Genomic DNA, 276,181 nt, shown 5'->3' with positions numbered 1-276,181 from the left:
AAAAACAAACAAACAAACAAACAAAAAAAGACACTGTTTTCAGAGCATGAGCTAAATTGCCAGTGCAAGGTTCACCCACCCACGGAACGGGGGCCTTTTAAAACAGAGGAAGACGCCGTTTTCGACGGCTGGACGGTTAGCTTTTTTTTTTCTTTTTCTTTTTTTCCTACGTCTGCTTTCGGTAAACCCGTTTCTTTTTTTTTCCCCCTCTCCGAACGCTGACGGAAACGCCCGGATTCTCGGAGGAGGAGAGCGGCTGAGGTGACGGAGATCGGGCGATCGGATCGAGCGCTCGGAGGTTCCGGCGGCGCGGTTCGAGTCAAGCTTCCGCTTCCGGCGTTCCGTTTTTAAAAAGGGAGGGAACGGGGGGCTTTTTGTGCTCGGACAACGTGCTGCCGGTTAGAGCTCCGATTTAAAGACGCTTTAACGGAACGACAGAGAACGTTCCGTGCGGCCCTCTATGGCACCGGCTCGCGCACGGTCTGCAGTGCGCTGCGTCGCTGTACCGCGTAACGGTGCAGTCAAGCCACGGCTTCAAGAGATCGTCCGACAGCGTAACCTCAAACTCTCCAACATTGCACTGTAACATCTGTGACGTCCCCTTTCATTTCTACCAGTGCGATGGCACAACCGAAAACTGCTGCATTTCAGGTAAACACAATAGAAACACCATGCAATCTGATAGTAAAGACAAAAAACTGAACTGAGTTATCGCAACACTGTGACTTCAGAAGCTATTGGCATCTAGTTTTGCACCAAATCGTTATTTAAATGCGGATCCAAGACTGGCACTGAATCATTAACAGCTTGGAGGCAATACTAGTCTTTACCGATTCCACTGCTCTGCTCATCCTGTTTGATGTTAAAAGGAGGAAGGCAGCTGCTTCTGAACCTTTCCTTTCATCCTACTAAGTCCAATGCTAACAGTGTGAGTGTCTAACCTGAATGAACCACAGGTCAACACACCCACCCTATTGGGCACCTCACTCTCCAGGTGACCATGTTTTATGGCAGGTTTCCACCGACTCGCCTCACGCTAAATGTCATTTTGAGCCAAAATGGCGGTCGGGATTACACCCGATAGGTGTCTTTCCTACTGTTCATCAGGTTCTGACCCTGGAACACCTCCATAGTTTGACTTACAGCTCATTACAGAGGAAGTCAGCAGAGTCACTGTGCTTGTTAACCCTAGTTTGACAGAGTCCACTGCTAAATCGACGTGCTGAACGATGCTGACTGACTTCATGCAGAATCTGGACAACAGAAATATGTATAAACTATCAATGTATGTATAAGTAGGGCCACCATTTTGTCTCCCCTTGCCTTTTAGCTGCGACCGCAGCTCTATAGCTCTGTCTGTCGGTCGGTCGGTTAGTTGGTCGGTTGGTCCACAAAAAGTGTCCCACTCCGTAGCCATCACAGTTTTCGCCCCAGGAGGCCGAAATTTGGCATGGACGTTGGTCACTTTCAAGGCCGATTGACCAAGAGGGGGCGTGGCGATGGGCGTGGCCTAACACAAAAAGGCGCATAACTCCCAAACGGATTCACAGATTCGCACAAGATTTTGTGGAAAGGTTGGTCACGAGCCAAAGAAGAGGTCACGTGTTTGTGTGAGGGTTTGTGCGTGGACGCACGCACACACGTATGCGTGCGGTCGCAGCTATTGCGGATTCGCGCTTGTTCGCATTGAACTGCACTCTTCCGCCAGCTAGAGGTCACGATAACCTGTCAAGCCTCTTCTCAAACAATTATACCTGCTGATTGAGTGATACTCAATCCTGGTCCTGGAGAGACACAGAGTCCGCTGGTCTTTGTTTTTCCTCAAGATCAGCAACCAACTCAGCCCCAAGAAACTAGGTGACCTGTGTTAACTGTGTAACCAACCGCTTTAACTGATCGATTGCTGTGCTACTCAAGCTCTTGAGTAACAATGAAAGCGGCAGACCCTGCGGCTCTCCATGACCAGGAGCGAGGACCACTGTCTTTTAAAGACCTACTTTTCACAGCATTTAGACTCCCATTCATGTTCACTTCCCTTCCTGACTCTCCCCATATTAGATCAACTAATCGTTTTTATAAATGCTTCAATTAGAAACTCAGTTGTATGACTAGTCACTAGACTGTGCTGTTGGAGTGCCTATGGGGACACCTGGAGGACAACCACTGAAATACAAGTTTAAACCTGCAGGTCGCGTGGTGGAGACAAACTGGTGGCCCTATATACAAGCAGAACTGTAGCTACAACGAGGAGCAAGCCCTGTAAAAATGCCCCCGCTTTCTGACTAGCCTCGACTTCGAGCCAATCTACAACCTACGTGAGCAAGTAGCACAACTTATGCTGGCCTGGGTACTGTTGCTGCGGAAACAAATCAGAGCCAATCATTAAACTGGTAAGAACATAATCTTTCCATGACAAGAGCAAAGATATGGAAATCAATGTAAAACTACAACACCAGCGCCCTCTAGCTGCAATTACTGCGAGACATGATTCGTCATACTGGAAACAACACTGCCCATACATTTTAGTATTTATCCAATAAATGTCAAATATTGTGCTTCAAAAAGCAAAATGTAATAGCTTTGCATGGGATGGCAAACATTTAGCTGAACTACACTGCAAACTAGTTAAAAACAATCAGACGCATGCGCACACACACACACTCACACACACTGCATGCCTTGATCTGCGTTATCTTGCTGTTCACAGCAGTTGGCCAGTAATGACTAAAATTGGAAAGCAGCAGTTCGTTGGCCAAGCACTCAAACCCGAGTTCCCATATACACCCCATGGACAATCGACAAGCATCGCGAGCCATTCGTATGTGCTAACTCAAGTAGTTCCAGTTAATGTAATTACGTATGTGTGTGCATCACCTACTGTTTCACCACAAAGAATGCGTTTCCTCTACAGTGAAAGAGGGTGTATATGTGGGTGTGCGTGCGTGTGTGCGCGTGCTTGTGTGTGTGTGTGTGTGTGTGTGCCTGACTGAGACTGATGGATGTATGCCTCTATGCTAGCAGATATGCTGCACACACTGTGGTAGTTTGCCATTGAGTAGAGTTCCAGTGCATATGTACCTGGTTGAGATCAGTGGTTGTGCGGAAAAAAAAAAAAAAAAATTACAGTAGATTACAGTCAATTTACATCACTGCCATGTTTGACATTCCCACTGTGGAGTGTGAGGACCGCCTGATTTCTGAGGACCACACTGACAAACAGTGTATTTGTGAGGACCACACAGAGGAACTGTGTATTTGTGAGGACCACACTGACCAGCCATGTTTCTGAGGCTTATCCGGCTGTCGTTCCACACGTTAGCAGCTTGGGTAACTCGCCTGTGTCATTGTAACTGAGGTCGTCAATGCTGGTGTAATTACAACAATAACACTCAACTCCGTGTGCGTGTTTCTGCATGGAGGTCTAAGCCAGTTTCGCACTCGTCAACCAAACAGCCGCCAGATCTCAGTGTCCGTCAGTGATCGAGTGTGTGTGGCTGTCGGGTACGGGTGAGGGTAAGGGTGCGGACGCAAGATATGTGCGGCACTATGTTTGCATGCGTGCTTTCATTGGTCAAAATCTGTATATATGTGTGTGTGTGTGTGTGTATGCGCATGTGTATGTGTATGTATACGTGTGTGTGTGTGTGTGTGTGTGTCACTGCCTGCATCGACACCTGTACATATGTAAAGCACTTAATCTCCATGCTCTCGTCTCTTCATAAAAAGCACACGCATATCGACCCTTCCAAGCATTCTCCTTTGCATACAGTCTGATGTAACCCCAACGCCCCGCCCCCTAACCACACCCACTCCCACCACGACGCCCCGCCCCGCCCCCGCCCACTCCCACCCCGACGCCCCACCCCCCGACCCCGCCCACTCCCACCCCACAACCCCCCTAAAAAGTTCCTAAAAGTCCCCGGTTACCCTCCCGGGGGGGGGGGCGCAGGCGGGAGCCGTCAGTCCAGGGGACAGTGGTAGCTGTTGATCCACAGCAGGTCGTCCAGCACGCCCCAGTGCAGGTAGAGGATGGAGCCCACCACCAGCACGTGCATGATCTGGTGGCTGTTGCACCAGTAGTCGAAGAGGCCCGGCCGGAAGCGCTCGGGGATGCGCGTGATGTTGATCACGCCGCCCAGCAGCGCCAGCGTGTCCATGGTGAGGAAGTGGCGCAGCGAGGTGGGGCTGCCCCCGCCCACGCCCGCCCAGCGCAGCAGGAAGAAGGAGAAGCGGAAGAGCGCCTGCCAGGCGAAGGAGCGCAGCCGCCGCACGTTGTTGCGCGCCGTGATGGCGCAGTAGATGGCGTAGCTGGAGAGGAGGATGTAGACCAGCAGGGCGGCGCTGCGCGTGAAGGGGTAGCAGAGCAGCGTGCTGTAAACGATGGGCAGGGCTCCTACGGAGGGGGGGGGGGCGGGGGGGGAGGGGGGAGAGAGAGAGGGGGAGTGAGGGGGGGGAGGGCAGAGAGGGAGAGAGAGAGGGGAGGAGAGAGAAAGGGGGAGTGAGGGGGGGAGGGCAGAGGGGGGGAGAGGGAGGGAGAGGGGGGAAGAGAGGGAGAGGAAAGAGTGGGGGAGAGAGAGGGAGCGGAGATAGGGAGAGAGGGAGATAGGAGGGGGGAGAGAGAGGGGAAGAGGGGGGCAGAGGAGGAGGGCAGAGAGAGAGGGAGGGGAGCGGTGAGAGAATTCAAATCAAAACTGATGCAACCCTCAGGAAGTTGCCGAGCACAGACACAGGAAGAGCCCCTCCTCAGCGTACTGAGAAGCAGGAAGTACATCTACACTCTTAGTCACACCGTCACAGAGCGCCAGAGACAGACAGAGGAGGGAGAGAGGCATGCCGTACTCCCCGCAGCACTGGCCCGCAGGCGAGTGTGGGGGGGGGGGGGGGGGGGGGGGGGGTCGGGAGACGGACACACGGATTAAACGGCACTCCGCCGAGCACATTAACACCTGACCCGTCGGGAAAATGAGCGCTCGCACTTACGAACCCAGGCGCTCTCTCTCTCGAGCGCCTGAGGATGAGTCAGACCGTTCCCCAAACGAGCAATCACCCTCTTAATCATCATCTTTCCCGCGAGCCGCTTTAATTCTCTCACGACCTTTTTCGCCGTCTCTGATTCGCTGGGAAAAAAAACCCCCCACAGAATTCGCTAACCGGCCCCTCTCTTTTTTCCTACGACACTCATAACGGTGTTACCTTAAAACGACGTGAAAATTTCGTGCCGACGTTCGTAATCGTCAGTTAGGTCGCTGCGCAAACTTTGCCCGCTTTATTGGCACAGCGGAGTTAGGAGTTAATGTGACAGAGAGCTGCGCTTACCCTGCGGCGTGGCGCGGAAACGTTAAATATTAACGCCCCCTCCAGTCACGGCCGCCCCCGGCGGTTCCCGGGGTGAGGCAAACCCTGCCGGGGCCGTAAGCGGCAGCAGGCTCTGCCGAGCTAGAGCGCACCGGAGCTAGCGGGCTTAGACGCTAACCCGGACGCCCACGAACACGGAGAGCCTGCCCGGGTGGCAGGGGAACCTGGATCGGACCGCAGGGCCGCCAGCCAATCAGAAGGGCGATGACATCACAGACCCCCCCCCCCCCTCCAGAGATCCGGAGTCACGTGCGAGGACTGTCCTCTGTAGAAGAGCGATGATCATTTCACATGATCATTATCAACCGCTGATCCTGACCCTGTATCACCCACCATGTTTCAGACAGCCCCAATCAACCACTGAACCTGACCCAGTATCACCCACCACCATGTTTCAGACAGTCATAATCAACCACTGATCCTGACCCTGCATCACCCACCACCATGTTTCAGACAGCCTTAATCAACCGCTGATCCTAACCCTGGCTCAACCACCACCATGTTTCAGACAGCCTTAATCAACCACTGATCCTGACCCAGTACCACCCACCACCATGTTTCAGACAGCCATAATCAACCACTGATCCTGACCCTGTATCACCCGCCACCATGTTTCAGACAGCCTTAATCAACCGCTGATCCTATCCCTGTATCACCCACCACCATGTTTCAGACAGCCCCAATCAACCACTGAACCTGACCCAGTATCACCCGCCACCATGTTTCAGACAGCCTTAATCAACCGCTGATCCTGACCCAGTACCACCCACCACCATGTTTCAGACAGCCTTAATCAACCGCTGATCCTGACCCTGTATCACCCACCACCCAACCCCATGTTCTACATTTAGCAACATAAAACACACACAAATACACACTCACACACGGCGTGTAAATTCGTGTGTAGCACACAGGCCAGCTGGCATCTCCACCGACAGAGAGAAAGGCTCAGAGATAATCACACAAGCAGCTGCTCTCCCGCAGGCTTTCCCTGCCGATCCCGTCTCGGGTTCCGCGGGTCCAAACCCACCGGCTAACACCCGGGCCTGCGACGGCTCGTCACCACCCGGGCCGGAGGAAAAATGGCAGCTTCTAGTAAATTCTACAATCTCACTAACTGGAAGCAGACGCTACCGTGTCAAACAGGTGAAAAATGATCATTTTCCAGCAAAAAAAAAAAAATGTTAAAAACTCACACGATATTAAATACTGTTTTAGTGTCACTTTGAAGTCACAGATGAATGAAGTATGCATGGGAATACTAAGTGTGTTCTGAGCGCGTGCACACTAACCGGTCTAGGTCAGGAAGGCTCATTTACATGCACACATTTGCATGCAAGTTTCAGCCTTCCTGTTTTAGCGAACTCTTCCCCCTTGACTTGGCTCCCAGTTTGGAGCGCCTGTTTGTATTGGCAGTTTTGCGGCACTGCGTTAGCGTTCTCCTGTGATTGGAGAGGGCAAAGGCCAGCATGCGGCAAAGAGAACGCACTGTCTACACAGCTGCTTTTTCAATTTGAATTTTTGGCAGGGTTTTTGGTGACCGCTCGAAAATTATAATGCAAAAGGAACAAATGCCATTGTGTTTGATTTGTCACCGTTGTGCCACAAAAACATGAAAATGAACTAACAAATGGCCAATTGAATTATCATACATTTTTGTCATGGATAATGCGGTTACAATAAAACTGCCATTTCAAACGTGTATATTCATAATCAAGCTGTATCGTTCGTTATTGACAAGTAGGCGTCAGTACAAAAACGACCAAGTTGTAGCATACTGTCCAGGATGGTAAAAAAAAAAACAGCTTTATCTTTGACCGAGATTTTCTTAGGGTACTAGCCCAATTGGGAAAGTGACAAATCAATCAACAGGCTGGAACCAATGTCATGGTTGCTTGGGGCCTTTGGACACTGTGTATTGTAGAGACCTGTTGTCTGACTAAAAATTGATACAAAAAAACTCACGGTCTAATGAAAGCACCAAAATCCCTTCTCTTCCGGTATAGACGATATAGCCAAATTCACGTGGCACATATTTCTACCGGCATACCGTTTATACCGCCAAAAATTACCCTAGAGGACAGAACTGCATTTCAGCTGGAACACCAAATCCATACTCCACAGCATTGGATAGCTGCTCCAGTTGTTAGGCAGTTCTGCGGTCTAGAGGTATAACCTGAGGATTAAACTCCAGCTAAGCACACTGCAACTGACCCCAAGTGATCATGGAATATTTGGCATATTTGTGGGTAAATGCGGCTTTATTCTAAGCACGTGGCTGTTAAAGGCATACTGTGCCGTATTTTTACCTTGAAAATATTATAAAATAACCACGCACAGTCAGGATGCACAGGCGATCTCTGTCTTGGCGCACATTTGCCAAATCCGTGCTCCTCTGCCTGCATTTCTTCTTTAAAAATGATCCCACCCCACAGTGCTACAGAGCCTGTGTGGGATCAGGTTTCAGTGGAGCATTTGTCGCTAGCTACCGCAATGGCAGAGGTGACAAAGCACAAGTACTGCGAAGCAAAACAAGCCAACGGAGCTCGTTCAAAAACCAGAGTCAACCTTGGAAATGCTTTTCCTCGAAGGTGACGGCTATCGAAAAACAGACATAAAAATAAAAAAAGATCTAAAATATAAAAACGGACACAAAATATAAAAACGGTGGTCAGTAGACAGGGAGGGAGAAGGAGACTTCTTTTATTGTAAACACAGGACCACAGCAAGGCAACAAAAATCCTGCTTTAAGCTCCAATATTTACTCACGATGCAAATGTGAACAAACCCCTTGATTAGGATTTTCATTTTTTATCTCTCTCTCTCTCTCTCTCACGCACACGCACTTTGTAGTAATTGTTAAAAGCTGTTATTATGTTAATCGTATCTCAATTAATTTTCCAAATCGCTGTCGGTTACATTTATTTTTTAATAGGCCTTTATTTTCGGTTTTGGATAAGTAAGTTTAGCCATCGGACAAGTAAGAAATCTGAGTCACTTGTCCAAAGGCTCAATAAGTTAATGTCAAGCCCTGCTCATAATGCACTCTCCACACAAACTTTACCCATAATGCACTCTCTACACAAACTTCACCCATAATGCACTCTCTACACAAACTTCACCCATAATTCACTCTACACACAAAACTTTACCCATAATACAGTACCCACACAAACGTTACCCATAATGCACTCTCCGCACAACTTTTACCCATAATGTAGTCTCTACACAGACTTCAACCATAATGCAGTACCACTGAACTCCGACACGAACTTTGCCCATAATAAACTCTCCAAACAAACTTTAAGACCCCTGGGGCAGGACCAAGCACATATTTTCAGTAAAAACATCTAAGCTGATTCATCAAGCACAAGGTTCATTTCTGAATGAGATTACACACACCCAAGTTACAAGCATTCTTTGTTAAGAAGGAGCGATTGGGGAAAATGAGCACTTTGGGGTTTCTATGATGACTGATGCAACATAAAATGGTGTTTCAGAACAGTACATTGTACTAAAGGTCAGATAAGGAAAGATCTCCTACACATGCAATCAACTGTCCTGAACAATGAAATACTGGCTCTGTAGCACCCCCCCTTTTTAACACAAGCCTGAAAATGACATACCCGAAATAAAACGGTTACTATTCTTGAAGCCTTTTCACTACAGGCATAATCCGGGTCTGTTCTGAAAGGTAACCCTTGAGAGTTTGTTTTCAAGGGTCAGAATTACTCTAAACGTTTCTTAAAGAAAGTAAGTGAAGCTCAAACACATCAGACGTTTTCTCTCACGTAAACAATTTTTTTTTGAGCGGATACAGATGCTTGTGGATGTGCCTGGTGGGCTTAGAACACAATGGAGCCACAGCTCGCTCGCTCGCTCACTCACTCACTCACTCACTCACTCACTCACTCACTCACTCACTCACTCACTCACTCACTCACTCACTCACTCACTCACTCACTCACTCACTCACTCACTCACTCACTCACTCACTCACTCACTCACTCACTCACTCACTCACTCACTCACTCACTCACTCACTCACTCACTCACTCATACAGACACAGACTCTCACACACACACACCTGCACACACATACGCACTCTCATGCACACACACACACACACACACACACACACTCTCTCTCACGCTCATACAGACACAGACTCTCAGGGCTCTACTTTAACGATCTAAGCGCACGGTCTAAAGCGCATGGCGCAAGTGCATTTTGGGGCGTGTCCAAATCCACTTTTGCTAGTTTAACGGCGGATAATCTGAGCGCAAAGTAAGGCGCATGGTTCAAAGGGGTTGTACTTAGCCTCTTAATTAATCATAGGCGTGTATTGGGTGTAACATGAAATAAACCAATCAGAGTGTCATCTCCCATTCCCTTTAAAAGTCAGGTGTGCTTGCACCTTGGCGGATTGCTATTATAATGGTGGATTTGCCAAGTAGTAGGAAAGAACGCTTCTCTGCAGAGCGCAAAGTGTAAAGCGTGTGAGCAGACCAACTACGGAAACAGCAGGATTCCACAAAATATTACATTATGAATATTATGTTAATATATATAATGTAATATTAAGTACATTTGCTATTTAAACAACGTGGGCGCTGGACGGGAAAATGAAAACTGCGTCGGTCTGAAACTAGCAAAGACACTTGCGTTACGCTTGGCACTGCTTTGCGCCGGGTGTAAGATAGAGCCCTCACACACTCACACACCTGCACACACATATGCACTCTCTCTCTCTCTCACACACACACACACACACACACACACAGCCCAGCGAAGTGCTCTCTCACCCAGGGTGTTGATCATGCAGATGCCGCACATGTCGAGGGTGAGCAGGGTGTGGTACACGGGCTCCCCTCCCTCGTGGTTCATGAAGAGGTGGTAGAGCACCGAGCCCAGCTGCGGGGACAGGCAGGCCAGGAAGTGGACCACGCCCAGCCACGTGACGCTGATCTGCGACCAGGGGATGTTGAGCGGGAGCAGGACCAGGAAACATAGCAGCGGGATTCCTGTAACAGAGCAGGGGACAGGGTAGGAACAGCTCATAGAGCAGCACTACAGTAACAGAGAGCAAGGGACAGGGTAGGAACAGCTCATATAGCAGCACTACAGTAACAGAGAGCAGGGAAGAAGGAAGGAACAGCTCATATAGCAGGACTACAGTAACAGAGAGCAGGGGACAGGGTAGGAACAGCTCATAGAGCAGGACTACAGTACCAGAGAGCAGGGGACAGGGTAGGAACAGCTCATAGAGCAGCACTACAGTACCAGAGAGCAGGGGACAGGGTAGGAACAGCTCATAGAACAGGACTACAGTAACAGAGAACAGGGGACAGGGTAGGAACAGCTCATAGAGCAGGACTACAGTAACAGAGAGCAGGGGACAGGGTAGGAACAGCTCATAGAACAGGACTACAATAACAGAGAGCAGGGAACAGGGTAGGAACAGCTCATAGAACAGGACTACAGTAACAGAGAACAGGGGACAGGGTAGGAACAGCTCATAGAGCAGCACTACAGTAACAGAGAGCAGGGGACAGGGTAGGAACAACTCATAGAACAGGACTACAGTAACAGAGAACCGGGGAGAGGGAAGGAACAGCTCATATAGCAGCACTACAGTAACAGAGAGCAGGGGAGAGGGGAGGAACAGCTCATATAGCAGCACTACAGTAACAGAGAGCAGGGGAGAGGGAAGGAACAGCTCATATAGCAGCACTACAGTAACATAGAGCAGGGGAGAGGGAAGGAACAGCTCATATAGCAGCACGACAGTAACAGAGCAGGGGAGAGGGAAGGAACAGCTTACACAGGGACACTATGCATTGCATCAGTTACACAAATTAAGGGGAACACTGTGTGTACACAAGCCAAATGAAAGCGCTAACACACACACTGCGTTCGACGGAAAAGGGCAGAAACCAGACTTCAAATTCCTGCAAGGTTTGCATAGTACAACGGGGCTGTTACCGATTGCGAGGAAACTGCTTATCGCAGGGAATACAAACTGATCCCTGTCACTCGATAGGTATGTAACCGTGCATAGCTCCCCACCTGCATCCTCACTCCCCCCACACATCCCAAAGTCAAATCACTTGTCCGGGCCAGTCGATACAGCGAGCGATATCCAACACCTCTATTTTCAGTATGTCACGTCCCTCTCTCTCTCTCTCTCTCTCTCTCTCTGGCAACCCCACTTTCCTCGGCAGAGCGGAAGCTCGGAGCAGGTCAGAGCGGGCGGCGTGCACACGCTGCTCCTGCAGACTTACAAGAGCCTCGTCTCACCCGAGCAGTTCCTTTCCCACACCGAAACACCGCAAAGATATCTTCCGGCTAACCTTGACTAAACAAGGGCGGTCTTCGCACGCTGTGTCACAGAGCAGCACAGACTTAACAAAGAGGCATCAATTGTAAAGCGCTTTGGATAAAAGCGCTATATAAATGCAGTCCATTTACCATTTGAAACCGTTTCCAATAACAACACTGCCTTTTTTTTTTAGGATCCATCTTATAGACCCTGTGCAGTGCAGGCAAAATAACCCTTGTTCACAGTAATATTGGACTGTATAAAAAAAAAAAACAGATTTTGAATCAAAGAATCAAAAAAAAAACAGACCCTGCAGAGGTCTTAAATTATAATTTTTTTAATCCCGAAAGCAAAAAAGGATAATTGCTCACTAACTGGGCACTTGCTCAGTGATTTAGCAAACGCTGGTTCTTCGCTTCACAAAATGACTGTATAATTATAACAGCTGAGTACTCATTACATAAATATTGGTAAAGTGGTGCATTACAAGAAGACACAATTCAGTGGCTTTCACAAACAGCTGCCACTTGCAAACAAACAGCTTCCCCCCCCCCCCACTTTTAGTCTAAAGACTTGATTTTCTGATTGGATCACCACGACGGCCTCTCGCCCAATACACACTGGGATAGGTTCTCACCAGGATAAGCGGGTATAAATAATGGATGGACAAATGGATGAATCACTACGCTTAAAACGTAACGTTTATAAAAACGTCTGTGCGGATTTGCATATGAACAAAACAGCACATCGCCCAACGGCATTTTGTCACGAATCACATTTGCTACAAATGGATTATCTGAGTAAATACCGCGAAATATCACCGAATATCAAACGGGACTCGTGGTTATTCTGTGATTCAAGCAACGGTTAACCCACCTGACCTCGGCACACTGCAGGCTGACACCCAATCCTGACGACAAATCTCAAGTTACATTTCTTAACTCGTTTTGTGGTATCAACTATTATTACGCATGACTATGCATTGTGTAAGCCTAGCAACCCATTCTCCACAAATACAAGCCTTATAACCACCTGTCGGAGTATTCCCGTTACAGTCTAGAGCGGAGTACAAAAGCCTGTAAATACAACTCCTGTCTTTTTTTTTCCAGTATAGCAATTGGAAGCAGATCACTGAAAGACAAAAAAAAACCACAGAGCCCAAAGAAATGTCTTATGAACGTCATCAATGTGCAGACAGCACGTGGCAAGGATTTTTATATCTGCAGTGCGAGTATTGTGTTCAGTGGTCCAGACAGAAAAATGGAAGCACGGTTATGGCAATCTGCATGAAATGCAGCCAATTTGTTCCAGCAAGAATAATTTAATGTCATGGTTGGTAATTACATTTCTACAAGCAATACTGTTTCATGAAACAGAGTATAAGGCTTCATTGTTATGACTGTAATTCTATATTAGATTTTTTTTTAAATACTGTACAGTACATCTTTAAGGGTTTTTTTTAAGTTTTTTTTTCCCAGGCAGTAAACAGGAAATGACACCTGTTATTTTCTGAATGCTTGACAAAAACCTCATTTCCATTTTTAATTTCCTCAGAGATTTGACCCAAGCAAAATGTGCAAAAATGCAGCTCTGTACATTTTCCATCCTTCAGACAAAATGCTCAAACTGATGACATCATCAAAATTGTATCTTTACATTTAAATCGTTCATTAAGCACGCTAACAAGTGGTAGGCTTGCAATCTGAATTCTGTTCAACAGGTCTTGCATTTTTCTCAGTGACATAATGTAAGCTTATTCATTGCTGATATGTACTAGTGAGCCACAAATGCCAAAGCTCAAATACCTGAATCACAAAGAACTACAAATAGCGTGAATAAATCGGCCTCCTTGATAATTTACACCTTCAGTTCGAAACAATCTCGCTTGTATGAGAAGATCTCCGACATTTAATAAAAACAGCAAATATTCATGTCAATGCAATTTGAAAATGCCAGCATCTACACAGAAACACAAGGCAGAATATTTCAAGTTAGCCGACATCAAAGTGTTAATTATTTATTTCACAAAGTAACACAACGCATTTCTCCACCTCAGCTGTCCTCAAATTTCACCACCCGAACACGAGGAAATTGACCATATACAAATGAGCGGCAACCATTTGTAAACGGTAAGCAACACTTTTGTGTTACTTCCGATATATTCTGTGCCACAGTTACTGCTTTTGTGTTATAAATATACAATTAATGTGTTATAAAGGGAGACTTTTTTAAGCACAGGCTGTGCTGAAAGTAACACACGATGTGTTGTCCTTCATGGAGGTGTGTTTAAAAAAATGACACCTTATGTGTTGTTTTTAAAACATCTGTTTTGAGAGTGTGTAGGCCTACTACAAAACATTTGGGCAGTACAGTAAGTCTATGGGAACTATGAGTTCTGTAAATAAGGGATACTTTTCAAAAGGTAGGCTATCCGTTAGCATTCATTAAAGTTTTAATTATGTTTTTCCACAAAGAAAATTCCCGTTGCGCAGACACTTTCCTGGTAATGTTTAGCACAAACACTTTATGGTGTAGCCTATACCAGCAATACCCAAACCCAACACTAGGGACCCAACATGCATACTGGGTCTAGAAACTGCTAATTTTTTGATAAATTCTTAACATTGACAAAAGCAAGTTAAATGCCATATTTTTTCCCTTTTAACTAATTGCAACACAATGCATGTTTGGCATGCAGTGATTTGCTCTGTCATGCACCCTTCATTCAACCACAAATGGCTTTGTTTCAGTGACCATGCAAATGACCACATTTCAGCAAGGAGAAAACCCACACATTTCAACTGCCAGCCTACAACGAAATCAAAATTCTAAACCCTTTCTAAGCAGCAATGAATAGCCCATAACATAAAATAAAAGCACTACTTGCATATTGAACATTTATCATTCATATCATGTATAGCTATTTGTCATGTAATATAGGTTTATTCTGACACTTCAGGTGTCCAGTTAAGAATTATTGATAATTTGCACTTGAGAGGGCACAACTACTTTACAGTTGGAGCAAAACTAGCATACACCACGAGACTCCAAAACAGAGTTTGAGAACCACTGCTTCATACTGTTTTCACAGACTGGACAAATATATTCACTCATAGTTTGTCAAAGGGCAAATATCTTAACTGACAGGTTCACACCACACATCAACATTAGAGAAGCACCTGGCCCATCTATACGGGAACATGCAACCAATAAAGCAGGTGTTTAAACCCCTAGATGACATAACCGTATTATAGCCGGAACAATGTGGTCCTTATCTCACATATTAGGAGCAGATTGTTCCGGTAATAACATTATGTACGGCACAGAACTGCATTACAAATGTAAACCTGAGGTTTACACTCCTGCTTAACTTGGTGCAACTTCCCCATGTTTAAGCATGCATTCATTGTCTAATATGACAACGCAGTCGCCATTAAGGGCGTTGCAGGAATCATTACTGTAGTAACACTCTGTCGGATAGCCCCAGGCAACGCCAGGAAAAGTTTACATGTTTCAACCGGTAGCTCCAGTCGTTACCGCCCGGAGGTCCGTTTGTTTTGCTCCTAAGTCGTCGCCTGAAAACAATGGAGTTGACAACATGCTTAAACATGGGGAAGTTGCACCAAGTTAAGCAGGAGTGTAAACCTCAGGTTTACATTTGTAATGCAGTTCTGTGCCGTACATAATGTTATTACCGGAACAATCTGCTCCTAATATGTGAGATAAGGACCACATTGTTCCGGCTATAATTTATATTGTTATATTGCTAATCTAGTGAGCTATTCTGAAATAACAATGTGGTGTGTTATTTCAAAAATACATTTTAAGGACAAGAACCGATTTAATTTTGACGGTTCTGTTTACTGACACTGTAGTAGCCTAGTAGTAGACCTACACACTCTCAAAACAAATGTATAAAAACAACACAAGGTGTCATTTTTTAAAAACACACCTCCATTAAGGACAACAAAATTGTGTTACTTTCAACACAGCCTGTTTTTTTTTTTTTTTTTTTTAAGTCTCCGTTTGTAACACATTAATTGTATATTTATAACACAAAAGTTTTTGACACAAAACATGTTGGAAGTAACAAAAGTTGTAACTAGAAGTGTGTTGGATATTAACACGTCCTTTTTGAGCAGTAACAGTGGAAGCAGAGAGTAACTGCTCATTTGAGTAGGACATAGTTTTACATGTTGTTTATGTAGCGTATGTAAATGCACGAGAATCCGCGGAGCAGCTGAGCTAAAGTAAAGTAGGCTCCTTGGCCCGGGGGCACGCCACGTGAGTGTCCCTCCCCGAATACGAACACAACTCCTCGTTTCTGCCTACCTTACCTCTCCCATGCTCCCTCACAAGGCAGCTGTGAGCTGCAGCGGTGTAAAAAGTTGACTTTTTGCACGTAAGCAAAGCGCTTACATGCGGCTACCAGCCACGGTGTGGTAGCAGCACCCGATAAGTACCCGGCAAGAGCTCTGTCCAGCTCCGCTGTAGCTGAACACGCAAACAAGAACTTCGGCCAGGACTGAACGCGTAAAACAATATGACAGCTTCCCACGGGGCAACATGTGTGGGTAGCTACTAAACTGTAACCAGCTATTCGGATTTAAACGGCTATCATGCTTACATTAGACACCGAAGTTAGGCTACTTTTACAATGACAGCTACCTTGCAAGGTCCTAACATTATAAAGTCTTAATATAAGGTCTTAATAGACCAAGCAGGTTTCCAAATAGTTTCCCGATCTGTTTTCAGTAAAAGCACACTCCATATCACAATTACCTATATTCAATAGCTGTGTACGCTGTTTATAAAATTCTGCCAGAAAACATTTAATCTTCGTTACCGATAGAAAACCAGCACACGGACGGGAAAATACCCACAGTAATGAGCACGTTCATATTTTCACTAAATCAAAACCCACCTTAAGCAAGCCAAGTTACAACGTTACAATTAGCCCACTGAATGAAATGTAATTGGTGGTTTGGTTATTTTGTAGCCTACTTACCATGTGTGTAAATATTTCCGATTTCGTTGTGCAGGTAGAATAAGCTTCGGATACAGTCCTGCACTGAAGATATCGGACGGTAGCCGGTCAGGACGTATTTGTTGAACTGAAGATGAGGAGGTGAATTCGCCCAGTCCAATAACCTGGGCCCATTTAAAAATGCCATAGCAGCCGAATAATTGAGGACAATGTCCTGGCAAAACAGCTGTAAACTACATTTAGCTGGCTACTACATCCAACAGGCCGGCTGCAAAAACGCAATTAAAACAGCCTAAATGCCGGATGGGGAGTGCTTGTTGTGTAGCGAGTTACAGCTAGGCTACATAGTCAACTATTTGGCCATATAGCCATCGAAGCGTAGGGAGAAAATGTAGTGACAAACACTAGTTTTTACCACCCTGTGGCTTTCTTTTAAAATCCGTGGTTCTGTCATCCACATGGATTTGCAAAGAACAGGTCATCCACATCCATTTTGCGTGTCCTAAATATGCAACTCCCGCTTTGTATATTAATAAATAAACAGTTCACACCCCATAGGCACACACCTATAATTTATGTCTTGCAAAAAGTATTTCTTCCTGGTAGAGCCGAAGCAAAGGAACCAGCTTGTTCTGTGTTTCGGCATTCAGTGAATGAGTCCGAGTGCTTGGCTCCCAGTAAATAGAAGAATAGTTATTTCAGTGCAATTCCAGTTCGTTTTGTGTTAATAAAAAATAAATAAACTGAAAGCTGATCGAAAGTTGACTGCTGTTTGTAGCAATGAAAAACTGAGCGCTACAGAACACTTCCTTGAATTTTCCGAAGAACACCTCCCAGTTTGTACATCACAGCTTGGGTGAACTTACTCGACTCTCTCAAAAAGAAAACGAGTAACGTTACGCTGTTGGTAATGGGCCAGGTAGCAACTTTGGCTATAATTGGCAAGGGAGAGAACTGTGAAAATAAAAAATGCCAATTTTTTTCACCTGACCAGATGTCATATTTCCAAGGTCGAGTCTTCAAATTCAATGTAGATATGATTCATAAATTAGCAAGCCATCTAGATTAACGCTACGTGTGATGTCTGTGTTAAGAAAGCTACTGCCGGCATGCACTGATTTGGCTTAAGACAGTTTATAATCAACTATATTATTATCCAGGTAGCTCGCTAATGCATTTCTCATTAAATCAGTGCACCGGCAGTATTGTGTGGAACTAGCAAACTAAATATGTATCGGTAGCTGTCGTTTCAGTCAAGTCAGTAGTTTGATTCATTTAACGTTAAGTGTTAGCACAATATCGCTGGTTTCCAGAGAAATAAGAAGTACCAAATGGCCAAGATATGCGGTTGTCTGACTAGTTTACGCAAAATTTGCGTTTTACGCAGCTAATGGGACAAAACTATAAGCTATCTATTGCTAGCAGGCTCGTTTCACATATGTCTAGTGATAGTACTCCCAAGCTAGCCAACGTTAGCTGCGATTAGTTTGGTAAACAAGATGCCCAGCAGCTGGCTAACATTAATTATACAGTTTAGCTAGCTAGCTAAATAGCTAAGTGGTAAACTCAATTTTAGATAGCGAACCGACCAAGAATTGCTAATCTAGATGCTAAGCTAACATTCCAATTGGATGGACCAGATGCAGCCTTCAAGATAATAAACTAGCTTGCTAGATCTAGCTAGCTGGCCAGCGATTTTGTGTACCCCGTAGCTTGCTACACCTTGTTAGCTAATGTTAGTTAGCTAAATAGCCAGATGGATGCTCGGAACACAGGGAGTTAGCTAGCATACAACACTAAATCATAGTTAGCTAACAATAAGCCGGCCGTGTCATATTTCAGTGACCATAGTAACGCGCATCCTCGCCAAAGAAATGCCTTCCTCCTGGGTTGGCTAGCTGGCTAGTACGCTATAGTAATGTCACCAAAACGTTTGCTACAGTTGAACAACGTTATCCAGGACTGTGGAGGGAAACACGCCTGTGATCTATTGAATAATAGCGATGATACTGTAATAATACCACAAGACGCTCCCGAAACACCTTCCCATCAGCTAACGTTATCTGAAAATAAATCCGTGCTTCGCCGGTGGTAGCAGATGAGCCCAATTCTAGTCCCGCTGCGTGGTCCTCTCAGCAATAGCCGTGATTTGCATCTGAAGATATTCAAACAATTAAATGTGCACGTTTTCTTCTGATAGCTAACCCTAGTCTATAACAAATCGAATAGCTCCAGAGTCTCGTCCTCTCCCCCTGTTCCTCATCGGTTTATTTCTGAATCATCGACCGGTTTCCGGTGACACCGGTGGCTTGAGGCTCTATAACTGGCCTGGACTCTCCCACTTCGGCTAATGTCCCGAATCGAACCGCGGCGCTTGAATTCAGGCACTAGTTATGGATTCACAAGACTACAGCAAGAGGAGGGAAGATGAAGTAGTGTGTGGGGTCGGCGTGGGGTTGATCTAATTTACGGGACAACGCATGGGACAAGATGTCTTTAGAGTCACTGCAACTACGAGGTTATATTGTAAATTTAGTTACAAATATGGATTAGACAGTATTAGTTAGCAGGCAATTTACTGACGGATATAAATGAATGCACGACTGAATCGTAGTACGCTTCTCTCGTTTAAAATGCTTCGTCGCCGGCTAGAATACAATATGAATGAACAACTATGTTGTGTGTAAACGTACACACAATGCATTTTTGCATTGACGTTAATTTATATGTTCAATGTATATACACAAATCAATCACACACGGACTGACTTTTTGGCATGAAGAATGTATATACTATTTTTTTTTTTAAGATATGTGTCTTTAGTGGAATTTGACCTTCTCTAATTTCTAATTTAATAATGTATTTATTGTCGTGTTTTAAACAGCTTTCAATAATATTTTATTCAGAAACGAACAACCATATAGCTATCTAAGAAATTTATCGTGGACATTATTGTATTATCGATCTGTATCGACGCGTTTTATACTTAGCCAAATAGATCAAGTATACTATTCGTGAAGATATACTATTATTACTACTGTTATTATTATAGGACACGGTAAATGCGCACAACCGTGGTGCATGTATTCCTCTTGATCAGTGCACATCGATTCTTTCACGTCTCTGCTCAATTCCAGATCTCTGCAAGTCCCACACATTTTTTGGCCTTTGATACTGCATGCGCTAGGATTCCCAACCTTGATCAGCCAATCAGAATGGCTTTAGTAGGACCACGCGATGACTCGACCAATTCCAGTGCAGGTACATTTCCTGAGTGGTAACAGAAGCCGGTTGAATACGGCCGTGATCACGGGCAATGAGCCAAATCCGACTCATAACTGTGATGACTTCATGTCTTTCAGTAATGTTGGCTACCGTTTAGTTTCGCATAACCTTGAATGTGAAAATAATCGTTGTGTCGTTAACCCCTGACAAGTCTTCTAGTTATAGTCAATATTTATAAATGAAAAAGAATTATGATATTTACACAATAAATGAACCATTCAGTCTTTACATGAGATCCGGTATATTTAAACTCTGGAATCCACAAATAAGGGCAAATCATTTTCTATTTTGTTTATACATTCAACAAGAGAATTTATGTAATGCAAAAAAAAAAAAAAAAAAAAAAATTGATGTAGTGCTTTTAAAATGCTTCTTCATTGTTACTGTATTTGCTTCTTACACCGTGTTAACTCTTTAGAATGCTGTATTAAGCGGTCTACTTGACCCCAACAAGTCTAGTTTCAAGGTCTGTTCTGTGACCTGATCCTGCTTGATCTAGCTGCTGCAACTGACAATCAGGTCTAGTCTAGCAATGGCTGGTATTTTGGGCATTCAAATAGATGTCATCATAGTTGTTTGGACCCCTAGTTAGTGAACTGGAGCTTTCTTTGTCTCAGTGCGGTTGAGGCTATCGGCAGGAATCAGCCAGGGATCAGAGCTTGTCCATGTCCAAGGGGTTTCAAGCCTTTTCCCATCAGTCCATCAATAAATGCGGTGTGTCACCTGTCAAGCAGCACTGCTGCACTACTCACTTAGCGTCAGTGGCCTGGGGCCCTTTCAATCTAACACTGCTTCCCAAACTCGGGACACGGGTCGTGAGAGGCATTCGGGTCAAGAGAGGGACTGCCGTTTGCCATGAGCTGCATGCGGGATAAAACGTAATGCTGTGCATTACTCTACATATCACTTTCCACAGATGATTCACACTTTCCATAGACCTCCACACAGATGATTCATACTTTCCATAGACCTCCACACAGATGATTCATACTTTCCATAGACATCCACACAGATGATTCATACTTTTCATAGAGCATCGCACAGATGATTCACACTTTACACAGACCTCCACACAGATGATTCATACTTTCCATAGACCTCCACACAGATGATTCATACTTTCCACAGACCTCCACACAGATGATTCATACTTTCCCTAGACCTCCACACAGATGATTCATACTTTCCATAGACCTCCACACAGATGATTCATACTTTCCATAGACATCCACACAGATGATTCATACTTTCCATAGACCTCCACACAGATGATTCATACTTTCCATAGACCTCCACACAGATGATTCATACTTTCCATAGACATCCACACAGATGATTCATACTTTTCATAGAGCATCGCACAGATGATTCACACTTTACACAGACCTCCACACAGATGATTCATACTTTCCATAGACCTCCGCACAGATGATTCATACTTTCCACAGACCTCCACACAGATGATTCATACTTTCCCTAGACCCCCGCACAGATGATTCATACTTTCCATAGACCTCCACACAGATGATTCATACTTTCCATAGACCTCCGCACAGATGATTCATACTTTCCATAGACCTCCGCACAGATGATTCATACTTTCCATAGACCTCCGCACAGATGATTCATACTTTCCATAGCCCTCCACACAGATGATTCATACTCCACACAGATGGAATCCCACTAGGTAAAGTGTACTTGTATTTGTGTTGACATGTATTCGCAACATTTAAATTCCATGTCATAGCATGTTGGCTGTTTTAGACAGTGTTTTAAGAAGGGGCGGTTCATGGAAAAGTTATTTTCCAGATAAATGGACTTCGGACATGTGTAAGAAAAAAAAGAAGGTCTCTAGAACTTAATGAAAAATGGTGTTTATTTACAGGAATGGCGGTTGTCTAAAATGATAATGTACTCTGAATTCAGTAGAGTTTGACCCCCATTATTAAGACTGAATGCATTTCAATATCTTTTTTCTTAGATTATTTTCTGAGATGGGGAGCAGAAATGTGTTTTCAAAATAATGTCATTTAAGGAAACTAGTGCCTGGCTTCCCGCAATCAATCAGCCTGCCCATCGACAGGGGGTCTGATGCTCCCGTCCCATAGCCAGGAACAGTCTATTGTATTGTTAATCAAGTCTCCTTGTGTGGAATAGTTCTTGATCACCCACACCCGGCCACTATTCTATAATCAAGTACTATGCCAATCAGTGCCTACGAGTTGTTTTTAATGCTTATAACCTGTATTGTCCTTTTGATAAGCAGACCTAAACTGTCTGGGCGGTAGGCATGGTCGATGTGTTAGTGTTTGAGACTCGAGTAGATAAGATTACACATGGAAAGCATGAGAATCACTGCTCTGTAATCTCCAGACGGGTTACCTACTTCCGACCCTAGGCTCAACCTTGATTTCTGGCCTGCATTGTCCTATCTGGAGCAATGCCTCCCATTTCTCCCTGCCTGGGCTTGCGTTCCATTTGAACGGGTACCGGCAATGATGGATTAAAGTTATTCACACTTTCTTTTCTTGGCCTGCTCCCTTTCCAAATGCCACTGCACCACAACCTCAGATCACCCATCTGTTCAGGGATGCACATCCTGGTCACCGTCTTTCCGGATTTTTGCTCCCCTAGTGGTTGAACAGGACAATTACAACCATCGGAGCAGAGTGCCCAGCCATCTTTGAATGCCGTCTCTTCATAGCGCCTTGTATCTTCGTTTCCTCACTCTAAGTTCTCTCTCTTTGGATAATGTATTGAAGAACTGGTGGACATTGTCGAGGATGTTTGGGACTCTTTCCCTGATAATGCTTTAGTTTCACATCCTCACCTTGGCTCTTGTGCGCAGCAAGATTATATTGGTTTCTATAATGACACCGTCTTTTGGTTGCCGATATAGATCATGACTGCATCTATATCGCTCTTCCTCAGTTCTCATTATGGGTGCTATTCTGAAGAGCCTCTGCTGAACGACCCAATGTAATAGCAATCAAATAGCATATTTACAGTCAATACCGTACCCAGGTGCCCTCGTATGTCTGACACCCTGTGCTTGTTCAACGCCCTCATTTCCCTGCAGATTTCTATGGCTGGGGTGAAATCTCCAAACCGCCTCTGTCCTCTCACTCGTCGAGGCCGACAGCGTTGGCGCCCCCCTCACCGGGGACGCTCGAAGACGCGCGTTTCCCCCTCCCACAGATCGGGAGAGGGCACACGCTGCGCCCTCCTTACCCGAGAGCAGGTTAATTACTCTCGCTGTCTCTCTCAGCCTTCTCTCCGAAAGAGCTTAATTGCTGTCACGCAAAGTCCTGCAGACGAGCACAGAAGTTTCATTGCTGCAGGAAGGCAAAGTTTCAAAAGTTTTCTGTTAAGTCAAAGGGCAATATGGAGAGAACAGAGAAATAAGCACTGATGGAAATGAATACGACATAAGTGACAATGCGATATATATAAAAATATTTTGTGATTAATCTTTACCTGTTCTTTTGCAAGGCAAATAAAAATGTAATCACAAAATAAATAATAATGTTCACAGAGAAGGTAAAAGCTGACATTTTACCAACTGACACTAATAGCAGTTAGCTCTGAAATAAAATATATTGCAGTTCACAATATATGGGTAAATATATATTATTGCCACTTTATGGCATCACATTGTATTTATATTAAAACTAAATACAATTTTATGAAATGTATTTGTAAATTCAGAATTTCCGAAAAGTTGTAATATATTGCATATACGTCAATATATTGCATTATGGCCCTTCCAGCTCTTTTTCTGGAGGGGGGGGGGGGGGGGTGTTTATGCAAAAGCAAGCATGCTGTGCTATTTTGGCCAGATGTGGCTTTGCGAGAAATTAATCCAGTACAAGGAATGGCTGCGTAGACTGTTATTGGTCACCAACTGTTAGAAACCCCTCTGCAAACCAAACAGTAGAAGTATCTGAGCAGAACGGGATTCGTTTAACGTTATCTTGATTATCTGACTCCAACGTTGTGTTTTAACCTTTCCTCTGTGTTAACAGGTATGCATAGACGGAAGAGGAGGCTACTGTCCACCAGTAGTGTTTCTCTATATGGATCGCTATCTAGCTTGGTGGATGTGGACATGTGTTTGGCTAGTGTAGCCTGCATAAATACAATTGTGTATCTTGCTACGACACTAATGTGTAGGCGAGTGACTATGGGGTGCAGATATCATGAGTTCCATGTGTATGTTAGGACCTTAAACTGCTAGGTGTGCAGTGTTAAGAGTCAAAGAGGAACGTCTCGATAAAAAGAATGCGGTTAATTACTGAACACACTGAACAATTATGACAATACACAAAGTGTGTGGAATTGGCTATACACATATGCATATGTGCAGGAGACCATGTTGACGAGTCTCCACATACCATCGCACTTCTCTCCTTATAATCAAGGAAAAACCCCAAGTCATCAAATAAAGGCACAATCATGACAAAACAGCACATCAATGGATCCTGCTCGCACCATCTCTGTAAGCAGATCACACCGGGTTAACCTCTGTAGCTGAGACACCAACTTGTTCCCCCTGACGTTGGCTTTCCGACAATGCAAAACATGGTTGCGCTGTATTATGGAGAACCTACGCTTTGCATAATGCTGATCCAATCGGATGTTTTGCAACTGAGCGCTGTCTCTTTATCAGACCTGACCCTGTCAGCACAGTAAACAGTCTGTTTTCCTTTGGGATCTGAGAAGAGGCGGACTTCTGTGAACTGCCCTACAACAGAATGTTGTCCCGTCATTTCCCCCCTGAATGACCCCTTTAAGGTGTAAGATCACAAACATGTGATTAGAATGTTCTTAACTGAATGTTCTAATTCTGATGCAACAATCACTACTGGTGACTGAAAGCAATGGAGTTCTAGAACACTGACTTTGACTGATTTTGAAAGAAAAAAAAAAACATTCCAAAATTCCTACTCTTCAAAGGGTGAAAACAACTGTAGACCTACTTTGATTTGGACCACGTTCCCAGCCCAATTTCCCTCTCCGTCAATCCAAAGTTACGTGACTCGATAAAGAAGTTTTGCCAATCTTTCTGAGAACATGTTTAGTTTAGAGAGTGTTTAAAGTTTTGATAGATGAGCCTCTGCTTTTGACCTTTGTGAATACGGTGCATAAAAAGCATTAGTCACACTTTAACTACAGTTTGGAAGTGCAACCGATGCCATGTTCAGAAATTTATCTTCTTTTGCCGTTTAATCAAAGCTTGAATTTCAGTATAATAAAAAAAGCATGTAGCGGAGCTCTGGCACATGCATGCATAAATACTGTGTAAAAATGTGTCTGTATATTATATAAAATCTTTAATGTGGTAAGACATCATTGCTCGAGTAGAGACTGGAAGGGCCTTTTACCCCAATGAAATCTTGGTTAAGGGGACGCAGAACCTGACCTTCCACTACGAACAGGGGTAAAGATCAGTAGTTTACAATGGTACACCTGCCACTGCTCTCTCCTTCTCAGACCAGCCACTGCTCTCTCCTTCTCAGACCTATGCCTGCAGATGCTGAAGTGAAGTCCATAATCAGCAGCTTCGCTGGCTTGCCTCCACACTGGCCAGCGGAAGCTGCGTGCACTGACTGGCATTACAGAAGAGCAATATTACCACGGCAGTGGCTTTACTTTTAGTAAAAATCTGCATTTCTTTGGCTGTTGATGAAAACGTTTTGCAGGCAGGGGACTGAACAGGAGCTAAATTTGCAGAATTGACCTCTGCGCTCATGGTAGTTCCACAGCACAGAAATATTCTGCTTTATAAATGCTCCAGCTTCTGTGCACTCCCTGGAGCATTTATAAAATGTGCTCATTATGAGTGCTTTCTGTCTACAGCTGTTTGCCTGCCTGCATAGTTGTATTGTCTTTTGTACAGTCCCCACGCTTCACTGTTAAGAGCATCAGGTCAGCCCGCTGGGGTGGTAGTGTGGCACTGGGGTGGGTCAGTGCAGTTCACACAAGGCACAGAGGAGCCATGCCTATATCAGACTAAGAACAAATGTGCTTGCACTGCCCCCTGGTGGAGACTAAAGCTGGTGAATAACTCACCATCACCTCTTCCTGGAGATATTTGGTGAACCAGCCAAGACAGCACTGTTCTACAAGAGGAAATAAATGAGCATATTGTTCCACATTCAACAGAAATGAAAGTAAGCCCTTCAAATTTTTGTTTGTCCAGTGCCTACACTTATATTACACCTGATGCCCCTTAAATTTATATCCAAGCTTTAATTACATATTTTTAACCCTCTATGGTACGCATTATGATGCCAGTTGATAAAAAAATGTTTGCACTGTTTTCTTGTCATAAAATAGACCAAGTAAACATAATTTAAAGAAATTTTCAAGAAATAATTTTTTTTGGGGTACACGTAAAGCAACACAGTACCATAATGGTAAGGAATGAAAAGAGAGTTACTGTTTAAAATTTGAATAAAATTTATTACTATACTAATGGAAAATATTCAATCCCCTCACCAGTTTAAAATTCATGCCATTTGAAATATAAAAACATTAAAAATGAACTCTTTTCATAAGTTTGTTTCTCTGAACGTTACCCTCAGACAACATTGTACCATTGTGGAACAGCCTATAGGAATGAATATGTTAAAGAGTGCAAGCATATTTCAGCAAACTTTACATCAACAATCTATCAAACCAAACTATCATAACCCTCTTCAAAACAAGATGGAGTCATATTTCAGTGTTTGATCATTTGTGTTACATTTAAATGCTTGTTTTCAGTTTCCTGGTGTGTGTCTTTCCTGACATATGTTGCCACCATTTGTTGTGTTGCTGCCATCTTTGCCAAATTTTATCAAATTTATCTAGGTTAATCTGTAGCGATAAAAAAACATTATGATGACTGTTATGCTTTTGTACAGTATTTAAACCTAAATACACAATACCAAAAAATGTCATGGTGGGAATTCATAATGGTATGGTGTTACGTCAAGGCAACATTTGCATTTTAACAATTTTCAATTACTTAATTATCAAACAAAGTACATTAAACAAATAAAAATTAAACTTTACTCTCCTATTATTGTGAATCCAATTTTTTCCAGATTGTAAAATGACAGAAAAAGACATTCTCAGACCAATTTTGTGGAGAGAGATGATGGAGCTGAGCCATGTGACGAAGGCCGCAAAAAAGGGATTCAACTTGGCCTCTAGAGAGTTATGAGACAAATTAAAACACTGCTATTAGTTTCCTTGGGGCCCTCCCTCTTTTTAAAAGTATTGCATCATAAATAAGGATGTATTGTGTGAGTGTAGAAGTCCAAAAATGGGTATGTTATCTAGAGGTAACGCGGTACCATAGAGGGTTGGTACTCCTAATTATGGAAATATAATGTGAATGCATTACAGTAGAAAATTATTCTGGAGAATTATTTTTAATTTCTTAAAAACTACATGGTTTTGGTGGTCTGCTCCTTTTTATTTCCAAACTGAAAGAAAATTAAAGCTAAAACAAAAAGATACCATGCATATAAAAATGGCCTAGTTTATTTAACCGACTTGTCTGTGACTTTTAGACAGTCGCACGGTAAAGAGGCCTATCAGGTTTCTCCCCTCTATCCAGATCCTCCTCACATAGCTCTTCAGTTCCCTCCTCCGGTGCTAAGCCTTCGCTCTCTCTCTCTCGAGCCCCTCCACCTGTTTCTCTCTCTCCACCCGCAGCGCCTCCTTCATCTCTTCCATCTCTCTCTCCATCCCTTCCCTCTCCTCCCTCAGCTGGCTCAGACGCTCTTTGTGCTGCTGCATCGCCGTCTCATGCTCGGTCCTTCTCCCCTCCGCCTCCTCCCTCTCTGCCCTCATCCGCCCCTTCAGGGTCTCCTCCTCCTCCGCCCACAGCTCCCTCTGCGTCTCCCATGCCTTGGCCAGGGCCCTCCTCTCCTCCACCCTCTCCTCCCTCTCTCTCCTCCTCTGCTGCTCGGTCTGCTCTTCCTCCCGCGCCCACAGCTCTCTCTGCATTTCCCAGGCCTCGGCCAGCTCCTTCCTCTTCCTCAGAATCTCTTTTCGTTTCACCTTCAGCAACCTCTCCACCTTCTGTTGCTCCTCCTCCATCTGCCCACTCCCGGTTATGTTTGGTGCATCGTTATTCGAACCCTTCACCACCTTCTCGGACCCTTCACCCTTAAAATGATCAGAATTTGAGACCGTTCTTTTAAATTGATTTTCATTTTGTTTGCTTTGTAGGTACATGCTCATCAGTATGTAAAAGTTGTTTATGCTGTATCACTGAAAGACAAAACCCTTAACTTGCTCAAAGGCCAAGGACGTAGAACAAAACACTTACCCTGAAAAAGAAAATACTATGAAGGAAATTCATTGATGTCCACTCCTTTCAGGTCTAATCAAACATATTATCAGTTACCAGATATATACAAGCTATTCTGTTTTTATTCATTATGATCTCACAGAGTTACCTTTATGACATCATACTTGTTCTGGTGTGAGCTACAAAGGATGACCATTCGGTAAGCTGGTTTCTTTTTATATGCCTTTTGAAGTTAATCATATGTGTATAACTGGGCCGGCATCCAAGCCTGTGTTACCCATCAGACTGTCTATCTCCTTGATTTGTCATGAGCTGTTTAGATAAGTTACAGATTGACAGGTAGAATCAATGTGTTCTAATTGCTGAAATCATCACTCAACTGATCATTGCAACTAAACCACTTGTGGAAAACAAAGTGTTCAAAAGCAAATGCCATCAAGCCAAAACTACATTGAGTTAATAGGTTTGTTTTTGACAATCCAAATTCATCAAGAGATTGGTTGTAATAAAACCCAGTAGGCCGGGGGATCCAAGGACTGAGTTTGAAAACCTGATTCAATCAACCAACCAATCAGAAAACCTGAATATGTTTGCAGTGGCATGTTTGACTGTACTACCAAAAGCATAAAATGACGTGCATTTCCTGGGGAGGAATTTTGAAAACCATTAATCCCAGAAAACCTTCAGTCAACTTTGAAAAAAACTAGAGAGATACTGTACATGCTGCATAACAACAGGAAACCGAGGGAATGACAGGGTAGGGCTTAATTAAAACCTAATTAAGTCTAAGTCTCAATTAGTTTAAACTAATGAGTAACTGAAGCTGAAATAAAGTCTGTTCATGTTAAATCCAGACTGTCCCTGGAGAGAGGGCCAATGGGATTGTATTAGTGGGATAGAACAAGGCTACTGGACACAGTGTGTATCAGGGTCAGAGCAGGACAAGGCTGCTGGACACAGTGTGTATCAGGGTCAGAGCAGGACAAGGCTGCTGGACACAGTGTGTATCAGGGTCAGAGCAGGACATGGCTGTTGGACACAGTGTGTATCAGGGACAGAAAAGGACAAGGCTGTTGGACAAAGTGTGTAAAAGAGGTAAAGATCAGAGAGAAGACAGGTGGTTGTGGAAATGTTGCAAAACTAACATCATTAAGAGCAGAACCCAACGGAAACAGAGCAGGCCAGTTATCAATGAGACTGTAAGGACCGTTCAGAAAAACTGTATGGAAATAGAAGAGTACAAGAGGCTTTGGGACTGTATACATTTAGGCCCAATCCTTAGGAGAGTTATTTAAAATTAAAATGTTATTTAAAAAAGTATAATAGTGTCTATTTTTGTAAATTGAATTAAATGATAAAATTAAGGGGACTGAGTGCCGCCATGATTTGTTTTTTCCGCTAGAGGGAGCCCTTGACAGGGCAAGCAAAAAATAGGTTCCCTTGATTTTTCTTCTCTTTGCTTATTTCTGTGCATGAATATATTGTAAGATCAACGACAAAACCAGCAATAATCAAATCAATCAGAGCAATAATGTTCAACGGTAATTATCTCCAGGTCCCCTCCATATACTTCCCTTAAGCATGGTTTCATCAGGGGTTCATGGCTATCGAATGCTGTTATTGGGGTAAAGAACAAAATTTGGCTTAAAGGTTTTGGTTATCCTCAGGCGCTATGCTAAGACTTTAGTGGATAGGGTCTATGTTGAGAAATGTCATTACTAATGCAAATGGCACAGTTCTGCTTTAAGCGCAGTGACTGCGAAGCCTGGATCAGTATTTAGTTCCCTGTGACACACGATTCGATCTCCTGCGTTTCCTTATGTGCAGCAGACAACGATTTTCTGATAATAATAATGCGCTTGTCATGCATCTGTAAGTGTACTGGAAAATGAACAGGTGGTAAACCACGCAGGAACTAAACGTGGGCTCCTGAGAACATGTGATCTACACCCTGCAATTAGGCGCTCTTCACATCGAGAGGGATTATTTAACCTCTTCAGCGACATGTCAGAAATTGCTAAGCATTCTGCGAAGAACAAAATTCTGATGTTCATGTGGTGCTCATTATGCTATGTTGCAAACAATTACATGAAAAGAGGAAGGAAAAGTATTTAATTCAAGAGTCTCCTAACTGGTGAAAGTGTGGTTACATGGCCACTAAAACTGACAATTTGCCAGATATGAATTCAAAAACAAAGCAAATGATAACGAGCTAAACCTACATTGTGTGAATAAGTTTAAGGAAAATATTATGAACAAACTGAAATATGTTGACCAAGGTAATTAGTAGCCTATTGATTCACCTACATTGATTACTTAAAAAAATGCATTACCTTTTAATGTATTGTTTACAATATAGCACAATAAGCACAATGTAAACATAGAATTTCTATTCTACATGGCATGGATTGCTACTTCTGACATAACATGGCTTAAGAGGATAAATAACTCCTCTAAACTTGAAAAGCTCATACTTAAGAAAAAGGGAACAACTTGTTAAAATTCTGAGATTGTGACTGATTCTAACAAAAACCAGCAAACGCAGGGGGTCCCCAGGAACCACCGCTCTTGAGGGGCCTCACAGACTGGTGCTTTAGAGGGGCCTCACAGACTGGTGCTTTAGAGGGACCTCACAGACTGGTGCTTTAGAGGGACCTCACAGATGGGTGCTTTAGAGGGACCTCACAGACTGGTGCTTTAGAGGGACCTCACAGACGGGTGCTTTAGAGGGACCTCACAGACTGGTGCTTTAGAGGGACCTCACAGACGGGTGCTTTAGAGGGGCCTCACAGACTTGTGCTTTAGAGGGACCTCACAGACTGGTGCTTTAGAGGGACCTCACAGATGGGTGCTTTAGAGGGACCTCACAGACGGGTGCTTTAGAGGGACCTCACAGACTGGTGCTTTAGAGGGACCTCACAGACTGGTGCTTTAGAGGGGCCTCACAGACTGGTGCTTTAGAGGGACCTCACAGACTGGTGCTTTAGAGGGACCTCACAGATGGGTGCTTTAGAGGGGCCTCACAGACGGGTGCTTTAGAGCAGTGGTGTCAAACTCGTTGCCATGGAGGGCCGTGTGTATGCAGGTTTTCATTCCAACCAATTAATGCTGCCTTAATTGAGTCCAATTACTCATTCAGCCATATGCGTTTAACTGCATTGAAGCACAGAATATAAGAAAATTTTTATTTAGACAATGCGGGTCACCATAGACGTCGGGTCACCATTGTGCACAAACCTGCATCCCTAATTCAGCAAATAATTTAACTAATTATATAATCAAGATCTGAGGCTGGAATGAAAACCTGCATACACACGGCCCTCCATGGCAACGAGTTTGACACCACTGCTTTAGAGGGACCTCACAGACTGGTGCTTTAGAGGGACCTCACAGACTGGTGCTTTAGAGGCACCTCACAGACTGGTGCTTTAGAGGCACCTCACAGACGGGTGCTTTAGAGGCACCTCACAGACGGGTGCTTTAGAGGCACCTCACAGACGGGTGCTTTAGAGGGACCTCACAGACGGGTGCTTTAGAGGGACCTCACAGACTGGTGCTTTAGAGGGACCTCACAGACTGGTGCTTTAGAGCCACAGCACACAGCCTTAGTGACAGCCTTAGCTGACTGTTAGAGCAAACCACCCACATCACACCTAATTCACATAAAATTATTCTCTCACGCTGATGCATGACACGCTCACAGCCATATTTCACGTGTCTGAAACACTTTCATAAGGTTTCTCATGATCTGCAGGCTTGGTAATGGCTTATAGCCCACTTGTAAACTGCGGTGTGATAACATTACATTTATGTGTTAGACGATTTTATCCAAAGCATGATAAGAATCTGACATGCACGCTTTGGAGCAGTGAACACACTAGCCTGTGCTATGCAGTTAGGTTTTCCAAACTGGGTAGAAGAAGGACCAAAAGAATTCACAACAAGAGATATTGCCGATGTGATGGAGGCCTCCCTGTTCACTTGGTGTTATTAATAATAATAATAATAATATTTTATTCCATAGTGCAGAAAGTGCTGAGGAGATCTTTTGTTCAGGATCTGAGAGGGAAGGTGTCATTTTAAGAGATCAGTAATGTACCCTGGGTCTAGACCTAGACCAAGACCAATTAAAAGTCTAAAAGAAACTCTACGCCAGTGTAATGAGGGCAGGATGGGTGTTACGTGTGAGATCTCTTATTCGTTTTGCTGACAAGCCTAGCATTCGAGTTTTAAATAAAATAAGAATAAGGTATTTCAGCTAAGGTATGAGCACAGAGATGCTCTTATCTATGATCACATAGAGGACTGCAGTCCATCTAGAATCACATGCAGAACGTCAGCTGGATGTATAACAGGTTAAAAAAAAGCCTCAGCTCGATCATGACAAGCCGAGTTTTCATCTGGAGAAACTACACAATAAATAAATGACGGTACACCCACCAAACCATCAGCATCCCCCATCCTTCAATTCATGACGATGGGCAAATGCTGATTAACACTAACATGAAGTCCAACTAATGGCAGGCCAATCATTATCATTCATAGCAGTGAACACAGGACACAAAATATATTATTTCTGCTAATCATTATGCCTTGAATTAAGTATGGAATCCCATCTTTGTCCAAAGTAAATAGATATATAATTTAGGATACATATATTCATATGAATAAATGCAGAGATATATACAAGGCAATATATTTTGAAATAGTTCATAAATGACACTCAGTTCTTTATTAATAAATATTATTTCATCATACTCATTTTCACATCACAAATTTTAATTTCATAAAGATGTCATTCAAAATGACTTTTTTCAAGAGACTACTTGTATGACACACAAACACACACACGCATACATAAACATATGCATGTGTGTTTGTGTAGTATAAACATATCAAATTTATACCTTAGTTGTTCTAATCACTTATGTCAGTTTTTCCTTTGCTTTTCTCGACTCTTTGAATCTCATGTGTTGGTCAACTCGGAGACCCTAGTTTCCAGTAGAGTGCTCCAGGGTCAGCTATACAAATGCTCATCACTGAAGAGGGAGGGACACAATGTGCTGAATGTGTGTGTCAGTTTAACAGGAATAAAAACCTCAGAACAACCGATGTGTGTGTTGCTTTACCGGACCACCCCCAAACCCCATCTCCTCGTTCTCGGAAACCACATTCTGTCGAGCTACGCATCACACCTCCCCTTTAAAACTTTTCATCTGCGTCAGATGCAGACCACCTGACCACCACCTCCACCGCTGCCACCAACCCCACTCTGACTGCATCTACAGCTCAATTTTCACACAATTAACGGAAGCGTAGAATATTCTCAAAACAGATGTGTTCAGGCAAACATCTCACAGACTACTCCAGAGGCGCCATAAAGGTAAGCACGTCGTTAATTAAAATTAAGACATCTTGATAGCTTGTTTCTTTCTGTGTGGTCAATGCTTACATTACATTTATTTGCCTACATGTTACAGTGGCATTGAAGGGTGGAGGTATCATGATCTAAAAATCTGTATGATACAAATGCACAGCTAAAGTCTGCCATATTAAATGGCAGACATACTGAATTTGAAAAGTGTGAGAACACCTCACTGTAGACAACACCGCTATTCTGCTAGGCTTATGTACACCATCAGAAAAAGCAGTACAGTAGAGATTCACTTTTGTTCTCCAAGGTAAATTTTCTGTTAATGTTCCATCACAGGGCACATTTTCACTGTTGGATAGTCTCCAGGGCACTGGCTGAGACACAGTAACAGATTTTAACAAACAGTAATAATTAAGAAATATATAAGTAAGGTTCAGTAAGTACTTCATACTTGCAACAACCTAATTTTTATATAAACAATCCAGAATAAATAAATAAAAAATTGAATCAGAGTAACGTTTCAGGGCAGATCACATTCGGCTCAAAACAAAGTGTCGATGAGTCGTTAGAAAGGAAGAGGATGTGGTGACATTGGCGTTCCTACGAATAGACGGCTCTGCAGCTCTGAGCGTTCAGGGGCTCGGCTATATGTGTTTGCAAGTGTTTTTGGGAAATGTAGTTCACAGTCCAATGATGTCGATGAACGTGAAGAACCACGGGAAGCATGCATTTGGGGACGGCAAGGGGTTAATTCTTTAAAACGGCAAATTTCTTGTCTGGAAAATGGACACGCCACGTTCTCTGGGGCTTGCAAACAAAACCAAACCGGACCCCAATCACTGGGCAAACTATCGGACACGTACACCCACACTCACACAAATTCAGTTTGAGCTTACCACTCCATCATCTCAAATGTGAGATGCGCCAATTCCGGGAAACAGCGTTGGTTGCCGCGTGGAGAGAGAGAGCGCAACTACACAAACATGAAATTAATAAACGGACACCTTCCCCCTGACTCAAATTTAAATAACAAATACAAAAGAACGTAAAACAGAGCGTCAACTAATTCAGTTCGTAGCAAGCCCGTTCTCCAGCGGGCCAGCTCCTCCTATTGATACATTTCAGCAGCGGTTCACTTTCTGTCTTGTGTGCTCAGACCAACAAAATGAAACGAAAATCAAAATGAAACGACAATCAAAACGCACTCTCGGGGTGAGCTCCCGGTCTCGGCCCCGAACCGTCAAAATCAACACACCTTTAAGCATCTGAGCTGATTAGTTAATGCAACCCAGGTGCGTGTGCTCTCTCCACCACCCGGCGTGGCCGAGACCAATCCGCTTCTTCGGCGGACCGAATGCCAGTGTCATCATGTGTAATGTGTCACATCCTCTTTATGTCAAAAGAAGTGCTATTTCTTAAAATTCAATTAAATTGAATCTGTGCCATATTTTCACAATTAGTGCTAGTGTACGTACTTATCACAGGTGCACAACCTAGCGAAGGTAACTGTGGAAGTCATCTGTCTTATATGTGTGTACCTGGTTTCCTAAAACAGCAGACCTCCATTGTCGCGATGTAATTCGCATTTTTTGTACTTATAACGCTTATAACGTCACTGTGAGACGGCCTGATGTCACAGAGTTTCGACCGACTGCAGGTCACCGTGTGACAGGTTTTGTTTTGCGTTTGGTTAGCTTTTGTATCCAAATTCTTTAAAAAGCTGTCTGGAGTTCATTAAAGATTTATGGAAACATGTCTAGATTCACTTGTTAAATTTCAAGATATTGAACATGAGACAACCAAAGACATGTAATGATTGTAATGTGTGAAATGTTTGATCATTTTGACAATACATATTACTGTGCATATTATATGTGGGAATTGTTAATACATAGATATCCATATCTTTTTATATGTAGAGTGTATATGGATATGTATACATTTACAATTCACATCAATTGTTTGAAAGTGAAGCCAAAATACGTCAATTTTAAGCTGAACAATTTTTGGAATGGGTTATTTGTGTAATAGTTTTAAACAGCATCTCATTTTGTAGTTGTGGTTTGCATAAATCAACATTTAACATATCCACACGTATAGACCAACGAAAGTTTGTAGTTGACTTCCCTAAACTTTAAGCAAAAAACTCCCCCCCCCCTCAAAAAAAATTAATTAAATAAATAAATAAATAAATAAATAAATAAATAAAACTTAAGTAGAACAACACATAGACTGGATTCAGAGTTCAAGGCAGACTGCCCTGTCAGAGATCAGTGGAAGTGCAGCATTACTGCATCAGCGATATCATGGAGGATCAATGTACTTTATAATAAGGTGTTTAAAAACGCATAATTGTTTCTTGCACTTTTTTTCTTTATTCACTGATTTGGCAACAAAACCAGTGCAGGTCTTGAGAGAAATGTGTTGATATTTTTGGTGTTAACGGGAACTGTTGTTCTTACTTCACTTGCAGAAGAAGAAAAAGCTACAATCCTCACAATTTTCCACACAAACCGCCCTCCTCCCTCAAGCTCCTCGGCTGCGGCCATGCACTCCATCACCCCTGCATTCTGGGTGGGTCTCCTGCTGTCCCTTTCCCCTCCGACCAGCCAATCCTGCAGCACCGGCTCAGCCAGCGAGTGCAAAGAGGCGGAGCTAGCCCCCGGAACCAATCTGGCCGGGGAAGGGTTTGACATCACCAAAATGAAGCGTAAAGGTGCATATGTCATCGACCTGAGCGACTGGAAACGCAAAGACAAAACGTGCACGATCTGCAGGAACCCGTACCTCGAGGGGAAATTGCAGAAGCTGCCGCTGTCTGTGGTGGACTGGAGGCCGAACCACCACTGCAGTGTGAAAGTGGCCAGCTCGCTGTACCAGTCCAGCGAGGCCCTGGTCAGCGCCAGCTCAAACAGCGTGGAGAACAACTGGAAGTCCAATTTAGACGTCTCGGTCAAGAAAGTTCAAGGATCATTAATGATGGCAGGAAGCCATTCCAAATTGGCCGAGTTCTCCATGGAGAAAACTAAGAAGGACAAGTTCAGTTTTACCAGCCACCAAGTGTCCTGCCTCTATTACAGGTAAGGTCATTTTACCAAACATCAGAGCCCATATTCACAAAGCTTCTCAGTCAGAGCCCATATTCATAAATCTTCTCAGTCAGAGCCCATATTCATAAATCTTCTCAGTCAGAGCCCATATTCACAAAACTTCTCAGTCAGAGCCCATATTCACAAAGCTTCTCAGTCAGAGCCCATATTCACAAAGCTTCTCAGTCAGAGCCCATATTCATAAATCTTCTCAGTCAGAGCTCATATTCACAAAGCTTCTCAGTCAGAGCCCATATTCACAAAGCTTCTCAGTCAGAGCCCATATTCACAAAGCTTCTCAGTCAGAGCCCATATTCACAAAGCTTCTCAGTCAGAGCCCATATTCATAAATCTTCTCAGTCAGAGCTCATATTCACAAAGCTTCTCAGTCAGAGCCCATATTCACAAAGCTTCTCAGTCAGAGCCCATATTCATAAATCTTCTCAGTCAGAGCTCATATTCACAAAGCTTCTCAGTCAGAGCCCATATTCATAAAGCTTCTCATGGTAAGAGCTCATATTCATAAAGCTTCTCAGTCAGAGTCCATATTCATAAAGCTTCTTAGGGTAAGAGCACTGATCTGGGATCTGATTTTGCCTGTCCATCTCCCAACTTTGGCCTTTATGAGCTAGAATGCAGAGCTGATCCTGGGTCAGCACTCCTACTCTGTGATGCTTTATGAATACAGACCAATATCCCCCATTTAAACACTTATGTTGATGATTTAAAGTTCTTCAACCACCTGCCTATGGAAGCACATTTGTGCCAAAATTATAAGGAAAATGCTAATCGGTAATTACATTTTATTTTCATTGAATGTGCGCAAAAAACATAGCATAATTCACGTGAAAAACCTAAATGCCTTTTCATTTCCAAGTTAATGTATGCACTTTATCAGACAACTTAAAAATTTAAACGTAAAATCCATTTCATATAAAATTTCTCACCCTCCATGTCATAATTTAAATTAATATGAAAAACTACATTTGAAATAGCAGTTTCTTATTGTAGCTGCATTTTCCATGACAAAAATGAAATGATAATTAAATTTGCCATTTTTCATTTCGTTGTTGCACAAGGGTGATATTATTCAAATGCAGTGGCATTGCTTTCGTCTGCATCATCATTTCATGCAAAAACCCCCTCCTTTCCTCCCCTATTTCTCTGTAGCTATAGGGTGTCCAGCAATCCCCGACTACACCCCGAATTTCGACGAGCTGTGAAACTCCTCCCGAAGGCATACACCCAGGAAAACAAACAGCGCTACTACAAATTAATCGACAACTTTGGCACTCACTATATCACCAAGGTAGGAACGCAGCTGTAAAACAGGGGAAGACAGTCAAAAAGAGAGGGAAACTGCCTCTTCTGTAAACCTGTGTCAGCCTTTTTACATGCATCACTGGAACATGCTCAACATGTTCATCAAGTCTTGACTTGAAATTAGCCACACTCATAACATTAGTCAGGTTCTTAAACCTTACTGTGGTACTATCACCCTTACCAGGTTAATAGTCTGATATGAGATAAGTCTGCCCAACTTTTCTTTGGGTGTGCTTTGCTAATACACCAATGTTGAATTGGTCCTTCTGAGGATGGTGGGGCTGCAACTGGGGGCCATGATTCAAGGTAGCACAAGCACTGGCCCGCAGCATGACACTGATTAAAACCTGCCAGCTCCAATCAAGCCGTGTGATAGTTGTGCCAAGTTGCGCAGTAGCTGTGCTGATGAGGAGCTGTGCTGGTGGCGCCCCCTGCAGGTGGAGCTGGGAGGCAGCGTTCACTCGGTCACCAGCATCAGGCAGTGCCAGGCCGCACTGCAGGGCCTGAGCTCGGAGGAGGTGAAGACCTGCCTGGACGTGGAGGCCGCAGCCAGCGTGGGGGACAACAAACTGAGCACAGAGGTCAAGCACTGCAAAAGTGCCGCGGACAAGCTGGAGAACAAGGCCGGCTTCTCCAGCAACTTCAACGACAGGTCAGCCACTGGGGGCGTATCACTGGGAACGTGTCAATGGGGTGTGCCACTACGGTGTGTCACTGGGGGTCTGTCACCATGGGTGTGTCAATTTGGGTTATCATTGGGGCGTGTCATTGGGGGCATGTCATTAGGGGTTGTCATTGGGGCGTGTCACTTGGGGCGTGTCACTGGGATGTGTCGGAGGGATGTGTCATTGCAGTGGTGCGTGAAAGTGGCAGTATAGCAGGGCCTCCCAGAGCATGGGAGCCCTGTACCAACATGATGTCATGTCTGCCTCATGTTTAAACCAGTCTGTTTCTGCCTTTTTTCTTTTCAGGTTGACTGAGATTCGAGGGGGCCACACCACAGAGCCCGAGCTACTGTTTTCGGCCAATAAAGATGCAGGGGCCTACAAGGAGTGGTTGTCCTCCCTGACGCTGAGCCCAGACCTGGTGTCCTACTCCCTGGATGCTCTCCACGAACTGCTCCCCACCTCCAACCCTGCCAGGCAGCACCTGCGTAAAGCCATCAGCCACTACATCCTGGAGAATTCCCTCTGGAAGAACTGCTCCGCCCCCTGCCAGGCCGGCATTAAGACACACCCCCAGGACTCGTGTATCTGCAGTTGCCATAACAACCCCGGAGTGACCCCGGACTGCTGTCCCTCTCAGAAAGGGCTGGCCCGGGTGAAGGTCACCGTGCAGAAGGGCACGGGCCTGTGGGGGGACTACAACACGGGCACGGACGGGTACGTGAAGCTGTTTCACCTCAAAACGCAGGCCGGCCGCACCAGAGTGATCTACAACAACAACAACCCCGACTGGAACCAGCTCTTCGACCTGGGGTCAGTGGTTCTGTCGATGGACGACAACGTCAAATTCGAGGTGTGGGACGAGGACAATAAGTGGGACGACGACCACCTGGGTGAATGCTCAGTTAAGCTGAAAGCAGGGGTCTATGCGGACCTCTGCAATCTGAACCACGGGCAGCTGTATTATAAGATCGAGGTGACATGCGCTCCGAGTTTGGGGGGTCCCGCTTGCCAGGACTACGTAGGGTCGCCGATGAACTTCCACCTGGAGAAGGCGTACGTGTCCCGCAACGCGAGGACGGTCCCCAGGGAGATGCTGGCGAAAATGGGCGTGTTTGTGGACAAAGATCCTCTTTCAGCCAATCACAGCATCTCCAGTGTGACTGAAAATTAAGAAGTGTCTCAGGCAAAACTATACAAATCACAATAGACAAGCTTAAAAAGAGTTACTTTCTGGATACTTTTAGGATTCTGATTAAATGAGTACTCATATGCTACTTATTTTCTTCTGCTGTATGATAACCATAGAAATTGTAAAGGATGTTCCTTATTCCTATTTCTTTATAGGATTTTATTTTCAATTCTTGTTATATCTTGTATTTATTACCTATTTTTTCATTGCAAGCATTCCTGTTCTACAACAATTATGTTACTTTTTTATTATAATAAAATCTGCAACAAAACAAACATTGTGCTTCTCATTCCTACCGCTCCTGAACTTGGGAAATGAACAGACGATGTGCCTCAGTCAATGACCCAGCTGTTGGACAGCATGCTTCTGCAGTCCCGAGATGCAGTATCAAAGCAATTTAAAGTCTTTTACTCTCTCCAGCCAACATTTACAACTTAATTTTAGCATGAAAAACTGCTAAACACACACACACACGCACGCACGCACGCACGCACGCGCACGCACGCACGCACGCACGCACGCACACACACACACATGTAAAACATTTTTATAAGCAATCTATTATCACTTCATATCAAATACTTTTTGAACCAATGAAATACTCTCAAAAAGTGCAAACCCTGCCTTCTGCTCATAATTTGGCAGGCTCGCTTACACCAGGCGAGATCACTAGAGCACAGAAAAGTGTTTGAATCCAAAACAAATATGTATTTGACCGAGGTCTGGTTGTGACCATTTGATCCATATATGCATTCATCTACATATGTATGTTCACCACATGGGGATGTTTTCAAAGGTCATGGCCTGTCATTCAAATATACCTGAGGATATAAACGGTAAAGTCAACTATGTGATGTCACATGGTTACAATGCTGACCTCACAGAGTTGGCAGCCACGGATTGGTGATGCCATGGCTGTGCTGAGATCCAAAACAGTAGCAATATTACCCACTATACTGACCGCCTACATCAACTTGTTTTTAATTATTTTCAGATACAGTTAAATGCAAATGTATTGGGACCGTTGAGGTTTTTCTTATTTACAAATCAAACTTGCATTTCAAATCAAACAAGGACAGTCTGCATTTTGCACTTCATTTTTTGAACAGACATTGAACTATATTGCAACAATGCCGTTCAGTGAGTCAACAGAGTCAACAGTGAGTCCCCCTTTTTCAAGTCAGCATAACTATTAGGACAAGGTAAGTTCTGACCAATTTAATGACTATCAAGGTCTATATTTTGTCGCATACCGATTACATTTGATGACTGCATGGAGTCTGTGACATCACTAGGTTCATGTGGTCGTCCTTTGCGATGATCCGCCAAATTTGTACCTTGCAGTGGCTGTGTGTTTGCTGGGGTTTCAGTCTTCAGTTTCCTTTCGAGCAAGGGAAAAGCTTGGTCAACGGGGTCTAAATCTCACGACTGACTGGGCAACATCAAACACTTCCACCTTTTATTTCTGATGTGCTACTTGGTGAAGTTTACTGTACATTTTGTGTCATTGTTTTGCTGCATGATAAACTTCCATCCAATGAGTTTAGTGGTACTTCTCTGAGTGTTGGTGGACAATGTGTTTCTGTACTCTCCAGCTGGCATTCTGTTGCTGCCATCACTGGTTACATCATCAATGAAGACCATTTAGCCAGATCCAGATGCAGCCATATAGGCCCAAGCCATCACACTCCCTCTACCATGTTTGACAGATGAAGTAACATGCAGAGCAATCCATCTCACTCCACACTTTCACCCTTTCCATCCCTCTGGTAAATGATTATCTTGGTCTCATCTGTCCATAAGACCTGTTTCCAAAACTCATCAGGGTCATCTCTGTATTTTATTCTTGCAGATTCCAATCTTGCCTTTCTGATCTTGGCACTGGTGAGAGGTTTGCATCTGGAAGTTTAACCTCTGTCATTTTTGACTCTCAGTCTTGTGCCCACAGTGTCTGGTAATACTTTCACCCACAATGTGTGGAGGTAATTCTTAATGATGTCAACTGACAATTTAAGTTTTTTTCTCCACAACTTATAATCAGCCTGTCATCACCTTCTGATGTCCTCTGCGGGCAGCCTGATTGTTGGTGTTAGTGGTTATCTACAGAGATATCTTTAAGTGTAATCATGTTGATTATGGGTAGTTCTCATGAACTATTGACATATTATTCGCACAAACATAATCCTCTTCTCTGTGTCCTCATCCCCTAAACCAAACCTAGGATGTTATATCTGAGTTTTTAGAGTTTTGTCGCTAGTAGTTATGATAGATATGATAGAATACTTATACTTGGTGACTTTAATATCCATATTGATAATGGTGCTGAATTAAAAAAAATTTTATTCAATATTTTAGTTTCACCAACATGTCTCTGGGCCTACGCACACACACACCAGATCTGGCTTTGACCCATGGTCTTGTATTGAGCCCTTTTTTGAAGGCCGTTCAGTCGCAGATCGCCTAAGTACTCCTTCTGAATTAGAGCACCCAACCACCTTTTAGAATAGCACAAAATGTGTGAGCTCTCATGTCACTTCCAAAACGGCAGACATTTTTTGCTTTTTTGACCTTCTGCAAAACCTTCTCCCACTAGGGTGCTCGGGTCTCCGATTACAGACCCATTTGGCGCCTATAGCCTCTTTTCCACCGTAGGGCTGAACCGTTACCAGGGCCGCTCCGTGCCGTTCCCCGCTGCTCAGGACTTGTGGGAACGGTTACCGTTTCGGTTTCCATCTGTCGGACTGCTAAAACCAGGACTAGGAAGTATCTAAGAAAAACTAGTGACGACAGCGAGTGACGCAGTGGATCAGCGCCCAGTCACAAAACTGACGTGAATGTATGTGAAACCAATCAGTGAATACCTACGTCATTAAGCCCGCCCACCCGAACGGTTCTGCGGCACTGAGCGCGGTTGTCTAACCGTGCCGAGAAAACCGTGCTGGGCACGGTTTGTAAGCGTTCCGCGCCAAACCGTTTACAGGTGGAAACACCATTGGAACCGTTCCTCTTCGTGCTCAGGCCCTACAGTGGAAAAGAGGCTTTTGTCACTCTGCTCTGAAGCCTAGCTCAAAAAAACTGGGTTCTCCAAGCCCACACATCAAAGGAGTAATAATTTTGGGGTAAAAAATGGGGTAATTTTTCAGTCGGATTCAAGATTTGAGAGGCACATTAGTAAGGTCACCCAGGCTTGCTACTTTGAATTCATACGTACAATCATACGTGCTTTTAATACTTCTAGATTGGGCTGCCGTAACGCTTTGTAATCAGAGATAAATGGCCAGGATTTAGCTCGACTTCCCTTTGACCACAATTCAGCAACTAGGCTATTAATGAGAACTAAACAGAGATCCCGCACAACTCCAGTCTAGTCCTCCCTACACTGACTTCCCATAGTATTTTGAATTGATTTTGAAATTCTAATGATGACTTTTAAAACTCTACGTGGCTTAGCCCCTGACTACATCATCAAACCTTTAGAACCCTACAAGCCAGGGAAGCAGCTCAGATAAGCTGATGAGGGCCTCTTTAATGTTGCACAGCTCCGAAGTGGCATGGTTAAAAACAGAAAGAGAATGAGCTTTCAGTGTACGGGCTCCTGCACTGTGAAACGCTTTACCAAACATGCACCAGCAATACCGAAGTTTAAGTCTCTTTTAAAGACACATTATTTTAGACTTGTCTTGAACTAATTGTATTCGTTTTTAATTGTTTTATTTTTTATATGTTGTCTTTTCAGTACCGTATATTTTTCCATACTTTCATTGTAAATTCTTTTGCCATGTCTCATTTGTACCTTTCACTATGTTTTTAACTGTATTTGCAGCTTCTTTTTTTTTGCTTTTGGAAAGAGCATTGAGTGCACAGCATGAAAAACTTGAAATGTAGTCATTATTTATTTATTTATTTATTTAATTGTTTTATTTAAGTTCACACTAATAAAGACCGCCGCAAAAACAAAGCGGAAGCATGCTTTTGCATTTGATGAATAATATATTAGGTTCACCACCAATTACACAATTACACCCTTAAACACCAGAAGGACAGAAGGAGTACACAGGCCCACTATATATTCTTCTGACCCTCCGCCTCATTCTGTGATGTGTTGCGATTTTAGTCTGAACTAAATAGCAACGGCATGTTTATATTGCCGTATAACATTTCTTTAACTTTGTGATAAATAAGAGGAAGCCGTGTGGTTTCCGGCTTAGAGATTGGGTTTCAGTAACACCACAGCCAAGGGGACAGAACGTTCGTGCTAACAAAAGACCAACGCAAAAAAAAACAACCTGCGATACGGTCACTGTCAAACCTGCATCTAAACCACATCTAAAACATTGAAATATATTTTTCCAAAAATGAATCCAGTAAATTAGCATGTGATAAGGGACAAGGAACAAAAGTACTGAAATAAACAACATTTTCACGCAAGCTTCGATACTTAGACATGGCAGTTTGTGAATCTTAAGATGGAGGGAGGCAGTCTATATATTATTATTCATAGTGAAACACCATCCATTTTGTGAATCCAGGCATTTACATGCCTCCTAATTTGATGGCTGGGCTTCAATCAGCAATTTTCGTTAAATTTAATGCACAAACAAACACAAGTGTTATGTATTTTCTTTACAAAACCTACTTTGTATTTATATGTAGTTCTTCTGTTAATAATTAAGGACAGATGTGGACTGAAGGCAGGTTTGAGGCTTTCTAATTTGGATTCTAATTAATCGGTAGGGAGAACAGAGTACACTTGTGACTCACGTCAAGATACCGATAAAGGTGCCAAAAACGAAAGAAGAGACAGACAGACGGACAGATGGACAGACGGAGACTTGGTACAGGTGCTTTCTGAGCTTTAGTGAGGATATGCACATAAGGAGACCGCAGTCTCAGAATGGACGGGTGCAGGGAATGAGGCAACAGACTGAAACAAAAAAGTACAGATGGGGAGCAAGAAAGACAAAAATAATGAAAACAGAAGTGATCGACAACAGCGACAAAAACGCACGAGGGAAACACGATGGAGCCGATCTTCAGTTTTCATTCAGGGCTGCGGGGCTTGAGTTAGCCTGGGAGAGGGGGAGAGAGAGAGAGAGAGAGAGAGAGAGAAGGGAGGAGAGGCAGAAAGAGAAAGGAGGAGAGGGGGAGAGAGGGAGAGAGAGAGAGAAGGGAGGAGAGGCAGAAAGAGAAAGGAGGAGAGGGGGAGAGAGGGAGAGAGAGAGAGAAGGGAGGATAGGCAGAAAGAGAAGGAAGGAGAGGGGGAGAGAGAAGGGAGGAGAGGCAGAAAGAGAAGGGAGGAGAGGGGGAGAGAGAAGGGAGGAGAGGCAGAAAGAGAAGGGAGGAGAGGGGGAGAGAGGGAGAGAGAGAGAGAAGGGAGGAGAGGCAGAAAGGGAAGGGAGGAGAGGGGGAGAGAGGGAGAGAGAGCGAAAGAGAAGGGAGGAGAGGGGAGGGAGGGGGAGGAAATAAAGGTGGAGAGGGGGACAGAGAAGGGAGGAGAGAGGGGAAGAGAGAGTGAAGGGAGGGGAGAGAGAGGAAAGAGAAATGGAGAGCGAGAGAGAGAAGGGAGGAGAGGGGATTGAGAGGGAGAAAGAGAGAGGGAGAGAGTGAATATATTGTTTACTCATCACAGATAGGGCAACACTGCACTTGAACACAGTATGATTTTTAAACCAGAAGAAGGGGCAGGATGAGGAATCCCACACTCACTCACCGTTCAGACCATTATCCAAGAACTCGTTCATCTCAAATTTGCCGCTTTTCGCCGCTGCAGACAGAAGCAAACGATCAAAAAATCATCATTCCTGCAAATCTGACATTAATGTTTCCCTCAAAATTTGTGTCGCAGTCAACTGAAATTAATGACACCACTTGTGTGTATAAACGCTCAGTAAATGTTTGGCCTTGTGTGAAGGGAGAGATTCATCACTTTGAGGTTTCGATACGTAGGAACATGTGAATGAAGTAAAATGTAAACTTCATGTTCATGAATACGGAGTACCTGGTGTGTGTAGAGAATGTGTAACGAAGCTGAGCGTGCTGGGGTTAATCTACAGGCACACAGAGCCAAACCAGCTGCAAACACTGCAGAAACGACACACACTTCAGTGTGTCTGCACTCCGCAAACTGCCTGAGCAGGACGGCAAAATCTAAAAACACGGACAGAGGTGAGCTACGGTCATTAAGAGGAGAAAGGGATTAAAAAGAGACGTTGCAAATAACGAGGAGACAGAAAGACACACGGCCCCTGCAGTCAGGTATAAAGAAACAGGAACCACAGTGGAACATGCAGGAAACGGGAAGTAAATGATGAAATATCCCTTCCTCTCCACACAGCTGCTGTAAAGCCCTGAGTCAGACTGTGTCCCTGCCAGTCTCTGTTACACCGTGCGTTTGGGTGCAGTGGCTGTCCATGGTAACTGTTACTAACGTGGTCTTGCTACACCGTCTGAGTCACAGCACTGCTGTTTTTACTCACCGCGTGTCCATGTTGTAATCGCGGCCAGTGTGTGTGAAGGCCTGAGTGTGACTCTCGCGTTCCTAGGGTGTGTGATGCTAACGTGCGGTCCATGTGTGTGAGCATGTTACTGCACGGGCAGCAGTGTAGTATAATGGGTAAGGAATTGCCGGTGTACCCTTGAGCAAGGTACTTAACCTGCGTTGCTACAGTACATATCCAGCTGTATAAATGGATGCTACATAAAACGTTGCGTAAGTCGCTCTGGATAAGAAGTCCGTAATGTAATGTAATGCATCCTAGCATGTGTGACGCTGACGCGAGGTGCTACTGTCGCATCCTAGCACGTGTGACGCTAACGCGCGGTGCTACTGTCGCATCCTAGCATGCGTGACGCTAACGCGCGGTGCTACTGTCGCATCCTAGCACGTGTGACGCTGACGCGCGGTGCTACTGTCGCATCCTAGCACGTGTGACGCTAACATGCGGTGCTACTGTCGCATCCTAGCATGTGTGACGCTAACGCGCGGTGCTACTGTCGCATCCTAGCATGTGTGACGCTAACGCGCGGTGCTACTGTCGCATCCTAGCATGTGTGACGCTAACGTGCGGTGCTACTGTCGCATCCTAGCACGTGTGACGCTAACGCGCGGTGCTACTGTCGCATCCTAGCACGTGTGACGCTAACGCGCGGTCCATGCATGTGTGCCCGTTAATGTCTCGCCCTAGCGTGTGCAACGTTACCTGCTGGTGGGACTCCGGCACCCAGGTACGCTCCTTCCCCTGAAACACACAGACAGAGGCGCACAGCTTGAGTCTGCTTTCACGTCAGACCTGCTGTAAACGCGGAGTCGTCCGCTCGCTGAGAGAGCGACCCGCACGTTCAATGCACGGCAGATCATTTCTGGCTACAGTTCACCGGTGGATTTTTCCCAGGCGGAGCCTGTGCACCGTACGGAAATCCAGCCGCGTGAGTCGCCGATGAGGTCTCCTCAGCACAAGGACATTGCGTGTTGCGTTTAATTATATACAGACGCTCAACAACAAATCCAAATAGCTCATTTCAAATCAACAGTGAAGTCTCTACAGCCCATCTACTTGAACAAATATCAAGGCCATTAGTTATGATTAAGAACTAATGGATTAAACGCAGACAGTCAAACATAATAGATTTAATTTTTTGTATTTAACCTTTATTTACCCAGGGTAGGTTCACTGAGCACGGATGCTCATTTGCAGGAACGCCCTGCTTCACACTCACACACATTCACACCTGGGAGCTGCCCAGTACAACCACAATCCTCTATTGTTGGCCACTGAGCAGCTCCACTAGAGGGAGAGAACATTTTTTAGCCAATTAAATCAGGGGATGATTAGGTGGCAAGTTTTTGTGAGAGCCAGATCTGGGATTTTAGCCAGGACACTGGGGAACCGCCTACTCTTTGCGAATAGCGTCATGGGATCTTTAATGACCACAGTGAGTCAGGACCTCGGTTTAACGTCTCATCCGAAAGACGGCACCTCCAACAATCCGAAAGACGGCACCTCCAACAGCACGGTGTCCCCATCACTGCACTGGGGCATTGGGGTCTATTTGACCAGAGGGAAGATTGCCCCCTGCTGGCCCACCAACACCACTTCCAGCACCAACTCAGTATCCCCTGGTGGTCTCCCATCCAAGTACTAACCAAGCCCACACCTGCTTCGCTTCAGCCAGTCGGCAGGAGCAGAGTGCATGGTGGTATGGCTGCTGGCATTTGGTGCAACCCAACATATAACAGCATTAATAAAAATATAAATTAATAAAAAATATAAAAACCCTGAAGTCCTTTCTTGAACAAACTTGTTACTCAGTGATAAAATAATTTCATGCCAAGTATTTCATGTCAAAGAGATTTTTAGTATTTCTTCTTTTCAGTAAAAATCACCTGTTAAAAACATTTGTCACTGGAAGACAATGCATTATTGATGCATAAGCATAAGTATTGCTGAAAGAAGAAAAATATGGTTGAACACGCATGAGCCACAGTGTGTGATTTGACATGCAGTAGTGCATGACTAGTAAAACATGATCTCGTGTTTGCTCAGGCACAATGCTCAGAAGCATGCACAAACACACACACGCACACTGCCACACACAATTACACGGAAACATGCGCACAATCACATGGAAAAACACACAGCTACCCACCCACAGGCACACACACACAATCACACCCACAGAAACAAAGGTGTTATATTGAGTCTTTAAATGAAAGTGAAACACTGAATTGAAAATGTTGTCGGGCTAACTTTGTGTTTGAGTTTAAGAGAAATTAAATTCATTCTGTTTGATTAATTTTCCCAGTATGGTGTTTTCAGAATAACTCAGATAGTCAGTTAGGAATTTCTCCTCACCAAAATAGTGGCACACCAGGCCCAGTAAAATTTCACAGACATAAAAGCATTAGTACAAACTGTGAGAGCACATACACACACCAGTGTTTCCTGTGAAATTGATCTCTCGGTGTGGTGGTGGGTGTCCGAAGGGGGGGTGAGGGGTGGGGGGGGGTTGGTGTAGCAAAGGCAAAAAAGCTCAAGACTATGAAAACATAACCTCTTGAGACTTCTTATAGGTTTTTTTAAAATATCTGAATCCATCTTTTAGCTCTGACGAGCTCTTGATACAAGGAATAGCAGTTTGCAAGAGCTAAAAAGTAGTTTTAGATGTACTTTAAAACCATAAAAGGTTTGTTAACCCTTGTATTGTTTGTAAATATTGAAGCAATATAGGCCTGCATTTTGAGTTATGGTGGGGTGAGAACAATTAAAAGAGCACATTGTCTATCTAGAAGTTCTATCTTCAAGAATAGAGGACTATATAACCAAAATTGATACTCAAGAAAAGTTGTCATCAACGAATGAGAGTTAACGCCAGTGCTTGAGATGGGCAGGAGCTGTCGGGACTTGTATATGAGGAACCGACTCTTCTTTTGATTACCAACATTAATTTATTTTAAACAGTATGTATTTTGATGAGTAGGTACAGGCACGTATTTTGGTCCAGTACAAACACTGGTTAACACTATGGTATTTTTGTAATATTTGAAGCGTCTTTTGGTCACCGAAGAAAAAAGCGATACTTTGACAGACAGTGCGACCTTCGCGCGCTGCAAGTCTTCCGACCGCCTCAGAAAGGAGCAAGCACGGAGCGCGCGGCCTAGGCTCTTTTTGAAAATATATATGTGGATATATTTGAAAGCGCATTTAGGCAGAAATATTTAGAAAATTTAACATTTTTAATTTATGAATTTAATATATAGGCTATATACAGTATATATAGAATTTATTATTTTATTTTTATTATTATTTACTTATTGTGGTGTGGCGGTAAGGATTTTGCCCTGGCGCCACGCCACGGCAAAACCTTACCAGCGGAAACGTTGCACACACACACAGTCTTGAAATGACTGTTAAGCCAATGTAGGGAAGTTGACCAATGAATTCTTCCTACCACAAATGAGTATGAAATCACATAGTCATCCACCCCTTTTATCTATGTGGTAAGCTGGTTTGTCTTTGATGAACTTTCCAGAGTTTGTGCAGTAAAACTGCCGCTCCCTTTGTCTGGACAGGCTGTCGTAATGACTCACCATATTTATTAGCAGCAGCATCCAATCCCAGTCCAGCAGCCAGCCCACCTGTAGCAGAAGAATGAGAGCTGCATCACCAATGGAAAACGATTGTCACATATTTTGTGCTTCCTAAACATGTGTGAAATACCAAACACTCATTCTGAGATCTTTGTAAACTAATTTACAGAGGCCTGCAGTAGATTTTTTTATGTCTGTGTTTATCAGTATTTAAACAGGTCTCTAAGCCCTGTGTTAATCAGTATTTGCCCAGGACTATCAGCTCTGTGTTTATCAGTATTTAACCAGGTCTCTCAGCCCTGTGTTTATCAGTATTTAACCAGGTCTCTAAGCCCTGTGTTAATCAGTATTTGCCCAGGACTATCAGCTCTGTGTTTATCAGTATTTACCCAGGTCTCTAAGCCCTGTGTTAATCAGTATTTGCCCAGGACTATCAGCTCTGTGTTTATCAGTATTTACCCAGGTCTCTAAGCCCTGCGTTTATCAGTATTTACCCAGGTCTCTCAGCCCTGCGTTTATCAGTATTTACCCAGGTCTCTCAGCCCTGCTTTTATCAGTATTTACCCAGGTCTCTCAGCTCTGCTTTTATCAGTATTTACCCAGGTCTCTCAGCTCTGTGTTTATCAGTATTTACCCAGGTCTCTCAGCCCTGCTTTTATCAGTATTTACCCAGGTCTCTCAGCTCTGTGTTTATCAGTATTTACCCAGGTCTCTCAGCCCTGCTTTTATCAGTATTTACCCAGGTCTCTCAGCCCTGCGTTTATCAGTATTTACCCAGGTCTCTGAGCTCTGCGTTTATCAGTATTTACCCAGGTCTCTCAGCCCTGTGTTTATCAGTATTTACCCAGGTCTCTCAGCCCTGTGTTTATCAGTATTTAACCAGGTCTCTAAGCCCTGTGTTTATCAGTATTTACCCAGGTCTCTCAGCCCTGCATTTATCAGTATTTACCCAGGTCTCTAAGCCCTGTGTTAATCAGTATTTACCCAGGTCTCTCAGCCCTGCGTTTATCAGCATTTACCCAGGCCTCTAAGCCCTGTGTTAATCAGTATTTGCCCAGGACTATCAGCTCTGCATTTATCAGTATTTACCCAGGTCTCTCAGCTCTGCTTTTATCAGTATTTACCCAGGTCTCTCAGCTCTGCGTTTATCAGTATTTACCCAGGTCTCTCAGCTCTGCGTTTATCAGTATTTACCCAGGTTTTCCTGATTCCCCAGGGCTGTGGATTGGAAGGCCTGCCCTACATAGGGCATGGCCCCCTCGCCCAAACTGTCAGCCTTGACCATGGCCCCAAGCCCGGCAGGAATCATAGGCTGGCCCCCGTAGGACAGCTGACTAGCACCAGCGACAGGACCAACACCAGCACCCACTGAATGGATTTACCAAAAAAGAGAGACAATGACGGATGTAAGTCAAAACACCCCTTTTATGTTTTCCACCTTTTTGTCCCTCTTTTCTCACCGTATTCCCCTGATTTACCATTTGGTTCGAGAGCCCCAAGGGCTCCCAGGCTCAGTACTGGACTACCATAGGCCCTAGCCCCAACCTGGCGGAAAAACAAATTGGGGTAAACTCTCAAGTTGCTGTGTTCAGTACTAACTCTATCCCTCAACACCTTTTAGCCCAAGCGGCCAAAACTGCACTGCGTTTTTGAAGCTAACTTCCTTGTCTTGTTGAGAGACATTGCTCTCTAGCATCAGTGTGGTTTGCACCAGCGTAGGTGTTTCAGCCACCTGTTTTAATGTAGGTCAGTGGTAACAATTTGTCGTACGTCGCTCTGGATAAGAGCGTCTGCCAAAAGCCTGTAATGTGACAATACAGACAAAACATGAAGTCAATCATTTTTTGCCACAAGAAAAAGTAGTCACAATAGGTGTTTTTTCTTCGTCAAAAGTGTCCCTATATGCCAATTTGTTAAGTTATCGTGCTATTTGGACAAGACGGTAATATTTTGTGGATGAATCAGGGACAGTCTGCATCACTTCCGAGTGACCCGCATCTCACGTGCTTAGTGGATGAGCAGACTACTGCGCATTCTCTGGCTCCAATTTGTACAACATGGTGGTGCCCACAAACTACACCTCCCAGGCTTCAAAACCCTTTTCACCAAGCCCATGAAGATAACAGGTGACGTCACAGTGACTTTGTCCAGGCTATGGTTCAGCCCCAGTGTTAAGCTAAAGGGATGTGCTGCTATGGCTAGGAACTGGTTCATTTTTAAGGTCCATCGCTAAAATAAACAGATTAGCCCCTGAAGTTATGACCTGGTTCGGTAAGGTCCATTGCCAAAATAAACAGATTAGCCCCTGAAGTTATGACCTGGTTCGGTAAGTTCCATCGCTAAGAGGAACAGATTAGCGCCTGAAGTTATGACCTGGTTCGGTAAGGCCCATCGCTAAGATAAACAGATTAACCCCTGAGGTTATGACCTGGTTCGGTAAGGCCCATCGCTAAGATAAACAGATTAGCCCCTGAAGTTATGACCTGGTTCAGTAAGGACCATTGCTAAACTAAACAAGGTTATGACCTGGTTCAGTACGGTCCATCGCTAAGATAAACGGATTAGCCCCTGAGGTTATGACCTGGTTCAGTAAGGACCATTGCTAAACTAAACAAGGTTATGACCTGGTTCAGTAAGGACCATCGCTGGTTTGACAGCTTACCTGCACCCTTCCCTGCCTTCGCAGCCAGTCCAGCACCATCAGCTAAAACCGCAGGGAGGCCCAACCCTGAAACACAATCATAATCGCACCTTTTATTATTAACCAGGACAACAATAACCAGGTGAATCACTGTGAAAGCACACCTACCAGCACCATAGCTGTTTCCACCCATGTAGCCATTTCCGTAGCCTGGGGAAAAGGACAGGTGTAGAAACAGGAAACAAAGAACAATATCATCACATCACAGGAAGAATGAGACAGGCCTAAAGTAGAGACTCCTTATAGGTTGGCCTGGATTTCCAAGACTGGGGAACTGGCCCTAACCTGAATCAGTGGGAATTCAGTTGATGTGGTAGTCAGAGCCAAGATGGCAGTGTACCAATCTGTGCATGCTGGCATTGCTTACAGTGGATGTGGCAGTTTGAGCCAAGATGGCGACGTACCAGTCCGTGCATGCTAGCATTACCTGCTCCGTAACCATTGGCGAGTCCTGCTCCAGGATACCCAGCAGCCCCAGCACCGTAACCTGAGGAGGGCGGGAGGACAGGACAGCACTGTCAGCACGCAGCGCTCCCTTTGGACCTTTGCCGCATCACCAACCGCTCCATTCTATCACCCACTCAGGGAGGCCTTCCGCTGACTGCAAGCAGGCACACTGGACAGTGCCCCTGGGCCGTGAAGCGTAACGTTAAATCATTTTGTTCCCAAATCGATTAAGGCGGGTGAAGATGGAGAGCGCTCATCCACACAGGGTGATCACACCAGGCATTGAGGATGCATTCTGGAGCTCAAAGACACATGCGATAATGAATGTCTGGAATTCAAAGACGCACATGCAGTAATGACTGTCTGGAACTGAAAGACGCATGTGATAATGAATGTCTGGAGCTGAAAGACACATGCGATAATGAATGTCTGGAATCCAAAGACACATAGGATAATGAATGTCTGGAATTCAAAGGCACATAGAATAATGAATGTCTGGAACTCAAAGACACGTGCAATAATGAAGTCTGGAACTCAAAGACATGCGATAATGAAAGCCTACAATTCAAAGACATGAAAATGATTGTGTGGAACTCAAAGACATGCGATAATGAATGTGTGGAACTCAAAGACATGCGATAACGAATGTCACTGGCGCAAATTGGCTGGAAATGACGCAGTGACCAGTGCATGCAGCTTGACTCAGGACACCGCGATACACTCCCAATGAGTTTACCGGGTCTGGTGGCTTTAGCGCCCCGTCCAATGGGCAACCCTGCTCCTGCTCCGTTACCTGGAGACCACAAGGTCGTTACCACACAGTGCTTAACCAACACTCTCCCAGCATGCACCTCTCTCACACTGACACAGAAGGTCTCACTCATCCGTCCAATGACAGATGAGCATGGATGAGACATGCAAACAAAAGTTTCGACCAACAAGTCGCAGCTGACAGTAATAAACATGCTATTAGTGTAAGGAAGAGACACGTGTCACAAAATCTTTCTGCGTTGGCAGTGTCAGTTCACTGCACGTCACAGTGTATTGCCTGAAAAATAAACCAATGAACACTTTCTGCTAAAGTCTCACAGAACACATGTGCAGTCTGACAACTGAAAGACTCTTTCCGGCTGCATGTGCACTGAAACCATTTGAACTGTCTGACCTGTGTTCCTGTTTTTCAGTCAACCACAAGTTCATTAACCAAACAGGATGGATCTTCAGACTCGTAAAAACAGACACCAGGTGTAAAGAATTAAAACTACAAAAGTTCAGTACAGTCAAACAGCCGTAGCAACCAAAGTGATGTTGCCTATTTTTGACAAACAAGTTCCCAGTTAACTAAATGTAGAGAGAGATGCTAACAATGGGAGATTGCCATAAAGAGACTAAAACCGCAGGGATTAAACCTTTCATCCTCATATTACACAATAAAATAATCATGATTACCAGGCTTTATCGCCATGCCGATGGGGAATAATAACGACAATAATAATATTTCCTGTAATACACCAACTACTGTCTACTACAATGAGTACCAAAACAATACTCTATTTCCTATTTTCTATGTATAGCACACAGGAGGATCAGCACATTGATTATGTCATCAAACACAAAAGGAATAATCAAGGTGGTCATGTAGTTGATTGCCACAGACTCTGCCAGTCATCTGCATTCTATACTTAGGCACTGACTGGGAAGTCAGTCAGTTTCATTTCTGCAACTAAGGAACAGACAAAACTGAGAAGGGCACTCAAAACACAAAAAGGACTGAGTCATTTAGCACACCTACAGTATAAGAACATACAAATGTATAATGAGGAGAACAGGCCATTCAGCCCATCTAGAACATAAGAACTTAAGAACACATAATGAGGAGAACAGGCCATCGAGCACACCTAGAACATAAGAACATAAGGACACATAATAAGCACAACAAGCCATTCAGCCCATCTGGGCCCATTCACTGACCGACTAGACAGCACCCAGTACTGTATCAAGCCTACATGACCTGGCAATCTGCTCCACACATTGACAACTCAACGTGTAAAGAAATATGTCCTGATATTCATGCAAAATGAAGCAGGGGATAAAGCATGCCGGGCGCGATACACACCTTCACAGTCACCTAGAGAACGTGAGGCGTTTACCTGAAGGAGCGGATTCACCACCCTGTCCAATGGACGCCCCCCCTCCAGGTCCGTAACCTTTGGAACCACAAACGTATCCCAGACAGCGACTGATAAGCTCCAAGTCACACTCCAAATATTCTCAACTCAAGACTACGCTAAACACAAGTTGATGGGCACATTTCTATGAGACAAATTACCAGCATCTTTGTGAAAGAAAAACAGATAGTCTCTCGTTCAGGAAAGTTACAGAAGTGCTCATTTCTCTGGCTTTGGGTTTTTTTGTGTGTGTTAATTATTTAGAGCAGCTCATTTTAACCCTGTACCACTGGTTTATAATCCGCACTTTAACACACCCTAGTTCTGATCCCTGATGTACTGTACTGCACGTTTTCCATACTGGGAGCAGTCCATGTTTGGTCAGTTTTGGCTATTAACATCAGACTTGCTCAGTCATTTTTTCGAGGCCATAGAATTAAAAAAATAATTCAAATTGTGCAAAATAAGTTCAGGCACACATTTCTTTTGCAAATATATCACACAAACAAGTTTAATTTCAATGTGAACTGAAATCTATTTTAACTTTGTTTTATAATGTCTGAACAGCAGCAAGAAAGACAATCTATAATGCAAATCAGCAAGAAGAGTGCTCAGTAAATAAACGTATCATTTCATTACATTATATTCTTTATCTTTTCAGAGCTGTGCCAATCGAGTTTCACTGTAAATATTAACAGCTCAATCAAACCAACCAAATTATAGGGCAGCTGGAAAAAAAAAAAAAGCTAGCCTACTCCAGGGTGAAAACACATCGCACAAACCCACAGATATATACCCACAGATAACTGGGCCATCTGCAAACCACAGCTCTCATCTGGAGATCAACCCTTAATGAAGCAAAAGAGGCTTACAGCAACATGTCTTACAGGGCTGCCATTTTAATGAGCATTTGAGCTGAAGGGAAATTTCCATTTTATTTTATATTTAATGGACAATAAAGTTTTCTATTCTATTCTATTAAACCTGCAATCGTCAGCATTGAGGAAGACGAGCACATGCGCGCATGCAACGGGTCAGACCTTCGTTAGTACACAAAACGTAGGGGACACGCACTGACTGGTACATAAATGAGATGTTAAAATGCAATAAATGAATGCGCATGAAAGCGGACACAGATTAGGACGGGTAATGAATCATGCGGATAAAGGCGAGGAGTGTCACACACATGACTGCGGCCGTTCCCTGTGTTTGGCTGCTTCACCAGCCTGCCCATTGGAATACACAGGTCCTGCCCCTGCCATCAGCAGAGAGATGCACCGTCAACACACTGTGTGTGTGTGTGTGTGAGAGAGAGAGAGCGTGTGTGTGTGTGTGTGTGTGTGTGTGTGTGTGTGAGAGAGAGAGCGTGTGTGTGTGTGTGTGTGTGAGAGAGAGAGCGTGTGTGTGTGTGTATGAGAGAGAGAGTGTGTGTGTGTGCGTGTGTGTGTGTGAGTGCGTATGTGTGTGTGTGAGTGAGCGTGTGTGTATGTGCATGTGCTATGTGCATGCGTGTGTGTGTGTGTGCGTGCGTGTGTGCATGTACGTATGTGTGCATGTATGTGTATGTGTGTGTGTGAGAGAGAACGTGTGTGCGTGTGTGTGTGCGTATGTGTGTGTGAGTGAGCGTGTGCGTATGTGTGTGTGCACGTGCATGTGTGCATGTGTGTGTGTGTGTGTGAGAGAGTGTGTCTGTGTGTGCATTATCATAGTGTACTTGTATCATCATTTATTGCTTTTAGCTGAGTAGCATTTTGTCCTTGATTGTTGTTCATTACTGTGTATAAATCTTTATTCTTAATACTTAATCTTACAATGTTTCACAGTGTCTCTTGTATAAAGTGCATTGTGCACCTGCAAAAAAGGGGAAAAACAAAGGCTAAACATAAGTATCATTATCATTATTACTGAGCCACCATTGAGTGATCATAAGCCTACTAGGCCTCCTCCACACCCTGTTTGAGGAGAGGGAGTGGGGGTGCAGCTGACAGAGAGAGGATGAGGAAGGACTGAATAGAAGGGACAAGCTGTTTCACCTGGAGGAGAGAGACCCGGAGAGAAGGCAGGGAAAGGAGGGTAACAGAACGAGTGAAGTGCGAACATATGTACTGAGGGCGGTAAATCACCAGGAAAAACCACAGGTATCACACAGATGGCAGGAGGCCATTTTAGAAGCACACAGGTACACCCTAAACACTGCAGGCTCCACCCACAGATCAGACACACCCAATCACTGCAGGCTCCACCCACAGATCAGACACACCCAATCACTGCAGGCTCCACCCACAGATCAGACACACCCAAATACTGCAGGCTCCACCCACAGATCAGACACACCTAATCACTGCAGGCTCCACCCACAGATCAGACACACCCAAATACTGCAGGCTCCACCCACAGATCAGATACACCCAATCACTGCAGGCTCCACCCACAGATCAGACACACCCAAATACTGCAGGCTCCACCCACAGATCAGACACACCCAAATACTGCAGGCTCCACCCACAGATCAGATACACCCAATCACTGCAGGCTCCACCCACAGATCAGACACACCCAATCACTGCAGGCTCCACCCAGAAAGCAGCAGCTTGTAGAGATTTTTAGCAGTTTGTAGAGATGTGTGTGTGTGTGTGTGTGTGTGTGTGTGGGAGGTGTGGCCCAGCGAGCTCTGATTGGCTTACCTGCGGCTCCGCCCAAGCCCAGTCCTGCTCCAGCATAGGTCCCAAAGCCTCCATAACCTGCGGGGGGGGGGGGGGGGGGGGGGGGGGGGGGGTGGAGGTTTAGCCCCTGGTGTGAGTCTTTGCACGCAGGCCCACTCTAGCAATGACTCAGCCAGACATGTTTAATCTGCATTAGTCTGCGGTTCAGTAGCGCAGTAAACACGCCCCGCCCTGTAACTCATCCTCCACTGAAAAAACACAGAACAGGAAGCAGTAATCACTATTTGCACTGTTCCCTATCTTTATCATTACATTCTGCATGTTAGGCCTGGCTGCTAGACACACAGACAGGCAGACACACACACACACATGTGGGAGACAGACACTATGAGGTCCATGTTACATCACATGCAGTGTGCAGAACAGAGCAGACAGATCCATATGAACACTTACCTCCGAAGGGTTGCCCTCGGTAACCATAGGCACCACCAGCATACCCTACAAGCACAGATAAGGTTAAATTCACACAGTAGAATACTGCATACATTTCAGCCACTCTTACTCCCTCACATACAGTACACATACACATACACACACACTCACACACGCACACACACAACTACACAAACAAGTACACACATATCTGTACTCACTCATAAACCTACTTGACTCACACCCGCACACACACAAACACACACTTGCACACATGCACTCACACAAAAACACACATTCACGCACGCACGCATGCACGCACACACCACAACACACACAAGTGCACACATATCAGCACTCACTCAGAAACATTCTTGCACACACACGCACAGCCACACACACACACACACACACACCTCTGGGCAGTTTCATTCCTAATCCAGTCCCGAGCCCCAGACCAGCACCTGAAATCAGAGCGGCAGAAATGACCACAGAAGCTCTTATGAGAGGAATAGCTGAAGCAGTGGCTACAGCAGACATGCTAACAGAATAGAACAGGACGTTACCGTAACCACCGTAGCCTCCCAGGGCCCCATATCCTGGCCTCATCTGTCTGCCCAGCACTCCCCTATAGGCTCCTGGGTAACAAACAGCCAGACCAATCACACACCTTCTTACATCACTTCCTCTCTCTGCATCACCCAGTGCAATGATGAGGACTTCAATCGTAATACAAATACACATATGGATGTAAGAGCCAAATCAAAAATGTACAAATATCACAGCCTGGATTAAAATGCATTGCTTTGTTCAATGATTAAGTGAATGGATTGGTGACTGTTTCAGATCCAGACCAACTGTGTGCTGCAGGTTTACCACAGACTTCAGTGCCAGGCTCGGAAGCTTCTATGGTGCTTATGGATGCAGGATTTAAATTATCATACGTGCTGGGACGCAAGGCACATTCCATATTTTTAAAGGAACTCTTAGTCATCTTAGGTAATGGGAACACAGTTCACAGCTTACCCATTCCAAGCATGGCTCCAGGATAGCGACCTGGCGGTAATACAAACTGCATTAGAAACTGCGACGCGACAAAAATCACAACGTCAGAACGCCGATGAACAATAAAAAAACATCAAGCCTGGTGTTATGTGTCGAGCAGAGGAAGACATATTGAGAAGGAGAACTTGCAATAATGTTTTGTTAAAATGAAAACAACAACAATTTCTAACATACCTTCCATTACAGACAGAAGGGAAGCATTATCCCAATGACAACAGCAAAAATAATTTTCAGAGATCCACAATTTTAAAGGCATACTATGCAGGATTATTTTAGCCTTGCTGTGGTCTTGTATTTACAATCAAAGAAGTCTCCTCTTCCGTTTTCAACTGGCTGGATGGCTAGGGGCAACATTATTACCATGAAATGAGCGACTGTGAGCGACAGTTAGAAGGCAAATTCAATTACAGCTCAATTATGTTGAATGTATACCTTATACATAATAGTGATTTTACTGTTGGGACTTTTATTCAGAAATTTATTTCAGACCCTTGCAAAAGTCACCCTCCAGCATAGGATGTCTTTAAACAAACATGCGAAGCACAGCTTAGCTGTGTTGTGTGCTTGAGGAAAGCAGGTGCCTGGTCTTCAGATTCAATCAGGTCTTAACCCTCCTGTTATGTTGCGGGTCAAATTGACCCTTTTTAAAGTTTGAAAATCTAGGAAAAATACTTAAAATTATTTTTTCAGTATGAAACTTCTTCTACTGGCCTTAATTAGTGTAATCAACATTTTAAATGAAAATGGTTCATTTCATGTATTTGCAAACCCCCCCTGTATGGGGATTGACCCGGGAACATTTTTGCTGTACCTAAAAAATGAACAGAACAGGAGGGTTAATTACACTGATTACTAACAATCCTATGGATTCCACTGGAATTCAAATAGCAAGGTTTCAAACAGCTGCTGGTCGCCAGGGAAACCCTGGGATTCCCTCCCACACCTGATTCTACATCCCCTCTGACTTACCAGCTGTCCTAGCAATCCCTCGTGTCCCAAGAGCGCCCAGAGAAAGGCCGGCCCCTAAAAATCACAAGACAAATCGCCGTGGGGACCGTGAGTCCTCCTCTCCAATCCTCACTACACATGTGCGGCAGGCATAAACCGTGTTTCTGGAGCATTAGCTGTATTAGGAAAGGGGGGGGGAAGGGGTGGCACTAGGATAGTGTGCTGGTTCATCACAAGGCTAACTGCTCTCCTGAGAGGTTCACGGGTGCTATGAAAGGCGGCTTACCTGCAGCCTGGGCCCTTCCAAACCCGAGCCCGGTTTCAAGGGTTGTCCCTAAAAAAGAGGACATGAGGGCATTCATGTCAGCTGTAATATCACCAGGACTCCCAGCTCCAGCCATTACATTACAGGCATTTAGCAGACACTCATTCACAGCAACTTACACAACTTCATTTTTTATTTTATTTTTATTTTTATTTTTTACATAGTATTCATTTACACAGCTGGATATATACTGAAGCAGTACAGGTTAAGTATCTTGCTCATCTCGCAGAACAGCAGTGTCCTACTTTTGGGTTGCAAGCCCAGCTCCCTAACCATTAAACTACACTGCCATCCTAGTACTGAGGGCTCCCTGTGTATGCTGGTCGGGTCCAGCCAGTAAAGGTTCTGAAAACATCTTCAAGTTCTCCCATAGTTTCATGCTTAAAAACATTTTAACACGATGCAGGTTTGGCTCATTAACATTGAACATTTCTCCCACAGCCACATTTAATTTCAGTGGCGAGAAATCCACACGGTCAGGAAACCACTTCGCTGGTTTCCGCTGTAGGTCCATCAGATGTAACCTCTTTCAAATGAAGTCTTTTGCTCCAGAAAGCCAAAGCTTCGCCATCAGAACTGATATGAATACAGGTGTTAAAATCAATAAGGAATTTTCATGGATATGTGAAATGTGACGTAATATGGCATTAAGAGGGTAAACAGCCTTCAGCAGACACTATGAGCATCCAGTTACGAACAGCTGACAGCGCGTTGCGACTGAGAGGATTGAGTTGTGGTTGGAACGAAAACAGCATGCACAAGAGCTCACCAGCTGCCTTGAAAACCTCCTGCTCTGAAGCCCATGCTCATGGAACCCGGGAAAATATTAAGCACATTTAAAATGAGCTCATAGCAGCAGCTGCCTGAGGTGAACGGATCAGATCGTGACCCAGTCATGTGAGGACAGGGTCTGTGCAAAACGACTGACCGAGTCACGCTGCGCAGTTAACGCTCTCGCAGAGACACAGCTGGTGGTAAAGCGTAAGATGACGTAAAGCATACAGTGGCAACAAATTCAGCCCAAACTGACCATTTCAGAGAACCAGACCACGGAGAGAGAGAGAAAGCATCCATTCACAGAGAATAAAAAGGCAAAATTGACAGACTAAACTCCTCTCTCGCGATGGCCTGTCAGATTTGGAATCGCACTTCCCCCCGATGCTCGCACCCTTTGATTTTGAGCCAGAATGGAAGCGGCAGGGGAAGCAGAATGTGATCTTATTGCCGGGTCGCACAGTCACTTGGGAGAAACCCAGTGTCGTAAGACCCGCACAGTAAGGTACTCCCAAAAAAGTCCCTTTTGACAAGGGCGTTGGAAATCTGACATGTAATAGCCAGAGTCGGTACAGGTATTAATTTTTTTTTGTATGGCTTAGTGATTTCTCCATCATTTCAGGATCAGGATGATTCTCCTACCATAGATGTTTCTGTTTCTGACGGGTAACCTAATTCAACCACTGACAGGCAACACCATACAGCCAAACACATCCCTCAGAGTGTGTTCCTCTCCATCAGTGCATTTTAATAGGGTCAGGCTGTGTGGACACTGTCAGCAGTGTTGGGGAGTAGTTTAACAGAGTACTCTCCCCACCACTGCCTATCAGACATGTGCAATGAAGACTACTGACACTGACCAGTTGATCTGCATGGGAACTGCATTTGACAACACGCGATACCCGTGGTAATCACAAAATTAACTTAGATACAAACGTGCCAATAATATCAGTTGTGTAAATGCAAATTTTGATTGACATCTTTGAAATGTACTGATGGAAAATTAATTGCTGTGGTTTCAACATTTGCGGTATTTCATTTGCTTAGCTGCTGTAGATTGCTCATCAGTGAGAAACAGTCATCCTCCTCAGAGATAGAGAGAGAGTGAGAGAGAGAGAGAGAGAGAGAGAGAGAGAAAGAGAGAGAGAGAACGTGAGCAAGAGAGAGTGACAGGGAGAGAGGGTGAGAGAGAGAGAGACAGTATTTAGCAGTTAATTTAATAGTTAATAAATGTTATGTTACTGTCGTTTATGCTGTTATGGCAATATGTATTTTTAAATATGTCATGCCAATAAAGCATTTGAATTTGAAATTTGAATTTGAAAGAGAGAGAGAGAGAGAGAGAGAGAGAGCGAACGAGTGAGGGAGAGAGAGAGAGAACAAGTGAAGGAAAGAGAGAAAGAGAGAGATGCCATTTTACAATAATAAACGTGCATGTGTGGAAAAGTTTATCTCAGAAATGAATCCAAATTGTGCACATGTTCACCCAGTGTATCTGATGACTAACTGGACTCATGAAGTGAAACTACCGGAGTCTCAGTGTCCTATTAACACCATCGGCACCCCCTGCTGGTGAAATGCCTAAATTGTATGAAGAGCACAAAGCTGCAGGATTTTCAAGGTAAAAGCTGTAGGTTTTTGAATAAATGGCTTCAGGTTTTTGAGTGAAATACTTCAGATTTTTTGTGTGGCTTGTATAGGTTTCTGGGTGGAGGTAAATACTATCTTTTTTGAATTAAAAGCTTTAGATATCTGTTGCACTTTTGATTTCGAAATAAGATAAACATTTTGATGAGCATATTGCACCCTTTGTGAGTGATAGTAAATATCTGTCAGCATCATAACCTACTTTTCGTAAAATAAAGTAAAAACAACAACATGAATGCAGCATTCTCGTTATTATATGAATTTATCATGAAGAACATATATTTTAAGTTTAAATTACCATATTTATTGCTGTTACTGCTATTACTACAATTACTACTGCTTCTGATGATGACGATGATGACAATAATAATAATAAGAAGAAAAAGAAGAAGAAGAATCTTATGGATATATTTACATATTTTATCAGCTGTTATCAGAACTTGGATGCACACCTTTTTTATTTCCACCTTTCAATTTAATAGAAAAAAATTGAAACCAAATAATAACTAACCATGAACTATTTTTACAAGTTTATCACTCTAAAATATAAAAATCAAATCCATTTTATTGAAAATGTAAAATTATTGTTCAAACAGAGATTTTTGATAAAGTAAGAATTTAATGAAACAGAGAATAATTCTGCACTGAAATCCAAGCTAGTGTCAGTTAGTTCGTGCTCTTCACTGTGACTCACCCACAGTAGATCTGTAAAAGGGTTTTCTCTTACTTTAAACAGTGACCTGACCTGTTGCTGTCTTGTGCGTGCCCATATCCCTCCCTCCCTCCCTCCCTCCCTCCCTCCATCCCTCACAAACTCTTCCCTTACCTCCTTGCAGACAGCACTGTGCCAGCCAGAGCACCAGCCAAGCTCGCAGAAGCCCCTGTCGCAGCATGCTGGAGACAGACAGACGGACGATCAGACGAACGGTCAGACGGACGGTCAGACAGAGAGGCGGAGAGATGCGTGAGATGGGTAGGTCAGCACGACAAAACAAGACAGCTGCCTCTGTTTCACCATAGCTTATATATACCCTTTCCACTGCTAACCTCCCCCCCGAACAGACCAGAAACCCGCCCTGCGATTGGGCATCGTAATATTCCGGTCTGACTCCACCCTCTCACCTCTGCCCATCAGAGACAATGCACAGATACAGGGCGACTGGGCGGGTGGCTTAGCACGTTAGCGCTGTGAGGGGAGAGAGTCAGACTGTGTGTGGACACGGGGCAGTTGGGCGGGTAGGTTAGCACGTTAGCGCTGTAGGGAGAGAGACAGACTGTGCAAGGACAGGCTGATTGGCAGAAATGATGGAGAAATCACTAAGCCATACAGTACGTTAGCACGTTAGCACTGCGCCATCAGCACACCACCTGGATACTTATCATCGGTATCATACCGATATCAATGGTTGCAGGGAATACAACAATAACAATAACTTATTACATGATGCATAAATAGCTTTAGACAAAAAAGCCATACATAAAACAAAGAAATAAAACAAAATAAAGACAAGAAACATTGAATACAACAGTGAAATTGGTTAAATAAGGGAAACCAAACACCACCTGAAGTGGAAACCGAACAAACCAGGCAGTGATGGCAGCCTTTTGCCGGGTCGGGTGCAGTGAGGCTGGGGCGGGGCGGGGCGGGGCGGGGGGGGGGGGAACCCACTCGGTGCTAGTGGGGCCCAGCCAATGCAGTATTCTATCACCCCAAACAGGCAGTGGGGCAAGTCTTACTTCAATCTTAGCCTCCAAACATGTTTTCGCCCAGGTGGCCTTTTGCAGAGAGGCATATTGACATATTAACGGATGACAGATACAGAGTTTCAAATGCCAGAAGAGAGACATGCAAAATGCCCAAGAATACCTATGAGGTTTGTAAGAAAGCAATTATTTATTATCACCAACTGATTTCTCTAATGACCCCTTTCGGCTACCCTAAAACATTCAATACAAAATAAATATGAGCATTACAATTTAGTCTCACAAATATATCAGCCAAGTCACGTATTAACACGGTCATAACACATCTCGTAATACACTAAAGACGAGACCGGAAAATATGGGAACATGCCTGTGGAACTGGTCTTAACAAAGAAAGACTTAAATTCACAATTGCGAAGGCACACTATACAAAGAGACTCAAACACAAACCTCTGTCAAAACACAGGACCCCCCCCCCCCATGATTAATATGCTAAATGAGTGACATGATGACATCACCAGACTTCACATGTCAGCCAAGAAAAAGGAAGTAGGGAACACAAGACAGAAAGAAAGGACCAGCAGGTTGAAGCCAAAGAGAGAAATTAAACACAGGACAGAAAAAGCCCCTTGCCAAATCTCGCACCACCCCCCCCCCCCCCATCCCCCCACCCCCATTCAACCAGAACCTCCGCCCATCCTGACTGTATAATATTTTGGTACAAATTGAGTTAGGAAATTTATATGAGCAAAACAAAAACAACAAATAAATGACACATGAGGAGAAATGAAACTGGAAATGTGAAAAAGGAAATTTGCAGGTTTGCTAAATTACTTCCAGCCTCGCCCAACAGGTAAATATACAAACCTGGAACATTAATAATGTCGTTTAATTCTCACTGTACTAGCAGAAAATATCCCCATTAAGTAAATGACAGCGTGTTCCTGTGAGGACAAGGCAGGAATGCCCTGATATCCCTCCAGAAATAAAGATCTTGTCCACTAACAGTTTTGTGTAATAGGTGAATGTACAGAGAAGTCCTGTGCAGCCAAACCTAAGCTATTCCCTCTGATTTTGACCCTGGGTCAAATGTGCTTGACTGACATCTGACTGCCCCTGACACAGACACACACACACACACACACAGACAAACACACAAACACACAAACACATTCCTATTTCCGTTTCAGACTGCAGGAGGGAACAGGAGAACCCTATGTGGATACACTGAGGTTCCCCTTAAATTCAGCTCCGGTGAGCCTTGTACTTATCTTACATCTTACTACAGACAAAGCCTTATTACAACAGCCAAATTTGTTTGAATGCAGACAGATCCTTGCTGCTGCAGACTTGTCCCAACTTGGGGACAATGCCCTCACTTTGATAAGTGAAATTCCGAGATCAGAGGGACGTAACCCACGGGTAGGAAGCAGAGGAAGCGGTCCACAGACCTGCACGGAATTCCACATCCGCATATGACCTGTTTGAGCTCGGAAAATCAGAGCACAAAGCCGCCAATTGGGCATCCAGCTCTCTCGGCAATAAACTTCACAAACAAACACCGCGGACAGGGACACTGACCGCCCAATACGTCAGGAGGCTGAAAGAGGATTTCTCCACTGGAGAATGAAGAGCCAAACGAGGATCGGAGAGAAACTAAAGCAAAATCGAGGGAATGCAGAACACACCAGCTTCCCCCAGACACCCCAAGTTTTCACGGGGTCCCCTACGGCAAGCTGGAGCACCAGGGGTCTGGCCGCATGCCAGACCACGCCAAATAACATTCACGCCCTTTAATTGCCAAGTGTTTGTGTAAACTGTGTGAACATTTGAATATTTGTTCCAGCATTTCTTTTGAAGGGGGAAATGCTACACTATACATGTAACAATTTAAGATGGCAGACCATGCTAGAAATTCCATTATTATCCTCTTTAAAGGTGCTCCTGTGTCTGAAATATCCCTCTATATCATGTCCAATTTTCCAGTTGTTTTTTTAAACAAAGCTATTGGTTCTGTTTTGGCATACCTACAGCATGAGAAATTATGTTTGTGTCTGAGAGGAGTTGCCCAGGTCTTTATGTGTCTTACTCCCATAAGCAATCTCAGTCCATTCAGTCTGTGTCCAAGAATGGATCTGTGATAATAATTAATTGTGCGTGTGCGTGTATGTGAGTGAATGTGTGCCTGTGTGTGTGTGTGCGCACCTGTGTGTGTGTGTATGCATGCATGCCTATATGTGTGTGCATGTGTGTGTGTGTGTATGTGTGTATGCGTGCGTGCGTGTGCGTGTGTGTGCGTGTGTGTGTGTGTATGTGTGTGTGCGTACGTGTGTGCGTGTCTCACACAGTCACAGTGAAAGCTGCAGCCCCTCCTCTCTATAGTATAAAACACTGATATAAAGTATGCATTCAAGTTGAAAAAACAAAAGTCACTGAACACAGGCATATGAATCACTTAACACAGAAACACAAATCACTGAACAGAGGAACACAAATCACTAAACACAAACTGCACTGTACTGTATTGTACTGGAGTGGATAAAGACTTCTAATCTCTTCCTGGAAATAAAGCACACCACAAAAGAGGGTGACCTCAGCATCACTAAGACTATTTGCTAATCCTAGTCAATGAGAAAGAGGGAAAGAGGGACTGAAGACAAGAGGAAGTTTCTAGATCGTGAAAGACCTGTATTGTATTTACAGATTGTCGCATTCAGTCTCTTGCAGTTCTCATTCCTTACTGCACCCAGAAGACTGCAAGGGTTTTTCCTCCTGAAAGTGGTGGAAATGCCAGGATCTTTTAACAGCAGTTTAAACAGTCTGTTTACACATTCCCTACGCTTCTCCATTATGAGCTAAAAAGCAGAAAGGCAGAACTGATTACATTACATTAAAGGCATTTAGGGGATGCTTTTATCCAGAGCGACTTACACAACTTTTACATAGCATTTTACATTCATTGCATCCATTTATACAGCAGGATATATACTGAAGCAATGCCGATTAAGTACCTTGCTCAAGGGAACAACGGTGGTGTCCTACCCGGGAACCGAACACGTGACCTTTCAGGCCCTACACTGATCCTGGATCAGCAGTCCTACGCTGGGATGCTTTACGAATATGCCTCCTGCTGCCCGACTGACAGGAGCTCTCCCACCGGACGGGCAAATCAGCAGTGTAGCACAGCGGGTAAGGAACTGGGCCTGTAACCTAGAAGGTCACAGGTTCAATTCCCGGGTAGGACACTGCCGTTGTGCCCTTGAGCGAGGTACTTAACCATGCATTGCTTCAGTATATGTCCAGCTGTACAGAATGGACGCGTTGCGTCTTTCCCTAAACACAGACGGGCTGGGGCGGGGCGGGGCGGATGGACAGACGGTGACGGGCGTATTGATGCATCGCTTTACGTAGCGTTTCGAACACACCGCGCGAGGACACAATGCGCCTCAGTCCCGGGAGTCGAGGCGAACGCGCTCTCTCCCCCCCCCCTCTCCCCGCTTCATTTACCTCTCTCCAGGTGCGCGGCGTGAAGCCGCCACGCCGGACCCTTACCGCCAGGTGTTCTCGGCGCCTGCCAGCTCGTAAGGCTCTGTTTGGCCGCGCTCCAGTCTGAGACACGTACAGAAAAACGAACCTCTGGTCATTTTATGAGGGGGGGGAAAAAACTGTAAAAAATTTCTGTACAGACAGCAAGGGAAAGATTTAGTGAGCGCGGCTTTGACGGGAGAACACGGTTTGCGCGGTATTCGTGTCCCGAATGCTGGAGCTTTCGTCATGTAATGACACTGCACAGTGTCAAAATAAACTCTGACAGAGTGCATTTTACTCTGATAGAGCATGTCTGATCCTGATGAAGTGTACTTTACTCCGATAAACTACATTTTACACTGATAGAGCATGTTTGATTCTGATGAAGTGTACTTTACTCCGATAAACTACATTTTACACTGATAGAGCATGTCTGATTCTGATAAAGTGTACTTTACTCCGATAAACTACATTTTACTCTGATAGAGCATGTTTGATTCTGATAAAGTGTACTTTACTCCGATAAACTACATTTTACACTGATAGAGCATGCTTGATCCTGATAAAGTGTACTTTACTCCGATAAACTACATTTTACACTGATAGAGCATGTTTGATTCTGATAAAGTGTACTTTACTCCGATAAACTACATTTTACTCTGATAGAGCATGTTTGATTCTGATAAAGTGTACTTTACTCCGATAAACTACATTTTACACTGATAGAGCATGTTTGATCCTGATAAAGTGTACTTTACTCCGATAAACTACATTTTACACTGATAGAGCATGTTTGATTCTGATAAAGTGTACTTTACTCCGATAAACTACATTTTACACTGATAGAGCATGTCTGATTCTGATGGAGTGTACTTTACTCCGATAAACTACATTTTACACTGATAGAGCATGTTTGATTCTGATAAAGTGTACTTTACTCCGATAAACTACATTTTACACTGATAGAGCATGTCTGATTCTGATGGAGTGTACTTTACTCCGATAAACTACATTTTACACTGATAGAGTGCATTAACTACTCTGATAGAGAATTCTATTCTGATAGAGCACATTTACACTCATAGTGCATTTTACATTGATAGAGTGCTTTGACTCCTCTTGGGCATATATGAACAATTAGAATTCAATTAACACGGAAAATTTTACTGTGCAATAACTTTTCGAAATACTTTGACGCTCTTACTGCAAACACATGAACTAACCGATCATTTTCAGGCCAACCGCAGTCATAGGTGCCCTTTAAACTGAATCAGGGAAGAGAGGTACCTGTGCATCTACCATCCTGTAGGCCATGGCCACCCAACCCTGATCTTGCAGATCTACCGTCCTGAACGTTTTCACTCCAACCATAATTTGGCACCTCCGATTCTACTAATTGGCAGCTCAGTGAGATCCCTAGCTCTAGTTGGATGAGGTGTGCTCTGCTAGGGTGGGAGTGAAAACATTACATTACATTACAGGCATTTAGCAGATGCTCTTATCCAGAGCTTACACAACTTCTACATAGCATTTTTTACATTGTATCCATTTATACAGCTGGATATATACTGAAGCAATTCAGGATAAGTACCTGAAAAGCTCAAGGGTACAACGGCAGTGTCCTACCCAGGAATCAAACCTATGACCTTTCGGTCACAAGCCCAGTTCCTTACCCACTGCGCTACACTCCTGCCCTACGGGGGAGTAGATCTCCAGGAACAGGGTTGGGCAGCCCTGCATTAAGGCTTCAGGAAACAGGCCAGCTGATATATTTGCACACAAGCACAAAATAAGACGCACACAATAAACCAAGCGGGTTAAAGAAGGGAACACTTTGGAAAGTGTCCAAAGCAGTGAGAGGCTGCAGCAACGTTACCATAGCGCTGATGACAGCTTTTCCAGGCAGGGTTGACTGAGGATAGAGCGAGGTGTTTGGGAGGGGGGGGCGGAGGGGGGTGAGTGTATAAACAGCCCTATGGAATCCAGACTGGAGGGGGGCGGGGGGGGGGGGGGGGGGAGACAGGGGGAGAGAACCGGAGGGCCAGACAGACAGGCGAGGCTGCCGGCCAACCACATTCTGCCAAACTCACACTCAGGCCCCAATAGCATGGCTGCATGTGTGCACAGGCCCTCCAGTCATTAACACTGCCACTGCGTTAAGGAGTGTCACTGCACAGGCCCTCCAGTCATTAACACTGCCACTGCGTTAAGGAGTGTCACTGCACAGGCCCTCCAGTCATTAACACTGCCACTGCGTTAAGGAGTGTCACTGCACAGGCCCTCCAGTCATTAACACTGCCACTGCGTTAAGGAGCCCTACTCCACAGGCCCTCCAGTCATTAACTCTGCCACTGCGTTAAGGAGTGTCACTGCACAGGCCCTCCAGTCATTAACACTGCCACTGCGTTAAGGAGCCCTACTGCACAGGCCCTCCAGTCATTAACACTGCCACTGCGTTAAGGAGCCCTACTGCACAGGCCCTCCAGTCATTAACACTGCCACTGCGTTAAGGAGCCCTACTGCACAGGCCCTCCAGTCATTAACTCTGCCACTGCGTTAAGGAGCCCTACTGCACAGGCCCTCCAGTCATGAACTCTGCCACTGCGTTAAGGAGTGTCACTGCACAGGCCCTCCAGTCATTAACTGTGCCACTGCGTTAAGGAGTGTCACTACACAGGCCCTCCAGTCATTAACACTGCCACTGCGTTAAGGAGTGTCACTGCACAGGCCCTCCAGTCATTAACACTGCCACTGCGTTAAGGAGCCCTACTCCACAGGCCCTCCAATCATTAACTCTGCCACTGCGTTAAGGAGTGTCACTGCACAAGCCCTCCAGTCATTAACTCTGCCACTGCGTTAAGGAGCCCTACTGCACAGGCCCTCCAGTCATTAACACTGCCACTGCGTTAAGGAGCCCTACTCCACAGGCCCTCCAGTCATTAACTCTGCCACTGCGTTAAGGAGCGTCACTGCACAGGCCCTCCAGTCATTAACACTGCCACTGCGTTAAGGAGCCTCACTGCACAAGTATGTCCAATATTGCCGCTCTCGCTCAGATATTTAGTGCTCGTACCGTGGCACAGATGGACAACAAAGGCGCAGTTAATGGATGAAACGACCTAATATCACAGTAAATAAATGGCTTAAGACCCCGTACCCCGGCCCCACCCCCTCCACTCTATTTCCCCTGCACATTCCCCGCTGCGTGAGTCAGACAGACAACACTTCTGTGGAAGGTTTGTTCAGCAGTCTGCAGCCAGCGCGCGGTACTTAGGCCGATTGGCGGCATCACACACACAGAATCCCGCCAGGAAAGCTCATTATTCCCAACGCTGCCCATTCCACCCGACTGCTTTCCCTCTAACGGTTTCATAAGTGCATCTCCAATGGCGGTCTCTTTCTGTCTTGGCTTGTGCTGACTTCCCCGCCAGAGAAAGATATTCGGCTGCACGTTCGCATCGGAGGGCTCCGTGGTAGTTGTAGTTTTTCCTTGAACCTCTGAACACATCACAGAAATTGATTTCAGAGCTGCAGACAGAGCGCTTGGCTGCTTGGCCAGTGGATGGGGAACAGGTCTTCTGGACACCTTGCTAGGACTTGGAAGACACCATTGGCTGCCAAAATATACAGTGGTCCTGTGTTTATTAGGATAAGGCATTAACAATAACAGTGGCCAGTGAGCCAATGTTCCCAGTGGTAATTATCCTGTTAAAGCAGGTGGTTCTGAATGGTGTTCATGGCATAAGGGAAATGCTATGCTGTTGTGCATGTGGCCATTCAGACTGAGCAGGGAACAGCCATATAGCCGCCATCTTTAATCCAGAAGGAAGCTACACTGGGACTACTGAAAATGTAGGATTCTATATTTTTAAAAGGCTTTCCTCGTTTTTTTATCTCCCAGTTGTTCATATCCAGTCAGACATCTTTGTTTTTTCTATTTTTTTTTCCAAATAATTTGCCCACGTCCGGTTTGTGGTACATTGGGCAGCTTAAACTTTCAGCTATGTATGTTTGGCTTTGACAAATGCTAAATCTGGCAACCCTACTCATCCTGTCCCTCTGTTTGATGTCCCCTGACATCCACCCCACCCACCCACCCACCCAAGCGTTGCCTTTGATCTCTTACCTGTGATTTCCACCATTCAGGAACATCCCACCAAGGTGTTTCTGCTCAATGTGTGTCTTTGCCTTTCTCTCTCCCCCATCCAATCCTCCCTCCCCTCTTCCAGGACAGGTCCAGCAGGGAGGGGGAGAGAGCGATGAATTTGGGGTGAAGGCAGAGTACGGGACATTTCTCAGTGCGGTTGTTCGGAGTGACTCTGCTCAGGATCCACCAACCTGAGCGCAGGGGAGATCTGAGCAGCCTCACAGCCTCACTGAGCAGCCTCAAAGATCAGCCTCACTGAGCAGCCTCACAGAGCAACCTTATAGCCTCAAAGATCAGCCTCACAGAGCAACATCACAGAGAAACCTCACAGCCTCAAAGATCAGCCTCACTGAGCAGCCTCACAGAGCAACCTCATTGAGCAACCTCACAGCCTCATAGAGCAGCCCGAGAGAGCAGCCTCACAGCCTCATAGAGCAGCATCACAGAGCAGCCTCATTGAGCAACCTCATTGAGAAACCTCACAGCCTCATAGACCAGCCTTATAAAGCAGCTTCACAGCCTCATAGAGCAGCCTGACAAAGCAGCCTCATAGAGCAGCCTCACAGCCTCATAGAGCAGCCTGACAGAGCAGCCTCACAGAGCAGTCTTACAACCTCACAGAGCAGCCTCACAGTCTGCTACAACTGTGCTGCTCTGTGATAGTGCCATTATACTTGCTGCAGAAACGAACCTCGGCTAGTTCAAACGAAATAAATGGCGTAAAATGACACGTCAGTGGAGAAAATGAAACTCCGCTTAGACTTCGGCCACCGCAGTGTACACATCTCGGCTGACCGAGCTAGCCGTGATGCTCGCACACTGACGTAACAGTGGAGATCGCTTGTAATTGGTCAGAAATGTCTGAATGGGTGGCTGAATTTTTCACAACTAAAGCAGGTGGCGTGGAGCGTCTCTAAGCGAACACTTCAAAGCCGCAGTGAGTGCACACACGTTTGTGTGGCGCCTTGTGTTCGGCTGTGGTTCAGTTTCGGCCGAGTTTGTCTCTTAATCAAGTATCAAGGTTTAGGGTTTAGAGTTTAGGGCTTAGGGCTCCAGGCTTAGGGTTTAGGGTTTAGGGCTTACAGCTGAAGGTTTAGGGTTTAGAGTTTAGGGCTTAGGCTGATGGTATAGGGCTGAAGGTTTAGGGTTTAGAGTTTAGGGCTTAGGGCTGAAGGTTTAGGGTTTAGGGCTGAGGGTTTAGGGTTTAGGGTTTAGGGCTGAAGGTTTAGGGTTTAGGGCTGAGGGCTGAGGGTTTAGGGTTTAGGGCTGAAGGTTTAGGGTTTAGGGCTTAGGGCTGAGGGTTTAGGGTTTAGGGCTGAGGGTTTAGGGTTTAGGGCTGAAGGTTTAGGGTTTAGGGTATAGGGCTGAGGGCTGAGGGTTTAGGGTTTAGGGCTTAGGGCTGAGGGTTTAGGGTTTAGGGTATAGGGCTGAGGGCTGAAGGTTTAGGGTTTAGGGTTTAGGGCTGAGGGCTGAGGGTTTAGGGTTTAGGGCTGAAGTCACTCCTCTGGCCTGCATCACTAAGCTGCACAGTTGGTGCCAGTGAGCGCTGTCTGTATCGACCCCCAGGCCTGTCACACGCTGGTCTGTGTTATGCCTGTATACCTGCGGGACCACCCTGTGTGCCAGCTTACCGTAAACTGCCACTGGTATGTGCGTGTGTGTGTGTGTGCGTGTTTATGTGTCTGTGTGCACGTGTGTGTGTGTGTGAGTTTGTGCCAGCATACAACTGCCACTAGTGTGTGTGTGTGTGTGTGTGTGAATGTGTGTCAGCTTACCATAAACTGCCACTTGTGTGTGTGTGTGTTTATGTGTCTGTATGCACGTGTGTGTGTGTGTGTGCGCACGTGTGTGAGTGTGTGTCAGCTTATCATAAACTGCCACTGGTGTGTGTGTGTGTGTGTTTATTTGTGAGAGAGATGGAGCATGTTGGTGAGTGTGTGTGAGAGCGTGTGCGTGTGTGTGTGTGTGTGTGTGTGTGTGTGTGTGTGTGTGTTAAAGAGTGTGTGCACCATAACACAGCCAGTGCCCACAATAACAGAGGCCCAGACGAGCAGACTGCCTGCCTGGCTGGGTAATGCTGCCTCTGCCCACTGTTTGCATTGGAACCCGCAGAGAGGGAAATAAAGTATCAACACAAACATAACGATGGCACCAGAAGAACCACACCAGAGAGAGCAGAACCAGTATCAACACACAGACACAACACTTACAGGAGAGAGAGCAGAACCAGTATCAACACACAGACTCAACACATACAGGAGAGAGAGCGAGACCAAGATCAACACACAGACTCAACACTTACAGGAGAGAGAACAGAACCAGTATCAACACACAGACTCAACACATACAGGAGAGAGAGCAGAACCAGTATCAACACACAGACTGAACACTCACAGGAGAGATCGAGCGGGGAGACAGAGAGACACTATCAAATGAAACAATCACATGGACAGAGACAACTGTGAGTGTGTGTGTGTGTGTGTGTGCATGTGTATGTAAGTGTGAGTGTGTGTGTGTGTATGTATCAAGACCGAAAAACAGACCCAGGGAGAAAGACACACAGACCCAGACCGTTATACAGCACGTGCAGAACACAAAGGGTTGAACATGCAGGTGTAAGCTCTAGACTGTAAGTGTGTGAAACTCCCAGGAGGGCAGCTGTATCTGAGCTCCAGCAACCATCACGTCTGGCACCAGAAATCATGCCACGGTCAAAGTCGCTTAGACCACACATCTTGCCCATTCAAAGGTCTGGCCAAACAAAAAACGAAACTAAACAAAAAATGTGTGCACGCTTTATATGTTGAGTTTCAGCCAAGATTCTCTGTTTGGAGGAGTAGGCTATTTGCATTCATGAGCAGGTGTCCCTGATACAGTGGCCAATGAGTGTACTCCTGTTATTTCCTATAATGCAGTCTTATGTAGTAAAACAATGAACATGCCAACTGTGAGCACAGCACAGCAGAAATAAACAGGCATTAGCACCCCCCCACCGCACACGCATACACAAATATACACGCACATGCACACACATACACACATACATGCACAAATACACACACACGCACGCGCACACACACACATGCACACACACACACACACGTACACACACACACACAAATATACACGCACATGCACACACACACACATACATGCACTAATATTACATTACATTACATTACAGGCATTTGGCAGACACTCTTATCCAGAGCGACGTACAACAAAGTGTATAACCATAACCAGGAACAAGTATGACGAAACCCCTAGAGAGAAGTACCGGTCCAAGTACAGGGAACAACCGCATAGTTCAACTTGGACCCTGGTGGTTAAACTGATTAACACTAACAACAAGAACGGCAACAACGCAATCTATGGAAAAATAAAAATAAATAAAAATACAAGTAGTCGTTAAGACTGGCGCATCAACTAAGTCACCTATTAAACAGCTGCCTAGTTACACCCCTAAGTTTAGTCATTTACAGGGGGGGAAGGGAGGGATGGGGAGAGGTGCAGCCTGAAGAGGTGGGTCTTCAGTCGTCGTTTGAAATTGTTCACAGTCTCAGCTGTTCTGACCTCCACAGGGAGGTCATTCCACCATCGTGGGGCCAGAACAGACAGGAGACGTGTTCTGGAAGTGCAGGTGCGAAGAGGGGGAGGTGCTAGGCGTCCTGAGGTATACTGAGGTATACACACACACATGCACACACACACACACCTTCACATACACACACATGCACGTCCACACACACACACACACACACACACACACACACACACACACAGACAGCTACATACTGAGCACCCTTGGTTGTGGGTCCGGGTGTGTGGAAACGTACAGCCAGCATGCGTCTGGGCTACAGCAATCACACTGCTCCCTCTGTTGGTCAATTCTGGCATTGCAAACAACCACCGCTCCCTGGCATTCCCCATACACAAACAGAACCAGAGACTTTGGCACTTTTCAGGGATCACTACAGAAATAACCACAATAACCACGGACTCTCCAGCCCTTAAGAACAATCATTTCTGTACCTTCTGACTTCATGTAAACAGACAGAATTCACATATTTATGGGCTCAAGTGCTGAATACTGACTATGAAATAAGTTTTACTGTGTGACAGGAGTTCAATACATCACACAATAGTAAATCATAACAGCAGAACATTTAATATTTTTTTATAATTCAGGTTTAATTACTGAAGTTCGTCTGAAAATAAGGACATTTTGAGCAACAGGCTCAAACAAATCAATCATGACACAAATAAGAATCTCAATCCACCACTGTTCAAAGTAATGTAAGGAAATAAGTGCACTGCAGTGATCACGCTGCATCATCCCCATCAGCTGCATTTTCCCACTGAAATTTGCACATTGGAACTCTTGTGAAAGTGAATGAAAGCAACTGTAAAAACCACTAAAATACACAGTCAACTGGATGAGTTTTCCACTGGATTTTTTTATACAAAGATGCACATACAGAACTATTACTTAAAAAGCATTTTACCCTGCTATCTTTTCATATTCATTTAATATTCAAAAGTATACAAGCGCACCTTGAACATTTACAATACAATTTAATAAAAATTAAAAAAAATATATATATATATACACAAGCTATACTTAGGTAAATAGTGGGTACAGCTGAAATTTCAGTTGTTAGGCATTGGTCAAGGAAGGTTGGGTAAACATGCAAGTGCTTTTAAATGTGTGTGACAGTGTGTGCTTACATGGATGCATGTGGCTGTTTGAGATGAAATGTCAACATTGATTTAAAATAATAATAATAATAATAATAATAATAACAATAGAAAACATAACATCAAAATTTTTGGTTCACCCAGTGGAAACCATAGAGATTTTAAAATCAAACTGTATAAAAAGGGTCCAGTTCGCATTGCCCTGCAAAACGGCAGTACAGTGGAAAAGCATGGAGCTTTTGTGTGATAGTGTGTGAGTATGTGTGAAAGTGTGTGTGTGTGTGAGAGTGCATGTGTGATAGTGTGTGAGTATGTGTGAAAGTGTGTGTGTGTGTGTGAGTGCATGTGTGATAGTGTGTGAGTATGTGTGAAAGTGTGTGTGTGTGTGAGTGCATGTGTGATAGTGTGTGACTATGTGTGAAAGTGTGTGTGTGTGCGAGTGCATGTGTGATAGTGTGTGTGATAGTGTGTGAGTATGTGTGAAAGCGTGAAGGTGTGTGTGAATGCATGTGTGGGAGTGTGTGTGATAGTGTGTGAGTATGTGTGAAAGTGTGTGTGTGTGAGTATGTGTGAAAGTGCGAAGGTGTGGTGTGTGAATGCATGTGTGGGAGTGTGTGTGAAAGTGTGAGTGTGTGTGAATGCATGTGTGGGAGTGTGTGTGAAAGTGTGTGTGTGTGTGAGTGCATGTGTGGGAGTACCTGTGTGTGTGTGTGTGTGTGGGTATTAGAGTATGTGAGTGGCTACGAAAGTATGTGCATGTGTGCGTGTGAGTGCATGTTTTTTTGCGAGTGACTGCGTGTGTGGGTGCGTGCATGCGTGCGTGTAGGTGAATACGAGAGTGTGTGTGCATGTTTGTGAGAGAGAATGTGTGTGCGCATGTGTACGTATTTGTGTGCATGTGTGGGGGTGAATATGAGAGTGAGTGTGTGTGTGGGTGTGTATGTGTGAGTGAATATGAGAGTGTGTGTGTGTGGGTTTGAGTGAGTGTATGTGTGTGTGTGTGTGTGTGACTCTACTCCAGTTGGCAGAGGGACACTGAGGAGTCATACACTCCAAATCCAGCACAGAGGGGTGTGTTTTCAGCAAAGTGTGTGTGGAATCTGTGCAGGAGGGTCAGTGTGTCAGAGTCAGAGACGCTGTAGAAGGACAGAGTGCCGGCCAGATGGTCCACACACACTCCTACCCTGCACACACACACTCCTCTACCATCATCATCATTATGCAATGTTGCTCTATGGTAGGGGGAGGGGGAGGCTGGTAAGAGTGTTTGTTTCTTATTGTGCCTGACAGAGTAACTGTGTTCACTGCACTCCAGACTCCAGGAGTTTTCATCCCCTCCAAACTCACAGTCAGAAACCCCTCCTTTCCTGCTGATTCCTTTATATGTCACTGCTATAGAAGCCTCTCCCCCCTCAGACACACTGAACTCGGCCTCCCAGTAACAGCGCTCACACACACTCTCTCTGCACACAAGCTGGGGCACAGACTCAAATCTCTCCGGACGATCAGGGTATGGCTGCTCCTCTCTCCCCAGTGTGTGTGTCACCTTCCTGTTCCCCTCAGACAGAGACAGCATTTTGTGCGCTGTGTTTGGATCCAGTGTGAGCTGACAGCTGTCTGCACACCAGAGACATTAATGAGATTAATAATCATTATTATTATTCACCTCATTATGTGTGTGAGAGAGAAAGAGCTGTGATAGTACCTGTGTGTGTCTGTGCACATGTGTGTTACTGCTCGTGTGTTCATTTGTGTAAGAGACATTTGGTAAAACCTCATACTCACTCACACACAAACACACACACAGAGCAGAGTGTGTATTTATGTAAAATGTTCTGTGTCGACAGACTCACATTTCCTGGGTCCTGGTTCGGTCCTGTTCTCTCCTCCATGGTCCACACTGTAGTAACAGCAGAACAAACAGTTAATGAGTGAGTGTGTGTGTGGGTGTGTGAGTGTGTGTATAAGCAAGTGAGGTGCAGTGTGGAAACTACTTACAGCAGTATGTGTGTGCATGAGGTGCAGTGCGGAAACTCTCTGTACTTACAGCAGTGTGTGTGCATGTGCGTGTGTGTGTGTGTGTGTGGAAACTCTGTACTTACAGCAGTGTGAGTGTGTCCAGTTTAGCAGCAGACAGCGCTCTCACTCCTGAGTCTCCTGGGTGATTGTATCTCAGGTCCAGCTTTCTCAGGTGTGAGGGGTTTGAACATAGAGCTGAAGCCAGAGAATCACAGCCTGTCTGTGTGACTCCACAGCCTGAGAGTCTGCAGAGAGAAGGACAAACACACCTTACAACACATTAATATACACTAACAAGGCTGTGTGTATCAAACACATGCAGTGTGTCATACACCTTCTGCAGTTCAATATAAAATAATAATACACTTGAATATAACATAACAGGACTGTTTAATTAATTTTCTTAACTTTGACCTATTTATAAATGTATTTTTTGGATTGACGCTTCTCAAAAAGATGTTTCCAATTTAAATTTTTAAAAGGGATTTAAAATGTGTGAAGAGTCTTATTCTACCAAGAGGAAGAACAGGAACATGCAGTTTCAGTTCTCTGGTGTGTCTGCTTTCATATTAGAAACATTAGCATCAGTGTTGTATTTATTCACATTGGAGTCCTTTTTGATGGAAGGGGTTTGTGTTTGTACTCACCCCAGTCTCTGCAGTTTACAGTATGGATCTTCCAGGCCAGCAGAGAGCGCTCTCACTCCTGAATCCTGCAGCTCGTTGTCTCTGAGCTCCAGATCTCTCAGCTCTGAGTGAGGAGAACGCAGGACCGACGCCAGAACATCACAGCAGCTGCGTGTGAGATTACACCAACCTAGCCTGTAGAGAAACCACACACACACACACACACACGCACACGCACATGCACACGCACACGCACACGCACACGCACACTGAAATTCAAATTCACTGCTGATTGTGCCAATGTTCAGTTGATACATACATGATATCTTATTTGCCTATGCATTCCTGAGATGTACACATAAAATCAGGTTTATAAAGTATTCTAACAACTCCACAAGAGTCTATTACTTGGGTCTATTAACACTAGAAAGGCCAGATGCAACACCATTGGAGTTTAGACTACAAAATTTAAATTACGCCAACACTGCAAATACAGTACCCACCTTCTTCCATGACTTTTCCTAAATATTTGGGCTTAAAATGACTGCATTAAAAAAAAATTACTCAGTAAAGGAACACTAGCAGTTTGTACCATTTTCTTCACAAAACCGGACTCCCGCCAGACAAGCAGGTGTTGGTACCCAGAAGGAATGGTGCCGAATACAAATACCATATTTGGCAACACCAAAATAATGTGTTCTCCCCAAATGCCGTGCTCGAGTGCATATGCGTTTTTTATTATTCTGATTCTGATTTTTTTCCCATGACGCGATTCGCTCAGAAGACCTCACCAAGTTTCTGAATTGGACACACACACACACACACACACCTGCAGTGAGACATTGAGTGAGAGTTTCCCTTAACACTAGATGGGCCAGAGCGACGTCATCACACATTGGGGACTTTATAATAAAAATAAGTCCAACGCCGTTTTCATCTCAAAATAGTTTTGCAACATATGATTTCATAATCATTATCAAATTAGGTCATTGCTGGTGCAGAGGTCGATGCTGTAATGCTGGATACAACTGATGCCGCCCCCAGCTTATGTGCAGGAGCTTGTCTTCATAAAATACAACTTTGAGTAAAAGCACAAAAGCTGAAGATGTATTCCACCCAGGGAAGCTTTTTGATGTTTTATTTAATTTATCCAAGCTTATGCATATCAAACAAACAGGCAAAGTGGGGCTTTAATAAAGAGGGGAGAAGAAGTATTAATGAACAAGAAACAACAAAACATGTTAGCCTTACATTCTGTTGTTTTTTTATTTCATTGGGAGTTCATTGCATACGGTAGTTCAAAATGAAGATGTGGAACTATTGTTTGAATGATAAATGATAAATGATATTTATTTCTGTTTATAATTTACTCAAGGTATGATGGGAGGAGTGATGGGATTCATGCAGTTCATACTCTGCAGTTCAGAGTAACGATGAGTAACTATGTTTTGATTTATAAAAACATTTTGTCTATGTTTGAAATTTGATTTGACTGTTTTCCTTGGTGTTATAAAAGCCTGTTATGGTTATGTAATATATAGGTCATTGTTTATTAAATACGACTTTAAAAAGCAAATTAGGCTGACCTGTTGTTAAACTGGATTATTATTGATGCCATTGTAAAGCCGTGACTTTAATACTTCAATATCTGAACAATAGCAGGGTCAGTGATTATAATGGTAAACATCAGGGATTTTTGGCATTTTATACAGCTTCAGGGTTGAACTCCGCCCGTTTCCAGTTTACGCCTCTCACACTTCTGGATTTATCCAAATACAAATTACAGACACAAATAAGTTTGTTGGTTGGACAAATACAGAGACAAATAGTGGCATCTCCCTCCACTCCTAGTATCCGGCCAGGTGCGAATGTGTCGCTCTCTCCACTGGCAATTCTTCATCCCCACCATGAAGTCTTTATCAGCTTCATCACATGATCTCAATGAACGAATTTCTTGATCAAGCACTATCAAACCTAATTTCTTACATACAATCGCACAAAATTTGTTCATTGAGATCATGTGATGAAGCTGATAAAGGCTTCAGGGTGGGGATGAATAATTGTGGGCACTGTAGTTATTTAAAGTGTAAGTTTAAAACTCCACGAAGACAATGCCTCAATTTTTCACTGAAACTGAGACTTTAAATAAACTGAATAGGCAACATGACATCTTTTCAGAAACAGCACGACCCTGTAGCACACAGGTGCGTGATGAAGGAGTAAAACACCTTCATCACAAGGCCAGTGCGTGAAAGAGTGTGGGAGTATAATGTAGACGGTTGAAGACTCCAATGTGTGACAGAACTGGTCTTTGCAGCTGGTCGATCTTTTACCACGTCCATCAGCCAATCAGGATCCAGTCATCACCAATGACCTGAAACTACAGGCTCCACTGACACCTTACATTTTGGTCAGGAACCACAAAACCCTAGCAACCCTAAGACCTGTGAGGTTTAATCCTGCTTTTCTTTGCTGTGCTAGAGAAGTAAGAAGAGACAGATGAGACTAAGGTGCTCAAAGAACGAATGAAGGGGGATAGAAGAGTGAACAGACAGAAAGAGCTTTTTTAATTCCACTGTATACAGCCATAATCACTCATTGTATTTACTTAAGCAGTACACAACACTACTCACCCCATTACCTGTAGTTTACAGTTTGGACTGATCAGTCCAGCACAGAGCAACTCCACTCCTGAATCTCCCAGGTTATTGTAGCTGAGGTCCAGATCTCTCAGGGGTGAGTCTGATGACTGGAGAGCTGAGGCCACAATATCACAGGACTTCTCTGTGAGGTCACAGCTGTTCAGTCTGCAAAGAAGAGTCAATATATTACAGCCTAATAATATTAGTATAAATAAAATACATAATGCCTGTAACGGAAGAATGATATTGTTCAGTTATGAGGAGTGAAATTGATCATTTTTAGGTTGATGATGCTCTAATGAAGATGTCTGTCAAAATTCAGGACTTTGGCCCAGAGAATTAGTATGCTTACCATACAGCACCCTGTCCCTGTAGGAGGGGGCTCTGTTGGTGATAGTGGTGGGTACTAGAGTTATGGTCAGGTCAGACCTTATTTTGTCAAATGTAAAATAGTGTGGAATGTGGGAGATGTTCTCAGGATTGCATTTAAGGGCAGCTCAAGCAATTTAGTTAATTATCCTGATATCATAGCGGTTTCATATGAGCATTTTGGGTATACGTCACAGTTTCTTTGTGTTTTCCTTTTCTTTATCTGTTCTGTTTTGTGCACTCTCTATTCTAATAGCAAAAAGTCAATAGCTTGCAAAGTCTTGTAAATTAAATTATAGCACATAACATTGTTAAAGCTATTGAACAAAATTATAACATAACCACCATAGTCACTAATTATATTTACGTACGGTCACACAGTACACAGCACTACTCACCCCAGTCTCTGTAGTTTACAGTTTGGACTCCTCAGTCCAGCATAGAGCAGCTTCACTCCAGAATCTCCCAGGTTATTGTAGCTGAGGTCCAGATCTCTCAGGGGTGAGTTTGATGACTGGAGAGCTGAGGCCACAATATCACAGCACTTCTCTGTGAGGTCACAGCTGTTCAGTCTGCAAAGAAGAGTTTATATATTACAGTATAATAATATTAGATATACATAAAACAAGTATTATTTGAACTGTAACACTGATAGCGTTCAGTGATGAAGAGTGAAATCAAGAATTTTAAGATTGATGATGCCCTAAGGAAGATGTCTGTGATACACTCTCCAGCTGCAGCACTTTGGACCTGAGAATCAGATGTCCTGCTGGACTGAACTTACATCTCTAGAACTGACAGTTCTAGAGATGCAATTCTGACCCAAAATAACTCATTTTTATACAGTAATTTGTCTGAATTGGGGCTAAGGGCCCATCTACCTTTTCTTTTATCTTTTCTCTGGGCTTAACCCATCCATCCCATCCCAGAAGTGCAGATGCCATCTTTCAGAGTGGACAGTGAGTTTGTTTGCAATGCTGTGGGATGTTTGGAACAGCTACCACCCAAAGTAAAGAAGTAAAATACAACACATCGTTCACAGTGGACAGTGAGTTTGCTTCTTTTGATTTTAACTGTGACAAACTTCCAACAGCATTGCGAACAAACACACAGCTAAAGGCAGATCAACTTTAGAAACAGTAACTAATACACATGTTCATTTATATGTATGGATGTGATAAAAGTTTACGACAGAAGATGAAGGAAATGGAATTGAAGGCATCTGTATGTACGGTAGAAAATAACAATCAGAGGGACCAATACCAGACCCTTGCAGGAGGACATGCAACATGTACAGAAATTATAAATTCAATCATAAAGACATGCCAGTCGTGCAAAGTCCCTAATTTACTATCACCTGGGCTGCTAGTTCTCCTGTGCCTTCAGGGTGGGGAGTTACAGTTGCCATGCAACACCTCTGTCCCTGTAGGAGGGGGGTCTGTTGGTGATAATGGTGGCTACTACAGTCATGGTCAGGTCAGACTTTATTTTGTCAAATGTTTGTAATGAGGGAGATGTTCTTGGTAAGGCATTTAAGGGAAGCTCAAAAAATTAACTTAACTATCCTGATACCACAGCTGTTCCATATTTTGGGTATGCATCAAAATTTATTTGCGTGTTTCTTTTCTTTATCTTACAATCTGTGAGTTTGAGGTTCTTTCTTTTCTTATAACATAGTGTCCAGTATCTTGCCACGTCTTGTAAATAAAATGATTACCTTAAAGCTGTCTGTTCCTGGTTATTGGCTACTCTCATATTGCGTCACGTGCCAAAGTGTTCTTTCTCTTACAGATCATCCAAAGTACAGTTGAGGCCATACGTTTACATACACCTAGGCTAATGATATTAAAACTCAGTTTTTCACAACTCCCCACATTTTATGTTACCATATATTTCTTTTGGCAAGTCAATTAGGGCATCTACTTTGTTCACATCAGAGAAAATTTTAAAACAATCGATTATAGACAGATTTATTTCAGCTTTAATTCATTGTATCAGAACTCCAGTGGGTCAAAAGTTTACATACACCAAGTTGACTGTCTCTTTAAACAGTTTGGAAGATTCCAGAAATTCATGTAATTATTTTTAGAAGCTTCTGATTGTCCTATTGTCATAATTATGAGTTAATCGGGAGTTAATTGGCACCTGTGGCTGTATTTAAGGGCCTTCCTTTAGAGCAACTGCCTTTTTGCCCTTGATACCATTGGAAAATCCAAGCAACTCAGCAAAGACCTCAGAAAGAAAATTATGGACCTCCACAAGTCTGGTTCCTCCTTAGGAGCAATTTCCAAACAACTGAAGGTACCACGACCCTCTGTACAAACAACTGTATGCAAATATAAAAATCTTGGGACTACACAGACACTGCATTATTCAGGAAGGAGGCACAAATTAACTCAGGGCTGAACAAACTTTGGTCCGAAAGGTTCAACTGAACCCCAAGACAACAACAAAGGAACTGGTGAAGGAGTTGGAGGCATCAGGTACCAAAGTAGCAACATCCACCATTAAGAGAAACCTACATCGCCATGGCCATGATGATCTGCGCTATGTATGAAGGAGAAAAGGGCGAGGCTTTTAATCCGAAGAACACCATCCCAACTGTGAAGCATGGTTTAAAGACAACAAAGTGAAAGTACTGGAGTGGCCATCACAAAGCCCTGACTTGAATCCCATAGAAAATTTGTGGACTGAACTGAGAAAGTGTGTCCGAGCAAGGAGGCCCACAAACCTGACTGAGTTACACCGGTTTTGTCAGGACGAATGGGCAAAAACTCTGGCAAAGTATTGTGAGAAGCTTGTGGAAGACTACCCCAAGAGTTTGATTCAGGTTAAGCAATTAAAAGGCAATACAACCACATACTAACAAAGTGTATGTAAACTTTTGACCCACTGAAAATCTGATACTTAAAAGCTGAAATAAATCTGTCTCTTAGCTATTATTTTGAAATTACCTCTTATTGAAATAAAGTAGATACCCTAATTGACACAGGAAATGTATGGTAACATGAAATGTGTGCAGTTGTGAAAAACTGAGTTTGAATGTCGTTAGCCTAGGCGTACATAAACTTTTGGCCTCAACTGTACATGGCTCACTTATACACCGACTGGGATGTGCATCTCTGCAAGAACCAATCACTGTATTGGCCACATTTAAAAAATGGGTGGTAACACCCTCACTGGGTAACTCACTGGGCATATTTTATTTTCACTAGAAAGATGTGCAGCTCCTCTGGGATAGCTGTAACAGTCTGTGTCCAGATGGATTCTAATGTCTTTTACTAAAGTAATACAGATATTTAGATATCTCACTACCTGCATGGGGTAAGCCTTAATTAGGCTGATCCCAGGGATAGTTGTTAGTTTGAGTACCCAGATCTGCAGATTTTATAGATTAGGTCGCTTCTTCAGGGCAGAAATCCAAGAATCACAAGATTCCTGGATGAGCGGCGCGTTTACCTCCTAGGATTGAAGGTCGCCATGTCAAAGAATACTTAGATGAACTCCTGGCAGCAGTAGATAGTCCCTCTCTTGGGGGTACAGGGTCTTGCCGCCAATAATTTCATATGGACACACCCCAAACAGTATGCTTATATGCACACTCGTATTCACGAGGTACACATTCAGAAAATTAATGGAGTCAGTAAATTTGTTTTCAATTCAAACCCTTACACAGCCATAATCACTAATTCTATTTAGTGAAGGTCACACTGTACACAGCACTGCTCACCCCAGCCTCTGCAGTTTACAGTTTGGACTCATCAGTCCAGCACAGAGCAGCTTCACTCCTGCATCTCCCAGGTTATTGTAGCTGAGGTCCAAGCTATGTAGTTCACAGTTTGGGCTCATTAGTCCACCACAGAACCGCCGCACGCTCCGATCTCCCAGGTTATTGCTGCTGAGGTCCAGTATCTGTAGTTTACAGTTTGGACTCATCAGTCCAGCACAGAGCAGCTTCACTCCTGAATCTCCCAGGTTATTGTAGCTGAGGTCCAGATCTCTCAGGGTTGAGTTTGATAACTGGAGAGCTGAGGCCACAACATCACAGGACTTCTCTGTGAGATCACAGCTGGTCAGTCTGCAAAGAAGAGTTTATATATTATAGTATTATTAATATTCATATATGCGTTATTTTAAGTTAAGTCACTTGTTTATGGCACAATTCTATAAATTGTAAGATTCCGGAAGGAGCAGTACTCTAATTTGCTGCCAATGATTTCACATGAGCACACCACAGTCAGTACGCTTATATGCAAACTCCAATGCACACATACATTCAGGTTCAAAGCTCTGAAGTTGAATGTTAGGAAACGTATTTCCTTCCGTGCAACAAATTAACCCTTACACAGCCATAATCACAAATTATATTTACGTAAGGTCGCACAGTACACAGCACTGCTCACCCAAGTCTCAGTAGTTTACAGTTTGGACTCATCAGTCCAGCGCAGAGCAACTTCACTCCTGAATCTCCCAGGTTATTGTAGCTGAGGTCCAGATCTCTCAGGGGTGAGTTTGATGACTGGAGAGCTGAGGCCACAATATCACAGGACGTCTCCGTGAGATCACAGCTGTTCAGTCTGCGAAGAAGAGTGTATATATTACAGTATAACAATATTAGGTATACATAAAGCAATTAATATTTGAATTGTAACACTGATAGTGTTTAGTGATGAAGAGTGAAATCGAGAATTTTAAGACTGATGATGCGCTGAGGAAGATGTCTGTGATACACTATCCACCTGCAGCACTTTGGACCTGAGTATTCATAAAACATATAATACTAAAATAGATAAATATTCATAAAACATGCCATATCTGTAGTGTAAGAATGGTTATGTTCAATGGACTCTCCAACCACAGCACACTGGACCAGAGAATTCTGCTAGACTGAACTCTGACAGTTCTACATATGTCATTCTGACCCAAAATGGCCCCCCCTGTATACTGCAAGTTATTTGAATTGGGGTTCAGGGCACAGTCATAAAAGTGGCTTGTTTGATAAGAATAAATTAACTGTGGGTGGAGCTTTGGTTTCATTATTTCTTTTCCATTGACTTTCTGAGGGCTGTATTGTAATGAACCACCCAAAGACCTGAAACGCATCTGGTTTAAACACTTCAGGAGCCTTTAATGGGTTGTAATGTCAATAACGACATCAATCGGCACCTCGATCAATTTCCGGGTCAGTCAAGGACCACGAAGGCAGAAGATGAATAAAATAAGTGATTGGAGCGCACCCACGTTGACAATGTGTGATTCCAGATGTAAATGTCACATTTTTTGACCCGTTTGGCCTTCCATACTAGGAAAGGAAGCAAGAAGGAATGAAAATAAGCAGTTGGAAGGCACCCCTGGGGTTTGCGCAGCTATCGGTCTTGAATTCGGTGCCCTGAGACTCTCCTTCTCATTCCTCCTCCTGTCCAGCCTTCCCTGCTTCCTTGGTTTTGCAAATCACATCGCACCCCATTTAATAATTCATAAGCTGGTTGAGTGCCTGTCGTTAGTTAACTCAACCACTCTACTCAATGGTGTTACGTTTCCCTCTCTTTCACATATCAACCGGCAAAGGCCTGTGATGGTATAACAAACTTGCTAATTTAATTGATAATTGTTACTTTCAATAATAATGATAAAATTTAATCACGTATTAAAATTATTTACAGGTGGGATAAGTAAACGGTTTTGGAACACAATAACACCTGCGTCCAGTATTTAGAGTACTGCACGTTGTATCGACTGTTTCAGAGAATGAACGTATTTTACATCATCCACACTTCCCCAACACATAATACTTACATGGCCTTCCTGCAGTTTCTGACTACTGCTACCAGTCTCATCAGACCAGTTGCTGATGTGTTGTAGGTCCTCAAGTCAAACTCATCCAGGATCTCCTCCGACATCAGTAACACAAAGGCCAGAGCTGAACATTGGTGTGGTTCCAGCTCATTATCAGAGAGTTTTCCTGATCTTAGGGAATTCTGGATTTCCTCCACTAGTGAGTTGTCATTCAGTTCATTGAGACAGTGAAACAGATTGATGGTCCTCTCCACAGAGTATTCCTGTTCAATCTTCATCTTAATGTACTGGATTGTATTCTTATTGCTCTCTGATCTATGTCCTGTCTGTCCTGTCAGTAGTCCTCCTAAGAGAGTCTGCGTGGAGTCCAGAGAGAGGCCAAGAAGAAATCGGAGGAAAAGGTCCAGGTGTCCAGTCTTACTCTCTAAGGCCTGATCCACTGCACTTCTGTGTAACTCAGACAGCTGCACTCTGTTGCCATCAACCTTCTCCACTTTCTCAACTTCTTCCTTTTCCTCATGATCATCATAATCATCATTGTCATCATGATCAATATCAAAATCATCATAACCATCAGATTTATCCTCTTCATGATCATCATAATCATCATTGTCATCACTCCTCTCCTCTTCATCCTCCTCATCATCATAATCATCATTTTCATCATAATCAATATCAAAATCATCATAACCATCAGATTTCTCCTCTTCACGATCATCATAATCATCATTGTCATCACTCCTCTCCTCTTCATCCTCCTCATCATCATAATCATCATTTTCATCATAATCAATATCAAAATCATCATAACCATCAGATTTCTCCTCTTCATGATCATCATAATCATCATTGTCATCACTCCTCTCCTCTTCATCCACCTCATCATCAAAATCATCACCACCACCATCTTTTTTAAGTGTTTCTTGGGATACTTCCTTTCCCGGTCTGAGTACATTTCTGTTCTCATTTGCACATGAATGAAACACAAACAAGGCAGCCAAAAACTCCTGAATGCTCAGATGCACAAAGCAGTAGACCTTCTCCTGATATAACCCACACTCCTCTTTAAAGATCTCGGTGCACACCCCAGAGTACTCTGAAGCTTCACTGACATCAATGCCACTCTCTCTCAGATCCTCCTCATAGAATATCAGATTGCCCTTTTCCAGCTGTAGAAAAGCCAGCTGCCCCAGTTTCAGAATAATTTCTGCATCTGAATCTGACATTTTCTTTTGGTTTGTCTCATTGGTGTCATGATATTTCTGATTCTTTACATTAGTCTGAATGAGCAGGAAGTGTGTGTACATTTCAGTCAGAGTTTTGGGCAGATCTCCACTCTCTTCTTTACCCAACATTGTCTCCAGAACAGTAGCAGAAATCCAGCAGAAGACTGGTATGTGACACATGATGTAGAGACTCCTGGATGACTTTATGTGCAAGATAATTCTGCTGGCCAGGTTCCGATCTCTGATTCTCTTCCTGAAGTACTCCTCCTTCTGTGGGTCATTGAACCCTCGTACCTCTGTTACTCGGTGGACACACTCAGGAGGGATCTGACTGGCTGCTGCGGGTCGGGAGGTGATCCAGAGGAGAGCAGAGGGAAGCAGATTCCCCTTAATGAGGCTGGTCAGTAGCACATCCACTGACGATGTCTCTGTTATATCACAGCAGGTCTCATTGCCTTGGAAATGTAGAGGAAGTCTACACTCATCCAGACCATCAAAGATAAACACAACTTTGACTTCATCACCTTCAACACTTTTCCCTTGCAGTTGTGGAAAGTAATTCTGCAGAAGTTGCATCAGACTGAATGTTCTTTCCTTGTTGCAATTCAGATCTCGGAAAGGAAGTGTGAAGATGAAATCAATGTCCTGATTGGCTTTTCCTTCTGCCCAGTCCAGAATGAACTTCTGCACAGAGACAGTTTTCCCAATGCCAGCGATGCCCTTTGTAAGCACAGTTCTCATGGGTTTCTCTTGTCCAGGTAAAGGCTTAAAGATGTCATTGCAGATGATTGCAGTCTCCTGTGTGGTTTGTCCCTTGGATGCTGTTTCAATCTGTCTGACCTCGTGTTCATTATTGACCCCCCCACTTCCCCCCTCTGTGATGTAGAGCTCTGTATAGATCTCATTGAGGAGGGTTGGGTGGCCCTGCTTTGCTAAACCTTCAAATATGCATTCAAACTTCTTCTTCAGTTGAGTTTTCAGTACCTGCTGGGCTCTTTTTATGGATTCATCTGAAAAGAGGAAATATGAGAAATAATTCAGTTTAAAATAAAATAAACATTTCATATTCAGTAACATATTTTAAGAAAAAACAGTCATTACATTACAGGCATTTAGCAGACGCACTTATCCAGAGCGACTTACACAACTTTTACATAGCATTTTACATTGTATCCATTTATACAGCTGGATATATACTGGAGCAATTTCGGTTAAGTACCTTGCTCAAGGGTACAACAGCACTATCCGGGAATCGAACCTGTGACCTTTCGGTTACAAGGCCAGTTCCTTACCCACTGTGCTACACTCCGTCCTGTAGATGGTCAATAGAAACATTAATGCACTGTTTTCACTGTATTTTACACACATCACAGTGTTACATTTAATGATGTGTTACACACCTCACACAGCATTACACACCTCTCTCACAGTGTTACACACCTCACACAGCATTACACACATCTCTTACAGTGTGTTACACACCTCAGACAGCATTACACACCTCTCTCACAGTGTTACATGCCTCACACAGCATTACACACATCTCTTACAGTGTGTTACACACCTCAGACAGCATTACACACCTCTCTCACAGTGTTACATGTCTCACACAGCATTACACACCTCTCTCAGTGTGTTACACACCTCACACAACATTACACACCTCTCACAGTGTTACATGCCTCACACAGCATTACACACCTCTCTCACAGTGTTACACACCTCTCACACAGCATTACACACCTCTCACAGTGTGTTACATACCTCACACAGCATTACACACCTCTCTCACAGTGTGTTACATACCCCACACAGCATTACACACCTCTCACAGTGTGTTACATACCTCACACAGCATTACACACCTCTCTCACAGTGTGTTACATACCCCACACAGCATTACACACCTCTCTCACAGTGTGTTACATACCCCACACAGCATTACACACCTCTCACAGTGTGTTACATACCTCACACAGCATTACACACCTCTCTCACAGTGTGTTACATACCCCACACAGTATTACACGCCTCTCTCACAGTGTGTTACACACCTCACACAGCATTACACACGTCACATAGCATTACACACCACTTTGACGGTATGATACACACCTCACACAGCATTACACACCTCTCTCACAGTGTTACACACTTCACACAGCATTACACACCACTTTGACAGTATGATACACACCTCACAGAGCATTTCAGACCTCTCTCACAGTATGATACACACGAAAACAGGATTTTAGAATTTTCTATGAATGTATTAAAAACAAAAAATCGAAATATCAGATTTACATAAGTATTCAGACTCTTTACTCAGTAGTTTGAGGCACCTTTGGCAGCGATTACAGCCTCGAGTGTTCTTGGGTATGACGGGTTCTTGGTCACATCCCAGTGTAAGAGGGAAGTCAAACTGGGACCCAGAAAAGGCTGACATTTGAATGAACCTGCAGGCTGAGACTCATCACTGGACTTCAAAGAACCCAGAGCCGTGTGATAAACAATAAGTTACTCGGATTTCCTCGGGATGAGCAGGCCATTGGGCCTCTGGAATGTTGCCATCTGGACACTACTAAGATAAGGGGAACTGGTCTCTTTGTCTATGGTTGTGGGGGTGTGTGTTGGGGGTCATTAAGGGAAAATCACCAGGCCTCTGGCAAGATGGTGGGGCAACTGCGCTTGACAGTACCACAGTACCCTTATGTGGTCCCCTCTCTCTTAAACCATACAAACCCCGGAAAACCGTACAAACCATGCACATGTTTTCATTGTATTATTGTATTATGCCTTTTGGATTGTAAAATGGTTTTACAAAATGGTATTTTCATGACAACTGCACCATAATATTACATCCCCTGGACATGTTTGGTATGGGCATATTCAGGGAAATTCGAGAAATTGAATGAAATATGTTTCACACCAAATAACATTTAATAAAACATAGTTTCAGAAACTCAGGGAAAAACTAACACAATGGAATGTCCTCTCTGGTAATCATCTCCTTTTATGGCAATGCCGCCTCGATCAAACGCGGGATTTGGCTTAAAAGGAAGGGAGACAAAGCAATCGAGGAAGATCGTAATCGACTTCCCACACTACACAGACTCTGTGTTGTGTGTGTAGCTGGACAAGGAAGATCGTAAACGACTTCCCCACGTTGCACATGCTCTGTGCTCTGTGTGTAGATAGACAAGGAAGGTCGCAATCGACTTCCCACACTGCGCAGACTCTGTGATTTTGTGTGTAGCTAAACAGGCTGGGTAAGAACTTTTTACTCTGTATTTATGTTTTTTAAACCGTATAATTGATTGTGAATTTGAAGTAATGACCTACCTGCCTGTTCAATAAATTCTTCTTATTTTTTTTTAACTTGCGTGGTCTTCATGACTCTAATCCATTTTATCTTCTTTTCAGCCGAAATTCCGATTAAATACTCAGGGGGACAATTATGACTAGGACCTACTGATCAGGGGTCTAGTACAGCGAACATCTTTAGTGGGGTTTTCAAGTTAGATAGGCGACCACGATCTGCCCGCTAACGGGATTGGTGGTATTGGTTCTGGTGTTTTGACTTAAGAGGACCCATGGGCGTTGTACGCCGGTTCTTGTCAAATTCGCCTGAAGGAGCCCAATAGATACGCACCGTCCTGGGCTCATAACTATCGATGCACTATCCATGAAAGGAAGGCATGTATTATGGTGGTCAGCCTCCTACCCTCTGGAATCTTCACCGAACTGAGATTTAACAATAGTGCTAAACCCGGGAGCATATGTTGAGGAATGATGGCACAAGATAGAGTCGAGTGTAACCACTCCCAAGTTCCACGTATAGTTAAACCCAAATTTTAAATTATAATTCAATATGGAGTCAGATCATCACGAGGGTAAAACCTAGTAACTGTTACGCTTACTTGCTGTGGTCATGGATATATTTGATGTGTTGTTCCGTGCATTTGTGAATATTCTGATGCTCCCATTGGAATATTGACAGTCCGGCGACAGATCAGATATATCTCTGATGACAGCATAGCCCTGTTTGCGAACGGAGAGTAACCAGAATGCTACTGATCCGTTTCAGGCCAGTTTTAAGCGGGATATGAAGCAACGCCTTCATATCTAACCCGTGGCAACGGAACCAGTGCATTCTTAATTATAATTGTGCCCTGTTCTTACGAACAGAGGAAAAATAACTAACATCACCGTTTTGACTCACACCAGCCAAAGGAAAACACGCGGTGCCTTCCCCTCCAGCTACAAACCCTCATTGGTCTAGCTGTGACGTGTTTACACCAGACCAAGACTGTTCTCCCCGATTGCTCAGTTTGGCCGGGCGGCCAGCTCTAGGAAGAGTCCTGGTGGTTCCAAACTTCTTCCATTTAAGAATGATGGAGGCCACTGCGTTCTTCAGGATCTTCAATGCCGCCGGAATTTTTTGGTACCCTTCCCCAGATCTGTACCTCGACACAATCCTGTCTTGGAGGTCTACGCACAATTCCTTCGACTTCATGGCTTGGTTTTTGCTCTGACATGCAATGTCAACTGAGGGACCTTATATAGACAGGTGTGTGCATTTCCAAATAATGTCCAATCAATTGAATTTACCACAGATGGACTCCAATCAAGTTGTGGAAACATCTCAAGTATGATCAATGGAAATAGGATGGACCTAAGCTCAATTTTGAGTGTCATAGCAAAGGGTCTGAAAACTTATGTAAATGTGACATTTCAGTTTTTTATTTTTAATAAATTTGCAAACATTTCTAAAAACCTGTTCTCACTTTGTCATTATGGGGTATTGTGTGTAGATTGATGAGAATAAAAATGAATTTAATCAATTTTATAATAAGGCTGTAATGCAAAAAAACGTGGAAAAAGTGAAGGGGTCTGAATACTTTCCGAAGGCACTGTAACAGAACACAGTTGTAGATTTACAGTGCTGTGAAAACATATTTGCCTAAAATTTTACTGTATATTTGACACACTGAATCATTTCAGATCTTTAGCCAAAATGTAATATTAGACAAGTGGAAACAATAAACATAAAACACATTTTTTAAATGATTATTTAATTTATGTAATGAAAAAAATTATGGTGCTCCCAATCAAAGCTCAGATTTAGGGCCCCCAAAACATGAAGCACAATTTTGCCAGACTGCCCAAATGTGTATTTTTTAATTATTTATTTACCAATATTCAAGGTTAATACAACACCAGGATCATTGCAATTTGGGGAAATTAGGTTAAATCAAAATTAGGTACTTTTGGAGAGCTTCTGCCCAGAAAACCTATTCATAATGGTTCCTTATCACACACACTACCTATCAAACTACTTTGTTTTCCCTTGCTGTGCCATCTGACCCACTTGTGCTCAACTGTCAGGGGAAGTGGAAGGAGGGAGAACCAATGATAAGTAGCCCTGTAATTTACAAATTCAAACAGCAACTGTATGAAATGAGGCAGTGCCTCAGGTGCCCATTTTAACATACAGGTACCCATTCTTGAAGTACAATATTTAATTTGCAGTACTACAGCAAGTAATAATACTAATAATAATTAGCCAAATAGTTCTCAACACGCCTAGTTATCAAACCTTATAAAGGAATTTCACAGGGAAGTGTGAAGTGGCGCAGGACATGGCTTTCACCAACTGCTCGTCTTGTGTCATCACAGGCAGGCACACAGACACACAGGCACGCACCGTTTGTTTTCAACTCACCAGCCACCACTGCTATTGGTGTCAAAACTCAGAAATCAAGAGCTACAAAACAGGTCTCATCAGCTTAAGTGTCACAACATGAATTGTTCGTGGGCCTGGTGCATTTGTGATGATGTAATCGGTATGAAAAAGAAGAAGGAAAAAACGCTAAATCCCCTAAGTTTGGGGTTTTATTGTGTGGAGGTGTTTGTGAATTCTGTCTATGAGGTCAGAAGGCACAGAAGTTAATGTTTTCAAGGGCTGGGAGTCTGTGGTCATAGTGGATATTTCTGTAGGAAACCCTACAAAGTAGAAAACTCTTGGGGCTCTGTAGGTATGGGGCATGCCGCCAAGCCAAGGTGTAACTTCACAGAATGGCTACCTGCCATCCCAATTCACAGCAGTGCTGGCTTGCATTAGCAAACTAATTCGTTTGGTTAGAAATCAGCATCGGAATTCAGTGGATCCAATGCCATTTAAGAGAGAAATGTGTCCGGACAAAAACATGCAAGTTTTAAACACCATTTCACATGGTAATTTGAAAAACTAGAATTTTCATCCTAACTGCTCTTTAGCCCTGGATACAAACTCAGGGCAGTCTGGCTGATGGGACATACTCACTGCTCAATGCTATATTTCAATTTAAATACATCGGCATCCATGTTGGTAAGGTTTTCTATATGTGATATTGTCAATGAAAAACACTTGAATGCTATAAATCAGAACATTGTTCACAGTTAGATTTGTTAGCTAAACTAATTTCAGCATTCTAATGGACACACACTAGTAATGAGAGAAAACTCTTACTGTGCAGCTCATCTCTCTCCAGTGAGTCGGCGAGATCCTTCTGCTTCATGTTCCTCAGGATGTGGAGTGTTATCTTCAGAGACCTCTCACTGCCACAGGTCTCCAGCATCTTCTCAACTATGTACAGGGCCTCAGGATCCTCCTGCTCCCTCTCAGTGCATTCTGGGTAATCATCAATTTGATGACTCTTTAACAATTTCTTCATCTTATTACACTTATCTAGTACAGAAGGATCTTCAGACAGACTCTTGAAGCATTCTGGGAAATCCTGACTCAGATGGCTCTGAAACAGTTTCAACTTTTCATCCTTCTTCAGCTTCATCAGTGTGCACAGGAGAGACTGCAATAAGCACATAAAGAGGTGTGCTGGATCAATTTGAGAAATAAATGCATGAAGAGGTGTTCTGTATCAGAGTGAAATAAAACACGCAAAGGCACCTCAATCCCTACCTTGTGTTTTTGATGGCCAGAAACACTAAACATGTAGCAGTGCAAAATGCTCATATTTAAAGTGCGGCTTTTGTCCTCATTAATGAGCATTACCCTGCCATTTTATAATATACATGCATTATATATAGTCAAATTAAATTTACTGTATGAAGTAAACATATAAAATTTAGAAAAAAAGCAGATCTCACACCTGCTTGGGAGAAGACCATTTCTGAGAACTCTTCCCTTCTAAAGAGCTGGACTCCATTGACTGCTGTATCCTGTGAACAAAACATGGAGACAGAGTTTACATTTACAGTAAACTCAACCTATTGAACCGTCTCTATCCTATGTGCATCTACTCCCATTATTTGGGCCTGCTGTGACTGCTACACTTCCTGCTCAGCCGCTCCTCAGGTGCACCCCAATATTTCTCTTCCATGCCACTCTAACCATCATCAAATATTTACTTGACCTCTCCTGCCGATGATGTTTCTACTCCAAAAGTATTCATGTTGTGCGTAAATGAATTATACACTTGATTGTTCTCAGTGTGAGGTGCTGCTGTATCTGTTTATGTCCCTTATTGGTTCCCTTATTGAGCTCTCTCTCTCTCTCTCTCTCTCTCTCTCTCTCTCTGTGGTGCATGCTGGGAGCACGCGTGAGTGTGATGCGGAGTGAGTGCATGAGTGTCACAATGGCTTCTGTTTCTGCTTTCCTCTAATCTCTTGGTGTCCTTTCTTTCCACCTCTTTTTGTTTGATCAAAAAAAAAAATCATTTTTTCCTACTTGCTGGACTGGATTTTTTTTATTTTCTCAGAGTTAGAGTTAGTTCTGGGGGGAGATGGTGTGCCCTGTAACCTATACCTGAATATGACATTATACACCCTGCCTACACCTGAATGTGATATAATACACCCCACCTATCCCTGAATGTAATATTATACACCCCACCTATCCCTGAATGTAATATAATAAAATCTACCTGAATGTATCTTAATAGTCCGCAATATGCCTTAATATGACATAGAACAGCCACCACTACCTGAACGTACCATCATACACCCAGGGGTTAAATTGGGGGCGGACGTGGGTGGACGCCATCCACCCACCTTTGGTAAATAAATAAATAATTTTGACCAGCAGTTTTACAAATAACTATGACAATCCAGTCCATTTAGGCTCCAGTCCATGTGTTCCCTCTAGCCAGTTATTCGCTCAACCAATCAAAAATCTGAAAAAAAAAACTCAGGAGGAACAGTCGTTTATATAGACAGCACAAAGAAAAATATCGTTGATTGTCTTGATTGATTGGAAGCAGATGCGGTAGGTAGTTTCATTAACATGTAATTTAATGTATGCAACATTTTAAAGAGAGGTGAATGCTGAGCCACGAATGCTGGCTATTATTAACGGCAACTTTGATTGCTTAAGCAAAATCAGCAGGTCAGCAGCTAAGCTAGGATTGAGTATTTCCCACATACATAACGTTTTATTCAGCGGCGACTGGTGAGCTTAAAATTGGTGGGGCGCAAAACTTTACTTTAAACTAATCATTGATCTCAACCTGTGTTCATTAGTAATTTTCCTTTATAATCAAGTGTGTCAACGATCGGATTAATCAAATGGCAAGTAGCCTAACACACAGCGTCTTCATACCGTGTTGGGGGATTAAATCATAAATTCAATTTATCCATTAAAAATCAATTTTAATCACCAAGTAGTCTACACTTAACAAACAAGATACACCAGTCTGTTATCTACCATGTTAGCTCTCAGAATAACCAGCAAAAACAAAACATGCACTTCAATTGTGTTTACAATCTAGCCTACGCTTTGCAGATATTTGCCATGAATACGAGTGCGGAGAAAGAAGTGCATGTATCCACAAATAATGTTGATTAAAAATGTGCACAATTTCATACTGCAAATGAAAATAAATGTAGGCTATACGGCCTAGGCTACTCGCTAAAACTGCCTATTTGGAGAGAGCTGGCTATATATGATAGTATTGAGTAGCCTATTTTGTGGATTAATTGTATTGATACTCAAGGAAAATCAGGGGAAGATTCCGCCACTGCTTAGCGATTAAAACTAATTTTTCTAAATCACATTTATCATTTAATCTCCCTAACACAATGCGAAGAAGCTGTGTCCCTTTCCATTTGATTAGTCAGATGTTTGCATGCTTGTTAATCACTGAAAATGAATTAAAACAGTTTGAGATCAATGATTAGTTTAAAGGAATGTTTTGCGCCTCACCAGTTTAAGAAAGATGGATAAAGGAGGAAGAAAGTGAGGACAAGAAGAGGATGACCAATTATTTTCGTGGGTAAAAAAAATTCTTAGCATTAATGACACTCAATAAACTTGAAATATATTATATAAAAGCTTGCATCAATAGTATACATTCTTTTTAAAACATTGTTTTCCTTAATTACAATTATGTGCACAATACATTAAAGATACAACTATTTTGAGCTGAGACATTCATTAGTTTGTACCTTTTTTCACCCACCTCCCACCGGATCTCAGGGTCCACCCACCTCTCAAATCTCAATTTAACCCCTGCATACACTCCACCTGAAAGTTGCAAAAGGGATTAAGATTTCATTAATCAGTAGTGTTAGCATGAACCAGATCACTTACCTTGAATTACCGGTGAACTCTCCTCTGAAATAGAATGGAGGATCCATTGAATGATCACTCTTCATAGACATACAGCTGGGTACAGGTGACCCTGCTCCCTCTACCTGGACCCTGTGAAGAAAACATGGAGACAGAGCTTACAGTTAAACTCATCCTCTTACTGCAGCTCTAACTCACAGCACATGGAGACAGAGCTTCCAGTTAAACTCATCCTCTTACTGCAGCTCTAACTCACAGCACATGGAGACAGAGCTTCCAGTTAAACTCATTCTCTTACTGCAGCTCTAACTCACAGCACATGGAGACAGAGCTTCCAGTTAAACTCATCTTCTTACTGCAGCTCTAACTCACAGCACATGGAGGCAGAGCTTTCAGTTAAACTCATCCTCTTGCTGCAGCTCCAACTCACAGCAGAGGTGAATATGACATATTACATTTCACCTATACCAGAATGAAATATAACCTACATTGGAATGCTGCCAATGAAATCGAAGTACAATTAAACAGCAGTGTCAATATGAACCTGTTTAATTACCTTTGATCACCTGTGAACTCTCCTCTGAAGGCAAGTGTAGGATCCATTGTGCAAATTCTCTTCGTAGACTGACTGCTGTGAACAGGTGACCCTGGTCTTTTTACTTGCAGCCTGTGAACAAAACATGGATTCATCCTATTCAACCTATCAGCTCTCTCTTTCTCTCAAATATGCCATAATATTCCACCCTAAACCTGAATATGCCATAATACTTCACCCTAAACCTGAATATGCTATAATACTCCACCCTAAACCTGAATATGCCATAACACTCCACCCTAAACCTGAATATGCCATAATACTCCACCCTAAACCTGAATATGCCATAATACTCCACCCTAAACCTGAATATGCCATAACACTCCACCCTAAACCTGAATATGCCATAATACTCCACCCTAAACCTGAATATGCCATAATACTCCACCCTAAACCTGAATATGCTGTAATAGTCCACCATATGCTTTAATATGACATAAAACGGCTACCTATACCTGAACGTCCCATCATACACCACACCTACCCTTCAATGTGACATGGAGCACCCAACCTACACCTGAAAGTTGCAAAAGGGATTTAGGTTTAATTAATCAGTAGTGTTAACATGAACCCGATCACTTACCTGGAATCACCTGTGGGCTCTCCTTTGAAGTAGAAAGGAGGATCCATTGAATGATCACTCTTCCGAGACATACAGCTGGGTACAGGTGACCCTGCTCTTTCTACCTGGACCCTGTGAACAAAACATGGAGACAGAGCTTCCAGTTAAATTCATCACCTCCTCTTGCATGATCAGGTAAGAGGTATTCTTTTTTTACCCCACTTGCTAGATTGGTTTTTTATTTGCTCAGTGTTAGAATTTAGGGGGAGATGGCGTCCCCTGCGACGTTGTCTCTTTCCATCAGGCACGGGGTGCGTATAGTCCCCGAACCTACCGTGCCGATGGAGGATGTTTTGCTTGCTGTGGGAGAACATGTTTTGTCTCGCAATTGTCTCATGCCTCCCGCGTGAATAAGCCAGCGAGAAAATAACTTTGCAACTTGCAAACTTTGAGGGGCGACATAGCTCAGGAGGTAAGACCGATTGTCTGGCAGTCGGAGGGTTGCCGGTTCAAACCCCGCCCTGGGCATGTCGAAGTGTCCTTGAGCAAGACACCTAACCCCTAACTGCTCTGGCGAATGAGAGGCATCAATTGTAAAGCGCTTTGGATAAAAGCGCTATATAAATGCAGTCCATTTACCATTTACCAATATATTTTTCATAATATTTATCAAATTAGCTGCTGCCAGCTCATGTGCAGGAGCTTGTCTTCACAAAATACAACTTGGGAGAAATTTGAGGAAGAGCATAATAGCTGAAAATGTATTCCACCCAGGTACTTTTTGATGCTTTATTTAATTTATCCAAGCTTATGCAAATCAAACATACAGTGCAGGTAAAGTGGGGTTTTAACAAAAAGGAGAGACATATTAACAAACAAAAAACAACAAAAAAGGAGTTTGTAGCATACAGAACTTCATAATGAAGATGAGGAACTATTTTTTTGAATTATAAAAGCAGTTTTTCAGTTTATAATTGACTTAAGTGTCCCTCAGGTAGGGGTGGTGGTGGGGTTCATGCAATTCATACTATGCTGTTCAGAGTAAGGATGAGTAACTATGTTTGATCAATAAAAATATTTTTCCTATGTTCAAAACTTGATTTGACTGTTTACCTTAGTGTTATAAAAGCCTGTTACAGATATATAACATATAGGTCATTGTTTGTTAAATACAGCTTTAAAAAGCAAATTAGGGCGACCTTATTAGGCCGATTATTACTGATATCATTTTAAAGCCATGACTTTAATGCCATAATATCTCAATAATAGCAGTGCCAGTGATTATAATGGTAAAAATCTGGAATTTTTGACATTTTATGCAGTTTCCGTTTGAACTTCACCAACTTCCAGTTTATACCACGCCCACTTCCAGTTTATGCCACGCCCATTTCCGGTTTATACTGAATACGAATACAAATCATTTTGTTGGTCGAACAAATAAAGATACAAATACAAATAGTGGCATCTTCCTCCACCCTATCACCTATACCTGAATGTAACATGATGCACCCACCTACACCTGAATATAGCCGCGTTTCCACCAAAATTACCCGGAACTTTCAGTCCCAGGAACTACTTTACCAGGAACTAAAAGGTTCCTTCAGCCAATGGTTGTCTGCGTTTCCACCGGGGTCTAAAGTACCGCGAAGATTAGGCAAATTAGCCCACATGAAAAAGCGACGTTGTCGTCGGTCCATCTGTCATATGATTTCTTCTGTAACCCCATACTACCACCGAAGTAGCCTACATTATTTTCTAATAACCGGGACAGCCTGGAGGGGTTTATTCCACTTATATACAACGGGTTACCAACAATGGTTACTTTTGTATTTATTGATTTTCATATATCCTCTCAAACACATTCATTATGTTTTTATGCGAACATTCGCTTTCATGTCTTGACATCCGAAGCGACAGAATGCATTCACATTTATATGTATAACTGGCAACAACAGCAGAAAACATGCACACGTTGTAAACAATTTGCTGTTTGATTACTTTCTCGTCGTCAATTCCATATAGGCTAATCGCAAAATGACAAGAATAGAATGAAAACTCGGACTTGCGTGAAAATGTAAATTAGTAGTGGTACAGCCACCGTTTGCTTTCCTTCGAAGTTACTGCTAGCCGAGCAGCGAAGTGTGCCCTCCAGATGCGAACCATGCACCATAAATTAGTCCATGGTCTTCCTGGTCTTTTCGTGGAATTGAAGAATGGCAGTAAAATGGAGTAAAATTACGGCAGTCTGAAAAAGCTAAAGGGACGGTTACTAGAATTAACCTTTTATTTTACCCTGACAAAAAGTGCAGAAGGTGATTTCCAGTTTGCTTTTACTGTATCACCAATGTTAATTACGCAGAACTACCGCATACCTCACGTAACTGTATCAAACGTTTTGAGTCAATTACAACGGGCTAACAAAGAAAATCCAGAAGAAAATATTCAGCAACCAAATTAATCCGTTTGAATGTTTTAGTACATAATATGCTGTCCCAGCACGAATGCTTAGCATTTTATAAAATGAATACTAAAGCAAGAAAAGAGCAGAAGAGCACACGTTATAATTCCAAGATGTTGGCAGGCTATAACCAAAAGTAGGCTACTGCGCCGCATAACATACAAGCTTGATTTGAAGTTATTATGAAAATAAATTGGTTTGCGCCTGCTTATTTTTAAACATGGCGCCTGAAAACAAAAAACACAAAAAAATGCTGCGAGTACTCGACCAATCAGAAATGTTCAGTGCTGCAAGCTCCACCCAAAAGGTTCCTGTACTTTCGGAAAGTACTACCCCCCGAGCAGGAACCTTCTGGGGGGTAAAATAAAGCCCCAGGAACTAAATTTAGACCCTAGTTCCTGCGGTGGAAATGTACTAAGTTCCTCAAAAGGTTCCTAGTTCCGGGGTATAGTTCCTGCGGTGGAAACGCGGCTATGACATAAAACACCCACCTACACCTGAATGTGCCATCATACATTCCACTTATCCTTAAATGTGACATGGAGCAGCCAACCTACACCTGAAAGTTGCCAGTGAGATTTAGGATAAATTAATCAGAAGTACTAATATGAACCCATTCACTTACCTTGAATCACCTGTGGGCTCTCCTTTGAAGTAGAATGGAGGATCCATTGAATAATCACTCTTCACAGACACACAGCTGGGTACAGGTGACCCTGCTCTTTCTACCTGGACCCTGTGAGCAAAACATGAAGATACATGGAGAAACAATTTGATGTAAGCTTTAAAACCTCCTGTATAAACATGTCAGGCTCCCACACTTCCAGCTCTCTCTCTCTCTCTCTCTCTCTCTCTCTCTGCGTGATGCATGCTGGGAGCATGGGTGAGAGTGCATGAGTGGTACGAATTCTGGTTTCTGTTTTTTGTTCCTGCTTTCCTCTAATCTCTTGGTGGCCTTTCTTTCTGCCTCTTCTTGCATGATCAGAAAAAATATTTTTTCCTACTTGCTGAATTGGTTTTTTGATTTGCACAGTGTTATAGTTAATTTTGGGGGGAGATCGCATCGCCTGTGACCTACACCTGAATGTGACAAAATACATCCCACCGACACCTGAACATGACATAATAAACTCCGCCTACCTGAATGTGATATAATACACCCCACCTTCCCTTGAATGTGACATGGAGCAGCCAACCTACACCTGAAAGTTGCCAGTGAGATTTAGGATAAATTAATCAGAAGTACTAACATGAACTTGTTCACTTACCTTGAATCACCTGTGGGCTCTCCTTTGAAGTAGAATGGAGGATCCATTGAATAATCACTCTTCATAGACACACAGCTGGGTACAGGTGACCCTGCTCTTTCTACCTGGACCCTGTGAGCAAAACATGAAGATACATGGAGAAACAATTTGACGTAAGCTTTAAAACCTCCTGTATAAACATGTCAGGCTCCCAGACTTCCAGCTCTCTAGCTCTCTAGCTCTCTCTCTCTCTCTCTCTCTCTCTCTCTCTCTCTCTCTCTCTCTCTGCGTGGTGCATTCTGGGAGCATGGGTGAGAGTGCATGAGTGGTACGAATTCTGGTTTCTGTTTTTTGTTCGTGCTTTCCTCTAATCTCTTGGTGGCCTTTCTTTCTGCCTCTTCTTGCATGATCAGAAAAAATATTTTTTCCTACTTGCTGAATTGGTTTTTTGATTTGCACAGTGTTATAGTTAATTTTGGGGGGAGATCGCATCGCCTGTGACCTACACCTGAATGTGACAAAATACATCCCACCGACACCTGAATGTGCCATCATACATTCCACTTATCCTTAAATGTGACATGGAGCAGCCAACCTACACCTGAAAGTTGCCAGTGAGATTTTGGATAAATTAATCAGAAGTACTAACATGAACCCGTTCACTTACCTTGAATCACCTGTGGGCTCTCCTTTGAAGTAGAATGGAGGATCCATTGAATGATCACTCTTCACAGACACACAGCTGGGTACAGGTGACCCTGCTCTTTCTACCTGGACCCTGTGAGCAAAACATGAAGATACATGGAGAAACAATTTGACGTAAGCTTTAAAACCTCCTGTATAAACATGTCAGGCTCCCAGACTTCCAGCTCTCTCTCTCTCTCTCTCTCTCTCTCTCTCTCTCTCTGCGTGGTGCATTCTGGGAGCATGGGTGAGAGTGCATGAGTGGTACGAATTCTGGTTTCTGTTTTTTGTTCGTGCTTTCCTCTAATCTCTTGGTGGCCTTTCTTTCTGCCTCTTCTTGCATGATCAGAAAAAATATTTTTTCCTACTTGCTGAATTGGTTTTTTGATTTGCACAGTGTTATAGTTAATTTTGGGGGGAGATCGCATCGCCTGTGACCTACACCTGAATGTGACAAAATACATCCCACCGACACCTGAATGTGCCATCATACATTCCACTTATCCTTAAATGTGACATGGAGCAGCCAACCTACACCTGAAAGTTGCCAGTGAGATTTAGGATAAATTAATCAGAAGTACTAATATGAACCCATTCACTTACCTTGAATCACCTGTGGGCTCTCCTTTGAAGTAGAATGGAGGATCCATTGAATAATCACTCTTCATAGACACACAGCTGGGTACAGGTGACCCTGCTCTTTCTACCTGGACTCTGTGAAAATAAAACATGGAGACAGAGCTTTCAGTTAAACTGATCCTCTTACTGCAGCTCTAACGGATATCACATTAAATATCTGATGCATGCATTTATACCTCTTTCTGTCAGTGTTGTGGATTCCATCTTTATTCTCTGGCTCCCCTGAGAGACTCATTTTGGAAACAGCGCCCCCTACCTCAGGAGACCGTAACACATCAGACCAGACTAGAGCGCAAGTGGATTCTGACCCAAATTACCCAACCTGTGAACACATACAATGAGAACACACTGAACACACACACAGGCACGCCTCCAATTTTTTTTGTACCTTTGAGCTAATTGTAGCAATTAATTGTAGATTTGGAAAACTGGTGACCCCAAGATGCAACAAAGTTTTGTAATTCTCCAAAGGTGGACAGGCTTTTTTATACCCCAGTGTATCACTTTACAGGGCTTTTCACACTGCAGTAATGCTGTTCTCAATTATGTCCGCTCTTGGTTGTTAAAAATGGTTGTTTTCTCACCCTCATTTTCGCACACAAAATCAGGAATCACATTTACATTACTATGCAAAACCTGGCTCTTTACAATACAAAATGTGATTTAAAAAAACCGTTAACAGCACAATTTATTTAGAACCTCAAGCGTGATGTTATTACAACATTAAAATAAGTTAATTCTGCGAAAGTGTATTCCAGGGTTATTACTTTAACTCGCGACTGTGTTCGGAATGCCCCCAAGTGCATCTTGCCCTACACAGCAAGTAGCGCAATGAACATAAATCTGTCACAATACTGTTTAGACTGTTCCATCTTTGTCGGTATTACTGTTTGCCTGTCTTATGAAGAAACAATTTTGTGTAGCATGGTTAAATATAGCACGCAAAAAGGCTAAGAAAAAATATTTTATTCATCCCTTGGTCTATGGTACGATTCTGAGCGTAATCTGAATACGGCAGCCCAGACCAGTATAAAAGGGCTTGCAGGCCTTGTTCCGTGTCCTGAACCCTCATTTTATTTGTTCTCCCACGTAACTTTTATTTATTTACCTTTATCATTATTTCTACCGAGTCAGACCTAATTTCCTGACCCAGCAGACCAATAAGTAGCCGGATTTAGTAGCAAAATCTATGTCTTGTGACAGTTCAAGTCCAAGTTCAAGAAATAGCATTCCATACAAATAGTGGTACACATAAAAAAACAGTGACAAAGGCCCAATCGACAATGCAAAATAACTCATAAAAACAGCACTTCACCCTTCCTGTTTCTGTTTATAACTGGCAAACAAATTCAGCTCGCCCCATTGCAAGCCCATGAATCGTCAACTTTAAAATACACTTTTATAACATTTTTATATTAGGTCACAAAGCCAGAACTCCCGGTCGTCGCATAACGAGACGAATCGTCAAAAAATTAAAACAAACACTCACATACCCGGAACTCCCGTTGTCCGCCACATAGAGACGACCTGGTAAAACGCGCACCTGGCACCTGCGCAGCAAAATCAACCGGGACAGACTCATACATTAAAATACTGCGATAAAGTTAGTTTTATATTGGGATATTCGGACTTCCTACTTCAATAGCTCAGGAACGAAACGTCCAAATAAGATACTAACACTAAATTCTGAACCTGGCAACTTATGCACTGGACTACAACCTCTTTTCTGACAGAATCACTAACGCATTGCAAATTAGAAATGACATTGATCTCTATGGAATTACATCTGCGCCTCTGAGTGGTTAGGGATCGTCTAAAAAGTACAGCCACAAGAAATTGAGGAGTAGCAGGGTGTCAAAGCCATCGATCAACGTGTATAATTATGGAGGACTAAACGTGCCAAAATGAAACAAATATTTAAATAAATAAATATGGAATTATATAATTAATATAAAAATAAATAATTAAATAACCTTTTTATTTTGAAATAATTAAATCATTGTTGATTATCCCTTTCGTGCATTGCCCTTGACCAGAACCTCGGGGCAATGTACGAAAGGCATAATCATGTTGGAGAAAGTTGGAGAAAGTCTCACCTTTTCTAGATCAGGCAGTGATACAGGGGATGGACGTTTTGGGCATGAAAGTGGGAGTTAAACCAGTTCAGTTGGTCTGGCAAGTCCTGGCCTGACCTTGCCTTGTGTGACGTGATCGCTGCCACGCCTTGCCGAAGGTAACAAGAGTCATTCTCTTTCAAACGAGTCTCTAACTAATCCTTGTATGGACACCTGGCAGCTTTTATAGACCTTTCTTTATAGACCATCTGTGTCTAGATGTTTTACATGACAAATCATTGCCAGAATTAAAAAATAAAAATGGAATTGAATAGCAGCAGCTGCAGTTTATTTGTAATAAAATGTTTACTCAGTGGATAATCTCAACTGAGTTTCCAACTTGATTAATCTATAAACATTATTATAAACAATGATTTTACAACAAGGTATTTAAAATGCAGCAAAGTATGATGATTGTGAACAAAAATCTCCTCAGCAGTTGTGGTATCACTAAGCTAGTAACAAAAAAAAAAACATATTTTTCCTGTGACTATTAGAGTATGCATGTATCAGTGCCAATTATTTGATCAGTGATCAGATTCAATGAGAAAGCATACAAGGAGAAGTCATTGTAGGGGTATGATGACTATGCAGAGTAAAAGATACACATTTTACAGTGTACTGTGCAAAAGATGCATACCCCCAGAAGGACCATTGGGGGTATGCATTTGTGTACCATTGATTAATTCATCATTAATTGATTGGTTGATAGGTTGGTTGGATGGCACCACAGTGACTGCCTCTCACTCTGCAAAGAGCCTGGGGTGGTCCTGGATGACCAACTGGACCTCAAGGAGCACATCAAGGCAACATCAGAGTCCTGCAGTTTACTTCTGTACAGCATCAGAAGGATTCGACCATACCTGACTACGCACCCTACCCAGCTGCTCGTTCAGGCTACGGTGACCTCTCGTCTTGATTACTGCAACTCTCTCCTTGCAAACCTGCCAGTTTGTGCCATCCCGCCACTGCAGATGATTCAAAATGCCGCTGCCCGACTCATCTACAACCTTCCCAAATTCTCCCACGTCACTCCTCTGCTGCGATCACTCCACTGGCTACCGGTTGCTGCCAGGATCTGGTTCAAAGTCCTGACCCTCGCGTACGCTGCAGCCAACTGGACAGCCCCCATCTACTTGCAGGACATGATTTGATCTTATACGCCTGCTCGACCACTCCACTCAGCAGGGCGCTTTGTACCCCCTCCCACCCGAGTAAAAGGATCACAGAGCTTCTCCACCCTAGCTCCCCAGTGGTGGAACGAACTCCCTGTCCCTCTTCGAACCTCTCCCTTACTACCCATCTTCCGCCGTGGTCTGAAGACTCATCTCTTCAGACTATGCCAGGACTAACTACCACCGCTCAGTATATTTCACTTTAAATCCGCCCCCCACCCCCCTTCATGACACTCATTACATGTTCCCCCATCCCAGCACTTTTTGGTAATTTGTACTTGTCCTAATATTGTAGCTTGTTCTTCTGCCTAGTTGGCTTGGCAGAGGTTAGGTGAGAATAGTGTAGAACTGTGCTCTTGGATAGAAATAGCTGTACAAAATAAGTATTGTATCTTATTGAACCTGCATATTGTAGTTGTCCATGATCATGAAATGCACTTTGGTACGTCGCTTTGGATAAAAGTGTCTGCCAAATAAATATAATGTAATGTAATGTAATTAATAATAAATCATTAATAACTGGTAAAAACCAACTTCAGTCTCATCAAGTTTAAGAGCAGAAAATTAGAGAGCGTCCAAACCTTGATATCTACAATACAAGCTTCTAAATGAGAAAGCAGAAGTGCTTGATAATCAGACGAACGTGACTGCTGGATCATGCTCGTCTGGGTCCTCACCCCAGACCTGCTCACCTTGGGAGACCCTACTGGGGGACAAAAGCCCCTGACGACATAGACATCTGGGGATCATAAAACCTTGCCAGCCCTTCCACCACGACAAGACCACAATCCAGGAAGATGTTCACACTTGTTTTGTCTCCATTTTGTATCGAATGTGACTATAAATTGTTAAAATGTCCTGAAGGAGAGTACCCTGCTCATGTGGACGCCGGTCATACACCGTCCACCTTCAGGCCCATGGCTCATGTGTCAGGGCCTACCCTCATTCCTTTGAAATAGCATCACGTACATCAGGTTACAAGGTACGTTGTACCTTGGTGTTTCTTCAAAATGTGCCCAATCGTGGTTTGACTGATTCCCTTGATCCCTTGGAAGATGATATTGCAAGAATGTTTCGTTTGGATGTCCTTGAGTTGAATGTCATTTCTCTGAGCCACCATCTCCCTCTGCTGCTGTCTCCTGCATTGAGAAGATTGCCATGTCCTCCACTTACTGGACTCCTGAAAGATAAATTACAGCAACACTACATTCCTGTAATCTAAGTCAGCAATAGAATTAGTGTTGCAATTACTGTAATTACAGTTAGTAAATTTACCGATGCTCAGTTCAAAAACCTGAGCATCAGTCATTAGAGGCCACTGTTGACCATTTTAAATTTACCTGTACAGTTCTTCAAACTTCTTCCATTGTTAGGCCTGGATTTACAAAATGGCCAATCACTGTGGCTCTAATTTCATTTGAACAGTATTTCTTTTACCTGCTTGACCATGACCTCCATGACCATGACCATGTCTCAGCCACAAGCCGTCCATCAATACCAACGGCACTGGACTGCTCCTTGTTGTTAGAAACTGCTGTACAGGCTTTCTAACAGCCTTTTATGTAGTGCTGAAGGGATTACCAATTGTGTTGCAAAGCAACTAACTTGGGCAATGTTGTTGGAAGTAATGAGACAAAATTGCAAACGTGGACTTTATTTCATGATCTGCATTACTAGAAATAAGCATTGAAACATTGTACTAATATGAGGTGACTGTATTGTGCAAACTGAGTGTGTGATTTAAAGTTTTGCACTTTTGTGTGTAGGTACAACAATTTGTGTTTTAAGGTAAGAATTTTGCCAGTCAGTTTGGCTCATTGCATGAAGAGATTTGCAGAGATTTCCATCCATCCAAAAGATTGAAAAAAAATCTAGGGTCTCAGGAACATCTCGGAGAATGGATGTCATGCAAACTGCACTTCTGCCTTGATTTTGGCTTAGTGGTCTGATCCATTCAACTGATGTGCAGCAGATCCAGGATCAAACCTACTGGAAAACCATTTCTTTGAGAGGTAACAAACATACATGATCAACAGACAAGTAGTGACTTTTCAAAATGTACTGAATTGTGGCTATACTACGGATTGCATTTACACTACTGCAGATGGATGTCATTGCTTCAACTGCGCAGATTTTAGCCCCATACTGATATATACTGAGCCCATACATAATACCATACAGACTCAGTATTGTGTTCAACACATCACACAACAGAAAATCACAACTGCAAAACATTTGATATTTTTATAATTCACGTTTAATCACTCAATATTATTGTCTGAAATTACAACCCAAAATACTCAACCCATCACTGTTCATAGTAATGAAAGGAAATAGGTACACACTGTGGTGAATAAGTCTGCATTCTACCTATCAGCTGCATTTACTCACATATATTTTCACATTGGAGCCCTTGAGAAAATGAACGAAGGCACCTGTAAAAACTAGCAAAATGCGCAGTTACCTGGATGAGTCTGCCACTGCCTTCATTTATACAGAGATGCAGATACAGGAGTCATAATTATTACTTCAAAAGCATTTTATCTTGCATTTTATCTTTTCCCAGTATCACACTCCTAATGTTATATTCATGTTTTAATAATCAAAAGTATACAAACACACTTTGAACATTTACAATACAATTTTATTAAAATGTAAAAAAAAAACAGAAATCATATTTATATAGCAGGTGCTTAACCTAAACATGCTAAAAGACCTTATATACAATGAATGTAAAAAAAGCTGTACTTAGGTAAATATTGGGTACAGCTGAAATTGCAGTGGTTAGGCATTGGTCAAGGAAGGTTTGGTAAACATACAAGTGTGTTGAAATGTGTGTGAAATTAAATGCCAACATCTATTTAAATGTTGAGTTGAAATGCCTACATCGATTTAAATGCTGTTTGAGATTAATTGCCAACATCGATTGAAAAGAATAATAGTAATAATTAAAAAAAACATAACAAACATTTTTGGTTCACCCAGGGGAAACCATAGAGATTTTAAAACCAACCAAAAGGGTCCAGTTAGCATTGCTCAGCTAAATGGCAGTTGAGTGGAAAAGCATATAGCTATTGTGTGTGTGTGTGTATGTGTGTGTGAAAGTGTGTGGGAGTGAGTGTGTATGTGTGTGTGTGAAAGTGTGTGGGAGTGTGTGTGTGTGTGTGTGTGTCTGTGGGGGTATTAGAGTGTAAGTGCATGCGTGTGCGTCTGAGTGCATGTTTTTGCAAGTGACCGCGTGTGTGGTTGTGTACATGCGTGCGTGTGTGTGAGTGACAGTGCATGTTTGGGAGAGTGTGTGTGTTTGTGTGGGCGCATGCATGTGTATGTGTATGTGTGGGTGAATATGAGAGTGTGCGTGCCTGTTTGTGAGAGAGAATGTGTGTGCGCATGTGTATGTATTTGTGTGCATGTGTCTGTATGTTTGGGTGAATATGAGAGTGAGTGTGTGTGTGCAGGTGTTTCTGTGTGGGTGTGTATGTGTGAGTAAATATGAGAGTGTGTGAGTGTGGGTTTGTGTGAGTGTGTGTGAGTGTGTGTGTGTGTGACTCTACTCCAGATGGCAGAGGGACACTGAGGAGTCGTAAACAATAAATCCAGCACAGAGGGGTGCGTTTTGAGTGAAATGTGTGTGGAATCTGTGCAGGAGGGTCAGTGTGTCAGAGTCAGAGATGCTGTAGAAGGACAAAGTGCCGGCTGGACGGTCCACACACACTCCTACCCTGTACACACATCTTCCTCTACCAGTACCATCATCATCACACACTCCTGCTCTGTGGTAGGGGGAGGGGGGGGCAGATAATTGTGTTTGGTTCTTATTGTGATGGACAGAGTACTTGTTACTAAAGCACATCAGACTCCAGGAGTTTTTATTCCTTCCAAACCTACAGTCAGAAACCCCTCCTTCAGTGCTTATTTCTTTATATGTCACTGCTATATGAACCCATCCAAACTCAGACACACTGAACTCAGCCTCCCAGTAACATCGCTCACACACACTCTCTCTGCACACAAGCTGGGACTTGTACTCAGATCTCTCTGGATGATCAGGATCTGGTTCCTCCTCACTCTTTGGTGTGTGTAATACCTTCCTGTTCCCCTCGGACAGAGACAGCTCTCCGCTTGCTGTGCTTGGATCCAGTGTGAGCTGACAGTTGTCTGCACACCAGAGGCATTAATGAGATTAGCATGCACACACAGCAGAGTGTAAATCTATGAAAAGTGTTCTGTGTCGATACAGACTCACATTTCCTGGGTCCTGGTTCGATCCTGTTCTCTCCTCCATGGTCCACACTATAGTAACAGCAGAACAGACAATTAGTGAGTGAGTGAGTGTGTGTGTGTGTGGGTGTGTGTGTGTGTGCATGAGGTGCAGTGTGGAAACTCAGTACTTACAGCAGTGTGTGTGTGTGTGTGTGTGTGTGTGCGTGTGTGTGTGTGTGTGCGTGTGTGTGTGTGTGTGCATGAGTGTGTGTGTGTGTGCGTGTGTGTGTGTGCATGCGTCTGTGTGTGTGTGTGCGTGAGTGTGTGGAAACGCTGTACTTACAGCAGTGTGAGTGTGTCCAGTTTAGCAGCAGACAGCGCTCTCGCTCCTGAGTCTCCTGGGTGATTGTATCTCAGGTCCAGCTCTCTCAGGTGTGAGGGGTTTGAACACAGAGCTGAAGCCAGAGAATCACAGCCTCTCAGTGTGACTCTACAGCCTGACAGCCTGCAGAGAGAACGACAAACACATCTTACAGCACACCAATACAAACCAACAGGGCTGTGTAGATCAAATACATAGCTGTGTGCTACACACCTTCTACAGCTTAATATAAAATAACAGGACTGTTTAGTTCATTTTATTCATTTTGAAGAATGCATAATTTTAAATTATTTGATTTGATGCTTCTCATAAAGGTCCAATTGTTGTCAGATTCAAATTCTTTAAATGGGTTTTAAAATGTCAGTATAGTCTTTTTCTACCAAAAGGAAGAACATACGATTATATAACATAATGACAAAAACAGGCCATTCAGCCCAACAATGCTCACCATTTGCCTGACTAAATTGTACCTAGTGCTCCGATTACCTACAGCCTAGATAGTATCTAACACAGGATCAAGCCTGACCTTGAAAATCCCCAGAGTTTCTGCCTCTACTAAGTGACCTGGCAGGCTATTCCACACATTGACTACCCTCTGCATAAAAAATTCTGTCTGTACAGAATTTACCTTCTGCTAATTTCCATGTATGTTGCCTCGTTCTACTAAGAGAACTCAACCTGAAGAATCTCTCGTATTTCACTTTGCTGATCCCCGTTATGAATTTAAATGCCTCAATCAAATCACCCCTACGTCTCCCTTTACCAAGCTTGAAGAGATCATCATCAACGTCATAAGTCAACAGGAACATGCTCTCAGTTTAGTGGAGTGTAAGGAACGTTTGTTTGTTTTCACATTAGAAACATTAACATCAGTGTTGTATTCATTCACATTGGGGCCCTTTCTGATGGAAGGTTTGTGTTTGTACTCACCCCAGTCTCTGCAGTTTACAGTGTGGGTCCTCCAGTCCAGCAGAGAGCGCTCTCACTCCTGAATCCTGCAGCTCATTGTCTCTGAGCTCCAGATCTCTCAGCTCTGAGTGAGAACGCAGGACTGAGGCCAGAAGATCACAGCAGCTGCCTGTGAGATTACACCAACCTAGCCTGTAGAGAAACCACACACACACACACACACACTGAAATTCAAATTCACTGATTTGACAATGTTCAGTTGATACATACATGATATCTTATTTGCCTATGTATTCCTGAGATGTACACATAAAATCAGGTTTATAAAGTATTCTAACAACTCTGTGAGATTACACCAACCCAGCCTGTGGAGAAATCACACACACACACACGCATGCAGGCACACACCACATGCACACAAACACACACACACACTGACAGTAACCTGTTTATATAACTGTTTAAAATGTGGCCCTCAGTAGAGGGACTAGAGTCTTTTGGTTATGGTTAGCATGGCTATGGCAGCTAGCTCTGAGCTGTTTACCATTACCACAGTTCATACTTTTAAAATATATCAATAGTTACAGATCTATGTAACACAATTGTCTGGCATCTGTTAACACTTGATGACAATCCTGGTAAAAGAACTGTCATGTCCAACACAGAAAAGTCAATAAATTTGCTGGGCACCTGATTTCATATCAGTGAAAACAAACACCAGTACAGTTGCAAGAAAAGGTTTGTGAACCCTTTGTTACTCATTAAATGTGGGCTTCATTTAAGTCACAAAAATAGACAAACACATTCTGCTTAAACTAATAGTACACAATAAATTGCACCTCTCATGTCTTCATTGAACACATTGTCTAATAATTCATAGGTCAGGCTGGAAAAAGTATGTGAACCCTTGTATCTAGTAACTGGTAGGACCTCTTTAGCAGCAATAACCTCCAGATGGTATGTTTCCTATAGCTTCTGATCAGGCTAGCACAATGGTTAGAAGGAATTACTTTAAGACCATTCATCCTTAAGAAACTGCTCCAGTTCAGATTACTTGCATAAACAGTCCCCTTCAGGTCATGCCACAACATCTCAGTTGGGTTAAGGTCTGGACGTCTATTAAGCTTCATGTGAAGGACTGCTTCCCTGACATTCAGACAAATGATAATATCTGACCTCCCCTAGTGAAACTAATCCTGTCCGGACAGGAATTTTGTCTGACATCAGCAGAGGTATTGAGTTTCTGACAGTAAGAGGAGGGTTGAGACAAAAAATCTCCAAAATAATCCTGTTGGAATCAAATAACGTGTGAAGCTGCATGATTCCTAGTCTACGCAGAATCTCAAAATGTGTGCACCTCTAGGACCAAAAACCCATGATTGTTGTTAAATGTGAGAGTGTGTCAGACTTCAGTTGTCTAGAAGTCGACTCGTGTATGGGAGCCATTAGCTAGCTTCTTTAGTCAGCAGGCTAGTAAGGCTAGTAACAGCAATAAATTACGTGAATAAGCACAAAACTATGTAATATTCAAAGTGCACAATCATGTGATAATGTATCCAATAAGGGGTCCATAGAGGGCTCCAATGTCACTAGAACCGATAATAGGTTGCAGCAGCAAGTGTATGAGCAGCAACGAGTGCAGTTAGCTACACCGGCTCCTGTTTCTCCTCCATGCCTTCAACTTTGGGCTTGAACATGTATGCTTTAACTTTATTCCCTGTCGGATAATTCACGAATGCCATGTTCACTTTTAGAGCAGGAGTTGTGTGGGCAGGAGATGGGAGGGGCTCTCCTGTCATTCCCAGTCAGATAACCAATCAAAGCAGAGAATGTGGGAAAAACATGCAACCCCCACCCATAACAGCCTGTTCAGCTTGAAGGGAGAGAAACTCACTGGTTATGTTTTAAAAAAAAAAAAAATTTAGCACTCGTTTCTCTTAATTTTTTTTGAAAGATTGGTAGACCTAGTGGAATAATGTAGAATTTCCAAAAAATAGAATAAGCAGCGGTAGTGCTAGCCCATGGAATGCTGAGCCTTTGGAGGACATTTCAAATTTTTACAATATTTGATTTGCGTTCTGATCAAAACATGTTTTTGCCATTTGTATGTCGTTCATGATTTTATTTTGACACTTGTAACATAAGCAAGATGAAACAGTGGGATTAGCAAATTGAAATAAGCTACAAATAAAGTTTTAGTGTCCTTATTTTTGTCACACAGGCTAATAACTCTAGGGATAATTTCTGTTTTAATTTGCTCATGTAGAAAAAGCTAGCTATAGCATGACATCTTGTTTTTCACTCGTCATTAAAATTCAGCACGCTCTTGATCTTGCAATGATATCAATGGCTCATGTTATGATCAATAAACAACACAAATGTCCATCCATCCATTATCTACCCCTTATTCCTAATATACCCAGGGTATATATCCACTCCATCGCAGGGACAATACAAATATCAATATGGTTCAATTTATGGTTCAAGTCTGGGTCACTGGCCATTTTAATCTTTAAAAAAAGATTACATACATACATTGAACACAGTAGTTTTTTTTCATAAGTAAAAAATGCAGAATCCTGTATTAATATGCCCTCTGATAAGTGGGAACCTGTCAATGTTATTAGAATGTAGAATACTAAATGAGAATAATAAATATTGCAGTAACTTTTGATATCCCTTACATGGCAGCCGCTAGAGACAGAACTCTGATCTCTGAATCAGGCTGTTCCACATAGCATGATAGAAGAATAAGAAGAGAGGGATGAGATTGATGTGGACAGAGAAAGAATGCTGGTAGACACACATTGCGTAGAGTCAAAATCACTACTTCTATTTAGTTTAGACCACACAGAACACATAACTACTCACCCCAGTTTCTGCAGTTTACAGTTTGGACTCTTCAGTCCAGCACAGAGCAGCTTCACTCCTGAATCTCCCAGGTTATTGTAGCTGAGGTCCAGATCTCTCAGGGGTGAGTTTGATGACTGGAGAGCTGAGGCCACATCATTACAGGACTTCGTAGTGAGGTTACAGCTGTTCAGTCTGCAAAGAAGAGCAGGTCATATTATGTAATTATGATAATGACCAAGGGGCTGAGCATTATGCAGTTTTATTACGCGAATGCTTGATTCTGATTGGTCACATTAGGCATTCCACAGTCTGATATTTCGGAATAATGACTGGTGCCAGAGGCAACAGTGTTTCCAATACAACTAATTAATTTTTGGCAGCCCTCCCAAATAGATTTCCCCCCAGCCAAAAAAAAAAATTTTTTTTTCAGTTGCCCACTGAAAAGTGATTGGCTGATGGCAGCCATATTTTTCCAGATATGACTTTATTATTGTACATTCAATAGGAGACTGACACAGTCATAGCCTGCAAAGTTGCAACTTGAGTGGTCAAGTAAATGAGGTATTTTCCTCTTACAGTACCACCTCTTGGCAAAAGGCCAACAGAACTACTTTGCTGCATTAGCGGCAACCATTGCATATGTCTGACAAGTTCTGTGATGATTGGACAATGCATTCATAATTTACAGCTGTTACAGTAAAAATGTCCATATCCACAACTGATTTGCATGTGGCAGCCATACTGTTTTGAAACTTCCAACATTTTTGATATATATATTCAATGACAGACTGCACAGATTCTTTCAATCCTAATTTGGTGAAAAGCAGCCTAACAGCCTAGGACAAGTTTGCAAAAGTAGGTTGTCAAAAATTCAAAATCAATCTGCATATTATCTACAGCTCGCCTCCTGGCTGACTGATCTCAGATTTTACATGGTAGTACCAATGAAGACATCAACAAGTTTACCATATTTAATGATGATAGGTCATTGCTAAGCTTGTTATATGGCTGTTGATATCCGATTGGCTGATGGCAGCCTTATAAGTTTTTTTTTTAAATCTTTGGAGCTTTGGCCCTCCTGTTGAGAACTTGCAGAAAGATGGACAGTACCACATTTCAACCAGATTCGTAAAACAGTTAAAGAGTTATATGCATTTACACTTATTTGCTTGTAATGGTACCACCAAGAATCAAGTACTGCACTTACATACCAAATTGGGTGAGGATTGGACATAGTGTTCATGAGTTAGAGCTGTGTTAGTAAAAATGACCACACCCACAAAAATTGATTGACATGTCATGGACAAATGGTTCACAGCATCAAAAAAAAGTGATAACTTTTTTTCAGGTTACACCAGGCATGCTCTATGTCAAATTGGGTGCAGATTGGATCAACTTTGTAGAAGAAGCGAAAAATATGCATCTTGTAAAATACAAAATGGTCAAATATCAAAATAGTTGCTGATGGTCCTTTTTGAGGCAAAGTTGTTTAACTCATGGAGTAGGATCTACAGATGAAAATTATATGATTTTCCATTTGCCATAGCCAAATAACTCTTTGTAAACATGCATATTTGCTATAGCACCCCCTAATGGCTGACTGACCAAAATTTTTACATGGTAGTAAAAAGTCGGTAAGTCAACATACTCGTTAAGTTTCATGATTCTTTGACATTGCTAAGCCTACCAAATGGCTGCTGATAACTTATTGACTGATGATGGCCATGTTTATAAAGACATCGTCTGATCTACGGACTGTTGGAGACCTGCACGGAGATGTAGGACACCAAATTTCAACTTGATTGATCAAATGGTTGAAGAGTTATGGGCATTTAAATTTATTTTCTTGTTATAGGGCCATCTATTGGCAGGGAGGCGCCAAGATTTGCCTGAAGCCCTGTGTTTTTTAATCTTACCATCTGACAATGTGCTGGTTAATACCTACAGAAAGCATATTTCTCCAGAAAGGATATGTTTATACTTGTCAAATTCATTTTATAAAATGTACAAGTTCTTGTATATTTGCAACTTAAAATAAATACTGATTGTAAAATAAATACTGCACATATTTACAAACAGACATTTATACCAAGAAACATACAATCATTCACGGTAGAGAAAGGCCGAGTGAATAAATACATAAATACAGATAAATATTGTACATATTGAGGCCTATTAAACCATCTTGTCTCTTACAAACCTAATCACACATATGTTTGCCCTATTAATGTACTGTATTATTGTACACACAGGGCCAAGTTACTTAAAATAATTTGAGAAACATTGGGCAGCATTGCTTTGGAATATAGATTGTTTCATTTGTGTGAGGTAAGATAGGCGATATTGTTTCTTGTAACTTGGTGTAATTCTGATATCAATACTTTTAATGGCAGTTTGAATTAATGACAGTGCTTTGTACGTGTAAGTTACTTGGCATTTTTGTACATTGAAAATGTGTTTTTCATCAGATAAATATATACAGAAATTAATGAATCAAGAAATAAATGCAGAAATACCCATTTATGGCAGATTTTATCTTTATTTATTTCTGTGAACTTTCATTTATTTTTGAATTATTTGCAATTAATTAATTAATTCATAATTGTTTTTTTTTTGGTCCTCCATACAGTACAGGCCTACAACCAGGACAAGTTCAGGTTAGTAGAATATAATAATAATAATAATAATAATAATAATAATAATAATAATAATATTTATTTAATATTATTAATTATTTTGAGTAAAAGCTGGAAAGGGAAATACATTTGTTATGTTATTTTGTAAACTACCCCTGTTTATTTTGGAAATGTCTCTAGATTTTAGTCAGCGGGGGCAAATATTTCCCCCTTTAAAATATTAATTTCCTACCCTGACTTGACTAGCCACTCTCTACAGTCATTCATAGACATCAAGCTGGCTATGCTTGAGTTGGCAGCGACTGGACACATCCCTTTTGAGAGATGTGATCTGGAGATCATTAACACTGTTGCAAGTATGATATTGTAACAGTTGGCTTCTTAGCAGTTTACGACAAAAAATAAATAAATCATTGTCATTGTCCAATCACTAATTCTATTATTAAAGGTCACACATTACACAGCACTACTCACCCCAGTCTCTGCAGTTTACAGTTTGGACTCATCAGCCCAACACAGAGCAGCTTCACTCCTGAATCTCGCAGGTTATTGTAGCTGAGGTCCAGCCTCTGTAGTTTACAGTTTGGACTCATCAGTCCAGCACAGAGCAGCTTCACTCCTGAATCTCCCAGGTTATTGTAGCTGAGGTCCAGATCTCTCAGGAGTGAGTTTGATGACTGGAGAGCTGAGGCCACAATATCACAGCACTTGTCTGTGAGACCACAGCTGTTCAGTCTGCAAAGAAAAGTTAATATATTACAGTATAATAATAATATGGGATAGATATAAATTAAATCTAATATACAGCCTGCCAGTACATGTCTTTGCATGGGGGGATGGCAAACTCAGACTTCTTGATAAGCTACTTGCCAGTTTATTTGTACAAATGCAATATTTTTAAAGTTAGTGGCCTTTTACAGTATTTCCTCTTTTTCTGTTGTCAGAGCATCCAACAGCCACAATGACAGTTCCAACTTTTACATTTTGTAAGGTTAGACACTGATGAAATAGAATTCAGCCATTTATATTCACTACCAATTAACAATGGAAATCGGTAAAATTGGACTGGGGCCATGAGCAGTCACTTGATGCGTTCTCATCAAAATACTGTCCCCTAATTAGACAAAATGCTGAACTTTCAGAGCTGATAGGTTCCCACATATCCAGCGATTTTCAAGTCTTTCAACAGCTTGGTGCAATTACGCATGTTGCACCACTGGCCTTATGTTGTAGGCCTATTTTCAAAAAAATTCCATGAAATCAAACACTTTGTATTTGAAAATGAAGTATTTTAAATGTTTTTTAAGACAAATTTGAAAGTAATTGCAAATACATGCAAATGCTCCTTAAATGTATTTTAAAATACATTTTGTAATTTAAATACTCGGTATTTGTAAATGCTGTATTTCAAATAATTTCAAAAAAAGTAATTACATGTAATTAAAAGGTCTGATCTGTACATATGCTAGTTGTTAGTTCCAGTAACCAGATTAGCAGATTTTGCAGGTGAAGTCTGTGAATCGCAAGACTCCTGGATGAGCAGTACATTTACCTCCTAGGATTGAAGGTCACATGTCAGAGAACACAAAGATGAATATCTGGTAGCAGTAGATAGTCTCCAGGGTACAGGGTCTTGCTGCCCATCATTTAATATGAGCATACCCCAGTAAATACACTTAGACGCCAACTCTTCATAGCAGATACACATTCAGATAGCAGGTTTTGAAAATGAATGGAGTTATTTAGTTAAAGTTACACAGTAGACAGCACTACCCACCCCAGACTCTGCAGTTTACAGTTTGGACTCATCAGTCCATCACGAAGCAGCTCCACTCCTGAATCTCCCAGCTTATTGTAGCTGAGGTCCAGATCTCTCAGGGGTGAGTTTGATAACTGGAGAGCTGAGGCCACAACATCACAGGACTGCTCTGTGAGATCACAGCTGTTCAGTCTGCAAAGAATAGTTAATATATTACAGCATAATGAATATTAGGTATATATAAGACATGTAATATTTGTAATGTAACAATGATAGTATTCAGAGACGATAAGTGCTGGACTGAACTCTGACTGTTCTACAGATGCAATTCTGACCCAAATGGCCCCTTTTCTTATCCTGTAAGTTTTCTGAATTGGGGCAAAGCCCACCCACTTTTCTATGATATTTTTCTGGGTTTATTCCCCTCATCCCATCCCAGAAGTGCAGCTGCCATCTTTGAGATTGAACAGCAAGTTAGTTTGAAATTCTGTGGGATGTTTGGCACAGCTACCTCCAAAAGAAAGATGTAAAAGATAGGCTAACACACATCTTTCAGAGTCAACAGTGAGTTTGCTCCTTTAATTTTGGTGGTAATTGTGACAGACCTCCTACAGCACTGCAAGCTAACACACAGCTAAAGGCAGATTCACTTTAGAAGCAGGAAGGCAAGAAAGTGATCTATTCACATATAACCATGTAGCACAGTATGTCTGTTCTGCTGAGGTTATATATAACCAAATAGTGAAACAGCATTACAAAGGTATGTAAGAATCCAGTTAGGTATCCTGTTAATGATACCTTTGAGTTTATTTTATTAATATTGTGATACAATTGATGGTCCTGTCCAAGGACACCATTTAACTTGTTCTGGGCTCTAGGAAACTTCAGAATCCTTGTACAGATCAGGCCTTAGCCTGAGATAAGCCACAGAATTAACTCAAGAACAGGCCCCGGAGGCAGAGGTCACTTTAACAGCACCTTGAGAAGGCCTCACTCTGGCACCCATTATATCCCAAAATTCCTCTATTTTTATATTCCATCTACTGTATAACTACAACTAATTAACCAAACTGAGTTTGTGAAGAAAAGGTGTAACAATGCGTTCACACAGCAAGAAACTTGTCAACCGAGTTGCCAGAAGCCCATTCATTCTCTATGTAGCTGAGCGACGCCCAGCAACACGAGCAACTGGGCAACTGAGCAACCAAAGTTACCCGAAAAATGTTGCCCACAGTTTAACTTGTCGTGGGCGTTATGAAGCCCGAAATCAGAGTTTTGGGCTTCATATCTCTCCAACAAATATGATACCATTTCACAAATTATTGTTCCGCTTAGTGAGGAAAAATAGACAAACAACCTTCATTCATTCATTCCTTTCATGATTATGTCTTCTTTCATTTCCATGTCTGTCTAATTTTGTGTTTGTTAATGTGGCTGAGCCTGCCTCATTAAATTAGTCTTAATACTAATACTTGTCTTCATTTCGTAATTTAATATAGCCTCTCTTTATTTTAATCTGTTCAAATTGTACCCTTTGGCCAAGGCTGAACCATCAGATTGATCTGCTTATCAATGAATTCATTTATATGACAATTGATATCTTTGGAAAGACTTAGTTAATTGATGAAATAAATAAAAAAACATGATAAGATAGGAGTTTTTGCATTTAATGCTGCGTATGTTCTGGATTGAGAACATTAAATGGGGGCGCTAGCTAGATCCAGCTATCATAATTTTTTTAAACCATATTTTCACTTGCTGAACAATTTTATAGCACTTTATTCGGACTAGAAATAGAAAATGGGAAAATATGCTTCTCTACTATCCTCCAGGTCCACTCGGCTGCTCCCTGGATGAGCTGGACACCCTCCTGAGTTCCCCTGGAACTCCTGCAATTATTCTTGGAGACTTCAAACTCCCACCAAAGAGTTCCCAGCTATCCAGGGTTGACACACTCCCCCAGTCCTTCGCCCTCTCCCAGTCCTCATCCCCCCCCCCAACACAAGGCTCATAACCAACTAGACCTTGTATTCACCAGAAGCTGCTCCACATCCCAACTCATGGTGACTCCCCTCCATGTCTCAGACCACTTATGTTTCCTTCTCACTCTCCTACTTACTCTCCCACTTACTCCTTTAACAGCTCATACACTGCTACATTCAGGTGTAACCTACCCATTCTGTCATACTCCTTCCTCATCTCCACAGCTCTATCTACACTTCCTCCTCCTAATTCTTTCTCTAACCTGCCTGTTGACCTTGCTACCCCCACCCTCAATTCATGCCTCTCCCAGTCCCTTGATTCACTTTGTCCTCATGTCTCCAAACCAGCATGATCCTCACCCCTTCTCCTCCTGGGCTGACTACATCACAACACTCAATCAGAACATAACTGCGGGCTGCATAGAGGAAGTAGAGGAAATCCAGATCCTCTGATGACCTGACCGCATATCACACTTTGCTGGCAGCTTTCACATCTGCCATCACATTGACTAAGACCTCATGTTTCCCAGTCTAAGATCAGTGCATGTGTCTCTAACCCACACAAACTGTTCTCCACTTTCTCTTCCCTCCTCATTCCCCCTCCACTTCATCTCCCTCTTCCCTCTCCGCAGATGACTTTCTGGTCGCCCTCGAAGGAAAGGTGGCAAATATCCGGGACTCCTTTGCTCATCCAGTGAGGCCCCCTACTCCCCCTGACAAACCCATGGCTAAACTGACCTCCTTCAATAGGCTGGAGGACTCTGATATACACCAACTCATGACTACTCATCGCGCAAACCACCTGTCCACTAGACCCCATTAAATCTACAGTCCTCCATTCCATATCTACAGTCCTCCATTCCATATCCTCCCCTATGTGTCCTCTATTGTTAACACCTCCCTTGCCTCTGGGCATGTTCCCCCAATTTTAAGATTGTGCACGTTACCCCACTCTTTAAGAAACCTACCTTAGACCCCTCTGATGTAATAAACTATTGACCTGTATCACTTCTGCCTTTTTTGTCCAAAACCCTTGAGCGAGCAGAACAACTAACCTCTTTTCTCCACCAGAACAACCTGCTTGACCCTCACCAGTCTGGCTTCCGATCTGGGCACTCAACAGAGACTGCCCTCCTGGCTGTGATGGAAGCACTTGTCACTGCAAGAGACTCATGCCTCTCCTCTGTCCTGATCCTCCTAGACCTGTTTGCAGCATTTGACATGGTCAACCACAAACTACTCCTCTCCACCTTGGCTGAGATGGGCATTTCTGAAACTGCCCTGTCTTGGTTTGCTTCCTATCTTACAGATAGGTCCTACCAGGTCACCTGAATGGGGTCTGCCTCTGCTCCTCATCCCCTTGTTACAAGAGTCCCACAGGGATCTGTACTGGGACCTCTGCTGTTCTCCATATACACCAAATCTCTTGGTTCAGTTATTAATTCACACAGCAACCTGGATGACCAGCCATTACCTGAAGCTCAACCTCAACAAGACTGAGCTCCAGTTCTTCCCCTACAAGACCTCCCTACTACGCAAGCTCTCAATCACGGTTGATGGCACCACAGTGACTGCCTCTCACTCTGCAAGTGGCACATTAAGGCAACATCCTGGTCCTACAGATTCCTCCTGTACAACATCAGGAAAATTCGGCAACACCTGACTATGCACTCCACTCAGCTACTTGTCCAAGCTATGGTGAACTCCCATGTTGATTACTCCAACTCCCTCCTTGCAAGCGTCCAGCCTGTGCCATACAGCCACTGCAGATGATTCAACATTCTGCTGCCCAACTCGTCTTCAACCTTCCCAAGTTCGCCTATTTTACTCCTCTGCTGAGGTCACTTCACTGGCTACTGGTCGCTGCCAGGATCAGGTTCAAAGTCCTGACCCTTGCCTACACTGCAGCCAACAGGATGGTCCCTGTCTACTTAAAGGACATGATTCGATTCTATACGCCTGCTTGACCACCCCGCTCTGTGGCAGCAGGGCACCTTGCATCCCCTGCCATCCAGATAAAGAGTTCTTGATCGTCTCTACCACAAAGCTTCTCCACCGTAGCTCCCCAGTGGTGGAATGAACTCCCTGTCCCTCTATGAACCACTCCCACTGCCCACCTTCCGCTGTGCTGTGCAGACACATGTCTTCAGTCTATACTTAGATTAACTAACTATCACCACTCTGCGGATCATTTCTATCACTATTCCCCTCTTTCATGCTACATGTACCTCCATCAGGCACTTATTTTACCTTGTATCATTGTCTTTATGTTGTAGCTTGTAATGCCTCTTAGTTTGACTTAGCATAGGTTGGGTCAGAGTAATGTTCACTGTGTGAACTGGACTTTAATGTGTTCATAGCTATGAATAACTGTACAAAATGCGTATTGTACCTTATTGGACCTGTGTTTTGTAGTTGTTCCAATGTCCTTTGGTATACACTTATTGTACGTCACTTTAGATAAAAGCGTCTGCCAAATAAATGTAATATAACCATCTACATTATTAATTACAAAATACTCACATGGCTTTCCTGCAGTTCTTGACTACTGGTACCAGTCTCTGATGACCTGCTGCTGATGTGTTGTAGGTCCTCAAGTAAAACTCATCCAGGATCTCCTCTGACATCAGTAACACAAAGGCCAGAGCTGAACATTGTTGTGGTTCCAGCTCCTGATTGGAAAGCTTTCCTGATCTCAGGTAATTCTGGATTTCCTGCACTAGAGAGTTGTCATCCAGTTCATTCAAACAGTGGAGCAGATTGATGGTTCTCTCTGCTGAATATTCCTTTCTGATCTTCTTCTTAATGTACTGTACTGTTTTCTTAATGCTCTCTGATCTGCTTTCTGTCTGTGTCGGGAATTTTTTTTGGAAAGACAAACGTTTTATTCCTCCAAAATATCTGCTTCTTGTCTGTTTCTGTACATCTGGTACAGGTGATCTGTTTCCGGTCTGTGTCAGTAGTCCTCCTAAAAGAGTCTGAATGGACTCCAGAGAGAGGCCAAGAAGGAATCGGAGGAAAAGGTCCAGGTGTCCAGTCTTACTCTCTAAGATCTGATCCACCGCACTCCTGTGTAACTCAGATAGCTGCATGCTGTCTGATTTTGTTTCTTCTGCTCTGAGTAGATTTCTGTTCTCATTTACACATGAATGAAACACAAACAAGGCAGCCAGATACTCCTGGATGCTCAGATGCACAAAGCAGTAGACCTTCTCCTGATGCAATCCACATTCCTCTTTAAAGATCTCTGTGCACACCCCAGAGTACACTGAAGCTTCACTGACATCAATGCCACTCTCTCTCAGGTTCTCTACATAGAAAATCAGATTGCCCTTTTCCAGCTGTAGAAAAGCCAGCTGCCCCAGTTTCAGAATAATTTCTGCATCTGAATCTGACATTTTCTTTGTCTCATTCTCACCACAATATTTCTGATTCTTTACATCAGTCTGAATGAGCAGGAAGTGTGTGTACATTTCAGTCAGAGATTTGGGCAGGTCTCCACTCTCTACTTTATCCAACATTGCCTCCAGAACAGTAGCAGAAATCCAGCAGAAGACTGGTATGTGACACATGATGTAGAGACTCCTGGATGACTTTATGTGTGAGATAATTCTGCTGGCTAGGTTCTGGTCTCTGATTCTCTTCCTGAAGTACTCCTCCTTCTGTGGGTCATTGAACCCTCGTATCTCTGTCACTCGTTGGATGCACTCAGGATGGATCCAATTGGCTGCTGCTGGTCGGGAAGTGATCCAGAGGAGAGCAGAGGGAAGCAGATTCCCCTTAATGAGGCTGGTCAGCAGCACATCCACTGATGATGACTCTGTTATATCACAGCAGGTCTTATTGCTTTGGAAATTTAGAGGAAGTCGGCACTCATCCAGACCATCAAAGATAAACACAACTTTGACTTTATCACTTTCAATACTTTTGACCTCTTTCAATTGTGGAAAGTGGTGCTGCAGAAGTTGCATCAGACTGAATTCTCTTTCCTTCTTCAAGTTCAAATCTCTGAATGGAAGAGTGAAGATGAAATCAACATCCTGATTGGCTTTTCCTTCTGCCCAGTCCAGAATGAACTTCTGCACAGAGATGGTTTTCCCAATGCCAGCGATGCCCTTTGTAAGCACATTTCTGATGGGTTTCTCTTGTCCAGGTAAAGGCTTAAAGATGTCATTGCAGATGATTGCAGTCTCCTGTGTGGTTTGCCTCTTGGATGCTGTCTCAATCTGTCTGACCTCGTGTTCATTATTGACCCCCCCACTTCCCCCCTCTGTGATGTAGAGCTCTGTATAGATCTCATTGAGGAGTGTTGGGTGGCCGTGCTTTGCTAAACCTTCAAAGATGCATTCAAACTTCTTCTTCAGTTGAGTTTTCAGAGCCTGCTGGGCTCTTTTTATGGATTCATCTGAACAGAGGAAATATGGCAAACAATTATGTTTAAAATAAGATAAACATTTCTATGAAGAGAGATTAGTCTCAATATTATTTACAAATGTGTGTACCATGATCCATAAATAAAATAACATAAGATAACATAACATAAGACGAGAACAGGCCATTCAGCCCAACACTGCTCGTCTGTTCCTACCACTAAACTGTACTTAATGCTTAGTTTTAGATACACAAAAGTGTTTTACTATCTACATACAAATATCTTTCAACTTGTGTCCTGTAAATTGTCATTTAAATTAATGTGCACTGATTTGTACAAATGCACACACATTTGTAAATAAAGATTTTCCCTTTCGCACAAATACATCTCTTGATCCGCAAATGCAGATTCAACACGTCACTAGCCAAATTTACATTTGAGAATAAATTTTTGGTTTTCAGATTCAAAGTCGGCACCTCACAGCACGAAGGCTGTGGGTTCGAATCTTGGCTTGGGGCCTTTATGTGTGGAGTTTGCATGTTCTCCCCGTGTCCGTGTGGGTTTCCCCCAGGTACTCCGGTTTCCTCCCACAGTCCAAAGACATGCCGGTAGGCTAATTGGAGACTCTAAATTGCCCATAGGTGTGAGTGTGTGAGTGAATGGCGTGTGTGTGTCCTGCGATAGATTGGCAGCCTGTCCAGGGTGTATTCCTGCCTCTCGCCCAATGCACGCTGGGATAGGCTCCAGCACCCCCCGTGACCCTACTCAGGATAAGTGGGTATAGATAATGGATGGATGGGTATGCAAAGTATGACGTATCTGTGCAAAAGGAAAAATATGTATTGACAAATATGTATGGTATTGTACAAATCAGTACAGATACATATAAATGACAATTTATGAGACACGAGTTGAGAGATATTTGTTTGTGGATAGTGAAACACATTTGTGTCTTATTTATGGATCATGATACACACATTTGTCAATAATTTTGAGAATAATCTCACTCAATACATCTTCCAGTCAGTAGAACTTTTTTTTAAGAAGTTAACGGTTTTTACAGTATTTTACACACATCAGCGTTACATCTATCAGTATGCTACACACCTAAATCACATATACACACCTCTCACACAGTATTACCTATCTCTCAGTTATAATCCATCATAAACGCAACAAATCAGCAAATAGTCCACACTGTTATATTTGTACAATAAGGATAAAGAAAAAAACATTAAAACACTGAAAATGGGTTCAATGGTCCTTTAACATTTAATCTCTCACATTTATGTTGTAGACATGTCCATGAGGCAAATACAGTCTTTAAAGGTCACATGGTCATTTTAAAATCTAATATTTTTATGCTGAGTGCTCATAGCCCAGGATACAAACTCAGGGTAGTCTGTCTGATGGAACAGTGGTTTAGGTCATGGCTTTGGAGCGCAAGGTTCCTCTGCTGAACTTCCCTGAGAGACATTTGATCTCATTTGCATTTGTTAATCACTGCTTGACACTACATTTCAGTTTAAATGCCTTTGTGTGATGTTGATTGTGACGTTTCCTACTGTACATGTAATGTTGTCAATGTAAAACACTATTAGGAAAATGTGACTGCTGCACATCGGAACATTGATCACGGTTAGATTTGTTTGCTAAAATAATTTCAGTATTCTAATGGCACACAGTAGCAATGAGAGAAAGCTCCTACTGTGCTGCTCACCTCTCTCCAGTGAGTCGGCGAGATCCTTCTGCTTCATGTCCCTCAGGATGTGGAGCGTGATCTTCAGAGACCTCTCACTGCCACAGGTCTCCAGCATCTTCTCAACTGTGTACAGGGCCTCAGGGTCCTCCTGCTTTCCCTCAGTGCATTCTGGGTAGTCATGAATTTGATGGCCCATGAACAATTCCTTCATCTTCATGAACTTATCTAGTACAGAAGGATCTTCAGACAGAGTCTTAAAGCATTCTGGGCAGTCCTGACTCAGATGACTCTGAAACACTTCCAACTTTTCATCCTTTTTAAGTTTCATCAGAGTTTGCAGGAGAGACTGAAATAACACAACACAACATAACATTGAGTGCTCTGATTACATACAGACTAGGCAGTATCTAAAATCACATCAAGCCTGGTCTTGAAAATCCTCAGAGTTTTGGCCTCTACTAAGTGACCTTGTAGTCGATTCCACACGTTGACTACTCTCTGCATGAAAAAATTCTTCATATATGGAATTTGCTTATTGCTAATTTCCTGTTATGTCCCCTCGTGAAGAGGTGTGCTGTACTAGTGTGAAATAAACACATGAAGAAGTGTGCTGTATCAGTGTGAAATAAACACATGAAGAGGTGTGCTGTACTAGTGTGTGAAATAAACACATGAAGAGGTGTGCTGTACTAGTGTGTGAAATAAACACATGAAGAGGTGCTTTGATGGTGCTAATGACATGACTGGTCGCTTCTCTGGGGTACAGGCATGACTGAAAGAGATTTGGCTTGCTGTTTGTACATTGATGCAGCCGTTCTCTTGATCTGGCCCTGCAAGAGGTAGCACAGGACGTGCACCTGGTACTCAACACCCTGCACTTCAGAGCATCTCTACACAGGGAATCAGCAAAACGCAAAAACACACACAGCTCTTTCTGTGGTGATGAGGACATGTGCAGTATACTCGGGTTGTGTCCAGCGAGGTGCTGTGTGAGGACAAAAGAACTGTGAATATGCCTGTGGTAGGGTGGGCGTGGTTTTGCGTTGGCTGCAGAGAGAGAGAGTGGGCGGGGCGGCTCTCGGAACTCTGCGCCACGGCTGTTGGGGCTTATTAATCAGCACTGATGGTTAATTGTTTGATTGATTGACAATGTGCTGATTACCTCGACAGTGAGCCTGGACGTTTAAAAGCTGGTCGACAGAGAGAGAAGCGAGGGCACGGGAGACGGAAGAAGAGCTGACGGGCAGTCAGCCGTGAATTGTATATCTGTATATTTGTTATTGTGTATTGCGAACAGAAAGCCGCGTGGCGGCCGAAAAATAAAACCAAGACGCAGTCGCGTCCTGAAAAAATAACGCGTCTCTCTCATCTCTCAAACGAGCGGTAGCACTCGACTTGCTACAATGCCCAACCCATGGCCCAATTTGGAGACCCTAGTTACACTCCAGCAGGACCTGAGGGTTTGTAGTGTTTTTCTGTTTCTGTAGTTTTTAGATTATCACCTTTGAGAAACAGACAACATAATTTGTGTGACCATGAAAACAAAGTGTATCTGTATGTATCTGTTTATTCTCTATCCCCCTCCTCACTCCACAAGCATCAAAGTAAACATCCTTGGGCACGTAGGGTCACTCCAGAGGTCTTACAACTGAGGTTCCTGGAGAGTTTTCTCTCCATTGAAACTTTATGGCTTTATTGCCTTCTGGAGGAAACTCTGGAGAAAGTCTGCGATATTGAAATCACTGAATGAAAATCTTAATGTCTAATATGTGTCTATAGATAATGGTTGTTGAGGCATGACAGTTGAAATCTACATTTTTATGGAAGCAGTTCCAGTTTTAAGAGGAAACCAACGTGGTACAATTAGCTTTTGTGACATGGAAAAGGTGGAGACACACCTATTAATTAAATCAAGCCACTAAGTTCAGCCATTTAAACCTTGTGCTGTACTCTGCTCTCAGGCTATCTACCGTTAAACTAGCAAAAGTGGATCTGGCCCTACCCAAAATGCACTTGTGCATTGCGCTTTAGACCATGTGCCAAGATCATTAAAAAAGAGCCCTTGCTCCCCAACACACCAGAAATAAAATCTGAAATCTTGCTTAAATAAAAAGCTGGTTTATTGTGTTAGTGATGTTCCACTGTGAACGGGACATGAGGAATACTTGGCAATGGTGCAATATGTTATTAATGTAAAGGCAATATTCAGCACTAATGAACATTATCCTTGTATTATATACAGTGGGGTCCAAATGTCTGAGACAACTAGTCAAGATATTTCTATTTTGCATTTGTTTCGAATGTAATACTAATTTTTTCATAACAAATGATAATATCAGCTTAACAATTTGAGTATAAAGTTGAATCTTTTAAAAATGTACATGAACTTCAGAATATCTTTGGTATGTCCCCCATTTGCTTTAATGACCTCATGCACTTGAGCTGGCATGGACTCCACAAGTTTGTGCATAACCTGATGACCACGTTATCCCAGCATGATTTGACAATGTTCCAAAGAGCATCTTGTTATGTCACAGAATGCTTGGCTTTCTCAGTCTTCAAGTGCCCCCATAAATGTTCAATGGGGTTGCGGTCAGGTGACTGTGGAGGAAAGTCCATGAGTCAGGACTCCTTGGTCTTCTTTGGTGTTCAAGTAGTTCTTGCAAAGCTTTGAGGTGTGTTTGGGGTCATTATCCTGCTGCAGTATGAATCCTTCTCCACAAAGATGCAAACCAGAGGGTATAGCATGTCTCTGAAGAATGGAGTGGTACTTCTCCTTGGTCAGGGTGTAGTCAATTTGGTGCAGGTGTCCAACTCCAGAGTAGGCAAAACACCCCCAGACCTGAATATTCCCACCACCATGTTTCACTGTGGGTTTGATACACTGCGGTATCATTCTCTCTCCTGTTCGTCTCCTTACATAGACCCTTCTGTTACTGCCATAAATCTCAAACTTGGATTCATCAGTAAATAGGACTTTTTTCCAGTCATCCACTGTGAAATGCTGGTATTTCGTAGCCTACCCCAAGTGTTTGGCCCTGTTTCCCCTCCTGAGAAGTGATTTAGAAACTGCTACTCGTTCTCTAAGAGCACTACAAGACAGCCTTCTTTTGACAGTACTTTTGCTGATGGAGTCTTGCGTTCTTTATTTAGCAAATTCTATACCTGTGATGAAGTTGCTTTTCTATCTCTCAGGGAACTAAGCTTGATGTATTGATCTTCTGATGGTGTGGTCACATTTGGTCTGCCTGATCGTCCTTTGGATACAAGTTATCCAGTTTATGCAAAGCGTTTTAGAGTTCCATGCACTGCCCTCTTAGAAACCTTTAGTCTAGCCATGATTTGACGCTGAGAAAGCCCTTCTTTGCTTAGAATAACAATTTGACTTTTGACACTTTCACTTAGTTCTGATGCCTTGTTTCCCACTATCACAATGCTACCTAGTAAGCAATGATCTGCTGGAAACTTGAGGCACAGCCATATTTATAACAGGTGAACACTGGCTGCAAGTTGAGTTATTTGAACAAGCCTCTAGAGTGTCATCTGAACGCATGCTTCAATGGAAGGGATACAACTCAAGGAAATCTGATCTTTTGTACAAAGTAGTTAAGTTGGTCAATGCCACAAATTTGCTTAAATTTGATTGCTGACCTAGAAATAGTGCAGAATCTTAAATATTTCTTCTTCATTGTACATGTCATAACTTTTTGTGTTTTTAAATGTTTATGAATCCCCAAACTTTCTGATTATCTCCAGGTTTACATGAAAGTATTAGAGATTTTCAATGTGGTCTCAGACTTTTGGACCCCACTGTATGTGCATTATATATCGTAGGGCAGTTCACATAAGTCTGCCTCTTAACAGACCCCCAAAGGAAAACAGACTGTTTACTGCACTGACAGGGAGTCACCAGGTGTGATAAGAAGACAAACATCTTACTGAATAAGCATTATGTGAACCTTAGCTTCTACATAATGCAATCTAATCATGTTTTGTATTGTTGGAAAGCCAATGTCATGGGGAACAAGTTGGCGTCTTTAATGCTGGGGTGCTGACTAAAGATCTTCATGCATGGGTCAGCAGCCAGCCAGACACAAAGGTTAACCAGGTGTGATATGCTAATAGATAGAGCAAACAGGATTGTTTATGTATTATTTTGTTATGTTTGTGCCTTTATTTGATGACTTGGTGCTTTGCTTTGATCTCTGAATATAAAAGGGGGACGGTGCAATGGTTCGGGAAGACTCATAAAAACGGTCTCCCACGCATCACATGAGCGTAGCCATCTCACTACGCACACATTTTGCTCCATTTTATATTGCCATTTTTAACACAATGTACAATAAACTGCATTCACTTTAACCTTAACCTGCCACTCCTCTCTGGCTCTTACCACTGCACACCTAGCAGTTTAAGGTCCTAACATACACATAGAACTTAGGATATCTGCACCCCGTAGTCACTCACCAATACACTAGTGCCGTAGCAGGACACACAATTGTATTTATACAGGCTACACAAGCCAGAGGCACGTACGCATCTACCAAGTTAGATAGCGATCCGTATAGAGCCACCCTACTGGCAGAAAGGAGTCTCCTGCTTCTGTGCATAACTGTTGGCACAGAGGAAAGGTCAGAAACACCATTTTGGAGACAGATAATCAAGATAACATTAAATGAACCCCGTTCCAGTAGCACCGAGTAAGACTAAACGCATTCCTTCACCACTCAGATACTTCCGCAGTTTGGTGTGTCGAAGGGGTTTCTTACAGTTGGGTGGCCTCAATGTGGTAAGTTCTGATTTTGTGGAGCTGGTGACCCTGACACTGTTCGATGTATCTGAGGGGTTTCTCACAATATACGCCAATGGAATTTACAGTACAAAGAAAAATAAGGTCTCGCACCTGTTTTGGGGAGGATAATTTCTCTGAACTTGTCACTTCTAAAGAGCTGGACTGAAGTGAATGCTGTATCCTGTGAACAAAACATAGAGACAGAGCTTCCAGTTAAACTCATCCTGAAACTGGAGGTCTAACTCACAGCATATCTGAATGTGTCTTAAGAGAACCACCAACACTGTGTCAAAATGAACCGGTTTAATTACCTTTGATCTCCTGTGACAACTCCTTTGAAGAATAATCGACAATCCATTGAATTATTACTCTTCATAGACAGACAGCTGGGTACAGGTGACTCTGCTCTTTCTACCTCGACCCTGTGAACAACACATAGAGACTCAGCATCCAGTTAAACTGATCCTCTTACTGCAGCTCTAACTCACAGCACATGGAGACAGAGCGTCCAGTTAAACTGATCCTCTTACTGCAGCTCTAACTCACAGCACATGGAGACAGAGCTTCCAGTTAAACTCATCCTCTTACTGCAGCTCTAACTCATATCACATTAAATGATTCATTTATACCTCTTTCTGTCAGTGCTGAAGGTTCCATCTTCGGTCTCTGACTCCTTTGAGAGACTCATTTTAGAAACAGTGCCTCCTATCTCAGGAGACTGGAACACATTAGGCCAGATTAAACCACAAATGGGTTCTAGCCAACCTGTAAACACACAAAATGAGAACACATTGAATACACACAGTCACACTAATACCCAGAGGAACACACACATTATAGTGTCTACACATTATATCTTAGTGTTGGCAGGAAGCAATCTGGATTTTAAATGGGCCCAGAATATGTACTGTACAGTCACCTCCAAAAATTTTGGTAACCTTATTAATGATGAATGCCTGTATTACATAAACAATGCCAATGCTAAGCTACATTTTGATTGTCCTACATGCAGAATTAATTTTATTAATCCTTCAATGGAACTGACTAAAATGACACATGATGATATATTTAAAGAAATAAAGTATCACAGTTATTGGCACCCCTGTAGTCAGTACTTTGTGCACCCTCCACTTGCACTGAGCCTTTTTGTGTAATGTCTTCAGACTAGAGAAAGGGAGGGAAACTAGGTGCCCTTTAATCTGTGCTCGTGGACTGTCCTGTTCAATTCGAACTGAAGGTTTTCAATGGAGCTGTAGTCTGGAAACTGTAGCCATTGCAAAATATTGTTTTTGTGGTCAATTAAGCATTTATTTGTGAATTGTAATGTGTGCTTGGGGTCGTTGTCTTGTTGGAAGATGCACTCGCAGCTTACAGTCTGCTGACAGAGGCAGCCAGGTTTTGCACTAAAATATAAGTGTTCTTGGGTCCATGATGCTGTTGTCCTTAACTCTCTGGGGTTTAAGGGTAAAATGAGGCACACTGGTGATTGTGCGATGCTCTGACATTTGTGTAAATTTCATCAACTTTATATACAGTGATTCCAGTGTTTCATATCTTTGTTTTCAGCACAAACCCAGCTACAACAATATGGCAGCAGTAAGTAGGTCATAATAATGTGTGGATTGTAAACTTCTCTAAAAACACACAAACTGTAAACAGTAGTTTTGAACATGCACAGGAATGTTGTAATAAAACACACTAAACAATTGTGAATACGACTTTTGGTCACTGAAATGTGTTCTTCAAGATGACAAAATATTTTAGAAAATCCAATGAGAAATATAAAATAAATTGCTAAAAGTTAGTGTTGTGAGTACTATTTTTCAACACCAGGTGAGAATGGGAGGGCAAATGGCCTTTCTGTAATAAATATGCATTGGGTAGGAATACCTGCCAGCTAAGTAGGCTATTCACACCTGGCCGCATGCCTCCCCACCACTAAGACAAAGACTCAGTGAGCCATTTAGAAGACAGAAACAAAGACAACTTTTGATTTTAGAACATTTATTGAAGTAAACTGCATGGAAGATGAGATGAGACTGGTGTACTCTTGCAACGTCTGCCTGGCCTCTTAGCTAGTGGTGAACTAGGCCGTGTTTCCTGATCAACATCTCTGCAAATATAATAAAAACAAAATTGTTAGGAAATGTGAAATCAAATCAAACTTTATTTATATAGCACATTTCCTTCAACAGGTGAAAATTAAATGTGCTTTACAAAAAAGGGAAAAACCACTAACTAATGAAAACAAAATTTATGAAATGTGACATAATATACAAACAAAGAACCAAACAAACACAACCAGACTCAGAGAGGTAGCCTATAATTTTTAGAAGCAATGGTTAGAATCATTCGTAGTGTGGGAATTTACAAGCGCGCATATTAGTGAATATTCTTACAAACACACAGAGAATGTAATACAGCACACATTTACAAATAATGCAAGCTATCAACGAAAAAACATTAGCTTAACTAAATAAACACTGATATTCCAACTAAACTACATGCAACTCATCAATAACAATGCCTCAATCTGAACTAGGCTAGGTCTGTTTAGCTAAGTGGTTATTTTATTGCTATTTCCCGAACTTACTTAGAGTATGCTAATATCGATTGTGCAAGGACATCAGTTTTAGAATCCTAGCCACGCCACTACACGCCAGGCATGAGCTATTTATTACGAATATGATCGAAAAACATACAGTCTTCCTGATACTTCTAACACAACCAGACGCAGAGAGCCTAGCCTATAATTTTGAGATGCAATAGTTCGAATCGATCGTAGTGTGGGAATTTACAAACGCGCACATTGCTGGATATTCCTACAAACACACAGATACGTTGCAATACAGTACACATATTTACCAATATGATCATAAGAAATATACTTACGCATGAAGTTGATCCTCAGCTGGATCAGTTCGCTGTTCAAAATGACACCGCTCTTCATCGGTGTCGGCTTCCGGACGGACCATTTTCCAAAATTAAACGAAATGTTCACCTCAAAAGAAGTGAATTAGGCGACACTCTGTGACATTCTATCACCGCTTTCGCAGACTTGGCATTTCTCACATGGATCTCGCATCGCCCCTCCTTTAGTCTCCTTCTATGGAGAGTAATTATAATGTTGTTAACATGTGAATGCGATTTGGGCGGACTTCCTGCTGAGCGAAATTCACATAGTAATGAGTAAAGTTTAGGGAAGCATACATGATCTAATTAATAAAATTTGGAACATTTAAAACAATTTATATTATTTGCCAATGGGCGCATTGGAAAGTCGCGATTCTAAGGTTTCTGTCAATGTTTTTGTTGCGTCTGTATGATAACAGCACGTGAAGTTAATCATCCAAATAGAAACGAAAGTTAATTTCATCTTGTCGAGCTCCGCCGGCGGAGCTCTCGACCCCAGAGGGTTAAAATAATAATCTCGAAGATTTTCATTAAAATAAATGTCTGTTAAGTCACTATCTATCGCCGAATTATGTAACACGATGGTGATTGAGCCTATTATTATATAAATTTATATTATTATTATTATTATTATTCTAATTTATGATTAAAGAACTGGCTGTCTGTGGCGACATTACTGGGAAAAAAACACAAGCGGCGCACAGTTAGTGACGCGTTTTCCATCACCCATCAGTGGTTGTTCCGCCAGAGAGGGTAGGCGGAGCTAACGCAACAGGCTCGCTCTTCAACTCACATTACATTACATAACATTCATTTGGCAGACGCTTTTATCCAAAGCGACATAGTGTGTGAGCGGCGTACTGTTTTTTTTTCCGGTGTCTGCTAGCGTTACAATAACAAAAGAAAAAATAAAGAGAAAGTTGTGGAACCCTAAAAAAAGTTTGTGTAACATAAGAGTTCATATTATTTGTTGATGTAGATTTCGTATTACATTTGATGACAATGTAACGTTACTAAATTACATAGCTATTTGCACAGCTAACGGTAGCTACCGGACCGTGTCAAGAAAGGCAACATTAGTTTAGACAACGTTGTGCACAGTAGCCATCTCTCATATCAGGTAACGTCAGCTAGCTAGCTAATGTAATTCAGCGGTCCCCAACCTTTTTAGCGCCAAGGACCGGTTTAATGTCAGACAATATTTTCACGGACCGGCTTTTAAGGTGTGGCGGATAAATACAACAAAATAAAATGATACGACCGGCATAAAAACTGTGGTATATTGTAAATATAATAATAAACGTGAATCCACTGTGTACTCGTATGAAACTTTATTAGCAGCGTCCTCGTAACATCGCGCCAACAACATAACATGAGTAACATCCTCTCTGCCCCCTAACGCTCTCTGGTCGCTATGGTAACGTTTAAACATGCCTTAAAAATAAGATACAGATAGGGCCTACACCACAAAAACGAATATAAAGTGCATGAAATTTTTTAACTCACCATAACGCTAAATCAATGGGAGCCCTGAGCTTGTTTCTTTGCAACGAGACGGTCCCATCTAGGGGTAATGGGAGACAATGACACCCGAAGTGTGTTGCTTATGTCCAGTCTACTCCATAATTTTGTTTTGGTTGCTGTCACTGCAGAAAACCCCGCTTCACACAGATAGGATGTCAGAAATGGCAACAGGGTTTTCAGTGCTGTTGTGGCGATCTCAGGGTATTCTGCCATGACTTTAATCCAGAACACCGGCAGAGTTGTTGTCTCGAACATAGGCTACTTTTAAGGCCGCTGTCATTTGCGATCTCCAGCAGTTGATCTTCTTCTTGCACAGACATGCTGGATTCACCTGGTTTGTTGACAAATGGGTCGCGGATCCATTCCTTGGCAGTTCGTGGGTCTTTTGTGGTTGGGAAGTAGCGCTCGAACTCTTTTAAAAGCAAAGACAGGTGATCGTGCACCAGCTGGGAGAATGAAGGCTCGGGCTCAGTCTCACCCAAAATGTTTGAAACATGTCCAATCCGCCTCTGTTCACGCGCCGTGCCCACAACTCCAGTTTGGCTTTAAATGCAGCTACTTTATCTGCCAACTTGAAGACAGTTGTCATTTTCCCCTGAAGTGACAGAGTGAGTTCATTGAGCAGGTTGAATATGTCGCACAAGTAAGCCAGTTTTGCGACCCATTCCTCGTCACTGAAATGTGCTGCCAGCGGTGACTTCTTTTCTGAGTGAAATCTCTGCAGCGGCTCTCGTAATTCAAACACTCTGTCCAGCGATTTCCCTCGGGATAACCATCTTATTTCTGTGTATAAGAGAAGGCGTCTGTGCTCCGCGTCCATCTCCTCACAAAGCTGCTCAAATAGGCGCGAGTTAAGGGCGTGTGCTTTGATGTGGTTAATAACTTTAACGACATCATTCAATACGCTGTTAAGTTCCGGTGGCATTTTTCGGCTAGCCAGCATTTCCCTGTGAATGACACAATGCGTAGATTCACATTCAGGTGCAACCTCCTTAATCCGAGCAGTTAAACCAGACAGCCGTCCGGTCATGGCAGCAGCTCCGTCTGTGCATATGCCGACACAAAAGGACCATTTCAGTTTTCCTGATATATAATCATCCAGCGACTTGAATAGTTCTGTGGCTGTGGTTTTGGTTGGCAACGATAGTGCACATAACATATCCTCATGCACATCCTCCTGATAAAGATATCGCACATAAACAAGTAGTATTGCCTTGTTGTCAACATCTGTAGACTCGTAAACCTGGAGTGCGTACCACGGTGATGTATTAATCCTCTCCAACAATTGTGTCTCAGTGTCTTCTTCTATTTCCTCAATGCGCCGAGTGACGGTGCTAGCCGACAGAGGCACCTGTGCTATCTTTTTAACCGCAGGCTCTCCTAGAGGTTCACGGCAAATGTCTTTAGTGGCGGGCAGGATCAATTCTTCACCAATAGTGAATGGCTTCTTAGCCTTAGCAATACGGTTAGCCACCAAGTACGATGCTCTCAGTGCACTCGCATTTGTTGATGTGGTGGCCCTCAGTAATTGCTTCTGTCCTTCTTGTTCCCGTTTTTTTTTCCAAAATACTCCGAGGGCTTGTCTTTTAATGCAGGGTGCTTGGTCTCCAAGTGGCGAAGCAGTTTTGAAGGCTTCATTGCCTCATTAGAGAGCCGGTCGCCGCATATTATGCAGAGCGGGCTTGGTGCGTGGGAATCACCTGTCGCGATAAATCCATATTTTAAGTAGGACTCCTGGTATTGTCTGTTAAATGCAGCTTTCTTTTTCTTGGAAGTCGTAAGCTCTTCTTCTGTCTCCTCACTGGGCCTTTTCCCCTTCGCAAAGAAACTTTCCAAAGACGTCTGTTTTTTACTCATTTTGCTTGCTTGTGGGTTACATTTTAGTGTTAACGTATCACGTGACCGATACGTAACGGAGAGAATCCGGTCATTTTTCAAAATAAAACATCGTTCAGACTCAGATAATAAATAAAACGGAAATAATGTAAGTTATTTATTCTTTCTTGTGCGGCCCGGGGGTTGGGGACCGCTGATGTAATTAACATAATCTAATGCCAACTAACAATTAGAAAAAAACGCTAGCTAACGCTACCGACCGGTACCGACCTCGGAAACTGTCTCTCGAATGCAACGCTACGTAACAAAATATAGTTGTTAGCTAAACTAAAGGCCAGTTCTGATCAATGATTCGCAACGAGACTGGATGCAAATTGCAAAATTCCAAGACGTCTGATTGTAAACGTTCTAAAACTGCACTTGGCGATTTGACAAGGTGGGTCTTTTGAGACCCCAGGAAGGCAACGGCTTCAGACCATAGACCGTATAAAAGCTTCAGACGCTCTGCAACTAACCAGTTCACACTGCTGTAATTTTCTCTGCAACATTTAAAAACCCTTTCGTCTCGTTGCGAATCATTGATCTGAACTGGCCTTAACGTTACCGTTATTTACATTGCCATCAATATATTTATATAATTTATAATGATCGGAATAAAGCGGTCTTTACACAGAGCATTAACCCCGGGGTATAGGGTTGGGTAAAGTTGGAAATATATTCACAGATTCGAACTTCCCGGGTCAATAACTCATAAGCGAAACGTTGTTAAAACACAAATGACGCCTCTTTAGTACCATAGTAAGGTAGACAACGAGCTACAACCTAAATTCAGACAAAACGAGCCATCCTCCGAGCTGGGCAAATAACATTGGGCCTCATTCACCAACCGTTCTTAAAAAGAATTTTCTTCTTAAAACCCACTTACCCAGCTTTCACGAAGATTCTGACATTCACCAAAGTTTTCTTATTTGGGATTTGTTCTTAGGTAAGAACAGAATCTATGCACACTCAAGAGCACACTTACGCACATTTGAGTGCTGACGTATTTGTGCACAAAAATTGGTTATTGCGTTTTCTTCAATTCTACAGTTGTATAATATTATAGGATTTAAATTACAATAATATTTTTATCATTTCTAATATTTTTTAATAATTATTTTCATTATTTTAAAAAGCATTATGTGCCAGGTTCTGCCTCAGGGGGTGGTTGGTCTATACTGCAAAAGCAAATGTTTAAATTTTGAATACAAACTAAGCACTTAAGTAACACTTTTTAAACACATGGACATGTTGAAGAAAAGAACGTCACTAGGGGGGTGACACCAAAATGACTGGCAATACATTTTTAGTGCAGTGTTTTGTGCAGCAACGGGTTTACTCTGATGCACTGCCGGTTGATTTAATTCGCGGTATTAATGTGACGAGAAGCGCTTTGCCGTTTGAATGCATAACACGCAATTCTTTGCGCCCACTCCCTCCAGTATTTTTTACCGTCTAAAAAGTGCAACACCGAAAAGAGATACTACAAAAATATTCAATAACTCCACTCACTGTATACACTATACAGTGTAGTGTCACCAAAATCACTTCACACATCAATGGTCTCCTGTTGGTTATACTACAACACTTAGTTTGAGAAAATGTGCATTTGCATAATTCTGGGGAATCTTTATTGGGAAAAATATTCAATAACTTCACTCTTATACAGTGTAGTACTATCAAATTCAGTTCAACCACCAGGGGTCTCCTGTTGGTTATACTACAACACTTAGTTTGTGAAAAGAGGCTTTTGCATACTTTTTGTTGGGAAAAAATATTCAATAACTTTACGCTTAAACAGTGTAGTGTCACCAAAATCACTTCACACATCAATGGTCTCCTGCTGGTTATACTACAACACTTAGTTTGGGAAAATGTCTTCCTGTGTTTTGTAATCTTACCATTTTACAATGTCATGCAAACTTTGTGTCAGATCAAAGTGTCAAATATTTCGAATTGCCTCATGGAACACATTGAAATTCATGTAGAAAACTGCTGGTCAGTAACTACAGGAAGCATATTTCTCCAGAAAACATGTTTATACTTGCTTCTGAACTGAATTTGAGTAAATGTACAAGTGATTGTATATTTGCTACGTACTATAAATAATGCATTTAAAATACATATTGTACATACATACATAGAGAACTTCTTTATCCCCATGGGGACATTTCCCTTGCAGCATGTTACATTCACATTTACGAACAGACATTTATACCAAGAAACATAGAATCATTCACGCAACAGAAAGGCTGGGCAGCGAAATACATACATACCAATACAAATTGGACATATAGACGCCTATTCAATCAATCTTGACTGTGAGAAAGCCATCCACAGATATGTTTGGCCTGTCCATGTGCTGCATGCTTATACACACAGGGCCAAGTGACTTGAAAGAATTGAGGAAATATTGGGTAGCATTGCTTTGGAATATATCTTATTTAATTTTGGTGAGGCAAGATAGCCTATATTGTTTGTAGTACCGTAACTTGGCGTCATTTTGATATCAATACTTTTAATGGCAGGCCTGGATTTTGGCAGTCTGAATGAATGAGTTATAGACGGTGTGTCTTGTATGTGTGAGTAACTTGGCATTTTTGTACGTTGAAAACGTGTTTTTTTATGAGATATATATAACAGTTCTAGTAGTTACTTCGTTTAGGAATGGTAAGCCTTTACTGCGCGTGTTGAGGGCAAAACATTGGAGCTCCCATTAAAGTGAATGGGCAATATCAGAGTTTTGAAGGCTAAATAAAACGTCCTCGATGGTATTCTTAAACTCGATTGACCACCGTTACGTTTCATATGAAAAGCAGATAGAAAAATATTCATATTTAATCAAATATACATTTTAATAAATATCTTCCAAAGACTTCTCGACCAAAACAACAATTGTTTCAGAAACTGCTGCACATAATAAGATCTATGTTCACAAAAAATGGACCGATGAGGTTTTCCTTGGTTGTTAAATCGCCTTGGATTTCCACATAAACTGCGCAATTATGCGCAGTAGAGGCGGTTTACCCGTTACTTCCTAGGCTTCACTGCTTGGCCCCTCCTACCCTCTCCAGTTCTGCGTACGCTCTAACGAACAGTTAAAGTTTCTTTTACTTTTACTTTCACCTAACATGGGGAACAAAAGCAGTAACAATAACATGCCACGTTCTGTACATTTTGTCCATATTCCATATTTGAGCACAATTCAAGACATAGGTCTATAGACTTCAAAAAGGCCGATTATTTCCGTGTGGGAAAATGTATTGTTCCAAATGTGTCTGAATATTTATATTAAGAATACGTTTATTAATGGCACTGACTGGATGTAATGTGGACGTTGTTTAATAAACATAGACACATTAATATAAGAAATACAGTAGAAATGCATTCACTGAAATTAAATTAGCGGATGTTAGTAGTGAACCGTCATTTTTATGTGGTCACACACGTTCATTTTGATCATTTATTTTTTGGCTATTTATATCAAGTCAGAACTCATTTATCATTTCCCTAATACTAAGTCATCAGACTAGCCTGATATCAGACAGAACTGTCAACTCGTTACACTCCATTTCCGTATCCGGATTCGGATTAGAGGTCTGGACCAGAGACCGGATTCAAAGGTCTGGACCCAGGCAATCATCAGACCATAGACTGTATAAAAGTGACACACCAATAATTAGCCTACTGAATTTACCCTGGATTCACTCCAACATCACTGTAAAAACCAATGTTGTTCGGTAGCCTACTGTTTGACAAAATGTCCGCTGTTTTTTCTTAAGCGTAGCTGTCAAAATGTTACGTATGTTGTTTTTTTTTAACCAAGCATGGTCTGTGACTTCCGTCATATCCAACGAGATAAATAAAGTAATGAAGTCATAAAATATCACGAATAAATACTGAAATAAACGTAAAACTTGTTTTTGGTCCCAAATGGGTAATCTGAAAATAGCCTACACGTAAATCGTGGCATTTTATTTTCAGTTCTTTGTTTTACAGAATTAAGCGTGTTACAGCGATTATACTTCAGATTCCCAACCCTACACCCATTCACATTTTGCTGCTATTCTTTCCACCCCAATCCAAATGATGCTACTTTCTCCGTTCTTTTATTAAAGTTAATGATTTCACTTTTCACTCCCTCTTCTTTTTGCTCCGTCTTTAAACTGACGTTTATGTTCCCGTTTCATTTACTTTCGGTTTCACTCATATGATAAACACCATCCTAGAGCCCTACAACCATGCTGCTTTTCTCTTATGAGTGATGATTCTTATCAGCATGTGAGGACGCGCAAATTAGTGTCCCTGCTCTGAACATCGGCTCGTGTTGTTTGAGCTGAATGCACACTCTTAAAACAGATGTGTTAGTGACATAACGTGTTATTTTTAACACGCCACCATGTCTAGTTAAGTACAATACATTTGTGTTAAAATTCCAACACGGTGGTTAAAACTATCCCCTTCTGACACAACTTTTCTTTTGTAACACATCAGTTACAACTTTGACAAAGAAACAAAAAGGTACATTTGGACACGGACTTCTTGAGAGTGTGGAGGGTCACAGCCGTCCAGGACGCGCAACGAGATAGGTCTACGTTGGAGGGGCAAACAAATGTTGGTTTGCAATATTCCCATAAAAAGTGCCATTTCAAAGTTGCTTTTTTCTTTCATCTTATGGTAGGCCCTAGAATATTCTGCAACCCGCCTGCCAGAATAAGCAGTGGCTATATTACCGACCTGAAATCAAGTTTTTAAAAATAATTTATAGTCGCAATAACACCTGCACACACAACGCGGGACGTTGCACTGCTTTTCTTACTGCATGGATGCATCATATTTCTCAACCAAAAATATGTAATTGAAATGTACATTTGTGAACAATATTGCTGATTAACAAAAACGGCTGCATTATAATCTGTTTGCAAACAACAGCCACGTTGCTTCAAAAAACTGCGTCTGTCTGCGTGATCCTCTTGCACTGTTGAGGATTACACACACGTTGATTGGATCAGGCGCTGCTACCTTGTGCCTATCACTATTGAGGATATTTGTATATAATCACACGATTGGATTACGGCTCTCGTGTAATGAGGCACGCATGAGAGCAGCCGCGTTCAGGAAAGAGCGTTCCATTTTATGTGAATAAGTGAGTTTCGTTTTACAGAATCTTAACATTCTTTTTCAATTTCGGTTAATGGGAACGACGCTCCCATGCGTTCAGCTACAAATCGAAGCCCTAAATGACTTGGCCGGAATGTCACTGTTAGGCTAAACTATGAGATCCTGCAGACAAATGTATTTATTAAATATATCCAAGGCTATCTTGAAATCGCATTGCAGCCTACTTCAAATGTACTTTTGACCGCCACGCACGTTATTCTGGTAGTCTAACCTACAAACGGCTACCTTTTAAAACAATCTGAATAATGAGTAAAAAATTCCAAAGCTTTCTTAGAAATCTCACGTTAGATTTTTCTTATGTTACAGAATTAAATTAATTTTAGGACTAAACTTATACATTAATTTAAAGATTTAAAGAGGAAAACCACTAAGTGTATCAAACCATTCAGGCTAGAAAACCAATTTAAGAAATACAAATTGGACATATAGACGCCTATTCAATCAATCTTGACTGTGAGAAAGCCATCCACAGACATGTTTGGCCTGTCCATGTGCTGCATGCTTATACACACAGGGCCAAGTGACTTGAAAGAATTGAGGAAATATTGGGTAGCATTGCTTTGGAATATATCTTATTTAATTTTGGTGAGGCAAGATAGCCTATATTGTTTGTAGTACCGTAACGGCGTCATTTTGATATCAATACTTTTAATGGCAGGCCTGGATTTTGGCAGTCTGAATGAATGAGTTATAGACGGTGTGTCTTGTATGTGTGAGTAACTTGGCATTTTTGTACGTTGAAAACGTGTTTTTTATGAGATATATATAACAGTTCTAGTAGTTACTTCATTTAGGAATGGTAAGCCTTTACTGCGCGTGTTGAGGGCAAAACATTGGAGCTCCCATTAAAGTGAATGGGCAATATCAGAGTTTTGAAGGCTAAATAAAACGTCCTCGATGGTATTCTTAAACTCGATTGACCACCGTTACGTTTCATATGAAAAGCAGATAGAAAAATATTCATATTTAATCAAATATACATTTTAATAAATATCTTCCCAAGACTTCTCGACCAAAACAACAATTGTTTCAGAAACTGCTGCACATAATGAAATCTATGTTCACAACAAATGGACCGATGAGGTTTTCCTTGGTTGTTAAATCGCCTTGGATTTCCACATAAACTGCGCAATTATGCGCAGTAGAGGCGGTTTACCCGTTACTTCCTAGGCTTCACTGCTTGGCCCCTCCTACCCTCTCCAGTTCTGCGTACGCTCTAACGAACAGTTAAAGTTTCTTTTACTTCTTACTTTCACCTAACATGGGGAACAAAAGCAGTAACAATAACATGCCACGTTCTGTACATTTTGTCCATATTCCATATTTGAGCACAATTCAAGACATAGGTCTATAGACTTCAAAAAGGCCGATTATTTCCGTGTGGGAAAATGTATTGTTCCAAATGTGTCTGAATATTTATATTAAGAATACGTTTATTAATGGCACTGACTGGATGTAATGTGGACGTTGTTTAATAAACATAGACACATTAATATAAGAAATACAGTAGAAATGCATTCACTGAAATTAAATTAGCGGATGTTAGTAGTGAACCGTCACTTTTATGTGGTCACACACGTTCATTTTGATCATTTATTTTTTGGCTATTTATATCAAGTCAGAACTCATTTATCATTTCCCTAATACTAAGTCATCAGACTAGCCTGATATGGGACAGAACTGTCAACTCGTTACACTCCATTTCCGTATCCGGATTCGGATTAGAGGTCTGGACCAGAGACCGGATTCTAAGGTCTGGACCCAGGCAATCATCAGACCATAGACTGTAGTGACACACCAGTAATTAGCCTACTGAATTTACCCTGGATTCACTTCAACATCACTGTAAAAACCAATGCTGTTCTGTAGCCTACTGTTTTACAAAATGTCCGCTGTTTTTTCTTAGACATAGTAGCTGTCAAAATGTTACGTATGTTGTTTTTTAACCAAACATGGTCTGTGATTTCCGTCATATCCAACGAGATAAGTAAAGTACTGAAGTCATAAAATATCACGAATAAATACTGAAATAAACGTAAAACTTGTTTTTGGTCCCAAATGGGTAATCTGAAAATAGCCTACACGTAAATCGTGGCATTTTATTTTCAGTTCTTTGTTTTACAGAATTAAGCGTGTTACAGCGATTATACTTCAGATTCCCAACCCTACACCCATTCACATTTTGCTGCTATTCTTTCCACCCCAATCCAAATGATGCTACTTTCTCCGTTCTTTTATTAAAGTTAATGATTTCACTTTTCACTCCCTCTTCTTTTTGCTCCGTCTTTAAACTGACGTTTATGTTCCCGTTTCATTTACTTTCGGTTTCACTCATATGATAAACACCATCCTAGAGCCCTACAACCATGCTGCTTTTCTCTTATGAGTGATGATTCTTATCAGCATGTGAGGACGCGCAAATTAGTGTCCCTGCTCTGAACATCGGCTCGTGTTGTTTGAGCTGAATGCACACTCTTAAAACAGATGTGTTAGTGACATAACGTGTTATTTTTAACACGCCACCATGTCTAGTTAAGTACAATACATTTGTGTTAAAATTCCAACACGGTGGTTAAAACTATCCCCTTCTGACACAACTTTTCTTTTGTAACACATCAGTTACAACTTTGACAAAGAAACAAAAAGGTACATTTGGACACGGACTTCTTGAGAGTGTGGAGGGTCACAGCCGTCCAGGACGCGCAACGAGATAGGTCTACGTTGGAGGGGCAAACAAATGTTGGTTTGCAATATTCCCATAAAAAGTGCCATTTCAAAGTTGCTTTTTTCTTTCATCTTATGGTAGGCCCTAGAATATTCTGCAACCCGCCTGCCAGAATAAGCAGTGGCTATATTACCGACCTGAAATCAAGTTTTTAAAAATAATTTATAGTCGCAATAACACCTGCACACACAACGCGGGACGTTGCACTGCTTTTCTTACTGCATGGATGCATCATATTTCTCAACCAAAAATATGTAATTGAAATGTACATTTGTGAACAATATTGCTGATTAACAAAAACGGCTGCATTATAATCTGTTTGCAAACAACAGCCACGTTGCTTCAAAAAACTGCGTCTGTCTGCGTGATCCTCTTGCACTGTTGAGGATTACACACACGTTGATTGGATCAGGCGCTGCTACCTTGTGCCTATCACTATTGAGGATATTTGTATATAATCACACGATTGGATTACGGCTCTCGTGTAATGAGGCACGCATGAGAGCAGCCGCGTTCAGGAAAGAGCGTTCCATTTTATGTGAATAAGTGAGTTTCGTTTTACAGAATCTTAACATTCTTTTTCAATTTCGGTTAATGGGAACGACGCTCCCATGCGTTCAGCTACAAATCGAAGCCCTAAATGACTTGGCCGGAATGTCACTGTTAGGCTAAACTATGAGATCCTGCAGACAAATGTATTTATTAAATATATCCAAGGCTATCTTGAAATCGCATTGCAGCCTACTTCAAATGTACTTTTGACCGCCACGCACGTTATTCTGGTAGTCTAACCTACAAACGGCTACCTTTTAAAACAATCTGAATAATGAGTAAAAAATTCCAAAGCTTTCTTAGAAATCTCACGTTAGATTTTTCTTATGTTACAGAATTAAATTAATTTTAGGACTAAACTTATACATTAATTTAAAGATTTAAAGAGGAAAACCACTAAGTGTATCAAACCATTCAGGCTAGAAAACCAATTTAAGAAATACAAATTGGACATATAGACGCCTATTCAATCAATCTTGACTGTGAGAAAGCCATCCACAGACATGTTTGGCCTGTCCATGTGCTGCATGCTTATACACACAGGGCCAAGTGACTTGAAAGAATTGAGGAAATATTGGGTAGCATTGCTTTGGAATATATCTTATTTAATTTTGGTGAGGCAAGATAGCCTATATTGTTTGTAGTACCGTAACGGCGTCATTTTGATATCAATACTTTTAATGGCAGGCCTGGATTTTGGCAGTCTGAATGAATGAGTTATAGACGGTGTGTCTTGTATGTGTGAGTAACTTGGCATTTTTGTACGTTGAAAACGTGTTTTTTATGAGATATATATAACAGTTCTAGTAGTTACTTCATTTAGGAATGGTAAGCCTTTACTGCGCGTGTTGAGGGCAAAACATTGGAGCTCCCATTAAAGTGAATGGGCAATATCAGAGTTTTGAAGGCTAAATAAAACGTCCTCGATGGTATTCTTAAACTCGATTGACCACCGTTACGTTTCATATGAAAAGCAGATAGAAAAATATTCATATTTAATCAAATATACATTTTAATAAATATCTTCCCAAGACTTCTCGACCAAAACAACAATTGTTTCAGAAACTGCTGCACATAATGAAATCTATGTTCACAACAAATGGACCGATGAGGTTTTCCTTGGTTGTTAAATCGCCTTGGATTTCCACATAAACTGCGCAATTATGCGCAGTAGAGGCGGTTTACCCGTTACTTCCTAGGCTTCACTGCTTGGCCCCTCCTACCCTCTCCAGTTCTGCGTACGCTCTAACGAACAGTTAAAGTTTCTTTTACTTCTTACTTTCACCTAACATGGGGAACAAAAGCAGTAACAATAACATGCCACGTTCTGTACATTTTGTCCATATTCCATATTTGAGCACAATTCAAGACATAGGTCTATAGACTTCAAAAAGGCCGATTATTTCCGTGTGGGAAAATGTATTGTTCCAAATGTGTCTGAATATTTATATTAAGAATACGTTTATTAATGGCACTGACTGGATGTAATGTGGACGTTGTTTAATAAACATAGACACATTAATATAAGAAATACAGTAGAAATGCATTCACTGAAATTAAATTAGCGGATGTTAGTAGTGAACCGTCACTTTTATGTGGTCACACACGTTCATTTTGATCATTTATTTTTTGGCTATTTATATCAAGTCAGAACTCATTTATCATTTCCCTAATACTAAGTCATCAGACTAGCCTGATATGGGACAGAACTGTCAACTCGTTACACTCCATTTCCGTATCCGGATTCGGATTAGAGGTCTGGACCAGAGACCGGATTCTAAGGTCTGGACCCAGGCAATCATCAGACCATAGACTGTAGTGACACACCAGTAATTAGCCTACTGAATTTACCCTGGATTCACTTCAACATCACTGTAAAAACCAATGCTGTTCTGTAGCCTACTGTTTTACAAAATGTCCGCTGTTTTTTCTTAGACATAGTAGCTGTCAAAATGTTACGTATGTTGTTTTTTAACCAAACATGGTCTGTGATTTCCGTCATATCCAACGAGATAAGTAAAGTACTGAAGTCATAAAATATCACGAATAAATACTGAAATAAACGTAAAACTTTATAAAAAGTAAAATTACTTTTTGTTTTTGGTCCCAAATGGGTAATTTGAAAACAGCCTGCACGTAAATCGTAGCATTTTATTGTCAGTTCTCTGTTTTACAGAATTAAGCTTTTACAGCGATACTTCAGATTCCCATTCCTCCCTACACCCATTCACATTTAGCTGTTATTCTTTCCATCCCAATCCAAATTATGCTACTTACTCCGTTCTTTTATTCAAGTTAATGATTTCACTCCATCTTCTTTTTGCTCCGTCTTTAAAATGACGTTTATGTTCCCGTTTCAGTTACTTTCTATTTCACTGATATCACTCATATGATAAACACCGTCCTAGAGCCCTACAGCCATGCTGCTTTTCTCTTTCTCACGCTGCTACCTTGTACCAATCACTATTGAGGATATAATCACACAATTGGATTACGGCGTTCAGCTACAGTTTGAAGCCCTAAATGGTTTTGCCGGAATGTCACTGTTAGGCTAAACTATGAGATCCTGCAGACAAATCTGTTTATTAAATATATCCAAGGCTATCTTGAAATATCATTGCAGCCTACTTCAAATGCACTTTTGACCGCCACGCACGTTATTCTGGTAGTCTAACCTACAAACCTACAAAAGCTTTCTTAGAAATCTCACGTTAGATTTTTCTTATGTTACAGAATTAAATTAATTTTAGGACTAAACTTATACATTAATTTAAAGATTTAAAGAGGAAAACCACTAAGTGTATCAAACCATTCAGGCTAGAAAACCAATTTAAGAAAACCTGTGCTGGTTTCTGAACATCAAAACTCCAGAATCTTTGTATGATATATTGACATTTTATGTAATTTTATGTCATAATAAATGTGGATTGTGGATTACAAAAAACAATAATACTATTTCAAAATAAATTGGTAATCATCGGTTGAATGAATCAATTGTTCATTAATCAGGCAAAGTAAACAGAAACAGGTTGAGAGTAATAATCCGTTAAATGGTAAGGCTACCGAAGGCCTGGTTTAAATCCCAGCTGGAAACATTTTAAAAAATCCCAAATCTTTTCTTTTTTGGAAAATTCAACCCCAAACTCAACACTTTTTAAAAAAACCATATTTATGTGACTATGTAACATAAACAGCAGGTTACTGAGAATCCAGGCTGAGGAAAAGGCCAAGTTATATTCTTTTGGATATACTCTTTTAAATTCTAAAACTTCTTAATGGCGATGTAATTACTCTCCAGGGAACGATTCCTATTCCGAGTCCCACAGAAGGTATGAGATTGATTTAATTCCAGTTTGGTCCACACGGTTTTACATCACAGTGCCCACACCTGCTTACACGAGAACACCCGCGCATGAACGAAGATGAGGCTGCGACTGAATCATCGGCCTGGTCCCAGTGCACCTCCTAATCACTCCATCTACCCATTAACACTCATTTTGTGCATTCACAAGAGTCACCACCTTGTACAAGGGTTGTCCCAGAACTGAGTGAGCCAAATTTGAGCCAAGGATAGTAGCCATCTGGCCCTCCAACGCTCCCTCAATAATGACAAAATTAAAGTGCTGGCTTAAATGCATGTGCTGACCCAGCATGCATTGCATTGCTTAATGCTGTAACAAGAGTCCTTAAAGCATGGCAGAGCTAACCACATTCGAATGTAGTTTGACAGCCATCTCATGCCTTCCTAAAGACAGTTATCATGGTCATCGCAGTATTGTTTTATTCGCAAACTAGTGTTGTAAAAAAAATTATAAAAATTTTATCTATTAAAATGTACTGATAACACCGATCTAAATTGCTGTAATCATTATTTGTAATGAAGTTCAAAGTCGCTCACCGCACCCAACTGTTAAGTGATACTCATTTAAGTGGTGATGATTTATTATTGATCATTTATTCTTGGTAAATTCCGGCCTATAAATCCCGACCGGAATTCTGGTTGGAGCAGACCGAAAGCCTGTCCCACACAAACCCTGCCTTTTGTGTTCCCTATCACTTCGATGCCAGCCCTCACTTGTGAGTGGCCCTTATGTAAGTGACGCTTATATTTAAGTGTAACTTGAAACAGAGGGGGAGAGTTTAGGAGGTATATTGGGACCACTGGGACCATTAAACCCTAACCAAAGCCGAAAATAACAAGGGTGGCACTTGCTCCTAACCTAGTGTGCCTAATACAACTCGTTCAACCTATATGCATGTGGTGAGATGTGTATGTGTAAGATAATTTTGTTAGCTTACCTGTTTTAGCTTCAATGTATGTAACCAAAGGTCTACAAAGCGAAAGACCCAACAGAACAACCCACAGAACGCATGTAACAGAACTGGCACTTAAACTACAGAACAGAACGGTAAATCAAAAATTATGCAGCTTAAAGCAATGGAAAATGGGAGACACCGGCGGATTTAAACTGGTGGTTGGCTTCTGATTGGCTGGCTGGAATGGATTCTTGTTCGAATGGGGTAACTGCAGACCAATGGCAGGGTGAAACTGTGAAGCAGGACAGTGAGAGGGGAGTGGAACCAAAACAAACAAACAAAAAACACACACACACACACACACAAGCGCACACAGGCACATGGGACTGAACAGTCCCTGTCACTCTGAACCCTCAAACCTGTTTCTCAAAAAAAAAAAAAAACAAAAAAAAAAATTCTCAGGAAAAGTGCATAACAGTTTACTAAATTGCCAATGAAGCATTATTGTTCTTTAATCACAAGCTGGTTTTTAAACTGACTTTATTAGTTTTTGACAACAGAATGCAAAATCAGCAGAAACCAAAACCCCCCACAAAATTGACAAATGAGGGCTATGCAACCAGGGATGCAGGGCATCATTACCAGGGGTTAGCGCCATGTGTGAGGAGCTGCGTAACCGGGGGTTACCACCGTGTGTGAGGAGCTGGGTAACCGGGGGTTACTGCCGTGTGTGAGGAGCTGCGTAACCGGGGGTTACCTCCGTGTTGTTGCTAACAAGTTGCTATACTGAAACTACAACAATGGTTGCATTCTGGCAACCGCCACTCAAGTTTCCATAGTAGCCTGCCTGCACGTGAGAACCGCTGGAGTTTGTGTGACAACTTGTAGTGTGAGTGCGCGTGCGCATGTGTGTGTGTGTGTGTATCTACTCCAGTTAGCAGAGGGACACTGACGATCTCACCAATCCCAATCCAGCACAGAGAGGTGTGTGTAGAGTGAAGTGTGTGTGGAATCTGTGCAGGAGAGTCTGTGTGTCAGAGTCAGAGATTCTGTAGAAGGACAGAGTGCCGGCCAGACGGTCCACACACACTCCTACCCTGTACACACACACTCCTCTACCAGTGCTATCATCACCATCATCATCATCGTCATCACACACTCTTGCTCTGCGGTAGGGGAAAGGGCGGGCAGGTATGAGCGTTCGATTCTTATTGTGACAGACAGAGTAACTGAGTTCATCAGCATAACTGTCTTTATAGCACCTCAAACTCCAGGAGTTTTTATTGTCTCCAAACCTACAATCAGAACCCCGTCCTTTCCTGCTGATTCCTTTATGTGTCACTGCTATAGAAACCCCTCCCCCCTCAGACACACTGAACTCAACCTCCCAGTAACAGCGCTCACACACACTCTCTCTGCACACAACCTGAGGCACAAACTCAAATCTCTCCGGATGATCAGGATATGGCTCCTCTCTCCCCGGTGTGTGTGTCACCTTCCTGTTCCCCTCAGACAGAGACAGCTCTCTGCTCGCTGAGTTTGGATCCAGTGTGAGCTGACAGCCGTCTGCACACCAGAGTCATTAATGAGATTCATTTTCATTTTTTAATATTCACCACATTGTGTGTATGAGAAAAAGAGCTGTGATAGAGTCTTGTGTGTTTGGGTACGTGTGTGTGTGTTTGTGTTTGTGTGTGTACTAGACTTTTTGTACAGTCTCTCTCTCCCTCTTCCACACACACACAGACACCACACACTCAGCAGAGTGTGTAGCTATAGAAAGAATTCTGTGTCGAAAGACTCACATTTCCTGGGTCCTGGTTTGGTCCTGTTCTCTCCTCCATGGTCCACACTGTAGTAACAGCAGAACAGACAATTAGTGAGTGAGTGAGTGAGTGAGTGAGTGTGTGTATGGGTGTGTGTGTGTAAGCATGTGAGGTGCAGTGTGGAAACTACTTACAGCAGTGTGTGTGTGTGTGTGCATGAGGTGCAGTGCGGAAACTCTGTACTTACAGCAGTGTGCGTGTGTGTGTGCGTGTGTGCGCGTGCGTGTGTGTGTGTGTGTGTGTGTGCGTGTGGAAACTCTGTACTTACAGCAGTGTGAGTGTGTCCAGTTTAGCAGCAGACAGCGCTCTCACTCCTGAGTCTCCTGGGTGATTGTATCTCAGGTCCAGCTCTCTCAGGTGTGAAGGGTTTGAACACAGAGCTGAAGCCAGAGAATCACAGCCCCTCTGTGTGACTCCACAGCCTGACAGTCTGCAGAGAGAAGGACAAAAACACCTTACAGCACATTAATATACACTAACAAGGCTGTGTGTGTCAAACACATTGCAGTGTGTTACAAACCTTCTACAGCTAAATATAAAATAACAGGACGGTATCAAACACATGCAGTGTGTCATACACCTTCTGCAGTTCAATATAAAATAATAATACACTTGAATATAGCATAACAGGAATGTTTAATTAATTTTCTTAATTCTGACCAATTTATAAATGTATTTTTTGGATTGACGCTTCTCAAAAAGATGTTTCCAATTTAAATTTTTTAAAAGGAATTTAAAATGTGTGATGTTATCCTACATAAAGGAAGAACAGGAATATGTAGTTTCAGTTCTGTGGAGTGTCTGTTTTCACATTGGAAACATTGACATCAGTGTTGCATGTATTCACATTGGAGACCTTTTTGATTGAAGGTTTGTGTTTGTACTCACCCCAGTCTTTGCAGTTTAGAGTCTTCCAGTCCAGCAGAGAGCGCTCTCACTCCTGAATCCTGCAGCTCATTGTCTCTGAGCTCCAGATCTCTCAGCTCTGAGTGAGGAGAACGCAGGACTGAGGCCAGAACATCACAGCAGACCTCTGTGAGATTACACCAACCCAGCCTGGGGAGAAACCACATACATGCGCACACACACAGATACACGTGAACAAACGTTGAGACTCCCTCAAATACAGATGACATATCATACAGGCACACAGAAACACACAGAAACAAACACTCTCAAAAGATATATGCACATACCCAAGCACACAATTGAAATTCAATGTGAGAGTGAAGTAAAATTCTGCATTTCACGAGAGTTCATGGCAGGTAGTGAATAATGGTATGATGTATTGTACTGAGGAATGAGTAATGTAATGAGTATTGTACCTTATCGAACCTGTGTTTTGTAGTTGTTCCAATGACCTTGATATGCACTTTTGTACGTCGCTTTGGATGAAAGCATCTGTTAAACAAATGTAATGTAATGGAGATGGATGAAGACTGCAGTGTGTGACAGATGTGGTAAAAGATGGTTTCAGTTCTATCAGCCAATCAGGATTTAGTCTTCACCTGTGCCCTGATACTACAGGCTCAACTAAAACCTTACATTCTGGTCAGGAACCACAAACCTTGCAACCCTAAGACTCAGGAAGTTTCATCGTGAATGTCTCTGCTATGATACAGAAGGAAGAAGAGACAGACGAGACGAACGTGGACAAAGAAATAATGCTGGTGGACAGAGGAGTAAACAGTAAGGAGTAAACATTTCACTGCATAGAGCAATAATAACTCATTCTATTTAGTTAAGGTCACACTGTACACAGCACTACTCATCCCAGTTGCTGTAGTTTACAGTTTGGACTGATCAGTCCAGCACAGAGCAGCTTCACCCCAGAATCTCCCAGGTTATTGTAGCTGAGGTCCAGATCTCTCAGGGGTGAGTCTGATGACTGGAGAGCTGAGGCCACAATATCACAGGACTTCTCTGTGAAGTCGCAGCTGTTCAGTCTGCAAAGAAGAGTTTATATATTACAGTATAACAATATTAGGTATACATAAAACACCACTGATAGTGGTCAGTGATGAAGAGTAAAAATTAGAATTTAAGGTTTATGAAACTCTTAGGAAGATGTCTGTGCTACACTCTCCAGCACCTGAGAATTAGACGTCCAGCTGGACGGAACTCTGACAGTTTTACAGACGTAATTCTGTGCAGAACTGTCATGAATCCAAAGGACCCAAACATGTATTTTGCCATGGCTGCAGCAAAGAAACCTTCACCCACTCCTGCACACCCCAGTAGCACAGCCCCCCCCCCCCTTCCCCAAAAGATCCCCCTCTTTGTTCACTGTGGTCAGGGCACTGGTTTCAGTTCCTGTTCAACTGTCCCCATGAGGCTAGCCTGACTAAACACCGCTACGGAGGGAGGGAACTGTGGTAGTGCACTGGAACGCTGCCTTTGCGGGAAAGGAACCGATTGCTATGGGAATGAGAGGCTGGAGTGTAATGGGGATGGCAGAGGTTTTTGCAGGCTGTTCGTGGTCAGGGACGGAGCCCTCCGTCCCACAGAGCCAGATCCGGCGCGACTGGATGCTCCTGTGGAGGTCATGACCAGATGTCAATCCCCTTTAAGTGGATCTCTCCACACGATGTTCCACAGAACCGGGGTTAGAAGAGTAACCTGAAGTTTAGGGGCGACACCCGTACTGGGTTACTCACTGGGCACATTGTTAGTTTCACTAGCAGGATGCGCAGGTCGCCTGGCATAGCTGTTACAGTCAGTGTCCAGATCAGGCCATTCTAGGATATTTAAATAGTATCACTACCCAGATGGAGTAATCCTTAATTAGGTTGATCCCAGGGATACAGTAGATTTACAGTTAATTTCTGTACCCAGATCCCCAGATTTTACAAGCTAAGCCAGTTCTTCAGGGCAGAAGTCTACGAATTGCAAGATTCCTGGAGGAGCGGTACATTTACTTCCAAGGATTGAAGGTCGTCATGTGAGAGAACACTTGGATGAATGCCTGACAGCAGTAGATAGCAGATAGGGTACAGGGTGTAATGTCATGTCACCCGTCATTTCATACGAGCACACCCCAGTCAGTACACTTATCTCGTACATTAGGAAACTCATATTCACATAAGCATTCAAGTTAAAGGTTTTGAAAATGAATGGCATCAGCACATTTGTTCTCTTCCCTGTGACAAAATTCAGACCCCTACATAGCCATAATAACTACTTCTGTTTAGTTAAGGTCACACAGTACACAAGAACTACTCACTCCAGTCTCCGTAGTTCAAAGTTTGGACTCATCAGTCCAGCACCAAGCAGCTTCACTCCTGAATCTCGCAGGTTATTGTAGCTGAGGTCCAGTCTCTGCAGTTTACAGTTTGGACTCATCAGTCCAGCACAGAGCAACTTCACTCCTGAATCTCGCAGGTTATTGTAGCTGAGGTCCAGATCTCTTAGGGGTGAGTTTGGTGACTGGAGAGCTGAGGCGACAATATCACAGGACATCTTTGTAAGGTCACAGCTGTTCAATCTGCAAAGAAGAGTCAGAACTATTAGTACACATAAAACAGGTAATATGTGAAATGTAACAATGATAGTGTTCAGCGATGAAGAGGGATATTGAGGATTTTAAGGTTGACAATGCTCCAAGGAAAATCTCAGTGTTACACTCTCCAACTGCAGCACTTTGGACCTGAGAATCAGACGTCCTGCTGGACTGAACTCTTGACAGTTCTATAAAAGTAATTCTGACCCACACGGCCCATTTCTTATGCTGTATGTTGTCTGAATCGTGGCTAAGGGACCATCTACATTTCTATGATCTTTTCTCTGGGCTTAACCCTACCATCCCATCACATCCCAGAAGTGCAGCTGCCATCTTTCAGAGTTGGCAGTGAGTTAGTTTGCATTGCTGTTGGATCTTTGGCACAGCTACATGTACCATCAAAAGTAAAGACGTAAAAGACAACACATCTGTCACACGCCAGGGGTGACACCCCTGAGAGGGAGATGCGGCAGAGCCGGGGAACACCGTTGTCTGTCGCATGGAGAGAGAGAGAGCGCACCCACACAAACCTGAAATAAAATAAACGGACAACTTCACCCTTCCCCTTCACGGGTTCTGGGCAAAAACAATAAACTAAAACAACAAGCTCAAATAACAAAGACAAAAAAAAGTCAAACAGAGCAGCAACTTTTCAGTTCACCTGCTCTGTAGCTGACCCGCCTTCCCGGCCAGGTCCAGCTCCTCCAGCATCCCAGCTGAGGGTTTCTTTCTTTTTCTATTGTGCTCAAAATAAAACAAAATGAAAATCATAACTGCACTCTCGGTGTTCGCTCCCGGTCTCGGCCCCAAACCGTGGAGAGCAGCACACCTTTAAGCCCCTGGCCTGATTAGCTAACGCAGCCCAGGTGCGTGGGCTCTCTCCACCGGCCGGCGCAGCCGAGACCAATCCGCCTCTCAGGCGGACCGACTGCTACAACTTCTTCTAGAGTGGACAGTGAGTTTTCTTCTTTACTTTTGGTTTTCTGTGATAAAACCTCCCATAGCACTGCAAGCTAATACACAGTTAAAGGTAGGCTGACAGATGCAAACTCTCATTCATACAAATATTCAAGTTACAGGTTTTGAAAGTTAATGGACTCAGTAAAATTGTTTTCTTCCTCGCGGCAACATTCAAACCCTTAAACAGCCATCACAAATTCTATTTAGTTAAGGTCACACTACACAGAGTACTACTTACCCCAGTCTCTGCAGTTTACAGTTTGGACTCATCAGTCCAGCACAGAGCAGCTTCACTCCTGAATCTCGCAGGTTATTGTTGCTGAGGTCCAGTCTCTGCAGTTTACAGTTTGGACTCATCAGTCCAGCACAGAGCAGCTTCACTCCTGAATCTCCCAGGTTATTGTAGCTGAGGTCCAGATCTCTCAGGGGTGAGTCTGATGACTGAAGAGCTGAGGCCACAATATCACAGCACTTCTGCGTGAGGTCACAACCATTCAGTCTGCAAAGAAGACTCAGTATATTATAATATAGTGATATTGTGCATACATAAAACATGCAACATTTGAATTCTAACACTGATAGTGGTCAGAGATTAAATGAAACTGAGGATTTTAAGGTTGATGACGCTCTGAGGAAGACACGACTGCAGCACGTTGGACCTGAGATTTACACGTCCTGCTGGACTGAACTCTGACATTTAAACATTTCATTCTGACCCAAATTGCTTGTACTGAATGTTCTATGAATGTTTTTATTGGCACACCCGCTATTGCATCACCAAACCCACGTTGATGCAAACGGGTTAACTGCAGACCATGAAACTACCAAACCTGGTACAGGCAAAACTAGCAATTCCACTTGCACCCAGGAAACAAATATATTGTCTTTATATTGTAACCCAATACAACCTCTCTTAATTTTATCCTGAGTTGTATGTTTTGACAAAGGTTGATCCATCAGATTGATCGGCCTATCAATAATTGCATTATTTTGTTGACAATGGTATCTTGTAATATAAGTAGCAAATTAAATCAGATACAATATACAATTAGTGAGGAGTTTCTGTATTTGATGCTGTGTGTAGCTGCCGCTAGCGTCAGTTGTACAGTTTAAGTTCATTTAATAATTTGGAGTTAAATACAAGAATAATTTATGTTTTAATAAAATAATATTTTTTATTAATTAACATAAAGGCAATTAAGAACGTATGTCTAAAAGGACCTGTGTAATATTTCCATAGCGGAACCAATGTCATTGTGTTACAGTGGGGTTGAGGCATGGTTGTTGGTTGCGCTCTGAAATTACCACGAGAGGAACAGCACGTTAGATTCTGCAGAGGATGATGTTTTTTGGGTTGCGTTGCTTATGGTTGCGTTCATGAGGATTGGAATTGGCTGAGGATTTGTAAGGTTGAAGTTTCTTTTGTACCCCCCTTCGAGTTACGCGGCCAATGAGGTGTGTAATGTTGTCTGTGTGTTACTATATATATTGTGCCTATAGTTATTTAAATGTGTGTTAACGGGCTAGCTACAGCTAATTTTCTCGTGGAGTTCGTGGTGGCCCACCTACGTTTGCGGGTGTTTGGCAAGCTAATTTCGTGGGTTTAATCTAAGATAATGGATTATGCAAGCTATATTTGAAGCTATATGTGTGTTGTGAAATATCTGTTTAATGGTTATTCTCTATGAGAATGCTCTACTGCACCGGACTCATTTTATGATTTGTGCTTTATTTTGTCTAGTTCTCACGGCATGTTTAACGGCATGGATATGCAATAAATGCCTGTAACCAAAGAACGCCTTGTGTTCGTGAACTAATTTGGAGGGGAGTAACACTGTGTAACTTCTGGATTCAAAACATTAAATGCGGGCACTAGCTGTTAAAATGATTATGAACTCATAATATTCACCAAATTTTTACTTTCACAACAATTTTATTGGATTTCACTCTCAGTAGAAACAGGAAGTGTGAAAATATGCAGACAATCATCAAAATCTTTAATGACTTAATACTCACATGGCCTTCCTGCAGTTTCTGACTACTGGTACCAGTCTCTGATGACCTGCTGCTGATGTGTTGTAGGTCCTCAAGTCAAACTCATCCAGGACCTCCTCTGACATCAGTAACACAAAGGCCAGAGCTGAACATTGGTATGGTACCAGCATTTTATCAGAAAGTTTTCCTGAACTCAAGGAATTCTGGATTTCTTCCACAAGAGAGTTGTCATTCAGTTCATGCAGACAGTGGAACAGATTGATGGTCCTCTCTGCTGAAGATTCCTCTCTGATCCTCTCCTTAATGTACTGGACTGTTTTCTTAATGCTCTGTGTTCTGCTTTCTGTCCGTGTCAGGAATTTTTTAAAGAAAGAAAAAAGGGTGTGTCTTCCTCCATCAGATCTGCTTGCTGTCTGTGTCTGTAGATCTGCTACAGGTGATCTGTTTCCGGTCTGTGTCTGTAGATCTGGTACAGGTGATCTGTTTCCGGTCTGTGTCAGTAGTCCTCCTAAAAGAGTCTGAATGGACTCCAGAGAGAGGCCAAGAAGGAATCGGAGGAAAAGATCCAGGTGTCCATTCTTACTCTCTAAGGCCTGATCCACTGCACTCCTGTGTATCTCAGACAGCTGCACTCTGTCACTGTGAGATTTTGATTCTTCTGCGCTTAAAACATTTCTGTTCTCATTTACACATGAATGAAACACAAACAAGGCAGCCAGATACTCCTGGATGCTCAGATGCACAAAGCAGTAGACCTTCTCTTGATGCAATCCACATTCCTCTTTAAAGATCTCTGTGCACACCCCAGAGTATACTGAAGCTTCACTGACATCAATGCCACTCTCTCTCAGATCCTCCTCATAGAATATCAGATTGCCCTTTTCCAGCTGTAGAAAAGCCAGCTGCCCCAGGTTCAGAATAATTTCTGCATCTGAATCTGACATTTTCTTTGGGTTTGTCTCATTGGCACCACAATATTTCTGATTCTTTACATCAGTCTGAATGAGCAGGAAGTGTGAGTACATTTCAGTCAGAGATTTGGGCAGGTCTCCACTCTCTACTTTATCCAACATTGTCTCCAGAACAGTAGCAGAAATCCAGCAGAAGACTGGTATGTGACACATGATGTAGAGACTCCTGGATGACTTTATGTGTGAGATAATTCTGCTGGTCTTTTTCTGGTCTCTGATTCTCTTCCTGAAGTACTCCTCCTTCTGTGGGTCATTGAACCCCCGTATCTCTGTCACTCGGTGGATGCAGTCAGGAGGGATCTGATTGGCTGCTGCTGGGCGGGAAGTGATCCAGAGGAGAGCAGAGGGAAGCAGATTCCCCTTAATGAGGTTAGTTAGCAACACATCCACTGATGATGTCTCTGTTATATCACAGATCTCATTGCTTTGGAAACATAGATGAAGTCGACATTCATCCAGACCATCAAAGATAAACACCACTTTGACTTCATCACTTTGGATCTCTTGCAGTTGTGGAAAATAGTGCTGCAGAAGTTGCATCAGACTGAAATTTCTTTCCTTCTTCAAATTCAAATCTCGGAAAGGAAGAGTGAAGATGAAATCAACGTCCTGATTGGCTTTACCTTCTGCCCAGTCCAGAATGAACTTCTGCACAGAGACGGTTTTCCCAATGCCAGCGATGCCCTTTGTAAGCACATTTCTGATGGGTTTCTCTTGTCCAGGTAAAGGCTTAAAGATGTCATTGCAGAGGATTGTAGTCTCCTGTGTGGTTTGTCCCTTGGATGCTGTCTCAATCTGTCTCATCTCGTTTTCATTATTGACCCCCCCACTTCCCCCCTCTGTGATGTAGAGCTCTGTATAGATCTCATTGAGTAGGGTTGTGTGGCCCTGCATTTCTAAACCTTCAAAGATGCATTCAAACTTTCCCTTCAGATGAGTTTTCAGTGCCTGCTGGGCTCTTTTTATAGATTCATCTGAAGAGAGGAAATATGAGAAATTATTATGTTAAAAATAGGGTAAACATTCCCCATTCAAAAACACATTTCAAGAAGAAACAGTAAAAATACAATAAAACACACTGAGCTCAATTAGGTTTGTGACAAAGACATACATTTGCCTTAATTTGAGTCTGCACTCAACAATTTTATATTCGTAATCAAACAATTCACATGGTAGGGCTATGGATAAAAACTGCTGTCATTTCTACATGGTGAAACCAAAATGCCCATAAATAAAAGCTAAGAATGTGAACTGCTTGGTTGCAAAAATCTAAAACGTGACAGTTCTCATAGCAAAAAAAAAAGTATTTGTCCTAAACTTTATGGAGGTCAATATTTATGCAGTCAGTTTTCACAGTATTTTACACACCACTCACAGAGTAACCACATACCTCGAACAGTATGTTACACACCTCATACATAGTATTAGTTAACTCCCAATTGAAATCTATCATTAATAAAACAAATCTGGAAAAAATCATCAATCCTGTTATATTTGCACAATAAGGATATTAAAACCCGGGAAATGGGTTCAAATGTCTGTTTACATTTCATTTCTCAGGTTTATGTTGTGGAAATGTCTGTCTGAAGAGACAGTGGTGTAGTTACAAGCTTCTGAGCACAAGATACCTGTGTCCTGTTTCAGGGAGCAAGATTATTGAGTTAGCTGGATAACTATGTAAGATTGTCACTGTAAAACACTATTATGAAAGTACAGTATGTGGATGCTACAAATAAGAATGTTGTTCACTCTCAGATTTGTTAGCTAAACAAATTTCAGCATTCTAATGGACACACAGTTGCAATGAGAGAAAACTCTTACTGCGCTGCTCATCCCTCTCCAGTGAGTCGGCGAGATCCTTCTCCTTCATGTTCCTCAGGATGTGGAGTGTTATCTTCAGAGACTTCTCACTGCCACAGGTCTCCAGCATCTTCTCAACTATGTACAGGGCCTCAGGATCCTCCTGCTCCCTCTCAGTGCATTCTGGGTAATCATCAATTTGATGACTCTTGAACAATTTCTTCATCTTCATAAACTTATCCAATACAGACCGATCTTCAGATAGATTCTTAAAGCATTCTGGACAATCCTGACTCAGATGGCTCTGAAACAGTTTCAACTTGTCATCTTTCTTCAGCTTCATCAGAGTGTGCAGGAGAGACTGAAATAAACACATGAAGAGGTGTGCTGCATTAGTGTGAAATAAACACATGAAGAGGTGTGCTCTATCAGTGTGAAATAAACACATGAAGAGGTGTGCTGTATCAGTGTGTGAAATAAACACATGAAGAGGTGTGCTGTATCAGTGAGAAATAAACACAAGAAGAGGTGTGCTGTATCAGTGTGAAATAAACACAAGAAGAGGTGTGCTGTATCAGTGCTGTATCAGTGTGTGAAATAAACACATGAAGAGGTGTGCTGTATCAGTGTGAAATAAACACAAGAAGAGGTGTGCTGTATCAGTGAGAAATAAACACATGAAGAGGTGTGCTGTATCAGTGAGAAATAAACACATGAAGAGTTGTGCTGTATCAGTGTGAAATAAACACATGAAGAGGTGTGCTGTATCAGTGTGAAATAAACACATGAAGAGGTGTGCTGTATCAGTGAGAAATAAACACACGAAGAGGTGTGCTGTATCAGTGTGTGAAATAAACACATGAAGAGGTATGCTGTATCAATGTGTGAAATAAACACATGAAGAGGTGTGCTGTAACGGAAAATGAGTTACATCGACATATGATGCTAAACTAATTCGCTCGCTAGAGGTGGATTAGAGTAGATCCTAAAGTAGGAGCTAAGCAAGCTAGTGCCATCCATCTGCCGCCATTGATAGTGCTAACACAGAAGCCCGTACTATCTAATTTTCTTGTACTGGATGCAGATGGACACATAATTGGTATCAGTCTTCTCGTATGAATCTGGGCAAGAGAGCTACAAAGTGCCCTAGTTGTTGGCTTTGGGAAGAATCTGATCACCTCTGGCTCAAACCTGAATGGCAGTATTGCGGCATCAGAATCAGTGAGTATGTCTTCTACAGACTCGTCAGAGTCAGAGTCATCAATAATGTCCTTTGATTCAGAAACAATGCTCTCCATTTCCATCATATTTTCAATCAAAAGCTATAACAGCCAAGCCGTTTTTCTTCCACCTATCGCATCACACGTCACATAAGTAATTTTCCGGTGTGACTTTGGGTGTTTCCGTCATCAATTTGTCAAATTTGAAGCCACACTAACAACAATTTCAGCTTAATTTAATGAAAAATCTATATGATAAAATGAACTGGCCAAATATCATTGAGAGATGCCATTATGTGGTGCTTACCCTTTAAATAAAAACCTGGTTTATTTTGTAAGTGTGATATTCCACTGTAGATGATCATAAGTAATATTTGGCAGAGATGAAATATGTCATCAATGTTAAGGGCAATATTAGGCACTTATCCTGGAATTATATAATATATATGCATTATATACACTCAAATACAATTTGCTGTAGGAAGTAAACATAACCTTTTAAGAACTAGAAAAAAGTACATCTCACACCTGTTTAGGGGAAGATAATCTCTCCGAACTCTTCTCTTCTAGAGAGCTAGACTGCAGGGACTGCTGCATCCTGTGAACAAAACATGGAGACAGAACTTCCAGTTAAACTCATCTTCTTACTGCAGCTCTAATTCACAGCACATGGAGACAGAGCTTCCAGTTAAATACATCCTCTTACTGCAGCTCTAACTCACAGCACATGGAGACAGAGCTTCCAGTTAAATACATCCTCTTACTGCAGCTCTAACTCACAGTACGTGGAGACAGAGCTTCCAGTTAAACTCATCCTCTTACTGCAGCTCTACTTTACAGCACATAGAGTAAACATTTCCGTTCAACTGTGTTTTGAAATCTATTCTTCAAAATGTTGACTGAAATCAGTACCGAAACAAATGTGGAACATTTTCTTGCAATTTACTCCTCATCAATGACCCCCTGTGAAATATGAAGCTGCTCCCGTTTGGGCTGTGTTAACAGCTGGAATATAGGGGCAGAGTGAGGGGTGGAGAGCGGGGCAGTTAAATCTGACACTGCACAGATTGTATCCAGGGTCACATATACCTGCAGAAACTCACCAAGAAAACACCATGTATCTATACATCCCTAATCCAACATGGTACACCCAGCTACACCTGAATATGACATAATACACCCACCTACACCTGAATGTGATATAGAGCACTCAACCTCCACCTGAAAGTAGCAAAAGGGATTTAGGTTTAATTAATCAGTAGTGTTAATATGAACCTGTTCACTTACCTTGAATTACCTGTGAACTCTCTTCTGAAGTAGAATGGACGATCCATTGAATCATCACTCTTCATAGACAGACAGCTGGGTACAGGTGACCCTGCTCTTTCTACCTGGACCCTGTGAACAAAACATGGAGACAGAGCTTTCAGTTAAACACAATCTCTTACTGCAGCTGTAACTCACAGCACATGGAGAAAGAGCTTCCAGTTAAACTCATCCTCCTACTGCAGCTTTAACTCACAGCACATGGAGAAAGAGCTTCCAGTTAAATTCATCCTCCTACTGCAGCTTTAACTCACAGCACATGGGGACAGAGCTTCCGGTTAAACTCATTCTCTTACTGGAGCTCTAATTCACATCACATTCAATGATTTATGCTTTTATACCTCTTTCTGTCAGTGCTGAAGGTTCCATCTTTGGTCTCTGGCTCCTTTGAGAGACTCATTTTAGAAACAGTGCCCCCTATCTCAGGAGACTGGAACACATCAGACCAGATTAAACCACAAACGGTCCTAGCCAATCTGTAAACACACAAAATGAGAACACACTGAGCACACAGTCACACTAATACCCAGAGGAACACACACAAGTGTGTACACATTATATCTTAGTGTTGGCAGGAAGCAATCTGGATTTTAAATGGGCCCAGATTGTGTACTGTACAGTCACCTCCAACATTTTGGTAACCTTATTAATGATGAATGCCTGTATTACATAAATAATGCCAATGCTAAGCTACATATTGATTGTCCTACACGCAGAATAAATTTTATTAATGCTTCAATGGAACTGACTAAAGTGACACATGACTCAAGATGATATATTTAAAGAAATAAAGTATCACAGTTATTGGCACCCCTGTAGTCAGTACAGGGCCTTTTTGTATAATGTCTTCAGACTAGAGAACACATTGAGAGGGAAACTAGATGCCCTTTAATCTGTGCTCGTGGACTGTCCTGTTCAATTCAAACTGAAGCATTTCAATGGAGCTGTAGTCTGGAAACTGTAGCCATTGCAAAACCTTGTTTTTGTGGTCAATTAAGCATTTATTTGTGAATTATAATGTGTGCTTGGGGTCATTGTCTTGTTGGAAAATGCACTCGCAGCATACAGTCTGCTGACAGACAGCCAGGTTTTGCACTAAAATGTAAATGTTCTTGTGTCCATGATGCTGTTGTCCTTAACAAGGCCCCCTGACCAGTGGGAGCAAAACACCCACAAACCATTAAAGATCCACCACCGTATTTAACAGTAGGTATGCGGCTCTTTTCTGTGTATGCATCTTTCTTTAAATACCCAACGCTATGCCTGGCCAAAGAACTCTAATGCCATCTTCTCTGACCACAGTAAATTACACAATGTCATTTGGAAAATTATAGATTTTTGAATTTGTTGGTTGCTCCCAATAAAGTTGTTTTTCCTGAAACCATTCCAAATAGCCTTTTGGTATGCACGTAGCATCTAATTGTATATTTTGGCAACTTTTAATTGTAGCAATTAATTGTAGACTTGGAAACTTGATGACCCCAAGATGCCACCAAGTTCTGTAATTCTCCGACTGTGGCCACAGGGTTTGTCTTTGCTCCCGGAATCTTCTACCTCACTGTGCATGTGGCCAAGATACTCTAGCACCCTCTCTGGGCAGATCTACCACTATTACAGTGGTTTTAAACTTCTTAATTATTGCCCTCATAGCAGTAAATTATATATATATTTTTTATTATTTCCTTGACTCCCTGCCCCTTACCCTGACCAGGAATACACGGGTATAGATAATGTATGGATTAACGTTATTACCTTATAGTAGAGAAAGGAAACAATGTCTTAATGAAACAATTCAATTCAATTCAATTCAATTCAATTCTTGCTACTAAGGTAGTTACTGAATGTAACGTTATTGAAACTTGTACAAATACAATACAATATAATTCAATGGGAAAGACATGTTTGTGATGCAGGTAGTTAAGACTTAAATGAAACTAGTTTTGGGTGATAGCAAATATGCAACTGAATGACCTTTTAAACATCTTTACCATATTCCTTTATATGAAAGCTATTCCATGTCTCAATTCAAATAAAAGGCCACCACAAACAGTGAAAGCTCAACACATGAATTAATAAACAACCACTGATTTTAATATAGCCAGGAATTGGCAGTATGTATTTGAAATCTGTTGGCCCCATTTAAAAAAGTACTACATTTTATAGAGTAGGAAAAAAAACCTTCATGTAATTTCTATCAAAATACTATAGAACAGGGCTGCCCAACCCTGTTCCTGGAGATCTACCCTCCTGTAGGTTTTCATTTCAACCCTAACTTGGCACACTTGATTCTACTAATTTGCAGCTCAACAAGATCTCTAGCTGTCAAATGAGATGTGCTTTGTTTTGAGTTTGAGCGAAAACCTACAAGACGATAAATCTCTAGGAACAGGGTCAGGCAGCCCTGCTTTAGACCTCTCTATCTTTACATTTTCAAAATACTTTTCCCACCCATACCCAAACTCTACCTGTCACTGTGTGCGTTCGATTTGCAGCTCGGGTTACGCTGTTTGGCCAGAATATTGAGCAGTGCACCGATCCAGGAACAACATTTTCATTTTTGTAACTTTCTTCAAGGAGCTCAAATCTCTCCGAAGCAGCGTACTCCAGGCTCCAAATCAAATGCTAAAGTCAACCAGTCTAAAGAGGAACAGCGCTCATTTTGCTAAGCTGCGAGATAGGGGTAAAGTCCTGAACTAAACGCATTTTAGAGATGTGGCTTTAAACTAGCAAATGTTTTATTGCATGTGAATGGGGAATGTATGGTAAATATTGCCCAATGTTATTGCCTTAAGATAACACGAAAAAGAATTGCCATTGTAGTATTTACCATACATTCTCGAATTTTAGATTGTGGTTTCAAACCAGGAAATATTTTGTTGCATTTAAATGGAGGATGTATGGTAAATATTGCTTTTCATGTTATCTTAAGGTGATAGGCCAGGGTACACCCCAGCTCTGAATTCAATGCCCCAGAAGAGAAAAACACAATGTGGCTCACATCCATACAATTAATGGTGTGGAGCACACCTTTAAAAAAAAAAAAAGACATCTAACATCCTTTCCTTAATTATTTTTTTAATAGCCAGATTTTCCACAGATGCTTTTCCAGTATACTATGGTAGAAGAACATACAGTCAAGGCCAAACGTTTACATACATCTAATATTACTCCAACTGCTGAAACACGTCGTTCAAGCTCCATACAACTATGTAAAATGTCCGTGTTACATTTTACCCCGTGATAGATTTGGACCTGCCCTCCCCAGATGCCACTGGTCCTGAACCGCACTGATTTCACTGCAAAATCAATGTATGTTCGACACTGACCGTTCGGTCTGTTTACCTGTTATAGTAACAGGTGTCAAAATGTAGCCTAGCCTTTACTTTTTTCATACTCCAACGAGGTATAAATGGACGTAATACAACATAAAAAAACTTAAAAATATATATAAAGCTTTCTTTAACTCCGCAACAGGCTACTCACCTCGTTCCAATAGTAACGTTCCCTCCTTTTACTTTCTCGTCCGTCTTGAAAATGGTGTTTGAGTTTTAAACTGCAGTGTGAAGCTATCGAAAGTAAGGACTTTCCAGAGGGTCTGAAGTTTTCAAAATAAAAGGACCAACGATAAAACCACAATTACGTTCAACATAAAGGAATTAATTAAGGGAAAATCGAACTAGCCTACTGTTGTCCTAAATATGAACTATTCATTTCCTGTTTGAACAATATTAAAACAACTTTAATTTTAAACATAGACACTGAAAAACTATAAATTTCAGTTAGAACAACATTAACATTAATTGCATGTTTTCTCTATATTTTTTTACAATGACAATAAGGCAAAGTTTAAAATGGAGAAATAAAAATGAAATACTCCCATTACTTTTAAGTTGTTTTACTCTTTCCAATATAACCCTTGTACATGAGATTAACTGAATGGTGAGGGAAGAATTAGAGACATTTAAAATCTATGCCTTCAACATTCTGTGCCACCTTGCAATAACAACTATTCAACTTAAAAAAAAATAATATGAAAATGTGGCTGGGTATTACAGTAGTTTGGCAAGGAGAATTAAAGTGCGTTAACACAATGTTTGTATAGGTGAAAACATCATGCGCTGCTGCCTCCCCTGGACAAGGAGTCTCAATGATATGGGACTGTTTTGAAAACCTGGGACCCTCCACTCTTCAGTTATAGTGCCACTTACATCAAATAAGCATACACAATTTTGCTAGGGCATAAACATACAATACCTAGGCAGATTGCATTCAATAAAATTGCTTGATGAAAGCATAACTTATGTCATGCTCTGCTGCCTCCCCTGGACATAGTGTCTGAGAGTGTTTTGAAAACCTGGGACTTTCCACTCTTCAGATATTTTCCCACTTATATCAAATAAGCATCACCGAAAATGTTGCTGGGGTTACTGTGCAATGCTTAGGCGAATTACAGTGTATTACAATCTATTGCTAGTATCGGTGACATGACATTTGTAGACATGAAGGCAATCTTGAATTGAAAATGCATAAAACATATTTACCAAAACTATGCTTGTGCTTGCCAAATGGTCGAAAAATGAAACTAAAGAAAGTTTAACCATGTCCTCAGTTTAAAACAAAACATGTATTAACAAGTATCATGAATTTTGTAACTTGGTGCAAATAAAATAAAATAAAAACAGAAAGTGGTACAATAACACTTTAAACAATGATTTATGTAGATTAAAAATGATCATTTCAGACTCAAAATAAGTTTTATTTCTTGCAGCATATGATATGGAATCTTGTGAAAAGCTCCATGATTTCAAACTTTGTGAGATAAGTCACACATGCACTGGCCAATGTCAGAATCCAATTCCTTTTAAGATTCATGAATTGTCACAAAATCAAGGTAAGGTAATGCCAAATAATTTACAATCTATGGCCAAAAATATGTGGGCACCTGACATCCAACATCTCATCCAAAATTATGGGTATTAATGTGGAGTAGGTCCACCCTTTGCTGCTATAACAACCTCCACTTTTCAAAGGGACATTGTTGAAACATTGTCTCTGGGATTTGCTTACATTCAGCCAGAAGAACATTTGTGAGGTCGGGCACCGATTAGGGCTGGCTTACAGTTGGCTTCCTAATTGATCCAGTTGATTTATTTGATATAAGTGGCACCATATTTGAAGAGTGGGGGGTCCAAGGTTTTCAAAACACCCCCATATCATTGAGACAACATGTCTAGGGGAAGCAGCAGACCAAGATACAAATGATCCATTGATCTGTATTAGTAGTAGATAGGAATACACTGATTAGTTGAACCACAACATTTTCGATCATGTTTATTTGATATCCTTCACATCATATCAATGTAGTGAAGGGTTCTACGCAGTAAATGTCCAGTGTTAATTCAAGTCTTAACAGATGGCGTTTGGTCTCACTCTGGAATGTGGAACTAAATTTTATCTATTAAGAGTTGAATTAACGCTGGACATTTTACGGTGTACTTTTTCAAAATACCTCCGTACCATAGGGACCATGTCTAGTGGAGGCAGACTATGACATAAGTTATGCACAAAATACAAATTTTCCATACCAATTTGAAGCTTCATACAGGGGAGGCAAGAGACCAGTACATTTTGGATGGATTTATTAAGCATTAGAGACTTAATTGACCTAATTTGCCTTCTATACAATTGTTGAAACCCAGGCAAAAATGGCAATCATTGGTGATGTTTATTTCATTAACAAGACAATACTTGATTTGCAATAAAGTTGCATTATTTGCAATAATGCAGTATAAAGTCTTAGGTAATCAGAATGCAGTCCTTCTGTATCCATAGTCTTGTCAGATGATACATGCATGATATACACATTTCATTTTCATAGTATGCACATTACTCATCCCTACTTTGTCACACCATAGTTAAACCCATACCACATAGCTTACTGGGTAATTGTTATAGGATAAACGATCATCTAGAGTTGTTAAAATATCTCAGTAGTAACATGACCTATTAATTATGACAAATATTTTCTAATCAGTTTTATATTCTCAGAAAAAAGAGAGCTAAAAAATATTCATAAAAATACATAGCCTCAAATGCAAACATAATTGGCATTATGATTATAACAAAGGAGTAATTTTAAATGTCCAAACGTCGCTAAGTTTGAAAACAAACTTTGAGATGTACGTTCCACGCAGACGGACTTTTATTTTGAACGATTTCCGAAGAATCAGCCGCCTTACTGTCGCTCACGGCCGCCCATTTCACAGCACTGTTTGAAACGCTTGCTGTTCTGGACTTTGGACTTGTTATTGCAGTGTATTTTTATTATTTCATATTTTTTTACTGCTTGCAGTTGGCTTTCCAATTCTTTCCAAAGGTGTCTGATGGGATTGAGGTCAGGGCTCTGTGCAGGCCAGTCAAGTTCTTCCACATCAAACTCAGCAAACCATTTGTTTTTTCTTTTTGTGAACAATATTTTATTGCAAAAAAAGACAATACAAAAATAGAAATGGAGCAACAAGACTGGGAATGCAGCTCAACATAAATCAATACATACATACATACATACATAAACAAAAGCAAAAGCACTCGAAATAAACTACACGTACACAAAACCATAAATAAATTGTTACACTAGCAGCTCTCGAATGGAGCAAACCATTTCTTTATGGACCTTGCTTTGTGCACAGGGGCATTGTCCTGCTGAAACGGGAAACTGTTGCCACAAAGTTGGAAGCCATAAATTCTGTAGAATGTCATTATATACTGTAGCATTAATATTTCCCTTCTCTGGAACTAACCTAGCCCAAACCATGAACAGCCCCAGACCATTTATTCCTCCTCCACTTTACAAACTTTACAGTTGCCTCTATGCATTCGGGCAGTGCTCTCCTAACATTTGCCATACCCAGATTCATTAATCAGACTGACAGATAGTGGTGTGATTCATCAAACGTTCTACTGCTCCAGAATCCAATGGCAGTGTGATTTACACCACCGGCCGACACGTCAAACTCTGTTTATAAATACAGTCTATGCTTAACTTGTGCCAGTAATTTAGCTATCATTTTAACAGTCACTTAATTGAAATGAGAATGACACATTCACAAAGTATGCATTTTTCCTGCTTGATGGATTGATAAAGTAAAATTAGACAACCTATCCAAGAAAAACTATTTGCTGGCTTTTGAATAGGCTATGATCATGCTTGCATTGCATGATAAAGACACAAAATTAGCAATCCACCATGCACTGGGCTGTGACTTAGGCTGGAAACATATCAGTATTATAGTTTCTAATGTTGCTTTACACTCACATACTTACAGTTGAGGCCAAAAGTATACATACACTTAGGCTAAAGATATTCAAACTCAGTTTCTCACAACTTTGTACATTTCATGTTACCATACACTTCTTTTGGTGAGTCAATTAGGGCATCTACTTTATTTCCATAACAGGTCATTGCAAAATAATACACTGCCTGGTCAAAAAAAAAGTTGCACACTCTAGTCAAGTCAAGTCACTTTTATTTATATAGCACATTTAAAAACAACAGGAGTTGCGCCAAAGTACTTTCCAGTCACTACAATACAACACAACAAACCACAACAAAATTACATCACAATACAATACATGTATTAACGATACAACACAATAAAATAAATGGAATAAGGAGTAAGAGGATAAAAGTACAGGATAAAATCAATTTAAGAAAGACTGAATAAACCAACAACATATTAACAACACAGTGAGAGGAGGTTAAAAATAAGTAACTAAATGAAGAGTGGAGAAACCATAGAGCAACCTGTACTAAAAGCAAGAGAAAAAAGGTGGGTCTAATATTTGTAATATTAGAATTAATAGCGCTAATATTTCATTGGACCACCTTTAGCTTTGATTATGGTGCACATTCGTCGTGGCATTGTTTCGACAACCTTATGAAAGGAATGAAAGGAAACAGGTACACACTGCGGTGAATAAGTCTGCATTCTACCTATCAGCTGCATTTACCCACATAAATTTTCACATTGGAGCCCTTGAGAAAATGAACGAAGGCACCTGTAAAAACTAGCAAAATGCGCAGTTAACTGGATGAGTCTGCCACTGGCTTCTTTTATACAGAGATGCAGATACAGGAGACATAATTACTACTTCAAAAGCATTTTATCCTGCTATCTTTTCCCAGTATCACACTCCTAATGTTATATTCATGTTGTAATAATCAAAAGTATACAAACATCCTTTGAACATTTACAATACAATTTTATTAAAATGTAAAAATAAAAAAAAAATCATATTTATACAGCAGGTGCTTAACCTGAACCTGCTAAAAGACCTTATATACAATGAATGTAAAAAAGCTGTACTTAGGTAAATATTGGGTACAGCTGAAATTGCAGTGGTTAGGCATTGGTCAAGGAAGGCTGGGTAAACATACAAGTGTGTTGAAATGTGTGTGAAATTAAATGCCAACATCGATTTAAATGCTGTTTGAGTTGAAATGCCAACATCGATTGAAATGCTGTGTGAGATTAAATGCCAACATCGATTTAAATGCTGTTTCAGATGAAATGCCAACATCTATTGAAAAGAATAATAGTAATGATTTAAAAAAAACATAACATAAACATTTTTGGTTCACCCAGGGGAAACCAGAGATTTTAAAACCAACCGAAAGGGTCCAGTTAGCATTGCTCAGCTAAATGGCTGTAGAGTGGAAAAGCATATAGCTATTGTGTGTGTGTGTGTGTGTGTGTGTGTGAAAGTGTGGGAGTGAGTGTGTGTGTGTGTGTGTGTGTGTGTGTGTGTGAAAGTGTGTGGGAGTGAGTGTGTGTGTGAAAGTGTGTGGGAGTGCGTGTGTGTGTGTGTGTGTGTGTGTGTGTGTGTGTGTCTGTGGGGGTATTAGAGTGTGTGAGTGGGTATTAGAATGTATGTGCACGCATGTGCTTGTGAGTGCATGTTTTTGCAAGTGACCGTGTGTGTGTGCATGCGTGCATGTGTGTGAGTGACAGTGCATGTTTGGGAGAGTGTGTGTGTTTGTGTGGGCACATGCATGTGTATGTGTATGTGTGGGTGAATATGAGAGTGTGCGTGCCTGTTTGTGAGAGAGAATGTGTGTGCGCATGTGTATGTATTTGTGTGCATGTGTCTGTATGTGTGGGTGAATATGAGAGTGAGTGTGTGTGTGCAGGTGTTTCTGTATGGGTGTGTATGTGTGAGTAAATATGAGAGTATGTGTGTGTGGGTTTGTGTGAGTGTGCGTGTGTGTGTGTGTGTGACTCTACTCCAGATGGCAGAGGGACACTGAGGAGTCGTAAACAATAAATCCAGCACAGAGGGGTGCGTTTTGAGTGAAATGTGTGTGGAATCTGTGCAGGAGGGTCAGTGTGTCAGAGTCAGAGATGCTGTAGAAGGACAAAGTGCCGGCTGAACGGTCCACACACACTCCTACCCTGTACACACATCTTCCTCTACCAGTACCATCATCATCATACACTCCTGCTCTACGGTAGGGGGAGGGGGGGGCAGGTATGTGTATTCGGTTCTTATTGTGACAGACAGAGTACCTGTTATTAAAGCACATCAGACTCCAGGAGTTTTTATTCCTTCCAAACCTACAGTCAGAAACCCCTCCTTCAGTGCTGATTTCTTTATATGTCACTGCTATATGAACCCATCCAAACTCAGGCACACTGAACTCAGCCTCCCAGTAACATCGCTCACACACACTCTCTCTGCACACAAGCTGGGACTTGTACTCAGATCTCTCTGGATGATCAGGATCTGGTTCCTCCTTACTCTTCGGTGTGTGTAATACCTTCCTGTTCCCCTCGGACAGATACAGCTCTCTGCTTGCTGTGCTTGGATCCAGTGTGAGCTGACAGTTGTCTGCACACCAGAGGCATTAATGAGATTAGCATGCACACACAGCAGAGTGTAAATCTATGAAAAGTGTTCTGTGTCGATACAGACTCACATTTCCTGGGTCCTGGTTCGATCCTGTTCTCTCCTCCATGGTCAACTCTGTTTGAACAGCAGAACAGAGAGTGAATGTGTATAGGCGTGTGTGTGTATGTGCGTGTGTCTGCGTGTGTGCAAGGTGTAGTGTGGAAATTGACGTGTGAGTGTGTGGAAACTGTACTTACAGCAGTGTGAGTGTGTCCAGTTTAGCAGCAGACAGCGCTCTCACTCCTGAGTCTCCTGGGTGATTGTATCTCAGGTCCAGCTCTCTCAGGTGTGAGGGGTTTGAACACAGAGCTGAAGCCAGAGAATCACAGCCTCTCTGTGTGACTCCACAGCCTGACAGGCTGCAGAGAGAATGACAAACACATCTTGAGCACACCCATACAAATCAACAGGGCTGTGTGGATCAAATACATAGCTGTGTGCTACACACCTTCTACAGCTTAATATAAAATAACAGGACTGTTTAGTTCATTTTATTCATTTTGAAGAAAGCATAATTTTAAATTATTTGATTTGATGCTTCTCATAAAGGTCCAATTGTTGTCAGGTTCAAATTCTTTAAATGGGTTTTAAAATGTCAGTAGTCTTTTTCTACCAAAAGGAAGAACATATATGACAAAAACAGGCCATTCAGCCCAACAGTGCTCATTTGCCTGACTAAACTGTACCCAGTGCTCCGATTACCTACAGACTAGATAGTATCTAACACAGGATCAAGCCTGACCTTGAAAATCCCCAGAGTTTCTGCCTGTACTACGTGACCTGGCAGGCTATTCCACACATTGACTACCCTCTGCATAAAAAATTCTGTCTGTACAGAATTTACCTTTTGCTAATTTCAATTTATGTTGTCTCGTTCTACTAAGAGAACTCAACCTGAAGAATCTCTCGTAGTTCACTTTTCTGATCCTCGTTATGAACTTAAATGCCTCAATCAAATCACCCCTACGTCTCCTTTTGCCAAGCTTGAAGAGATCATCATCAACGTCATAAGTCAACAGGAACATGCTCTCAGTTTAGTGGAGTGTAAGGAACGTTTGTTTGTTTTCACATTAGAAACATTAACATCAGTGTTGTATTCATTCACATTGTAGCCCTTTTTGATTGAAAGTTTGTGTTTGTACTCACCCCAGCCTCTGCAGTTTACAGTGTGGGTCCTCCAGTCCAGCAGAGAGCGCTCTCACTCCTGAATCCTGCAGCTCATTGTCTCTGAGCTCCAGATCTCTCAGGTCTGAGTGAGGAGAACGCAGGACTGAGGCCAGAACATCACAGAAGCTGCCTGTGAGATTACACCAACCTAGCCTGTAGAGAAACCACACACACACACACACACACACACAGAAATTTAAATTCACTGATTTGACAATGTTCAGTTGATACATACATGATATCTTATTTGCCTATGCATTCCTGAGATATACACATAAAATCAGGTTTATAAAGTATTCTAACAACTCTGTGAGATTACACCAACCCAGCCTGTGGAGAAACCACACACACACACGCATGCAGGCACACACCACATGCACACAAACACACACACACACTGACAGTAACCTGTTTATACAACTGTTTAAAATGTGGCCCTCAGTAGAGGGACTAGAGTCTTTTGGTTATGGATAGCTCTGAGCTGTTTGCCATTACCACAGTTCATACTTTTAAAATATATCAATAGTTACAGATCTATGTAACACAATTGTCTGGCATCTATTAACACTTGATGACAATCCTGGTAAAATAACTGTCATGTCCAACAAAGAAAAGTCAATAAATTTGCTGGGCACCTGATTTCATATCAGTGAAAACAAACACCAGCACAGTTGCAAGAAAAGGTTTGTGAACCCTTTGTTACTCATTAAATGTGGGCTTCATTTAAGTCACAAAAATAGACAAACACATTCTGCTTAAACTAATAGAACACAATACATTGCACCTCTCATGTCTTCACTGAACACATTGTCTAATAATTCATAGGTCAGGCTGGAAAAAGTATGTGAACCCTTGTATCTAGTAACTGGTAGGACCTCTTTAGCAGCAATAACCTCCAGATGTTATGTTTCCTATAGCTGCTGATCAGGCTTGCATAATGGTTAGGAGGAATTCATTTTAGACTATTCCTCCTTAAAAAACTGCTCCAGTTCAGATTATTTGCATAAACAGCCCTCTTCAGGTCATGCCACAGCATCTCAGTTGGGTTAAGGTCTGGACTTCTATTAAGCTTCCCTGACATTCAGAAAATTATAATATCTGACCTCCCCTAGTGAAAATAATCCTGTTTGGACAGAATTTTTTCAGCACAGGTATTGAGTTTCTGACAGTAAGAGGAGGGTTGAGACAAAAAATCAAAGTTTCAAAGTGCACAATGATGTGATAATTATCCAATAAGGGGTCCATAGAGCGGTCCAATATCACTGGAACCGATAACAAGTTGCAGCAGCAAGCGCACATGCAGCAACGAGTGCAGTTAGCTACACCGGCTCCTGTTTCTCCTCCATGCCTTCAACTTTGGGCTCTGACTCAGGCTAGAACATGTATGCTTTAACTTTATTCCCTGTCAGATAATTCATGAATGCCATGTTCACTTTTAGAGCAGGAGTTGTGTGGGCAGGAGATGGGAGGGGCGCTCACTCCTGTCATTCCCAGTCAGATAACCAATCAAAGCAGAGAATGTGGGGAAAAACGTGCAACCCCCACCCATAACAGCCTGTTCAGCTTGAAGGGAGAGAAACTCACTGGTTATGTTTTTTTTTTTTTTTAATGTTTAGAAATGTTTTCTTTTAAAAATCTTATGAACAATTGGTAGACCTAGTGGAATAATATAGAATTCCCGAAAAATATATATAAGCAGCGGTTGTGCTAGCCCATGGAATGCTGAGCCATTGGAGGACATTTCAAATTTTTACAATAATTGACTTGCGTTCTGAACAAAATACCTTTTTGCCATTTTTATGTCATTCATGATTTTATTTTGACACTTGTAACATAAGCAAGATGAAACAGAGGGGTTAGCAAGATAAAATAAGCTACAAAAATGTGTTGGTGTCCTTATTTTAGCCACACAGGCTAATAACTCTAGGGGTAATTTTTATTTAAGAAGACAGGGATGAGACTGATGTGGACAGAGAAAGAATGCTGGTGGACACACAAGTAAATTAAGAGAAGGAGCTTTTTAACATTTCATTGCATAAAGTCAAAATCTCTACTTCTGTTTAGTTTAGACCACACAGAACACAGCACTACTCACCCGAGTCTCTGCAGTTTACAGTTTGGACTCTTCACAGCACAGAATGACAGCCATGTTTGCTGTTTGCCTGAAATATTTATATCAAGGTAGGCATCTCTTGTTATATCCTTCTGTTGGCCTGGTATGTGTTATTACCCACACTGCACCCAATCAAACAGCCCCTTGCTGACGTGGTGTGTGTTATTACCCACACTGCACCCAATCAAACAGCCCGTTGCTGACGTGGTGTGTGTTTACCCACACTGCCTGCTGCAAGCAGACATGGTGCCCGTCACGGTGGGCACAGACGTGCGGCTGGGAGGCGGTGGGCACAGACGCGCGGCTGGGAGGCGGTGGGCACAGACGCGCGGCTGGGAGGCGGTGGGCATGGGGTTTATACTAAACGATTTCAGAGCGATTCCAGGGACTTGGGATCTCACAGAAACTTGCATGATCAAATGTGACTTCAGAGCAAAACAAACATGGAGGCGGACCATCATCGTCAGCTGGTTGCTCTTGTGTGTGCTATGTTTTGCACCAAAAAAAAAAACAAAACAAAAAAAAACATTTTTTTTGGCACTTCTTGCACCTCCAAGATTTTCTAACTAGTCGAAATCACCGCAGATGACACCAATGCGAACAATGTGTGTGATTGGTTAAAAATTGACCAATGATTTATTTTTGTTTTATTTCCGCAAGCTGATCCCCCGTCTTCATGGAGACCACACTGCCGGCAACGTTACAATAATTACATATATACATAATACAATAATATTGATACTTTTGTTGCTATATTGCCTAACCGCATCGAGTATGGAACAATTTCGTCCACAGAGAACTTCTTCGGTTTCGGCAAGCCGAAAAAAAAATTTGGTTGGTGACAATTCCCGGTCAGCTCGCTCTCACTGGCTATTGCGGGTTTCTGCTCAATATTCCATCACTGTTCCTTTCACACTACAGGATTTCAAGTCGTAAATATCAAACATATTTGATATTTAAGATCCGAGATCGGGGAGACTCCGATCCAGTCGGTAACATTAAGATTATGTCTATAGACCCCCCACACTACAGGATCATTTTGTCAGATAATCGGTTAAGACCAGCCTCGAATCGGGAACGCCCCTGTGAATGTCGGGAAGGGCGAATCGGACCCAAAATCGGCCTAATTATCCTCTAGTGTGGGGCCAGCATTAGTTCAAATTAAAATTCCAACTGCCACTCTGAACATTCCACAATGCATGTCTATGTGGAAACATTGCCCAGAAAAAGTTGAGCAGTGGAAAGTATAAATGCTTGCCAAAGGCAACCACACTAAGTATTATTATTAATTTATTTTGAGTTAAAGCTGGAAAGGGAAATACACTTATGTTATTTTGTAAACTGCCCCTGTTTATTTTGGAAATGTCCCTAGATTTTAGTCAGTGGAGGTTAATATTTCCCCCTTCAAAAAATGTTAATTTCCTACTCTGACTTTAGCCACTCTCTACAGTCATTCAGAGACATCAAGCTGGCTATGCTTGAGTTGGCAGCGACTGGACACATCCCTTTTGAGAGATGTGATCTAGACATCATTAACACTGTTGCAAGTATGATATTGTAACAGTTGGCTTGTTAGCAATTTACGACAAATAAAATCATCATTGTCCAATCACTAATTCTATTATTGAAGTACACACATTACACAGCACTACTCACCCCAGTCTCTGCAGTTTACAGTTTGGACTCTTCAGTCCAGCACAGAGCAGCTTCACTCCTGAATCTCCCAGGTTATTGTAGCTGAGGTCCAGATTTGTCAGGGGTGAGTTTGATGACTGGAGAGCTGAGGCCACATCATTACATGACTTCTCTGTGAGGTTACAGCTGTTCAGTCTGCAAAGAATAGTTAATATATTACAGTATATGAGATATATATAAAACATGTAATATTGGACATGTAACAATGATATTGTTCAATGACGAATGCAATAAAGAATTCAAGGTCATTGATGCAGCAAGTCAGTAAGATGTATGTTCTACATTCTCAAACTGTAAAACTTTGGGCCTGAGAATCAGACGTCCTGCTGGACTGAACTGACAGTTCTACAGATGTAATTCTGACTGAAATGGCCACTTATACAGAAAAGATATTCAGTGTCTGGTGATGTCTATGGTTCACAAACTTCAAGCAGTTATTGCATGCAAAGGATATGCAACAAAGCACTAAACATGGCATAATATTTAATTCACATAAAATCAATATGTCCCAAACACTACAGTGCTCTGAAATGGGGGGCTATATATAAAAGGTGCCATGCATTTACATTTTGAAACCGAAGTGTATAAAAAATATCTTTAAAAGCTGAGAATGTGCACTTTAACAACATGTGAATTGTTAGATTACAAATCTTAAATTATGGAATACAGAGCCAAATCAAGAAAAAAATGTCTGTCCCAAACATTAAGGGGCTCACTGTATCTGTACCTGACCTGGTTCAAATACAAATACCACACGACACGTAAACCATTAGAGTCATTATATAAACAAACACTCAAAAAATTAGATAAGAAACCAAGACACTTTCACCACTGCTCAATCCTGGAAAAATATAACATCCTGAGCTGGGATAACTTAATAAGGTTTGCAAATATATGCCTTGTCTATAAAGTTACTCATGACTTGGCTCCACCTGCACTCAAAGCATTCATTAGCCATCGAATGGGTACATCTCGCATCACGAGAGGGGTTACTAGAGGACTGCTTTATTCAAATGAGGAAAAGTGCCATTTAGCCAGTCTGCCTGGTCAGTTAGAGGGTCACGAGAGTGGAACTCAATTCCAACTCACCTCAAAGAACTCAATACCTTCAGGTCTTTTAGCCATCACTTAAAACAATGGATGATTAACATACAAACCTGTCAGCACTGAAATGTCACATGTCCTATGCTTCTGTGTCATGTCAGTATGTATGTGTACCCTCTAACCCTCTAACATCTGTTGTTTTGACCACCTTTTTTAAATAACTGTATGTTTTACTGTTTACCTTTATCTTTTATGTTTTTAAGAAGCCTTTTTATAACACTTCGGCCAGGGACTACAGATGAAAATTAGCCTTTTGGCTAAATCTGGCGTATTTACATTTGTTGTAGATTAATATGCACTGTCCCTTCTTAAATGAACTCAATAAATAAATAAAAACGTTTTTGCATTAGCATTTGAAAATGTAATTAAATACATATTTGAAGTATTTTCAACTACATTTACACATTAAATATTTTGTATTTGATTTATTTAAATTCTTTTCATGGAAAACCAAATACTTTCCCAAATAGTATTTAAAAAAATACATTTCTTTAAATAAATACTTTCCTGGGAATCCAAATACTTTTTCAGTATTTAGAGCCTTTTAAAAATACATTTAAATGCAAATACAATTTTTAAATATCTTTAAATATTTCAGTGATAGACAATAGAAATGACCGAGCCAGCAAGAAGGTAGGATTCATGCTGAAGGGTGTATCCCAGTGTTCTTTGCACAGTGTCAGCGAGCTATAATACTGAGGGCACTCCAGGGGAACTACTGGGGACTAAGGGTTGAATCTGGATTTTGGGAAAAGGTAGCCTAAGTTGGCTATTTTACAGAACCCATGCGCTGCCTCTAATAAACAGTAGTCTAAATTCCCGTACATGTCTTTGCATGGGGGGATGGCAAACTCAGACTTCTTGATAAGCTATTTGCCAGTTTATTTGTACCAATGCAATATTTTTAAAGTTAGTGGCTTTTTACTGAATTTCCTCTTTTCAGGTTGTCAGAACGTCCAACAACCACGTGTACAGTTCCATCTTTTGGAACACTGATAACACTTTAGACACTGATAAAATAGAATTCAGCCGTGCATATTCACTACCAATTAACAATGGAAATCGGTAAAATTGGACCGGGGCCGTCAGCAGTCACTTGACATGTTCTCATCAAAATAGTGTCCCCTAATTATACAAAATGGTCAACTTTCAGAGCTGATAGGTTCCCACATATTCAGCTATTTTCAAGTCTTTCAACAGCTTGGTGCAATTATGCATGTTGCACCACTGGCCTTATGTTGTATTGTCAAAAAAATTCCATGAAATCAAACACTTTGAATTTGAAAATTAAGTATTTTAAATGTTTTTTAAGACAAATTTGAAAGTAATTGCAAATACATGCAAATGCTCCTTCAATGTATTTTCAAATACATTTTGCAATTTAAATACTCAGTATTTGTAAATGCTGTATTTCAAATAATTTCTAAAAAAAGTAATTAAATGTAATTAAAATACTTTAAATATGTATTTGACCCAGGTCTGATCTGTACATATGCTAGTTGTTAGTTCCAGTAACCAGATTTGCAGATTTTACAGCTTAAGTCTGTGAATCGCAAGACTCCTGGATGAGCGGAACGTTTACCTCCTAGGATTGAAGGTCACATGTCAGAGAACACAAAGATGAATATCTGGTAGCAGTAGATAGTCTCCGGGGTACAGGGTCTTGCTGCCCATCATTTAATATGAGCATACCCCAGTGAATACACTTAGGCGCCAACTCTTCATCACACATACACATTGAGATAGCAGGTTTTGAAAATGAATGGAGTCTATTTAGATAAGGTTACACAGTACACAGGACTACTCACCCCAATCTCTGTAGCTTACAGTTTGGACTCATCAGACCAGCACAGAGCAGCTCCACTCCTGAATCTCCCAGCTTATTGTAGCTGAGGTCCAGATCTCTCAGGGGTGAGTTTGATGACTGGAGAGCTGAGGCCACAACATCACAGGACTTCTCTGTGAGGTCACAGCTGTTCAGTCTGCAAAGAAAAGTTAATATATTACAGCATAATGAATATTAGGTATATATAAGGCATGTAATATTTGTAATGTAACAACGATAGTGTTCAGTGACGATAAGTGCTGGACTGAACTCTGACAGTTCTACAGATGTAATTCTGACCCAAATGGCCCCTTTTCTTATCCTGTAAGTTTTCTGAACTGGGGAAAAGGGCCCACCCACTTTTTCTATGATATTTTCCCTGGGCTTAATCCCCTCATCCCATCCCAGAAGTGCAGCTGCCATCTTTGAGATTGAACAGCGAGTTAGTTTGAAATTCTGTGGGATGTTTGGCACAGCTACCTCCGAAAGAATGACGTAAAAGATAACACACATCTTTCAGAGTCAACAGTGAGTTTGCTTCGTTAATTTTGGTGGTAATTGTGACAAACCTCCTACAGCATTGCAAGCTAACACACAGCTAAAGGCAGATTCACTTTAGAAGCAGTAAGGCAAGGAAGTGATCTATTCACATATAACCATGTAGTACAGTATGTCTGTTCTGCTGAGGTTATATATGACCAAATAGTGAAACAGCATTACAAAGGTATGTAAGAATCCAGTTAGGTATCCTGTTATTGATACCTTTGAGTTTACTTTATTGATATTGTGATACAATTGATGGTCCTGTCCAAGGAGACACCATTTAACTTGTTCTGGGCTCTAGGAAACTTCAGAATCCTTGTACAGATCTGGCCTTAGCCTAAAATAAGCCACAGAATTAACTCCAGAACAGGCACTGGGGGCAGAGGTCACTTTAACAGCACCTTGAGAAGGCCTCACTCTGGCACCCATTATATCCCAATATTCCTCTACCTTCGTGTTTTCACTTTATCTACAGGCAATATGTTGGAGATTCTTGGTCAGCCTGTACCAGAATAAAGCATGGACAAGGGTGCTACTACTGGCCGTGTAACCATCTACAGCCTGACCTAGTCTTCCAACATAGGACCACAAACATTTAATTCATAACCAAACTTAGCATTACTTTAATCATTACATTGAAAAGATTTCTTATCATCTCAAGAGGCCCAACACTAAAATATAAAAAGGGATACGGAGTCTCTCTTGTCCTCTTCTAATCATTAATTAATTGCGCATGGACCAGTAAGAAAAGAAAGTGTCTTTCAAACACATGGCTGGGATTCAAGCATCATATATTCTCAACTTACTATTAAAAGCAAATATTGTTTTTCCTTCACAAACAGTTTGGCAAATACAGCTACTGTATAACTAGAACTAATTCACCAAACTGAGTTTGTGAAGAAAAGGTGTAACGGTGCGTTCACACAGCAAGAAACTTGTCAACTGAGTTGCCAAAAGTCCATTCATTCTCTATGTAGCAGAGCGACGCCCAGAAACACGAGCAACTGGGCAACTGAGCAACCAAAGTTCACCGAAAAATGTTTCCCACAGTTCAACTTCTCGCAGTCCTCGCCCGTCAACAGCCAATCAACATTTTGGGCTTAATATTTCCCCAACAAATATGATACCATTTCACAAATTATTGTTCTGCTTAGTGAGGAAAAACAGATAAACAATTTATCATTATGGTACAATTGCACCCGGTGTTATACAGCGTTTTTTTAAAAAAGAGTACAGGGAAAAGCGCCTGAAAATTACGCCTGGACAGCAAATTCAACTTGCTTGCTAGCCAGATAGTGAGAGAGATAGAGAGATCGCTAGCTAGGCAGCTAACTAGTGAGAGACATAGGGAGAGATCGTTAGCCGGCTAGTGAGGGAGAAAAAGAGTTAATTAGCTAGGTGGCTAACTAGTTAGAGAGATATAGAGAGATATATGGCTAATGAGATAGCAATAACAAATTAACAATAACAAATATTTATCAGTGTCCTGACATAACTATAGAAACAAAAGAAGATAATATGTGGCAAATATGTCTTTGATCACCCCGTTATTTCTCAATCATATGTAGTTGCAGGAGACCACTAAGAGGATACAACGGGAAGCTCCTGCCCCTCCCTCAGCCTAGTAAACTTGAGTAACCCATCAACTGAGTTGCTCACTGCGTGAACACAGGGTAACGTGCATTTACTTGTCCAAGTTAAGGACAAATGTTGAGAAATACAGGCTATAAAGTGTTGGCATGTTAAGCAAACATGAGCCTTTAGTCTTATGTCATTAGTCTTGCTTCTCAGCTGTGCTTTGGTCTGTTTTGAGCACAGTCTTGGAAAGGTTCTTTTATCCATGGGAGAGACAAGCTGTGGCTTTGTATTGTCTTTCATTCATTTCTTTCATGTCTTCTTTAATTTCCATGTCTGTCTAATTTTGTGTTTGTTAATGTGGTTGAGCCTGCTTCATTAAATTAGTCTTAATACTAATACTTGTCTTAATATCGTAATTTAATATAGCCTCTCTTTATTTTAATCTGTTCAAGTTGTACCCTTTGGCCATGGTTGAACCATCAGATTAATCTGCTTATCAATGAATTCATTTATATGACAATTGGTATCTTTGGAAAGACTTAGTTAATTTATGAAATAAAAAAAAAATTAAAAAAACATGATAAGATAGGAGTTTTTGCATTTGATGCTGCGTACAGTATGTTCTGGATTGAGAACATTAAATGAGGGCACTAGCTAGATCCAGCAATAATAATTTTTTTAAACCATATTTTCACTTGCTGAACAATTTTATAGCACTTTATTCAGACTAGACATAGAAAATGGGAAAATATGCTTCTCTACCATCCTCCAGGTCCACTCGGCTGCTTCCTGGATAAGCTGGACACTCTCCTGAGCTCCCTCCCTGAGGATGGTACTCCTGCTATTCTTCTTGGAGACTACAACCTCCCACCAGAGTTCCCAGCTATCCAGGGTTGACACACTCCTCCAGTCCTTTGCCCTCTCCCAGTCCTCATCTTCCCCCACACACAAGGCTCATAACCAACTAGACCTTGTATTCACCAGAAGCTGCTCCACATCCCAACTCATGGTGATGCCCCTCCATGTCTCAGACCACTTCTGTTTTCTTCTCACTCTCCTACTTACTCTCCCACTTACTCCTTTAACAGCTCATACACTAATACATTCAGGAGTAACCTTCCCATTCTGTCATGCACCTTCCTCATCTCCACTGCTCTCTCTACACTTCCTCCTCCTACTGCTTTCTCTGACCTGCCTGTTGACCTTGCTACCCCCACCCTCAACTCATGCCTCTCCCAGTCCCTTGACTCACTTTGTCCTCATGTCTCCAAACCAGCACGATCATCACCCCTTTTCCTCCTGGGCTGACTACCTCACAACGCTCCATCAGAATAAACTGCGGGCTGCATAGAGGAAGTGGAGGAAATCCAGACGCTCTGATGATCTGACTGCATATCACACTTTGCTGTCAACTTTCACATCTGCCATCACATCGACCAAGACCTAATTTTTTCCAGTCTAAGATCAGTGCATGTGTCTCTAACCCACACAAACTGTTCTCCAACTTCTCTTCCCTCCTCATTCCCCCTCCACTTCATCTCCCTCTTCCCTCTCCGCAGATGACATTCTGGCCGCCTTCGAAGGAAAGGTGGCAAATATCCGGGACTCCTTTGCTCACCCAGTGAGGCCCCCTACTCCCCACGACAAACCCATGGCTACACTGACCTCCTTCAAGAGGCTGGAGGACTCTGATGTACTCCAACTTATGACTACTCATCGCGCAAACCACCTGTCCACTAGACCCCTTTCCATCTACAGTCCTCCATTCCATATCTGGCGAGATCCTCCCCTATGTGTCCTCTATTGTTAACACCTCCCTTGCCTCTGGGCATGTTCCCCCAATTTTAAGATTGTGCACGTTACCCCACTCTTTAAGAAACCTACCTTAGACCCCTCTGATGTAATAAACTATCAACCTGTATCACTTCTGCCTTTTTTGTCCAAAACCCTTGAGCGAGCAGAACAACTAACCTCTTTTCTCCACCAGAACAACCTGCTTGACCCTCATCAGTCTGGCTTCCAATCTGGGCACTCAACAGAGACTGCCCTCCTGGCTGTGATGGAGGTACTTGCCACTGCAAGAGACTCATGCCTCTCCTCTGTCCTGATCCTCCTAGACCTGTCTGCAGCATTTGACATGGTCAACCACAAACTACTTCTCTCCACCTTGGCTGAGATGGGCATTTCTGAAACTGCCTTGTCTTGGTTTGCTTCCTATCTTACAGATAGGTCCTACCAGGTCACCTGAATGGGGTCTGCATCTGCTCCTCATCCCCTTGTTACAGGAGTCCCACAGGGATCTGTACTGGGACCTCTGCTGTTCTCCATATACACCAAATCTCTTGGTTCAGTTATTAATTCACACAGCAACCTGGATGGCCAGCCATTATCTGAAGCTCAACCTCAACAAGACCTCCCTACTACGCAAGCTCTCAATCACGGTTGATGGCACCACAGTGACTGCCTCTCACTCTGCAAGGAGCACATTAAGGCAACATCCTGGTCCTACAGATTCCTCCCGTACAACATCAGGAAAATTCGGCAACACCTGACTATGCACTTCACTCAGCTACTTGTCCAAGCTATGGTGAACTCCCGTCTTGATTACTGCAACTCCCTCCTTGCAAGCGTCCAGCCTGTGCCATATAGCCACTGCAGATGATTCAACATTCTGCTGCCCAACTCGTCTTCAACCTTCCCAAGTTCGCCCATTTCACTCCTCTGCTGAGGTCACTTCACTGGCTACTGGTCGCTGCCAGGATCAGGTTCAAAGTCCTGACCCTTGCCTACACTGCAGCCAACAGGACAGCCCCTGTCTACTTACAGGACATGATTCGATTCTATACACCTGCTTGACCACCCCGCTCTGCGGCAGCAGGGCACCTTGCATCCCCTGCCATCCAGGTAAAGGGTTCTTGCTTGTCTCTACCACAAAGCTTCTCCACCGTAGCTCCCCAGTAGTGGAATGAACTCCCTGTACCTCTATGAACCACTCCCATTGCCCACCTCCTGTTGTGCTGTGCAGACACATCTCTTCAGACTATACTTAGATTAACTATCACCACTCTGCGGATAATTTCTATCACTGTTCCCCATTTTCATGCTACATGTACCTCCATCAGGCACTTATTTTACCTTGTATCATTGTCTTTATGTTGTAGTTTGATTTGGCATAGGTTAGGTCAGAGTAATGTTCACTGTGTGAACAGGATTTTAATGTGTTCATAGCTATGAATAACTGTACAAAATGCGTATTGTACCTTATTGGACCTGTGTTTTGTAGTTGTTCCAATGTCCTTTGGTATACACTTATTGTATGTCGCTGCCAAATAAATGTAATGTAACCATCAACATTATTCATTACAAAATACTCACATGGCCTTCCTGCAGTTCTTGACTACTGGTACCAGTCTCTGATGACCTGCTGCTGATGTGTTGTAGGTCCTCAAGTCAAACTCATCCAGGACCTCCTCTGACATCAGTAACACGAAGGCCAGAGCTGAACATTGGTGTGGTTCCAGCTCTTGATTGGAAAGCTTTCCTGATCTGAGGTAATTCTGGATTTCCTGCACTAGAGAGTTGTCATTCAATTCATTCAAACAGTGGAACAGATTGGTGGTCCTCTCCACAGAGTATTCCTCTTCAATCTTCATCTTAATGTACTGGATTGTTTTCTTATTGCTCTCTGATCTATGTCCTGTCTGTGTCAGTAGTCCTCCTAAGAGAGTCTGCGTGGAGTCCAGAGAGAGGCCAAGAAGGAATCGGAGGAAAAGGTCCAGGTGTCCAGTCTTACTGTCTAAGGTCTGATCCACCGCACTCTTGTGTAACTCAGACAGCTGCACTCTGTAAATGTGAAATTTTAATTCTTCTGCTCTAAAAACATTTCTGTTCTCATTTACACATGAATGAAACACAAACAAGGCAGCCAGATACTCCTGAATGCTCAGATGCACAAAGCAGTAGATCTTCTCCTGATGCAATCCACATTCCTCTTTAAAGATCTCTGTGCACACCCCAGAGTACACTGAAGCTTCACTGACATCAATGCCACTCTCTCTCAGGTCCTCTTCATAGAATATCAGATTGCCCATTTCCAACTGTAGAAAAGCCAGCTTCCCCAGTTTCAGAATGATTTCTGTGTCTGATTTTGACATTTTCTTTGGGTTTGTCTCATTGGTGCCATGATATTTCTGATTCTTTACATTAGTCTGAATGAGCAGGAAGTGTGTGTACATTTCAGTCAGAGATTTGGGCAGATGTCCACTCTCTGCTTTACCCGACATTGTCTCCAGAACAGTAGCAGAAATCCAGCAGAAGACTGGTATGTGACACATGATGTGGAGACTCCTGGATGACTTTATGTGTGAGATAATTCTGCTGGCCTGGTTCTCATCTCTGATTCTCTTCCTGAAGTACTCCTCCTTCTGTGGGTCATTGAACCCTCGTACCTCTGTTACTCGGTGGACACACTCAGGAGGGATCTGACTGGCTGCTGCGGGTCGGGAGGTGATCCAGAGGAGAGCAGAGGGAAGCAGATTTCCCTTAATGAGGTTGGTCAGCAGCACATCCACTGATGATGACTCTGTTATATCACAGCAGGTCTCATTGCTTTGGAAATTTAGAGAAAGTCGGCACTCATCCAGACCATCAAAGATAAACACAACTTTGACTTCATCACTTTCAATACTTTTGATCTCTTTCAATTGTGGAAAGTAATGCTGCAGAAGTTGCATCAGACTGAATTCTCTTTCGTTCTTCAAGTTCAAATCTCTGAATGGAAGAGTGAAGATGAAATCAACATCCTGATTGGCTTTTCCTTCTGCCCAGTCCAGAATGAACTTCTGCACAGAGATGGTTTTCCCAATGCCAGCGATGCCCTTTGTAAGCACTGTTCTGATGGGTTTCTCTTGTCCAGGTGAAGGCTTAAAGATGTCATTGCAGAGGATTGCAGTCTCCTGTGTGGTTTGTCTCTTGGATTCTGTCTCAATCTGTCTGACCTCGTGTTCATTATTGACACCCCCACTTCCCCCCTCTGTGATGTAGAGTCCTGTATAGATCTCACTGAGGAGGGTTGGGTGGTCCTGCTTTGCTAAACCTTCAAATATGCATTCAAACTTTCCCTTCAGATGAGTTTTCAGTGCCTGCTGGGCTCTTTTTATAGATTCATCTGAAGAGAGGAAATATGATAAATTATTATATTTAACATAAGATAAACATTTCTATGAAGAGAGATTAGTCTCAATATTATTTACAAATGTGTGTACCATGATCCATAAATAAAATAACATAAAATAACATAACATAAGACGAGAACAGGCCATTCAGCCCAACACTGCTCGTCTGTTCCTACCACTAAACTGTACTTAATGCTTAGTTTTAGATACACAAAAGTGTTTTACTGTCTACATACAAATATCTTTCAACTTGTGTCCTGTAAATTGTCATTTAAATTAATGTGCACTGATTTGTACAAATGCACACACATTTGTAAATATAGATTTTCCCTTTCGCACAAATACATCTCTTGATCCGCAAATGCAGATTCAACACGTCACGAGCCAAATTTATATTTGAGAATAAATTTTTGGTTTTCAGATTCAAAGTCGGCACCTCACAGCACGAAGGCTGTGGGTTCGAATCTTGGCTTGGGGTCTTTATGTGTGGAGTTTGCATGTTCTCCCCGTGTCCATGTGGGTTTCCTCCGGGTACTCCGGTTTCCTCCCACAGTCCAAAGACATGCCGCTAGGCTAATTGGAGACTCTCAATTGCCCATAGGTATGAGTGTGTGAGTGAGTGGTGTGTGTGTGTCCTGCGATAGATTGGCGGCCTGTCCAGGGTGTATTCCTGCCTCTCGCCCAATGCACGCTGGATAGGCTCCCGCACCCCCCGTGACCCTGCTCAGGATAAGCAGGTATAGATAATGGATGGATGGGTATGCAAAGTATGACGTATCTGTGCAAAAGGAAAAATACGTATTGACAAATATGTATGGTATTGTACAAATCAGTACAGATACATATAAATGACAATTTATGAGACACAAGTTGAGAGATATTTGTTTGTGGATAGTGAAACACATTTGTGTCTTATTTATGGATCATGATACACACATTTGTTAATAATTTTGACAATAATCTCACTCAATACATCTTCCAGTCAGTAGAACTTTTTTTAAGAAGTTAACGGTTTTTACACACATCAGCGTTACATCTATCAGTATGCTACACACCTAAATCACATATACACACCTCTCACACAGCATTACCTATCTCTCAGTTATAATCCATCATAAACGCAACAAATCAGCAAATAGTCCACACTGTTATATTTGTACAATAAGGATAAAGAAAAAAACATTAAAACACTGAAAATGGGTTCAATGGTCCTTTAACATTTAATCTCTCACATTTATGTTGTAGACATGTCCATGAGGCAAATACAGTCTTTAAAGGTCACATGGTCATTTTAAAATCTAATATTTTTATGCTGAGTGCTCATAGCCCAGGATACAAACTCAGGGTAGTCTGTCTGATGGAACAGTGGTTTAGGTCCTGGCTTTGGAGTGCAAGGTTCCACTGCTGAACTTCCCTGAGAGACATTTGATCTCATTTGCGTTTGTTAATCACTGCTTGACACTACATTTCAGTTTAAATGCCTTTGTGTGATGTTGATTGTGACGTTTTCTACCGTACGTGTAATATTGTCAATGTAAAACACTATTAGGAAAGTGTGACTACTGCGCATCGGAACATTGATCACGGTTAGATTTGTTTGCTAAAATCATTTCAATATTCCAATGGCACATAGTAGCAATGAGAGAAAGCTCTTACTGTGCTGCTCATCCCTCTCCAGTGAGTCGGCGAGATCCTTCTCCTTCATGTCCCTCAGGATGTGGAGTGTTATCTTCAGAGACTTCTCACTGCCACAGGTCTCCAGCATCTTCTCAACTATGTACAGCGCCTCAGGGTCCTCCTGCTCTCCCTCAATGCATTCTGGGTAGTCATGAATTTGATGACTCTTGAACAATTTCTTCATCTTCATACACTTATCTAGTACAGAAGTATCTTCATACAGAATCTTGAAGCATTCTGGGAAATCCTGACTCAGATGGGTCTGAAACACTTTCAACTTTTCGTCCTTTTTACGCTTCATCAGAGTTCGCAGGAGAGACTGAAATAACACAACACACACAACACAACATAACATTGAGTGCTCTGATTACATACAGACTAGGCAGCATCTAAAACCGCATCAAGCCTGGTCTTGAAAATCCACAGTTTTAGCCTCTACTAAGTGACCTTGTAGTCTAATCCACACGTTGACTACTCTCTACATGAAAAAAATCTTCATATATGGGATTTACTTCTTGCTAATTTCCAGATATGTCCCCTCGTTCTACTAACAGAACTCAACCTGGCAAATCTTTTGTTGTTCACTTTGATAATACCCTCAGACACATGAAGAGGTGTGTTGCATCAGTGTGAAATAATCACATGAAGAGGTGCGCTGTATCAGTGTGAAACAAACACATGAAGAGGTGTGCTGTACTAGTGTGTGAAATAAACACATGAAGAGGTGTGCTGTACTAGTGTGTGAAATAAACACATGAAGAGGTGCTTTGATGGTGTTAATGACATGACTGGTCGCTTCTCTGGGGTACAGGCATGACTGAAAGAGATTTGGCTTGTTGTTTGTATATTGATGCAGCCGTTCTCTTGATCTGGCCCTGCAAGAGGTAGCACAGGACGTGCACCTGGTAACCAACACCCTGCACTTCAGAGCATCTCTACACATCAGGGAATCGGCAAAACACAAAAACACACACAGCTCTTTCTGTGGTGATGAGGATGTGCAGTATACTCGGGTTGTGTCCAGCGAGGTGCTGTGTGAGGACAAAAGTAAAACTGTGAATATGCCCAATCCATGGCCCATTTTGGAGACCCTAGTTACACTCCAGCAGGACCTGAGTGTTTATAGTGTTTTTCTGTTTCTGTAGTTTTTAGATTATCACCTTTGAGAAACAGACAACATAATTTGTGTGACCACAGGAATGTATCTGTTTATTCTCTATCCCCCTCCTCACTCCACAAGCATCAAAGTAAACATCCTTGTGCACGTAGGGTCACTCCAGAGGTATTCCGACTGGGTTTCCTGGAGTGTTTTCTCTCCATTGAAACTATGGCTTTATTGTCTTCTGGAGGAAACTCCGGAGAAAGTCTGCGATATTGAAATCACTGAATGAAAATCTTAATGTCTAATATGTGTCTATAGATAATGGTTGTTGAGGCATGACAGTTGAAATCTACATTTTTATGGAAGCAGTTCCAGTTTTAAGAGGAAACCAACGTGGTACAATTTGCTTTTGTGACATGGAAAAGGTAGAGACACACCTATTAATTAAATCAAGCCACTAAGTTCAGCCATTTAAACCTTGTGGTGTACTCTGCTCTCAGGCTATCTACCGTTAAACTAGCAAAAGTGGATCTGGCCCTACCCAAAATGCACTTGTGCATTGCGCTTTAGACCATGTGCCAAGATCATTAAAAAAGAGCCCTTGCTCCCCAACACACCAGAAATAAAATCTGAAATCTTGCTTAAATAAAAAGCTGGTTTATTGTGTTAGTGATGTTCCACTGTGAACGGGACATGAGGAATACTTGGCAATGGTGCAATATGTTATTAATGTTAAGGACAATATTCAGCACTAATGAACATTATCCTTGTATTATATACAGTGGGATCAAAATGTCTGAGACCACTAGTCAAGATATTTCTATTTTGCATTTATTTCAAATGTAATAATAATTTTTTCATAACAAATGATAATATCAGCTTAACAATTTGAGTATAAAGTTGAATCTTTGAAAAATGTACATGAACTTCAGAATATCTTTGGTATGTCCCCCATTTGCTTTAATGACCTCATGCACTTGAGCTGGCATGGACTCCACAAGTTTGTGCATAACCTGATGACCACGTTATCCCAGCATGATTTGACAATGTTCCAAAGAGCATCTTGTTATGTCACAGAATGCTTGGCTTTCTCAGTCTTCAAGTGCCCCCATAAATGTTCAATGGGGTTGCGGTCAGGTGATTGTGGAGGAAAGTCCATGAGTCAGGACTCCTTGGTCTTCTTTGGTCTTCAAGTAGTTCTTGCAAAGCTTTGAGGTGTGTTTGGGGTCATTATCCTGCTGCAGTATGAATCCTTCTCCACAAAGATGCAAACCAGAGGGTATAGCATGTCTCTGAAGAATGGAGTGGTACTTCTCCTTGGTCAGGGTGCAGTCAATTCGGTGCAGGTGTCCAACTCCAGAGAAGGCAAAACACCCCCAGACCTGAATATTCCCACCACCATGTTTCACTGTGAGTTTGATACACTGCGGTATCATTCTCTCTCCTGTTCGTCTCCTTACATAGACCCTTCTGTTACTGCCATAAGTCACAAACTTGGATTCATCAGTAAATAGGACTTTTTTCCAGTCATCCACTGTGAAATGCTGGTATTTCTTAGCCCACCCCAAGTGTTTGGCCCTGTTTCCCCTCCTGAGAAGTGATTTAGAAACTGCTACTCGTTCTCTAAGAGCACTACAAGACAGCCTTCTTTTGACAGTACTTTTGCTGATGGAGTCTTGTGTTCTTTATTTAGCAAATTCTGTACCTGTGATGAAGTTTCTTTTCTATCTCTGAGGGAACTAAGCTTGATGTATTGATCTTCTGATGGTGTGGTCACTTTTGGTCTGCCTGATCGTCCTTTGGATACAACTTATCCAGTTTATGCAAAGTGTTTTAGAGTTCCATGCACTGCCCCCTTAGAAACCTTTAGTCTACCCATGATTTGACGCTGAGAAAGCCCTTCTTTGCTTAGAATAACAATTTGACTTTTGACACTTTCACTTAGTTCTGATGCCTTGTTTCCCACTATCACAATGCTACTTAGTAAGCAATGATCTGCTGGAAACTTGAGGCACAGCCATATTTATAACAGGTGAACACTGGCTGCAAGTTGAGTTATTTGAACAAGCCTCTGATGAGTAGAGTGTCATCTGAACGCATGCTTCAATGGAAGGGATACAACTCAAGGAAATCTGACCTTTTGTACAAAGTAGTTAAGTTGGTCAATGCCACAAATTTGATTGCTGACCTAGAAATAGTGCAGAATCTTAAATATTTCATTGTACATGTCATAACTTTTTGTGTTTTTAAATGTTTATGAATCCCCAAACTTTCTGATTATCTCCAGGTTTACATGAAAGTATTAGAGATTTTCAATGTGGTCTCAGACTTTTGGACCCCACTGTATGTGCATTATATATCATAGGGCAGTTCACATAAGTCTGCCTCTTAACAGACCACTAAAGGAAAACAGACTGTTTACTGCACTGACAGGGAGTCACCAGGTGTGATAAAAAGACTAACATCTTACTGGATCAGCATTATGTGAATCCTAGCTTCTACATAATGCAATCTAATCATGTTTTGTATTGTTGGAAAGCCAATGTCATGGGGAACAAGTTGGCGTCTTTAATGCTGGGGTGCTGACTAAAGATCTTCATGCCTATGGGTCAGCACCCAGCCAGAGACAAAGGTTAACCAGGTGTGATATGCTAACAGATAGAGCAAACAGGATCGTTTATGTATTATTTCGTTATGTTTGTGCCTTTATTTGACGACTTGGTGCTTTGCTTTGATTTCTGAATATATAAGGGGGAAGGTGCAATGGTTCGGGAAGACCCGTAAAAACGGTCTCCCACGCATCACATGAGCATAGCCATCTCGCTACGCACACATTTTGCACCATTTTATATTGCCATTTTTAACACAATGTACAATAAACTGCATTCACTTTAACCTTAACCTGCCACTCCTCTCTGGCTCTTACCACTGCACACCTAGCAGTTTAAGGTCCTAACACACACATGGAACTTAGGATATCTGCACCCCGTAGTCACTCAACAATACACTAGAGTCATAGCAGGATACGCAATTGTATTTATGCAGGCAACACAAGCCAGAGGCACGTCCACATCTACCAAGTTAGATAGCGATCTGTATAGAGCCTCACTACTGACAGAAAGGAGTCTCCTGCTTCTATGCATAACTGTTGCCACAGAGGAAAGTTTAAAACATTATTTTTGAGTCAGATAATCAAGATAACATTAAATGAATCCTGTTCCAGTAGCCCTGGGTAAGACTAAACCTTCACCACTCAGATATTTCCGAAGATTGGTGTGTCGGAGGGGTTTCTTACAGTTGGGTGACCTCAATGTGGTAAGTTCTGATTTCTTGGAGTTGGTGACCCTGACACTGTTTGATGTATCTGAGGGGTTTCTCACAATATACTCCAATGGAATTTACAGTACAAAGAAAAATAAGGTCTCGCACCTGTTTTGGGGAGGATAATATCTTTGAACTCGTCACTTCTAAAGAGCTGGACTGAAGTGAATGCCGTATCCTGTGAACAAAACATGGAGACAGGTTCCAGTTAAACTCATCTGGTAACTGCAGGTCTAACTCACAGCATATCTGAATGTGTCTTAATAGAACCACCTACACCATGTCAAAATGAACCTGTTTAATTACCTTTGATCTCCTGTTATGTCTCCTTTGAAGCAGATTTTACGAACCACTGAACGATCACTCTTCATAGACAGACAGCTGGGTACAGGTGACTCTGCTCTTTCTACCTGGATCCTGTGAACAAAACATGGAGAAAGAGCTTCCAGTTATACTTCTCCTCTTACTGCAGCTCTAACTCAGAGCACATGGAGACAGAGCTTCCAGTTACACTCATCCTCTTACTGTAGCTCTAACTCACAGCACATGGAGACAGAGCTTCCAGTTAAACTCATCCTCTTAGTGCAGCTCTAACTCACAGCACATGGAGACAGAGCTTCCAGTTAAACTCATCCTCTTACTGCAGCTCTAACTCACAGCACATGGAGACAGAGCTTCCAGTTAAACTCATCCTCTTACTGCAGCTCTAACTCACAGCACATGGAGACAGAGCTTCCAGTTAAACTCATCCTCTTACTGCAGCTCTAACTCGCAGCACATGGAGACAGAGCTTCCAGTTAAACTCATCCTCTTACTGCAGCTCTAACTCACAGCACATGGAGACAGAGCTTCCAGTTAAACCCATTCTCTTACTGGAGCTCTAATTCACATCACATTAAATGATTCATGCTTTTATACCTCTTTCTGTCAGTGCTGAAGGTTCCATCTTTGGTCTCTGGCTCCTTTGAGAGACTCATTTTAGAAACAGTGCCTCCTATCTCAGGAGACTGGAACACATTAGACCAGATTAAACCACAAATGGGTTCTAGCCAACCTGTAAACACACAAAATGAGAACACATTGAATACACAGTCACACTAATACCCAGAGGAACACACACATTATAGTGTCTACACATTATATCTTAGTGTTGGCAGGAAGCAATCTGGATTTTAAATAGACCCAGAATATGTACTGTACAGTCACCTCCAAAATTCTTGGTAACCTTATTAATGATGAATGCCTGTATTACATAAACAATGCCAATGCTAAGCTACATTTTGATTGTCGTACATGCAGAATACATTTTTATTAATGCTTCAATGGAACTGACTAAAATGACGCATGACTCAAGATGATATATTTAAAGAAATAAAGTATCACAGTTATTGGCACCCCTGTAGTCAGTACTTTGTGCACCCTCCACTTGCACTGAACCTTTTTGTATAATGTCTTCAGACTAGAGAAAACATTGGGAGGGAAACTAGGTGCCCTTTAATCTGTGCTCGTGGACTGTCCTGTTCAATTCAAACTGAAGGGTTTCAATGGAGCTGTAGTCTGGAAACTGTAGCCATTGCAAAATATTGTTTTTGTGGTCAATTAAGCATTTATTTGTGAATTGTAATGTGTGCTTGTGGTCATTGTCTTGTTGGAAAATGCACTCGCAGCTTACAGTCTGCTGACAGAGGCAGCCAGGTTTTGCACTAAAATGTAAGTGTTCTTGGATCCATGATGCTGTTGTCCTTAAAATAATAATCTCGAAGATTTTCATTAAAATAAATGTCTGTTAAGTCACTATCTATCGCCGAATTAGGTAACACAATGGTGATTGAGCCTATTATTATATTAATTTATATTATTATTATTATTATTATTATTGTTATTATAATTTATGATTAAAGAACTGGGTGACATTCCTGGGAAAAAATCACAAGCGGCGCACAGTTAGTGATGCGTTTTCCATCACCCATCAGTGGTTGGTCCGCCAGAGAGGGTAGGCAGAGCTAACACAACAGGCTCGCTCTTCAACTCACTTGTGTGTGAGCGGCGTACTGTTTTTTCCGGTGTCTGCTAGCGTTACAATAACAAAAGAAAAAATAAAGAGAAAGTTATGGAAGCCTAAAAATTTTTTGTGTAACATAAGAGTTCATATTATTTGTTGATGTAGATTTCGTATTACATTTGATGACAATGTAACGTTACTAAATTACATAGCTATTTGCACAGCTAACGGTAGCTACCGGACCGTGTCAAAAAAGGCAGCATTAGTTTAGACAACGTTATGCACAGTAGCCATCTCTCATATCAGGTAACGTCAGCTAGCTAGCTAATGTAATTAACATAATCTAATGCCAGCTAACAATTAGAAAAAACGCTACCGACCGCTACCGACCGCTACCGACCTCGCAAACTGTCTCGAATGCAACGCTACGTTGTTGCAACGTTGCAATGTAGCTAACTAAAGGCCAGTTCTGATCAATGATTCGCAACGAGACTGAATGCAAATTGCAAAATTCCAAGACGTATGATTGTAAACGTTCTAAAACTGCACTTGGCGATTTGACAAGGTGGGTCTTTTGAGACCCCAGGCAACGGCTTCAGACCATAGACCGTATAAAAGCTCCAGACGCTCTGCAACTAACCAGTTCACACTGCTGTAATTTTCTCTGCAACATTTTAAAAACCTTTCGTCTCGTTGCGAATCATTGATCAGAACTGGCCTTAACGTTACCGTTATTTACATTGCCATCAATATATTTATATAATTTATAATGATCGGAATAAAGCGGTCTTTACACAGAGCATTAACCCCGGGGTATAGGGTTGGGTAAAGTTGATAATATATTCACAGATTCGAACTTCCCGGGTCAATAACTCATAAGCGAAACGTTGTTAAAACACAAATGACGCCTCTTTAGTACCGTAGTAAGGTAGACAACGAGCTACAACCTAAATTCAGACAAAACGAGCCATCCTCCGAGCTGGGAAAATAACATTGGGCCTCATTCACCAACCGTTCTTAAGAAGAATTTTCTTCTTAAAACCCACTTACGCAGCTTTCACGAAGATTCTGACATTCACCAAAGTTCTCTTATTTGGGATTTGTTCTTAGGTAAGAACAGAATCTACGCACACTCAAGAGCACACTTACGCACATTTGAGTGCTGACGTATTTGTGCACAAAAATTGGTTATTGCGTTTTCTTCAATTCTACAGTTGTATAATATTATATGATTTAAATTACAATAGTATTTTTATCATTTCTAATATTTTTTAATAATTATTTTCATTATTTTAAAAAGCATTATGTGCCAGGTTCTGCCTCAGGGGGTGGTTGGTCTATACTGCAAAAGCAAATGTTTAAATTTTGAATACAAACTAAGCACTTAAGTAACACTTTTTAAACACATGGACATGTTGAAGAAAAGAACGTCACTAGGGGGGTGACACCAAAATGACTGGCAATACATTTTTTGTGCAGTGTTTTGTGCAGCAACGGGTTTACTCTGATGCACTGCCGGTTGATTTAATTCGCGGTATTAATGTGACGAGAAGCGCTTTGCCGTTTGAATGCATAACACGCAATTCTTTGCGCCCACTCCCTCCAGTATTTTTTTTATTTATTTATTTATTTTTTGCCTCAGATTTGACATCAAACCATTTTTTTACTTCATCAGTTGTGCGCCCTTCTCTGGATACAGCGTTCACTGAACGAGTAATATCATCCCATGCATCTTTTTGTGTTATTTTATATCCACTACTGACGCTACTAAATATGACAGGTCGTTTGCTGTTCATTTCCCGCAGCAAAACCTCCACTTCAGAACTACTTAAGTTTTTCTTACGTTTGGAGTCCGGTGCTCCACCGTCTTTAGATTTTCGTTTGGGCATTGACTTCGTTCGCTCTCAACTTTTCTTTTCGATTTCTGTGTGCACGCGGCCCTGCAGCCTCATGCCCTTTTATGGGGATTGGCGGGGCGTTTACCTATGCTAATTAGGAACAACTGGCACGCGCTTTACACTTAAGAGGACAATGGGATTCATCATTTTAAGAACACATGTGCGAACAATTCTGCGGTTTAAGAACACGTCGTGAATCTGACGTAGACTTTTCTTAGGAATTTTCTCAAGAACAAATTTAAGAAAAAACGTAGGAAGATATTGGTGAATGAGGCCCATTGGTCTCTGTGTACAGCCGGCTGTGAAACGAGTGCGCAAGGACCGTCTAAAAAGTGCAACACCGAAAAGAGATACTACAAAAATATTCAATAACTCCACTCACTGTATACACTATACAGTGTAGTGTCACCAAAATCACTTCACACATCAATGGTCTCCTGTTGGTTATACTACAACACTTAGTTTGAGAAAATGTGCATTTGCATAATTCTGGGGAATCTTTATTGGGAAAAATATTCAATAACTTCACTCTTATACAGTGTAGTACTATCAAATTCAGTTCAACCACCAGGGGTCTCCTGTTGGTTATACTACAACACTTAGTTTGGGAAAAGAGGCTTTTGCATACTTTTTGTTGGGAAAAAATATTCAATAACTTTACGCTTATACAGTGTAGTGTCACCAAAATCACTTCACACATCAATGGTCTCCTGCTGGTTATACAACAACACTTAGTTTGGGAAAATGTCTTCCTGTGTTTTGTAATCTTACCATTTTACAATGTCATGCAAACTTTGTGTCAGATCAAAGTGTCAAATATTTCGAATTGCCTCATGGAACACATTGAAATTCATGTAGAAAACTGCTGGTCAGTAACTACAGGAAGCATATTTCTCCAGAAAACATATGTTTATACTTGCTTCTGAACTGAATTTGAGTAAATGTACAAGTGATTGTATATTTGCTACGTACAATAAATAATGCATGTAAAATACATATTGTACATACATACATCATTCACGCAACAGAAAGGCTGGGCAGCGAAATACATACATACCAATACAAATTGGACATATAGACGCCTATTCAATCAATCTTGACTGTGAGAAAGCCATCCACAGATATGTTTGGCCTGTCCATGTGCTGCATGCTTATACACACAGGGCCAAGTGACTTGAAAGAATTGAGGAAATATTGGGTAGCATTGCTTTGGAATACATCTTATTTAATTTTGGTGAGGCAAGATAGCCTATATTGTTTGTAGTACCGTAACTTGGCGTCATTTTGATATCAATACTTTTAATGGCAGGCCTGGATTTTGGCAGTCTGAATGAATGAGTTATAGACGGTGTGTCTTGTATGTGTGAGTAACTTGGCATTTTTGTACGTTGAAAACGTGTTTTTTATGAGATATATATAACAGTTCTAGTAGTTACTTCATTTAGGAATGGTAAGCCTTTACTGCGCGTGTTGAGGGCAAAACATTGGAGCTCCCATTAAAGTGAATGGGCAATATCAGAGTTTTGAAGGCTAAATAAAACGTCCTCGATCGTATTCTTAAACTCGATTGACCACCGTTACGTTTCATATGAAAAGCAGATAGAAAAATATTCATATTTAATCAAATATACATTTTAATAAATATCTTCCCAAGACTTCTCGACCAAAACAACAATTGTTTCAGAAACTGCTGCACATAATGAGATCTATGTTCACAAAAAATGGACCGATGAGGTTTTCCTTGGTTGTTAAATCGCCTTGGATTTCCACATAAACTGCGCAATTATGCGCAGTAGAGGCCGTTTCCCCGTTACTTCCTAGGCTTCACTGCTTGGCCCCTCCTACCCTCTCCAGTTCTGCGTACGCTCTAACGAACAGTTAAAGTTTCTTTTACTTCTTACTTTCACCTAAAATGGGGAACAAAAGCAGTAACAATAACATGCCACGTTCTGTATATTTTGTCCATATTCCATATTTGAGCACAATTCAAGACAGGTCTATAGAGTTCTAAAAGGCCGATTATTTCCGTGTGGGAAAATGTATTGTTCCAAATGTGTCTGAATTATTATATTAAGAATACGTTTATTAATGGCACTGACTGGATGTAATGTGGACGTTGTTTAATAAACATAGACACATTAATATAAGAAATACAGTAGAAATGCATTCACTGAAATTAAATTAGCGGATGTTAGTAGTGAACCGTCCAAAAACATGGATAAGTCTACATTGCTTGATGTTATTCTCACAAATTCTCCACATAAATACTCTGCAGTTGGAATATTCAGTAATGATGTCAGTGATCACTGTACAATAGCCTGTGTTAGAAACTGCAAACTACCCAAGACTAAGCCCCGTTTTATTTTTAAAAGAAATTATAAACATCTCAATGAACAAGCCTTTGCGCATGATTTGTATAATAGCGACTTGGACCTTGTTTGTGTAATGGCGGACGTTGACTTGGCGTGGAATTATTTTAAAACAACCTTTTTGGCCCTAATTAATAAGCATGCACCTCTGAGAAGATTTAGAGTTAGTGGTAAAGACAACCCATGGTTTAATGAAATCATCTCATCTTCTATTAGAGAGAGAGATAAGGCATGGGCCAAGGCTAAAAAAAGTAATGATGCCAGTGACTGGGTTCAGTATAGGGCATTAAGAAACAAATGCACAAAATTGATTAAAAAAAATACAAAAAGTGATTACTACCTTCATTTAATAAATGAAAACCTTAATGATCCAAGTAAATTTTGGAAGTTGATTAAATCTTCATCAGGGTCTATGACACCCTCTACTCTTCCTGATCTTTTAAAGGTAAATCAAAATGAAATAAAAGGTAAGCATAACATAGCAGATGCATTTAATAAGCATTTTATCAATGCAGGCTTAGCCACTCTCTCAAATCTCCCTGTAGATGGTAAAGACAGTGTAGCCACCACCCTAAGTTGCCCGGGAAATTGTTTTAATTTCTCCCCTATTTCTCCCACTCAAGTTTATAAAGCTCTATCGAGTCTTGATTGTAAAACGTCTGCTGGTCCTGACCAAATTGAGCCTTATTTTTAAAAAATAGCAGCAGATCTGATTGCGGGACCCATTGCCTCAATTTTTAATCTTAGTCTAACCAGCGGTTTGATCCCCAGCTCCTGGAAGTCAGCATTTGTCCTTCCTTTATTAAAAGGAGGAGATCCCTCTGTTCTGGATAATTATCGCCCTATTTCCAGACTATCCGTTATAGCTAAAGTATTTGAATCCCTAGTAAACGAACAGCTAAAACATTTTTTGTCTGATAATAAAATTTTAAGTCAAACTCAGTCAGGTTTTAGACAAGGGCATAGCACTATAACTGCAGCCATATCAGTTACAAATGATATTATTACTGCTCTGGATGATAAAAAATCATGTGCTGCACTTTTTATTGATCTATCCAAAGCGTTTGACTCAGTGGATCATGGTCTTCTCCTGCAAAGACTCAATTGTATAGGATTTAGTAACCCTGTGCTAAGTTGGTTCTCAAATTATCTGACAGGGAGAACTCAGTGTGTGTCTATTGACAATTATAATTCTGTACCTCTAACTGTAAAGGCAGGTGTTCCGCAAGGATCTATTTTGGGACCGATTTTATTTTCTATTTATATAAATGATCTTGGGGTAGGGTTAAATCCAGCAAAGGTACATCTTTATGCAGATGACACAATTATTTATACTATAGCGCCATCTTTAAAAGTGGCAATGGATTTATTGCAGATGTCACTTGTTAATTTAAAATTGGTTTTAAATTCTAAAAAGACTAAATTTATGATTTTTTCACGTTCCCGTTCATCACCCACTGACTGTACAGTTCTAACACTAGATGGTACTCAGCTAGAGAGGGTTAGCTCTTACAAATATCTCGGCATCTGGATTGATGACAAGATGACCTTTAGCGTCCATATTGATAGCCTTCTAAAAAAACTTCGACCAAAGTTAGGTTTTTATTTTCGTTTAAAAAAATGTTTTCCTTTTACTGCTAGAAAAAGATTGGTTCAAAGTACTTTTTTGTCAGTATTAGACTATGGTGATGAAATTTATATGCATGCATCTTCATCTCTGTTGAAAAAACTGGATGTAGTCTATCATGCTGCCCTGCGGTTTGTAACTTGTGCAAGTGTACATACGCACCATTGTAACTTATATGAAATGGTTCAATGGACTTCATTGTATTCAAGGAGAAAAACCCATATGTTAATTTTTATTTTTAAAGCTTTACTGGGTAAACTACCGCAGTACATATCCGGCTTACTGAAATATTACTCCAGTAGCCATAACACTAGATCCTCAGAGAAAATTCTCCTCATGGTCCCAAGTATTCGAACAGAACTGGGTAAATCAGTCTTTTCCTTTCATGCCCCGCATGTCTGGAATGAGTTACAAGGCATTCTTAATCTAAAATCCTTACCCTCTCTTGACATGTATAAAAATATGTTAAAATCTGTTTTTACTGAACAATGTTATTGCTTTTAGCAACAAGTGCCTTTTAGCTCCTGATCCTTGTATGTCTGTTTTTTATTATATATTTTTATTTTTTATTTTTTTTTATTTTCTTTGGTATGTTTTTAATATGAAACTTTTATTTTCCTGCTGCCATCTTGACCAGGACTCCCTGGCAGAAGAGATATTGTATCTCAATGGGACCTTCCTGGATAAATAAAGGATAAATAAAAATAAATAAAAAAAAAACCGTCACTTTTATGTGGTCACACACGTTCATTTTGATCATTTATTTTTTGGCTATTTATATCAAGTCAGAACTCATTTATCATTTCCCTAATACTAAGTCATCAGACTAGCCTGATATCAGACAGAACTGTCAACTCGTTACACTCCATTTCCGTATCCGGATTCGGATTAGAGGTCTGGACCAGAGACCGGATTCAAAGGTCTGGACCCAGGCAATCATCAGACCATAGACTGTATAAAAGTGACACACCAGTAATTAGCCTACTGAATTTACCCTGGATTCACTTCAACATCACTGTAAAAACCAATGCTGTTCGGTAGCCTACTGTTTTACAAAATGTCCGCTGTTTTTTCTTAGACATAGTAGCTGTCAAAATGTTACGTATGTTGTTTTTCAACCAAACATGGTCTGTGATTTCCGTCATATCCAACGAGATAAGTAAAGTACTGAAGTCATAAAATATCACGAATAAATACTGAAATAAACGTAAAACTTTATAAAAAGTAAAATTACTTTTTGTTTTTGGTCCCAAATGGGTAATTTGAAAACAGCCTGCACGTAAATCGTAGCATTTTATTGTCAGTTCTCTGTTTTACAGAATTAAGCTTTTACAGCGATACTTCAGATTCCCATTCCTCCCTACACCCATTCACATTTAGCTGTTATTCTTTCCATCCCAATCCAAATTATGCTACTTACTCCGTTCTTTTATTCAAGTTAATGATTTCACTCCATCTTCTTTTTGCTCCGTCTTTAAAATGACGTTTATGTTAGCGTTTCAGTTACTTTCTGTTTCACTGATATCACTCATATGATAAACACCGTCCTAGAGCCCTACAGCCATGCTGCTTTTCCCTTTCTCACGCTGCTACCTTGTACCAATCACTATTGAGGATATAATCACACAATTGGATTACGGCGTTCAGCTACAATTTGAAGCCCTAAATGGTTTGGCCGGAATGTCACTGTTAGGCTAAACTATGAGATCCTGCAGACAAATTTGTTTATTAAATATATCCAAGGCTATCTTGAAATCTCATTGCAGCCTACTTCAAATGCACTTTTGACCGCCACGCACGTTATTCTGGTAGTCTAACCTACAAACGGCTACCTGTTAAAATAATGGCAACAATCTGAATAATGAGTAAAAAATTCCAAAGCTTTCTTAGAAATCTCACGTTATAGATTTTTCTTCTCATGTTACAGAATTAAATTAATTTTAGGACTAAACTTATACATTAATTTAAAGATTTAAAGAGGAAAACCACTAAGTGTATCAAACCATCCAGGCTAAAAAACCGATTTAAGAAAACCTGTGCTGGTTTCTGAACATCAAAACTCCAGAATCTTTGTATGATATATTGACATTTTATGTAATTTTATGTCATAATAAATGTGGATTGCGGATTACAAAAAACAATAATACTATTTCAAAATAAATAGGTAATCATCGGTTATTGAGTGAATCAATTGTTCGTTAATCATAAGTAAACAGAAACAGGTTGAGAGTAATCATCCGTTAAAAGCTAAGGCTACCGAAGGCCTGTTTTAGATCCCAGCTGGAAACATTTTACAAAATCCCAAATCTTTTCTTTTTTGGAAAATTCAACCCCAAACTCAACATTTCTTTTTTTTTTTTAACCATGTTTTTGTGACTATGTAACATAAACAGCAGGTTACTGAGAAATCAGGGTCTACAGTCTAGGCAATCATCAGAGCATAGACTGTAGCCTATAAAAGTGACACACCAATAATTAGCCTACTGAATTTACCCTGGATTCACTCCAACATCACTGTAAAAACCAATGTTGTTCGGTAGCCTACTGTTTGACAAAATGTCCGCTGTTTTTTCTTAAGCGTAGCTGTCAAAATGTTACGTATGTTGTTTTTTTTTTAACCAAGCATGGTCTGTGACTTCCGTCATATCCAACGAGATATATAAAGTAATAAAGTCATAAAATATCACGAATAAATACTGAAATAAACGTAAAACTTGTTTTTGGTCCCAAATGGGTAATCTGAAAATAGCCTACACGTAAATCGTGGCATTTTATTTTCAGTTCTTTGTTTTACAGAATTAAGCGTGTTACAGCGATTATACTTCAGATTCCCAACCCTACACCCATTCACATTTTGCTGCTATTCTTTCCACCCCAATCCAAATGATGCTACTTACTCCGTTCTTTTATTAAAGTTAATGATTTCACTTTTCACTCCCTCTTCTTTTTGCTCCGTCTTTAAACTGACGTTTATGTTCCCGTTTCATTTACTTTCTGTTTCACTCATATGATAAACACCATCCTAGAGCCCTACAACCATACTGCTTTTCTCTTATGAGTGATGATTCTTATCAGCATGTGAGGACGCGCAAATTAGTGTCCCTGCTCTGAACATCGGCTCGTGTTGTTTGAGCTGAATGCACACTCTTAAAACAGATGCGTTAAAGTGACATAACGTGTTATTTTTAACACGCCACCATGTCTAGTTAAGTACAGTACATGTGTGTTAAACTTCCAACACGGTGGTTAAAACTATCCCCTTCTGACACAACATCTCTTTTGTAACACATCAGTTACAACTTTGACAAAGAAACAAAGAGGTGCATTTGAACACGGACTTTTTGAGAGTGTGGAGGGTCACAGCCGCCCAGGGCGCACGAGATACGTTAGAGGGGCAAACAAATGTTGGTTTGCAATATTCCCATAAAGAGTGCCATTTCAAAGTTGCTTTTTTCTTTCATCTTATGGTAGGCCCTAGTCTATTGTGCAACCCGTCTGCCAGAATAAGCAGTGGCTATATTACCTACCTGAAATCAAGTTTTTAAAAAAAATTATATCATAGTCGCAATAACACCTGCAAACACAACGCGGGACGCTGCACTGCTTTTCTTACTGCATGGATGCATCATATTTCTCAACCAAAAATATGTAATTGAAATGTACATTTGTGAACAATATTGCTGATTAACAAAAACGGCTGCATTATAATCTGTTTGCAAACAACAGCCACGTTGCTTCAAAAAACTGCGTCTGTCTGCGTGATCCTCTTGCACTGTTGAGGATTGCACACACGTTGATTGGATCAGGCGCTGCTACCTTGTGCCAATCACTATTGAGGATATTTGTATATAATCACACGATTGGATTACGGCTCTCGTGTAATGAGGCACGCATGAGAGCAGCCGCGTTCAGGAAAGAGCGTTCCATTTTATGTGAATAAGTGAGTTTCGTTTTACAGAATCTTAACATTCTTTTTCAATTTCGGTTAATGGGAACGACGCTCCCATGCGTTCAGCTACAAATTGAAGCCCTAAATGACTTGGCCGGAATGTCACTGTTAGGCTAAACTATGAGATCCTGCAGACAAATGTATTTATTAAATATATCCAAGGCTATCTTGAAATCGCATTGCAGCCTACTTCAAATGTACTTTTGACCGCCACGCACGTTATTCTGGTAGTCTAACCTACAAACGGCTACCTTTTAAAACAATCTGAATAATGAGTAAAAAATTCCAAAGCTTTCTTAGAAATCTCACGTTAGATTTTTCTTATGTTACAGAATTAAATTAATTTTAGGACTAAACTTATACATTAATTTAAAGATTTAAAGAGGAAAACCACTAAGTGTATCAAACCATTCAGGCTAGAAAACCAATTTAAGAAATACAAATTGGACATATAGACGCCTATTCAATCAATCTTGACTGTGAGAAAGCCATCCACAGATATGTTTGGCCTGTCCATGTGCTGCATGCTTATACACACAGGGCCAAGTGACTTGAAAGAATTGAGGAAATATTGGGTAGCATTGCTTTGGAATACATCTTATTTAATTTTGGTGAGGCAAGATAGCCTATATTGTTTGTAGTACCGTAACTTGGCGTCATTTTGATATCAATACTTTTAATGGCAGGCCTGGATTTTGGCTGTCTGAATGAATGAGTTATAGACGGTGTGTCTTGTATGTGTGAGTAACTTGGCATTTTTGTACGTTGAAAACGTGTTTTTTATGAGATATATATAACAGTTCTAGTAGTTACTTCATTTAAGAATGGTAAGCCTTTACTGCGCGTGTTGAGGGCAAAACATTGGAGCTCCCATTAAAGTGAATGGGCAATATCAGAGTTTTGAAGGCTAAATAAAACGTCCTCGATCGTATTCTTAAACTCGATTGACCACCGTTACGTTTCATATGAAAAGCAGATAGAAAAATATTCATATTTAATCAAATATACATTTTAATAAATATCTTCCCAAGACTTCTCGACCAAAACAACAATTGTTTCAGAAACTGCTGCACATAATGAGATCTATGTTCACAAAAAATGGACCGATGAGGTTTTCCTTGGTTGTTAAATCGCCTTGGATTTCCACATAAACTGCGCAATTATGCGCAGTAGAGGACGTTTCCCCGTTACTTCCTAGGCTTCACTGCTTGGCCCCTCCTACCCTCTCCAGTTCTGCGTACGCTCTAACGAACAGTTAAAGTTTCTTTTACTTCTTACTTTCACCTAAAATGGGGAACAAAAGCAGTAACAATAACATGCTACGTTCTGTACATTTTGTCCATATTCCATATTTGAGCACAATTCAAGACATAGGTCTATAGACTTCAAAAAGGCCGATAATTTCCGTGTGGGAAAATGTATTGTTCCAAATGTGTCTGAATTATTATATTAAGAATACGTTTATTAATGGCACTGACTGGATGTAATGTGGACGTTGTTTAATAAACATAGACACATTAATATAAGAAATACAGTAGAAATGCATTCACTGAAATTAAATTAGCGGATGTTAGTAGTGAACCGTCACTTTTATGTGGTCACACGTTCATTTTGATCATTTATTTTTTGGCTATTTATATCAAGTCAGAACTCATTTATCATTTCCCTAATACTAAGTCATCAGACTAGCCTGATATCAGACAGAACTGTCAACTCGTTACACTCCATTTCTGTATCCGGATTCGGATTAGAAGTCTGGACCAGAGACCGGATTCAAAGGTCTGGACCCAGGCAATCATCAGACCATAGACTGTATAAAAGTGACACACCAGTAATTAGCCTACTGAATTTACCCTGGATTCACTTCAACATCACTGTAAAAACCAATGCTGTTCGGTAGCCTACTGTTTTACAAAATGTCCGCTGTTTTTTCTTAGACATAGTAGCTGTCAAAATGTTACGTATGTTGTTTTTCAACCAAACATGGTCTGTGATTTCCGTCATATCCAACGAGATAAGTAAAGTACTGAAGTCATAAAATATCACGAATAAATACTGAAATAAACGTAAAACTTTATAAAAAGTAAAATTACTTTTTGTTTTTGGTCCCAAATGGGTAATTTGAAAACAGCCTTCACGTAAATCGTAGCATTTTATTGTCAGTTCTCTGTTTTACAGAATTAAGCTTTTACAGCGATACTTCAGATTCCCATTCCTCCCTACACCCATTCACATTTAGCTGTTATTCTTTCCATCCCAATCCAAATTATGCTACTTACTCCGTTCTTTTATTCAAGTTAATGATTTCACTCCATCTTCTTTTTGCTCCGTCTTTAAAATGACGTTTATGTTAGCGTTTCAGTTACTTTCTGTTTCACTGATATCACTCATATGATAAACACCGTCCTAGAGCCCTACAGCCATGCTGCTTTTCCCTTTCTCACGCTGCTACCTTGTACCAATCACTATTGAGGATATAATCACACAATTGGATTACGGCGTTCAGCTACAATTTGAATCCCTAAATGGCTTGGCCGGAATGTCACTGTTAGGCTAAACTATGAGATCCTGCAGACAAATTTGTTTATTAAATATATCCAAGGCTATCTTGAAATCTCATTGCAGCCTACTTCAAATGCACTTTTGACCGCCACGCACGTTATTCTGGTAGTCTAACCTACAAACGGCTACCTGTTAAAATAATGGCAACAATCTGAATAATGAGTAAAAAATTCCAAAGCTTTCTTAGAAATCTCACGTTATAGATTTTTCTTCTCATGTTACAGAATTAAATTAATTTTAGGACTAAACTTATACATTAATTTAAAGATTTAAAGAGGAAAACCACTAAGTGTATCAAACCATCCAGGCTAAAAAACCAATTTAAGAAAACCTGTGCTGGTTTCTGAACATCAAAACTCCAGAATCTTTGTATGATATATTGACATTTTATGTAATTTTATGTCATAATAAATGTGGATTGCGGATTACAAAAAATAATAATACTATTTCAAAATAAATTGGTAATCATCGGTTATTGAGTGAATCAATTGTTCGTTAATCATAAGTAAACAGAAACAGGTTGAGAGTAATCATCCGTTAAAAGCTAAGGCTACCGAAGGCCTGTTTTAGATCCCAGCTGGAAACATTTTAAAAAATCCCAAATCTTTTCTTTTTTGGAAAATTCAACCCTAAACTCAACATTTTTTTTTTTTTTTTTAACCATGTTTTTGTGACTATGTAACATAAACAGCAGGTTACTGAGAAATCAGTAACATGTCTACAGTCTAGGCAATCATCAGAGCATAGACTGTAGCCTATAAAAGTGACACACCAATAATTAGCCTACTGAATTTACCCTGGATTCGCTCCAACATCACTGTAAAAACCAATGTTGTTCGGTAGCCTACTGTTTGACAAAATGTCCGCTGTTTTTTCTTAAGCGTACCTGTCAAAATGTTACGTATGTTGTTTTTTTTTAACCAAAGTCACTCACCGTGCCCATATCCAACGAGATAAATAAAGTAATAAAGTCATTAAATATCACGAATAAATACTGAAATAAACGTAAAACTTGTTTTTGGTCCCAAATGGGTAATCTGAAAATAGCCTACACGTAAATCGTGGCATTTTATTTTCAGTTCTTTGTTTTACAGAATTAAGCGTGTTACAGCGATTATACTTCAGATTCCCAACCCTACACCCATTCACATTTTGCTGCTATTCTTTCCACCCCAATCCAAATGATGCTACTTACTCCGTTCTTTTATTAAAGTTAATGATTTCACTTTTCACTCCCTCTTCTTTTTGCTCCGTCTTTAAACTGACGTTTATGTTCCCGTTTCATTTACTTTCTGTTTCACTCATATGATAAACACCATCCTAGAGCCCTACAACCATACTGCTTTTCTCTTATGAGTGATGATTCTTATCAGCATGTGAGGACGCGCAAATTAGTGTCCCTGCTCTGAACATCGGCTCGTGTTGTTTGAGCTGAATGCACACTCTTAAAACAGATGCGTTAAAGTGACATAACGTGTTATTTTTAACACGCCACCATGTCTAGTTAAGTACAGTACATGTGTGTTAAACTTCCAACACGGTGGTTAAAACTATCCCCTTCTGACACAACATCTCTTTTGTAACACATCAGTTACAACTTTGACAAAGAAACAAAGAGGTGCATTTGAACACGGACTTTTTGAGAGTGTGGAGGGTCACAGCCGCCCAGGGCGCACGAGATACGTTAGAGGGGCAAACAAATGTTGGTTTGCAATATTCCCATAAAGAGTGCCATTTCAAAGTTGCTTTTTTCTTTCATCTTATGGTAGGCCCTAGTCTATTGTGCAACCCGTCTGCCAGAATAAGCAGTGGCTATATTACCTACCTGAAATCAAGTTTTAAAAAAAATTATATCATAGTCGCAATAACACCTGCAAACACAACGCGGGACGCTGCACTGCTTTTCTTACTGCATGGATGCATCATATTTCTCAACCAAAAATATGTAATTGAAATGTACATTTGTGAACAATGTTGCTGATTAACAAAAACGGCTGCAGTATAATCTGTTTGCAAACAACAGCCACGTTGCTTCAAAAAACTGCGTCTGTCTGCGTGATCCTCTTGCACTGTTGAGGATTGCACATACGTTGATTGGATCAGGCGCTGCTACCTGGTGCCAATCACTATTGAAGATATTTGTATATAATTACACGATTGGATTACGGCTCTCGTGTAATGAGGCACGCATGAGAGCAGCCGCGTTCAGGAAAGAGCGTTCCATTTTATGTGAATAAGTGAGTTTCGTTTTACAGAATCTTAACATTCTTTTTCAATTTCGGTTAATGGGAACGACGCTCCCATGCGTTCAGCTACAAATTGAAGCCCTAAATGACTTGGCCGGAATGTCACTGTTAGGCTAAACTATGAGATCCTGCAGACAAATGTATTTATTAAATATATCCAAGGCTATCTTGAAATCGCATTGCAGCCTACTTCAAATGTACTTTTGACCGCCACGCACGTTATTCTGGTAGTCTAACCTACAAACGGCTACCTTTTAAAACAATCTGAATAATGAAATAAAAAATTCCAAAGCTTTCTTAGAAATCTCATGTTAGATTTTTCTTATGTTACAGAATTAAATTAATTTTAGGACTAAACTTATACATTAATTTAAAGATTTAAAGAGGAAAACCACTAAGTGTATCAAACCATTCAGGCTAGAAAACCAATTTAAGAAAAACTGTGCTGGTTTCTGAACATCAAAACTCCAGAATCTTTGTATGATATATTGACATTTTATGTAATTTTATGTCATAATAAATGTGGATTGTGGATTACAAAAAACAATAATACTATTTCAAAATAAATTGGTAATCATCGGTTGAATGAATCAATTGTCCATTAATCAGGCAAAGTAAACAGAAACAGGTTGAGAGTAATAATCCGTTAAATGGTAAGGCTACCGAAGGCCTGGTTTAGATCCCAGCTGGAAACATTTGAAAAAATCCCAAATCTTTTCTTTTTTGGAAAATTCAACCCCAAACTCAACACTTTTTAAAAAAACCATATTTATGAGACTATGTAACATAAACAGCAGGTTACTGAGAATCCAGGCTGAGGAAAAGGCCAAGTTATATTCTTTTGGATATACTCTTTTAAATTCTAAAACTTCTTAATAGCGGTGTAATTACTCTCCAGGGAACGATTCCTATTCCGAGTCCCACAGAAGATATGAGATTGATTTAATTCCAGTTTGGTCCGCACGGTTTTACATCACAGAGCCCACACCTGCTTACACGAGAACACCCGCGCATGAACGAAGATGAGGCTGCGACTGACTCGTCGGCCTGGTCCCAGTGCACCTCCTAATCACTCCATCTACACATTAACACTCATTTTGCGCATTCACAAGAGTCACCACCTCGTACAAGGGTTGTCCCAGAACTGAGTGAGCCAAATTTGAGCCAAGGATAGTAGCCATCTGGCCCTCCAACGCTCCCTCAATAATGACAAAATTAAAGTGCTGGCTTAAAAGTGTGTGCTGACCCAGCATGCATTGCATTGCTTAATGCTGTAACAAGAGTCCTTAAAGCATGGCAGAGCTAACCACATTCGAATGTAGTTTGACGGCCATCTCATGCCTTTCTAAAGACAGTTATCATGGTCATCGCAGTATTGTTCTATTTGCAAACTAGTGTTGTAAAAAAATGATAAAGATTTAATCTATTAAAATGTACTGATAACACCGATCTAAATTGCTGTAATCATTATTTGTAATGAAGTTCAAAGTCGCTCACTGCGCCCAACTGTTAAGTGACACTCATTTAACTGGTGATGTATTATTATTGATCATTTATTCTTGGTAAATTCCGGCCTATAAATCCCGACCGGAATTCTGGTTGGAGCAGACCGAAAGCGTGTCCCACACAAACCCTGCCTTTTGTGTTCCCTATCACTTCGATGCCAGCCCTCACTTGTGAGTGGCCCTTATGTAAGTGACGCTTATATTTAAGTGTAACTTGAAACAGAGGGGGGAGAGTTTAGGAGGTATATTGGGACCACTGGGACCATTAAACCCTAACCAAAGCTGAAAATAACAAGGGCGGCACTAGCTCCTAACCTAGTGTGCCTAATACAACTCGTTCAACCTATATGTATGTGGTGAGATGTTTGTGTGTAAGACAATTTTGTTAGCTTACCTGTTTTAGTTTCAATGTATGTAACCAAAGGTCTACAAAGCGAAAGACCTAACAGGACAACCCACAGAACGCATGTAACAGAACTGGCACTTAAACTACAGACCAGAACGGTAAATCAAAAATTATGCAGCTTGAAGCAATGGGTATAAGACACCGGCGGATTTAAACTGGTGGTCAGCTTCTGATTGGCTGGCTGGAATGGATTCTTGTTCGAATGGGGTAACTGCAGACCAATGGGAGGGTGGAACTGTGAAGCAGGACAGTGAGAGGGGAGTGGAACCAAAACAAACAAACAAACAAACAAAAAACACACACACACACACACACACACACACACACACACAAGCGCACACAGGCACATGGGACTTAACAGTCCCTGTCACTCTGAACCCTCAAACCGGTTTCTCAAAAAAAAAAAAAAAAAATTCTCAGGAAAAGTGCATAACAGTTTACTAATTTGCCAATGAAGCATTATGGTTCTTTAATCACAAGCTGGTTTTTAAACAGACTTTATTGGTTTTTGACAACAGAATGTAAAAGCAGCAGAAACCAAACCCCCCCCCCCAAAAAAAATTGACAAATGAGGGCTATGCAACCAGCAGGGTTTCCCCAGAAAAGTTGGTAGGCCCGGTGGCAAGTATCTTTTGACGGAGCTGGCGGGCCGGCGGCCAAGTGTCTTTTTTGACAGGGGCCCGGCACGGGCCAGCAACAGACTGATGGCAGCATTAAGGTAGGGCCCTACGGTTTCTGTGATAACAGAATCACGGACGGAATCGCGGAATTAAGAATTTAAAAAAGCTATAACGCACATTCCATAGGGCCCCCATTAAGTCAGTGCTAAAAGCTGACTGAAGATTTGAAAATATAACTATGTAATGTAAATGTTGTTATAAATAAGTCATTTATTTAACACACATTTTAAAAAATCAACAACTTTTTACAGCATAGCATAGTCTTACAGTCTTACAAAGAATCTGACAACAATGTACAGACTTGGAATGCTGTGTTTTCAACAACAACAAAAGAAAATAAATTAAATTAAAATAAATAATATCAAAGTTTTTGCACTCTACAAAAAACTTGAAAAAAGTATTGATTGGCTACTGATTCTTACAGCCTTGGAATGCTGGGCACATTTCAACAACAACAAAATAAATTAAAATAAATAATATCAAAGTTTTTGCACTCCACAAAAAACTTGTATTCAAGTCCTGATTGGCTACTGAATCTCACAACAAGCCTTGGAATGCTGGGCACATTTAAATAGGGATGGGAATCGCGAACCGGTGCAAAGTTGTCCTATTCATTGGAATCGTATGGGTCCGAGCTTATCGATTCCGCTTTTCGAAGCCAGCATGTTTTTACTACAGCTGCGCATGGCAAAACAATGACGTAACGCCTTCGGGGAGGCACGCACGCAGGCAGCCTCTCTCAAGCCGGGCACCCACCGCACGCGTATCGGCCGCGAGTGCACTACGCGCGTATTACGCGCGTAACTGAAGCGTAGTTGAAGTACTGTTATTACAACGGCAGCGGGCGACGTCGTCTCCACCAGATGCGAACGCGTCGCGTACCGGCTGCGAAGCTCGCGCGACACAAGCGACCTGAAGCGTAGTTTTTCGCTTCTGTTCTATTTTTTCGGCTTGTCGCGCGTCACGTTGGCCTGTTTATACACAGAAATATGCTCTAAAATGCTAGGTATACATGCTCTGATTTATATTTCATTCTTATATTACTGGGGGTGTGTCCCTAGTTACCTCCCAGATATTTTTTAAGCAGCTAAAAAAAAATACAAGCCTTTTCGTTTTGTAAAAATAAATAAATAACTGGAACCTGGGGGAAAGGCAAACTTAGTTTCGCTGTCTTATTTTGCGGAGGGGGTGGGGTAAATTTGAAAATACACCACAGAAAGACGTAGCCTATCGCACTTGTACTTCAAAGCTTCCGGTGTTCATGGCGTTGTGGTGTTCATATCCCTTCAAGATTAAACTGTTACTGTCTTTTTCATGATTAGCTGATTTTACTAAATCTGATCATATAAATGTTTTGACGTGAATGACAAGACAACACAGGAATTCCCAATGGTTAATTACGGATTATTTATTATTATTATGATCATTACATATTCTTCGTGAAATTGGCACGCTTGTTGACCAAGCAAATAAATTAATACAGTTTGAGATTGATTGTTATGCAGGCTACGTTGCGATTTAAGTTTATGGTAATTCTTGAAAGCGTTTGCTTTCTCACGTATTTACGAGGTAACGAAATATTACCAAATTAACAGAATGAAAAAGGTCTCTCACCAAGTATTCACTTAACCCATAATCAAAAGTCCTGAACAAACGTGAAATACACGATGCCCACTGCAGACTGCGAGAGCTACTGGGAATATATAGCTTTTACGCAAGCCTTTGCGCGACACAAACGGAACCAGTGGAGACACCCTACGCGTCGCGTCGTGCTGCTTCGCCCTGCTGTTTACGCGACGCTTACGCGACGCGTGCGGTGGGTGCCCGGCGTCAGGTGTTTGTTTTGGACGGCAGCCATCACAACAAATTTCATCCGGGCTGCCAGCCTTGATACATTCTGTTGCGATAAAGATTCTAAGACGACTCGGAAATTTCTCTGGATTAACGGGTTATTTTCTAGCCTGAAATGCGATCGTATTACGAAATGGCTACACATGTCATGTAACGTGCAAGTAGTTGGTTATCTCCCTGGATACGAAGTAAATGTTTTTACCAATAAACAATAATAATAAATGCGATTTTATCCATACAAAAAGGCAAAATAAATGTCGTGTTTGCGATTGCCGTCATAGATGTCAGAAGGAAATGTCACTGACAAAAAAATTTGGCTCTCTTTGCAGTGGTTTGGGCTGGAAACGAGCTGTAAGAACAGGATATGCACAACACTGCCCACTTATTGGCTACTAAATCTTACAACAATGTACAGCCTTGGAATGCTGGGCACATTTCAACAACAACAAAATATCTATGTATCTGTGTTACTGACTGTTTGGCTAGCTAGCTAAGTTAGCTAAATGACCACGTTGTCGTGCACACCAATGTCACCAAGCTAACGTTATTAATAAACAAGTGAAGTCGTTATTTAGATGGCGATTAATACATCATGTGATGTTACAATGTAGGCTATCGAACGTTACATTCATGCTACTGGTTTAACGTTACCTACACACTGCTTAAGTGAATATAAAAAGAATGTACTTACCGACGAGATGAAGTGATAACACAGTTTGTAACGAGGTTAGTTAGCCTACTAAAGAAATGGTGCCTTGCTAGGTACCGTTAGCTTGAGATAGTTGGAAGCATCAAGTGTTGCACGCAGAGACTGTAAAAAATATGGACAAAGCTATTGTGACGTCACCCTTTGACTCTCCGTGGGTCTCAAAAACACGTTTTGACGCTCAATGGCGGGCGCGGCCATGTTGTCGATTTGGAGCCAAAACCATAGAGTTATGCGGTATTGTGATTTTAACAATGTGATTGACAGTCCGGTGCGGAAAAGCCCATCAACCTGAACGAACGATTGCAGAACGAACTTGAGGCTAGCTGACTGTCTGCCGTTATGTTTTGAAATATATTATCACATGTTTACGGAGTTTAATTTCCATCCGTGACTGTACGGTGTCATGTAATCACGTTATATGTATGGCATTGATAATACAATTATGTTCAGTTATCTTCAATTTATGTTTCTCAGCAAAACGAATATGCTTAGCTAGCGTATCAGCTTGCCAGTGAGCTAGGTAGGCTATCCGCGGTTAGCTCACGCATTAGCAATATGAACTACAGGGGAAGAACATCGACTACACTGATGATGATCAATCAATCAGAGATGTGTAGGCAACTGGTGATTTGACTAGGCTCATTTTCGAGTTATCGTCGTAGGTTTTCGCCACAGTCAGTTAATGAGCCAGTAACTGCTACTAGCTACTCCCATCGTCGTTTGTGGTGTTCACTTGCTGGGTGACGCTAGCTGACCGATCGTTCGCAAGTCACTTTCTACCGAATGAAAATGAACACTGTCAGCGGTGATTAACAAATCTACCAAGTATATTAATAACTGATCTGCAGGCGTGTAAATATGACAACGCACTTTGTACAGCAAGTTTTCCACCTGGTGCATGAAGACAAAATAATGTAGCCTACATTGAATTTCTCATTATTATTAGACTTTTATTTTTATTATCAAAACCAATGGAGAAAAGCCAATATACGCAAGGAGCCCCCAGGACCGCTTCTGAGAACCACTGTCTTAAATGCTCTTGTCGGTCTCTTAAATGCTAAAAACATGTTCCTTTCTAAATCCAAGTCTTACAAAGATGGTTCATTTTGTTAAATTCTGTGTGTGTGATTTCATCGTGTGTTGTATGCTATTCAGCAAATAAACCTTAAGACTCTTAATTCGCTTCGTGAAACTGAAAATTTTGCAGTGTTCATCCTAAAATCGGGATTATAGTAGCTTTGTCACATGCGTGAAGCATGGCCCAGGTAGACATTTACGGAATGTACACGACTGACAAGCCGTCAAACACGTTTGACAGATTGAATATTTGCATTTTAGGGTTAGCTAGCTAGTCAAATGGCTTGGTAGCCGAAGTTGCGAACTGTTTTAGCACAGGCTACTGGACTACCAAATATAATACGCTGATTACGCTTTCTGCCAACTAATTATTTGGTTAAGTAGGCAAAAGAAAATAGTAAAAATGACTCGGCTACCGAAAAACCTAAGAAGAGGATTATTTTATGGTCGTCTAGTGCGGCTGTAAGTAGCACACGCCATAATGAAATCACTACGAAATGGGATGCCTGCATTTTCTGATTTCGCACAGGTGGACCGTGGTCGGAGCCGCAATGTCAAGGCCTAGAGGCGCCAACTCCCACCAGAGACTGTAAATAATATGGACAAAGCCACTGTGACGACTTTTCAAAATGTACTGAATTGTGGCTATACTACAGTAACCGAAGAAAGCACTCAGCAGACACTGCATAACCTGTACTGGATTGCATTTACACTACTGCAGATGGATGTCATTGCTTCAACTGCGCAGATGTTAGCCCCATACTGATATATACTGAGCCCATACATAATCCCATAGAGACTCAGTATTGTGTTCAACACATCACACAACAGAAAATCACAACATGGAAAATATTTGATATTTTTATAATTCACGTTTAATCACTCAATATTATTGTCTGAAATTACAATCCAAAATGCTCAACCCATCACTGTTCACAGTAATGAAAGGAAATAGGTACACACTGCGGTGAATAATTCTGAATTATACCTATCAGCTGCATTTACCCACATACATTTTCACATTGGAGCCCTTGAGAAAATGAACGAAGGCACCTGTAAAAACTAGCAAAATGCGCAGTTAACTGGATGAGTCTGCCACTGGCTTCTTTTATAAGATGCAGATACAGGAGACATAATTACTACTTCAAAAGCATTTTATCCTGCATTTTATCTTTTCCCAGTATCACACACCTAATGTTATATTCATGTTGTAATAATCAAAAGTATACAAACACACTTTGTACATTTACAATACAATTTTATTAAAATAAATGTAAAAAAAAAAAAAAAATCATTTTTTATATAGCAGGTGCTTAACCTGAACCTGCTAAAACACCTTATATACAATGAATGTATGAAAGCTGTGCTTAGGTAAATATTGGGTACAGTTGAAATTGCAGTGGTTAGGCATTGGTCAAGGAAGGTTGGGTAAACATACAAGTGTGTTGAAATGTGTGTGTTAAATGTTGTTTGAGTTGAAATGCCAACATCGATTTAAATGCTGTTTGAAATGAAATGCCAACATCGATTTAAAAGAATAATAGTAATAATTTAAAAAAACATAACAAACATTTTGGTTCACCCAGGGGAAACCATAGAGATTTTAAAACAAACCAAAAGGGTCAAGTTAGCATTGCTCAGCTAAATGGCAGTTGAGTGGAAAAGCATATAGCTATTGTGTGTGTGTGTGTGTGTGTGTATGTGTGTATGTGTATGTGAAAGTGTGTGGGAGTGAGTGTGTGTGTGTGTGTGTGTGTGTGTGTCTGTGGGGGTATTAGAGTGTGTGAGTGGGTATTAGAGTGTATGTACATGCGTGTGCTTGTGAGTGCATGTGACGTTTTTGCAAGTGACTGCGTGTGTGGTTGTGTGCATGCGTGTGTGTGAGTGACAGTGCATGTTTGGGAGAGTGTGTGTGTTTGTGTGGGCGCATGCATGTGTATGTGTATGTGTGGGTGAATATGAGAGTTTGTGTGCATGATTGTGAGAGAGTTTATGCATTTGTTTGTATGTGTGGGTGAATATGAGAGAGTGTGTGTGTGTGTGACTCTACTCCAGTTTGCAGAGGGACATTGAGGAGTCATAAACAAGAAATCCAGCACAGACGGGTGCGTTTTGAGTGAAGTGTGTGTGGAATCTGTGCAGGAGGGTCAGTGTGTTACAGTCAGAGATGCTATAGAAGGACAAAGTGCCGGCCGGACGGTCCACACACACTCCTACCCTGTACACACATCTTCCTCTACCAGTACCATCATCATCACACACTCCTGCTCTACGGTAGGGGGAGGGGGGGGCAGGTATGCGTGTTCGGTTCTTATTGTGACAGACAGAGTACCTGTTATTAAAGCACATCAGACTCCAGGAGTTTTTATTCCTTCCAAACCTACAGCCAGAAACCCCTCCTTTCCTGCTGATTTCTTTATATGTCACTGCTATATGAACCCGTCCAAACTCAGACACACTGAAGTCAGCCTCCCAGTAACAGCGCTCACACAAACTCTCTCTGCACACAACCTGGAGCTTGTACTCAGATCTATCTGGATGATCAGGATATGGTTCCTCCTCGCTCCCCGGTGTGTGTGACACCTTCCTGTTCCCCACAGACAGAAAATCTCTGCTCGCCGTGTTTGTATCCAGCGTGAACTGACAGCCATCTGCACACCAGAGGCATTAATGAGATTAGCATGTACACACAGCAGAGTGTAAATATATGAAAAGTGTTCTGTGTCGATACAGACTCACATTTCCTGGGTCCTGGTTTGGTCCTGCTTTCTCCTCCATGGTCCACACTATAGCAACAGCAGAACAGAGAGAGAGTGTGCGTGTGTATGGGTGCAGTGTGGAAACTCTGTACTTATATCAGAGTGAGTGTGTCCAGTTAAGCAGCAGACAGTGCTCTCACTCCTGAGTGACTGTATCTCAGGCATAGCTCTTTCAGGCGTGTGTTTGTGAGGTGCAGTTTCCACACTGCTGTAAGCAGTGTGTGTGTTGTGTCTTTGTGTGTGTGTGTGTGTGTGTGTGTTGAGGTGCAGCGTGGAAACGCTGTACTTACAGCAGTGTGAATGTGTCCAGTTCAGCAGCAGACAGCGCTCTCACTCCTGAGTCTCCTGGGTGATTGTATCTCAGGTCCAGCTCTCTCAGGTGTGAGGGGTATGAATACAGAGCTGAAGCCAGAAAATCACAGCCCCTCTGTGTGACTCCACAGCCTGACAGCCTGCAGAGAGAACGACAAACACATCTTAGAGCACACCAATACAAACCATCAGGGCTGTGTGGATCAAATACATAGTTGTGTGCTACACACCTTCTACAGCTAAATATAAAATAACAGGACTGTTCAATTCATTTTCTTCATTTTGAAGAATGCATAATTTTAAATTATTTGATTTGATGCTTCTCATAAAGGTCCACTTGTTGGTCCAAATTCTTTAAATGGATTTTAAAATGTCAGTATAGTCTTATACATAAGATTATACAACATAATGACAAAAACAGGCCATTCAGCACAACAGTGCTCATTTGCCTGACTAAACTGTACCTAGTGTTCCGATTACCTACAGACTAGACAGTCTCTAACACAGGATCAAGCCTGACCTTGAAAATCCCCAGAGTTTCTGCCTCTACTACATGACCTGGCAGGCTATTCCACACATTGACTACTCTCTCTCTTCTGTTTGTACAGAATTTACCTTTTGCAAATTTCCATTTATGTCCCTTCGTTCTACTAACAGAACTCAACCTGAAGAATCTCTCGTAGTTCACTTTGCTGATCCCCTTTATGAATTTAAATGCCTCAATCAAATCATCATCAACGTCATAAGTCAACAGGAACATGATCTCAGTTTAGTGGAGTTTAAGGAACATTTGTTTGTTTTCACATTAGAAACATTAACATCAGTGTTGTATTCATTCACATTGGAGCCCTTTCTGATGGAAGGTTTGTGTTTGTACTCACCCCAGTCTCTGCAGTTTACAGTGTGGGTCCTCCAGTTTAGCAGAGAGCGCTCTCACTCCTGAATCCTGCAGCTCGTTGTCTCTGAGCTCCAGATCTCTCAGCTCTGAGTGAGGAGAACGCAGGACTGAGGCCAGAACATCACAGCAGCTGCTTGTGAGATTACACCAACCTAGCCTGTAGAGAAACCACCCACACACACACACACACACACACACACACTGAAATTCAAATTCACTGATTTGACAATTTTCAGTTGATACATACATGATATCGTATTTGCCTATGCATTCCTGAGATGTACACATAAAATCAGGTTTATAAAGTATTCTAACAACTCTGTATTCTAACGCCTGTGAGATTACACCAACCCAGCCTGTGGAGAAACCACACACATGCATGCATGCAGGCACACACCACATGCACACAAACACACACACACACACACATACACACACACACACACACACACAGACACACACACACACACACACTGACAGTAACCTGTTTATACAACTGTTTAAAATGTGGCCCTTAGTAGAGGGACTAGAGTCTTTTGGTTATGGTTAGCATGGCTATGGCAGCTAGCTCTGAGCTGCTTACCATTACCACAGTTCACACTTTTAAAATATATCAATAGTTACAGATCTATGTAACACAATTGTCTGGTAGCTATTAACACTTGATGACAATCCTGGTAAAAGAACTGTCATGTCCAACAAAGAAAAGTCAAGAAATTTTCTGGGCACTTGATTTTATATTAGTGAAAACAAACTCCTGTACACTTGCAGGAGAACCTTTGTGAACCCTTTGTTACTCATTAAATGTGGTCTTCATTTAAGTCACAAAAATAGACAAACACATTCTGCTTAAACTAATAGCATACAATAAATTGCACCTCTCATGTCTTCATTGAACACATTGTCTAATAATTCATAGGTCAGGATAGAAAAAGTATGTGAACCCTTGTATCTATTAACTGGTAGGACCTCTTTAGCAGCAATAACCTCCAGATGGTATGTTTCCTATGGCTTCTGATCAGGCTTGCACAATGGTTAGAAGGAATTACTTTAAGACCATTCATCCTTAAAAAACTGCTCCAGTTCAGATTACTTGCATAAAAAGCCCCCTTCAGGTCATGCCACAACATCTCAGTTGGGTTAAGGTCTGGACTTCTATTAAGCTCCATGTGAAGGACTGCTTCCCTGACATTCAGACAAATGATAATATCTGACCTCCCCTAGTAAAACTAATCCTGTCCGGACAGGAATTTTGTCTGTCATCAGCAGAGGTATTGAGTTTCTGACAGTAAGAGGAGGGTTGAGACAAAAAATCTCCAAAATAATCCTGTTGGAATCATATAACGTGTGAAGCTGCATGATTCCTAGTCTTCGCAGAATCTCAAAATGTGTGCACCTCTAGGACTAAAAACCCATGATTGTTGTTAAATGTGAGAGTGTGTCAGACATCAGTTGTCTAGAAGTCGACTTGTGTATGGGAGCCATTAGCTAGCTTCTTTAGTCAGCAGGCTAGTAAGGCTAGTAACAGCAATAAATTAAGTGAATAAGCACAAAACTATGTAATATTCAATGTGCACAATCATGTGATAATGTATCCAATATGGGGTCCATAGAGGGGGCCAATGTCACTAGAACCGATAATAGGTTGCAGCAGCAAGTGCATGAGCAGCAACGAGTGCAGTTAGCTACACCGGCTCCTGTTTTTCTCCATTCCTTCAACTTTTGGCTTGAACATGTATGCTTTAACTTTATTCCCTGTTAGATAATTCACAAATTCCATGTTCACTTTCAGAGCAGGAGTTGGGTGGGCAGGAGATGGGAGGGGCGCTCGCTCCTGTCATTCCCAGTCAGAAAACCAATCAAAGCAGAAAATGTGGGAAAAACGTGCAACCCGCACCCATAACAGCCTGTTCAGCTTGAAGGGAGAGAAACTCACTGGTTGTTTTTTCTTTTCTCTTTATGAACGATTGGTAGACCTAGTGAAATAATATAGAATTCCCGAAAAATATATATAATCAGCGGTTGTGCTAGCCCATGGAATGCTGAGCCTTTGGAGGACATTTAAAATGTTTACAATAATTGACTTGCGTTCTGATCAAAACACCTTTTTGCCATTTTTATGTCATTCATGATTTTATTTTGACACTTGTAACATAAGCAAGATGAAACAGAGGGGTTAGCAAGATAAAATAAGCTACAAAAATGTTTTAGTGCCCTTATTTTAGCCACACAGGCTAATAACTCTAGGGGTATTTTCTTCTTTAAGAAGACAGGGATGAGACTGATGTGGACAGAGAAAGAATGCTTGTGGACACACAAGTAAACTAAGAGAAGGAGCTTTTTAACATTTCATTGCATAAAGTCAAAATCATTACTTCTATTTAGTTTAGACTACACAGTACACAGCACAACTCACCCCAGTATCTGTAGTTTACACTTCGGATCCATCAGTCCAGCACAGAGCAGCTTCACTCCTGAATCTCCCAGGTTATTGTAGCTGAGGTCCAGATCTCTCAAGGGTGAGTCTGATGACTGGAGAGCTGAGGCCACAATATCACAGGACTTCTCTGTGAGACCACAGCTGTTCAGTCTGTGATGAAGAGCAGGTCATATTTTGTAAGGGACAATGACCAAGGGGCTGAGCATTATGCAGTTTTATTACACAGCTTTGCTGAATGCTTGATTCTGATTGGTCACTTTAGGCATTCTACAGAATGATATTTCTGAATAATGACTGCTGCCAGAGGCAACAGTGTTTCCCATACTATTAATTAATTTCTGGTGGCCCTCCCCAAATTTCCCCCCAGCCAATATATATATATATATATATATATATATATATATACAGTCCCCTCCAAAAGTATTGGAACAGCAAGGCCAATTCCTTTGTTTTTGCAATACATTCAATACATTTGGGGTTGAGATAAAAAGATGAACATGAGACAAGAGATCAGAATTTCAGCTTTTATTTCCTAATATTTACACCTAGATGTGTTAAACTACTTAGAACATAGCACCTTTGGTATCAGACCACCCAATTTTTAGGTGAGCAAAAGTATTGGAACAGAGAGTACTTAAGTAAATGAAAGTAAATAACACTTAATATTTGGTAGCATATCCCTTGCTTGCAATAACTGCATCAAGCCTGCGACCCATTGACATCACCAAACTGTTGCATTCTTCTTTTGTGAAGCTTTTTCAGGCTTTTACTGCAGCCTCTTTCAGTTGTTGTTTGTTTAGGGGGCTTTTTCCCTTCAATCTCCTCTTCAGGAGGTGAAATGCATGCTCAATTGGGTTAAGGTCTGGTGATTGACTTGGCCAGTCTAAAACCTTCCATTTTTCTCCCTAATGAAGTCCTTTGTTGTGTTGGCAGCGTGTTTTGGGTCATTGTCTTGCTGCATGATGAAGTTCCTCCCAATTAGTTTGGACGCATTTCTCCGTAAGTTGGCGGACAGAATGTTTTTGTAGACTTCTGAATTCATCCTGCTGCTACCATCATGAGTTACATCATCAATAAAGATCAGTGAGCCCACTCCAGAAGCAGCCATGCAAGCCCAAGCCATGACACTTCCTCCACCGTGCTTCACAGATGAGCTTGTATGTTTTGGATCATGAGCAGATCTTTCTCCACACTTTGGCCTTTCCATCACTTTGGTAGAGGTTAATCTTGGTCTCATCAGTCCATAAAACTTTGTTCCAGAACTTTTGTGGCTCATCTCTGTACTTCTTTGCAAATTGTAATCTCGTCTTCCGATTCTTACTACTGATGAATGGTTTGCATCTTGTGGTATAGCCTCTTTATTGCTGCTCTCTAAGTCTTCTTCGAACAATTGATTGAGATACCTTCACCCCTATCCTGTGGAGATTGTTTGTGATGTCACTGACTGATGTTTTGGGGTTTTTCTTCACAGCTCTCACAATATTTCTGTCATCAACTGCTGTTGTTTTCCTTGGTCAACCTGTTCAATGTCTGTTGCTCAGTATGCCAGTGGTTTCTTTCTTTTTCAGGACATTCCAAGTTGTTGAACAAGCTACCCCCAATGCTTGTGCAATGGCTCTGGTCGATCTGCTCTTTTCTAAGTTTCAAAATGGCTTGCTTTTCTCCCAAAGACAGCTCTCTGGTCTTCATGTTAGTTTATCTTTTATAACACAAATGCAGTCTTCACAGGCAAAACCCAAGGCTAAAACCAAGAGTAGACATTCAGAACTATTTATTGTTTAACCAATCAATCTAACAGGACACATCTGGGAAACAAGAAACATTTGTCAGTCACATGTTACAATAATTTTGCTCACCTAAAAATTGGGTTGTCTGATACAAAAGGTGATATGTTCTAAGTTGTTTAATAAATCTAGATAAAAATACCAGGAAATAAAAGCTGAAATTTGGATCTGTCACCTCATGTACATCTTTTGACCTCAAACTCAATTGTCTTCAGTGTATAGCAAAAACAAGGAATTGACCTTGCTGTTCCAATACTTTTGGAGGGGACTGTATATATATATATATATATATATATATATATATATATACATATATATATTTTTATTTTTTATTTTTATTTTATTCATTTCTTTTTTTTTCAGTTGCCCACTGCCCGCTGATGGCAGCCATATTTTTTCCAGATATGACTTTATTATTGTACATTCAATAGGAGACTGACACAGACATAGCCTGCAAAGTTGCAACTTGAGTGGTCAAGTAATTGAGGTATTTTCCTCTTATAGTACCACCTCTTGGCAAAAGGCCAAGAGAATTACTTTGCTGCATTAGTGGCAAAAATTGCATATGTCTGACAAGTTTTGTGATGACTGGACAATGCATTCACAAGTTACAGTTAAAAATATCCATACCCACAACTGATTTGCATGCGGCGGCCATGCTGTTTTGAAACTTCCAACATTTTTGATATATATATTCAATGACAGACTCCACATATTCTTTCAAGCCTAATTTGGTGACAAGCAGCCTATCAACCTAGGACTAGTTTGCAATAGTAGGTTGTCAAAAATTCAATCAATCTGCATATTATCTACAGCTCGCCTCCTGGCCGACTGATCTCAAATTTTACATGGTAGTACCAAATGAAGACATCAACATTTTCCAAGTTTACCAAGTTTAATGATGATAGGTCATTGCTAAACTTGTTATATGGCTGTTGATATCCAATTGGATGATGCAGCCATATTTTTTTTATAAACCTTTGGAGCTTTGAACCCCCTGTTGGGAACTTGCAGAAAGATGGACAGTACCAAATTTAAACCAGATTTGTCAAACAGTTGTAGGCATTTATACTTATTTGCTTATTTATTATATGCATTTATACTTATTTTATGGTACCACCAAGAATCAAGTACTGCACTTACATACCAAATTTGGTGAGGACTGGACATTGTGTTCATGAGTTAGAGCTGTTTTAGTAAAAATGGCCACGCCCACAACAATTGATTGACATGTCATGGACAAACAGTTCACAGCATCAAAAAAAAAGTGATAACTTTTTTTCAGGTTACACCAGGTCATATTGTTACGAGGTTACTCTGTGTCAAATTGGGTGAAGATTGGATCAACTCTGAAGAAGAAGCGAAAAATATCCTTTAAAATTCAAAATAGTGGAGAATCAAAATGGTTGCTGATGGTGCTTTTTGAGGCAAAGTTGTTTAACTCATGGAGTAGGATCTACAGATGAAAATGATATGATTTTCCATTTGCCTTAGCCAAATAACTTCTTGTAAACATGCATATTTGCTATAGCACTCCCTAATGGCTGACTGACCAAAATTTTTACGTGATGGTACTAAGCCGAGAGGTCAAACTCATTAAGTTTCATGATCCGTGGCCATTGCTAAGCCTATCAAATGGCTGCTGATAACTGATTGGCTGATGATGACCATGTTTTTTAAGATATCGTCTGATATATGGACTCCTGCACGGAGATGGAGGACACCAAATTTCAACTTGATTGATCACATGGTTGAAGAGTTATGGGCATTTAAATTTATTTTCTTGTTATAGCGCCATCTATTGGTGGGGAGGAGCCAAGATTTGCATGAAGCCCTGTGTTTTTAAATCTTACCATCTGACAATGTTCTGGTGAATACCTACAGAAAGCATATTCCTGCAGAAAGGATATGTTTATACTTGTCAAATTTATTTCATAAATTGTACAAGTTCTTGTATATTTGCAACTTAAAATAAATACTGACTGTAAAATAAATACTTGGCATTTTTGTACATTGAAAATGTGTTTTTAATCAGATTACATTACATTACATTACAGGCATTTGGCAGACGCTCTTATCCAGAGCGACGTACAACAAAGTGCATAACTATAACCAGGAACAAGTATGATGAGAACCTTAGAGAGAAGTACCAGTCCAAGTGCAGGGAACAACCGCATAGTTCAACTTGGGCCCTGAAGGTTAAACTGATTAACACTAACCCAAACGAGAACAGCAACAACGCAGTCTATGGAAAAATGCAAGCAATAGTTAAGACAGGTGCATTAACTAAGTCACCTACGAAACAGATAAATATATACAGAAATTAATGCATCAAGAAATAAATGCAGAAATACCCATTTATGGCAGATTTTATCTTTATTTATTTCTGTGAACTTTCATTTATTTTTGAATTATTTTCAATTAATTAATTAATTTGTAATTTTTTTTTTTGGTCCTCCATACAGTACAGGCCTACAACCAGGACAAGTTCAGGTTAGTTGAAGGTGTGCTTGTCTGTCTAGTTAAATATGCATGTCTATGCTCAAAACAAGCTTCCAAAAATAGAAAGTGGAAAGAAAAACTGGGAAGAAAGTGCAAAAAGCTGCTGATTATGCAGTGAAAGAAGTAAGTAACCAATGATTGGGATTAAAATCTAGTTTCACCCTGATCTTTGCATTCTTGTATTTATAATCTGATTTTCACCTGGATTTTTAAATTTGGCGATTTTTTTTTCTACTGGTTTTCACCCGTTTTTTTTCCATTTTTTAAATATTATTTGAATATAATAATAATAATAATAATTTATTTTGAGTAAAAGCTGGAAAGGGAAATACATTTGTTATGTTATTTTGTAAACTGCCCACGTTTATTTTGGAAATGTCTCTAGATTTTAGTCAGCGGGGGCAAATATTTCCCCCTTTAAAATATTAATTTCCTACCCTGACTTGACTAGCCACTCTCTACAGTCATTCATAGACATCAAGCTGGCTATACTTGAGTTGGCAGCGACTGGACACATTCCTTTTGAGAGATGTGATCTGGAGATCATTAACACTGTTGCAAGTATGATATTGCAACAGTTGGCTTCTTAGCAATTTACGACAAAAAATAAATAAATCATTGTCATTGTCCAATCACTAATTCTATTATTAAAGTTCACACAGTACACAGCACTACTCACCCCAGTCTCCGCAGTTTACAGTTTGGACTCATCAGTCCAGCACAGAGCAGCTCCACTCCAGAATCTCCCAGGTTATTGTAGCTAAGGTCCAGATCTCTCAGGGGTGAGTTTGATGACTGGAGAGCTGAGGCCACAATATCACAGCACTTCTTTGTGAGACCACAGCTGTTCAGTCTGCAAAGAAAAGTTAATATATTACAGTATAATAATAATATGGGATATATATAAATTAAATCTAATATACAGTAGCCTAAATGCCAGTACATGTCTTTGCATGGGGGGATGGCAAACTCAGACTTCGTGATAAGCTACTTGCCAGTTTATTTGTACAAATGCAATATTTTTAAAGTTAGTGGCCTTTTACAGTATTTCCTCTTTTTCTGTTGTCAGAGCATCCAACAGCCACATGTACAGTTCCATCTTTTACATTTTGTAAGGTTAGACACTGATGAAATAGAATTCAGCCATGCATATTCACTACCAATTAACAATGGAAATCAGTAAAATTTGACTGGGGCCATGAGCAGTCACTTGATGCGTTCTCATCAAAATACTGTGCCCTAATTAGACAAAATGCTCAACTTTCAGAGCTGATAGGTTCCCACATATCCAGCGATTTTCAAGTCTTTCAACAGCTTGGAGCGATTATGCATGTTGCAGCACTGGCCTTATGTTGTAGGCCTATTTTCAAAAAAAGTCCATGAAATCAAACACTTTGTATTTGAAAATTAAGTATTTTAAATGTTTTTTAAGACAAATTTGAAAGTAATTGCAAATACATGTGAATGCTCCTTAAATATATTTTCAAATACATTTTGTAATTTAAATACTCGGTATTTGTAAATGCTGTATTTCAAATAATTTCTAAAAAAGTTATTAAATGTAATTAAAAGGTCTGATCTGTACATATGCTAGTTGTTAGTTCCAGTAACCAGATTTGCAGATTTTGCAGGTGAAGTCTGTGAATCGCAAGACTCCTGGATGAGCAGTACATTTACCTCCTAGGATTGAAAGTCACGTGTCAGAGAACACAAAGATGAATATCTGGTACAGTAGATAGTCTCCAGGGTCTTGCTGCCCATCATTTAATATTAGCATACCCCAGTGAATACACTTAGACGCCAACTCTTCATAGCAGATACATATTCAGATAGCAGGTTTTGAAAATGAATAGTTATTTAGTTAAGGTTACACAGCACACATCACTACCCACCCCAGTCTCCGCAGGTTACAATTTGGACTCATCAGTCCATCACGAAGCAGCTCCACTCCAGAATCTCCCAGGTTATTGTAGCTGAGGTCCAGATCTCTCAGGGGTGAGTTTGATAACTGGAGAGCTGAGGCCACAACATCACAGGACTGCTCTGTGAGATCACAGCTGTTCAGTCTGCAAAGAATAGTTAATATATTACAGCATAATAAATATTAGGTATATATAAGACATGTAATATTTGTAATGTAACAATGATAGTATTCAGAGATGATAAGTGCTGGACTGAACTCTGACTGTTCTACAGATGTAATTCTGAGTTTGCTCCTTTAATTTTGGTGGTAATTGTGACAAACCTCCTACAGCACTGCAAGTTAACACACAGCTAAAGGCAGATTCACTTTAGAAGCAGGAAGGCAAGAAAGTGATCTATTCACATATAACCATGTAGTACAGTATGTCTGTTCTGCTGAGGTTATATATGACCAAATAGTGAAACAGCATTACAAAGGTATGTAAGAATCCAGTTAGGTATCATGTTAATGATACCTTTGAGTTTATTTTATTAATATTGTGATACAACTGTAGTCCTGTCCAAGGAGACACCATTTAACTTGTTCTGGGCTCTAGGAAACTTCAGAATCCTTGTACAGATCAGGCCTTAGCCTGAGTTAAGCCACAGAATTAACTCAAGAACAGGCCCTGGAGGCAGAGGTCACTTTAACAGCACCTTGAGAAGGCCTCACTCTGGCACCCATTAGGCCTATATCCCAAAATTCCTCTATTTTTATATTCTAGCTACTGTGTATAACTACAACTAATTCACCAAACTGAGTTTGTGAAGAAAAGGTGTAACAATGTGTTCACACAGCAAGAAATTTGTCAACCGAGTTGCCAGAAGTACATTCATTCTCTATGTAGCTGAGTGACGCCCAGCAACTGGGCAACTGGGCAACTGAGCAACCAAATTTGCCCGAAAAATGTTGCCCACAGTTTCGGGCAGAGTTTTGGGCTTCATACTTCTCTAACAAATATGATACCATTTTGCAAAGTATTGTTCCGCTTAGTGAGGAAAAACAGACAAACAACTTATCACTATGATACAATTGCACCCGATGTTATACAGAGTTTTTTTAAAAAGAGTACAGGGATAAGCGTCTGAAAATTACGCCTGGACAGCAGTTTCAACTTGCTTGCTAGCCAGCTAGTGAGAGAGATACAGAGATCGCTAGCTAGGCAGCTAACTAGTGAGAGACACACGGATAGATCGCTAGCCAGCTAGTGAGGCGGATAAAGAGGTTGTTAGCTAGGTGGCTAACTAGTGAGAGAGATATAGAGAGATATATGGTTAACAAGATAGCAATAAGAAATTAACAATAACAAATATTTATCAATGTCCTGACATTATTATAGAAACAAAAGGAGATAATATGTGGCAAATAAACGTCTTTGATCACGCCGTTATTTCTCTTCAATCATATGTAGTTGCAGGAGACCACTAAGAGGACACAACGGGAAGCTCCTGCCCCTCCCGCCTCAGCCTAGTAAACTTGAGCAACCCATCAACCGAGTTGCTCACTGTGTGAACACGAGGTAACATGAATTTCGGGATCCAGTTCTGCTCCGCTTGCGACCCGGGCTTATGTGCTGCTGCATTTTATTCATTTAAATGCAGCGATACTGAGACCAAGAAAAATTTCCCTAAGCTATCATAATTTTATTAAACCATATTTTCACTTGCTGAACAATTTTATCCAGTCCTTCGCCCTCTCCCAGTCCTCATCTCCCCCCACACACAAGGCTCATAACCAACTAGACCTTGTATTCACCAGAAGCTGCTCCACATCCCAACTCATGGTGACGCCCCTCCATGTCTCAGACCACTTCTGTTTTCTTCTCACTCTCCTACTTACTCTCCCACTTACTCCTTTAACAGCTCATACACTGCTACATTCAGGAGTAACCTACCCATTCTGTCATACTCCTCCCTCATCTCCACAGCTCTGTCTACACTTCCTCCTCCTACTGCTTTCTCTGACTTGCCTGTTGACCTTGCTACCCCCACCCTCAACTCATGCCTCTCCTAGTCCCTTGACTCACTTTGTCCTCATGTCTCCGAACCAGCACGATCATCACCCCTTCTCCTCCTGAGCTGACTACCTCACAATGCTCCATCAGAACATAACTGCGGGCTGCATAGAGGAAGTGGAGGAAATCCAGACCCTCTGATGACCTGACTGCATATCACACTTTGCTGGCAACTTTCACATCTGCCATCACATCGACTAAGACCTCATTTTTTCCTGTCTAAGATCAGTGCATGTGTCTCTGACCCACACAAACTGTTCTCCACCTTCTCTTCCCTCCTCATTCCCCCTCCACTTCATCTCCCTCTTCCCTCTCCGCAGATGACTTTCTGGCCGCCTTCGAAGGAAAGGTGGCAAATATCCGGGACTCCTTTGCTCATCCAGTGAGGCCCCCTACTCCCCACGTCAAAACCATGGCTACACTGACCTCCTTCAAGAGGCTGGAGGACTCTGATGTACTCCAACTCATGACTACTCATCGCGCAAACCACCTGTCCACTAGACCCCATTCCATCTACAGTCCTCCATTCCATATCTGGCGAGATCCTCCCCTATGTGTCCTCTATTGTTAACACCTCCCTTGGCTCAGGGCATGTTCCCCCAATTTTAAGATTACGCACGTTACCCCACTCTTTAAGAAACCTACCTTAGACCCCTCTGATGTAATAAACTATCAACCTGTATCACTTCTGCCTTTTTTGTCCAAAACCCTTGAGCGAGCAGAACAACTAACCTCTTTTCTCCACCAGAACAACCTGCTTGACCCTCACCAGTCTGGCTTCCATTACATTACATTACATTACAGGCATTTGGCAGACGCTCTTATCCAGAGCGACGTACAACAAACCGATCTGGGCACTCAACAGAGACGGCCCTCCTGGCTGTGATGGAGGCACTTGCCACTGCAAGAGACTCATGCCTCTCCTCTGTCCTGATCCTCCTAGACCTGTCTGCAGCATTTGACATGGTCAACCACAAACTACTCCTCTCCACCTTGGCTGAGATGGGCATTTCTGAAACTGCCCTGTCTTGGTTTGCTTCCTATCTTACAGATAGGTCCTACCAGGTCACCTGAATGAGGTCTGCCTCTGCTCCTCATCCCCTTGTTACAGGAGTCCCACAGGGATCTGTACTGGGACCTCTGCTGGCCTCCATGTACACCAAATCTCTTGGTTCAGTTATTAATTCACACAGCAACCTGGATGGCCAGCCATTACTTGAAGCTCAACCTCAACAAGACTGAGCTACAGTTCTTCCCCTACAAGACCTCCCTACTACGCAAACTCTCAATCACGGTTGATGGCACCACAGTGACAGCCTCTCACTCTGCAAGGACCAGATTAAGGCAACATCCTGGTCCTACTGATTCCTCCCATACAACATCAGGAAAATTTGGCAACACCTGTCTATGCACTCCACTCAGCTACTTGTCCAAGCTATGGTGAACTCCCGTCTTGATTACTGCAACTCCCTCCTTGCAAGCGTCCAGCCTGTGCCATACAGCCACTGCAGATGATTCAACATTCTGCTGCCCAACTCGTCTTCAACCTTTCCAAGTTTGCCCATTTTACTCCTCTGCTGAGGTCACTTCACTGGCTACTGGTCGCTGCCAGGATCAGGTTCAAAGTCCTGACCCTTGCCTACACTGCAGCCAACAGGACGGTCCCTGTCTACTTAAAGGACATGATTCGATTCTATACGCCTGCTTGACCACCCCGCTCTGCGGCAACAGGGCACCTTGCATCCCCTGCCATCCAAGTAAAGGGTTCTTGCTTGTCTCTACAACAAAGCTTCTCCACCGTAGCTCCCCAGTAGTGGAATGAACTCCCTGTCCCTCTATGAACCACTCCCATTGCCCACCTTCTGTTGTGCTGTGCAGACACATCTCTTCAGACTATACTTAGATTAACTATCACCACTCTGCGGATCATTTCTTTCACTATTCCCCTCTTTCATGCTACATGTACCTCCATCAGGCACTTATTTTACCTTGTATCATTGTCTTTATGTTGTAGTTTGATTTGGCATAGGTTAGGTCAGAGTAATGTTCACTGTGTGAACAGGACTTTTATGTGTTCATAGCTATGAATAACTGTACAAAATGCGTATTGTACCTTATTGGACCTGTGTTTTGTAGTTGTTCCAATGTCCTTTGGTATACACTTACTGTATGTCGCTTTAAGCCGCGTTTCCACCAAAAGTACCCGGAACTTTTAGTCCCAGGAACTACTTTTCAAGGAACTAAAAGGTTCCTTCAGCCCATTGTTGTCTGCGTTTCCACCGCGGTCTAAAGTCCCGCAAAGATTAGGCAAATTAGCCCACTGACATTTGAAAAAGCGACGTTGTCGTCGGTCCATCTGTCCTATGATTTCTTCTGTAACCCCATACTACCACCGAAGTAGCCTACATTATTTTCTAATAACCGGGACAGCCCGGAGAGGTTTATTCCACTTATATACAACTGGTTACCAACAATGTCTATATATGGTTACTTTTGTATTTATTGATTTTTATCGATTTAATCACCTGGAATTTAAATATTCTTCTGCAGCCGTTTGGGCATATTTTACCGTTGTCAAGCAAAACTGTCGTTGGTAGTTGAACTTGGACCGTTGTTATGCAACAAATAGGATATAACAGGCCAATAGTCAGATTGTAACTGTTTTATATATCCTCTCAATCACATTCATTATGTTTTTATGCGAACATTCGCTTTCATGTCTTGACATCCGAAGCGACAGAATGCATTCACATTTCCAATATAACTGGCAACAACAGCAGAAAACATGCACACGTTGTAAACAATTTGCTGTTTGATTACTTTCTCATCGTCAATTCCATATAGGCTAATCGCAAAATGACAAGAATAGAACGAAAACTCGGACTTGCGTGAAAATTTAAATTAGTAGTGGTACAGCCACCGTTTGCTTTCCTTCGAAGTTACTGCTAGCCGAGCAGCGAAGTGTGCCCTCCAGATGCGAACCATGCACCATAAATTAGTGCATAGTCTTCCTGGTCTTTTTGTGGAATTGAAGAATGGCAGAGTAAAATTACGGCAGTCTGAAAAAGCTAAAGGGATGATTACTAGAATTAACCTGTTATTTTACCCTGACAAAAAGTGCGGAAGGTGATTTCCAGTTTGCTTTTACTGTATCACCAATGTGAATTATGCAGAACTACCGCATACCTCACATAACTGTATCAAAAGTTTTGAGTCAATTACAACAGGCTAACAAAGAAAATCCGGAAGAAAATATTCAGCAACCGAATTAATCCGTTTGTATGTTTTGGTACGTAATATGCTGTCCCAGCACGAATGCTTAGCATTTTATAAAACGAATACTAAAGCAAGAAAAGAACAGAAGAGCACATGTTATAATTCCAAGACGTTGGCAGGCTATAACCAAAACTAGGCTAGTGCGCCGCATAACATACAAGTTTGATTTGAAGTTATTATGAAAATAAATTGGTTTGCGGCTGCATATTTTTAAACATGGCGGTTGAAAATAAACACAAAAAAATGCTGCGAGTACTTGACCAATCAGAAATGTTCAGCGCTGCAAGCTCCACCCAAAAGGTTCCTGTACTTTCGGAAAGTACTACCCCCCGAGCAGGAACTTTTTTGGGGGTAAAATAAAGCCCCCGGAACTAAATTTAGACCTAGTTCCTGCGGTGGAAACGCACTGAGTTCCTCAAAAGGTTCCTAGTTCCAGGGTAAAGTTCCTGCGGTGGAAACGCGGCTTTAGATAAAAAGGTCTGCCAAATAAATGTAATGTAACCATCTACATTATTCATTACAAAATACTCACATGGCCTTCCTGCAGTTCTTGACTACTGGCACCAGTCTCTGATGACCTGCTGCTGATGTGTTGTAGGTCCTCAAGTCAAACTCATCCAGGATCTCCTCTGACAACATCAGTAACACAAAGGCCAGAGCTGAACATTGGTGTGGTTCCAGCTCTTGATTGGAAAGCTTTCCTGATCTGAGGTAATTCTGGATTTCCTGCACTAGAGAGTTGTCATTCAGTTCATTCAAACAGTGGAACAGATTGATGGTTCTCTCTGCTGAATATTCCTCTCTGATCTTCTTCTTAAGGTACTGTAATATTTGCTTAATGCTCTGTGATCTGCTTTCTGTCTGTCTCAGGAATTTAAAGAAAGAATAAAGGTAGGTAAAAGGACGTTCGTATTTTACTCGATCAAATCTGCTTCCTGTCATTGTCTGTAGATCTGCTACAGGTGATCTGTTTCCGGTCTGTGTCAGTAGATCTGCTACAGGTGATCTGTTTCCTGTCTGTGTCTGTAGATCTGGTACAGGTGATCTGTTTCCGGTCTGTGTCAGTTGTCCTCCTAAAAGAGCCTGGATGGACTCCAGAGAGAGGCCAAGAAGGAATCGGAGGAAAAGATCCAGGTGTCCAGTCTTACTCTCTAAGGCCTGATCCACTGCACTCCTGTGTAACTCAGACAGCTGCACTCTGTTGCCATCAACCTTCTCCACTTTCTCAACTTCTTCCTTCTCCTCACGATCATCACAATCATCATCATCACTCCTCTTCACTTCATCCTTCTCATCATCATAATCATCATTGTCATCACTCCTCTCCACTTCATCCACCTCATCATCACCACCACCATCTTTTTCAAGTGTTTCTTGGGATACTTCCTTTCCCGGTCTGAGTACATTTCTGTTCTCATTTACACATGAATGAAACACAAATAAGGCAGCCAAAAACTCCTGAATGCTCAGATGCACAAAGCAGTAGACCTTGTCCTGATATAACCCGCACTCCTCTTTAAAGATCTCGGTGCACACCCCAGAGTACACTGAAGCTTCACTGACATCAATGCCACTCTCTCTCAGATCGTGCTCATAGAATATCAGATTGCCCTTTTCCAGCTGTAGAAAAGCCAACTTCCCCAGTTTCAGGATGATTTTTGCATCCAACTCTGACATTTTCTTTGGGTTTGTCTCGTTGGTATCATCATACTTCTGATTCTTCACATTAGTCTGAATGAGCAGAAAGTGTGTGTACATTTCAGTCAGAGTTTTGGGCAGATCCACACTCTCTTCTTTACCCAACATTGTCTCCAGAACAGTAGCAGAAATCCAGCAGAAGACTGGTATGTGACACATGATGTAGAGACTCCTGGATGACTTTATGTGCGAGATAATTCTGCTGGCCAGGTTCCGATCTCTGATTCTCTTCCTGAAGTACTCCTCCTTCTGTGGGTCATTGAACCCTCGTACCTCTGTTACTCGGTGGACACACTCAGGAGGGATCTGACTGGCTGCTGCGGGTCGGGAGGTGATCCAGAGGAGAGCAGAGGGAAACAGATTCCCCTTAATGAGGTTGGTCAGCAGCACATCCACTGATGATGACTCTGTTATATCACAGCAGCTTTGGAAATTTAAAGAAAGTCGGCACTCATCCAGACCATCAAAGATAAACACAACTTTGACTTCATCACTTTCAATACTTTTGATCTCTTTCAATTGTGGAAAGTAATGCTGCAGAAGTTGCATCAGACTGAATTCTCTTTCCTTCTTCAAGTTCAAATCTCTGAATGGAAGAGTGAAGATGAAATCAACATCCTGATTGGCTTTTCCTTCTGCCCAGTCCAGAATGAACTTCTGCACAGAGACAGTTTTCCCAATGCCAGCGATGCCCTTTGTAAGCACAGTTCTGATGGGTTCCTCTTGTCCAGGTAAAGGCTTAAAGATGTCATTGCAGAGGATTGCAGTCTCCTGTGTGGTTTGTCTCTTGGATACTGTCTCAATCTGTCTGACCTCGTGTTCATTATTAACCCCCCCACTTCCCCCCTCTGTGATGTAGAGCTCTGTATAGATCTCATTGAGGAGGGTTGGGTTGCTCTGCTTTGCTAAACCTTCAAATATGCATTCAAACTTCTTCTTCAGTTGAGTTTTCAGTACCTGCTGGGCTCTTTTTATGGATTCTATGGACAGAGGTAATATGATAAATAATTATATTTAACATAAGATAAACATTTCTATGACGAGAGATTAGTCTCAATATTATTTACAAATGTTTGTACCATGATCCATAAATAAAATAACATAAGATAACATAACATAAGACGAGAACAGGCCATTCAGCCCAACACTGCTCGTCTGTTCCTACCACTAAACTGTACTTAATGCTTAGTTTTAGATACACAAAAGTGTTTTACTGTCTACATACAAATATCTTTCAACTTGTGTCCTGTAAATTGTCATTTAAATTAATGTGCACTGATTTGTACAAATGCACACACATTTGTAAATATAGATTTTCCCTTTCGCACAAATACATCTCTTGATCCGCAAATGCAGATCCAACACGTCACTAGCCAAATTTATATTTGAGAATAAATTTTTGGTTTTCAGATTCAAAGTCGGCACCTCACAGTACGAAGGCTGTGGGTTCGAATCTTGGCTTGGGGCCTTTATGTGTGGAGTTTGCATGTTCTCCCCGTGTCCGTGTGGGTTTCCCCCGGGTACTCCGGTTTCCTCCCACAGTCCAAAGACATGCCGGTAGGCTAATTGGAGACTCTAAATTGCCCATGGGTATGAGTGTGTGAGTGAATGGTGTGTGTGTGTCCTGCGATAGATTGGTGGCCTGTACAGTGTGTTCCTGCCTCTCGCCCAATGCATGCTGGATAGGCTCCAGCACCCCCTGTGACCCTGCTCAGGATAAGTGGGTGTAGATAATGGATGGATGGGTATGCAAAGTATGACGTATCTGTGCAAAAGAAAAAATATGTATTGACAAATATGTATGGTATTGTAAAAATCAGTACAGATACATTTAAATGACAATTTATGAGACATGAGTTGAGAGATATTTGTTTGTGGATAGTGAAACACATTTGTGTCTTATTTATGGATCATGATACACACATTTGTCAATAATTTTGAGAATAATCTCACTCAATACATCTTCCAGTCAGTAGAACTTTTTTTTAAGAAGTTAACGGTTTTTACAGTATTTTACACACATCAGCGTTACATCTATCAGTATGCTACACACCTAAATCACATATACACACCTCTCACACAGTATTACCTATCTCTCAGTTATAATCCATCATAAACGCAACAAATCAGCAAATGGTCCACACTGTTATATTTGTACAATAAGGATAAAGAAAAAAACATTAAAACTCTGAAAATGGGTTCAATGGTCCTTTAACATTTAATCTCTCACATTTATGTTGTAGACATGTCCATGAGGCAAATACAGTCTTTAAAGGTCACATGGTCATTTTGTGCTCATAGCCCAGGATACAAACTCAGTAGAGCCAGGTCCTGGCTTTGGAGTGCAAGGTTCCACTGCTGAACTTCCCTGAGAGACATTTGATCTCATTTGCGTTTGTTAATCTGCCCAGAATTCTTTAAGACACTACATTTCAGTTGAAATGCCTTTGTGTGATGTTGATTGTGACGTTTCCTACCGTACATGTAATGTTGTCAATGTAAAACACTATTAGGAAAATGTGACTGCTGCACATCGGAACATTGATCACGGTTAGATTTGTTTGCTAAAATAATTTCAGTATTCTAATGGCACACAGTAGCAATGAGAGAAAGCTCTTACTGTGCTGCTCATCTCTCTCCAGTGAGTCGGCGAGATCCTTCTGCTTCATGTTCCTCAGGATGTGGAGCGTGATCTTCAGAGACCTCTCACTGCCACAGGTCTCCAGCATCTTCTCAACTATGTACAGGGCCTCAGGGTCCTCCTGCTTTCTCTCAGTGCATTCTGGGTAGTCATGAATTTGATGGCCCATGAACAATTCCTTCATCTTCATGAACTTATCTAGTACAGAAGGATCTTCAGACAGAGTCTTAAAGCATTCTGGGCAGTCCTGACTCAGATGATTCTGAAACACTTCCAACTTTTCATCCTTTTTAAGTTTCATCAGAGTTTGCAGGAGAGACTGAAATAACACAACACAACATAACATTGAGTGCTCTGATTATATACAGACTAGGCAGTATCTAAAATCACATCAAGCCTGGTCTTGAAAATCCTCAGAGTTTTGGCCTCTACTAAGTGACCTTGTAGTCGATTCCACACGTTGACTACTCTCTGCATGAAAAAATTCTTCATATATGGAATTTGCTTATTGCTAATTTCCTGTTATGTCCCCTCGTGAAGAGGTGTGCTGTATCAGTGTGAAATAAACACATGAAGAGGTGTGCTGTACTAGTGTGTGAAATAAACACATGAAGAGGTGTGCTGTACTAGTGTGTGAAATAAACACATGAAGAGGTGTGCTGTACTAGTGTGTGAAATAAACACATGAAGAGGTGTGCTGTACTAGTGTGTGAAATAAACACATGAAGAGGTGTGCTGTACTAGTGTGTGAAATAAACACATGAAGAGGTGTGCTGTACTAGTGTGTGAAATAAACACATGAAGAGGTGTGCTGTACTAGTGTGTGAAATAAACACATGAAGAGGTGTGCTGTACTAGTGTGTGAAATAAACACATGAAGAGGTGTGCTGTACTAGTGTGTGAAATAAACACATGAAGAGGTGCTTTGATGGTGCTAATGACATGACCGGTCGCTCCTCTGGGGTACAGGCATGACTGAAAGAGATTTGGCTTGTTGTTTGTATATTGATGCAGCCGTTCTCTTGATCTGGCCCTGCAAGAGGTAGCACAGGACGTGCACCTGGTAGCCAACACCCTGCACTTCAGAGCATCTCTACACTCATCAGGGAATCGGCAAAACACAAAAACACACACAGCTCTTTCTGTGGTGATGAGGATGTGCAGTATACTCGGGTTGTGTCCAGCGAGGTGCTGTGTGAGGACAAAAGCAAAATTGTGAATATGCCCAATCCATGGCCCATTTTGGAGACCCTAGTTACACTCCAGCAGGACCTGTAGTGTGTTTGTAGTGTTGGATCTGTAGTTTTTAGATTATCACCTTTGACAAACAGACAACATAATTTGTGTGACCATAGGAATGTATCTGTTTATTCTCTATCCCCCTCCTCACTCCACAAGCATCAAAGTAAACATCCTTGTGCACGTAGGGTCACTCCAGAGGTATTCCAACTGGGTTTTCTGGAGTGTTTTCTCTCCATTGAAACTTTATGGCTTTATTGCCTTCTGGAGGAAACTCTGGAGAAAGTCTGCGATATTGAAATCACTGAATGAAAATCTTAATGTCCAATATATGTCTATAGATAATGGTTGTTGACGCATGACAGTTGAAATCTACATTTTTATGGAAGCAGTTCCAGTTTTAAGAGGAAACCAATGTGGTACAATTTGCTTTTGTGACATGGAAAAGGTAGAGACACACCTATTAATTAAATCAAGCCACTAAGTTCAGCCATTTAAACCTTGTGCTGTACTCTGCTCTCACACTATCTACCGTTGAACTAGCAAAAGTGGATCTGGCCCTACCCTAAATGCACTTGTGCATTGCGCTTTAGACCATGTGCCAAGATCATTAAAAAAGAGCCCTTGCTCCCCAACACACCAGAAAAAAAATCTGAAATCTTGCTTAAATAAAAAGCTGGTTTATTGTGTTAGTGATGTTCCACTGTGAACGGGACATGAGGAATACTTGGCAATGGTGCAATATGTTATTAATGTTAAAGGCAATATTCAGCACTAATGAACATTATCCTTGTATTATATACAGTGGCGTCCAAATGTCTGAGACCACTAGTCAAGATATTTCTATTTTGCATTTGTTTCGAATGTAATACTAATTTTTTTCATAACAAATGATAATATCAGCTTAACAATTTGAGTATAAAGTTGAATCTTTGAAAAATGTACATGAACTTCAGAATATCTTTGGTATGTCCCCCATTTGCTTTAATGACCTCATGCACTTGAGCTGGCATGGACTCCACAAGTTTGTGCATAACCTGATGACCACGTTATCCCAGCATGATTTGACAATGTTCCAAAGAGCATCTTGTTATGTCACAGAATGCTTGGCTTTCTCAGTCTTCAAGTGCCCCCATAAATGTTCAATGGGGTTGCGGTCAGGTGACTGTGGAGGAAAGTCCATGAGTCAGGACTCCTTGGTCTTCTTTGGTCTTCAAGTAGTTCTTGCAAAGCTTTGAGGTGTGTTTGGGGTCATTATCCTGCTGCAGTATGAATCCTTCTCCACAAAGATGCAAACCAGAGGGTATAGCATGTCTCTGAAGAATGGAGTGGTACTTCTCCTTGGTCAGGGTGTAGTCAATTCGGTGCAGGTGTCCAACTCCAGAGTAGGCAAAACACCCCCAGACCTGAATATTCCCACCACCATGTTTCACTGTGGGTTTGATACACTGCGGTATCATTCTCTCTCCTGTTCGTCTCCTTACATAGACTCTTCTGTTACTGCCATAAATCTCAAACTTGGATTCATCAGTAAATAGGACTTTTTTCCAGTCATCCACTGTGAAATGCTGGTATTTCTTAGCCCACCCCAAGTGTTTGGCCTGAGAAGTGATTTAGAAACTGCTACTCGTTCTCTAAGAGCACTACAAGACAGCCTTCTTTTGACAGTACTTTTGCTGATGAGTCTTGCGTTCTTTATTTAGCAAATTCTGTACCTGTGATGAAGTTGCTTTTCTATCTCTCAGGGAACTAAGCTTGATGTATTGATCTTCTGATGGTGTGGTCACATTTGGTCTGCCTGATCGTCCTTTGGATATAACTTATCCAGTTTATGCAAAGTGTTTTAGAGTTCCATGCACTGCCCACCTTTAGTCTAGCCATGATTTGACGCTGAGAAAGCCCTTCTTTGCTTAGAATAACAATTTGACTTTTGACACTTTCACTTAGTTCTGATGCCTTGTTTCCCACTATCACAATGCTACTTAGTAAGCAATGATCTGCTGGAAACTTGAGGCACAGCCATATTTATAACAGGTGAACACTGGCTGCAAGTTGAGTTATTTGAACAAGCCTCTGATGAGTAGAGTGTCATCTGAACGCATGCTTCAATGGAAGGGATACAACTCAAGGAAATCTGACCTTTTGTACAAAGTAGTTAAGTTGGTCAATGCCACAAATTTGCTTAAATTTGATTGCTGACCTAGAAATAGTGCAGAATCTTAAATATTTCTTCTTCATTGTACATGTCATAACTTTTTGTGTTTTTAAATGTTTATGAATCCCCAAACTTTCTGATTATCTCCAGGTTTACATGAAAGTATTAGAGATTTTCAATGTGGTCTCAGACTTTTGGACCCCACTGTATGTGCATTATATATCGTAGGGCAGTTCACATAAGTCTGCCTCTTAACAGACCCCCAAAGGAAAACAGACTGTTTACTGCACTGACAGGGAGTCACCAGGTGTGATAAGAAGACAAACATCTTACTGAATAAGCATTATGTGAACCTTAGCTTCTACATAATGCAATCTAATCATGTTTTGTATTGTTGGAAAGCCAATGTCATGGGGAACAAGTTGGCGTCTTTAATGCTGGGGTGCTGACTAAAGATCTTCATGCCTATGGGTCAGCACCCAGCCAGACACAAAGGTTAACCAGGTGTGATATGCTAACAGATAGAGCAAACAGGATCGTTTATGTATTATTTCATTATGTTTGTGCCTTTATTTGACGACTTGGTGCTTTGGTTTGATTTCTGAATTTTATATTGCCATTTTTAACACAATGTACAATAAACTGCATTCACTTTAACCTTAACCTGCCACTCCTCTCTGGCTCTTACCACTGCACACCTAGCAGTTTAAGGTCCTAACACACACACGGAACTTAGGATATCTGCACCCCGTAGGCACTCAACAATACACTAGAGTCGTAGCAGGATACACAATTGTATTTATGCAGGCAACACAAGCCAGAGGCACGTCCGAATCTACCAAGTAAGATAGCGATCTGTATAGAGCCACACTACTGACAGAAAGGAGTCTCCTGCTTCTATGCATAACTGTTGCCACAGAGGAAAGTTTAAAACATTATTTTTGAGTCAGATAATCAAGATAACATTAAATGAATCCCGTTCCAGTAGCACCGAGTAAGACTATACGCATTCCTTCACCACTCAGATACTTCCGAAGATTGGTGTGTCGGAGGGGTTTCTTACAGTTGGGTGGCCTCAATGTGGTAAGTTCTGATTTCTTGGAGTTGGTGACCCTGACACTGTTTGATGTATCTGAGGGGTTTCTCACAATATACACCAATGGAATTTACAGTACAAAGAAAAGTAAGGTCTCGCACCTGTTTTTGGGAGGATAATATCTCTGAACTCGTCACTTCTAAAGAGCTGGATTGAAGTGAACGCTGTATCCTGTGAACAAAACATGGAGACAGAGCATCCAGTTAAACTCATCCTCTTACTGCAGCTCTACAAACTCTACAAACACCTCATCTACACCTGAATGAGATATAATAAACAACCTACACTTGAAAGGTGACAGTGACATCGAAGTACAATTAAAAAGTAGTGTCAATTTGAACCTGTTTAATTACCTTTGATCACCTGTGAACTCTCCTTTGAAGTTAACTGGAAGATGCATTGAACGATCACTCTTCAGAGACACACAGCTGGGTACAGGTGACCCTGCTCTTTCTACCTGGACCCTGTGAACAAACCATGGAGACAGAGCTTCCAGTTAAACTCATCCTCTTACTGCAGCTCTAACACAGCACATGGAGACAGGGCTTCTAGTTAAACTCATCCTCTTACTGTAGCTCTAACTCACAGCACATGGAGACAGAGCTTCCAGTTAAACTCATCCTCTTATTGCAGCTCTAATTCACAGCACATGGAGACAGAGCATCCAGTTAAACTTATCTTCTTACTGCAGCTGTAGCTCACATCACATCTGAATATGACATAATACACCTCACCTACACCTGAATGAGATATAATAAACAACCTACACTTGAAAGGTGACAGTGACATCGAAGTACAATTAAAAAGTAGTGTCAATTTGAACCTGTTTAATTACCTTTGATCACCTGTGAACTCTCCTTTGAAGTTAACTGGAAGATGCATTGAACGATCACTCTTCAGAGACACACAGCTGGGTACAGGTGACCCTGCTCTTTCTACCTGGACCCTGTGAACAAACCATGGAGACAGAGCTTCCAGTTAAACTCATCCTCTTACTGCAGCTCTAACACAGCACATGGAGACAGGGCTTCTAGTTAAACTCATCCTCTTACTGTAGCTCTAACTCACAGCACATGGAGACAGAGCTTCCAGTTAAACTCATCCTCTTATTGCAGCTCTAATTCACAGCACATGGAGACAGAGCATCCAGTTAAACTTATCTTCTTACTGCAGCTGTAGCTCACATCACATCTGAATATGACATAATACACCTCACCTACACCTGAATGAGATATAATAAACAACCTACACTTGAAAGGTGACAGTGACATCGAAGTACAATTAAAAAGTAGTGTCAATTTGAACCTGTTTAATTACCTTTGATCACCTGTGAACTCTCCTTTGAAGTTAACTGGAAGATGCATTGAACGATCACTCTTCAGAGACACACAGCTGGGTACAGGTGACCCTGCTCTTTCTACCTGGACCCTGTGAACAAACCATGGAGACAGAGCTTCCAGTTATACTCCTCCTCTTACTGCAGCTCTAACTCACAGCCCATGGAGACAGAGCTTCCAGTTAAACTCATCCTCTTACAGCAGCTCAAACTCACAGCACATGGAGACAGAGCATCTGGTTGAATGCATCCTTTTCCTGCAGGTCAAACTCACAGCACATCTGGATATGACAAAATACACCTTGCCTACACCTAAATATGATATAATAGACCCACCTACCCCTGAAGGGTGGCAATGACTTTTGAGTTCAATTAAAAACTATTGTCAATTTGAACCTGCTTAATTACCTTTGATCACCTGTGAACTCTCCTCTGAAGTTAACTGGATGATGCATCGAACGATCACTATTCAGAGACACACAGCTGGGTATAGGTGAACGTGCTCTTTCTACCTAACTCACAGCACATGGAGACAGAGCTTCCAGTTAAATTCACCCTTTTACTGAAGATCTACCTCACAGTTCATTTAATATTTTATTCATGAATTTATACCTCATTCTGTTAGTGTTGTGGGTTCCATCTTTATACTCTGGCTCCTCTGAGAGACTCATTTTAGTCACAGCCCCCTATCTCAGGGGACTGGAACACATCAGACCAGATTAGGCCGCAACACGGTTCTGATCCAAATCTGCAGACCTTTACACAAACAAAAAGAGAACAAATTGAACACAAATATGGACACATGAACACTCAGACACACACGTGCACACGCACATGTGAGCACATGTATAACACACACCATGCACATGCATGCACTCTCACACACAACAAATGCATGCACATGTAAACACGCTTGCATGCATATGCAATAGGTAAGCGTCTGAGAATACTATTTTTACAGATAAAGATTTCCAGTTTTACACAGGGACATGCTGTAGATCATGCATGTTGACTTTGGTCAGAAACGTGCAAACATTGGAGAAAAGAAAAAAATTCGAAATGTCAGAAAATCCAATATGGTGGTGGATATGAGCAATTTGTTCAGCATGAGGAGGTAGACATGAAGAACATCTGGTGCATGTACATGAAACAGGATGGCCATAATAATTTTTTCTGTGTTGCAAAAATGATTCAATATTTAATTTAATTGCAATTTAATTGATTCAGCATTTAATTAATATTTTTGTCAGTGCAATATTTTATTTGATTGCATTTTATTTGATTCAACACTTAATTTAATTGTTTAATTCATCATATTTGTTACTTCCACCCCTCATATTGGAAATTCATACCAATGAGAAAAATTGAATGGGAAAGATGAAAGTAGTTATGACTGAAATACCAGTAATGGTAAATGAACCGCAATTTACAATTGATGCCTCTCATTCACCAGAGCAGTTAGGGGTTAGGTGTCTTGCTCAAGGACACTTCGACATGCCCAGGGCGGGGTTTGAACCGGCAATCCTCTGACTGCCAGACAATCGGTCTTACCTCCTGAGCTATGTCGCCCCAAGTAGGTTGGAGTGATTTGAAACGAGTGGCGGTACAGTGGTGCATTGCGTGGCACTGTTGGTTCTTGGCCTGGGCCTTTCTGTGTACAGTTTGCATGTTCCTTCCTGAGCCTGCGTGGGTTTCCTCTGGGTACTCCGGTTTCCTCCCACAGTCTTAAGACATGCAGGTTAGGTTAACTGGAGAGTCTAAATTGCCCGTAGGTGTGAGCGTATGAGTGAATGGTGTGAGTGTGAACTGCCCAGGGCGCATTCCTGCCTCTCGCCCAATGCATGCTGGGATACGCTCCAGCACCTCCCGTCAGCCTGACAAGAAATAAGATACTGGATGAGTTACCTTTTAGACATTTTTTCAGCACGCTCCTGCATGTGGAAAGCTATTTCGCCCTTCAGTTCAAATAACAAAAGGCCGTAAGGCACCATAGATATGCAGACTCGACAGGCGAGGACGCCTTCAACTAACCTAAGCCTTTGAAGTCCCGGAAGTAAGCCTGTACTGCGCGTATTGAGGGCAAAACATTGCAGCTCCCATTAAAGTGAATGGGGAATATCAGTTTTGAAGGCTAATAAAACGTCCTCAATGATATTCTGAAACTAGATTGACCACCGTTACGTTTCATATGAAAAGCAGATTGAAAAATATTCATATTTAATCAAATATACATTTTAATAAATATTTTCCCAAGACTTCTCGACCAAAACAACGATTGTTTCAGAAACTGCTGCACATAATGAAATCTATGTTCACAAAAAAGGGACCGATGAGGTTTTCCTTGGCTGTTAAATCGCCTTGGATTTCCACATTAACTTAATGCGCAGTAGAGGCGGTTTCCCCGTTACTTCCTAGGCTTCACTGCTTGGCCCCTCCTACCCTCTCCAGTTCTGCGTACGTTCTATGTAACGAACAGTGAAAGTTTCTTTCACTTCTTACTTTAACCTAAAATGGGGAACACAAAAACAGTAACAATAACATGCCACGTTCTGTACATTCTGTCCATATTCTATATTTGAGCACAATTCAAGACATAGGTCTATAGACTTCTAAAATGCCTATTATTTCCGTGTGGGAAAATGTAGTGTTCCAAATGTGTCTGAATTATTATATTAAGAATACGTTTATTAATGGCACTGACTGAATGCTGGATGTAATGTGGACGTTGTTTAATAAACATAGACACATTAATATAAGAAATACAGTAGAAATACATTCACTAAAATTAAATTCACGGATGTTAGTAGTGAACCGTCACTTTTTATGTGTTCACACACGTTCATTTTTATTATTTATTTGTTGGCTATTTATATCAAGTCAGAACTCATTTATCATTTCCCTAGTCGCCTACTAAGTCATCAGACTAGCCTGATATCAGACAGAATTGCCAACTCGTCACTCCATTTCCGAATCTGCAGTGGGCGGATTCGGATTACAGGTCTGGACCAGAGACTGGATTCAAAGGTCTGGACCCAGGCAATCATCAGAGCATAGACTGTAGCCTATAAAAGTGACACACCAATAATTAGCCTACTGAATTTACCCTGGGTTCACTCCAACATCACTGTAAAAACCAATCCTGTTCGGTAGCCTACTGTTTGACAAAATGTCCGCTGTTTTTTCTTAAGCGTAGCTGTCAAAATGTTACGTATGTTGTTTTTTTTTAACCAAATATGGTCTGTGACTTCCGTCATATCCAACGAGATAAATAAAGTAATAAAGTCATAAAATATCACGAATAAATACTGAAATAAACGTAAAACTTGTTTTTTGTCCCAAATGGGTAATCTGAAAATAGCCTACACGTAAATCGTGGCATTTTATTTTCAGTTCTTCGTTTTACAGAATTAAGCGTTTTACAGCGATTATACTTCTGAGTCCCAACCCTAAACCCATTCACATTTAGCTGCTATTCTTCCCACCCCAATCCAAATGATGCTACTTACTCAGTTATTTTATTAAAGTGAATAGTTTCACTTTTTACTCCCTCTTCTTTTTGCTCCGTCTTTAAACTGACGTTTATGTTCCCGTTTCATTTACTTTCGGTTTCACTCATATGATAAACACCATCCTAGAGCACTACAACCATACTGCTTTTCTCTTATGAGTGATGATTCTTATCAGCATGTGAGGACGCGCAAATTACTGTCCCTGCTCTGAACATCGGCTCGTGTTGTTTGAGCTGAATGCACACTTTTAAAACAGATGTGTTAGTGACATAACGTGTTATTTTTAACACGCCACCATGTCTAGTTAAGTACAGTACATTTGTGTTAAACTTCCAACACGGTGGTTAAAACTATCCTCTTCTGACACAACTTTTCTTTTGTAACACATCAGTTACAACTTTGACAAAGAAACAAAAAGGTGCATTTGGACACGGACTTTTTGAGAGTGTGGAGGGTCACAGCCGTCCAGGACGCGCAACGAGATACGTTGGAAGGTCAAACAAATGTTGGTTTGCAATATTCCCATAAAAAGTGCCATTTCAAAGTTGCTTTTTTCTTTCATCTTATGATAGGCCCTAGCCTATTCTGCAACCCGTCTGCCAGAATAAGCAGTGGCTATTACCGACCTGAAATCAAGTTTTAAAAAAATAATTTATAGTCGCAATAACACCTGCACACTTAGGCCTACTGCATGGATGCATCATATTTCTCAACCAAAAATATGTAATTGAAATGTACATTTGTGAACAATATTGCTGATTAACAAAAACAGCTGCATTATAATCTGTTTGCAAACAACAGCCACGTTGCTTCAAGAAACTGCGTCTGTCTGCGTGATCCTCTTGCACTGTTGAGGATTGCACACACGTTGATTGGATCAGGCGCTTCTACCTTGTGCCATTAACTATTGAGGATATTTGTATATAATCAAACGATTGGATTACGGCTCTCGTGTAATGAGGCACGCATGAGAGCAGCCGCGTTCAGGAAAGAGCGTTCCATTTTATGTGAATAAGTGAGTTTCGTTTTACAGAATCTTAACATTCTTTTTCAATTTCGGTTAATGGGAACGACGCTCCCATGCGTTCAGCTACAATTTGAAACCCTAAATGACTTGGCCGGAATGTCACTGTTAGACTAAACTATGAGATCCTGCAGACAAATGTATTTCTTAAAGGCTATCTTGAAATCGCATTGCAGCCTACTTCAAATGCACTTTTGACAGCCACGCACGTTATTCTGGTAGTCTAACCTACAAACGGCTGCCTTTTAAAACAATCTGAATAATGAGTAAAACATTCCAAAGCTTTCTTAGAAATCTCACGTTATAGATTTTTCTTCTCATGTTACAGAATTAAATAAATTTTTAGGACTAAACTTATACATTAATTTAAAGATTTAAAGAGGAAAACCACTAAGTGTATCAAACCATTCAGGCTAGAAAACCAGTTTAAGAAAACCTGTGCTGGTTTCTGAACATCAAAACTCCAGAATCTTAATAAATGTGGATTGTGAATTACAAAAGACAATAATACTATTTCAAAATAAATTGGTAATCATCGGTTGAGTGAATCAATTGTTCATTAATCAGGCAAAGTAAACAGAAACGGGTTGAGAGTAATCATCCGTTAAAAGCTAAGGCTACCGAAGGCCTGTTTTAGATCCCAGCTGGAAACATTTTTAAAAATCCCAAATCTTTTCTTTTTTGGAAAATTCAACGCCAAACTCAACACCTTTTTTTAAAAAACCATGTTTTTGTGACTATGTAACATAAACAGCAGGTTACTGAGAATCCAGGCTGAGGAAAAGGCCAAGTTATATTCTTTTGTATATACTCTTTTAAATTCTAAAACTTCTTAATAGCGGTGTAATTACTCTCCAGGGAACGATTCCTATTCCGAGTCCCACAGAAGATATGAGATTGATTTAATTCCAGTTTGGTCCGTACGGTTTTACATCACAGTGCCCACACCTCCTTACACGAGAACACCCTCGCACGAACGAAGATGAGGCTGCGACTGACTCATCGGCCTGGTCCCAGTGCACCTCCTAATCACTCCATCTACACATTAACACTCATTTTGCGCATTCACAAGAGTTACCACCTTGTACAAGGGTTGTCCCAGAACTGAGTGAGCCAAATTTGAGCCAAGGATAGTAGCCATCTGGCCCTCCAACGCTCCCTCAATAATGACAAAATTAAAGTGCTGGCTTAAATGCATGTGCTGACCCAGCATGCATTGCATTGCTTAATGCTGTAACAAGAGTCCTTAAAGCATGGCAGAGCTAACCACATTCGAATGTAATTTGACGACCATCTCATGCCTTTTTAAAGACAGTTATCATGGTCATCGCAGTATTGTTTTATTTGCAAACTAGTGTTGTAAAAAAAAAAAAAAAAATTTTATCGATTAAAATGTACTGATAACACCGATCTAAATTGCTGTAATCATTATTTGTAATGAAGTTCAAAGTCGCTCACCGCACCCAATTGTTAAGTGATACCCATTTAAGTGGTGATGATTTATTATTGATAATTTATTCTTGGTAAATTCCAGCCTATAAATCCCGACTGGAATTCTCGTTGGAGCAGACCGAAAGCGTGTCCCACACAAACGCTGCCTTTTGTGTTCTCTATCACTTCGATGCCAGCCCTCACTTGTGAGTGGCCCTTATGTAAGTGACGCTTATAATTAAGTGTAACTTGAAACAGAGGGGGAGAGTTTAGGAGGTATATTGGGACCACTGGGACCATTAAACCCTAACCAAAGCCGAAAATAACGAGGGTGGCACTTGCTCCTAACCTAGTGTGCCTAATACAACTCGTTCAACCTATATGCATGTGGTGAGATGTGTATGTGTAAGACAATTTTGTTAGCTTACCTGTTTTAGCTTCAATGTATGTAACCAAAGGTCTACAAAGCGAAAGACCCAACAGGACAACCCACAGAACGCATGTAACAGAACTGGCACTTAAACTACAGACCAGAACGGTAAATCAAAAATTATGCAGCTTAAAGCAATGGGTATAAGACACCGGCAGATTTAAACTGGTGGTCAGCTTCTGATTGGCTGGCTGGAATGGATTCTTGTTCGATTGGGGTAACTGCAGACCAATGGGAGGGTGGAACTGTGAAGCAGGACAGTGAGAGGGGAGTGGAACCAAAACAAACAAACAAACAAACAAACAAACAAACAAACAAACAAACAAACAAACAAACAAACAAACAAACAAACAAACAAAAAAAACACACACACACAAGCGCACACAGGCACATTGGACTTAACAGTCCCTGTCACTCTGAGCCCTCAAACCTGTTTCTCAAAAAAAAAAAAAAAAATTCTCAGGAAAAGTGCATAATAGTTTACTAAATTGCCAGTGAAGCATTATGGTTCTTTAATCACAAGATGGTTTTTAAACTGACTTTATTAGTTTTTGACAACAGAATGTAAAAGCAGCAGAAACCAAAACCCCCCCAAAAAATTGACAAATGAGGGCTATGCAACCAGGGATGCAGGGCATCATTTCCAGGGGTTACCACCGTGTGTGAGGAGCTGCGTAACTGGGGGTTACCACCGTGTGTGAGGAGCTGGGTAACCGGGGGTTACTGCCGTGTGCGAGGAGCTGCGTAACCGGGGGTTACCTCCGTGTTGTTGCTAACAAGTTGCTATATTGAAACTACAACAATGGTTGCATTCTGGCAACCTCCACTCAAGTTTCCATAGTAGCCTGCCTGCATGTGAGAACCGCTGGAGTTTGTGTGACAACTTGTAGTGTGAGTGCGTGTGTGTGTGTGTGTCTACTCCAGTTAGCAGAGGGACACTGACGATCTCACCAAACCCAATCCAGCACAAAGAGGTGTGTGTAGAGTGAAGTGTGTGTGGAATCTGTGCAGGAGAGTCTGTGTGTCAGAGCCAGAGATTCTGTAGAAGGACAGAGTGCCGGCCAGACGGTCCACACACACTCCTACCCTGTACACACACACTCCTCTACCAGTACTATCATCACCATCATCATCATCGTCATCACACACTCTTGCTCTGCGGTAGGGGAAAGGGCGGGCAGGTATGAGTGTTCGGTTCTTATTGTGACAGACAGAGTAACTGAGTTCATCAGCATAACTGTCTTTATAGCACCTCAAACTCCAGGAGTTTTTATTGTCTCCAAACCTACAATCAGAACCCCGTCCTTTCCTGCTGATTCCTTTATATGTCACTGCTATAGAAACCCCTCCCCCCTCAGATACACTGAACTCAGCCTCCCAGTAACAGCGCTCACACACACTCTCTCGGCACACAACCTGAGGCACAAACTCAAATCTCTCCGGATGATCAGGACATGGCTCCTCCCTCCCCGGTGTGTGTGTCACCTTCTTGTTCCCCTCAGACAGAGACAGTTCTCTGCTCGCTGAGTTTGGATCCAGTGTGAGCTGACAGCCGTCTGCACACCAGAGTCATTAATGAGATTCATTTTCATTTTTTAATATTCACCACATTGTGTGTATGAGAAAAAGAGCTGTGATAGAGTCTTGTGTGTTTGGGTACGTGTGTTTGTGTTTGTGTGTGTACTAGAGACTTTTTGTACAGTCTTTCTCTCCCTCTTCCACACACACACAGACACCACACACTCAGCAGAGTGTGTAGCTATAGAAAGAATTCTGTGTCGACAGACTCACATTTCCTGGGTCCTGGTTTGGTCCTGTTCTCTCCTCCATGGTCCACACTGTAGTAACAGCAGAACAGACAGTTAGTGAGTGAGTGAGTGAGTGTGTGTGTGTGTGTGTGAGCATGTGAGGTGCAGTGCGGAAACTCTGTACTTACAGCAGTGTGCGTGTGTGTGTGTGTGAGTGTCTGGAAACTCTGTACTTACAGCAGTGTGAGTGTGTCCAGTTTAGCAGCAGACAGCGCTCTCACTCCTGAGTCTCCTGGGTGATTGTATCTCAGGTCCAGCTCTCTCAGGTGTGAGGGGTTTGAACACAGAGCTGAGGCCAGAGAATCACAGCCTGTCTGTGTGACTCCACAGCCTGACAGCCTGCAGAGAGAAGGACAAACACACCTTACAACACATTAATATAAACTAACAGGGCTGTGTGTGACAAACACATTGCAGTGTGTTACAAACCTTCTACAGCTAAATATAAAATAACAGGACGGTGTGTATCAAACACATGCAGTGTGTCATACACCTTCTGCAGTTCAATATAAAATAATAATACACTTGAATATAGCATAACAGGAATGTTTAATTAATTTTATTAATTCTGACCAATTTATAAATGTATTTTTTGGATTGATGCTTCTCAAAAAGATGTTTCCAATTTAAATTTTTTAAAAGGAATTTAAAATGTGTGATGTTATCCTACATAAAGGAAGAACAGGAATATGTAGTTTCAGTTCTGTGGAGTGTCTGTTTTCACATTGGAAACATTGACATCAGTGTTGCATGTATTCACATTGGAGACCTTTTTGATTGAAGGTTTGTGTTTGTACTCACCCCAGTCTTTGCAGTTTAGAGTCTTCCAGTCCAGCAGAGAGCGCTCTCACTCCTGAATCCTGCAGCTCATTGTCTCTGAGCTCCAGATCTCTCAGCTCTGAGTGAGGAGAACGCAGGACTGAGGCCAGAACATCACAGCAGACCTCTGTGAGATTACACCAACCCAGCCTGTGGAGAAACCACACACATGCACACACACACATATACACGTGAACAAACGTTGAGACTCCCTCAAATACAGATGACATATCATACAGGCACACAGAAACACACAAAAACAAACACCCTCAAAAGATATATGCACATACCCAAGCACACAATTGAAATTCAATGTGAGAGTGAAGTAAAATTCTGCATTTCACGAGAGTTCATGGCAGGTAGTGAATAATGGTATGATGTATTGTACTGAGGAATGAGTAATGTAATGAGTATTGTACCTTATCGAACCTGTGTTTTGTAGTTGTTCCAATGACCTTGATATGCACTTTTGTACGTCGCTTTGGATGAAAGCATCTGTTAAACAAATGTAATGTAATGGAGATAGATGAAGACTGCAGTGTGTGACAGACGTGGTAAAAGATGGTTTCAGTTCTATCAGCCAATCAGGATTTAGTCTTCACCTGTGCCCTGATACTACAGGCTCAACTAAAACCTTACATTCTGGTCAGGAACCACAAACCTTGCAACCCTAAGACTCAGGAGGTTTCATCCTGAATGTCTCTGCTATGATACAGGAGGAAGAAGGGACAGACAAGACGAACATGGACAAAGAAATAATGCTGGTGGACAGAGGAGTAAACAGAGAGAGAGAAAGAGCTTTTCAACATTTCACTGCATAGAGCAATAATAACTCATTCTATTTAGTTAAGGTCACACTGTACACAGCACTACTCACCCCAGTTGCTGTAGTTTACAGTTTGGACTGATCAGTCCAGCACAGAGCAGCTTCACCCCAGAATCTCCCAGGTTATTGTAGCTGAGGTCCAGATCTCTCAGGGGTGAGTCTGATGACTGGAGAGCTGAGGCCACAATATCACAGGACTTTTCTGTGAGGTCACAGCTGTTCAGTCTGCAAAGAAGAGTTTATTTATTACAGTATTATAATATTAGGTATACATAAAACAAGTAATATTTGAATTGTAAGACTGATAGTGGTCAATGATGAAGAGTAAAAATTAGAATTTAAGGTTTATGAAACTCTTAGGAAGATGTCGGTGCTACACTTTCCAGCACCTGAGAATTAGACATCCAGCTGGACGGAACTCAGTTCTACAGATGTAATTCTGATGTAAATCATTCTGTGCAGGACTGTCATGAATCCAAAGGACCCAAACATGTATTTTGCCATGGCTGCAGCAAAGAAACCTTCACCCACCCCTGCAGACCCCAGTAGCACACTCCCCCCCCCCCCCCCCCCAAAGGATTCCCCTCTTTGTTCACTGTGGTCAGGGCACTGGTTTCAGTTCCTGTTCAACTGTCATGTCTGTGAGCTAGCGTTCACATTTCCCTGCTTATCGAGTGTTTTGTATATTTTGTCCTGGAAATGGTTAGGGTTAGGGTTAGGGTGTTTAAAAACCAACCCTGATGTGAGCGCCCATGAGGCTAGCCTGACTGAACACCGCTACGGAGGGAGGGAACTGTGGTAGTGCGCTGGAACGCTGCCTTCGCGGGAAAGGAACCGATTGCTGTGGGAATGAGGGGCTGGAGTGTAATGGGGATGGCAGAGGTTTTTGCAGGCTGTTCGTGGTCAGGGACGGAGCTCTCCGTCCCACAGAGCCAGATCCGGCGCGACTGGATACCCCTGTGGAGCTCATGACCAGATGTCAATCCCCTTTAAGTGGATCTCTCCACACGATGTTCCAGAGAACCGGGGTTAGAACAGTAACCTGAAGTTTAGGGGCGACACCCGTACTGGGTTACTCACTTGGCATATTGTTAGTTTCACTAGCAGGATGCGCAGGTCGCCTGGGATAGCTGTTACAGTCAGTGTCCAGATCGGGCCATTCTAGGATATTTAAATAGTATCACTACCCAGATGGAGTAATCCTTAATTAGGTTGATCCCAGGGATACAGTAGATTTACAGTTAATTTCTGTACCTAGATCTCCAGATTTTACAAGCTAAGCCAGTTCTTCAGGGCAGAAGTCTACGAATTGCAAGATTCCTGGAGGAGCGGTACATTTACTTCCAAGGATTGAAGGTCGTCATGTGAGAGAACACTTGGATGAATGCCTGACAGCAGTAGATAGCAGATAGGGTACAGGGTGTAATGTCATGTCACCCGTCATTTCATACGAGCACACCCCAGTCAGTACACTTATCTTGTACATTAGGAAACTCATATTCACATAAGCATTCAAGTTAAAGGTTTTGAAATTGAATGGTGTCAGCACATTTGTTCTCTTCCCTGTGACAAAATTCAGACCCCTACATAGCCATAATAACTACTTCTGTTTAGTTAAAGTCACAGTACACAAGAACTACTCACTCCAGTCTCCGTAGTTTAAAGTTTGGACTCATCAGTCCAGCACAAAGCAGCTTCACTCCTGAATCTCGCAGGTTATTGTAGCTGAGGTCCAGTCTCTGTAGTTTACAGTTTGGACTCATCAGTCCAGCACAGAGCAGCTTCACTCCTGAATCTCGCAGGTTATTGTAGCTGAGGTCCAGATCTCTCAGGGGTGAGTCTGGTGACTGGAGAGCTGAGGCCACAATATCACAGGACATCTTTGTAAGGTCACAGCTGTTCAATCTGCAAAGAAGAGTTAGGACTATTAGTACACATAAAATGAAATGTAACAATGATAGTGTTCAGCGATGAAGAGGGATATTGAGGATTTTAAGGTTGACAATGCTCCAAGGAAAATCTCAGTGTTACACTCTCCACAACTGCAGCACTTTGGACCTGAGAATCAGACGTCCTGCTGGACTGAACTCTTGACAGTTCTACAAAAGTAATTCTGACCCACACGGCCCATTTCTTATGCTGTATGTTGTCTGAATCGTGGCTAAGGGACCATCTACATTTCTATGATCTTTTCTCAGGGCTTAACCCTACCATCCCATCACATCCCAGAAGTGCAGCTGCCATCTTTCAGAGTTGGCAGTGAGTTAGTTTGCATTGCTGTTGGATCTTTGGCACAGCTACATGTACCATCAAAATTAAAGACGTAAAAGACAACATATCTGTCACACGCCAAGGGTGACACCCCTGAGAGGGAGATGCGGCAGAGCCGGGGAACACCGTTGTCTGTCGCATGGAGAGAGAGAGAGCGCACCCACACAAACCTGAAATAAAATAAACGGACAACTTCACCCTTCCCCTTCACGGGTTCCGGGCAAAAACAATAAACTAAAACAACAAGCTCAAATAACAAAGACAAAAAAAAGTCAAACAGAGCAGCAACTTTTCAGTTCACCTGCTCTGTAGCTGACCCGCCTTCCCGGCCAGGTCCAGCTCCTCCAGCATCCCAGCTGAGGGTTTCTTTCTTTTTCTATTGTGCTCAAAATAAAACAAAATGAAAATCATAACTGCACTCTCGGTGTTCGCTCCCGGTCTCGGCCCCAAACCGTGGAGAGCAGCACACCTTTAAGCCCCTGGCCTGATTAGCTAACGCAGCCCAGGTGCGTGGGCTCTCTCCACCGGCCGGCGCAGCCGAGACCAATCCGCCTCTCAGGCGGACCGACTGCTACAACTTCTTCTAGAGTGGACAGTGAGTTTTCTTCTTTACTTTTGGTTTTCTGTGATAAAACCTCCCATAGCACTGCAAGCTAATACACAGTTAAAGGTAGGCTGACAGATGCAAACTCTCATTCATACAAATATTCAAGTTACAGGTTTTGAAAGTTAATGGACTCAGTAAAATTGTTTTCTTCCTCGCGGCAACATTCAAACCCTTAAACAGCCATCACAAATTCTATTTAGTTAAGGTCACACTACACAGAGTACTACTTACCCCAGTCTCTGCAGTTTACAGTTTGGACTCATCAGTCCAGCACAGAGCAGCTTCACTCCTGAATCTCGCAGGTTATTGTTGCTGAGGTCCAGTCTCTGCAGTTTACAGTTTGGACTCATCAGTCCAGCACAGAGCAGCTTCACTCCTGAATCTCCCAGGTTATTGTAGCTGAGGTCCAGATCTCTCAGGGGCGAGTTTGATGACTGAAGAGCTGAGGCCACAATATCACAGCACTTCTGCGTGAGGTCACAACCATTCAGTCTGCAAAGAAGACTCAGTATATTATAATATAGTGATATTGTGCATACATAAAACATGCAACATTTGAATTCTAACACTGATAGTGGTCAGAGATTAAATGAAACTGAGGATTTTAAGGTTGATGACGCTCTGAGGAAGACACGACTGCAGCACTTTGGACCTGAGATTTACACGTCCTGCTGGACTGAACTCTGACATTTAAACATTTCATTCTGACCCAAATTGCTTGTACTGAAAGTTCTATGAATGTTTTTATTGGCACACCCGCTATTGCATCACCAAACCTGCGTTGATGCAAACGGGTTAACTGCAGACCATGAAACTACCAAACCTGGTCAGGCAAAACTAGCAATTCCACTTGCACCCAGGAAACAAATATATTGTCTTTATATTGTAACCCAATACAACCTCTCTTAATTTTATCCTGAGTTGTATGTTTTGACAAAGGTTGAGCCATCAGATTGATCAGCCTATCAATAATTGCATTATTTTGTTGACCATGGTATCTTATAATATAGTAGCAAATTAAATCAGATACAATATACAATTAGTGAGGAGTTTCTGTATTTGATGCTGTGTAACTTCTGGATTCAAAACATTAAATGAGGGCACTAGCTGTTAAAATGATTCTGAACGCATAATATTCACTAAATTTTTACTTTCACAACAATTTTATTGGATTTTACTCTCAGTAGAAACAGGAAGTGTGAAAATATGCAGACAATCATCAACTTTTTAAATGACTTAATACTCACATGGCCTTCCTGCAGTTTCTGACTACTGGTACCAGTCTCTGATGACCTGCTGCTGATGTGTTGTAGGTCCTCAAGTCAAACTCATCCAGGATCTCCTCTGACATCAGTAACACAAAGGCCAGAGCTGAACATTGGTATGGTACCAGCATTTTATCAGAAAGTTTTCCTGAACTCAAGGAATTCTGGATTTCTTCCACAAGAGAGTTGTCATTCAGTTCGTGCAGACAGTGGAACAGATTGATGGTCCTCTCTGCTGAAGATTCCTCTCTGATCCTCTCCTTAATGTACTGGACTGTTTTCTTAATGCTCTGTGTTCTGCTTTCTGCCCGTGTCAGGAATTTTTTAAAGAAAGAAAAAAGGGTGTGTCTTCCTCCATCAGATCTGCTTGCTGTCTGTGTCTGTAGATCTGCTACAGGTGATCTGTTTCCTGTCTGTGTCTGTAGATCTGCTACAGGTGATCTGTTTCCGGTCTGTGTCAGTAGTCCTCCTAAAAGAGTCTGAATGGACTCGAGAGAGAGGCCAAGAAGGAATCGGAGGAAAAGATCCAGGTGTCCATTCTTACTCTCTAAGGCCTGATCCACTGCACTCCTGTGTATCTCAGACAGCTGCACTCTGTCACTGTGAGATTTTGATTCTTCTGCTCTTAAAACATTTCTGTTCTCATTTACACATGAATGAAACACAAACAAGGCAGCCAGATACTCCTGGATGCTCAGATGCACAAAGCAGTAGACCTTCTCCTGATGCAATCCACATTCCTCTTTAAAGATCTCTGTGCACACCCCAGAGTATACTGAAGCTTCACTGACATCAATGCCACTCTCTCTCAGGTCCCCTTCATAGAAAATCAGATTGCCCTTTTCCAGCTGTAGAAAAGCCAGCTGCCCCAGTTTCAGAATAATTTCTGCATCTGAATCTGACATTTTCTTTGGGTTTGTCTCATTGGCACCACAATATTTCTGATTCTTTACATCAGTCTGAATGAGCAGGAAGTGTGTGTACATTTCAGTCAGAGATTTGGGCAGATCTCCACTCTCTACTTTATCCAATATTGTCTCCAGAACAGTAGCAGAAATCCAGCAGAAGACTGGTATGTGACACATGATGTAGAGACTCCTGGATGACTTTATGTGTGAGATAATTCTGCTGGTCTTTTTCTGGTCTCTGATTCTCTTCCTGAAGTATTCCTCCTTCTGTGGGTCATTGAACCCCCGTATCTCTGTCACTCGGTGGATGCAGTCAGGAGGGATCTGATTGGCTGCTGCTGGGCGGGAAGTGATCCAGAGGAGAGCAGAGGGAAGCAGATTCCCCTTAATAAGGTTAGTTAGCAACACATCCACTGATGATGTCTCTGTTATATCACAGCAGATCTCATTGCTTTGGAAACATAGATGAAGTCGACATTCATCCAGACCATCAAAGATAAACACCACTTTGACTTCATCACTTTGGATCTCTTGCAGTTGTGGAAAATAGTGCTGCAGAAGTTGCATCAGACTGAAATTTCTTTCCTTCTTCAAATTCAAATCTCGGAAAGGAAGAGTGAAGATGAAATCAACGTCCTGATTGGCTTTACCTTCTGCCCAGTCCAGAATGAACTTCTGCACAGAGACGGTTTTCCCAATGCCAGCGATGCCCTTTGTAAGCACAGTTCTGATGGGTCTCTCTTGTCCAGGTAAAGGCTTAAAGATGTCATTGCAGAGGATTGCAGTCTCCTGTGTGGTTTGTCTCTTGGATGCTGTCTCAATCTGTCTCATCTCGTTTTCATTATTGACCCCCCCACTTCCCCCCTCTGTGATGTAGAGCTCTGTATAGATCTCATTGAGTAGGGTTGTGTGGCCCTGCATTGCTAAACCTTCAAAGATGCATTCAAACTTTCCCTTCAGATGAGTTTTCAGTGCCTGCTGGGCTCTTTTTATAGATTCATCTGAAGAGAGGAAATATGAGAAATTATTATGTTAAAAATAGGATAAACATTCCCCATTCAAAAACACATTTCAAGAAGAGACAGTAAAAATACAATAAAACACACTGAGCTCAATTAGGTTTGTGACAAAGACATACATTTGCCTTAATTTGAGTCTGCACTCAACAATTTTATATTCGTAATCAAACAATTCACATGGTAGGGCTATGGATAAAAACTGCTGTCATTTCTACATGGTGAAACCAAAATGCCCATAAATAAAAGCTAAGAATGTGAACTGCTTGGTTGCAAAAATCTAAAACGTGACAGTTCTCATATAGCAAAAAAAAAAGTCTTTGTCCTAAACTTTATGGAGGTCAATATTTATGCAGTCAGTTTTCACAGTATTTTACACACCACTCACAGAGTAACTACATACCTCGAACAGTATGTTACACACCTCATACATAGTATTAGTTAACTCCCAATTAAAATTTATCATTAATAAAACAAATCTGGAAAAAATCATCAATCCTGTTATATTTGCACAATAAGGATATTAAAACCCGGGAAACAGGTTCAAATGTCTGTTTACATTTCATTTCTCAGGTTTATGTTGTGGAAATGTCTGTCTGAAGAGACAGTGGTGTAGTTACAAGCTTTTGAGCACAAGATACCTGTGTCCTGTTTCAGGGAGCAAGATTATTGAGTTAGCTGGATAACTATGTAAGATTGTCACTGTAAAACACTATTATGAAAGTACAGTATGTGGATGCTACAAATAAGAATGTTGTTCACTCTCAGATTTGTTAGCTAAACAAATTTCAGCATTCTAATGGACACACAGTTGCAATGAGAGAAAACTCTTACTGCGCTGCTCATCCCTCTCCAGTGAGTCTGCGAGATCCTTCTCCTTCATGTTCCTCAGGATGTGGAGTGTTATCTTCAGAGACTTCTCACTGCCACAGGTCTCCAGCATCTTCTCAACTATGTACAGGGCCTCAGGATCCTCCTGCTCCCTCTCAGTGCATTCTGGGTAATCATCAATTTGATGACTCTTGAACAATTTCTTCATCTTCATAAACTTATCCAATACAGACCGATCTTCAGATAGATTCTTAAAGCATTCTGGACAATCCTGACTCAGATGGCTCTGAAACAGTTTCAACTTGTCATCTTTCTTCAGCTTCATCAGAGTGTGCAGGAGAGACTGAAATAAACACATGAAGAGGTGTGCTCTATCAGTGTGAAATAAACACATGAAGAGATGTGCTGTATCAGTGTGTGAAATAAACACATGAAGAGGTGTGCTGTATCAGTGTGAAATAAACACATGAAGAGGTGTGCTGTATCACTGTGAAATAAACACATGAAGAGGTGTGCTGTATCAGTGAGAAATAAACACAAGAGATGTGCTCTATCAGTGTGTGAAATAAACACATGAAGAGGTGTGCTCTATCAGTGTGAAATAAACACATGAAGAGATGTGCTGTATCAGTGTGTGAAATAAACACATGAAGAGGTGTGCTGTATCAGTGTGAAATAAACACATGAAGAGGTGTGCTGTATCACTGTGAAATAAACACATGAAGAGGTGTGCTGTATCACTGTGAAATAAACACATGAAGAGGTGTGCTGTATCAGTGAGAAATAAACACAAGAGATGTGCTCTATCAGTGTGTGAAATAAACACATGAAGAGGTGTGCTGTATCAGTGTGTGAAATCAACACATGAAGAGGTGTGCTGTATCAGTGTGAAATAAACACATGAAGAGGTGTGCTGTATCACTGTGAAATAAACACATGAAGAGGTGTGCTGTATCAGTGTGAAATAAACACATGAAGAGGTGTGCTGTGTCAGTGTGAAATAAACACATGAAGAGTTGTGCTGTATCACTGTGAAATAAACACATGAAGAGGTGTGCTGTATCAGTGAGAAATAAACACAAGAAGAGGTGTGCTGTATCAGTGAGAAATAAACACATGAAGAGGTGTGTTGTATCAGTGTGTGAAATAAACGCATGAAGAGGTGTGCTGTATCAGTGAGAAATAAACACATGAAGAGGTGTGCTGTATCAATGTGTGAAATAAACACATGAAGAGGTGTGCTGTAACGGAAAATGAGTTACATCAACATATGATGCTAAACTAATTCGCTTGCTGGAGGTGGATTAGAGTATATCCTAAAGTAGGAGCAAAGCAAGCTAGTGCCATCCATCTGCCGCCATTGATAGTGCTAACACAGAAGCCCGTACTATCTAATTTTCTTGTACTGGATGCACAGGGACACAGAATTGGTATCAGTCTTCTCGTATGAATCTGGGCAAGAGAGCTAAAAAGTGCCTTAGTTGTTGGCTGTGGGAAGATTCTGATCACCTCTGGCTCAAACCTGAATGGCTGTATTGCAGCATCAGAATCAGTGAGTATGTCTTCTACAGACTCGTCAGAGTCAGAGTCATTAATAATGTCCTTTGATTCAGAAACAGAGAGTTCAATGCTCTCCATTTCCATCATATTTTCAATCAAAAGCTATTACAGCCAAGCTGTTTTTCTTCCACCTAACGCATCACACGTCACATAAGTAATTTTCCGGTGTGACTTTGGGTGTTTCCGTCATCAATTTGTCAAATTTGAAGCCACACTAACAACAATTTCAGCTTAATTTAATGAAAAATCTATATGATAAAATGAACTGGCCAAATATCATTGAGGGATGCCATTATGTGGTGCTTACCCTTTAAATAAAAACCTGGTTTATTTTGTAAGTGTGATATTCCACTGTAAATGATCATAAGTAATATTTGGCAGAGATGAAATATGTCATCAATGTTAAGGGCAATATTAGGCACATATCCTGGAATTATATAATATATATGCATTATATACACTCAAATACAATTTGCTGTAGGAAGTAAACATAACCTTTTAAGAACTAGAAAAAAGTACATCTCACACCTGGGAAGATAATCTCTCCGAACTCTTCTCTTCTAGAGAGCTAGACTGCAGGGGCTGCTGCATCCTGTGAACAAAACATGGAAACAGAACTTCCAGTTAAACTCATCTTCTTACTGCAGCTCTAATTCACAGCACATGGAGACAGAGCTTCCAGTTAAACTCATCCTCTTACTGCAGCTCTAATTCACAGCACATGGAGACAGAGCTTCCAGTTAAATACATCCTCTTACTGCATCTCTAACTCACAACACATGGAGACAGAGCTTCCAGTTAAATACATCCTCTTACTGCAGCTCTAACTCACAGTACGTGGAGACAGAGCTTCCAGTTAAACTCATCCTCTTACTGCAGCTCTACTTTACAGCACATAGAGTAAACATTTCCGTTCAACTGTGTTTTGAAATCTATTCTTCAAAATGTTGACTGAAATCAGTACAGAAACAAATGTGGAACATTTTCTTGCAATTTACTCCTCATCAATGACCCCCTGTGAAATATGAAGCTGCTCCCGTTTGGGCTGTGTTAACAGCTGGAATATAGGGGCAGAGTGAGGGGTGGAGAGCGGGGCAGTTAAAATCTGACACTGCACAGATTGTACCCAGGGTCACATATACCTGCAGAAACTCACCAAGAAAACACCATGTATCTATACATCCCTAATCCAACATGGTACACCCAGCTACACCTGAATATGACATAATACACCCACCTACACCTGAATGTGATATAGAGCACTCAACCTCCACCTGAAAGTAGCAAAAGGGATTTAGGTTTAATTAATCAGTAGTGTTAATATGAACCTGTTCACTTACCTTGAATTACCTGTGAACTCTCTTCTGAAGTAGAATGGACGATCCATTGAATCATCACTCTTCATAGACAGACAGCTGGGTACAGGTGACCCTGCTCTTTCTACCTGGACCCTGTGAACAAAACATGGAGACAGAGCTTTCAGTTAAACTCATCCTCCTACTGCAGCTCTAACTCACTGCACATGGAGACAGAGCTTCTAGGTAAACTCATCCTCTCACAGTAGATCTAACTGACTGTGCACAGAGTAAAAAATTCTGTTTAACTGTGTTTTGAAAAAAAAAAAAAAATTCTTCAAAATGTTGACTGAAATCAGTACAGCTTACTCTTGTGAATACAGCAGAGTTAGAAACTTGAAAAAATCTTGCAATTTACTCCTCATCAATGAACCCCAGTGAAATATGAATCCACCCCCATTTGGGCTGTGTTAAGAACTGGAGTATAGGGGCAGAGTGAGGGGTGGAGAGCAGGGCAGTTGAAAACTGGCACTGCAGAGAATGGATCCATGGGTCACATACACCTGCAGAAACTCTACAAGAAAAACACCATCTATCTATACAGCCCTAATCCAACATGGTACATTCAGCCTACACCTGAATATGACATAATATACCCACCTACACCTGAATATGACATAATACACCCACCTACACCTGAATATGACATAATACACCCACCTACACCACAATCACAAAAAACACCCATCAACACCTGAATGTAACATATTAAACTCCATCAACACCCGAATATGATGTAATAGTCCACCATATGCCCAAATATGACATAACGCCCACCTATACCTGACTGTGCCATCATACACTCCCTCATTGCCCATCTTCCGCTGTGGTCTGAAGACTCATCTCTTCTGACTATACCTGGACTTACTAAATATCACCACTCTGCGGATCATTTCTATCACTTAAATTTCCCCTCTTTCATGCTACACATGTACCCCCTGTGCCACTTTCATGTTACATGTACCTCCATCCAGCACTTGTTGTGCCTTGTATCATTATCTTGATGGTGTAGCTTGTCATGCCTCCTAGTTTAACTTAGCATAGGTTAGGTCAGAGTAATGTTCATTGTGTGAACTGGACTAAATGTGTTCATGGCTACGAATAAATGTACAAAATGAGTATTGTACCTTATCGGACCTGTGTTTTGTAGTTGTTCCACTGACTTTTCGTATGCACTTATTGTGCGTCGCTTTGGATAAAAGCATCTGCCAAATAACTGTAATACATACACCCCACCTACCCTTGAATGTGACATGGAGCACCCAACCTACACCTGAAAGTGGCAAAAGGGATTAAGGTTAAATTAATCAGAAGTATTAACATGAACCAGATCACTTACCTTGAATTACCGGTGAACTCTCCTCTGAAGTAGAATGGAGGATCCATTGAATGATCACTCTTCATAGACATACAGCTGGGTACAGGTGACCCTGCTCTTTCTACCTGGACCCTGTGAAGAAAACATGGAGACAGAGCTTCCAGTTAAACTCATCCTCTTACTGCAGCTCTAACTCACAGCACACGGAGACAGATCATCCCGTTAAACTCATCCTCATACTGCAGCTCTAACTCATATCACATTAAATATCTGATTCACGCATTTACCAATTCCTGTCAGTCTTGTGGGGTTCTCCTTCATTCTCTGGCTCCCCTGATAGACTCATTTTTAGAAACAGCGCCCTCTACCTCAGGAGACCGGAACACATCAGACCAGATTACACCACAAGCGGGTTCTCACCCAAATTAGCGACCTGAAAACATACAAAACAAGAATGTACCGAACACACACACACAGACACAGTAATACACACAGAGAGATACATACACATTACAGCATAGTGTTGACAGGAAGCCATCTGAAATATATATGGGCCCAAAACATAACTTTCAATTTTTTTTGCATCTTTGATAATGATGAATGACTATTTTATATAAATAATGCTAGTGCTAAACTATATATTGATTGTCCAATATTAAACATACACTGCATGGCCAAAAGCTTGTGGGCACCTGGAAATTACACCCATAGGTGCTCGTGGAACATCTCATTCCAAGCCATGGGCATTAACATGTATAGTATAGTATAAGTATAAAATTGTGTAAATTGCTCTGTGCTGTCAGTGGAACCATCACCTAAAAGGGAACAGGTGGCATCTGAATTTTCAGGCTTCTTCCCTCTGGAGAATTATGAAACTGTAAGGTTAATGCTGAAGCTTTCTTCTCTTGGGAAAATTATAAAACTGTAAAGTTAATGCTGAAGCTTTCTTCCCTCTGGAGAATTATGAAACTGTAAAGTTAATGCTGAAGCTTTCTTCCCCCTGGAGAATTATAAAACTGTAAAGTTAATGCTGAAGCTTTCTTCCCCCTGGAGAATTATGAAACTGTAAGGTTAATGCTGAAGCTTTCTTCCCCCTGGAGAATTATAAAACTGTAAAGTTAATGCTGAAGCTTTCTTCTCTTGGGAGAATTATAAAACTGTGAAGTTAATGCTGAAGCTTTCTTCTCTCTGGAGAATTAAAAAACACTTTCAGCTGCATATTAGCCTATAATTAAATTTCATTTAACAACCGTTCACCTTTTATATACATTACATAACATACATACCATGCATACATCACATACATACATACATACCATACATACATTCTGATCCCCATGGGCACACGTTCCTAGCAGCAGATAAAATTTATACTAATAAACATCATTAACATGACAGAAGGGGGTGGGGAATAAATAAATACAAAGAAAACTGAAAAATATTCAGGCCTATTAAATAAATGTTGACTCTTACAAACCTATACAGACATATGCTTGCCCCATTAATGTACCATATGCTTGTGGGTCAACGTTTAGCTAAATAAGCACAATAGTACAATTTCTTCTACAATGTATAATACTACTACTAATAATGCATTTTATTCATGATGTGCTTCTCATATACCCAAAATGTATAAGAAGCACATATTTACTAATGCATTTATAATTCACTAAACATGTATTATTTGTGATCATTTTTAAAATATAAGATTTTTTGCAGTAAAAGTGACATAAATCCTGCCACTCCTACAACATGATCTCAGTTAAATTAAGTTCCATTAGGCTTCAAATGCTCATGACGCTGTTCTTCTCTCCATATTACATATTAAAGCTTCTCAACCTTGATTTAAGTCTCTAACCCACTTAAGGTAGATGAGACGAAACAATGGGCTGACATTTTGCCATGTATAACTGTAGTTTTCTGTCTGAGTGAGAAAATAAATTGGCGAGTAGATCCATTTTGCTGAAATACCACAGAGCTGCACGTGTGTTCGCTTTATGAGTTTGAGTGGATTCACTTACAGCAAATCGGAGAAAAAGAACGTTTGACTACTCTGTTACAGTTCAGCCCAAATAACATAACTCTTCACGACACTGAGCTAATTTAACCAACTTGCTTTAGCTTCATTCATTTTCTTCTTTCTTGGGCCATTTGCCTCTCTTTTCTATTTTAATTCAACTTGATTTCATTTATAATAATAATATAAGTGTATAAGTGTATAATTCGTCCATGTGCGTAGAACTGCTGAAATCCGTCCTGCTAGAGTGGATAAGTATCTGCGTTCATTTACTAATTACATACCGCGTTAGATTTTAAACTTTTCCCTGTGTGGAAACTGGTCTTTGGTTTTAGGTTGCGTTAGGTGTCTTTGTTTTTAGATTGTTTGATTCTTAGAATTGATAGATTGCGATTATTGCACTTATTGCACTATCACAAACTGTTAACCTCTGTAATCAGTGCGTTATTCGACTCAGCTTTTCAGCTGCTAATTAGGTACATTCGGAGCGACGCTAGCGTCGCTCCCTCCTAGTTTATGAGCCAGTTCCCCATTCCAGTCTGTGCTCTCCCCCTCAGAAGGCGCTTCCAGCGACGTGCCCCCCCCCGACAACGGAACCCCTCTAACCTCTGCTACCCCCCGCTGACCCCCTGTGAGAACTTCACGGTCACAGGGGGACTATGGAACTGCCAGTCTGCTACGCGCAAGGCAGACTTCATTTCTGCCTATGCCTCCCTCCAATCCCTGCAGTTCCTTGCCCTCACAGAGACCTGGATCACACCAGACAACTCTGCCACTCCTGCTGCCCTCTCATCCTCCTACTCCTTCTCCCACACCCCCCGGCGATCTGGCCGTGGTGGTGGTACTGGTCTACTGATCTCCCCCACCTGGAAATTCTCTGTTCTCCCCCTCCCTGACCTGTCCATATCCACTTTTGAATTCCATCCTGTCTCTATCACCTACCCTGCTAACCTTTATATTATTGTTATTTATCGCCCCCCGGGGCCCCTGGGAAGCTTCCTGGATGAGCTAGACACCTTGCTCAGCTCCTTCCCTGAGGACGGCACCCCGCTGATCCTCCTTGGAGATTTTAACATCCACCTAGAAGCCTCCCAGTCTGCTGCCTTCCTACCACTACTTCACTCCTTTGACCTCTCCCTACAACACTCTCCTCCAACCCACAAGGCAGGCAACCTCCTAGACCTGATCTTCCTGAGGACCTGCTCCAGCTCCAATCTTACGGTTACCCCCCTGCATACGTCTGACCATCATTTCATCTCCTTCTCCCTCCCCCTCTCTCCACACCCTCCCTCTCCCCCTCCCATCCCCACTGTCACTGTACGCCGTAACCTCCGCTCCCTATCACCCTCTTCTCTTGCTCACAGAGTGACTGCCTCCCTCCCCACTCTTCAATCATTTTCCAAGCTCCCCACTAACTCTGCATCCTCCACCCTGACGTCATCTCTCTCCTCAGCACTCGACTCCCTATGCCCCTTCGTCCCTAGGCCAGCACGTTCATCCCCTCCCAGTCCATGGATGTCTGACATCCTGCGCACCTCCAGGGCCACCCTCCGTGCTGCTGAGAGGAAGTGGGCCAAATCCAGGGACCCATCTGACCTCTCAGCCTATCAGTCTCTCCTGAAAGAGTTCTCCTCTTCTGTCACTGCCGCTAAGGCAAAATTCTACCAAACCAAAATTCATAACTCCATTTCTAACCCTCGTCAACTTTTCTCTATTTTCTCTTCTCTCCTCAGCGTGCCACCTCCTCCACCCCAGTCTTCCTTCACTGCAGATGACTTTGCAGCATTCTTTGACGAAAAGATTGCAGACATCCGCACCTCCTTTGCCCCCTCTGCGTCCTCCGCCCCCTCTGCGTCCTCCGCCCCCTCTGCGTCCTCCGCCCCCTCTGCGTCCTCCGCCCCCTCTGCGTCCTCCGCCCCCTGTTTCTCCACATTTTCTCTCCTCTCAGACGCTGAAGTCTCCCAGCTTCTGCTCACCCACCGCCCTACCACCTGCGCCCTCGACCCTATCCCCTCATCTCTCCTTCAAGCAATCACACCAGACATCCTCCCTTTTGTCGCCTCCCTCGTGAACTCATCCCTATCTTCTGGATGTTTCCCCTCATCCTTCAAGAAGGCCCACATCACCCCGCTGCTGAAGAAACCCACACTAGATCCTTCAGTCATTCAGAACTACCGCCCGGTATCTCTCCTCCCTTTCCTATCCAAAACACTCGAACGTGCTGCATCTAACCAGCTCTCTGCTTATTTCTCTGAGAACAACCTGCTTGATCCCCACCAGTCTGGCTTCAGGCCTGGCCACTCGACTGAGACTGCACTCCTCTCGGTCAGTGAGTCACTCCATGCCGCACGAGCAGCCTCCCTCTCCTCTGTCCTGATTCTCCTAGACCTCTCCGCTGCATTTGACACTGTGGACCACTCTACCCTCCTGTCCTCCCTGGCAGCAACAGGGATCCGCGGCACAGTCCTTGACTGGATTGAGTCCTACCTCTCTGACCGCTCCTTCCAGGTTGCCTGGGCGGGTAAGGTATCACCACCCCGTCCCCTCACCACCGGAGTTCCCCAGGGCTCAGTCCTTGGTCCCCTTCTCTTCTCCATGTACACCAGATCCCTTGGCCCTGTAATATCTGCCCATGGCTTGTCCTATCATTCCTATGCCGACGACACGCAACTCTTTCTCTCCTTCTCCCCATCGGACACACAGGTCCCCGCCCGCATCTCCGCTTGCCTGAGGGACATACAGAGCTGGATGGACAATCACCACCTGAAGCTCAACCCGGGAAAGACGGAGCTAATCTTTATTCCTGCTCCAACCTCTCCCCTCCTCGACTTTTCCATTTCCTTAGGGGACACCGTAGTGACATCATCACCCTGCGCCAAGAATCTCGGAGTGATGATGGACAACAGGCTGTCCCTCTCCAACAACATTGCAGCAGTAACCCGGGCATGCAGATTTTTCCTATACAATATCCGCAGAATCCGCCCCTTTCTCACCACCTACTCAACCCAGCTCCTGGTCCAAGCAATGGTTCTATCCCGCCTGGACTACTGCAACTCTCTTCTGGCTGGACTACCGGCATCTGCCACCAGACCCCTGCAGCTCATTCAGAATGCTGCGGCTCGTCTGGTCTTCAACCTCCCCAGACACTCCCACGTAACTCCCCTGCTCACTACCCTCCACTGGCTGCCTGTTATAGCTCGCATCAAATTCAAAACATTGGTTCTAGCATACCAGGCAGTCAAGGGATCAGCCCCAGCATACCTTCACAAGATATTCAAACCCTACATGCCAGCCAGATCCCTCCGTTCTGCTACCTCAGGACGCCTAGCACCTCCCCCTCTTCGCTCCTGCACTTCCAGAACACGTCTCCTCTCTGTTCTGGCCCCACGATGGTGGAATGACCTCCCTGTGGAGGTCAGAACAGCTGAGACTGTGACCCACTTCAAACGACGACTGAAGACCCACCTCTTCAGGCTGCACCTCTCCCCATCCCTTCCCCCCCTGTAAATGACTAAACTTAGGGTTGTAACTAGGCAGCTGTTTAATAGGTGACTTAGTTGATGCGCCAGTCTTAACGACTACTTGTATTTTTATTTATTTTTATTTTTCCATAGATTGCGTTGTTGCCGTTCTCGTTGTTAGTGTTAATCAGTTTAACCACCAGGGTCCAGGTTGAACTATGCGGTTGTTCCCTGTACTTGGACCGGTACTTCTCTCTAGGGGTTTCGTCATACTTGTTCCTGGTTATGGTTATACACTTTGTTGTACGTCGCTCT

At 41.7% G+C, this 276,181-nt stretch overlaps 7 protein-coding genes and 1 long non-coding RNA gene across 10 annotated transcripts; 1 reads left to right on the top strand and 7 right to left on the bottom strand.

Moving 5' to 3' along the window:
• Positions 1 to 3,904: 3,904 nt before the first annotated feature.
• paqr4a (progestin and adipoQ receptor family member IVa) lies at positions 3,905 to 19,058 on the bottom strand. The gene is made up of 3 exons (XM_035397267.1): positions 16,687 to 19,058; positions 10,162 to 10,380; positions 3,905 to 4,393 (listed from the first exon to the last, which is right to left on the bottom strand). Exons 1-3 carry the CDS (start codon positions 16,850 to 16,852, stop codon positions 3,960 to 3,962), a joined length of 819 nt encoding a protein of 272 aa, XP_035253158.1. The 5' UTR covers positions 16,853 to 19,058; the 3' UTR covers positions 3,905 to 3,959.
• Positions 19,059 to 33,478: 14,420 nt separating this feature from the next.
• Positions 33,479 to 40,176, top strand: LOC118217410 (perforin-1-like). Its single transcript, XM_035399379.1, has 5 exons — positions 33,479 to 33,641; positions 36,106 to 36,712; positions 37,892 to 38,030; positions 38,482 to 38,696; positions 39,016 to 40,176. Exons 2-5 carry the CDS (start codon positions 36,180 to 36,182, stop codon positions 39,881 to 39,883), a joined length of 1,755 nt encoding a protein of 584 aa, XP_035255270.1. The 5' UTR covers positions 33,479 to 33,641; positions 36,106 to 36,179; the 3' UTR covers positions 39,884 to 40,176.
• A 4,561-nt stretch (positions 40,177 to 44,737) lies between these two features.
• On the bottom strand, positions 44,738 to 64,164 carry LOC118216322 (glycine-rich cell wall structural protein 2). 2 transcript variants are annotated; one of them, XM_035397414.1, is made up of 16 exons: positions 63,985 to 64,164; positions 60,699 to 60,746; positions 60,434 to 60,487; positions 59,426 to 59,455; positions 58,966 to 59,037; positions 58,816 to 58,863; positions 58,421 to 58,465; positions 57,989 to 58,045; positions 53,117 to 53,176; positions 52,798 to 52,839; positions 52,651 to 52,716; positions 51,183 to 51,356; positions 49,989 to 50,036; positions 47,101 to 47,139; positions 45,612 to 45,665; positions 44,738 to 44,970 (listed from the first exon to the last, which is right to left on the bottom strand). In XM_035397414.1, the coding sequence occupies exons 1-16, from the start codon at positions 64,049 to 64,051 to the stop codon at positions 44,966 to 44,968; spliced, it is 909 nt and encodes a 302-aa protein (XP_035253305.1). In that variant the 5' UTR covers positions 64,052 to 64,164; the 3' UTR covers positions 44,738 to 44,965. The 2 variants fall into 2 exon arrangements, with proteins under 2 accessions (XP_035253305.1, XP_035253306.1); XM_035397415.1 differs by lacking the exon at positions 51,183 to 51,356.
• An 18,025-nt stretch (positions 64,165 to 82,189) lies between these two features.
• On the bottom strand, positions 82,190 to 249,914 carry LOC118216575 (NACHT, LRR and PYD domains-containing protein 12-like). Its single transcript, XM_035397885.1, has 11 exons — positions 249,819 to 249,914; positions 249,392 to 249,502; positions 248,910 to 249,020; positions 248,428 to 248,538; positions 134,657 to 134,726; positions 129,772 to 130,099; positions 88,688 to 90,923; positions 87,295 to 87,468; positions 86,622 to 86,969; positions 83,290 to 83,463; positions 82,190 to 82,687 (listed from the first exon to the last, which is right to left on the bottom strand). Exons 1-11 carry the CDS (start codon positions 249,863 to 249,865, stop codon positions 82,510 to 82,512), a joined length of 3,888 nt encoding a protein of 1,295 aa, XP_035253776.1. The 5' UTR covers positions 249,866 to 249,914; the 3' UTR covers positions 82,190 to 82,509.
• Positions 99,341 to 107,583, bottom strand: LOC118216577. Of its 2 annotated transcripts, none has more exons than XM_035397890.1 (8): positions 107,156 to 107,583; positions 105,843 to 105,988; positions 105,011 to 105,121; positions 104,365 to 104,475; positions 103,722 to 103,832; positions 100,660 to 100,770; positions 100,038 to 100,148; positions 99,341 to 99,613 (listed from the first exon to the last, which is right to left on the bottom strand). In XM_035397890.1, exons 2-8 carry the CDS (start codon positions 105,899 to 105,901, stop codon positions 99,499 to 99,501), a joined length of 729 nt encoding a protein of 242 aa, XP_035253781.1. In that variant the 5' UTR covers positions 105,902 to 105,988; positions 107,156 to 107,583; the 3' UTR covers positions 99,341 to 99,498. The 2 variants fall into 2 exon arrangements, with proteins under 2 accessions (XP_035253781.1, XP_035253780.1); XM_035397889.1 differs by having other exon boundaries at positions 107,160 to 107,583.
• On the bottom strand, positions 134,895 to 151,715 carry LOC118216579. Its single transcript, XR_004763034.1, has 3 exons — positions 151,593 to 151,715; positions 135,175 to 135,310; positions 134,895 to 134,967 (listed from the first exon to the last, which is right to left on the bottom strand). It is a non-coding gene; the product is annotated as an uncharacterized LOC118216579 (long non-coding RNA).
• Positions 155,793 to 209,571, bottom strand: LOC118216580 (NACHT, LRR and PYD domains-containing protein 3-like). Its single transcript, XM_035397891.1, has 13 exons — positions 209,210 to 209,571; positions 199,335 to 199,470; positions 198,723 to 198,833; positions 198,525 to 198,594; positions 193,925 to 194,312; positions 190,518 to 192,309; positions 185,005 to 185,178; positions 182,054 to 182,227; positions 177,396 to 177,476; positions 160,096 to 160,188; positions 158,712 to 158,882; positions 157,236 to 157,347; positions 155,793 to 155,828 (listed from the first exon to the last, which is right to left on the bottom strand). The coding sequence occupies exons 2-13, from the start codon at positions 199,391 to 199,393 to the stop codon at positions 155,793 to 155,795; spliced, it is 3,261 nt and encodes a 1,086-aa protein (XP_035253782.1). The 5' UTR covers positions 199,394 to 199,470; positions 209,210 to 209,571.
• Positions 249,915 to 256,312: 6,398 nt separating the features above from the next.
• Positions 256,313 to 270,461, bottom strand: LOC118216574 (NACHT, LRR and PYD domains-containing protein 3-like). The gene is made up of 13 exons (XM_035397884.1): positions 270,410 to 270,461; positions 269,056 to 269,166; positions 268,244 to 268,307; positions 266,159 to 266,498; positions 263,835 to 265,309; positions 263,383 to 263,690; positions 262,367 to 262,627; positions 260,902 to 261,162; positions 259,309 to 259,482; positions 258,414 to 258,581; positions 257,790 to 257,951; positions 257,596 to 257,642; positions 256,313 to 257,360 (listed from the first exon to the last, which is right to left on the bottom strand). The coding sequence occupies exons 1-13, from the start codon at positions 270,454 to 270,456 to the stop codon at positions 256,729 to 256,731; spliced, it is 4,050 nt and encodes a 1,349-aa protein (XP_035253775.1). The 5' UTR covers positions 270,457 to 270,461; the 3' UTR covers positions 256,313 to 256,728.
• Positions 270,462 to 276,181: the final 5,720 nt, after the last annotated feature.

This window comes from Anguilla anguilla, chromosome 17, assembly GCF_013347855.1.
Source record: "Anguilla anguilla isolate fAngAng1 chromosome 17, fAngAng1.pri, whole genome shotgun sequence".
NCBI lineage: Eukaryota > Metazoa > Chordata > Actinopteri > Anguilliformes > Anguillidae > Anguilla > Anguilla anguilla.
Note: the sequence above shows the minus strand (reverse complement) of the source record. Positions and strands in the feature narration are given on the sequence as shown.

What these genes read in the sequence shown, in the direction of transcription:
- LOC118216575 (XM_035397885.1), bottom strand. Translation starts at nt 249,865, where the DNA reads ATGCATCATCCAGTTAACTTCAGAGGAGAGTTCACAGGTGATCAAAG. An exon ending in GAGTTCACAGGTGATCAAAG is followed by an intron (nt 249,021 to 249,391) that starts GTAATTAAACAG and finishes GTTTGTTCACAG; the next exon opens with GGTCCAGGTAGAAAGAGCAG. An exon ending in TGTAAACTACAGAGACTGGG is followed by an intron (nt 82,688 to 83,289) that starts GTGAGTAGTGCT and finishes TCTTCTTTGCAG; the next exon opens with ACTGAACAGCTGTGACCTCA.
- LOC118217410 (XM_035399379.1), top strand. Translation starts at nt 36,180, where the DNA reads ATGCACTCCATCACCCCTGCATTCTGGGTGGGTCTCCTGCTGTCCCTT. An exon ending in GCACTCACTATATCACCAAG is followed by an intron (nt 38,031 to 38,481) that starts GTAGGAACGCAG and finishes CGCCCCCTGCAG; the next exon opens with GTGGAGCTGGGAGGCAGCGT. An exon ending in TCCAGCAACTTCAACGACAG is followed by an intron (nt 38,697 to 39,015) that starts GTCAGCCACTGG and finishes TTTTCTTTTCAG; the next exon opens with GTTGACTGAGATTCGAGGGG.
- LOC118216322 (XM_035397414.1), bottom strand. Translation starts at nt 64,051, where the DNA reads ATGCTGCGACAGGGGCTTCTGCGAGCTTGGCTGGTGCTCTGGCTGGCA. An exon ending in TGGAGCCATGCTTGGAATGG is followed by an intron (nt 59,038 to 59,425) that starts GTAAGCTGTGAA and finishes TTTGTTACCCAG; the next exon opens with GAGCCTATAGGGGAGTGCTG. An exon ending in TGCCGGAGTCCCACCAGCAG is followed by an intron (nt 45,666 to 47,100) that starts GTAACGTTGCAC and finishes TTCTGTCTGCAG; the next exon opens with CGGCGAAAAGCGGCAAATTT.
- paqr4a (XM_035397267.1), bottom strand. Translation starts at nt 16,852, where the DNA reads ATGGCATTTTTAAATGGGCCCAGGTTATTGGACTGGGCGAATTCACCT. An exon ending in CGGAAATATTTACACACATG is followed by an intron (nt 10,381 to 16,686) that starts GTAAGTAGGCTA and finishes GCTCTGTTACAG; the next exon opens with GAATCCCGCTGCTATGTTTC. An exon ending in CTGCATGATCAACACCCTGG is followed by an intron (nt 4,394 to 10,161) that starts GTGAGAGAGCAC and finishes CCCCCTCCGTAG; the next exon opens with GAGCCCTGCCCATCGTTTAC.
- LOC118216577 (XM_035397890.1), bottom strand. Translation starts at nt 105,901, where the DNA reads ATGAGTCTCTCAGGGGAGCCAGAGAATAAAGATGGAATCCACAACACT. An exon ending in GAGCCCACAGGTGATTCAAG is followed by an intron (nt 103,833 to 104,364) that starts GTAAGTGAACAA and finishes TTTTGCTCACAG; the next exon opens with GGTCCAGGTAGAAAGAGCAG. An exon ending in GAGCCCACAGGTGATTCCAG is followed by an intron (nt 100,149 to 100,659) that starts GTAAGTGATCGG and finishes TTTTGTTCACAG; the next exon opens with GCTGCAAGTAAAAAGACCAG.
- LOC118216574 (XM_035397884.1), bottom strand. Translation starts at nt 270,456, where the DNA reads ATGGATCCTCCATTCTACTTCAGAGGAGAGTTCACCGGTAATTCAAG. An exon ending in GGAGAGGGATGAGCAGCGCA is followed by an intron (nt 265,310 to 266,158) that starts GTAAGAGTTTTC and finishes TCCTCTCTTCAG; the next exon opens with ATGAATCTATAAAAAGAGCC. An exon ending in TCTAAACTGCAAAGACTGGG is followed by an intron (nt 257,952 to 258,413) that starts GTGAGTACAAAC and finishes TTCTCTCTGCAG; the next exon opens with GCTGTCAGGCTGTGGAGTCA.
- LOC118216580 (XM_035397891.1), bottom strand. Translation starts at nt 199,393, where the DNA reads ATGAGTCTCTCAAAGGAGCCAGAGACCAAAGATGGAACCTTCAGCACT. An exon ending in TGTAAACTGCAGAGACTGGG is followed by an intron (nt 177,477 to 182,053) that starts GTGAGTAGTGCT and finishes TTCTCTCTGCAG; the next exon opens with CCTGTCAGGCTGTGGAGTCA. An exon ending in AACTGTAAACTGCAGAGACT is followed by an intron (nt 157,348 to 158,711) that starts GGACCTCAGCTA and finishes AACTCTTCTTTG; the next exon opens with CAGACTGAACAGCTGCGACT.